The sequence below is a fragment of the Phaenicophaeus curvirostris genome, chromosome 3 (genome assembly GCF_032191515.1).
Source record: "Phaenicophaeus curvirostris isolate KB17595 chromosome 3, BPBGC_Pcur_1.0, whole genome shotgun sequence".
NCBI lineage: Eukaryota > Metazoa > Chordata > Aves > Cuculiformes > Cuculidae > Phaenicophaeus > Phaenicophaeus curvirostris.
In genome coordinates, this window is record NC_091394.1 from 53,769,404 (window position 1) to 53,994,644 (window position 225,241).

The following is a 225,241-nucleotide window of genomic DNA, read 5'->3' on the forward strand; positions in this document are numbered from 1 at the left end:
AACCGTCCTTGGGAATGAAAACTCAGTCAGAAGGATGGACAGTGCTGCTCCAAGGGGCTTAATTCATGGGAACATTTGAGTAATTTAAAAAAAAAAAAATCTGATCTGCCAGAGGAAATTAGCTAAAAATAAATGAAAAAAATTACTGAAATTATAGTTTCCTACACATTTACAAAATGTATAAAGAACTTTTTATATGTATGAAATAAGCTACTAAAAAAGGAGTGTTGTCCTTAGTTTTGTCTGTGGCTGCAAGTGTACTTTGTTAATAGCAATATAGATACACCTGGCAAGAACAAAAGACGTCCTTCCCCATGCGACACCTTCTGATCCCCCTGCAGTTACACAGCTTTCTCTTTCCCCTTCTGCTCACATCCATCTCTGACTGCTCTCATGGAACAAATCCCTGCCCTTTTCAGACTGGCAAGCAGATGTGCTGCTTTTGCAGGAGCAGCATTGTCAAGAAAGCAACTAAAATAATAGTTGTACAATAGTTGTGCAAAGGGGATCTAAAATGTTCCTCTTCAGTGCCAGTTTCCCCCTGCAAACAGCAAAATTTTATGAACAGTTCTACAAGTTTTCACTGTTGAGATTTCATTTCACAAACAGGTTTTATCAGGAAGAATAAAAAGTTCGTAGGGCTATTGGTTTCATTTCATCTAAAAGGTCTGATTTAAAGTGCTTTCCTTCAAACAAATGTGTTTCATACACCTCAGCTGCCTGATTTCTCTCTACATGTTGTCTATGTCAATGGCAAAAACTACATAGGATTTACAAGGCTGGCACCATGCTATATATTGCTCCATGGTGTACTAGTTGTCAACTGCAAGGTCATAGCTTTATTAAAGGATCAAGATTTACAATTACGTTAGCAAGAGCATGAATGTTTTCACACACACCTTCCTGTGGTTTACTTCCCTGAGGTCATCTGTGCAATTTCTCCCTCTGCCAAAAGCTACTAATCGAAAAATACCGTAGTTTCCCGAACAAAGTTCAAATGGACCCATAATGTTCCTTTAGTAATAAATCTAACACCTGCTTTCAAAGGACATAACCCTCTTTACCTGCAGTAATTGATTTAACTTCACAGCAGCCTTATTTAGTGATTAAAAACTGCTCCCCTTTTACGGATTGAGAAATCGAGGCATAAGGACATGTTTTGCTGGAGTCATACAGAAGACTGCAAAGACCTGGAAGCCCATTTCTGACAGTCTCTCACATGCTGGGGCTGAAGGCCATGCTGCCTCTCTCCCAGTGAGAAACACAAGGCGGTTGTGTAGCATCTGAACTGAGGCTTCTGTAATTATTCCTTTTAATGTACTCTCACGGCATGGATAGAGCACACCTGAAGCTGGCTATACAGCTGTGTTATAGTCCTGACTGACACAAAACCCAACAAGAAGCCTTGTGCAGGCTGTTTAACATTTAAGGTGGTAGCTTTGTGTCTTGTTCTGGCTGTACTTGCACTTCTGAAGAGGTTACCGCCACCAACTGCCACTTGCGACCCATTGTACCTACTCAGATCTACCAGCCTGGCTTCATCCTTCATTTCAGGAAAGAAGATAATCAGTTAATCACTTTAAGTAGTAGGGAGTTTTGCCAGCCCACGAACAGTTCAGCTAACCCTTGGCAGCCTCTAACAGAGCAGTGATGAGTACAGAGGATCAGTAACCTCCTGAGCTAGCACAGCCACAGTTACAAGAGGACATCTTATTGCAATGCCTCAAATCTCAGGTCTGTCCTCTCATGGGAGATCCCTGCCCAGGGAGTTCTACCTTTTCCATCAGATTTTCTTCCAACCTGAAGCATGGGCAGTAAATACACCAGCCCAGACAACTTAATTCTTACATTGGCACCAATTGCTTCAGATGTGCTTTCCTTCAGTGTTTCAGATCTCCCAGTTCTTAAAGGCATTCAAATTTTGTCTCCATGTGGTCTAAAAAAGAAGGTATTTGGGGCAGTCATTGGCTTTTGCTCTGCTGTCTCTGCTTTTGCTTAGAAGCATAATTTAGTCACTTTAGCCATTTTAAGCTAATACTAATAGCAACAGCTCCTGAATAAGAAAACAAAGATGGCATCCTTCACAGAATGACAGGACGGCTCATATTTCATCCTCAGCTGAAGTGGGATCTCAGCTTCAGCTTCATTTCCTTCAGTTCCCTCTCCTCCTTCCAAGCCAGGAGCCCAGATAGTAGTGCCTCTTCCTATTGCCTTTTCCTGCCAATCACTGGCAGATACAACAAAGCAGCTTTGAGGGACATCTGAAGCCTATGAAGGCATAGGTGGACCGTAGTTCTTGGAGATCTTCCCACCCAGTAATCTCCTCTGAACACTGAGCTGTGGTATGGAAGCTGCAGTCCCAAGGAAACAGGGAAAATGTAGGTGAAGGAACTTTGTTTAACCTAGAGAGAGAAGGCTCCAGGGAAACCTTATAGCAGCCTTCTAGTACCTAAAGGGGGCCTACATGAAAGATGCGGAGGAGCCCTTTATCAGGGTGTACAGTGAAGGGATGAGGGGTAATGTTTTTAGGCTGAATTGAGGGGAGATTTAGATTAGGTATCAGGAAGAAGGTTTCCTGTGAGGGTGCTGAGGCACTGGCACAGGTTGCTGAGAGAAGTCGTGGAAGCCCTATCCCTGGAAGTTTTCAAGGCCAGGCTGGATGGGGCCTTGAGCAGTGTGGTCTAGTGGAGGTGTCCCTGCCCATGGCAGGGGTTTGGAATAGATGATCTTCAAGGTCCATTCCAACCCAAACCATCCTGTGATTTCTTCTCAGCACTTGTCCCACATCTTTGATATGGTGAGACAGACCAGACCCAGCCTGAAACTTATTTTTATTATGAACAAACAGAACTTTCCTGGGCAACCTGTTCCAGTGACTCGCTACCCTCATCCTGAAGAATTTCTTCCTAATGTCTAGTTTAATCTGTCCCCCTCCAATTTAAGGCCATTTCCCCTCATCCTACCACTACATACCCTTGTGAAAAAAAACCCCTCCCCAGCTTTCTTGTATGCACCTGTAAGGTACTGGAAAGCTGCTATAAGGCCTTCCTGGAGCCTTCTCTTCTCCAGGCTGAAAAACTGCAACTCTCTCAGCCTGTCCTCATAGCAGAGGTGCTCCATTCCTCTGATTGTCTTCATAGCCCTCCTCTGGACCGGTTCCAACAGTTCCATATCATTCTTACGTTGGGGATTCCAGAACTGGACACAGTACTCCAGGTGGAGTCTCACAAGAGTGGAGTGGAGGGGCAGAATTGCCTCCCTTGACCTGCTGGCCATGCTTCTTTTGATGCAGCCCAGGATACAGTTGGCCTTCTGGACTGCAAGTGTGCTTTGCTGGCTCATGTCAAGCTTCTCATCACTCAGCATCCCCAAGTCCTTCTCCACAGGTTTACTCTCAATCACATCGTCCCCCATCCTGTACTGAAAATGTGGATTGCCCTGATCCAGGTGTAGGACCTTGCTCTTGGCTAGTTGAACATCATGAGGTTCTCACAGGCCCACTTCTCCAGCTGGTCCAGGTGCCTCTGGATGACATCCTGTCCTTCTGCTGTGACAACTGCACCACTCAGTTTGGTGTCATCTGCAAACTTGCTGAGGGTATACTTGATCCCACTGTCTGTATCATCAATGAAAATATCAAACAGCAACAGTCCTTGTATGGACCCCTGAGAGACACCACTTGTCATGGATCTCCGTGTAGACATTGAGCTGTTGACCACTGTTCTCTGAATGCGACCATCCAACCAGTTCCCTATACACTGGGCAGTCCACCCATCAAATCCCTATCTCTTCAATTCAGAGAGAAGGATGTTCTGGGGGACCATGTCTAAAGATTTACAGAAGTCCAGACAGATCACATCTATAACTCTTTCCATGTCCACTGATGTAGTCACTCCATCACAGAAAAACGGTAGGTTTGTCTGGCAGGACTTGCTCTTGGTGAAGCCAGACTGGCTGTCTTGAATCACCTCCTTGTCCTCTATGGGCCTTATTGTAGCTTCTAGGAGGATCTGTTCCATGATCTTCCCAAATACAGAGGTGGGGCTGAGAGGTCAGTAGTTCCCAGGGTCACCTTTTCTACCCTTTTTAAAAATGGGGACAATGTTATCCTTCTTCCATTCATCAAGGCCTTCACCTGTCCGCCATGACTTTTAAAATATCGTAGAGAATGGCTTGGCCACCACATTAGCCACTTCCCTCAGGACTCTAGGATGCATCTCATCAGGTCCCATAGACTTATATACGTTCATCTTCCTCAGATGGTCAGGGACACCAGGCGGGGCTGAGGGCGCGAGGCGGGACAAGGGGCGGGGGCGACGCCTCCCCGGGGCGGAAGGAGGGAGTTGGGCGGGCGATCGCCATGGAAACCGTGCGCCGCCCCTGCGCGGCCCCGGGCGGGGCGGAGGGCGCCGGGGCGGGGCGAGGCGCAGCCGGACGCGCGTCCCCCGCGCCGACGCGGCCGCTGTCGCCCCCCTCGCCGTCCCTTCCATCCCCGCCCCGTGGCCGGGGCCCGGCGGCTCCGCGCGAGGCCGGCTCCTCGCTCCGCAGGGAGAGGCCCCGAGGCGTTGCCATGGCCGAGGGAGCCGAGGCGCCGCCGCGCTTCAGCGAGGACGATTTCTACTGCCCGGTGTGCCAGGAGGTGTTCAAGACGCCCGTGAGGACCGCGAACTGCCAGCACGTGTGGGTATCGCGCCCTCCTCCCGCTGCCGCCTCGGCCCGGGGCGCCGGCTGCCCCCGGGGGCTGGGGGAGCCGGACCGCGCCCGGCTCGGAGGCGGCGGAGCGGAGCGGGGAGAGCCGGGGCTGCTCGGCCCCGGCGGAGGGAAGGCTCCGGGGAGACCTTGGAGCCGCTTCCAGCCCTGAAAGCCCTGCCCCGGCCTTCCCTCGCCTCTCGCTTTGGCAGTGGCGGAGGGCCGGGCTGGGCCGCTTAGGAAAAGCAGGTCCCGAGGGAAGCCCCGCTGGCCGGTCGGTGGTCGCCCGGCTTCTCGGCCGACGGAAACATCCGAGGCGCCCGACCTCACCTGCGGCTTTAACTCGATGGTTTCCTGTTTACAAACGAGGACCTTAGCGTAGTTGTTCTCTCTTTTCAGCTCGTCTGTGCTGCGTGTTTTGGAGCGAGATTTAATTGCAAAATACTACTTTGTAGGAAAACAAGGTAGCTTTGGCAGTTGGTACCCGAGGAGGAGGAAGTGAGAGGAGAACTGCGAAAGCTGGTGAATAGACCTTTAGAAACGCGTGCTGAATTAAGCTTTGCAATATTTTTGGCTCCACTTAAGGGCAGTAAACGAGAGTTCCTCTGATAAGGTTTTCCAATACCACGTGCCTGCTACGCCATTTAATGTATTAATGATCAATCCACTGTATGGCTCGGGAATACTAGTCAGTAAATAGTAAGATATTTACTAAGTGTGTTCCCGAGTCCCACTACTTTCCATATACTTCCTTGTAAGCAGCGTTATTTCATTGTGGTCTATATATTTGTAAAGATTTGTATTCATTAGGCTATTAATCTGATACGTAACTTTTTTTCCTAATAATCATCCAGCTCTTTTCCAGGACAAAGTATCTAACTCTTCTCACTTTGCTAACCTGTGTTTTTGGTAACTCTTCAATTTAGGTTTTGCAGGAAGTGCTTCTTGACAGCTATCAGAGAAAGTGGAACACACTGTCCTCTCTGCCGCGGAAGCGTGACTAAAAAAGAAAGAACATATCCCAAAAGGGCTCTAGATGTTGAAAACAATATGAAGAAAGCTTCTGGGGGCTGTAGATGCTGTGAGAAGCAGGTAGAGTAAAATTTTATAAAAAGTTGGATAACTTTTACTTGCTTTTGACCAGACACGCTTTTACTGTGTGTCATTCTTGTCTTGGAGCTAAAGAGCCTGTAAGCTGTTCGAATGTAGCATTGTATGGCCTGTGTGTACTGGGCAAACAGTGCCTGCTAGGTATGCCTAGCAGGTGTAAACTGAAAGAGGATCTTATATTGTCTGTAAGTACTTTTTAAGTGGAGTGCTACTTTTTCCCCAACACAATGTGAAAACTGGAAATTGCTATAAAACTGGGAAAAGAAAAGCTAGACAACTGAAAATGAAATTTGCAGATAATATAGAAAACCTCAGAAACTTTCACTATGGAAATAAAAGTGCTTAAAACTACTGTAAAATGTAATTTAAACAAAAAAAAGTACAGGTTGGTTACTCTCGGTGTGCATACAGTCATATGTAATTTCCCTTAGCTCCATCAATCTGTTTACATTCATTTTATTCCCTTTATAAAAGAAGTCATAATTCTCAGAACATTGGGTGAAATCTTGACCTGCACTGAAATAAAGAGTAATCTCTTTTCTGGTATAACTGGATGCAGGATTTCAGCCACAGATTTTGTTTACATCAAATCTAGGTAGTCTTCGTGTTTATTTTGTTTCACTTGTGACTTGCTTGTGCCATTGTGAAGTTTAGCACTAGTGGAAAGCTGGGCAGCTTCTCTTTGTACCTCACGATTCATTAGGATGAAAAGCTGGGAAAGAAATGATAGCGAGTTGGTAAAGTGGAAGGAAGAACCAAATGAATCCACAAAATAAGTTATGGAATTTAGGCCCAGACGTGTGAGATATGATCTTGTTCAGCCTCTAAACCTGTGAGCACTTTCTGACAGTGCTGTTGGACCTGAAATTCTGATTTAGGCCATATCCCATCACAGCTGTCTTCTGACAAATCTAAGTGACTTGCATTTAAGGTGGATGGGCAGCCTTAAGTTGATGTTCGTTTGCCTCTTTTTTTCTTTCTTCCCTCTCAAAAAGTTATGTATTCTTGGAACACACCTTATGCAAAAAGGTTTTGCTTTGCACAAGGTAACAGCAGGCCAGAGAAGACTGAAGGAGCAGTGGTGCTTATCCCGTTCTCATGCCCCCTCTCTGTTGTAGCTCATCAGTTATTGATCTTGGATATGGGAGGTGCTGTTCTGTGACTTTTTTTCAGTTAAATGGAGTTTACTTGCATCTCTCACCCCTGAGAGAACTCTCAGATGCCTGGCTGATGGGGATTTGGAGAGTGGGGATGTTCTCTACTCTCATAGAGTGACAGAGACTCTATGGAAAAAGGAATTGAAGATCTCATTTTGGGGAAGAAAGTGTTCATGCTGAGAGAGGAGACACAAGTTCTCGTTTCTGCTGCATGTGATGTCCATATAATTCCTGCATGCATTGCTTTCTGTTGGCAGAATTATCTTCTTCGCCTATCCCTGGATTGTTTAGTGTCATTTCAATAATTTGACATTTCATTTACAGGTTAGATTTTCGTGGATGAGACAGCATTATAAAACGTGTAAGAAGTATCAGGATGAATATGGTGTTTCCTCTATTATTCCAAACTTACAGATTTCCCAAGATTCAACAGGGAACAGGTAATCAGGATGTTTTATGTATAACAATGCATTTTATTCTCTTTCTGCCCGCAAAGTATGTTTTTTTTTTCCAGGGCATGACTTCTTTTTGCAAGAATCATTGTCGGTATTTTGGTTCTTCAAAAGATGACAGTTTTTCCAGGTGTTTCTCTTTACTCTTAGCATACAGAAGAAAACCTTTCCGTGATGGTTTGGAATGCCTTCTGGGGACTCTCCTAAAAAGCGTATAGTATTTGTAGCTTGCTTTCCTTGCCTTGACAGCATTTGAGCAGCTTACTTTGTAACACATCTCATAATATTTAGACCCAGGGAAGTTCCCTTCTCTTTTTATGCCCTTGTCCTTTCCTAACTCTGTTTTAGTGGGTATCACATTTCAAAACATTACTATGCAAGCTTTTGCTTTCTGATTGAGTTTATTTTGAACTTATCTTTTATGAAACCTATGAGGAACTTCAGTGTGTTACACACCATGAAATGCAAATGACACCATTTGGTTTCAGGCAGTAAAGATAAAGAACTTCCTTTTCCATACCTTCTCACTGATGTATTTGGTTTGATTGTAGATTTTTGATTATTTTGGAAGACTTTTTTTTACACAGTAGACCATAGGGCTTTATTATGTATACCCTGCCCTTTGTTTACTTCCTTTTGACATCTGTTTTCTATTTTTAGCAATCTAAACTTCTCTGTATGTGGTTTTCAACCCATCAGTATATTGAAAGCGGAAGTTTAAGCTGTTACCAGAACTATCTGCAGCAATGTTTCACCAGTGTCTGGATATTGCTATATCGCTGTTTATTGACTATGCCACAGTAGGATATCTGTGCTTATAATATTACAGAAATATAAGAAGTGTACCGTCACCAGATTTGTGACTGTAACTATTCATGCTCTTAGGATGATCAGCATGTGTGAGCAGTTTCTTTTGGCCTAGCTAGAGGTGCATATATGGTCAAATTTGCTTTCTAAAATGTTCCTGTCTGTTGCTCTTACTTTAGGAAATAGTTTATTTTGTGCTCAACATGAGAAAGCTTATCTTGCTGTCCTTGAAAGTTGTAAACTATTTGTATACGCACATGGCAGCTAAATGCCTATTTACACAGTCCTAAATCAAAAAACTTAGAAGATGCTACCTGTCTTACGTTCATTCTTACTTAAGTAGTTCATACTGCTTTTTGAGCTACTTGGCTGTAATCTCCATTACCATTATTGTTGGCTAAATGTTTACTGTATTATATACCACTTTCCTATGAAGTTGTGGAGTATTCCACCAAGGGTCACCATGGTAACTAAAAACTGAGACATACCTTGATCCGAAGGAAAGCTTATGAGAGTTAAAATGTGTGCCATTATGTGTTTGGCCTCAAAGTTCATGGAACTGAATGGATTCCTCCCCTCCCCCCACCCCACTACAGTTTAAAAAAATTGATAGTGGAATAAAATAATATCAATTTTTCATTGCTTTTTTTTTCTTGACTTTATTTAAAGTAGCAGGAGTGATGCACTATCTGATGATGGCGGGATGGCTAATAATCAAATACTTCAAGGAGAAACAAGGTAGGCTGCTTATTTTTCTAAAGTTATTATTAAAATAGATCTTGACAGTCATAGTGCAAGCTTCTACCAACTTTAAAAAAAACCTTACACAAGCACCACCAACAGGTTGTATTTAAAAAACCCTTCTAGCTTCTTTTACATTTCTATCTGTGTGCTAGAATTTGGGGGTTTTTTTCTGTACTTTCCTGAAGGATTTGCACTAAAAGATGTTACCAGTAAGGAAGAACAGGGTGCAGCTGCAATTTGAACGAAAGAATTTTCTAAAGTCCCAGGTCTCAATAAATGTGCTTTAAAATTGCAATTTGGAAGTAGCACTAGAACTCTATTAGACCTGCTACCGTGTCAGTGAGTGTGGGGTTTCTTTTGTTGCAAAAAGGGAAAATAATGGCAAGTTAACAGATTAAGCTTTCTGTTACACTACTTCTAAAAATGCTTTTTCTGTTTAATACCGTGTATTTCTGTTTACAGTGGACACCCAACCTTCAAATGCCCCCTGTGTCAGGAAGCCAATTTTACCAGACAACGCTTGCTGGATCACTGTAATAACAGACATCTTTATCAGATAGTTCCTGTAGTAAGTAGAGTTGCTTATGTGTGCTTCTTAAACTACTTTCATTATAATTATGTGAACAATTGTAAATGTACAGTAGCTACTCTGTAAAGATGACTGTGTTTTGAGACAATATACTTAATGCAGTGCATTTCACTTGAGGTGTGACTTCCATGTGAATGTTCCCTGTCCAACTTCTTGTTGGTTCAAAGGCATTTCTGACCTAGCTGTCTTGTTATCTTGATGTGAAACAAACTCAATTTTTGAGCCTGATGCTTAACTCTTCTACCTTTAGTAATTTGGATCTGTTTCTATATAATCCCATTTATAATGTAACTACTGTTTCATGTGAAACACAGAGTTACTCGAAAAGTAATCAAAGGGAATGAAGGAGAAAAACCTGTTTTGCTTTCTGTTTTTTTCATATGTATAGGGTGTGTTAATTTTTCTTTCTGCTTATTAGATCATCTCAGTTGTGTGAAAATTCTCCCAAACAATAAGTAGGATGCAGCAATCACTTTCTTTTTTAAATTTAAGTGACAGAAAGTGATAGAGTGCCAGAGAGACATAGTAATCCTCTACTTCTAAGAGAAACACTTAAGAAATTTGGCAAGTTGAAATATAATTTTTGAATGTTACACAACTGAGAAAATGAATACTTAGAACTATGATTGAGTTAGAACTATGATGAACTATATGGGCACTGGAACAGGCTGCCTAGGGATGTGGTTGAGTCACCTTCCCTGGACGTGTTTAAAAGATGTCTGGATGAGGTGCTGAGGGGCATGGTTTAGTGATTGATAGGAGTGATTGGACTCAATGATCCAGTGGGTCCTTTCCAACCTAGTGATTCTATGATTCTATGATTTTATATGAACTTCTGTACTGTATTTTGGTAATGGATGAGTAATAGAGTAGTTATTCCTGTAGAACATGTCTTTAATGTATGCTGTATCACCAATAACCATTTCTTTTAATTCTCTCTTTCCTCTTCCCCTTCAAATTCAGATCTGTCCTATTTGTGTATCTCTTCCTTGGGCAGATACTAACCAGGTTACTAGAAATCTTGTTAGCCATCTAAATCTAAGACACCAGTTTGACTACGGAGAATTTGTGGTAAGCTTTTTCTTCTTTATATGTAGGTGAATAAATGGTAATTTTTTTTCTATAAATAAAAATACCAAATAAAAAATTTTTACTTGTGCTCTGGACATGCTACGTTCCCACTCTGTACAGAACTCAGAAGTAGATCAATCTGTTCTTAAACTTTCCAATGTCAACTGTAAGTGCTACTAGGCAGAGGTGTTGTCAACAGTTAAGCTCTGCTCCAATTTTATGACTTAAGTCTTTAACTTAGTGTTCTCAACCTAAACTATTTGTTCTTCCAGAACAGGTTATTGCTGCTGCTTATGGGAGAAATTAAATAGATGCTATTCTGTTTTATTGACATTTTTGACCTTTTCTGGCAGAAATGACTAAATCATAATTCTCAGGATTCAAAATGCAGCTTGACTAGCTGGTATTGCTGCTACAGCCTTTCTTCCAGTATGTTGAGCGAGGGGCTGCAATGTCAGAGATGTGTCATTAAATCATTTGTTCTGGTTGCCTTCTTCCAGGCGCACTTTGAGTAAATGACCTTGGAGTAGATGCAGAACTAGGTATGCATGTAGTCACTGAGTCGATCCTAAGTCAAGTCAACCAGTTGAATTCTGTATGTGGGACCAGAGAGATGGAGAGTTTGTGTTGTAGTTCCTACAGAGTTTGACAGGCTTTGGGGTACATTGTTGGAGCTTCATGTCGGACAGGCATGGTATTCGAGGCATAGGTATTCTCACCGGTTAAAGATAGAAAAGATGATGCATGTTGTTCTTTGTGTTGAGTGATCTATGTCAAAAGTATGAAGAATTAGGAGATCAGTACAGGGTATTGGCTTCTTCAACATGAGTACATCTTGCATGTTTGAGGGTGTAGGACTGGTGATTGGAGTTCGAATTTGGGGAAGCTGCCAGAATTTAACTAGGAAGTGTATAACTCTGGCGCTTTAACAACTTAGAAGACAGCTTTTCAAAAGTAGCAAGGTTAACCTCCTATCTTTTGTGATACGTTTCCTTTCTCATTTTAAGTGATACGTTCTCAACAATCTTATTACTGTTGTCTAGGGGTTACATTTTGTTTTTATTAATGGAGGATGTTATGGCTGGTTGGAAGCCCTGTTGCAAGAATTGCGTGACAGTCAGCTTTCCTGAGCTGGCTATTCTGTAATGTAATTGAGCCAGGGAGAGAGAAGATGGACCCTTCTGCTTAATGAGCCTTGTCCCGCTCATCTAATTCTTCTCTTGCCTCATGTATCTCTTAGTACTTGGTTAAATAACAGATACTGTGCAACATAAACAATCATCTAGTCTGTGTAAAGATGGAGTCTTCATCTGGGTGCCAATTCCTATACAAAAATGTGGAAAATTAATTATTTAACTAAGGCCTATGGTATATTTTGAGTATTTGTCCATTGTGATGGTGTTTTCATTTTGTTTAGAATCTTCAACTTGATGAAGAAGCCCAGTACCAAAATGCAGTTCAAGAATCCTGTCATGTGAACTTTTAAAGTATAGCCCCCTCTTCATCTTACTGGTTATCTGAGAGAAAAAATGACATTAATTCTGTGGGTGATCTGAAGTGTATATTAATAAAAATGAGATTCAGTAACCACTCTTCAGGCTTAACTTCTTCCTTGCGCATAAAGACTTCTCATAAATGATTTTGCTGAAACTCAAACTTAACGTTTCTACTGAGATCTGTCCCAGTGGAGTTAGGGACCTTTTTGAAACTTTAGTGTTGTCTTGTTTTTCTCTAACTTTTACTAGTCTGTTAATTACATGGGTTTTTTTATTATGTCAGATATTTTAATTCACCAAAATGAACTTTGGAAGTAATATCTGTAGGAAGACGTGCAAAGATGCTCTGTTGTGCTGTTGAATTTCTTTAAGTTCAGCTGTCATTTGCGAAGATATCTATGAGAATTCTTTTTTTCCCCCTCTTCCTGCCTGAAGGAAGGACAAAGTTTTATTTGATGCTGTGATTTGGTTTTTACTCTTACTATGTGAATGAAAATAACACCAGCTTCAGAAATAAAAATATTTGTTTTCTGTAGATCAACAATGCAGAACAGGTTTGTTTTTTCTTCTCACCTTTCATTGAGTAAGAATTATGCCATTGCCTAGGAATAATTGCATTTATTTGTTCCCCTTTTGGAGCATAACTGAAATAGTGATGGATGAGGAGTTTTCCCTCTACTTCCAGCTACTAAGGAAGATGGTCCCTCTGACATACTTTCTGAGCAATTCAAGATGACACGTAAAAGGTATACGTTTTTGGTATATGACTGTGACCAACTGTTTTCTTTCATTTTGTTTGGACCTTTTTAAGAACTTCCATTGTTGCATTTGGAATTCAAGTTTTTGTCTATTCTGTCTTTCATGGAAGGCTGTGTTAACTAGAGAACTAATTGGCTTCAGACCCATCAACACTCAGGAATGAAGTTCTTTCATTTGGTAGGACTGTTTAAAACTTGGACATCTCCTGCATCCAAAGCCTTGAAAAAACAGTTGAGAAGAAAAACTTCCTCTAAAATGTTACCAACCTATTTTAAGACTTTCTATGCTAGATTTACACGTTCTCAGCAAGACCGTCATTAAAAGCAGAGAAAACAGAGCAATAATGCAATTTTGAATTTAAGTGGAAAGTCCATTTGTAAAAGAACTTCAGGGTCTTTTATTCAATAGTAGTGGGGAGAAGGAAGGAAAAAGCTGCAGAGCATACATTTTGCAGGTTCATTTAGAGACTGCTGTGAATGTATACGTTCTAGGGCTGACTCTTCATCCTGTGTTGCCATTACCTGTCATATATTGTATACATGGAGGAGAACATCCCCAGTAACTTTCTTCATTTAGTTGGGGATTTATGTGTAATAATACCAGTTGTGCAGCCTTAGTACAATCTGCTGCTTGTGCCCTGGCTCCCATTTGCTCTCCAAATAGAAGGTTTGCATATTCTTTGAACTCGGGGATATTTTGTGTTCCAAACCTGCTAAGTTTGCAATGCCTCATTCTGCAATGTAATGGGTTTCAGAACTGAATTGTAGTTCTAATATGTTGAATGTTGGAACTAAAACACTATAGACTGTAACTTGACATTTCTATTTTTTAAGTGTAGAACATTACTTAAGGTATAGCTGGCTAAAATACAGAGAAAATAGGCTATTTCAGAAATGTCAGAAGTTTATACCCTTTTTATAACAACTTAATATAGCTTGCATTTAGTTACTGGCTTAATACGGTATTTTGGCAGCAGGCCATGCTTTGACCTTGTACTTCAGCTTCCGAATGTGCCCCTCATAGTCTTATCTGTGTATTCCCAGTCTGTCAGTCTGTCACCTCTGGTGCTTGTGTGGCCACATACTGATGTGGAGTGGTGCACTGATCCAACTGAAAGAATTTGCATTTTTTTACTGTATCTTTTCCATTATAAAGCCAACAATGAAATAGTGCCCTTAGACACAGAGAGGAGTTTCAAGGTAGCCTAATGCTAAAGTTTTAGCTTTATAAAATGAAAATGCATAATGTGGTGATTTTACTACTGCGTACGTTTCCTAAGGAATGTAACAGTTACATCTAAATATAATTAACACTTTTACATTGGATAAAATGTTTATATGATCTGGCAATAAATATCTACAGCCAATACAGATTCAGAACACCTCATGGACACTGGAACTGGTTATTTATATTACTTGAATATATCTTGAGAGTTGCAAATGAAATTACAACTATTTTAAAACTCTGGGAAACAAGTTTTTCTATAGCAATAATAAGTTGTCACTTGATGCATAGCTGCTGAGCATTTTAGTAATTTTTAAATGTTGAGAGACTCAAATTCACATTTTAAATTGACAAATGTGTATAAATGCAATACAAAAAAAGTTGCAAAACGTTTGTCATCTTTATTTGCATATGTTAAAATCTGTATTGGCAGGCACTGCCTTGCTTAAGATTTTATAGTTTTAATATGAAGAAATTGCATCAAATACATTCACTAAGAAAGCGTTTAATGAAAATGAAACTATTTAAAATGCTGCTGCTGTTCATGATCTTTGTCACTGAAACTCAGACATGCACAAAAAGTTGTGTATTCATGATGAGTGATGCTTGTACTCGAAACAGAAAACCTTTACTGGAAGACTGCTGCTTAACGATGTTTTCATGTTCACGTGACATTGTGTATGGTTTTAATATGTTATGTTTTAATTGTACCTTACATTTTTTCTCCTATTAAAGTGTTTTATTTTCTGATTGTCTTGGTTACATAATAAAGATGATCAGTCCCCCTGATGCTACTTCTTCCTTTTCAGATGCTTTCTAGACTTCTGAACATGGTCAGTTGTATGCCTTCACACTTTAAATGGTTAGAATGGCATGTGTACTGCTGAAATTGATGAGTTGTGCCTCATGATCTTTTCATGAGCTGACAGGTTGCGTTATATCGCATCGTAGGATCTTTCCATGAGCAGGAAAGATGATGGGCTGTACAAAGCTCATTCATACTTCTTTTCTGCCTCTTGGGGTCAACAGCAAAACCTGAGTTTTGATTCAGAAGACATAATGTCTTTCTGAGGAAAGAATTGTCAATAAGCTGTTTGCAGCATTGGACCAGCAAGGTGATGTCTAGATTTATATTTCTGAGCTGAAAAACACTTTGCTGGGTTTTGTGCTTTTACTTTCTATGGTCAAACAATTGATAAAAGAGTACAGCTTCTGTATTTTTTTTATACCCTTTGTTTTATTCTGAAACACACATGCTTAATTCACAGATGCTCTTAAAAGATGTGTACTTTGCTATGTCTTGTAAACATAATGCCTTTTGTGAAATGTCTGCAGAAACTGGCAGCCAGCAGGCAAGCAGAGCCACAAGAGTATCTGACAAAAGCATCTTCAGGGTTCTTTTAGAGTTGGAGAAACTAGCAAGGAAATGGCATAAACACTATATAGTCTGTTCTCAGAACAGCATGCATTTGAACTTGCTTTAGATGCCAAGTTTCTTTTGGCTTGTTGTGGATGTAGGAGACACAGTTCAGGGGCACTACTATAAGGAATCTTTTATTTAATGTTAAAATTGCCTTTTCCCAATGAATTACCACACTCTTACTAGCATCAAAGAGTAGTTTGGTGTCTCCCCTATGAGTAGGGTAGGTGTGTACAATTTCTTATTCTCAAACTGTAAGTCTGCTTTAGGAGGGGATATTTCCCAGCCGCTGTGATCCTTATTCTATCTGTAGCAATGTCTTTTAATTTCTTGTATTGTTTTCCCACCCTCCCCCAATCTATTTTTGGGGTTGTGATCAGGAAAGAACAAGAAAAGTACATTTTATGTTTACTGCCCCCCACCCCAGCTGTTAGGGAAAAAAAAAAGTCATCACTGCCAAATGCTTTATGTGGAAAGTATCTAATTTCATTTTAAATCTTTGCCTTAAATCCTCTGTGTACATTTAGGATGTGTTCCTCAGCTCCATGAAGCTGCAGGTCATTTCCTAGAGCTTAGCGACAGAATACTGTTTTTATGAACTTGCTTAAGTTTATGAGGATGCTCAGTCACTGAGAAAAGTGCTCTTCACTACTGCCTTACATTCTTTCTCTGCTCTTCTGTTTCTGTCTCCTTTTTTTCTGCATTTCCCTACAGCAATTACAAGTTTATGCCATCTGTTTCCCTCCCACTTCCCTTTCTGTCTTTTAAAGTCATCAGCAATTAAATAGCTAAGATTATATTACTTGGGTACTAAGTATTGTTTCATTTTCTTTATATTTTATAAGCTCCTCTAGCTGTGCCCTCAATATCTGTGGGCTGATGTGGGCCTCAGGGGTAAATACAGTAACTAAGAAACTTAGCACCAATAATTTGCAGAGTTTGCCTGCTATGTTTACTTCTATGGCTGGAGGAGTTTTTCAGAATGTTTGCAGTTTGAAAGAATCTGGAAGTCTTACTACTCAGACTTTATTGCTTTCAAATTCTTTTTAAAGCGTTTACTTTGTGGTTTTCTTTTGGGGGAGGACTTTTTTTGGATTGGAGAGATTAGGAAGATGTTTAAAATAAAAAATTATCTCATGCAGACTAAACCTTCAATGGTAATAGACACGTGTTTTTCAGAAAGCCTAGCTTTAGGTTCTCTGTTTTTGCAGATATGGACAAAAGAAAGTAGGAAGATGGTGGCTTTTTCCTCCAGAGTAACTGTATTACTGACACTGTAGTGTCACAGAAGGTGTGATTTATGTGCCCCCTCAGCAGTGAGACTGTTCAAACTTAAATAGTTTTTTTTATGAATGTATCTTCTTTCATAATTCAAACCACAAGAGGGCACTGAATAATTTTGGATTGTCTCTAAAAAAGCGTAGTGTTTAAGGATGCTAATTCACTATGTAGTTGTACTACTTTCAGATACGACGTTTTATAAAATGCAATAAATCTTTTGTATGTTTTAGGGGTTAAGAGGCTGGATTCATTCCAGTCTACTAAAAGAATTTTTCTAACTTACTTTAAAACCTTAAACATATAGATTTACTTGTATGCTTTATTGTCTGTGGCAAATAAGCTGTCTTCCCCCAGGACTCCACTCCAGGAAGAACTGTGTGCTCCCCACTTAACGTGTGACTATAATGTGTAACATGTTCATGCAAACTCAATTTAATTGCTTGCAAGGCCTTTCTTTCTATAAGGGGGTTCTTGAGAGGTCATCTTTAAAACCAAAGCGTTGTAGTGCACACAGGAGTCACACGGGGGCACCTGAGCACTATTGCATTTTGTGATAATGAGCAATGGAATTATGGCTGAGTTTTGATTTCTTGCTTTCTGAAACTGCACACATATCAACAGCCTCGCTAATTCCATCTGCTGCAGTGATGGGGTCCACCAGGTGCCTAGTACAGGTGGGCTTCATTATCCCTTTCTATTACTTGTGTCTTTTAAGTTGTTCTCTGACTGCACACACAATGGTTAAGGATTGCTACAGGCCTCTGGAGTAGAGAGAGAAATTCTCCCAGCTAAGGGCCCATGCTCCATCACCTGAGAGAGGACTAAGTGTCCCTGGAGCTTCTGTAGTGGCGTGGTGCCTGGTGGCCAGCTACTGCCACCTTAGTAGCCGAATGCCAGTCACAGTTTGTTTCACACTGTGGTCTAATTTGTTTTTACCATAAAACACTTTGTGTAAAAACATGCCAGACATGAGTCAGATTGCCATGAAAGGGAGAGAGGTGTGATTCTGTATGAGCAGTTGTTTAATATATGAGAGATTGTTTTCTCACACCAAAGAAAAGATAATGGTTAAAGTACATTTGAAGTAGCAGTGGGCAGGAAGGGGTGCAATGTAATACATCCAAGCTTCTCCTGTTTGCTTTTTAACCTTGTTTTTTTTTACATGTATCTAAGCAGCGGGAGGAAACTGAAGGTCTCCTTCATTTTCTTGATAACTCTTAACCGAAGCAAACATGTCTTGTTTGCCCCTTTGCAAGAAAATGGAACACTTGTGTTTGATATCCATTGTAATTTTTACTCTATTATATTTTATTCCATATGCTGCAGCTACATTGCAAACACTGGTGTTTCCGAACTTGAAGCGCTTATGTATTCAACTCCAAACATTTTGGATTTGATTGAAAGTCTCTTATCTTGCAGGCTTATCTGACAGCCCTTATCTTCGTTGGTGTTTTGCCTCATCAACCAGGGAGATACTATTCCAGTGTTATAACCATTTGGGAGATTAACTGAAAAAGTGAAACTAATTAGTGCAACATAATGTAAGAAGTTTGAGAAAGGGCAAGGAACAATCTGCTGAGAATAATACAGCATTTAAATATCCTGCTAATCTTTAATGTTTGGTCTATAAGCACTGTTAAGTGAGATGTGTAGCGCTTTACAAGCCAGCACTGTTCAAGATTATTTAATGAATTCATATCACTTGCGGTTGACATTGAAACTCATGATCAGTCAGGTTCCAAGTAACTGTGAATCACCATTGCTAACCAAGCAGTATACCAATCACATTATCAAAGCATCTGTGCTGAAATACAGATCAACAAAACTGTTCAAATGGGAAACTAGCTACGAAAAATGCTACCAAAAAATGCTACCAAAAAACTAGCTACCAAAAATGCTACCAAAATAAACACTGCGGTATTATCATTACCTGTGCTGCAGTAATGCCCACTGGCAACAGTGCTACTGGGTAGACATAACGAGATGGTGCCTATCCAAGGGAACACAAAGTCTGCTCCTTGGTGCTCCCTATCTTTTTGGTGCTAGTGAAGTGAACTCAGCAGGAGATCCAAGCAGTCACTGCAATAGATGTGCAGCAATCTCCATATCATGTTCTGATGCATTTCGTTTTTGTTGCTTCTAGCAGCATGGGAGCATGTGGGTCTATGGGGAAAGAAATGCAATTGACTAGCAAAAGCTCAGATTTTGCAGGTGTCTCTTACAATTACTCAGGGTTCATTAGATAGCTTAGCACCCATAAAAGCTGTGAAACATATTCAATGCAAAGAACTGCAAGAAAGGAAAAGCAATCAACTGGTTAAAGAACTGCACCTCTTACTTCACATTCAATGTTTTTTACTTTTCCTCAAACACAGAGCTCGTAGTCAGGACGCTGATGGGCTCCACCTGCAGATCAAAATGGTAATGGACGTAACATCCTTGAATCCACAGATCCCTGTGTCAAGAAAGGACGTGTGTCACTTTTGGCTGTTTTATGCCCTGTTAACTGTAGAATAAAGACATATTCTAAGACTACTGTTATTTCTGTAAATGCACACCATCTATTCAAATAAGTTGTACTATCCTTTATTAATTAATCTCCAGTAATACCCTTATATTCTTACTGTAGACCTCCATCTTAGAGGTATGATATGGCCTATAGTGCTTTTCATCTTCAAAGAAAAATGCAAGGAGTAATGTAGCAAAACCCTTAAGGAAAAAAAGGGGTAGGTATATTGCCTGAACATAGGTAGTAAGTCAGTGAAAAAACCAAGATGTTTGTCATTGTAGATAATGTGGTCACTAAAGTAGGTAAGGTCTGTAGAAAAGATCCTCCACAATTAGATAGGGAAAAAAATCTTCGTCAGGACTGCCCATCTATTACTTTCTCCTCCACATGTATTAAAAACACACTTAGCTACTTCATGGGTAGCAATGAAGTTTTCTTTGGGTAACTCACTTTTTAGCCGGTCCTGGGAGCAGCGGTAGTCATTATACAGAGGTTCATAAAACCCTTTGTGACAAGAAAATAATCCTCTTCTGTTGTGAAGAGATTGGCATGGGGTCTCAGTGATGGTTCATACATCTTAAAAGGGGACATGTGGGAACAGAGAGTAGATTGTCTTGATAATTTGCATGTAAAAGGTACAGAAGTAGATAAACAGGTTTTTAAGGCTTTCTTCCAACACTAAGTATTAAGACTAAAAAATATGCTCTTTCTTTTGGGTTTATTGTATTCCACCATCTCAAGAAAACACCTGTAATGTACTGTAATCAAGGAATGATGTGTGCAGCTGTCCTAGTCTTTTCATTTTGACCAGGAGTGAATTTTTTAAGCAAGTATGATCATTATTGCTAACATCATTCCCACTTACCGTGCTTTAGCTCACATGACAGAGCAGTTTTGGAGTGTCCAAACTGAATTCCTTTGGTTTGAAACTAAAACAGAATATATTTTTCAGTTCCCTGCATAACGCAGTCCAGTTACTGCCGCTGACATCCAGTCCTTGGGATCAAATCAGAGCCAGTCTGAAGTAAAACCTCTTGAGATGTGTGGCATAAATGATAGGTTCCTAGTACCAAATATTTCGATGTGCAGATCAGTTCCAATTGGTTCAAAGTACTTGTTAATGTGGACATAACTGATCTAGCCCAGAGGGCCTCCAAAAGGAGAACTAGCAGCACTTCCCAGCAGCTGAAAATGACAGGGTGCCGAATTCAAGGACTGCTGAACTTGCAGAAGAAATCTTGACAAGTTTTTCAACCTCCCGTTATTGGTGGATAGAGGAGTACAGTACTTATTGTTACTTTTGTAGAGAAAACCTAACATTATAAGAACAACACCACCTACATCTGTAACCTCCCAATAGATCAGCAGTGACATAAATGTGGATCTGAGTGGCTAGAAATTATTCTAGAGTCCTCATTGCTTGGGATCATCCCATTCTTTCTTATCAGCTCTGATACTTGAAATGGTATGAGAAATGGTATTAATTTGCACATAAACATTTGGGAGTCTATATGTATGATACAAAATCTAAATGTCATTTTTAGTTTTTATGACATTCTAACCAGGTAGTTTGGTCTGGGAAAGTGAAATATTAGCAAAGGTCTGATCATACAATTACCTTGAGTACTTTCTGTTTAAGCATAAGAAGTAAATGTGGCAATTTCAGCACTCTCTGGCAGCTAGTAAGTAGAAGAGATGACTGAAGTTGGAAGAAACTGAATCTCCAAAGAGAAATAGCAGTGACAGTACAGTGGTAATAGTGGTTTAAAAGTGAATATTTATGGAATTTTTAAATAATCCAGAAGAATACAATTATTTAAATTAGTAACAAGTACAGTGTTTCACATATATCAACAACAGAAATGACATGTTTTCTAGAACCAAGATACTGAAATAATGTTGCTGACTTTTTTTTAATGTGAACGCGTTTCCCATGTTCACTTTCTGCAAAAAAATACATAATATATTAATATCATACCTGCCAAGAGTCTTACTAGCTTTCTGTTGTTCAGAAGATGTTATTGCCAGCTTTATTCTTTGAATCACAGGATGGTTGAGGTGGGAAGGCACCTCTGGAGATTGCTTAGTCCAATCTCCAAGTTTTGGCTGTCTCCAAGGATGGAGACTCCACACCTTCTCTGGGCAAATTGTTCTAGTGCCTTAAACCCCTTCGAATAATAAAAAAGTTTTCTTATATTTAAATGGTCTTTTGTATATTTCAACATGCCCATTTCCTCCATATTTCCACTTTCTTGTGTCCACTTTATCCTGCATTTCAGTTTGCACCCAATACTTTTTCTCACAGCAGCGCTTAAAACTAGTTAAAGCATTATATGTACGTAATATAGTAATGATGAACTTTGCTTACTAGTCAAGAAGAATATAGGTAAGTTAATAGTTGATGAAAGGACAAAGGTTTTGATTTATGGTGTTTACTGTCTTAAATACCAAGTTGGTCTGAAATTCTGTTTATTCATCTACTGACTGGATGACAATATGGTCTGGTCTTCTATGCCTGTGCTCCTAATTTGGTTTCTTCTTCAGGTGGGCTGGATTCAGGTAAGAAAACAAAGAATACATATTGTTTATAAGTTAAGGACACAAGTAAAGGCATACGTATGTTGCTATTACAAAATAAGAATTCTGTTGTCATCTGCATGGAAGAGAGAAAGATTCCTGTTTCCTTGGGGTCTTAGTGCAGCTGTTTTTAATAGGTGCGGTTATGCACGGGAAGAGCTTATCTGGCATTCCCCATCTAAGCAATGTGGCTACTGGTATTTGAAGTAATGTTAGCAAGTCTGGGGTTAGAATCTAGATAAGTATTAAAATTTATTTTACTGCTCTATATTTCATTGGAAATATGATTTTTTTTCTGTATAAGACAATATATTGAAATTGAAACCTTTTTAGCTACTGGATGTACTTGTAAATGACTATTCTGTGCTCCTCCAATCCAGCTGAACTATTTAATGCCAAAAAAGTAATAGTTGAGATTTTGTATTTCCTGTCTTATTTAGCATTTTGCTCACTTTGTGATAATTTATTATAGAGGCCAGAAACTTTGGAGATACACAACATAATTTGTTTGGAGAACAGAAACTAGAAGATTGTTGAAAGTCATTTTAGCTGTTCTTAGCTTCAGGATAATCTATAGAGTAAGGTATTACTTTGTGAAACTACTTACATGGAGTATCATTATCTATTCTGTGCTATCTAACTTACCTGTCTGATTATTTGAATCTAACTCCAATACCTTACCATGGCAGCTGTGTCCTCTTCCGCTCCACTAACATATGCTCATACATCTCCCAAAATCAATAGCTTAATTCATATCCCCAACTTTCCCACAGTCCTCCTCTATCCCTGCTACCTCAGCCTCACACTTCCCTTGTATTTCTGCTTCTCATCACGACCACCTCTTCCTTTATTCCCAGCCTTTTGGAAACTTGAGTCTCAGCCTTGTTTAGGCTCCTCTACAGGCTTTGATAAAGCATGTAGCAGGTGATGCAGACTGCTACTAATATCTGCAAGCTATCACACATTGAACTCACTTGTAATTACCAGCTCTTGTGTGAGAGGAGGCTTCTGATCAGCAGGGCTAATTATTTAATTTCCATGTGTCTTATGATTAGGAAAACCTTGTTTCTTATTTCTGGATGCCAATACTAAAAGTTATGTAGTCTGGAGAAAACACTGATGAATTAGGGTGTCCCATCTAAACTGATTGACTACACTGCATCTGAAGTCCATGGTGAGACAGGGAAATTTTCCTTGGGAGATTTGTCACAACCTTGAGTGGGTGTCCAAGCTAGGTGAGGTGGATCATCTTCTGGAGATCAGGGCAGCGTCATCGTGCCACATCTATTTTGGTGACGGATGAATTATGTATGCAATTTTGCATATGTATGCAAATATATATGCAAGGTCTTTTCCAACCTGGTGATTCTATGATTCTATAATTACTCATTTGTTTCTTCACTGATTACTGAGTAGTCTAATCACCTAGGATTTTTTGTTGGGAAGGAAATGGAAAGGAATGTTAAAAGGGATTCCTTTAGTGCAAAACTTTCAGTGACAGTTTTCAGACACTAAGGACCAGCCTAGATTTTACTTAATTGCCAAATTTTGTATTCTTAAGCCATGGACTGACATTTTAGTTTATCCACCAAAAGTACTGCTGGACTTAGCTATATTGATTTCAGTTTTTGAGCTTTTGCTGCAGATAGAGGATCTTTTCACAAGTTAGTCAGGTTTGGCAGAGTTATATTTTTGGATCAGTAGATATGGGAACACAGTAGTTTACAAATACTGAAACTTCAGAAACATTTTACTCCCCGTTACTGGTTATAAGGAGACTGAACATACATGGATATTATTCTTCTCCTTCATTAACTGTTTTTAACAAAAATACAATGACGTGATTTTAATTTTTTAATATTGCAAGCTTTACTTGTAATTTTTTTTCTTCCACATTAGCTATAAAACTATGTGAGAATGGGAGTTAAAAAGCAGACTAAGCCCTCAGAAAGTGTGTTACTTTGCCTGTAGGCTTTCAGCTTGTTTTACAAGCCGCAGTTTCATTTCAAAACTTGAAAACATGGACTGGATACTGTCTTAAGCATATCCAGTGACAACAAAATGTAATGAGAGATATGCAATAAAACTTCAAAATGCAAGAGAAGTCCATTGACATTTCAGATTCATGGTTGGTTTGTCTGGAAAAGGTATTTTGGGTTATTAAACTATATCTATGTACAGTTATATGCTCATTCATTTTTCTGAAGTCCTTATCCTTATTTCTCATGTACCAATGTAAAACTGAATAATATCAGTAAATAACTCAGTAAAATGTGAGATCAAAATCAATCCTTCAGCATTTGCATCTGCCCAACTCTGGATGCAGTTTCTCAATGGACTTGGTCAATTTTCTTCAATGACAGTGGGATTAGTGGGTTTTTAAGAGTCAGATATCTTAAAATCTACCAAAGTCTGAAACAACCCAAAACTGTGAAATGCTGAAACAGGGCTGTTTGAGGGGAAATTGGGTCAGGAAACAGATTCTGCTCAATGGCTTCTGCATAACCAGCATTTCACCATCAAAATCCTACCTTTAGACTGGGCAAGGATATATGTGGGTGATAGTTTTCTTTAAGAAAATTAAGAAGCAGCAGCAGAAGTTGATTGAAAAATTTGCCTGCTTATATAACATTATTATAGTAAGAATATGATTATGTCAGCTCATACCAACTAGGCATTATCTCTCTTAAACCTAGAAATTATATTTGCTTAGGCAAAAAATGGTTTTCCTTTCTTAGGCAATCACAAGAAATTATCAAAATATGACAAAAACTGTGAAGAAACAGTTTGATTTAATTTTAGTTCAGTTGAATTGAAATGATAAAATGAGATTTCAGGCTTTTCTATTTACAATATTTTTTCTGGCATTTGCTGAAGTTTTCACAAGACAGCCATTTCAGATTGAGAATGGATCTATCATTAAAGAGCCAAAATAGGACATTCTTACAATTTCAGAGCTTTCTTTCTGAACCTTTTTGAAATGAAGAAATTTCATGGAAGAGTTTTTTTCCCTGCGTTCGATTAAAGTTTTTATATGAATGTCATCAATTTTAGGGCCCACAGTTCCTTTTGCCCTTGAAATTTTTCCCATCATTATGTGCCAAAGGTCAAGTGTAGAAGACCATGTGCATTTGTATCTCTCCTAAATATTCTAGCCATACTATTTTCTTATCCATCATACAGATGGCATTTTTCAGTGTTCTGATCTTGTACTGTTCATTGCTTCTAATGGAAATTGCAGATGCTTATCGCACCGGAGAGATAAATCCTACATGCATAGCTGCATGTATGAAAGGCAACTGTTCATGATTTTGCTCACTGCCTGAGAAATAGTTGCGTAGTGTTATATCACGTATGTCAAAACTAGTCCAAAACGAAATGTCTAGTCCAATAGAAGAGTATCGATTATATTCTAAAGGCACGTTATGACAAGGAAAAGTATTCTATGTATATCTCATTGTATCTCATTGTGGTCTGTGGATTTTGCATATTGTGGAAAGAGTCCTGGAGTTGGTGTTGCTTAGCTAAATGGAATCCAGCTAAAGCACTGAACTGGGGTTCAAGTGACCTGGACTCTGTATCCAGTCCTTCAAAGACTTGTTGCGTGATGCCCAACTGCTCATTGTATTCCCCCATCTTCAGCTTTATGATGGAAAGATAAGCATAACTTCCATAGGTTCTGTGCTGCTCCTGACTACTAGAAATACTTGACTTCATAGAAATAATAGGATATCTTTTTTCTTCCCCATTTGTGAAGGACCATTCAGCACAGTGTGAGCTGTGAGAGAAACACAGTTGTGAAAACTTCACACAAGCAGTAATGGGTGGGTGACTTGTTGGCCAGCCTGAAATGGGGAGGACACAAAGGTGACACATAAGCAAATAAGCATTTCCAGTCAAGTGAAGAGACAGTGGGTCCAGACAATCCAATATAAAGCCATGCACTAAGAGCTGTCAGTTGAGCTTAAATTGCATTTCTAATACTTCTGAGAAAGTAACGCGGGCTGAATTTCATTATGTGCCTTTCTAATAATACCTTTTTTTCTTCTCCCTCCCCAGCCTGCTCCAGAGACAACTGGTGAGTTCTGTTTAGAGATCTATTTGTATGCACAGGAGGCAGTCAACAAAACCAGCTGCTTATAAACACTGCTAGGACAGACACAGATTTATAATTACTGTTATTGTTATTGCATTAATTTTCACACTTCATAAAGATAACAGCAAGGGCTGATGTCCTACTTCACTTGTCTTTTTATTTTTCAGAAATAGATGTAGATGGAGGAATTGATCAAGACATCTTTGACATCAATGAAGGTTTTTAGAATTCAGTTTCTTTTAAAATATTTTTTAATTACTTTAATAATGATAGCTACCGATCATTACGATAACTGAATATTAATCTCCTCTTCCCTTTAGCTTTAGGACTAGACCTTTTTGAGGGAGACATCAAACTTGATGGGGTGAGTTCAAATATAAACTATAAACCCAGAAATATGTTCTTGACTTATGCAGTGTAAAGTATTGCTGGCATAGAAATGATTGATGCATCCTACCCCTACTAACAATAAATGCTGTTTATGTAGCAATAAACTGAAAATGTTTGGGGACAGATTTCTACAAAATGTTGTAGACAATGAAGGAGTCAGGTGCTTTTGCAGAAACGCTATCCAGGATAAAGTTGGTTTAGTTGTCAGACCAATATTATCAGCTTCTTTTTTCCTTTACTGTGGTTATTTTATTTATGTATTTAAGAGAATCAGCAGTACTGATCACACCCAGGCAGATTTATATAAAAGATTCTTAATTTATCTGCCTAATATTTATTATAAGCTAACTAATTTTATAGAACAGTGCTACAAAACTTTCATTATGTAAATATATTCACTAAAACCAATGGAAAATTGAATCTGTAATGCTACCTTTTAAAGCATCTGTCCAGTAGCCCTATCTAATCAATAACAATATTAAAAAAAATTGCATATCAAATTGCATCTCAAACAGATCTAGTAGAAACTCCAAAAGTGTCTTGTACCCCAAAGGTCAATAGTGTTTTACTCTCCCCTTTTGTGAGTGGCATTATCCTGAGCATATCAGCAGAAGTAAGGAAAGCATTTTCTAAGGGCACTGGAAAATTTTGCAGTATGAAAAATTACAGAATCATTAATTTCTGCACTTTTCAGGACTTTATATCTTAATGCTTCCCATAGGACCTGAAGCTTTCCTCACACATGCATCAAAATCTCAAGTAATTTATATGGACAAAATGCTGTGGAAGTTGGAGACAACCGTACAAGGGAGTGAAGGGATTTTAAAGTCAAGCCTTAGACGTCTGAATGATCTTCCAAAGCTCTGGATTTCTTTGTTTTCTTATATGTCTTAAATGGACTTGTAGGAGGCATACTTAACTTTAGCACTATTGTAGTCCTTGATCCGAAATCACTTTTAAATGAGGACTGCATGCTTATTTTCTTTCTCAGATGCAGCAACGAAACTCCATCATTGGTGACAACTATCGGTGGCCCCACGTTGTTCCCTACGTCCTTGAGGATAGCCTAGGTACAGTATTTACCCTTGAAATGTCTGTATGTCACGTTGATCAAGAAGTTAAATACATGTTCATAGAGACACGGTGGTGTCCTTTCCTCTTGTAAGTCTTGAACTGGTGGTTACCCGTGACAGGATTGGCTCTTATCTTGCCATTGCCATCGGCAATGCCATTGGCTCTTATCTTGCCATCAATCCAGCAGATTGATTCAGTTTTAAAATCATGTCTGAGGCATAAAACTCTACTAAGCAGAAGGAAAAGCATGACACTGAATTTTTTTTTAAAGCCAGGAAATTTACCTGGGCATTTCCATCATCTGCAGCACTGATGGCAAACTGGCATTCTGATAGACAATGCACTTTACAATGGCACATTACTGAGTCCCCATTGTGGGATCAGGGACACGTCAGAGCTTGTCTCTGTCTCTTTGGATCTACCTGGCTGTGGCTCTGTAGAGCAGAGACAACCACTGAGATGGAATTTGAGTTGTTGCTTTATACCATGTGGGAAGTTTGTGCCCTCACTGTAAAACATGGAGTTGGCTTTCTGGTATGTGACAGGAAAAACTAATCACCCATCCTTGGTTTGGAATCATAGAATTGTAGAATCATAGAATTGTAGAATCATAGAATCACCAGATTGGAAAAGACCTCTTGGATGATTGAGTCCAACCATTCCTATCTGCCCCTAAAACATGTCCCTGAGCACCTCGTATACACATCTTTTAAATACCTCCAGGGATGATGACTCAGCCACCTCCCTGGGCAGCTTATTCCAGTGCCTGATGACCCTTTCTGTGATGTAGAACTGCACAGGGTTGTTGTGCCACAAGTGCAGGATCCGGCATTTGGCCTTGTTAAACCTCATGCCATTGGACTCAGCCCAGTGGTCCAGCCTGTTCAGATCCCTTTGCAGAGCCTCCCTTCCCTCCAGCAGATCGACACTACCTCCCAGCTTAGTGTCGTCCACAAACTTGCTAAGGGTGCACTCAATGTCATCATCCAGGTTATTGATAAAGACACTGAACAGGGCTGGACCCAGCACAGAGCCCAGTGACCAGCCTCCATCTGAAATTAACTCAGTTTACCACAATTTAACTCCATTTGCCACAACATTTGAAGTGGATTGAGAAAATTTAGACTCTGATCTAAAGTGGATTGAAACTACAAAAGTTGCTTAGAGAAGATAACCCAGACATAACTTTAGCAGTTAAGTCCCAGAAGGTTCTGTAAAAGTTCTGTAAGCCTGCAGTCTGCATTAGGTGAAATCTAATGTATTCATTCTCTGTTTCTTTAATATTTGTTCACATATAGCTCAGCAAAGTAAATTAATTAATTTACAAAATCAAGAACTATGCACTACCATGCCTTATATATTTATCATGTCATATTTCACAAGGAAACAAAATGAAGATACAAAGTCACAACAGCCTAATTTATGTTTTTTATGTCCCTGCTCAGGTCTTAATTCAGCAAAAAGCTTCTTTATTTTAATCAAAAATTGCTAGAGCAAGACTCACCCTTAGGACTTTCTCCATACAAATCTATTGGCTTGGTATTGACAAGAGCACTGTTTGCTTTGCAGAAATGAATGCTAAGGGACTCATCCACAAGGCATTTGAACAGTATCGACTAAAAACCTGTATTGACTTCAAACCTTGGGAAGGGGAGAAGAATTACATATCTGTCTTCAAAGGAAGTGGGTAAGAGAAGTAATATAAAACAACTCTCACCCTGTTTGTCTACATGCTATTTTCATGGCCACTAGTCACTCTAAAAATCATATATCTGATTATGATTTTGTTTTCTTTTTCTGTCTGTTTTTCCAATCTTTTTTTTTTAAAGTAGAAATTGTAGTAGCTTCCAACACAGTTATTAGCTTGGTAGTAATGAACAGCTTCTTGCTGGCATTTATTTTTAAATATAAGAGGTAATCAAGTCCTCTAAGAGGAAGTTTTCAGGGCATGGTAAAAGATATCAGAAACAAGCTGATGTTTTCTTGACTGATGTCTGGATTTATGGAGTGTCACTTTCAAATGATCATCCTTTGTATATCTTAAGTTTTAGAGAAAAAAACAAACCCAGAAGAGAGATGGTAGTTCCAATTGTGGGACAATGAATTTGTTTGACTATAGCAAATGGAATTGCATTACAATGTCACACCAGCATTCTGATGTACCAGCAATATTTTTAAATGCTGCACAGCACTGAGACATTTCACAGAGGTTTCAATTTATGTACCTCTTTTGATGAATAATTATGCTATTCCACCTTAAGTTTTGCAAAATAGGATGCTACTAAATAAATACAAATTGCCCCTTCTGCCTCCCTTTCTAGGAGAGTCTCTGTCAAAACAATGCAACAAAGCCAACTCTATTCTCTGCTCTATACTGAACCATTTATCTGTTAGAAAAGATCAGAGAAAGCCTGATAGCCTGGTGAGGAAATTTGCTTTCAGAAAATAATTTCCTGATATGAGAATGCTGTCATAAATGGGGAAAGATTTTCTGATAATAGAAATGCTTCCCTTTCCCTTTGGCTTGTTCTGAGATATTTGTAGCAGGTAATTGTTTCTAAATTTCTTTAGTCTCTGGCTCTTTTTATTTTCTACTCTTCATGCTCTGCACGTGACTTTGAAACTCAACCCTAAAAGATGTATAAGTGGAGACTTAGGGAGCAATGCATTTTCTGTGCTAACAACACTTCAGCTTTTTGAGCCAAATGGAAAACTCATGTAGCTAAATTTTTTAGTCCTTTGTCACATAAAGTATGCATTGAATTTGCTAATAATTGTACCTGGAAAGAACCACAATGTTTAGCCTATGGCAAGTAAGAGGCCTCTGCATGATGTTTCATTTATATGTCTATTAAAAATAGATGAGTCCTGGTGACGAAGAAAAGTCACTCTAGTGGAATAACAAATCTTGCCCTCACTGCCTGGTGTGTTGCTTACCCTGAAAGATTTCTGTCATCTCATCTGGCACATCTGTAAAATAATTAACGCTCAGCAGCAATTTTTAAAAGATTGGGGCTAAACAAAGCAATGTCCTGGAAATGGCTGTCCAGTTTCAGTGAGACAGCTTGGAGCTGTACAAAGAAATCACCAGGACTCACCCTGCATTGTCTGCCTTTCATTTAACTCCATTCCTCCCTTTTGATGTAATGGGACAAGGTTAAAGGTAGATAAACCAACCCATTCCCGCTCTGCCATCTGTTAGGACTTATTTACTGCAGACCAAAGCCCTCAGTCCAGAGGGTACAGTGCAGAAAGGAGCACAAAGTTCCTGGCAACACAAGCCAGATTCATAAAGTTTTATCACATGAAGACAAAGTTGATAAATCATCTTTGCCTTTCCAGTCTTAGCTTGCATCTGTAAAATAGATAGATAGAGGAGGGTGGGGGAACTTTGCATCTAGAGGATTTGTAATAGGCTATGAAGTCCCCATCTGAATTATCCTCTGTGAATTCAGTCAGGCACAAAAGAAGCCAGCTGCCCTTTTCTTGTGTGGACTGCCATGTGTAAAAATATATTTGCAGTCCCTGATGTGCATACACAGTTTCATCAATCTTACATGTAAGTTTTTCTAGCAGGTAGCTTTTCATCTTGCCCTCAATTCAGGTCTACGCATCTGCAGTAGAGGTTTGACTGTGAACCTATTGAAAGATCTTTTCTTGACTCCATCCTGTGTGCTAAGCAAAATAAATGAGGTGCTTGTGAAATCACCATTCTGTAATTCTGTGAAATACAGAAATGCAGGAACATCAAATGTAGCAGGTGTCTGCAAATCTCACAGAACAGTCTGGGAACCTGCGATGGATGTGACATTTCTCCTTACTCTTCTCAGGAAGAGCAGGACTCACCAGGAAGGCTAGCACAGTGTGTTTGAGTCAAAAGCCTGTCTCTAGTATTTCCACATAGGAAATCAGGCTTTCATGGAGCTGTTCTAGGAGGTCAATCTTGGTGCTTTGCCAGCGTGGCACATGGCAAAGGGAACCCGTGCAGAAGTGGATTGATAAAGATCCTCGGCTAACCGGCTTGGTGCTGGTCAGTCAATGTGCCTTCACATTGGTGATCTGTGATACTATGGGAAGTTATTTACTAGCAGCATGCAAGTATAAAAATGTGCCTATAATACGTGCTGGCTATTAAAGAATAGGATTTCTAGATGACATCATCACTACTGATGGTATGTATCTAGTTACAGAGTATCTTCCAAGAATAAGGCTGGTGGTATTATTCAGAGCAGGCACTTCTCTGTTCCTCTAGTATCTGACAGAGCAATCAGAAATGCAAAAAGCATTGAATTGGAGGAGATACAGCTCTCACACTCTTGGGGAAGCTGGGACTTCACCCCCATTTTCTGCCCTCCTAAAGACACTTGTAACATGGGGTTCCAGGTGCCCATTGCTCACCTAGTTTTATCCTCAGTGCTGGGCAACACAGACCAATCACTTACTCCCTTTGTGGCTGCAGAACGATGGTGTCAGAGGCATTTGGCAGACTGAAGGCAGGGGGAAGCTACATCCCCCGGTATTTGGATGCTGATTTTGCTGAGTGTTCTGGATGTGCGTGTAGCCCGCTGTGCCCTCCACAGCAGCTGTGAAGCCAGAGGCTGCTGCTTTGGTGAGAGGTGGACCCAGAACTGTGGTGGACTTCTTAGACTTTGGCACAATCAGAAAAAGCTGCATAAGCTACATGAGGCCTTAAGCCTGTGAAATTGTGGACTCCACACGTGCTTCTTCCAGGTTCCATACTGTGGTTTCAATGAGTAATCATTAGCCAAGGCCTGTGCTGCTTTGTGGAAAGAGAAATACTTGGGAATGCATTGCACTAATAAGTTACAGGAGGTAAAAGCACACAGTGGGCCCGTGCTTTCAGACTTCTGGGGTGATAAGATTGCAAATCCTGTGGCATATTTTGTGCCCGAATAATTTTATGGGCCTCATTGGGTAAGCAGTGATTTATTTGCTGCACAAAATATCAATTTATATCTGACTCTCTGTTTGCTAATTTGTGGACATGGGGTGCCACTTCATTGGCTTGTGCAGAGAGCTCGCTGAGTTTTTTTTATTCTTTAATAAAAACTTCCAGCACAGCTTCAGTTTTGCTCTTCCTCATGAGAGCCTATCAGCAGCAAGTGCTCTAGTGCAGCAGCTCACAAATAACTACAAAGAAAAGAGCTTGTGGAAAGCACTGTCAGACCCCCCAACTTTCAGCAGGTAAACCTGGATTACCTTGTCATAGGGACAGGCTCAAAGTGCAGTCACAGACACATATTGTGGTCCAGCTAGAAACTGTTAATTTGCAGTAACTTAATTGATCTAAGTCATGTGTCCATAGTCTTCAATATTTAACAGAGTACCAATGAAATCCTCATCAATTTTCTTCAGTTGCAAATAGCTCAATGCTTTTCTGCTAAGGAAAACCCATTAAAAACAACAGCACCAGGGCAGGGGAACTGTTTGTTCATTGAAACAGAGCTATATGTAAGAGGAAAGGATCCAGTAAGGAACAAATCAATGAAAAAAACCTCTACGTAGCCAAATGTAACTTCTAAGCTCAAGTTGAAAGCATACAGACTGCTTCTGGGATTTGCATGGCATGGGGATGGTATGTACCTCATAGAACCCTCTCTCATTTTATTTCAATGCTAGCTGCTGGTCCTTAGTGGGAAACCGCCAAGTAGGGTTGCAGCAACTCTCCATCGGAACCAACTGTGACAGGATTGGGACAATCCAGCATGAGTTCCTGCATGCCCTGGGATTCTGGCATGAGCAGTCACGGTCCGACCGGGATGACTATGTGTCCATTGTCTGGGACAGGATTCAGTCTGGTCAGTCACTCCTTGGCTTTTACTTTCAGTCTCTGATGTTAAAGGGTTTAGCTGTGGAACTTCACTTCCACCCATCCTTCAGTGGTCACACTTCTGTCTTCCCTGGACTTGCTTTTCAAAGCCAGTATATCAATTAATTAAGCATCAAGTAACACCTATTTGAGACAGAGAGACTTGTTTATTGTTGCTGTGATTATTCCTTGTGCCACGGCAGTTCCCAGAGCCCTAACTAGAGATTGCAGTTCTTTTATGCTGCATGTTGTACAGCAGAGCAAAAGAAGAGGATAATTTATTTTGTTTGAATGAATACTCTAAAAGTACTGTTACTCTGGGAGCCCTGAACAAAATAAAAGTAGTTGAAAAAAATCCCAATCTGAAAAACCTTGTGCAGCCAAAGGCAGTAGAAAATCTCCAGTCAAAACACTGGTCAACCTCTTCGTACCTGGCTGCTACACCCAGTGAGGGCAGCAGAGCTAAGACTGCAGAGAGGGTGTGCAAGAGAGAGAGGGACCTATTTCAGGGTCTCTGACACACAGGTGGTTATGTCAACAATGCATCTTGTGAATCTATGTGCTGGTATACTTGGCACTAGCCTGATAGCTGGCGTGGAGTTCCTTGGGACTCTTCAGATTGCCATCATCTCCTGTGACTTTTCAGGCAGTTCAAAACCAATGTTATATACACAGACTTGATGCTTTCCTGACATAGGTACACACAGAAGACTGAAAAAAACCCAGATAATGATTAAATCAAATGCATTCTTATTTACTTGTGATCAATAATCAGGTGCATATGCAAGCAAGTACTTTTTACCGAAAATTACATAGACTCCATTATTTGGTTTCCATTATATTTTGCTGATTGTTTAATGACAAGTTGAGCTATTGTGAGCTGCTTGAAACTGCTGCAGCTTTTTTTTTCACACTGATCAGAATCTAGTTACTGTATTTTGACTAATTTTAATAATGTATAACTTTGCCTTCTATTTGGTAGTTAGTAATGGGTTTTTTTGCTTGTACTCCTGGAATTATCTGTAAAGTTAAATTCTAGAAGCTTATCTGATGGCAACCCTAACTTGTTTATTGTGAGCTATGCTGATCAGTAACTAAGCATCAGAGAATACAGATTAGAAACAGGGAGGCATTACAGTTGTAAACAACATTAATTTGAGTACTGAAACAGTATCTACACTTTTGGGGTATCACAAGCCCATCAAAGTTTATGGATAGTTTCATGGGGAAAAGATTTCTGTTCACAAAACACTTTCTTTCATCCAGCAGAAGTCATCATGTTAGGTTCCAGTGGCTGAAAGAGGAAAGTAAATAGCTCTAGACTAGAAATAAAATAGTTTTAGAGCAAGTACAAGTAAATGACTACAAAACTACACTTGAGGATCTGATGGATTCTCTGTCACTATAAGTCCATACGTCAAAACTTAGTCGTCTTCGGAAACAAATATTTCCTTTTTTTTCCCATTTAGGTAAAGGTCATAATTTTGATAAATATGATGATAAAACATCAGACTCCTTGAATGTTCCTTATGACTATACTTCTGTGATGCACTATAGCCAAAATGCATTCAGAAATGGAACTGAACCCACCATTATCACTAACATACCAGACTTCATGGATGTAATAGGACAGCGAATGGATTTCAGTGATTATGATCTCCAGAAACTGAACCGGCTCTACAATTGCTGTAAGTTTCTTTTAAATTTTTTTGCTTCTGGCATTTGAAAGAAATGAGGGTGATACATACACACCGGGCTCATCTGGGAACAAGTGAAAGAGATGCTGACATATTTGGAGAAGTGAATTGTGTTAAAGATACCAAAAATAACAGTACAGCTAGAAATAACATAGCCCTCCTGCAGAAACACTGCTGTGTAGCAGAGTTTTCCATGCAATTTTTTCTGACCTTTAGTCAAAAAATGGCTTCACTCAGCAGCTGATCCCTTGGGTGGCTATTTAAAATGTGTGCTTCTGCATAAAGCTTTTTGGTGCTTTTCCCCCCAATATTTTCCAGCTGTTGCTCAGATACTGTACAGACATTAATATCTTTGCTGTGGCTATCATGCCTACTCTGCTTTCATGCAATCTGTGAGGCACTGTGTGTTCATGCAAATAGGGTACAGATGCTGTTATGAAGAAATCGTGGGCTTTTAAATTTTAAACTCGTAGTTTCAAACCTCGTTTCTTACAAAAGCAGTCAAAAGAGTTATTTTGCTCATGTGGGATTTATTTTAGAAAGTTGAGTGAAAGAGACAGAGAAATACAGATTATTCTGTTACTGAAGTGGAATATAATTCTCCAATTATGACTGCATCAAATCTGCCTTGTTACCTCACTGCATAAGTACGGCAAGTAGCGAGAACTGGTTTACAGTTATATTTTAAGCCTCTTTCAACAGATACTTTAAATAATCATCAAACTGTTTTATTAAAACATTGCATTTTTGAGCATACAATTCTGTTGAAAATATTCTGTTCATGTAGGTCTAAACTGAACACACTTAGATGCAGCCTTCGTTTCTAGCACTTTACACCCAGTCAGTTAGGTCTTATAGAAGTGCTTACAGTTAAGGATGACTTGAACAGTGGTTGGGGTCCTTCCTCTCCACCAATCTTATATATTTTTCATAATTCTCATCCATTACATAAATACTTCATGACACTTTATTCTTAACCCATAGGCACATTTCCCAAGTGAAAGGAGCCCCAGTCATGTTGAAATTAGTAGCAAAATTGCCACCACACTCTGAGCAATCTCAATCTGCCCTGCTCCCAGATCTGTCCCTTGGCTTTGTGTAGTGTGCATGATGTTTGCAGAGTCATAAGTGGTTTTCTGATCACCGACCTTTTGCCTAAGTGGCCCCTGTGCCAGGGAGGATGGGCACCTCACAGGTCCCAGCCCTCACCCACTCCTCTGATAGACTGATCTTTTTGGGTTAGGGGGAAGACTGAAAATGCCAAACATGGCTTTAATGGCAGATATCCTCCCAGAGGAGGTAACTTTTGTTGTTGAACATGATTTAAGGAAAATTTTAAGCTGAATATCTGCTAAAGGCCTATGTGGTTTGGAAATTGCATTAAAAATGGGAAACTTGGTTCTTAAATTGAAAATAAACCAACCCGCAGTGTAAGAAATCCTGACGGATACTTCAGTGCTGTTCTGTGCTCTTCTTCAGGAATGTCTTTCAGGCCATATGAGAACTGTAGATTTTAGCCTGCTTTCTCCTTCTAGCATATTACTTAACAGATCTGGCTACGAGGTTTCCCTAAGCTCCTGGAAGTTAGGACTCGGCACTTGTTCCTCATGTATTTTCTTCCAAACTCATCCTTTCTCTACATACCGAAAAAGCATCTGGCTTTCTATGCAGATGGAGTTAAAGACTTGCCCCAGGCAGTGCCCCATCCCCCATTCAGTTTAAGAAATACATTGTAAGCTACTGGGTCTTGCATTTCTCTCTTCCCGTTGTTCAGGTCACCACTCCATGCCAGCCAGGACTTTCTGCTTTCCTGTTTGGGCAAATTGAGTTCATATTCTGTTTTGTATTTTGATTTCAAAGAGTTATTTCATCTAATAAATCCCCATTTTTGCTTACCCTCTTGTTGACACTACGGCTGATTTGTTTGTTTGTTTTTTCCAGTATATAACGTCTACTGTGAAAATATTTTCTTGGTTTTTGATGACATCCTACCATTATGCTATCTTAAAAGGAGTCAGTAATACAACACTCCTGATAGTCTTGCAACCATTAGCGTTTTGTTAGCTTTGTATGAGAACAATACAAAATGTCTCAGCAGTGCAACTGATTTAGTGGCAGTCCATATGTAAGTGCTTCTCTGAGCTACAGACTAAGTGAACAATTTGATGTCCCACTGAAGTAGATTTTTGTGATACTCAAGGCCCTTTTTTGGGTGCAATGAAACTTCTAACCTTCTGCATGTTAAATGTTAAACATAATTCAAAAAGTATTAGCCAGGAAGCATTTATTTAGTTGTTTAAAATCATTGCTGGTGTTACACAGTATTTGACGTGGTACAACAAGATGTAAATCTAAGAGTAGGAGTAAATCTGAACTGTTCCTTCCCTCACCCATCAACAGTTTGCTTTAAACAGAGAAAACATTTCATACAGTGTTTTTCCTTTCCTGTTCAATTGCACAGTCTTCCTTCATTTGATTTTTCATTTGTGATACGCAAGACATCTTAAATATTTGTATGAGATGAGATATCCTCTGGTCCCAAAAGTATCTTTGCCAAATGTTTTTTTCAGTTCAACATTTTGAAAATCAAGGTTTTCCCATTACAGTGAATTAACTTCAACTCTACTATATTTCAGAATAAGCACTCCAGCTGATAAATTAGTGAACCTTTATCAAAACTGGTGGCCATATGTTGACTGGCTGAGAGAAAGCAGAGGACTGAATGGGAAGTCCTCGTTCCTTTTGGCTGTGTGTTGGGTCAGGGCTGGTGTTAGTATTCCTTGGATTATATAAATAAAAGATGTGATGTGATAATTACATCAGGCACCCTCCTGTTCTTGCTAAGTGCCCAGAGTGGTCCTGATGACATCTTTCAGTGTTAATCATAAAATGCTTTGAGTTCCTGAAGACTGTATCTATGAATCTTGACATTGCTTGGATCAACTGATTATTTTATGTTTGTATTTCTTACTCTTTCTCTGTTCTTGGCTTTGGACAGTGAGAATTGAAATGTATGTTGTGTAACAGACATTCACAACTTTTTTTTTCCTTTCAAATGTCATAGCCTCTTCCCTAACTTTCATGGACACATGCAGTTTTGAACTTGAAAATATATGTGGCATGATTCAAAGTTCAGATGATAACAGTGATTGGCAGCGCTTGTCTCAGGTTCCTGCTGGGCCGAATACTGATTACACTAATATGGGAGAATGTGAAGGTATGAGAAAAGGCTTTTCTTATCTTTCTGGGAATTATGTTCTCAAGAGGCATGTGAGTTGACTTTGATCTTGGCCTTGTTCCTTGTTTATTTGTTGGCAAATTACAGCTTATTTTTTAACTAAGCAACAGAAATCTACATACTTCGGGACATCACATGATGCATTTGATTTTCTGCTTGTTTGAGAAGATTGAATGTTCTTATCTTTTTTGATCTGTATACTAGTCTTATTGTCACATCCTGACACAAGAACTATATAAAATGTTCTAACCAATGTTACAGGTACACCAGAATATTTGCTAAGTCTTTGGAAAGGATTGAGATTTAGAAATTATGTATGTACTGGGACTCATGTAAACAATTAATTGAGCATATAGCCAATTGTTTCTGAACCTGTCGGAGAAAACTTCATTAGTACAGGAGTTTAACCCAGTCCTCTAGAGAAAGAGTCCACTGTGAATTATTGGCAGTGGGTAAAGAGTAAAAGCCCATGCTTTTAAGTCCAAATTGCTAGAGTCAGATGAATGAGGAAAAAAGTTGCAAGGAGAACAGTTCTACCTCTGGTGAATGTGAAGAGGTAACAGTCCTCAGTCGGAGGACTGTTACAGGATCTACCTTACCCTGACTTGACCATGTCCTCTAATGTTAGTACAATTCAGTGCTAAGAATACGCCAGGAAAATTTTGTTTTCTTTCTCCTCTACCATTAATTTCTCACTGACTTTTGACAGGTTCTGGCTACTTCATGCATTTCAGCACCAGCACTGGAGTAGAGGGAAGCACAGCTATTCTGGAGAGCCGAATTCTGTATCCCAAAAGGGGCTTTCAGTGCTTACAATTCTATTTCTATAACAGCGGTCATGAAAGTGACCGACTGTATGTTGGGGTCAAGGAATATACTTCAGAACATCCAAATGGTACTTTGAGACTCATCGAAGAGGTAAAAGGTATGGAATGAAATTGCATTTTGGTTTCATCTATAATCCATATTCTTTTCAAAGTACTGTGGGAAAATAATGGAGCAAAGTGACTCATGTCCTAGTTTTATTCCTTATTTTTTTTCTCTATGTAGTGTATTCTCTGCTGGTGAAATTATACTTGATAGACCTTCACTCAGCCGTTTTCCTATAATATAATCAGTTACCACAAATTACAAGTATTTTTTTTATCAAGATGGTTTTCTCACCAAAATAGCTAAAATTCCATGAGCAGCCATTTTAACCGTTCTAGAGTTGCTGGTATCAATAGCAACAGATGAAGCTGCTCATTAGACTAAATAACAATGAATAAGAAAGTAATGCTAAAGAAATGGAAAACACGAGTGCCCTGGAATACCTAACATATCAGTTTAAAAAGATAAATAAAGTTTAACCTATTTTTAAACAAGGTTTGAAATTAATTAACTGAAATATATGGGCAGCAGATCATGATTTAAGTTGTACTTTGAAGAAAATTAAGTTTTTGTAGTTTTAGGAGCCTTTGACCTACAGAATGAGCAACTGAGATTAGTTAATGGATGAGAGCTGTTTAAACTAGAATTGCCAAATTAAATTCCATTCTCAAATACTTAGCTATTACTTGGTCTTCATTACAGCTGCAACTAGTTCAGTTTTCTGAACTACGTAAGGGACTGAGAAAATTCCTCTACAAAATAGGTATCAAGTCCATTTCTTCTGCCTCTTTTTGTCCCTTTAGGCTCAGCTACTAGTCATGCCTGGTTTTCTTTTCTGTTTTCCACTCTTTTTCATCACCTTGATTCTTTCATAACACCTGTATGCCATCAGGAATCATTTAAGTGAATATAAGTGTCAGGACTGCTAAGGGAGATGTAAATTTCTGATTAGACTGAGCTTTCCAAGCTCTTTTAAACTGTACTTTGAAGCCAAGATTTATTTCTCCACACTTCACCCGTCTTCACAAATACTCTTTCATGTGTGTTAGGCCTCATCTCCCATACCTTCTTTCCCACGTCCATAATTTCCTTTTAAGTCTCTGATCTCTATTTGTGTTCAAATGGCCACCCTGCTTTGATGAACTTCAGTGAGACTTCCAGGAATGGTTTAAGATGATGTCTCTCCCAAGCTGTCTCACTGCTCCCACATGGAAAGTTACCCTCACCAACACAGAGTCAACATATTGGAAGAAGCAACAACACCTTCACAGCCATGTTTGCATGTCCTGGCTGAGTTGTTCATGGGTTTGCACTGAACCACCACACTCAACAGGCTGAGGGACAAGCCCTGAACCCTTTCTGCTGATCTGTGGCTGCTGTGGCTGCTGAAAGCCAGGAACAGGGGAGGCTGTTGGGGTGGGACACAGTTGCTGGTCTACTTATTGAACATGACTCATAAACCCTAGTCTTGCATATAAACTGTGCAGTTCAAAAAAAATCTGTAGTTAATGTAGAAGGCAATGAAACTGAAAATAGTGAGGTGCTTTTGTTCTTGTTTATGGGTGGTTTTTTTTCCTAATTGTAATTGTAATGAAAAATGGCAAGAAATCAAGATTCGTATCTGAGATGCATTGCATTGTGTTTAGAATTGTTAGGAAAGTGAAGTGCAAGTTCTGTACCTGGGATTGGCACTGCCTGTTCCATACATGCATTTGAACATCTGAATTTCCATGCAGGTGAACATAAACTAGGCAGCAAAAGGAACTGTTTTGCTGTACATGCTAGTAACAAAGCATGTCCTACTTTCACTCACCTTACAAGGCCCATGTGCAGAGGTCTTTTCTTTTGTGTACGCTGTTTTTGGAGTCAAGTGGAATTTGCTAGTGTGGGCACTTTTGGATGCACCATCAGATCCACAGTGAGGTTCTATTACATGAAGTAGGTTTTGCAAATGACTGGCTTTAATTGGAACCTAGTACCATCAATCATTTGATGGGTGAATCATGCTTCTGCATAGACAAACTTCCAAGAAGCCGTTTAAATATTAAAAAACAATTCCATGAACAAGTCTTGTAGTTCTAGGCTCCTGGAGTTCTCTGCAGCACTTCTTGTTGAGACATGTTGTTATTCAGTTATTTAAATATACTTTGCTCTAAATACTTTTTTTGTAATAATAATACAGGTGACAGACATATTTGTGCATTTAATGATCACATTTATACTAATTTACTGTGATGTTCTTTAAAAATATAAAGGAAAAGGCAGTCTTAAAAAACAATAGCATTGTTTTCACTCAATTTAAAGAGCTACTATGCATATTAAATCTGTTGGGAAAATTAATCAAGAAAATGTGATCCTGAACTGAAAATGTAACATCTATGGGATAAATACTCCATCATGTTAGTGCTACTGGAACGTGGAAATTCTTACATAGCATTGCTATAGGGTGTGTTTGACTGTACTGCTTACTCAGAAATCCCTACCCTGTTTTTTTCAGGTTCACCTGCGACTTACTGGCAGCTCCATCATGTTTCTTTGAACATCACAAATAAATTCCGGGTTGTGTTTCAAGGCGTGAAAGGAAGTGGCTTATCGAATGGAGGCCTCTCTATTGATGACATAAATTTGTCAGAAACTCAGTGTCCCCACCATGTCTGGCATATCAGAAATTTCACACATCTCCTTAACACAAGTCCAGCAGGGACAGCAGGAAGAATGTTCAGTCCACCTTTTTACTCTAGTAAAGGATATGCTTTTCAGATTGGCTTGTATATAAATGGTACCGATGCTAACCCATTTAATTTAGGAATATACTTGCACTTGATTTCTGGAGCAAATGATGATCAGTTGCAATGGCCTTGTCAGTGGCAACAAGGTACCATGGTTCTGCTTGACCAGCATCCTGATGTTCGTCAACGGATGTCAAACCAAAGAAGTGTAACAACCGACCCTCTGAAATTATCAGGTTAGTTAAAATCTAAATGTACTGCTACCCAGTACATTTAAAATACCCAGTACTCGGCATATTTAAAATACAGTCAAAAGCTAAGGTGTCAAGTTTTCTCTTTGTGTAAATTAATGCATTTTTTTAAGCTTCTGAAATGTCTAATTAGTTCGCAGCAGCAATGTAATTGATCCACACACACAAAATTGAACATGCAAGTAGTTTAAGCTGGGATCCTAGATTTCAAAGTTGATCTGCATATGAAGTAGGTTGATGATCCACTCCTAAAATTTCTTTCATATGCTCTGTGAGGATGCATTTATATCTGCTTTAATGAGAATGGAAGTTTTCCAGAAGGCTTGAAAATAAAAATATTGAATGAACAATGCACACAGTTCATACCAGATGAAAGTACAGCTATTAAAATCCCCTCCCTCCTTGTAAAACGTAGAGTGGTGTCAGCGTAAATCTCCAGATGGACAAAGTACCAATTCATATTATATAATCTGTACTTGTTCAAGGTATGAGAAGATAAGGAGCAATTGTCCACAATAACTTGTAAAGGGGGCAGTTAAGGTAAAGATGAGAAATGGTATGAATCTCTATAAAGAGAGATATAAAAGAAAGCTCCGATATTCATCACTGGATAAAGACTGGATTTAAGCCAAAATTATTTCTGCATTGATATAAGAATTTTGCTGAAAGAAACCACTTCTACCACTGGTTTAGTGCCCTGAGCTTTCAGGCTGTAATATTAGTCAAGGACAGAAAGCACAAAAATGTCTAGTTCACAGTATTATTTTTTAAATATTATTATTTACATTGATTTTTCTATGACAGTGTGTCTGCATGAAAACAATGCAGGTAATGTAGAAAGATCAAATGTCCTTCCCTGTAAATCAAAGATGCATCACACCAGGTCCTCCATAGACAGTTGACATTTTCCTCTCTGCTGTTACAGCCACAGTACTCAGCCCTTTTCCTTCTCTGACACCGTGAACACGCAATCTGTCTGCACTCTGCTCCTTTCTTGTTTGTGCATATATTGCTAATAGCCCCAGATTCCCAAGAGAATCCTTGTAACTTCTATCCTTTTTCTAAGCAGTAGAGGTGTTGGAGCAGTCAATTTCTTCTCCCTCTGTCAGGTAGATGCATAGAAAATTAGGCTCAACTTTGAGATTTAGAACAAGGTTTGATGGAGGGGACATCAGTGGCCTGTAACTATTCAAATACCCTCTGTCCTTCATCCACATGAAGAGATGCTCTTTTTTGACAAGTGCTTAATTCATTTTACAGGTAATCCATGTGTTACTCATCTTCTTGTCCACTACACTTTAAAAGAACTAAAATGAAAATGCAACAGGTTTTCAACTAGCTCTCCCATGACCTCATCTCCAGCAGGCTGTTTTCTCAGTACCTCTGATTAAACCGTGCCATGGACAATCTCCATTGTCTTGTGCATCTTATCAGTGTGGAAACATAGGCAAAAACGCCTACAAATATTGTAGGAAGTTCAGCATTGCACCTACTCCTTGAATTTCAGGTGATTTACTGCCTCCTTCATATTCATGATATCCATGAGCAACTAAGCAGAAGCAGGCAAAGTAGGACACAGACTGTCTTAGTTGCTGAGAGAGACCTCAGTACAACTTTGCAGCAGAGATTATGTAGGAAGGACATGACCCTAATGAGAAAGGAATCCAGAGTGGTCACACACTTATATTCAGGTTTTTTTTTTCCAGATTCTTCTTCAACGTATTTTTGGGATAGGCCAGATAAGGTGGGATCCATAGCATCTTTTCCCAATGGAACTACATTTATGAGAGGTCCAGGATTTGGAACCAGTGCATTCTTAACTCATCAGAGACTTAGAAGCCGCAGCTTTATTAAAGATGACAGCATTTATATTCTTTTAACAATGGAAGGTATGTAAACATAGCTGATATTCTTCACAATACAGTAAACAGTGTCACATACTAAATTACTAGTTTACTGAGTTACTAGCACTGTAGATATCAACACACATGATATACTTCACCAATTAGCAATTTTGGAACAACTTGTGTATCTAAAGTCAAATGATAAGTTTGGATAAATCTGTGGATATGTGCATGCACTTTGTAATTCCTTTACCTCATGTGAAGGTGTATAAAACTATGCTAATCCTGTGCAAATTATTTTTAATTGAGTACTTTCTGTAAAAAAAAAATTATTTTGAATAGAGTCTCTTTCTGTAAAAATATAGAGGGCATTTCCAAAATACATCATACTCTTGAAATGTAAAAAAGGCCATTTATTAATTATGCCAGTGGACAGGCTCTTTGTTATTAGAACTTATCATTAGAATAAGAGGAAAAATAACCTGAAGACCTTACGTCTTGTGGTTTTATCATGCAGATATATCATATCTACTATCAACTCAGCCAAGTGTTTCACCCACCTTCGTGGCCACATCCACCACCAAGCCCACCACCAAGCCCACCACCAAGCCCACCACCAGGCCCACCACCAAGCCCACCACCAAGCCTACTGCCACCACAACACCCATCACAACAACCTCTGTCTCCTTGACTGAAAAGCCAGAGACAGAGGTTCCTGATTTCTGCACAGACAACCCTTGTGAAAATGACGGTATCTGCATTATTGTAGAGAGAGCACCGGTGTGCAGGTAACTGCCTTTTTTAGCTCTCAAGTGCAATTTTGGGATGAGTAGTGAGTTTCTAGTAGAATAAATCTTTGTTCTTAATGAAATGAAAGACAGACTGTAGCTGATTAAGGCAAGTAATCTTAGTCACCTTCCCTGGAGGTGTTTAAGGCACGGGTGGATGAGGTGCTGAGGGATATGGTTTAGTGTTTGGTAGGAACGGTTGGACTCGGTGATCCGGTGGGTCTCTTCCAACCTGGTTATTCTGTGATTCTGTGATTCTGTGAAGTATTTCCAACTGCTACTGCAAAACTACACTTATGATCAATTTGGGCAACAAAGCTCATAACCTCTGCATTTGACCATTTTCATTACTCTGCTTGACTTCCCTGTGAATTATATTTTAAATGTATTTATCGTTTCCTGTACTGTATTAGTCCAATGTTATAAAATGGACTGTGCATTTCCTTAGAAGTTCTTATAGCAAAATTTATGAGTTAAATATAAATGCAGTTGAAACAAAATAGCATTTATATCAGTAGAATAGGTGTTTAATAGTTTGCAGACAGGAAGCAGCATAGACATTGCTTTAGAATTTGATTAAAAGATATTGTCTAGTGTAAATTATGACAATGAATTGCCAAAGTGTAGTTGCTATCCTTTGAAACCAGAGGCTAAGGCTGAGGACTGAAATGATTGTTTGCCCTGCAAGAAAATTAATATGAACTTTAATTTAATTCTCTGTGGGTATGTTTATGTAACCCACCTGGCTGACCAGCATTGCTCCAGCTCTCAAACAAGCTCTAGGGCTGAAGATAGTAACCTTATGTAGTGCTGTGCCAGGATAGGTGAGCTGGGAGAAGGCTGTGAGGCAAACATCTGAAGGCTGAGAGCAACAAGAGTCAGGATGACTAATTAAATATTATGTCTCCCTGTTTAGAAACCTTTTAAAAAACAATTCTTGTGCAACCCATCAGAATCAGGTCATAAACATGAGTAAATGTCAAGAAACTGTTCCAAGAAGACAAAAAAAGCTATGGCGAATGCTATGCCTGATTTCAAAACTAGGGAAAGAAAACTTTTATTCTCTGATGTCTCTGGACTATTTGAAGCTCTAGTGCCTATGTGATGTACTTTCCATCACAGAGAAGTTTGTGACCAACAGTCACTGAGAAATGTTGAGGGATGTCATACATAACTCTGTTTAAGCTGGGTTACACGAAGCCACCCAGCAGTTAGTATCCTTGCAGCACACTGCAAATAGACTAATTTTCAGAGCTGAAAGTATAGTTCTGTATAAATGACTCAGGAACTAAAAAAATGATAACATTAGGAACAACAGGGTTAGAGAGATAGGTGTGCACTCAGAGGTACTGCAGATAGAGTTTTTCTTCAGTGAGATTATTGGAAACCTCATATGCTCACTATGAAACATTTCCAAGCTGATAGTGATGCTGGATAAGGTGAAGGAATCAAGGCCTGGGAGTTATTTTTAGTCCTAAAATCAGATGACTGCTAGGATGTTAATTTCTTTTCTTACTTTCTTCTTGTGGGAGGGCGGCGGCGGTTCTATAAATTTGAAAATAAGCCCCATCTGGCAATGAGAAGGTTTGATGAGAACATACTGCATCTACTAGGAGACAGGTACTGAACAGGTTAAGTGGGACATGGTGACAACATCTTCAGCCAGCTCAGTCCTACAGCTGGGGAATTCCTGCACCTAAGCTTTGGTTCAGCTGCTATCTGCTCAGAGATGCCTTGATCATCTAACCTGTGCTCCTCACCTCGTTTAACTCACAAGTTCAAATTGCTGCATATGGTGAGCTTGGAATTAAAAAAGCAAAGATTATGTGGAAACAAGTGATGAAGTTTTCTGGAGGGTGGTAAATGTGTCTTGGTTGGATAAAAATAGCAGTGGAAAGCCCCAGGAGTCCATAAAGGCTTTTTTCAAATTGACTGAGTGAAGGTGATAGAAGGGGTTTTTTTGTAAAAGCTGGAGCATGACAAAAGGCAGAACTGTGTCAGGGTGTGAGACTAATTCATAATGGTGGAAGCAAATAATACAGGACAGTGGTCCTAGTGACAGGTATCAGTTTTGGAGGAGAAAGTGAGTTTTCTGTCAGCCATGAAGCTAAAGGAAAAGGGAGCAAGTAAGTGATATGAGTGATCCAGAGGGTATCTCTATTGGTATCAAGATACGACAGCAGCTCTATAGATCAGCTGCAGCCAAATGTTAAGCAGTCAAAAGGATCAGGATGGTGCTTGGGTTTTCTGGCAAAGGCTGTCTCTGTAGACATGACCTAATGTAAAGCGTAAAGCTGAAAGAAGCACACCTAGATGTGTATGTACAGTAAGCCACTCAAGACAATTTTAAAATAGAAGCCCATTTCAGGATAACTTCATTATGCTTCATGACATAGGAACAGCACATCAGAAATGCCAGATTTTTTTTACTTAGCCCTTTTAATACCTTTAATCTTTAGATGATATCACATATTTGTTCTTTTCCTTTCTAGATGTCCAGCAGGTGACAACTGGTGGTACATGGGAGAAAAGTGTGAAAGGAAAGGGTCAACTCATGACAATGTTGTAATTGCTGTTTCTTCAACCATGGCTGTATTTGTTGTAATGCTCTTTGTCACTATCACAACTGCAGTATGCCTTAAAAAGAAATACAGCCAAGGAAAGGAAAATAGTGAGAGTCTGACTCTAGAAGTAAGTGTTTTACATTTTTCAACAATTTTTATATATATATATATATAGCTAAAAATAAACAAATCCAGTAAAAGTAACTTGGAGGATGCCACATTATTGCAATCTGAAGACCACAGCTTAAGAATTAGAGAGCTTCATTAAATGCTACTCATTTATCAACCACCAGAAAGCCACTTCATTCAAAACTTAGTCTCCTTCTCCACCCCCTTGATGGCTGTCTATATTGAGTGGGAGAGTGTGAACAAAGGGGCTCATTTTCAGTTTGTAACTAAACTATATCTTCTACTTCATGGAACTGTATTTCATCTATTCTCCATCTTCTACTAAATATCTCCCTTTAAAACACCTGAATGTAGTGCTAAAATCCCAACCTGATATGCCAAAACAAAAAGCAAATGTAAAAGTCAGTTTCCATGTCCAATGGCCATATCAAGGAATGAAATAGCCATGGAAATGGTGACTTAAGGAGAATTTAAAGAAGAGAGTAGGTTAGAACTGTCTGAATGGCTAGATTGGAAAAGTAATTTAGTGAGTAGCAGAGACATTTGGGCATGTTTTGACAAGAAATTTCATACAGTCCCAGGTGTACAGACTCTTAGTTTAAACAGAGACTTAGTTTTGGAAATAGTAAGAATGGTATAGCTTAGAGGAACTCACAGGGCACAGGAGAAATTTTATAAGCAAACTGAAGAGGAACGGTCTTTCAGAGAGCAGACTTCCATTTTTAATTTTATCCTAACATTCTTTATATTATATCCTGTTAAGGTGCAGTGCCTCTGCCAGATACTTGACACCTTTACTTTATGACATCCTATTAAATTATTTCTGCTTCCTTGTAAGTAACATTATACATGTATTTCCCTTCCCTACGCACTTTTAAGATGTGGTTTGTTTTTTTGTCTTTTTTCATTTAGACTAAAACATCATTCTGAAGGTGATGCAAGCAAGCATCAAAGACACAAGATGAACATCACTGGAAAACTACAACTATGTCATCATTCTTTCTGTTACTTTTATCTCAACTATCATGATAAAGGTTTGTAAAGTCTGGAAAATAATTCATCATCTGGATAAAATACTGTGCTAAAGTCAGTAAAGTGTGTGACAGTGTTGTGTATCACCATGCAATACAGAAAGATGGAAAAATATATTGTGACATGCCTGCCCTGTCTTTTAAATTTCCCTGAACATGAAGAAAAGACATAAAACTGAGTCCTGGCTTTCAATCAGCACAGTGAAGTCTGGGTTTGCTATCTTATCATCATACAGATGTCTTAAATAAGATCTGGACCATGTAATCACTGGATATCTAGCCATTCTGAATCCTGCACAGCTCAATCAGTAGTATGAGGGTATGTCGAGTGTGGGAGAGTCTGGTTCGTTAAGTTACGTGGTTGTGATCTACTCATTATAAAAGAAATAACAAGTAATGAGGGAAGTGACAAATTAACCACACAGACTCATGAACATGAATGAGGAAGTCACAGCAGAGACAATAATGAAGGCCCACAACACTTCAGCCACTGATTGGAGGGCCATTAAAGAAGCTTCTAGGGCAGAGCCTTCAAGAATGTCAACCTGAACGACAATTTTTAACTGACAGGAAGGAAGAAACATGATTAACACTAGTATTAGGGGATACTTGAGTCTACTTGGGATATGGGCTATCAGAAGAGGCTTATGGGTTTATGTAAGAATGACTATGAGATGTTTAGAGGACAGGCCAAAGGATCCATAGGAAGGAGGAAGGATTATAGTGGATAAGAGAGGAACCAGTTTGGGAAAATGGTGCCAGCAACTGGAGAGACTAACCTGCAGCAGAGATCTGTGCGACAATGACCAGAGAGGAAATCACAGGTCTGTGGGTTTAGGTATAAGCACATAAGGAACTGGCATTGGGCCATTGGACTTGTAGGTCTAAATGCCAGTGACTGGAGGAACTGGCGTGTGTGCGTGTGTATTGTATGTGTGTTGAAAGATTCAGGTGCTAGAAACAGGAGAAGATGCTATGGGCACCAAAACTGTAGGTCTAGGTGACTGCAGCTGGAGGGATCAGTTTGCATGTGTAAGAGGTCTGAGTGCTGGCAGCTGGAGAGCCCTGAGTGTGTTTAATTTTATTTTGTGAATTCAATCCTCTGTGTGTGTATATATAATTCCCCAGCAGACTTCAAGGTGGATTAGCTGGTGAGTCTGGAAGACTGGGTCTGAACCAATGGCTAGGTAAGGGACTCCAAGATCCAGACCTGGATACTGGGCAGACTGAGAGCCTATGCTGCTGTTCAAGGGATCTGTGATTGTGGGTGTGCTTATGCAGTGAATGTGTCCATGTATGCACCTGTTTCACTAGCAAGCATCGCTTTGCTCTGTTTGGCAAGCGGAAGGTCTCCTGCATACAGTTAAAGGATCTCAAGTTTAGGCATGGGTACTAAACAGATTTAGAGGCTGTGCTAACATTCAAAGGGGCTGTGAATGTGGGTGTGCTTATGGATGTGGAGAATGAGGGCACACGTTTTCACCAGAGAACTGCAATTCTGAGTGCCCAAGGGGAAGAAGAGAACAGGGCTGTCTGCACTCTACATGAGTTTGAGCAGCATTACAGGTGTTTGCCGCTACTGGCACTGCTCCGTGTGCAGCAGTCTGTGCAGCCAGCCACTTTAGGGACCTCTGTGTGTGTGTGTCTTGGATACACACTCAACTTTGCTACAGGCCAAGTAGGAAGAGCTGCAGATGCATCTCTGAGACTGGAGTGAAGAAATCAGCTGTCTGGGTGTGCTGGCTGAAGAGGAGGAATCCCAGGTCTGCTGTATTTGTTGGCTCTGTTAACATCCTTGACAAGTAAGGCTACAATTCAGTGGGATTTGGAGAAGAGACTAGGCATGGAAATAGAAGGGCTAGAGAAAGTAAAGTGTACTTCCTTCAGGACAGTCTGAAAAGGAAGGTGGCATTCACCATGGGCACAGTTTATCACATCTGCAATGTTTTGGAGAGGGGCTGCAAGAGACAGTAATGCCAGTAAAGAAATGTCAGGTCACACCAGATGGCTGGTAGGCTGGTATGTGAATATATTCACATTTAAAGGTCAGCAGCTACTTTGATTCCCTAGAATGGAAGTTGATCATAAAATTCGTTGTGCAATTTTCCCTAACTCTGGGCAAGAGCAGTTAAAATTGTATGGAGATTTGATGAGGGAACTAGTTTTTCTCTGAATATTACTGCATGGCACAAAGGAACAAATGTGTGTGCTTCTGTACTGACATTACATATGTAGTCCTTCTCTGATTAATATTCTCTGAAATGTAGTTATATTTAAAGCATTCATAGCTGGTTTTATTAGCTTTTGTTAGAACCCAAAAATTCATGAAAAGAGCCAGAGACAAAATTAACAAAGATTTGTTAGAGCTAACAAACATCCTGGATGGGCAGATACCCTACTATAGCTGTCTTAAAATAACTTTCCTATTTTGACAAGTCTTCATCAGCAGTTTTCATGCTAATAATCCTGCAAATGTGCCTTCAATTAAGTTATGCACATAGATTTACATGGAGTTAAGAAGACACAAATGAGACTGTTCATGAATTCAACCCTGGCTAAAATATTTAACTTTATAAATAGTGAGTATTTCACAATTTCAAGTGTGATCTACCACATTTGTGACTGCAGAGATCATTTATATGTTTTGAAATTCAGATTACATGACATGGCTTAAATACTTACCTGTGCTTTCATCAAAAGAGAGCTTATTACGCAGAGCAATATATTATAATATATTCTGTAAGATACACATTCCATAGGGTCTATCCTGAAATTATAAACATCTTCTATGTGAAAAATCCCATAAGCTTCTGTTTATTCATTTCAAATAGGAATCAGTGAAGAACACATCTTAAAACTGAATGTCCTGGTCAATGAGTATGAACAACTCACTTCTTGGAATTGTGCAAATTCCATGGAGCCAGAGAGACTGAGATTTTATTAATGTCGCTAACTGACCTAAAAATACTCAAGAAGAAAATACATTTTTTGCGAATTTACAATGCAGAAAAATTACTCAGGAAGTCCAGCATCAGATTCAATATTGCACTTTATTGTCTGTCACAGAAGTTATTCTACCAGCTCAAGTTCCTGAACAAATATATCGTTCTTATAAAGCTATAGCACAACTAACTTACAGTGATGGTATTTTTCTGTGAAGAAAGATGATGAGAGATTAAAAGTACACATGTGACTTAGGAAATTAAGCACATTAACTGGAGTTTTCTTCTTTATAAGGAGATGCTTTACTTGGATATGTAATTTAACTGGTTAAAGTTGCAATGCTTTAGTAATGGCCACCTCTCCTAAAAACAGCAACAAAGTTTCATCAGCCCAGGTCCTACATCTTTCCTCTAGAGCTCACTTCTCTGCTTTATAAAGACTTACTCTACGTTATTACTAGAACTGCATCTGCTGTTTTTAATGAAACTGCTTAATTTTGGAGATGGTCATTTGACACATTTACAGATAATATGGATATTCATCACAGAACAGAAACTGTGTTGGTCAGTCAGAGAACCGTGCACGGAGGTGCAGTCTGGGAGTCTGTTTTCCTAAAGCAGATTTATTCACAGAAAGTTTTACTAAAAATCTTTAATGTAAGGTTCTCTGTGTGATATCACTGATACGCTAATAAGATAGTAAAACCCACCAATGTTAAATCTGCACCGTTCCCCTTCTTCCTGTCTTTCTCACACTATCATGATTCAGTTTAAAATTTTCAACAAAGATTTGCTCTGCCTGCATCCCTGGTCAGGCACATTCCACTGTCCACAGATCAGAACTGGTGTGAAAAGCCTATTATTTAGTTCCCATTGACTCATCGGGTCAACTGTCCTGTTCCTGTGCCTCATTCAAGAGCAGGTCTCTGCTGGTACCCAGTGGCTGTCCCACTAGAAAAGAACCAGGCTTAAGCAAATGCTCCTCCTTTTTTGGGCTCTGGACTAGCTGTACAGCTGGACCCAGCAGAGTATGTGCACATTGTATTTAGAGCTGTGTGCATGACTCATTCCCCACTGCTGAGTCTATCACAAGTCACAGCATGGGCTTAAAGAAAAATATGGAATCACCAAATATTCAAGTCAGTGGCTCCGATATGGAGTTAAAAAAAAGGAGAGGCTGTTGTTCTAGCTACATCTTGGTCTTTCTTCAAGAATCTCAGCATTGCAGAAAATCTTTTTGGCATGATACCTAATATCTATGCTAAACAGTGTACACAGCCTCATATTCCTGATATACACAAACTAGACCAATTTCATTCCTATTTGCATCACACGGATCAGCTCGCTCAGTGTAGCTTTTGCACGAGTAGCAAATGACCGAATCATAATGTCTAGTAGTCTGGCTGGCACTGCATTGTCTAAATGCAAAAAAAGGGACTGATCCTAGACTCTAGCTCTCTTATTTCAGCTAAGAATGCCAGGTGTTTTGTATCACCCATACCAAGTAGACACAGTTCCAGGGTGCAGGACAGGAGTCATGAGTTGTCATTTTCTTAAGTTGCAGATCAGAACAGAGAAGTACTGTTTCTCCAGGTTTTTTTTTTTTTTACAGCTCTCCGTTTTTGCTGTTACTAGAGCTCAGGTGCTTTTGCTAAGACACAGATGCCATGTGTCAGTTAAAGTACCTTTGAGTCTCATAAGTGGGATCTTAATTCTCCTGTCTACTTGGACTGCAATTTCAAGCTGTCTTCATGTGCCAGTAGTACAGAGATTCATGTCTCAAATGGAGAATACAACCACCAAATAAACTGCATCTTCTGAACAGTCATGCAGTCAACTGCTGTTTCTTAAATGTAGAGTTGTTGCTTAGAGATTTTTGTAGTATTTATCAAGTAAGGGCAAGATATCTGTGCTTTGCTCAGATTATGCTAAGAAATTATGAAGAAATGAAATATATGGTGATCTCATTTCCCCACTTCTTTCATATAGTCTGGTTTATTACAAATGACAGCTCTAAAGCTGAGTTTTAATAATTCATTTTGTGCAAGATTATTATGAATTTTTGCAGCAGATAGATTCCCCATGGCTCCTTTCACAGAATCACTAGGTGGGAAAAGACCTCCAGGATCACCGAGTCCAACCATTCCTATCAAACACTAAACCATCTCATCCACACGTCTTTTAAATACCTCCAGGGATGGTGATTCAACCACCTCCCTGGGCAGCCTGTTCCAGTGCCCAATGACCCTTTCTGTGAAAAATTTTTTCCTGATGTCCAGCCTAAATCTCCCCTGGTGGAGCTTGAGGCCATTCCCTCTTGTCCTGTCCCCTGTCACTTGGGAGACGAGGCCAGCTCCCTTCTCTCTACAACCTCCTTTCAGGTAGTTGTAGAGAGCAATGAGGTCTCCCCTCAGCCTCCTCTTCTCCAGGCTAAACAACCCCAGCTCTCTCAGCCGTTCCTCATAAGGCCTGTTCTCCAGCCCCTTCACCAGCTTTGTTGCTCTTCTCTGGACTCGCTCCAGAGCCTCAACATCCTTCTTGTGGTGAGGGGCCCAGAACCGAATACAGTATTCGAGGAGCGGTCTCACCAGTGCCGAGTACAGAGGGAGAATAACCTCTCTGGACCTGCTGGTCACACTGTTTCTGATACAAGCCAAGATGCCATTGGCCTTCTTGGCCACCTGGGCACACTGCTGGCTCATATTCAGTCGGCTGCCAACGAACACCCCCAGGTCTCTCTCCTCCAGGCAGCTTTCTAGACAGACTTCTCCTAGTCTGTAGCACTGCACAGGGTTGTTGTGCCCCAAGTGCAGGACCCGGCATTTGGCCTTGTTAAACCTCATGCCATTGGACTCTGCCCAGTGGTCCAGCCTGTTCAGATCCCTTTGCAGAGCCTCCCTACCCTCCAGCAGATCAACACTTCCACCGAGCTTAGTATCGTCCGCAAACTTGCTAAGGGTGCACTCGATGCCTTCATCCAGGTCATTGATAAAGACACTGAACAGGGCTGGACCCAGCACTGAGCCCTGGGGAACCCACTTGTCACTGGCCTCCAGCTGGATTTCACACCATTTCCCACCACTCTCTGGGCCCGGCCATCCAACCAGTTTTCCACACAGGAGAGTGTGCGCCGGTCCAGGCCAGAGGCTGACAGTTTCTCAAGCAGAATGCTGTGAGAAACTGTATTAACGGCTTTACTGAAGACCAGGAAGATACATCCACAGCCTTTCCCTCATTCTGTAGGCGAGTCACTTTATCATAGAAGGCGATCAGGTTAGTTTGGCAAGACCTGCCTTTTGTGAACCTGTGTTGACTGGGCCTGATCACCCGCTTCTCTTGCATGTGCTGTATGACAGCACTCAAGATCACCTGCTCTATGACTTTCCCTGTCCTCTCCCCTTTCTGAACATCAACAGAGTGATCTGGGGAATTAAAAGACCACAGTAATTCAAACTGATCATTCCTCCTACTCCCAAATTGTTCATTTTCTGGTGTGCATATGGATTGGTCTCCTTTGTATTAAACTTCTGCAAAAACATCATATTGCCATCTTTTTTCTATTTTTTTCATGATTTTTTTTTCCCCTATCCCAATCAGCGTTCATTACTTGCACCATGTGCACTAAAACTGGTATCGTAAAGCTCGCGGGTAGGTTTCCAATCCAGTTTTTGCCTTCATTTGCTAACAAATTCCTAAACTCCTTGCACTTAAGATGAAACAGTCCATGCTTGATTTCTGCCTTTGACTTCACATACTGTGAAAACAGGATAGCATCAAAGAAGTTTAACTTGAATGTCTGGAACTTAAAAGAACAAAATAAAACTCCATTGTTTCCCAAGGTTACAATGCTTAATCATACAATACATAAACATGATTGCTCTTCCAGTGCAATACTCATGGGAAAAAAAGATTGTGTGCTCTTTATCAGATTTGAATCTTACCGCTAAATAATTTGATGGAACACTTTGATTAACTTCTAAATGATAACATTTCTGCTTAGCGGTTACTAAAATCTAACTAGAAGCCACCATCTTGTTTTGCTAGAGCTCTGTGCCTATGAATTTGCCCTTGATTTTTCTTTTTAACACCATCTGGATCTGTGCAGCCTATGCTACAAAAAGCCAGATCAGAACTTGTCAGCAGCATGTCTCCTTCATCTGTGATTGCTTTTTTTTTTATACTTCTCATCATGTTGTGAACACTTGCGTTTGGAGTCAGCTTCCACTAGAGTAAATGATGTTTCCTCATTCAGAACAAACACAATTTTATGAATTACATAAAATAACATTGCAAGTTCAGCTTACTTTGTTAAATAAGATTTTAGTTTATTAAGTTTGGTAGTTATTAAGCTGTTTAATATACTTTAGTTTATTAACTGTGGTAGGAGTCTCTGTCGCCACTTGAAAGAGTCAGATTTCATTTTGGCTGCTGCTGCCACGCCTTCATCACCAGAAAAGATTTGCCAGGGTAAGCTGAAGGTAAGGAGAAAAAAAAAAAAAGAAAGTATCAATCATCTCACCTGCTTAAAGAACAACTTTTGCAGGCACTCAGGACAACTGCAGGTTTGCCTTGGCCAGAAGAATAACGATCATGCTTAAGCATTACTATGAGTGATAGGGAGGAATGCAAAATGAAGTCACTGGGATAAGAAAATACTAATTTCCTTAAAGAAAGAAAAGCTCTAAGGAAAAAGAAGAAAATTAAATTGAGACAGATAATAAATACCCAGTATGGGACACTGTATGATAGTCTGCAGGCCATCTCTCCCAAGCAGACAGATGTTCCTTTGCAATGCAAAGCCTGAACAAATGCAAGCCTGCTCAGCAGCCCACCTGCTAGCTCTGCCTTTCATAGGTTTCCACCTCCCAGCAAGGTCAGTTACCACTGCTCGTGTCCTTTTTAAAACCCGTTTCCATTACCTGATGGCACTGTACGCGTCCCTCACTTACAAGTGCTGTGAGACCTCTAGCTGCCCCAACTGCAGTGCTGCAGAGCCTCTTTGGTCCCTGTATCCATGAGGACATCTGGGAAACTGGCAGCCAGGGCAGTGTGGAGACTGTGCTGGCAAAAGCATCACACAGAACATACTTTGTCACGAGAAGCTGGAATACAGAAGGAAAAATTGGAAGCATAACCCTTTGAATGGCCTCTGCTGGGGACAAAGCCAGAGGTGGTACCCTGTGGTGCTGGCTCTGCTGTTCCCCTGGAGAGGTTGTCCCTGCATAGGCTGTTGCTGTGGGCAATAAAGAAGAGTCGTTCTTGCCTTGGAGGATTTGCTGGAAGAATTGGTGGAGGTCAACGCTTTGTTTCACAGAGTCTTTGAAGACCAGATATAAATATTTGTCCTCCTTGGGAGGGAAGACCCATTCTGCGACCAATACCCCTTGTCAGCAAAAGCCAGGGCTGTCCTATCCCAGCTCTCTTCCCTACGCTGGCTTTCCTGGCCAAGTCTCCATGTGGTCACACGGTGGGAGTGACTGCATAGCCATTTGGTTGGCATCAAACATCTCCGCTGGCTACACCCCTGTCCACAAAAAACTTGCAGAACACTGGCTGGCAACTGCTTTCCCCACAAGAGTGAATCTTGAGCACTGGAACACATTTAAATTTCTGAGAAATACAAATAGCCACAGACACATTAATTTTCAGTGCAGCCCCAGCAACCTCAAAGGTATTTCTCAAGTGAAATGTGGGGAAAGGAGGAATAGATGTTTATTTACCCTTTTGCCCTCCAGAGGATTATTTACCTTTTTTGCTTGGGGTTCAAATGAGTGAGCTCCTCTGCCCTTTGTGCAGCGAAGTCATAGAAATGCTTTCATCTACACAATAATCATGTCTGAGTGCCTAGATCTGATGATGCCACTTGCTTTCCTTAGAACAAGTTATCTTGGCTTCCACTTGCTTTAGTTTATACCCATATTGCACAAACCACTTCACAGGTACGTCAGGTCACTCTCGATCAGCAGTGGCTGGGCTTACTTGCCTATTTGCTTTCTGTCTTGTTTCCCACAGCACCTTGACGATCTGGTAGAATAGGACCGAGTGGGCTAAAAATGATTTTACTAACTATTCTTTGGGTATGTAACACTTTCTCATTTCTTATTAGGCAGCATCAAGACCATTTGGAGGCTTTGTTACCAAAAAAACCCCAAAAAACCCACAGCCTGGAGTTCAGGATCTTGGGTGTGCGAGCACTTGCTGATGTGCACATGGGCACGCAGCGTGCAGCCAGGCGCATGGGGCCCATTGCACGACAGGAGGGTTTTAGAGCTCAAAAGACAGGAAGTTTGATATCTTTGGAAATGCATGGCTGAGCATCAGTTTCTTAATCAGCAGTTACAGCTGCTGTCTAGTGCCTTCCATGCAACCCCCTGCTGATGGTGGAAGCTGTTTACAGAATATTTTGCAATACAAAGATCACCTCTTAAAGGGGAAAGCAGAATGCTTTGACATCTTTCAGCTGCAGGGCCAAAGCCTTTTGCATGCTGGTTTTAGAGCACTGGAAAAAGTTAAATACCCTAATAAGATGTAGAGAAATCCCGACCTTTCATTACTACTGCTTTGTTCAACCTTTATGTAAATGGTTAATTTGGGCTGAATAACTTGTACAGAATCTGTGACTGCATTACTTCCCTTAGTTTTTTTAAACAAGTGTACAGTAAATATCCTCTCTCTCCCTGTCACGTTGGGCTTCTGTCAAAAGGGGTGCTCAAAGTATTCAAAATTTAAGTAGCTACTGGTGAAGTCAGAATGTATTTGCACATCCCTCCCAAGAGTCACTGTGTAAGAAGAAGCCATGCACCCGTAAGTGTCTAGATCACCTCAGATAGAGCCACACATTAGCAAGATTACCTTTATTACCATGAACAAAGGTCTTGTCCCAGGTGCAGCAGAGGTTATTTGTCGTTAAACATCAAACTTCAGTTACGTCTGACATGCAAAGAGACGAGCATGCAGTACAAAGCTTTTATGGAAGGGGAAATGCAGGTCCAAGCAGGCAGAACTGCCCCCATTCCTCTCTGTGCATTTGCAAAAGAAATGTGAGCAGGGCTGTGGTCACCTCCTTCAGATTCAGGAGCTGCAGGATGCAGGTCCAGACCTCTGAGCTGGGATAGTAATTGAATATTTGCTGATGATGTCAGGGACTGCTTGCTCCAGTAAGCTTGAATCTTGGTACCTTTCAAGCTCTGGCAGGAATGAACTTGAATGAGATAAATGTTCTTGCACTTAGAAAGTATTTTTACAATTAATTGCCCAAATACTCCTGGGAAATGGGAATCCAGTTTCCTCAATTTATTGGAGAGACAGTTAAATAATGACTACTACAACGCTTAAGTAAGAGCACAGAGTAAATTGCTGTCAAATCAGGTTGAGAAAAGACAACCCACCATTGGTCTGATGTTTTACTTCTCCGGTGGTGCCGTTCAGTCCACCAGTCACTGAGTGCCATGTACGCCACCCTAGGACTACTGGTAGCACTGCCCCCCCGCCAGCCACAATCATCACTGAGACATTTCTCCCCACTTTGGCCACCAAAATCCAACACCCATTGGTTTCATTGCTGTTGGCAGACAAACCTCAATAACTAGAAGAAGGTGGTGGAATGAGAAGAGTCAGGAGTCCTTGCTGATAGAGCAGAGGATGCTAACCCTGATATTGCTAACTCCAGAGAAGCCTGGGGCTGTGGACCCCAAAAATGCAGTTTACCAGGTAGATGAATAGCAGTTACAGACACGTTTTATAAGCTACCAATTTATCTTCATAATAAGCATTTTTTATTCAGTGTTTCTAAGCTCCTTCCTTGTAAAAGGAGGAGGATGCCTCTGATGGTGTTGTGAGTATATTGAGAGGGATATCGAGAAGCAGTAGTCTTTCTTTCCAAGTAACGATGAACATCAAAATTTCCAAAGTTTCAAAGATTTACTTAAATCTTGTAAGTACCTTGAGATGTCATTAGTACATTTTTTTTTTCTAAGCTTGCAGCCTTTTATTTCATATGTTATCAAAAAACCCCTCATGGCTTCCATATAAATGTCATGAGGTTTAGTGTTTGATTTCAGTTTAACAGGAGAAAACTGGGAGCAAACCAAATCAACACCTTTCATTATTCCAGGTATAGGAGACTGCCATGTTTCACCAGCATCTCCAAAAGCATAGATTCAGGCAACTGAGAAAAGACAAAGCATTACAGAGATATATGCTTGAGCCTTCAAGCTCCCAAAGCTGAAGGGCTCTGGTATGAAATCCTCTATGTTTTAGAATTTTAGTTTGTTTTTTTTTCCAGCATTTCTCCTCCAGAATACTCCTGAGTCTTAGCAAACTTGGAATTCTTGCACCACTGATTAGCTTCTAAATTGCTTTAGGTGTAATGTTACACCAGCAGTATTGGTCTGTAAGAAGAATTGTGGTTTCTCATTTCAGCCTCACATTGAAAAGAAGAGAACCTGGCATTTTTAAAGCAAGAGGGTACTTTTTTAAAAACAGAAATTTGTATTTTTATATTTAGCTATATGTAAAAGAACCACACACCTAACACCCCTCCAAACATTACTGAACATGGGTATGTACTAAAGACATACTCAGAAATCCTGCTGTTTCAATAAATCAAGTAGAAATGTTCCAGCTTCACTGTCTTTTATTAGTGTTCTTGCTTTAGAGTGTTCCCAGAATATTTTTTCCCTTTTTTTTTTAAATTTAAGATCTCATTCCAAATTTCAAAGAAGATGCCTATGTCAGCCTAGCTTTGCATTTTATTCATGAACTGGCTTTTGGTTTTATTAAAACTTCAATAGACAGTCCTTTGGATTGCAAAGCCCAGCAGATCCATTAGCATGTCATTGACTGCCATTGTACTATTGCTTTGAATTTTCGTGGCTCCACATGTGCTGTATTTGGATACACAGCAAGGTAATTCTGGTGCTGGGCAAGTGCTTTTGACAAAGGCTTCTTGGATAACAGATTCCATCTGTACTGGCATGGTTAAAGTGCCAGTAGCGCAGTGTGGATAAAGTGTTGTTTCAGTTGCCCTCTTCGGGAGAGAAAAGACATACTCAAATGGAAAGATTTGAAAAGGATTATTTTTTTAGGTTAGTCTGTTTTTAAGGCAAGTTATCAAATATTTGATTGAAGCTCTATGGAAAAATAAAGAACTTGATTTTTGCAAGGAAGCTGACACCTCTGCGAGGAGCTGTTATGTAGCAGGTTAGCATTGTCAGGCTAATGTATCTTAATTACGTGTACTGAAAACAAAGCATTTAGGAATAGAGTCACAACTGAACAGTCACTGTGCCTACAAGTGACAGAAGTAGAATAGTTCCATCAACTTAAGGGGTAAACTGAAGCCCATTCGTGAAATCAGTGGGTGTCTCACCCGAATGAGCAGTGCAGGATTAGACTCGATTGCGCATCATGCCAGCACTAGTTAGAAACATAGAACAGATGTCAAGTAAATAGGGAAGTGTGGGACAAAACAGAAATAATTATAAAAATGTGCCCAAGGATAAAATAAATTGATCCTAAGACACTAACAAACATTCTTGTATAAGACAAAATGAGTCTTTGTACTGGGTTGGCTTTTATTTTCTTGCTAATATTGCATAACAGAACTACACTGGCATGAGGAGGAGGGGGGATAATAAAATAACTTATCAATGCACAATTAACTCTACATGCTCTTACCTAATAATAAGATATTGATGTCTTCTTTAATGCGTGTTCCATTGTTGAGAACTTTCTCATTACCCGGCAGTAGCATACTCAAAATGGGTTTTTTAATATACTCATGGCCATGAACGTTTGGTGCTAAAGACTTGCTTAAATGGTCAAAGATATCCTATTTAAGAAACAGCAAACACTTACATTGCACATTATCAACATTAGGATGGAATCTCATTATCCATTAGCCAGTATTAGTGCAATTTATAACTTACTTTAGTTTGAGCTTTGCAGAATTTCTTGATCTTTGCCACATCATCGGCTGAGGATGTGGGTGCTATTTCTCTGCTCATCAGTTTGATATTATTAGGCAACATTATTGTCCTGGGTATTTTTCTGTAGATGCAGGGAGATGTCATGAGATGAGCTATTAAACAGGTGAACTATTAAAGACATGCTGGACTATTGTTTTCATGACACAAAAAGCTGCTTAGGAAAGAGAAAATGCAAGTGGAATTAAATTCAAAGAAATTTGGTTTATCCATTTTATTATGGCTTAGTGAGTGAAATCCATACTCAAAGAGGATTCAGTGAAGTTTCAATATCATAACTGAAAAGAACTCAAACTACGTTGTATGGCTTTATAGCTCCAGGGATTTCATTTCTCATTTGCCCCACAATACGAGCGGGTGGGATATCAGTATGGTGTGGAGCAGGAGACATTCTATCAAAGAACGTGCTATGGCACTAGGGCTGCCTTTGAAGGAAAGAGGACAACTCAGTTTTTGCTTTGTTTTCAAAAGGCTTATAAGACACTTGGGCTTCTTCTAAACACTGATCAGACAACCTTTGCAAATCCCACAGCTTGAGAAAAAAAGCTATCAGTCATCTCAGAAACCTAAATTCTAAAGGAGAAAACAGGAAAACACCACTCTAACCTCTCCTTTATGAACCTATCAATCTTTTGTTAGTTTGCTTTGTAGGCAAGTGCTGGTAAGGCAGCTGATGCTTCAGAAGGACCAAAGAAAACGCTTTGGGGAAGAAAGAGTGCAATTGAGATTAACTATCCCTGAGATCTCTGTGTGAACTACATAACCTCCATTCAGTGTACGGTTGTGTCTCCCAGGTAAGAGGACTTGAATGGAAAATAAACTAAAACTGAATCCAGTTCCAGCTTGGGTTGCCTCGACTTTGTGCTGGGGGTTCCTGACAGGCCCCTGTGTTTTGGGAGCCGGTCTCAGACCTTGCAGGAAGGTTAGAGCTCTCCCAGCTGCCCAGTTTTGTCCTGCCTAGATGAGTGCTGAGCTGCAGATCCACCACAGCTCTGCAGATCCACACCATCCACGGAGGAGGAGGAGGGTGACAGGTCAGGGGGCATCCAGCAGTCTCTGGGGAGGCTCCGGTTGCAGGTCATGGGAGGAGATGGAGGTAGGTGGACACGGTTCTTCTCAGCTTCACAAGCAGCATGGCAGACAACTCTTCCAGGCACTGGGAGCAGCAGGTGGCAAGCCCTAAAAAAAGGGATCTTTCTAAGTAGACCCTCAGGGAAAAGCAGCTGAGTTTTTTGCAATCAGTGCAGAAGAAAATGACAATAGAATTAATAGAACTTGAAGGCATGATGACAAGAATTTTTGAACTGTTCAGTAAATACTGATCCCCCCTATTTGATACCAGGTTCGTCTCAAGGCAGTCCTGACAGACACCCATCCCCCTCTGCTGCCATGTCCAGCTGCAGGGCACTGGCTTGGGGAGCGGGTGTCAGTCAAAGGTACTTTATGCAAAGGGATTTTTACAACCCCTTATTCCTCCTATGTGCTATCCAAAGTTAATTAATTTTTCTGTAAATACCTTTTGTGTGCTATTTTTAATATTGTAAGCAGAAATGTTAGCTCTTGGGACGTGTGATGTTTGGATATTTCCTCACTGAGGAGGAGGATGGATGGCAACTCCAGGAGATACAGCCACACAATGGTACAGTGAGGAATGGAGCATGAGAGGTCATGTAAGTTGCCTGTCTTACTGTTCCAGTGCCTGCCTTACCCTGAGCTGCAGTTAACACCTCGAGGCAGGAAAGGACACCCAGATCTGAAGAGATGCCCCCCTAGAGATGACTGTTCTGTTCCTCAGCAGCCCAGGACCAATCCAGCTCAGGCACTGAGTGGCACCAGCAGAGTGCGGGGCAAATGCTGTATTAACACTTGCCATTAATACTTACTGATTAAGAAAATCCAACAAGCAATGCATATTGCCTTTTATACAGCTGAGAGACAAAACACAGACCAAGTTACAACAAAGCTTAAATCCAAAATAATTACGTTTTGTCACAATTCCTTCCACACAGCCCAAGCTACCAAGGAAGTGAGCTGCCCGAGCCTGGGAGAGACATGATTTGCTCCACAGCTTCCTTCAATCCCAGTGTGAAAATTTCCAAATGTTTGAGACAGGGAGCAACTAAATCTTTTAATGCTCTCTGAAAAGCAATCAGCTCACTGAATGCATCATTCAGCAGCCTCCAATATGAAATAATTAAACCATGAAGAGCTGCTGCAGTAATCTTACTTTAAAATCCTAAATTCCTTTACGTTTTGAGGATCTGATGACATTGACTTCAGTCAGACAGACACAGTCACGGCAGAGACCGCAGGAGCTTCTCACAGCTCAGCTGAACACACCTCTTCCATTCCTTGAGCAGAGGCAGCTTAACATTATGAAGATTTGTTGTTGCAGCAAAACTATCCAAGAGGCAGAGCTAAATCCAAATTCATTTCAATTTCAGCCAACTTATAATTTGATGCAGGTCACTAGGAGCTAATCTTTCATCTCTGTTTTTCATACATGAAAAAGGAAAAAAAGATTTTCGGATTAAGCAGCATTTATCGTACTAAATAGAATTAAATCAAATGGAAAATTGCATAAAGAAACCCAACTAAAACAATCAAATTAAAAAACCTCTTTACCTGTACAAATGTAATCTTTGATTTTCTCAGAGGAGAAGAAAACATTACTATTAAGCAAACTTAAAGGAGAGCCTGGATTACCCTTTTCCTGTTTCCCTGCACTTGAACTGTCAGTCTGCCTTCATGAACAGATTTTGCTTCTTGTTTGTCAGGCAAATGCACTTGCCTGCTCTCACACACTGGAAAAACTCGTGTTTTTGGTATTGCAGAAGCACTTGAGCTGTACAGCAAGCAGCAGGTGATTTTTTATTCATGTATTTCTTGCTAGTAACATGCATATATACACAGACCGACAGACACACCTGCATTCAGTGATACAACACACCTTCAGCAAAAAAAAATGAGCTAACCAGAGGCTAGTTTGCTTTTAACAACCTTTTATTGATTTCCTGACTTATAAAAAGCTTCCATCTGAAATAGCTTATGGTATTAAAAATGAAGAAGTAGCAAAGCCTTCTAGAAGACCTTTATTTAAGATTAACTGAAATATTTCAGCATAATTGAAGGAATTATAGTTACTTTTTTCCCTAAAAAATTCCAAGTCTTCCATTACATCAATTAAAAATGCATTTATGAATGTGGCTTATGGCAAAATGCAGAATAATAAGCAGTGGCTGTTATAGAAAATGGCTCTCTGGCAAGAATTTTTCTGATATATAACACAGGCATAAGAGGCTTGATAATGCCTTGGGTCAAATTTTGCTGATGAACATTATCTTAATTTCTTGGCTAGAATCTCCTCTGGCTTCTAAAAATCCCATTTCAGTTCAGGGCAAATTTAGTCTGAGAAATAAATGCAGAAACCCAAGCAGTAATGTTGGCTTCACACAAAACTTGAGAAATGCTGAGGTTTGGGGTCCAAGACAACATTTACTTTGTTCCTTGGTATTTGGGCACATTTTTCCTCAGATCCCCATGGATGAATGGGTGAAAACTGAATCTCTCGAGAATTCGGTGATTTTTTTAGCCAGTCAGAAACAAGCATCCCTTAAGCTTTAACCTGCTCCACAGGTTATTGCATGAATCTCAAGTTCTGTGAGTACCAACACAAAGTTTTAACACCTTGGAAATGCGTGCAAGAACTAAAGTAGCAGAAGCAGAGTCATGTATGGATTATAAACACAATGAACTGATACTGTTTTAGTGGTGGCACTGGGGTCTTTAAATGCATCTATTCCTAAAATCTTGATATTTGATTACTGCTTCTGAGTAAAATCCAACAGAATTTGCAGGTAAAAACTTGCATATTGGCAGGAAACTTGGGAACTCATTAGTGAAGTCAGTGACTTTCAAATACAAAATACCACATCTGTTTCTGAAAGCCCCTGAGATGTAAATCACTGGAGATGAGGAAAGCAATCCCAGCAAACATCCTTGTGTGGCCTGTTCTCATTTCCTCCCCGTGCTCTTTGCTTGGGGCTGATGCAAGGGAGGCAACACCAGGCTGCAACTTCACCAGGCTGAGCTGCTGCAGCTCGGCTTATTCTGACTTTTTCTATATGTTGGTCCTTTGTGTTTGGAGATGAAAGGCACAGTGCGACACAGGCCTCTTCTCCCTCCTTTAGAAACTGCCTTCTCGTCTCTGGGTTTCCACAGTTCAAATATAAGACTTTGAAAAAGATTTCAAAGCTGCATCTTGTATATGGAAATTCATGGCTCCAAGCAGGCTCATGATCAGCTCTGAGATTTCAAGCTTAAGAATGAGAACCTACAGCCTAAATATAACTCCTTTTACTTGGGTTTTGCCTTCTCTGTTTAAAGCCATCAGTAAGGATAAGATGACACCAGTTTTCATGGATAATCTATATAGTTTAAACAGATATTTCAATTTTCTTGTAAAATCACTGGGTTAAGGAAATCTGAACACAAGCCTTCTGGATAAGCTACAAAAATCAAATTCCAGCTGCTAGTTATTGAATATAAGTGACGCTATACATGCTTGGCAAATGCGACTCCATACAACTAGACAGTAGCTGAAGGTGACTCAGTAATTCAGAGAGTGGGGAAGTAACCAAACCAATTTCAGGGTGGTAGAAGCAGAAATATGCCTTATATTGGGCTTGGGGATGGGTTCATTTTACACATGAAGACCCAGGGAAGAGGAATGAAAGAAGCTCCATTAAATGAAAGCTTTATGGTCCTCAAAACAGTTCTCACTGCTCAACAACAGTAGGGGTATTTTGTAAGTGTTAGTTATGTGCTTCTATCAGTGGATATCACCCTACCTGATTCCTTCAGGGTCTGCAGGCATGGTAGAAAGCAAACCAAGCTTATCTGCAATGGAAGCTCAGAGATTACAACACTCAGAGCAAGGTGAGTGCAGAAAAGCAAAAAATGGACGCTGGAGACCCTGTGAAATGACACTTCCTTTTTTTCAGTAAACCAGCTGCAGCAGAGAAGAATCAAAAGGAGAAACAGTACATGCCCTTTCTTTTTTAAGCCAGGAAAGAAGGCTTAGTGGAAAGCTTACTAGATAGGTGAGAGAAAAGCATAACTGCCTTTCATTACAGGAAGCAGAAGACAAAATCATTTGAGAAATCAGTTGTAAGGCAAGAGTAACAGACATATGTGGGATAGATGTAGACAGAGCAGTCTCATCTCTACAGCAGTTTCACTGGCTTGTTTGTAAAAGGAGAAATTTCAGGGTCATGAAAATACTCAGAGGGATGGAGCATCACCCTATGAAGAAAGGCTGAGAGAGTTGGAGTTGTTCAGCCCGGAGAAGAGAAGGCTTCAGGGAGATCTTATTGCATCCTTTCAATATATAACGGGGTCTTGTAAGAAACATGAAGAGAAACTTTTCCCCAAGGCCTGTAGTGATAGCGCAAGGGGCAATAGTTTTAAACTGAAAAAGCACAGATTTAGTTTGGGTATAAAGAAGGTATTTCTTTATGATGAGGGTGGTGAGGCACTGGAACAGATGATTGCCCAGACAAGGTGTGGATGCCCCATGACTGGAAGCGTTCATGGTCAGGTTGGACTGTGCAACTTGATCTAGTGCAACCAGATCTAGTGAAGGGTGTCCTTACCCCTTGCAGAGGTGGGGGTGGATTAGATGATCTTTAAAGGTCCCTTCCAACCCAAACCATTCTATGATTCTACAAAATACTGCTCCAGTATGATTTTCCAGTATATTTGAAGGATGAACCATCCCCCCCTCCTCCAGCACTGACTTCAGGAGGAAACTGGAGGGCTGGTTACCAGGATGGCCCGTGCTTCATTCTTCAAAAGCAAAGGCTATATAGAATTAGCAGTTAGGGTAGTTTCTAGCTATCATACATCTCTCCTACTCGCAGAGTTGCAGTTAAGCAAATAAGATCTATGTAGTTCTTCAGGGCACTGCCAGACCTTCTGTCAGCTCTTACAGTGTCAACCCATTAGAGCTTCCTCCTGCTTTCTGTTTGCACTAATCCACTGGAAAACCAGCCCTGGAGACCTGCCTCACTGATCCCCATATTCATTAAGAATAATTGTCAATACTATATAATAGAATAGCAACAGTGCAATTAAAACAGCTCCTTCTCATGGCAGAGCTTTTATGGGGTTGGCAGAAAGTCCTAATGAGATTCCTCTGCTCACGTATCACCCTCTGCAACCCCTACAGCCGGTTCCATCTCCTGCAGCTGTGTGCCAGTCTGACACTGTGTGGCACATACAAGTACTACAGCAGCCACTGCCACCCATAACAAAAGGACACATCTTTCTTCTTCATTGCCAGCCCCTTAGACTTGACAACTTAAATATGTTCTCTCCTTCTCCCCCATTTTCTTTCCTTTTATTCTTCTTCCTCCTACCCTAGACTCTTTGTGAGGAATGGTTTTCTTTTAATCCAAAGCGTGTTTGGCACCAGATTCCTTTCGTCCCACCCAGGAGTCTGGTTGAGCAATAAATAACGATTTGGGTCATATTTCTGTACACGCATTGTGGCAGCCTGGTTACTCATCTTGAGCTTTCCACCTTTGGTGTCTGGTAGCAAGAATGGGGAGAAGACACCACTTTCTCAAAAATCACTCTTCATGTCAGCTCTTCATTGTGCTGAGTGAAAATGAATAGCAACACTTTATCCTGAGAATAGAGAAACACTGGATCCAGGCAACTGAATAAAAATATAAAAACTTTCAACACAAATTGATGTTCACTGAGTGTGACAACCACAGGCAAGAGAAGAACAAAAAATAAATCTATGTACAGAATACAATTCATCTCAAGTTTTTGCACAACAACCAGAGCTGCCCTTCCAGCATCTGCCCATAGAGGCAGAGGCAGTGGTTAGCGAGGGGTGTCAAGGGAACCCCTAGAAATCATGCTGCTATGGGAAAAAGGCTGCTGGGGAAACGGTCCAGCAGCACTGAGGGCCTGGGAAAAATCCGCTAGGGCAACTGCCTGAGCAGCTCAGATTTTCCACTTATTCTGCAATGGCAGATCCCATCATCTGGAAACATTCAAGGTCAGGTTGGACGGGGCTCCAAGCAACCTGACCTAGTTGAAGATGTCCCTGCTTATTGCAGGGGGTGTCGAATTAGACAACCTTTAAAGGTCCCTTTTCCACTCAAACAATTTTCTGTGATTCTATGATCTGCTCATGGCAGGGAATAAAGGAAGATCAGGGGAGCTTTGCCCAGGTTTGCAGGTTTTGGCCACCCTGCGCACAGAAGAAAGTAGTTGCATATGACGTGTGCATCTGGTGACATAAAGCATGTTTATACCTGGGCAACCAAGCGCAGTGTAGAGTGCCCCAAGCTAGTGATGACCTGAGCTAGCAGAGTCTACTGCAACTAAGGACTTCAGTGATTAGTCACCAGCATCATGAGGCAGAACATCAGGATCTCAGTATCCCAAATCCTGTAGCAACTCAACTCCAGGACAGGAGACCCTGTGAGAGGAAGAACAAGGTACACACATGCCTAACAAATCTAGGGGAGGTCTAACTAGTGAATGTATCACACCAAGAGGAGTGGCATGTTCATAAACATTAAGCTCGGACTTCCCAAAGGGAAGAGATGCATTTTCAGGTCCCTCCCCTGCCTGTACTCCTTATTCATATTTCTAGGTAGCCATGGTGACCAGAGTCAGACAGATTTATGTCAGGCTCAATGACTACTACAATACAAACAAACAGAAACCATCTGCCTTAGAAGAGCACTTTCCCGATAGGGAGATGGGAGATTTTGACTTGGGCTAAAGCCCTTCCTTTCCCCTTCATGCATCGAATGCTTTCCTGCAGACACTTCCATTCAGCCTGGAGCCAAAGAGACCAGAGCATTCAAAAAACTTAAATATTTTCCTTTCTCCTCTTGGAAAAGCTGAGCAGAGTTGTACACTAGACAGCCCTGCTCATGCTGAATGAGATTTTTGTTAACTTGTGAAAGCAGTTCTACTTTTCTCTGTTGCCCTCTCAACATGATGCACATCCTGCCTCCACACACACTTCTCTCCTCTCCCAGATGTGAATGTTGGAGGCGAGTAAATCCCATCTGTCTCAAATCCAATGGAAATCGCTGTGGCAGATTCTGCCCTGCTTTATTTCTCATAAACATATATTAATAAATCCCTCCATAAAACTCTCTGCAACTACTGTTGTGCTTGAGTAAACTTTCTTTCGGCATAGTATCAGCAAATGAAGCTTCAACCCAAAGGGAATTCGGCACAATATCAACTTATCTGCGTGACATGTGGATAGTCGTGGAGCCAACATTTCCCCCTAATGCCAATACTGAGAAAATGCGAAGAGACAACCTAGAGCACAATATTGGTTCATCTCTAATTTTCTTCCCACCCAATAAATGCTTCAGAGACATTTTGCAGAGCAGAAATACTTGCGCTTAAAAAGTATTTCCAAATTATAATTGAATAAATTTCTCTAAAACAAAGATAATAGACTCAGGGCTTGGGAAAATAATGTTTTAGGTGAATGTCTGCTGGAGACAGGAAAGCTGTCTGACAACATATTCTTCGGGGAACACACAGCTCGATACTCTTGCTGAAGGGGATCAACTGAAATTACAACACAGGGAAAAGTAACGTGCCTTCAGAGGTTAAAAGCAAAAGTCTGATTGCTCCTCTCAATTATCCCAATCTTACTTTGTGAATTCAGTATTTGAGAAGTGCTTATTATACTGAGATGAGCAAGAGAATAAGTCAGTGGACTTACTAAATGAAACCCAACCATTTTTTATAATATGTGCAGCCCAACCAATTTAGTACAATGAATTCTGTACATGTTTGAAATATCATGAAAATAGTGTCTTTAATATACAGTTTATGTACTTACAATACACAGTTTAGATTTGTTCATATACATTACAGGAATATTTATTTGCACCTGGTTTAAATAATAATCTGCCTTCAGCCTTTTACACAAAAGCCCAAAACAGCACATAATTCCACAAAAAACATGCTTCGTTTCAAACCAGAAATTTACTAAGCCAAAGTGTTGGGGCTTTCTCTTATTTTTTCCCCAAGTGTTACTTTTTTGATCTACCCAAAGTGAATCTAAAGAGCTAAGAACTAACAGATATTTTCAATATAATTCAGAAGATTGTCCAAGTCAAGAGAATCATTCTGCAGATCTTCACGCTGAAAATCTGTTTTTTACACACAAAAATGGTAAAGTCTGAACAACTCCTGAACTGTTAGGAGTTTAAGACATAACAAATGAAGAGTCATTTATTGCTAGGTCTCTACAAGGGGCCTGCATTTCCCTACTGCCCTGCCACACCTAATACTACAAATCAAAGGGATGGTCCTTCACTTTATTTAGGATTTCACTTGTACCTTCTAACCTGTACACAGGAATGCTGCAATTTCAAAGCATCAGAAAAAGGAGCTCTGAGAACTGGACTGAGCCCTAGCCCTTTCAAACAGGACTGATGTTTGGCTTTTTAGTAGCGTGGCATATCCCCTGTCTAGCCCACAGGCAGGACTTTGCTGACCTGTGTTGCAGGCAGGCATCCCACTGGGCAGCACACAAGTAGCTTGTGCCAGCACACTATTTAGTAGGGAGACGGTGAAGGATTTGATTCAAGAAGAAAACAGAGGAGAAAACACTTCAAGTATTTATAGACAGATTGGAAGCACAGTGGGTTTTGAGACAGCATCACTATTTATGTTGTTTCTTTTGAAGCTGTTGTTGTGGAAAGTTGCAAGTAAAACTGTTGTATTGGAAACCCCCCCGTATAATACACAGTTACTTTGAACTCTTTCTTCTAGCTGCAAAGAACACTTTGAAATACATTTTCTTTTGAATTTTGGATGGATCAAATGTTTTCCGTCTCTAAATTTCTAGCCATAGGCAATTTTTACAATACAGCAAGAATAAGAATGCAAATATGCACTTTGAGTTGATTTCAGTACAGCTTTGGTTAGCTAACCAGGTAGCAATACAAAGAATCTTAATCCTAGGCACAACGAGTGTTTAAAGGAAACCAGCACTTCCCTTTGAGTTTCCTCCCTGTCCTTCCCATGCCAATTCTGTGTCCACTTCTAGAGAAGAACCCATGTCAGGATCCAGCTTTCACCACTGAAGGCAGCATCAGTCCTTGCGCCACCACATGATTGTTGCATAGAAAGGATGTGGTTCCTGGTGCAGGACAAACAGACAGCTCCATACAGAATGACACACCTTTTTTGTTTTTGTTTTTTTTTTGCTATTGCAATCCTCAGACAAACAAAAACCCTGAGGAAACATACAGCTTCAGAACATAGATAATTAAATAAGCACCACAGGCCTTATATTTACAAAATCTGAGGAAAGAAATCCAAAGTTAGAATCAGCTTATTTTAGTAGACTGCCTCCAAAAAGTAAGAGATTTTAGGCCTACTTCAGCACAATGCATGCTGTCTGAACTCAGTGGCCACATCTCTGTTAAAAAATGGGCCAGAGCCTGCTCTCAGGCCACAAGGACAGCCAACACATCCTGCATCAACGTGGTTTAGCCCCATTACTCTCCAAAACGAGGCTGGTTTCACCCATTGCTAACCTTGGAGTTGTGCTTGGGAGCTGTTTGGGATCACCCACTGCAAAGGCTGGTTGGGTTGCACAAAACCAGGCAAGAACCCACTTCAAGAGTTCAGCAGCAATAGACTCCCACAAGAGCATGCCCATGGCTTGGTGCTGTCTGTTTTGCTAGTGTGGTTTGCAAGTCCTATCAAATGCCAAGTGCTATCTCCTCCTGTTCACATCAGGTGGTAAAAAGTCTGTAGACAGGGATATTCCCCAGAGCTTTCAGAAACTTACTAATCACAGTAGGAAACGTTAAAGAAACCCTCCATTCTCAAAGTACCCTAAGCAGTGCAGCATTTTGTAAACTTTTACAGATCAAAGTCTCCAGGTTCTACAACCCATCCTTCTGAAGAGACTGTGACGTTCCCTGATAAGACCTGAGGGACTCCACTGCTCCTGCCCCATTTCAACGGTGCCAGCATCCCCAGGTGGCCAGCCAGGGACTTCCAGTGAGACTAAGATGCTCACATTGGTCTGCCTTGTTCAGACTGCCTTCTACAGTGCCACAGATAGTCCCGAGCCCCTAGCTCTACGACAGTGAGGCTCAAGAATACATTAGATCCCATCGACAACTTTGCTGCTGTATCTGGCTACCTACACAGCAGTGGAAAGGCTGAGCCACCACACTCCAGCTGCCTGGTTTGCTCATCACTCTTTTGATTTCACCAGAGCAGAGGCTTCAATCCAACCTGGGCATCACAGCAGGTGGCTCAACATGGCAGTCATATAACTCACACAACACAAAGGTTAAGAACACTTAAGTTGATAAAAAAAGACTTGGAAAATTAAGGTGATAAGCTGCTGAGGGCAAAAGAAAATGTCAAATGCTAGCACATTATGCATAAAAATAAGTAAGTGGTGCACCAAGCCAGAACAAGACAACTGGAAGGACATAAACAGCAAATTTGCAATTAGAGGTTTTACCTGTATTTTCACGTACAGGATCTGTTTCTGAAAACATTGCACATTCTGTGCCTTTCAACAGGACAGTCGCATATTGGTCTATGCGTATGTGATGTTAATGCAGCACAGTCATGAATGCAAATTCCACTAGGCTGTTTGCAAGAAAAAACATTCCAAGCAAAGATAACAGAATAGGTATCCATCCATAGTCAAAAAACACTGTTTTCTCAGGGATGTTAATATCCTGGGGGCATTCAAAATATTTAGTATTACCAAGACTTCTCTTCTTTTTTCAAATGAGAAAGATATTTTACTTTTTTTTTTTTTTAATGTGGAATTAATAAGCCAAGCCAAGCGAAGACTGGTACTCAATGAGTAGAGGAGTAGGACAAGAGGAAGTGGCCTCAAGTTGCACCAGGGGTAGTTTCGATTGGATATTAGGAAAAATTTCTTTACTGACACAGTGGTGAAGTATTGCAACAGGCTGCCCAGGGAAGTGGTGGAGTCACTATCCCTGGAGGTGTTAAAAAAACATGTAGATGTCACACTTTAGGACATGATTTCAGTAGGCATGTTGGTATTGCGCTCATCATTTGACTTGATCTTAGAGCTCTTTTCCAACCTTAAGAAGTCTATGAGATCTAAAATTTGGCCCTGTCAAACTTGAATGCCAGTTTGGCACAGTGAAAGTTAAAATGTGATTTACTTCAACTTCACATGCCTAACAACAAGCACAGACATCTGAACAGTATTTGATTTTGATTTATTCTTAGTTGCAGTTAAATATTTGAGGACTCTAATTAAAGCATCTGGAGAAAGCTATTGATCTGTTGCTAGAAGTCAATACATTAAGAAAAAAGAGTAGGATTATGAACTCCTGGGGTTGTTCTATTGGGACATTTTTTGGCTCACTGCTTTCCAGTACCCACATCAATTGGGCTTTGCTCTCTGGTTGGGAACTGGCAGTTTGCATTATTGTAAGACAAATGATGTATCCTGGCTTCAGCATGAAGACATGGCATGAAATTTGCCCAGGCAACAGAAAACTCCATTGGCAAATAAATTCTTTCCAATCTGTCAATCTGGTTGAGAAAACAAGCAAAATCAGCCTCCTTTTTTGTCCCTCCTCTCTGTTTCCTCTTGATGCTCCTGCTACAGGCCTGACAATGGAGAAAGAGATAATCTTTATAGTTCAAAAAGGTAAAAAAAGGCAGGTGATGCTGTCACCCTTGTGAGGGGTCTGCTCAGCAGGAGGTGAAGGTGCTCCAGCCTCCCCAGCTCTGATCACCTGAGGATTCTGGGCATACACACTTGCTGAGGATGGACATCACAGACATGTTCCTGACGACCACCACAAATTCTTGCATTCAGAACTACAAAAGCAGAGGATCCAGGGGTTATTTAGACACACTTTGGAGAGCTCTGCCAAGCATAGGAAATCAGCAATGGACTGTCAGAAGTTAATCCTACTTCTAGCCTTCTGAGCAGTTAAATTTGAAAGGTCTCTGGGGGAGCCTGATGTCCCCTTCTTATCTCTGTGCTCCCTTTTGACGGCTACTTGTGTGTGACACCTGCCATCTGTTGCAGATGGGCAACTGAATTAGCACATCTTACAATGCTACAGTCCCTCCTGCTCTGACACTCACTTCCTCCTAGCCTGCTGCAAACAAGACAGTGAACTTAAACATTATAAGGTTTTCACAAGGCATGGCCCAAACCCTCACTTGGTCCCCTCTTACCACATGTTGTCTGTGCTCCCTGCCCGGCTACTTCTTTATTTCAAAGGCATCCTACAGGAGTATTATCACCTTCCCACACAGATCCGACTACAGGAACAGAACAGCACACTGAGTGCATTTTCAGATGATCATAACAGCAGCAGAGGAAATATAAGGGGTTCCCTTTTGCCAGAGCAAGGCTACAGCAAGTGCGGTGCTAGCAGGCTACTGCTGTGGGCAGCATCTGCTGAAGGAAGAGCCTGTGCACTGAACTGCCTTTCCCATGAGAAAGCTGCACAACCAGAAGTCGTGCTCCTTACTCCAGCCATCTGACTACAAAAGCAACTTTTGAAATCTACAGGTCATAAACTTCTAACTGGCCAGGGCAGAGTGGCTCAGTAGGAATATCCCTTTTCTCTCTCCCCTCTGGGCAATGAGTTAAGCAAGACTCTTGTTTTAAAAACATTTAACTCTTTTTGCTCAAAGTAACACGGAAAATATATCCACATTACAGGCAGTCAGGAGGATATTGTTAATAAAACTATGCTGCAAGAATAGTGTATTAGTGGTACTTCACAGCAATTCTTAACATTTTCAGATGTAGTGTCAAAATGATGGTTTTTTATATCTGAACATGCTTCTTGTTAACAGAAATGGAAGGAAATCACAGCATGTTGCCAAATATTATTTGAACAGAAATAATCCTGTAAGAAATACATTTTTTTTTTGCAGTTAACACAAAACTGTAAACTGGATTGGTGTGTGTCTTTCAGCATCAGATTGTTCAGTAATAAATACAACTAAGTCTTAACAGACTACAGAGTAAAAGTTCCCTTAGTGTCCAGTTTTTAGCAGCTGTTGAATGTTCAGGGATGCGCAAGGCACACCTCTGCCACCTTTATTATTGACATACAAAAAAAAAATTCTGTTCACCACTCAAAAACAGTTATCTGCATAGTAAGAATTTTTCTACTACTATTTACAGGAAGGGCATTTAGTGCAAAAAACAGGAAGTGATGTACTAGCTGAAGTGCACCAAGCACATCTCGCACAGTTTCACCAATAACTAGGTGGCATCACATCTTGGGCCGCCAGCCATTAATGAACTGCAGTATTTTCTTAACCTGCAATTTGCTTAGCTTAAAGTCTTCTGACAAGATTTCTTCTGTAAGCTGAACTAGTAAATTGCCATCAATCTTCTCTGTAACAAAAAATGATATAACATCCTCTGATAGGCCAATAAACCTCAGCGATTTAGACACTTCCTCTATTGAAAGTCCAGAAAGGTCCGTGGGTGGCTGCCAAGGAGAGCCATCTCCACAAGACCTTGGTGCTAACTGGAGATGGAGGGGAGATGAGAAGGGATAAGACACAGAGAATGTATCCTGCATGCCCTTTTTAACGAGATACTGATCTTCCAAGAGGTCTGGTGAATCAGTTTTTAACTCCTCCTCAGCACCATCTATTTTCAGTGGCAAGGGACACATGTCTGTAACTGGTTTCTCTTCACTCGTCTTCGGTGCCCGAGGAGGTAAGGCAGGACACGAATGGCTCTGCTTTGCATTGCTCTCTCCCAGAGCTTTCTCATCAGTGCAGTCTAGAGAGTAGCTGGCCGACTTTGGACAGCTAGAGATGGTGTTCGTGAACTCCGCTGAGGTCAGCTGGGAGTACCCCGCTGGCAGCTCACACCCATCAAAATCAAAAGTCAAAGGTGCTGGACAGTTTCTCTTTGGTGTGCCCGGAGTCTTCTGTCTGGGGTAACTGTAGCTCCTGCTTGGTTCAAGCAGGAAATCACTCCTGTTCAGGTCTTCGGCAGCCCCTGAAAGATGATTTGGCCAAGATAACCTTGAAGGCAGAGCTTCAGCGGAGGGGCTTCCCAAAGGCAACGTGCTTTCAGGCTCTTTGGATTCAGTTTTCATCATATTACACGGGTAGCAGGAGGCAGGTGTGCTCTCATTTGGGTTGGTGTTGTCCCCCTCTGTGACATTGCTTAAGGAACAAAGCAGAAAGGATGTAGTTAGTATGAAAAAATGTGGCATTTCAATACATTCATAAATCATTTGACAGAGTTAGAGAATGGTTGTCACAAGGAAAGGATCTTATTTCCTCCAGCAGAACTTTTCAGATTTGAATTAACAATAGGTTTTAATATTGTATTGACAGTTCTTTTAAGCTTTTACAAGCCTGACAAGATGCTGATATACCCAAAAGCCTCATGAGGAAGACTGACATCTTGCTTTTTCAAGCTCAGTTCAGAGTCACCTCTCAAACACTCAGTTTTTCCACTGTTGAATTCCTGAGGGACATCATGGAAAAGGAACAATCTCACATATCCAAAATGATGTTTGAATCCTGTATTTTATATTGATGTACCACAGATGTGCTGTGGTATGTTAAACCTCGTAATAGGGGCAGGTTACCACTGCACTAGATACAAGCTTGACTGACATAAGAGATGACCAAAAGCCCTTTATGGAGCCAACATTTTCATTTGTTATGGCACTTGCATGTGTACAGGGAATAGGATCCTTTCCTACTGGTCACTGGTGCACAAGCAGTACAACAACACAAAATAAGTTAATAATTACTGGCAAAGGAAGAGTTTTACCTGGAAGGGTAAGCAGACCTAGCTGTATATGTTGAAGTATCAGGCTTAAAGCTTACCCCACAGTAACTTGTTTATGTGTCCATATCCTTAAAAAAAGCTATGATGAGAAATACTTGCTTTTCAAAGACACCTTAAAAACCTACCCTGACCTATTTCCAGGTAGTTAACTAAGCTCAGACGGTCAAAGGGTACTGATGGCTTATATCCAGGTCTTCACAAGAGTCAGAGATGCCAACAAAAGCATGCAATCTGTTATGAAACAGAACTGTTTGTTGCTTTTATACCACTTTCTTTTAGAAAGTCTGAAGGATTGGGCTGATCTCTGGTACTTTGACCAATTAAATCAGAACACTGGAAAAGCAATTAGCAGATTTATACAATCCTCACCTAACAAAACAGAGGGAAATCAGAAGTTGAAATAACTGTCTTAACTGCACACCCTTCTGTTCTGGAAACTAACTACTCAAAAAATAAATCTAGGTAGTTATTCTATGACAAGTCATTGAAAACAGCTTGTAGAGGACAGCAGCTTTCAAAAAAACCCAACATATTTTTGAATGGATTGACACAAAAAATACTTCCCTGTGCGCTTACAGTGAGTCAAGAGAGGAAGCCAACCTGCATTTGCCCAGCTCAAACACAAAGTACAGATGTGTAAAAGCAGCTCTAATCAACATGACTGGAAAATTAGTTCTAAAACTCAGCCCAAAGAGATGCAGTTTCCCCCCTCTACCCATCCCTTGCTCTTCACTCCAAACTTTTCTCTTTTCCTTTTTATGTCAAATACAAGTCTATAAGCAGAAGTAGTTGGATGTTTACAACAGCAGAGAGTTGAGTTTTTTTCTCCTCCACAAGGATACACTGTCAGCCAGTCATTTCTGGCTGTTTAAAGCCCAACTGCTGTAACATACACAGTGCAAAGCATTTTTGACAAACGTAGCCATTGGGGTGTTCAATTCAAAGGAGACAGTCACTAAGGTGTCATAAGAACTAACCATACAGAGGAATTAAATCGATTGATCTTGTTTCTGTTCTCTAATTCAATAATAGAAATGAGAATGTCTAATGATTTAGATGATAAGTGGAATTATTGAAAAGTGGGAAAGTAACATATCCAAGTGCTCCTTAGTTGTCCTCCACCAAAATCAGCTCAGTGCCAAAGGATGCAAGAGAAATGTCAAACACAGCTGAAGTGAGGCATCAGGCATTTTTACAGGCAGAAAAGAACAGTTCATACTACTTTTGTCTATGTTTAAAATATTGGCTGTGAACCTTCATGATCCAGAAAATAAGATCATTGATACAAATGGCAAGACTTGAAAAGCAACTTCACCAGCTATCTGGCTACTCCACACATCACCAACTTCCTAGCAGCTTCCTCTGTGGCACTAGGTCAATTCAACAAAGACAGAAATATCTGATCTTGACCCAAGCTGGAGATTAATTGCATGCAAATGTTGTGAAGTTTGATGCAAATAATATTACCCACATTCCTGAAAAACTTCACTTCCCACTGCTTTCCTGGTTTCTTTGGGGGCTGATACATGCTTAGCAAGAAAGAGAGAAAGCAGCATTTGGTGGGTCTGAAATGCTGGGAGGTGTTGTGCCTTCTGTGGAACAGACCTTGAATTACCCAACAGGCTTTCATAAAGACAAATGAACAGCCTTGATACACAACAGTAAGCTGCAAATGTGCAGCATGGCTTAGGAAGGCAATTCCAGTGGAAGTTATTATACCAATTGTGTCTTGGCTGAAATTATTTCAATGGCATTTCAGATCAATTTGTGATACCTAGACAGGTAGAATCTTGCCATTGAATAGGTACCAAAATCAATGGCAATAAGATACTCAAGTCAAAAAGGAGGTGAGACTTCAAAAGTTGTATACACTTTCTGAAGCCAAAGGAAGAACACTGTATTGCTAGGAAAAGGTATGCAGCTACATAATTCAAAATCTGCTGTCAACTTTCAGCTAGTGTGAGTGGACTTCTCAATTTGTGGGCTGTTTGTGCTGAGGTGGATTTGATCTGGAAGCTGTCTGGCCCCCTTCTGCTACCTCACTTTGCACTCAATGGTGTCTGCTGTCCTCTGTTCTCCATTACATCCACCCCCAAGTTTCCATGTCACCGGCACAATACATTTCTGGATTACTACACCCTTTTTGTGCCACCACTTATCAGAGCTGGCTGTACTCCATGCATGTAGCACTGAAATCCCACCTGAAAACTAGCTTTGAGATGTTCTGATTTGACGATTCAAGCTTTTTGATAATTATACAGTACTGTATGGGATTTTCCATTTAGACAGCTTGTGCCAATTTGCAGTGAGATTACCTATAGCAACATGCGTGGGTATTTAATACAAATTGTTATGTCCTATCTAGTAAAATATAGTTTCTGCTGGAGCTTTGTTTCCTCTTGAATCCTTAAAAATAACTTGACAGGTTAGCCCATTTCACAAAAAGTCAGCAACCCTGACACAGCACCATGCCTTTATAAACAAGTGTCCTCAAATAATATATTGCTATATTTAACTTTCTCAAAAAGTATTAGTATGGGGTTCTCACAGATCAAACACATACATGTTGTGCAGTCCTGATGAGTAGTAAGACAGAGTAGGACTAGGAGAGCGGGTCTGTTGTCGTGCAGGTTTGACTGTGCGAGGAGGGATGGAAGGACTGGTAGAGGACGGCTTTGAACTCCGTGGTGGGACGGGGGGAGCATTCAGGAGCCTGCATTCCTCTTTTACCTGTACAAAAGAAGAACTTGTAAGTAAGCACCAAGAAAATCTGGGCTTCAGCACTCTCAACTAGATGAAGCACATCTAGTTCTGCGCTATTCTGTGAAAGGAAACAACTAAAAAGGGGAGGAGAAGAGAAAAATGATGCTAGGTATATACATTTTCAACAGTATGTGGCTGTCATGAAGTCCAAAAGAACATCTTGCTTCCAGCAGAGATACTGGCAATCTTTTTTAGGGTGCTTTTCAGTAGTTTGATATCCATTCATTTAAAAAGTAGCAGCAATGAAACGATGCAAAAGAACCTTCCAGTAACATACAAAATCAGAGAGAATGTCCCATTAACTTCATTAATGTGTTTTATTTAGACGTAACAAGCCTAATTTATGTAATGAAAAAATCTCAACAGACTTTGATGTTTCCTGATTCACTTCACCAGTGATACTCAGCCATCCAGCTCTATGATAATTCCCAGTCTTCCTCCCTCAGGAACAGTACGTGTATCTCATATTTACCAGATGCTAGGATTCAAACCTAGAGTTTCAGTCCTTCAGTAGCTGCTGACGCAGTCCAGGATAAGGTTAACTACAAAACGTGCAAGTTGAAAGGTGTGGGCAGAAGAACTGTCAAGTAACGCACCCAGCCAACACATCCACTTTTTGCAGAAAACCAGTCAACTTTGCAGCTTAAAACACACGAATGTAGCACTGCTTATCTGAAATTCAGTTTGTTCTGCCTAGGTAGGAACAAAATACCAGGATCCATGCCTATAGAAGAAAACGATAGAACTAAGACCTTAATCTCACCAGTAAACGTTTGGGAGAGCAACTTTATTTCATAGGCCTAGCACTGAATGAGGCTACTAAGAATTAGGCTGCCAGGCGAGATTTTTAAGGACTCACCACTTTCCCCTGACAGAAGACGACCTTTATGTACTCTTTATCTGAGTCTTAGATGCACCAGAAAAAAGAAATTCTTTTTGTGTTTGAAAGTTAAAGTTTATTTTAAAATCTAACTACGTTGCAGAACTAGAAGTTATCCTAGCAGTTCTGCAACACATAATTGGCAATTAAAGTGACTTCACTTATTTTAAAACAAAATAAATGTGGAACTTTTTGCAATCCACTTCAGTGCTTTCAAAATGCAACAACCCATTTAGTACTTTTGTGAAATGGAAAGCTGGGACTGGGACAGTGCAGTATATTTTTTCCCTCATTCAAAACAAGTCAAAATTACAGGAAATGCCCAAAAGCGTAAAACACTGAAATAAATCTTGCTCTAAGGGTTCTTATTTGCTCTTTCAAGAAAAAAAAAAAGAAGAATCAATTTTATTCATGTTTGTTATTGAATTCAGGCATAAAACTCTTCAACCATTTTAGTGCTGTGCCCTAAGGACACTTAAGGACTTCATTTTTTTCTTCCCAAGTTGGACTGGGCAAAGTTAATGCTGCATGCTATTGAATATATACCCACGGGGTTATAGAGAGCACTCAGGAGAGCTCTTGGGGCATGGCAGGTGGTCAACGGGTTAAAAGGAATCTTTCCTGGGAAGACTGCCAGCACTCAAAGGTGCTGGTATAACAAACTGTGCCAACCTTCTTTGCTGATCTAGATTGCAGGTCAGAATGAGGCAATAAATAATACTGGTTTGCAGTCCCAGTTACCCCCTGTCACAAGATCACGATTACAGCTGCCAGACGCTGCCCTCAGGAAATCCAGCAGGGGAATAAAAAGGAGAGATTTTTTCAGACTAAACCAACAAGAGCAAGGGGAAACTTCAGAGGCAAGCTACCCACACTAGGTCCAAGCTAACAGCAAAAAAAAAAAAACGCCGGAGAGGATGGGAACAGCCATGGTGCAACATGACAATCGCTCCAAATGCTGCCGCTGTCAGCAGGAAATACTCTTTCACCCAGAAGCACTAGAAGCTGTGTGGCTGCCAGAAACAGATAAAGTGCATTGGCACTGCACGTCCTAGGAATTTTATTCATCACTGTCTGAGCTCTTCCATGCTCCAAAACGCCTTCCTGTAACCTGAGGACAGTGACTCCTTCGCAATGGTGTTGATTTTAAGACCTTTCCTCCTTTTCTTTGGTGTCAGCCCAAGTCCCACCAGCACCCCGTGGGCTCTGGCATGTCACTCCTGAACCTGGTCATCGCCGCTGCCTGTTGCAATGGTCACTTCTGAGACCACCTAGACAAAATACCTTGTCACTGGCATGACCGTAAGCACAACACAAAACAGTTCAATGCTCCTTGCCAACAGGATCCTGAACTGCCAGCGTGTTTCATCAAGGACGTGCTTTAAATCAATCAGGAAAACAATTTCCAGTTTTATGCAAATTAGCGTTTGGGGACTGAAGCATTTCCGAATTTAGAGGCCTTAATTCAGAGGTAATTTCCACCCTCACGCTTCTGCCTTCATGCTACTTCGATTTTCTGAAAGGTATTTACACGTGATCTATCAGAATGCTTCATCCTGCCAGGGAAGAGAAAACCAGAACAGCTTCTGAAATACCCAAATGTCCTTTTCTCTCATGCAAATAACGCCTGCACACACATTTTAAATTTAGTACATGCAAAAATACAATCATCAGCCAACCTTTATACAGAAACGCTATGGAATATTATTCTAGAGGCAGTGATGACTAAACAACATGTTCATCAGCAGCTCCTGCAATCTACTTATTCTATAAATACCCTACATGAAAACCATACAAACACCTCCTCGGCCCCAGTCCACTGATGGATTTGGTAGATCACTGATAATCATTCCAAAGCTGTTCCAGGAAGCCACAAAACAGTCTAAATTACCATCATCTATGGAGAGGCGGATTTTAAAATTTTATTTCTCATGAGGTTATACCCCTTGCCTACCTCTAAATGCAAGCTAATATCTTTACCAGAAATTAGTTCTCCTGCACAGCTAGAAAGCAATACCAAAATTGCTGACAGCACTCATATATTACGTCAGTAATATAAGACACACAGAGGACAAAACCACATGCTTTTCACTTTTCAAAGTGACTTTAAAAGGCAACACATGTAGGTATCCCAAACGGCACCCCCTAAAGGGAGTCACTATGCCATGAGATTTCCTCAAGTGTGAGGGTTCACGCTGATACTACCCAGGTGCTCCGCAGCTCTCTCAGCATCCCATCACCCACATCTCAGGCACCGGAGGCGCTGGCAGCTCCCTGCCAGGAGGTCTGTTCTCACTCCACTGTGGTGGCAGCCTTCTCTCCCCCCGCCACCCTGTCCCCCACTCCCTCCTCGACACTGGCTCTGGTGCTCCTTTGACCCAGCACTGAGGCAGTTCAGCTTGCAGAAATCAGCAGGAAACTAATCATTTTCCAGATCCAGACCTGGCTGCCTGCCCAGGCACAGGAGTGCCAGAGCCAGCACAAAAGAGGAGACAGGACCATGTGGCTGGAAAAGAAGAAGGAGGCGGATGAGGAGGGTGGGAGCAGCCCCATCAGCATAGGCTGCCAATGAAACTCATCTGGATATGGTGCAGCTGGGCACTTGTTCAAGGGTCTGGACAAAGTGTCAGCGCATACCTGACCTCCTAGGCAAAGAAGTGCTCTTGGGTTCCTGCGCTTAGGCACGTAAACACTCTTAGCTAAGAAGGTTTAATGTCTCGACTTTCCTGTCTTTGCTGAAGCTGCTGTGGCTTCTTTTTGAGGAAGTTTTGGTGGGGTGGCCAAAAGGCTGTAGTTGTGCATTTCATGCTTGCACTGGTCTTCTCCTCCCTTCTCCTTGCTGCAGCTCCCCAGCAGCCGCACAGCCTGGCCAGAGGATCCCTACAGCACTCCACTGGAGGGTACCCTCAGCACAAGTAAATGCAATTTAGCTTTCAACCAGATTGTGACCTGACTTATAATAGAAAGGCCTCAGCCAACACTGCTGGCCTGTAAAATGGGAACAGGAAAGGGATGGGATCACCATGGTTTGCTGCAGTTTAGTCTCAGTTTAGTCTCAGCTTACCGTGCAGACCTGCTCTTGAAAATATCATTGGACTTGCAAATGGAACAATATCTTCTTTATTTAAATTCCAGCAAAACCCTCATAAAACTAATTTGTTAAATTATAATATCTGTCGAGATTAATGGGGCATAAGTATGTATCATTTTAATTTTGCTAAAGATTCCTAGACACACTTTCCTGGGGGAAGTTTTCCTTCTTCCTTTGTGTTCCTTTTAAAAATAACATTTAGGACTATGTCAAGAGACCACACAGTGGTTGGTTTTTTCACCCAGTCCACATACGTTGGTAAAACATAATTGTATTTTTGTTTCTGAAGTCTCCATGACATTTCAGGTTTGGAGAAGTGATTTCTCCCATGAGTTTTCATTAGAAACCCCAGGACAGGAAATATGCTCTATTTAAAACTGAAACCTCTACTAGGCTCATTTATCACCTCTGCAGAGTTCCTATTTAAACACGTTTTCTTTCAATAAGCAGTATAGAGTGATTAGTTCAGGTGTAGTTTGGCAGTTTTCTTCAGGTTAATGACACGATATTCTTTAAAATTTGTCACAAACTTGTAACAGAGAAGACAATCTCTCATTAACAAACACTTCAAATCCATAAAAATTCTAGCTGTCCTCATTATCACGGCCTGTTAATTGAAAACATACTAAGGGGATCTGAAGCAGTTCCAAGTGGGGTCATGCCCCACACACTTCGGCCACAGGAAATTTGAAGAAACATGGAGGCCATATAGTTGGACGATGTGGAAAACAAGGGAATGAAGTGACCCAGCAATTCTTAGACCTTGCCTGTGAGAGAATAAAAACCCAATAAATACCACTTGAAAGTATGAGGATTAAGCTACTAGATCAGTTATATTAAATACACTCTGTTGATCTTTTAGGACGTGACTTACATATGGGTAGGAAAGTAGTAGAAACTGCACATCTCAAGTCTCACCGCTTCCTTGCCCTCTGTGTGCCCTCCTCCTCCAAGTCTTGCCTAAAAAAAAATCCCCAAGCAAACTCTTCACCAGTTAAAAAAGAAACAAAACAACATGAATGATCTTGACTTACTGCTTCTGATTTGGGAGGCACTGGAGGTGGAGGTAGGGAAACATCTGAAGACTTTGTGTTTGCTCCAACAGTTGCAGGCATAGGAAGAGATGCAGTACCACACTTGGATCGAAAAGACCCTCTGTAGCTGTCACATTTGTTCTTCTCACTTAGTGAGCGAGTGAGAGGCTGGTCACCAGCCTTTATAGACCCTTGGTCCAACCACAGCTCTTCATAAGGAAGTTCTGGTTTTGTAGGCAGAAACATCGATTCTTCGCTAACTTCAGGAAAAAGGTAATCGCTGCTACTGTCACCAGACTCCTGATACTGAAGAGCATCGTGAGAAAATAGGGCCCATTCATTACACAAGTCTCTGCAGCCATGGAGGTTCACTTCACTATTCCCATGCAAGTTGTTTCCATAGACACACACTGAAAGCCGGTGGAAGGACTGCGTTAGCTCATCCCGCGCATAGCTGAGCGAGTTCGGCACGTGGCTGTGCCCTGTGCATCGGCTCTTCTTCGGGCTCTTGCAGTCTTCATTCCAGTCAGTTTTCACATCTCGCACAGCACGAGAATACTCATCTATGTCAAACTGTTCCTGGCATATATTAAACCAGTGCTGGATGAGGGATTCGTGCCATGGCTCCCCCTTCACCAAACTGTCAGGCAGAATAAATTTTGGAAGTGTCAAGTGCAAGGGAAAATGCATGGGAATAATCTTGTTGCCACGAAGCACACAGCAAACCACCACAGTCTTGGTTTGAATGTTGACAAACTTGTACCTGTGTCCTTCACGGATAAAATGCAGGTCATAAGGGTTTCTCGGTGTAGGACTTGGCACAGTCACGTTAACAGGCAGTCTGGTTTTTTCTACTATATTGCGAATTGTGTGCTCACCTTCTTGCATTTGCACCTCCAGCGGGCTGCGAGTGCTAAACTTGCCCTTACACTGGAAGGGAAGACTGATGCTTTCATTAGTCCTGTGGTTCATGCAGATGAGACAGGGCATTTTGCCTCTGCCTAGCTTACTGATTGAATTAAGTTTCCCAATTTTTTTGAAGATGGTGTTGAGTCGTGATTTCTCCTTAGAAGACTTTGCATAAAGGATTTCTGCTTGCCCCATTAAAGTGAGCTCATCCCCAGTACTAAGGGTAATGTTGTAAACCTCAGTATCTTCATTGCATTCACCTGAAGCCACCTGCAAAATGATAATAAAAAAAATTTTTTCCCCCGCTGAAGATAGTACTTCAAATCCTATTAAATCTATTGAGACTAGATTTACAATACCACATGTTGGGAAAAACTAAATTAATGTTATTTGAATAGCTGGGTGCTCAGGTGTAAGGTGCTCAATCTGAAGCTCAGCCAAGTTAACCTTTCTTATTGTTCTGCACATTCCTGTATCCCACTTGAGTGGAAATAGCCACCTGAAACTGCCAAAGAAGGTATGAGAAGAAACATAACCAATTTTTAAAGAAAGGACAAACCTACAATTCCCAGCAATTTAAACAGCCACTTGTGTCAAGCAGCTATTATAGAGTACATCTCAATTCCTTTGAGTATCATTTTCCCCATCCTCTTATTTCTGCTGTTTGCTAGGACTTATTTGCCGGACTCTTGAGGGAAGAAAACATTCTTCTACCACCTTCAGCTCCCTAAGGAGCAGCAAAGGTGATCTCATCATTATAGATGAAGCATTTCCCTTTGATATAATATCTTCTAGGCCAGGGAGAATGACAGATGACATCTATTCCCTGAAGAAGTCATCAAGAATATCAGTCTACCTCATATGCCTAACTCCCCCCTTCTGCCTTTCACTCCTAGTCATAGACTTCCTTCCTCATTTTTTGATCATAATTGCAATTTAAGAGATTAAACAACATATGCAAAGCCATGTGTGTGCTTCTCTACTATGGAAATTGTACTGGAAAGAAAAAAACCTAATCAAAACAGATGTCCAAGGCTCATTTCTTCCTAAAGTTATTTCCTTAAGACCGGAATGACTCTTTACAGACAAGATTGCTCTGCTTTGTATGTGGGTGGTTTAACATGAAAATCCCCTTTCAGGAACCTAACAGAAGCCACCCAACTTTCCCTCAGCAGCAGCAGAGGAAGGTGCACGACAAAGGAAAGTGCATCAGGCAAATACTACTGGTTTGTCATAAGCAGTTTCATAATAAAAAACCTGCAGATGTAAACATGATAAAGTGGTATATCCCTTCCTCACCTCTGCAGCTCCTATAGATTTCATGGAGCTGTGTGAAGTTCAAATTCTAAGCTTCAAACTCGGGTATCATCACAGAATAGCCACTGCATGAAATCAAGTCTGCAATTCCAATCAGTTAATAACTGAGAAGTGCTGTGAATAACACTTCCTCTTGCAAGATGTGATCTGCAATTCGCCCGTATTTGTAAAGCTGTGATTACCTTCTGCAAGCCTTTCACAGCAAAGGCACAGGCTGCTCAGATGAGGTGTGCCGCCTTAGCACTTCAGTCTTGGGGCTTCCGGAGAGGAAGTCATTCAAGCCCTGAATTATCTAAACAAACACTTACTGGTCTAATCCAGGAAATTACTAGGTTTTTATGGTACGTAATACTCATTCACAGTTCACACCACTGGCCAGACAACATTTTGAAGCACCCTGACATGAAAGGAAAGCACTTGGGTTTTTTGCAGATAACACTAGCGTGACGCTTATTGCTGGTTTATCCTCAAAACCACCACAGAGCATTGCTATGTGAGCTGTGGCTGGACATGTAGCTCTGCCTTTGGTGGAGCTGATGAAGGCTGAGGCTCTCTGCATGTAATAGAATCACAGAATCACAGAATCACCAGGTTGAAAAAGACGCATTGGATCATCGAGTCCAACCATTCCTATCAAATACTAAACCATGCCCCTCAGCACTTCATCCACCTGTCCCTTAAACACCTCCAGGGAAGGTGACTCAACCACCTCCCTGGGCAGCCTGTTCCAGTGCCTAATGACCCTTTCCGTGCAGCCTAAACATCCCCTAGTGGAGCTTGAGGCCATTCCCTCTCGCACCCTTGGGTAGATCCCATCCGGCCCCATAGACTTGTGGGTGTCTAGTTGGCCAAGCAAGTCTCTAACTGCCTCCTCTTGGATCAAGGGAGCCTCATTCTGCTCCTTTAACTCCTGGGTTTGTACACAGAGGGAACGACTTTCTTTACAATTAAAGACTGAGGCAAAGAAGGCATTAAGTACCTCAGCCTTTTCCTCATCCCCTGTCACTGTTGTCCCTTCTGCATCCAGTAGGGACTGTATATTCTCCCTAGTCCTCCTTTTATTACTAATATATTTATAGAAAGATTTTTTATTATATTTCACAGACTTAGCCAATCTGATTTCTAGTTGGGCCTTAGCCCTCCTGATTTTTTCCCTGCATGATCTCACTTCCCTCCTGTAGTCCACCCAAGATGCTTGTCCCTTCTTCCAAAGCTCACAGATATTTCATCATAACAGCTGATCCTCCCCTTCTCTTTCTCAGAGGATATGTCCTGCAAGAACATCAGTTTCTAGCACTGAAAGTCCCCACAAATGGCTTCTTTGGACAACATAAACCATGCTGTCAGAAATTTTAACTTGAGGTGGTATGGTTACACCTTTTTCTCGCTTCCTGCAGGACACCAGCCAGAGTGAGGGAGGTGTCACAAGTCACAGCTGTGGGAGCTCCTCCTTAGCCAACTTGCAGTTCACTAGTGATTCAAATATCTCCATGGCAGGACTGTACCCTTATGTTTTAATTTTTTGTGTGTGCTCCCTGCTCACACCTTGTATTTAAACCAGGAATTCTTCAGTGGACAATCCCAGTGCAACAACATGCAGCAGTAACCACCATACCTCCAGCTGGTGTCATTACTTGATAAACACATTGTCTCCTCCAGTTATTAAACAAGTAGTCTTGGGAGCACTCTCAAGTAACTCCTTCCCTAAGCACATTTATCTTCATAGTTTCTCTTTCTATTTTGCACATTATAACAACAATGCTTTATGTGTAATAACAATGACTCCTGCAGTTTTACTTCCCCCTTGTTCCCCTTTTGTCCTTGCCAGCCAATTTTCACTTTATTTTAATAGGTGAGAATAATCAGTGCTCCTAGCTCACAGAATCACTAGGTTGGGAAAGATCCATAGGATCATTGAGTCCAACCACTCCTATCAACCACTAAGCCATGCACCTCACCCACCCACTGAGGCAGTGCTTGTCAAAGTATACTGCAAAACCATCTAGAAATCACTAGTAGATATTCAAATTTAACAACTGCTAATGCAGAGGACCCACAGAACTAGAAACTATTCCATGCTGTACTTCCCCTATACCTCCCTACTGCCAGATGTTGATCCATTCTAACAGTTCGGTATTGATGCCAGGATGCTGACCAGGAAGGTTGCTGTCTTACAGACATCTTATCAAGCACATTGCAAAATACAAGTGAGTTAATTCACTATAATGTTTTAAATTCAAATACTCCCACAATTCAATAACAATTCAGAAGCCAATTACATCTCCTGCAGAAGACCGGCATCAGGAAAGTAGTGAATGATCATTTAGGAAACATATTCTTTTGGGAAAACTAAAGTATATTGTTTCTTTTGCTTAAAGAAAGGTTAGCTCAGAAAAACAGGTTTTGATAACACCTGAGTCAATATCCTGTCCTGGACTACAATTGCTCTAATTTGTTATAGTTTGAAGCAGAAGTCTTTAATCACTTGGACATGTGAACTCCTTATAAAAATGATTTGTGACTTCATATTACTGGTTATACCAGCTAGATTTTATTAGACTAATGCAAGCATTGCATTCACTTTTAGGATTCACAGTTAGGATTTTTTTTATAGTAGAGCTCTTTTTGACTCTGAGGCCTCCGATTCATAGTTACTGCATATTGTTTTTACTATTAAAGCCCAGGGACCAATCATAGCACTATACATATGTATATAAAATATATACCATGCATATTAACTTTTTTTTTTACAGTTTACACACAAATGGATATATGGACAAATATAAAAAAAAGTCTTCATAACAGATTTTAGCAGAAAATATATGCACACATTTTCAAGGAAGTTGACTAAACTCAGTGAGACACTACACTTTTTTTCTTCTACAGATGCCTGTCTCTGAAGACAGAGTTAGCAAGTACAACTCTTCATGTTAGTGTACATGCATCTCCCTCAGCCGAGAGTGACTTTGCCCTGATTTCTACATTAAATGCTGGGTTCAGTGTTGTTTAAGGATGTCTCAAAGAAATCAATGTGTTAAAAAAATGACACAAAATGCGATGGGTAATACCGCAGAGCTCTAACATGAAGCATTTCTTCATGTAGGATGCCAGGAAGGCCAGCACATGAAGCCACTGTAAGGCAATGGCACTCACTATCCAGGCTCCTTTCAGTGCAGAAGACCTCTAGCAGGCACACCGATATAAGCACAAAGCAGCAGGCACAACGCTGCACTGTCAATGCAAGACAACAAAGTGCCACAGTTTGTGCGTCCTATAGATGCCAGAGGAAGTAAAGATGAAAAACTACCTTGGAGAAAAGGCTTTCAGCCTCATAAAGCTGGCTCCAAGCCATAAGATGATGAAGGGAATAAAGCACTAATTCTCAAGGTGAAGTACTATTAATTGCTTGTAAATTCAGAATTAAAACCTACACACTAACTAATTTCGAGAAAGTCACTATCGCAGCATTTAAAAATGCCAACGTAGGTTACAACCTTCTATAAATGCGCTTTCTGGTAACTCAGGCAGGACAAGTTTATCGGAGCCAACAGAATTGAAATCAAATCAGGAGATCAATTTTGCTTCGCTGTACTACCTTAACATTTGTAATATACATATATTTAAAAAATTTATTAAAATCCTTATTTCTGCCAAAATGGACACTGCATGGGCCAACACAATTAAACAACTGCAAAAAGAAGATTATGTTTAAAAAAATAAACAAATCATGCATCAAAAGTTCACACCAGCCAAACAATGTCCTTGACAGGAAAGAAAAGAATCATTATAGGGCTAATGAAGTAAACCACCTCTCCATCCTGGAAAGGCTCTACAAACAGCTTCACAGCCTCTCCTGGGAGGCTGGTATCTTCAGGACAAAAATGATATCCTGGAAGGTTTGCAGGGTCCTGCAACTGGGCTGATTTTTAGAGTGTGGATATTCATGGCTTCTCCAGCGTCCAGTCTATCAGGATTTTTGGGTTTTTTTAAGTCTTAATGCAAATAGCTTCCTGGGTATTTGTACAGACTAACATCTGTATGGCATCAGAGGACCTGACTGCAGAAATCTATTGCTGTTGGTAACAGCAAAAGCTAGGGCCCTGGGATAGCTCAACTTTCTTAACATTTTTCTTCCCAGCATAGGGAATAAAAAAAAATCCTCATCTTTGTAGTGTAACGCTGTTACCTAAGAAAAATTATCTAAATTTCTGCACTGAACATCAATACAAAAAAGGTTATCACATATCTAGGCCGTGAAGAAAATACAGAATGCCTCTAAGTCTAAATTAGGAAAAAACTAAATACCTACTGACTGAGTGAAATCAGCTTGTGACCAGAACACTAAATTGCTGTGCCTGTAGGTGCTGCTGGCCACGGGATCCATAAGGTAACTGACTGGGTTTCCAACCACCATACTGATACATATGTACATCCAAAGAAATTACCAGAAATAGTTTTAGCCATTACAAAATTTTGATTCAATCTAAAATTTTTTGTTTGCTATTCTGTGAAAAGCGAGCCCATCTTCTACTCCCAGCTATGCTTGATGGTATTAAATATGCTTCAAATATCCAGCAGGTCCCTCACTCCCTGCCTCAGTGCAATGAAAAGGGTCACAGAAAAGGTCATTGGGTACTGGAAAAATCTGTCCAGGGAGGTGGTTGAGTCACAATCCCTAGAGATGTTTAAAAGATGGGTAGACAAGGTGCTCAGGGACACGGTTTAGTGGCATATAGGAATGGTGGGACTTGATGATCCAAGAGGTCTTTTCCAACTCGGTGATTCTATGAATGCCCAAAATCATGGGAAGGGAAGGAAGGGAGACCCATCTCCCCTGCCTCTCCCAGGAGAGTGTCTTATGTGATTCTGTGATTTTTCCTTTTAACAACTAATACACAAAGTAAAAATAAAGTAACCTCCTTGGAGAAGATACCATGGCCCTTCACACCAAGACGACACTGGTCTGAAGAGAGCAGCACTAGTTGTGAAGTCCTGCCAGAGCAGCAAAGGATTTACATGGAGGAACAAGGCTTACACAAAGTTCAACCGTAACCATGGCATATCTCCACATGCAGGCAAACCTCTGCAAACAGACAAAACCATGCAGTGACTGTCTGATGGCACCTTGTAACTCTACAGGCTCTTTCTTAAAACATTATCTGTTAAAGACTCGAGTGCTTGGAACAAGAAAGAATTCACACACTTCAGAGCTCCTCCTCATCTTAAATGCTTCATCAGATATTTTAGGCATTTTTTTTTTCTTTTTATAATCGGATTAGCTGCCTTCTGATATTTCTTTCTGAATTTAAACAGGCACACTGCATTGGACAGAAATCAACCATACTTAGTATACCTCCCTTTGCTCTGATCAGTTTGACAAGAACTCTCCTATATTAAAATTTTAGTGTACATAATTCTCATGCATGTAAAGGGTTATAAAACACTTTAATAAATCCTGTTAAGTTCATTTAATTTTTGGAAGACGATAACCTTGGAATAGGCTTCTATGAAACTGGAAAAACTGCCAAGAGAAATGCTGCCAAGATAACTGTGTAACTAGGTTAAACCTGGATTATTATTACTGTTATTTACACTAAAAAGTATCACTATAATACCTTTTAAAAATGGATTTGATATCTAACAGTGAGCTATGCTTATTTCTCAGTTTACTAAGTATGACCAAGCTTTAAGAACACCCATATTGCACTCAAGATACAACATTTTGCATTTAAACAATCTTGCAGACAAGTACATTTCTCCCTAAAAATCAAAGCTGCACATTTTACTGTGCCACTCTCTCAGTCTTTGATCAAGTGAGAAATAATGGCACAGCACTGGATAAGGCTAGCAGACTCAAGGAAAGACTGATTTTCCTGGACAGAAATGAAATTTTTCTGTTGCCTTGATTTGCTTAACTATGTCCCAAACATACAGAAGTGTTCCACCTTGCTTATGTAGCCTTCACTCATGAAAGGCTTCGTTTTATGGGTTCAGGTTAATGCAGAGCATAAATGAAAACACTCTATTGTCTTAAGAGGCATGAGTCTCTATTACTAAATGAATTAAATGATGAGCTCTCACACTGACAGCAGTCTTCAGCAATGTTTTTTCACATCTATAATAGCTGCAGACTGGCTGGTGTACCCCAACTCTTACAGTGCAAGCAAGAGAAAAAAAAACCTTAAAAGGTTGTTTCACAAAACTTCACCTTGCTACACAAGCAACCAGGAAACTATTTACTGGTTTTACATCAGCAATATCAACCAGGTTCCCCTGCAGGGTACATGATGTGGATCTGTGCCGTTGCATCCCAGCTGTAGGATGCTCTTCTACCAGTCTTATGTGGCGCATCCACTGAAGCAAATCAGAAGAGCCTGAAGACCATTCTGCTCTGTTGGCAGAGCTGACCTGCCTTGTGTAGTGTCACAAATATCGATAGAACAAGGAAGAACAAATTCTGTCTTTATTGTTTTCATGACACTACACTCCAGTGTGGTTGGTGATAGCAAGCCCTCTTAAAACTTATGGGATTGCTGACCCTTTGATGAGCCAAAGAGGCGTGCACACGCAAACAAACACAGAGGCACACAGAGAACAAGTGCGTCTTTTTTTCTTTTCTTTTTTTTTTTTCTTCTTTCTTGTTTTATTCACAATGCTATTTAGCTGCAGTAATTTTGAGACAAGCAACCCCATCATTTCACCCTGCGTGCTCTCTGAGAATAAAGCTTTCTGGACAGGGATTTGAGCAGCTGCTGCTTAACAGAGAATAAAATTCAGACTGCTGGAGGGGGAGGAGAAAGGAGGCAACAAACTACATTTGTTTAAAATCTGGCAGGAACATCCTAATTAGATGAATTATTGGATGGATCATCAGGACTGCTCCCCAAAGTGCCATAGGACAGGAGAGCCCTTAGAGAACATGTTGATTTAAAACTGCAAAAACAATCCTGAAGAGTACCATCACTGAATGCAGAACACAAAGAACCATGTTTGTTCCCAAAATCAAACTTCCTACTCAGCACCATTGCTCACTTGCCACATATATAAAGCTTGTAATCATTTAGACAGGGATAAATATTTATTCAGGGACTACCTTAACGTTGAACGTTATGTCCTCCATGACGTAAACTCGTTCAGGAAATGCTTTAGCCACCTCCTCCACACTGTTAAAATACTGCACTGGCTCCTTAATATCTCGGTCTTGTTCCAGCAGCTTAAACTGCCCTGAAAACAGACGATAAACAGAAGAGTTGTAAGATATTTATATTGGACAACTGTCACTGTGGCAACTGCTGGCTCAATGTCTCCATGATTTTGCTTGGTCAATTTTTCCAGTTATAGCAGCCAAACAAGACGACGAAAGATCGCAGAGAGTCTCCTGAACCTGCCATGAAAGACACCCAGTTTCACCAGGTCAGAATGAAAAGAACGTGTGGAAGTCGAAGTTAAATCAAAAAAGATCCTTTTACCACAAGCTCTCTAGAAAGAGCAAACAACTATGGTGGCATTTGTGTTTGTGTATTTAATTTGGTGTAATAGTATCTGTATAGATAGTATTTTTTGGCCCTTAATATTAGAAAATTTACAGAAAGAAAACACACCCATTACTATAAAACCCCAAAACAATAAACATAAGGGTTTTGGTTTAAGCATCATCAAACAGCTATTAAAAAACGCTAGGCTAAAACCCTTTTCCCCCTAGGCTTCCCTAAGAGTTAACTTTCCTTAACCATAAACTAAGCCCCTTGAGAACTTCAGCGAACATAAGAAACTAAACCATACATATTTAAAATCTTTCGAAGGTGGTTGCCTTCAGAAGAGCAGTAGAAAGAAGTATTTCTTGCTGACTTTACCTCCTGTCAGCATGGAAATTTTGGCTAATTAAATCTTGTAAAAGGCATGAACTAACATGGAGGCAGCTATCCCAGGCAGACTTGTGTCCTATGTGCTATGTTTAAAAGTTTTCTTTTATAACATGAAAGCTTAGACAGACACATTTGCTGCTTGTATGACAAACTTAAAATCAGAGGAGCAACCTTCCCAAATTTAGAAATATTAGCTACTACTAAGTTAAAGGCTGGTCTCAGCAAGAAAATAGCACAGCCAAGACTCCATATGAGAAATAGCTCCAGAAAATGAGAAAAAGGCTGAGTAAAATCAATGGCTAGTGCACCTCCTGTAAATCATACTTTAAAATTAGCAGTGCACGCAGCCACTGGATTGTTTCCAAACAGTACTCAACTTCATTAAAATATATCCAATACATCAGGATGTCAGCCACCTACAGAAATATTTTCCACTCCTTCAGCATTTTTGTGCATAACACCCTGCTGCCCCTGTATGTCCCATGAGACTTTAAACTTTTGTGATATGTTCAGAGAATTCACCCACACTAAACTATTTCAGAGTACCTAGCAGCAGAGGAGGAAACAGATGCAAGTTCAGCAAGTCCTGATGCTCCATGAGAAAGACATGCCCTGCCACCCTGGCGGGTGTGCATATACACACGTACACACCTGTGTACAATAAGAGATGTGTAAGACCAAGAGGCTCAGTTCCTTCACCCAACACCAGCATTCTGTTGACAGAGGCACACTCTTTACATCAGTATCTTTGAGTGCTGTGGGTGTAAGTCTAAACATCAACTTAGAAGATAGAAGACTTCCATTTATTCCTTTCCATATGTTTTGTCTTGCTCAAGTGACCACAACAACTTTGAAGTATTATCAGCAGAGTAACTAAAGATGCTGGTACTTCTTACCACAAGATTGTATTTTAAAACTGTTTAATAACTTTTAACCATGCTTCAAAAATCAATTGCTTTGGAGTTTTCCTAACTTTGTGTCTTAAGGACACACTACTACTTCAAGTTCAGCCAAGACAATTCATGTACTTCAAAGACTGACAGTTAGGTAGAAGCAGCAGGACCTCTGGTCTGAGCTGCTGAAGCCACTCCTGTAGAATATTACAGCCACGTAGTTGACTATAGGAATGACTTTGCCAGGTCAGACCACAGGTCTGCCTCGTGCAGGATTCTGCCTTACACAGGAGCAAATGACAGCTGTGTGAGAAGTACTTTAAGCATGTTTAGCAATACCAGCCAGAGTCTCCTCCACACCTCTAGGAGGAATTCATGGCTCAAGAATGACCACAGCAGGGAAGAGATATGTTTGGGCTTAGCAGCTTCAGAGGTTTGCTTACCTGTAAACTTATTTAATTGTTTACTGAAGGTATCCAAAACCTTCATTATAGAGATATTCTTTATCTTGAAAAATTCTGGCAACCTTTTCTTCCACAAACTTTACAGTACCTCAGGATTAAGAGTAGAAAAACTAGGAGTGACAAAACCATGCCTAGTGGACGCTACGGGTACCAACAGGAAACCCAACAGTGGAGAAGCATTGGGAAAAACATCTCACATACTCAACAGAAACATGCCAACACCTTGAAGCTGAATTCCTCAGCCTATCTGCTCTGAGTCTGTTTCAGTGCAAAGCAATAGAGGGGCCAGGTGGCTGGCAGCTCTGCGCTCAGGGAATCTGGCAATAAGGAGGAAGATCCTCAGCTGACCGAAGCCGGGAATCATGTTGTGACAAATGCCCAAGGCACAGACAAGGGGAGATGAAGAGAGTAGAAATGTACTTTTTACTCTCCAGTCTACCATACAGACTGTAGAAGTCCTGGCTTCAGGATTTCCCTGTCAGCCATAGCCTAAACTAGAGGAAGATGCACTTCCCAGCTCCACAGGTCCTTCCCTCTGCAGGCACCCTGCATTCCTGCAAAGGAAATTCAGGAGTGGGGTGGGGGGACTGGGTGGAAGCTGAGTGAAGTCAGACCTCCTCCTACATAGAGTCATGATGTGCCAGGACATCATGCAACAGCAGGGCCCATGAGTTACACCAGGGAGCACTTAACAGCATGGAAAAACTACTACTCTAGAGCACAGAGCCAATGACTGTATTTCACAGATAGTCACTAAGGGCGAGATGTTCTTAAGTTTTGCAAAGTCATCACACATTGTTCGTTCTTCATGGGATGACCTGAGACTGTTGCTCTCTCCTGTTTATTTCTGAATTGCTCCTCAGGGAACATTGCTGTCCTTTTTGAACACTTACACAGCCACCTGGCTGCAAGTCTAACTGATCACCCAATTTGTGCATCAGATCCAGGGGTCTGATTTGTAGGATTCCCAGCTGCGCCCGCTATTTGAGGCAAGCCATGATTACAGTTTACAATGGCATTTCATACTTTCAGCTCCCCAAAGGAAAAAAAAAAGAAAACAAACAAAACCACATTAAGTTTGAGTCACCTCAGATCTGAATCAGATCTAAATACTTATAACACTCCCCCCTTATGTATAGAGTGGAGTTGAAAATTATACTGTATGGAATCTACATAGTTATTTTGAAACTATGAGATATTGCTTGATAAAATTTTGCTAATTCAGAAAGAAAATGATAATTCTTCCTTCAGAGTGGCAATTTAGCTAGGCACAGTAACAAGGCAAGAATTCATATGAACAAGGAAAGAAAACAACATACTGGATGATAACACATTATATAAACAATACTCAACTAGCACTTTGAATGAGACAGTGGTCTTTAATTCTAGTTTCTCTACTTTGCTTGGCAGCATAATAACATTATCTTACTGTGACTGTTAAGTATTTAACAATACATAGTTTAGCAGCAAGAAAAGACCAGTTATCCATTACAATCAAAACTTTCACAAAAAAGTCCCGAATTCCATAGCACAGAACAAATGCTTTAGGCTGGGAGCAACTGGGAGCAGGGTCTGCTATCTATTGTAGCCTTACACATGTTTCTGGAAAAAAAAATAAAAATCAGCTGGAGCTTTGCTTTGGTACAAAGAGATGCTCAGAACCATCTATGCTGCTATCTGTGCCATCCTCCCTTTCCTTCAGCTGAGCCACGCAAACACAAAGCCGTCTGTGCCTCCACTGCTAATAAGCAGCAGTTCATGAGGAGGTTGACTACAGAAGAGTACACACAGATCCCAAAGCATATAATAGAAGGGCAGCATTAATCTCCCCCTGTTACAAAATCAAGAAGTATGCTGTGCATGGAAGTTGTCAGGGCTGGATGTTAAAATGCCTCCTCTTTGGGAAAGACGGTTTATAACTCAAGATTTTCTACAGATTTTTAGAATTTATTTCCTCATTGAAAAAGGCAGACGTTTTTTATTGGAAAGAGAGGAGGAAAGGAAGAAAAGGCCTGTGATACACATTTGAGCCAGATGTCAAGTAACTAACTAATGTGGAGGAAGCAGACAATTTCATATTATGTTTCTCCTTGGTCTCTACTCAAGCTGCCATAAAAGAGACAGCATAGCTGAAATAAAAGATAAATGGATGTAAGTCTGGCTTGACTGCAAGTTAAAGTGGAATTTTATTACACTTTGCAAGAGGCAAGATGTCATTGGGAGACTTTACAAAACTGACAGCAAGGTTAAATAAATCACAATGCAGTTTAAGTGTGTGTTAATTAGGAATTTAACAAAAAATTTAAAGCAAATCTAAAGCTCAAAGTACAGTTTAATGGATGTACCCCCAGCTCTCTCTTACTAGCACAAAAAGAATAATGAAATCTTTCTCTAGTAAATCAGTGCAGGTTCAGAAATATCAAAGATTTGTAACACCTACACAGTCCACTGAGCAGGTGTGGTTACTCCTTTGCAGCCAAATGCAAGAGAGTAATGAACAACTACTGCAAGCTTTATATCTCTTTATCTTTCAGTCTGGCCTCTGGCAGGCATAGTATTGGAACAGTTTCATTCCAGTATATATTATCTCTAAAGATTATAAATTCTTATTTCCCTGTGAAGGTACTTACAGCAAAGACAGTAAATCCACTACTGCTGGAAATGAGTCTGGAAATAGGCAGGGAAAGATCTGAACCAGGGCTTATCCTCCGGTTTATGAGGCATTTATTAAAACCCAGTAGAAGCAGAAACATCAGTCCATTTTCTTTCTTGCCAGAAGTTGGCCCTGCAACATCTACAAGAAAGTTTATTAATCAGCTCTTACTGTCCCAGTCTTTAGGTTGCTTCTGCCAGTTCTACTGCCTCAGTTCTTGCAGGCTTACATCCATTACTTACTCCAACCCACCTCATTCATGTTATTCTGTAATACAAGATCCTCTGTTTCTTGCAGCAATTTACCCTTCACCTCCAAATAGTCCAGCCATTTCCAACAGTTCAGAACGTTTCCAAAACAGAAGCAGTCATTTTATACTGTGTCTGTATTGTGCATAGACCAAAGGAGTCCTTCTCTATGACAAGGGTTCATAAACTGAATGAACAGTCAATTTTTCATGGATATAAAAGGATGAGAGCAAGTATATGCTTATATACCAAAAAGAAAATATGATAAAAGAAATTCTGAAAAAAAAAAAAAAAGAAAAAAGAAAAGTAGCTGTATGTCATTGGTAGGAAACATGGAAGGTCACTAAAACATCTGCTGAATTGCGTTAGCTGTTAAATGTTTTTCCAAGGAGGCAGGAGTTTTATTGTCTTTCAGCAGCTTTGATTATTTAGTTAAGTCTCGCATCTCTCTATGTGAGACTGTAGGCAAAGACTAGCACTTCTCAAGAACGCGCAGACAACACAGCAGGGTAGCAAAAGTACTGCAGAGGTTTATGTTTCATATTATTTGTTGACTACTGACTGTGTTTCAGTATTTCAAAGGACAGCAGGGCTGACAGAAAAAGAAAAGGCTCTCTACCTGCCAGAATGCCACCATTTTGAAAAAAACACTATCTTTGTCTACATTTTTCAGCATTCCCATGCATCAAGCTGATGGGAAATAACTTTCTTTTCCTCATCAAGAAGATGATCCTTGATATAACTGAGTGGAGTAAAAAAGGCATACACCTAAAGCATAAATAAGACATAAAGAAGAAGGTCACAGAAAGGTGTTGTGCAAGATATCAGGAAAAAATGCAGTTAACATGCTTTGGAAAGTATATTTCAGCATGTATGACTCTTAATGGAACCTGTAACAGTCGTCAGCTGGCAGTGTACGCAACTGTCCTCAACGCCTGATGCAGAATTAAATTTGTCTCTGTGGGGGATGATGGAAGGAAGTCTCAATTTATGTCCCTGCTTGTCACCCCATCAACCAGATCATGCAGTAGAGCTCTTTTGTCCTTAGCAAGGCAGCCAGCCAACAGTGAGCATAGTAAACCTAACTGTAAAATAACTTAAGACATAATCCTAACATTTAAGACACTCCAGCCTTCGCTTTCAGTTTTTTTATATCAGTTTTTTGTTCAACTTGACATTTGCGAAAGTGCCTCTGCACAGAACCTACATGTGGCATTTTGTTGTTGCAAGAAGCATTGTCATGGCAGTAACTGTAGGTGTCTACACCTGAAAAAAGGGAAAACAAGAAAGAATTCATCATAATTTCTGACATGGCTATTATGTGAATAACTGGAACCAAGATGTAAAGTTAATATTGCAACTCTTTCAGGGACCTATCACTAATTAAATGTGAAAAGGTTTGGCAGACATGGAGAAGTAATGATGAGTGGGAAACGACATGGCTTGCTTCACTTCTGTCATCTCCTGGCCTGTTGAAGCTTAGTGTTTGTTCAAGTTGTCCAGAACAGAAGAGTGTCTGCATGCTCAGGTTCTCTGGAGCAGCAGAGCTGTTGGGTCCCTGCTGCAGAGGGGCAGTGCAGGGGCAAAAATCTCATAGCAGAGAGAGACTGCAAGTATAAGTGGAATTACAGGCAACTGTTATCAACAATGAGAGCCATGCAGTAGTCTACAGACTAGTGCAGACAGGCTCACAGCCCCTGTTGCCCATGGAGAGGACAGGAAAGCTCATTACCTGCTCTGTCTTCTTGGGTTCCCTACTGAAGGAGCTACTGACTTCATCTCAGGTTGGGACCTGGCAGCAAATTAACATGGATGCAATGCTATGGTGAAGTTCATCTCCTCAGTCAAAGAAAGAGCAAAGACAAGTCAAAGGGACAGGTTCATTCTTATCTGCTATACTGACAGCTTCTGTGAGCCCCCCACCTCTTGTGGGGGGCAGAGAAGGAAGTTTTTCTGAGTTATTCATAAGAATTTCTTTGTTTATTTTCATATTGTAGCCTGCTGAAAGCACACAGGAAACTATGAAAGGGTGGAGAACACAGCAGGAAAATACACAGCAAGAGTCTTAGGTACACAGCTTCCAAAGGATAACAAGTGGGCCACAAACTAGAAAAGCTATGACTGATTCTTCATTGTAATTGCCATGAAATAGCTATTATACAGACTTTGAAATACTGCTTCTATTTTTAAGAGCTTCCTGTCAGTACTGTTTCTCAAAGGGAGGGAGAGGGGAGAAGAGGAGGACCTCCTGTGTCCCCATCTGTACCCAATCTTCTGAAAATGTTGGGAATGTATTAAAAACCAGATGAAACATGAACTACAGACATATCTAAGTAAACATAATACAATTAGAATTCATCAAGTGTACTGGAGCTAAACTTATGGCACTGCAATGCAGAGGGCAAGGCACACAATGGCACATTCAGTCAGAAGAGATTGTGCAACATTTCATAGGGAAGGAGCCTTTCAGAATGAATAGCTTTACTTCTCGGAAGCATTATGATGATTTTGAAGCCTTAAATGCCTTTATTCCTCCCTGTGTTACATCTGAGGTACAAGTAACCATTCAATCAAGAGAGAATGAGTCAGGTATCACAACCTGGTGAGACATGTTGAAGCAGAGCATCAGCATGCTGACGCATTACCTACGCGTATGCACAGACACCATTCAAGAGATCAAGGAACGAAATTCAACCATGTTTCCCACACAGTAATGCAACGCTTGCTAATCAAAATCTCTAATCCTATGCTGGCAAAGTGAAGGGGATGGTACAGCCTAGCATTTTCTTTTATCTTATCTTAATTTTATGACTCTTAAGTAGCATAACAAAAAGAAATTTGATTCTATTGGCAGCATAACAAAGAAAAATCAGTTAAAATGGTGACTGATGATAGCTTCAAGCAGATTTAACTGACGCATATTACTTGAGAGGGAATTTTAGGTTGCAGATGATACACAAAGACAGACAGGGAAAACAAGCTTAACCTCTAACCTTTGTTTTCTAAGTTATTATCATCCCAAATGCAAGATTACCACAATGAAGTGTTCCATTTTACAGGGCCACATGTCTGAGTGTCTGGACTGTAAGTTAACTAGATTTAACTTATTCAACAAGTTATCACCAATCTAACTTGTAATTAACATCTTTATTCCTTTCCCATGTGCTACCAAGAGACACTAAGAATATTCTATAGGCAGTGTATTAGTTCACACGCTCAAGTGACCATGCATACTATTGCACTGTCTGACTTTCTTAATTACTATTAACAAAAGCTGTTGCTAGTTTCCTATTAAATAGCGCAAGTGTAGAGACATGCACATGAAGATGGCATGCTCTTCTGGTCAATAACAAAGCTTATCCAGATTGCAGCACAAAAATCTATCAAGAGAAAGAGAAAAAAAAGCTAAACTGAACCAACCCAGAACCTGCACGAAACTGTTAAAATGACTGTGACTGTGCCTAACAGCAGCTGCCTGATGACAAGAGCTTTCCTCATGTCACTGCTAGCAATGCTCCCTTGGCACCAGAGTGGAGACTCAGTCAGATCTCAGTTACAAAAATGGTAAGAGTCACTAAAAGCTTGTGGCTCTGACCTACTACAGTAGCACCCAGGATCCTTACAAGAATACCTGCTGGAATTGCCTGCCATCAGAGAGGAATATTTGATAAGATGGTAAGGCAAATCTATTCCTCACTTAATAGAAACCTCTGCCAAAACCTGCTGTCCTCTATATGAACAGCTGGGAAAGAAATGATTTCGAACCAAAGGTTAAAATATATACAGCTACAGTTCTTACTGCACTTAGAATCACTTTGTTTATTAAGCAAATAAATTGGTTTCATTTATACGTGAACACTGAGGGCTAAAAATCTTACCTAGAGAATGCCTTTACACAACAGATTACCTCAACTCATTAACACTGATTTCTGTAGAAATTATGAATGTGCTAGAACATCAGATTTTCTCTTTAAAGCAGAAGGAGCAAAATCCCATTTTTTTATTTAAACAAAATCTGATCATTACTGTGAGGAAAACACAGTAATACAAATTTGTTCTATTTGGTCTGATGCCCCCACCAGCAGTATTCACTTGGGGTTCATAATCTGCATGATTTCAGGTACCAAATGAGTACAGAAACCTAACTCCAACCTTCCCCAGTTTCAGAAGATGCTTCCTCATGGGAAATCCACATGGGAAGAAACCTTTCTTCTCTTTCACTCTTGCCATTCTGGTTGCTAAAGAGTACACATTAGTTTCTTGTGCAACTGAAATGTCAATGAAATAAACTAGAGTATTTTCTAAGGGTAGCCATATTTCAGGACATAATATCAGTGCAGCTGTAGTTGAACAGAATTCTTCTACTTTTGGTGTCTAAATTTGTTCAAAAAGGTAAAGAGGAATTTGGCACTGGTTGAAAACTAAAGTACGTTAAACACAGAATGTACTTACAGAGAACTGTTTAATTTATCTCCTCATTACCAACGGCCGCAAGCAAATGATGATATTTGTTTGAGGTTAAGATAAAAAACAGACAGCGTTCAAAAAAGAAATCCCATTCCCCACAAGCAACAGAGAAATCTTACACTAACCGATGAAAGAGGCTTCATTCTCAGAGGAACAACTAACTTCAGAGAGTTAATCATTTTAGGGGTCAAAAATTTGACTGCATTGAAGCAAGCGAACTTCTGCAATTTACAAACTACCAGGTCCCAGCCTCTGTATCAGGCCTTCCCTGAATTGTATTACTTCACTTTGCTGACTGAAAAATTGGAAAGAGTTGCAGTTATAGGGAGAAAATGAAGATGTGCAGAAGCATATTTTTAGTCATTACATGGATTGCAGAGATTCTAACCATAGGTGACTTGTGGATTTACACCAGACACAACTTTTGGGATTTGGTAGCCACCTCTTAAAAAATAAACTTGACAGAATGGAAGTGGCTTTTCCAAACAACTTCATACACATTCTTCTATTCTTGGCAAGCTGAAGCTTTTGCTAAAATAACAGCAGCAACTGCTGAGCTTAATTGTTAACATTGCCTTACTGAGTAACAGCTTTTATTGATTTACTTTGCAAAAGCTTCAAAATCAATGCTTACCTAAACTCAAGCTCTTCGTGTTTCTGCCACAGTGCAATCACTTTTCTTCACATTTCTTCAATTGCAAACCTACCACCCTTTATGCTTTCTGCTCTTCTGCTGACATATCTTTTTCCTCCTGTTACTCCCACGTGAGTACCCCCATTTGTATGGCCTGACTTTAGTGTCATTCATTGCTTTCTTTCTCGCTGAGCAGCCTTTTATGCCTTTCAGGTTCTGACCCTGTCCCATGCTCAACAACCCGCGGCGCAAGTGTAGGATGGTGTGCAGTGAAATATTCCACCCGAGGAGGACAGTCATGTCAACAGTACAGCCTCTGGCAGGCACTTGTGCTGCAATAAACAAAGCTAAAGAAAAACTGCATTCACAGAGCAGAAATCTTGAAAATGTACATAGGTCAATTCTGTATAAAAAGTGCTTTTGTTTCCTGTTCAGGAACAGGTTTTTTAATTAACTGAATGGGAGGAGTTGTAAAAATCAGGAACAATAACTGAGTCAGCAGCTCAGTCAGTAAGTTCTTCGTAGTTTACAGGGCTTCACATGAGACAGAATAAATGTATTTCATTCAGAGTCAGACGTTTTTATCAATGTGTAGACAGACTTCAGAGCTTGGGCTTGGTAGCCTGAAAGACTGTCTGTGGATTATAGAGCAGCTTATTGTTTCAAAGCTCATATTTCATTTGCTTGCTGAATATACATGTGGTTTACAGTCTCTAGCAGAGTCTGTATTTTTTTCCTCCTCCCCTCTCTCTCTCTCAATTTAAATGTACTGAAGTATTGCACTCATTACTGGAGAACCTGTTGCTCAAATAGTTCCCAGCATTTGTGTATCAGTAATGGAATGGAGGGGTTGCTGTTCTTGTATGTGATTCAAAAGGCAATTTTCTTAGGGAAGGTAGGATAATTTGCATTGTCGTTGCCCAATACAGACTATAGCTTAGCTTACATGTATATATATGTATAGCTTAGCTTACTGTATAAAATTAGGAAGGAATTAAATTTGCTATAGTTCTGACCACCAGCAATCATGAGCAAGTTCTGAAAACCAAGTTTACTTTACTTCTGGAACAAATTAGACAACATATTTAAACCTGAAATGAACCAATTTCCAAAGAAACTCCTTAATTACACAACAGATCTGGGGTTTTTTTCAGCTAAATTCTCCTGTCAAGGAGAGTATTCAGTGTTAAGTACATTTACGCTATGGCCAAAACTATATTAAAGAGAATTTAAAATAAGTGTAGAGCCAAAATAATACATGATCTGAAAATCACCTCAATGAAATACATGTAGTAGCTTATGCTCCAAAAATTCTCATCTCTAACATTGGACTATTTATCATGCATGCAAAGTAACTTGTGGCAAGTAAACACTTCTAATGCTTTTGGTTTGGGATCAGCAGCCACATTTATATCATTGCCTCAGTTAAGAAGCAGAAGGTGTTTTGATACCTGTATTCTACATGAGGTAAACCATCTCTTTGCTCATTCTGTATGAATGCATCAAAGTTTGTCAGATTCATTTGTCTGGTTTCCAGTACAAGATGGACATTGATTCAGCACTGTGCAATTTATCTATACAGCAAGACAAAACTCCTGATAACAGCTCAAGTTGAATGAAGGCAGCATTTAAGAATGAGCTTAAAAAAAAGGAAAAAGGAAAAGGAGAAAAGAGCTGAAAAGATCGGTGAATAGAGGTGGTGGGGGAGAGCACACTGCTTCAGCCGCACTACTTCATTTAATTTTCATTGCTACTCTAAAAAGCAGAGAAGATGACAAAGCTAGAATTCAGATCCAAGCAAGATATGCATCTGCCTTGGTTCTCTTGAACGCATTCTGTCACACACACATTGTTTCATAGTGGTTCAATAAAGGACCTTAAATAAGGTGGGTACCATCTAAACCCCTCTTTGGCAATTCAAACGATCACAGCTGAACCCAAAAGGTATAAGGAAACAGAATACCCAGCCAATTTTTCCTTCTTGTAAGATGCCTGTCAGCTTGCCAAGAGCCAAATGAAACCAGGTAGTAGATACAGCCTAGCCTACACCAGCTCAACAGAAAAACGCTACAGACTACATATAGGGTGGTTTAATTTCTGAAGCGTTTTTAGAAGATCACTTAGGGGATTTTGTTTTCTCCATTTAAATGACAATTCATGATTTAAAGAGCTGCATTATGCCTTGCTAATGCCTATTGAAATGCTATTCAATATTTAATCCTATATGTGTTTCTAGTGAAACCTGGCTAACATTGGTTTTGGGCTTCTCCAGTTGAAATCCATTTTTGCACCAATTCCATCTCATAGCCTTTCATTGAAAGGGCTGTAAAGTGGTAATTATCAGAGTGGTTGGCCACTTCTTTGTCTTTGAATGCATGCAGACTTCCCCAGCTGCTAGATTATCACGATTTATGTTTTTACATACAGATTTCTACGTACAAAAGCTAACATTAGCAGCTGCAAATGCTCCAGAGAAAATCTGTGCTTTAAATTTCTGCAAAATAACTTTAGTTTTAAAACAAGGTGACCTTAAATCTACCTCTGGGATTAAGAGCGCTACTATTAATATTGATGTTAAAAGAAAAAAAAAGGAGTTATTCCTTGAAAAATGAAACTAAATCAATACTGGGCAGTTTGCATTAGCACACAGATTTAAGATTGTGAAGATGCCACGGATGGGAAAAAAGGACATTAGGGTTTCAGACACTTAGAAATGGTTACTGTAGATATCGAGAAAGAGACACGGATAATGCTTAGAGACCAGAAAAACTAGGACGCTCCAAACAAAGAACAACTCAAGTCCCAAAACTGTCAGAAGATCGATCTTTGCTAGTGCTATCACAGACTACTGAAGTTTTCCCAACAGCTTAGTGTTCCTCCAGGAAAATTATTTCAGTTGAGATTTTTGAACATAAGGAGCAGAACTGCAAAGACTCAGTAAGAAACTCTGCCTTTCGAATGGCATGAATTGAAGCAGTAATTTTCTAAAAATGTCCTTCCCTTCCTTTTCCAACTACACACTACTGCATATCCAGCAAGAGCAAACCCCAACATCATACATGCCCTCCCACACATCAAGTCCTCCACAGATCTACAGTGGCACAGTCATTATCAGGCTGCAGCTCATTTGGAGAAGTTATCTGCTCCAAGGAAGCACCTCAACACTTCTCTCACCCTTTCTATCTACCACCTTCTTCTACCACGGCAAGTTGCCTTGAGGGGACCAACTGTCTACCCTGCCAAATCCCTGCCATTGAAAGCCATGGTCTTTACCACCAGAAAGCTTTGCTAATGCTACATGACAGGTTCATATAAAGTAGTCACCAGCATGGCTTACTCTGAGTGGACATATGGCACCACTGCTAACAGGCTTTTCTACACATAGTTTCAATGCCTGGTTAATGAAATTGGTATAAAACATGTTTATTTAAATGACTGGAAAGACTGTGACATAAAATAAGCCAAACAAGATACAATCTAGCTAATAGTCATCAGCTGGGGGCTGACTGAAGGGATGTCAAGGTTTGTCAAAGTGGGTGATTCCAGGGTCCACACCTTTCTTACCTACAATCACTCGGCTTGCTTTGAGCACAACACGCAAGCCTCCTCATCTGCTCCTTAGTCCAAATTGCCCAAGTGGGTGGAAGCTTAAATGCCTGTAGAAGTTAATGTCCTACCTAGAGGTTACTCTTCACCAAACCCCAGGCACCGTACTCCTGCCTGCTACAGGCTCTTCGTGGCTGACCAGGCAGTTCAGTTGCCAGCTTCAGGAAGGCTCAGCTGAGCCAACTCTCAGAAAGCTGTATGCCAAATGACCCAAGCTTTTTCTTGGACAGGAGTCAGAAAACCACTTTGCACGCTTTACATCTGATTTACATTAAACAAGCCTTATGATAGCCAAACACTATAAAGTGACAAACACCTGAAATATGGTATAAAGGTGGCTATTTTTCATCTCCCACAGTAGAGAAGACAAGTGGCGTATCTAAGTAGAACAAAAGCATACAAGTGTCACGCACGCTATCACGCAGACCTGCTTCCTTGAACCAGCATGCCTGACAGCAGTAAGGTAGATAGAGCAGTGCTGGGTTTCATCCTCAGCAGCACAGGACGTCTTCCAGGGACAGCCTGCACGTAGACTTTGGTTGCTATCACATGCTGGGCTGCTACTGCATCCCTGCACTTGTTAAGCAGGCAAGCCAGGACACGCTGTGACCTCACACGTCCGTTGTGCTGTGTGGGCAAACCCTACACACCTCACTTACAGGTTTCCTAGGAAAACGGCTAAGGCCATGTCAGACAGTTGATCAACGAAGCCTGCACACATCATCGTTCAGATTTCAAAGTTTAGCATGGCCCTTTACATTTTACTTACTAGACTTCTGCCTGGTAAACATCAAGCGTGCCAGTTCTTCCCTACTCCCCCTCTCCCTCACTCAAGAATTACTTCTCTCTGAAGAAAAGGAAAAGGAAGCAAACCAATAGGTTAAAAACCTGTTCTGTGATCCTGCTGAGGGAGTAGTATCACTCTCAAAATCACCAAAAAAAGATTAATTAGTAAAAAAATTAGGCCAGATACAAATCCTTCACAACAGCAGAGCTACAATATTAGCAGCTAACATATACCAGAAAGACAACCTCCCTCCCACTTCAGATCTTCATTAAAGATTATAATATGAAGCTATGGGCTAATCCAGGAATACCAGACAATTTAATTACACTTTCTACTGAGAAATTAAACCAAATCTATACCTCATCAGATCAAGCTTTCTGACATGTTTCTGCTTTTGATATGCAACATCTGCCTGAAAATGAGATTTTCATTTCCCTTATGAAATCTGATACCACTTCCATGGCTGAACTCAAGCAGCATTGATAGAAAGAAGTGACGGGGGGGGAAGAGCAATTGTTGGGTCACCTGAGTAAGCCTTACAAAATAGTTCAACCGCTAAACAGTAAAAATGTTAGAATGGGACAACTCTTTTACAGGTGAAGGCAATAAGGCAAGACAAGAATAATCAGAATTTATTTTCCCCCCCAAAATATTTTAAAATTCTCCCTTCAGGTCCACAATTATCTAGGGTCTCACCCCTCACCAAACAATTCCTCTGACATTGTAGCACTATCTCATTAGTCTGGGACATTTGCTTGAAAAAAACACATAAAATGATTGTACATACGCAATATAAGGACACGGAAATGACACAATGGTTATGCTGGATCAGCTCATCCGCTATCTTCATCACCTACCACCTGCTGTCACTCAGCGATGTGAAGCACAGTGAGCTTTAGACAACTATCCATCTTGAGGATTTGGGCAGTGCCTATCAGCTGAACATCATCTACACTACGGAGAACCACATGAGGAAAGATTTAACTCATAAAATGCTTGCTCTTAAGTTTTATTTTACAAAGTTGTTACACCAATAAAAAAGTGCTTTTCTGAAGGAGGAATGCAAGCCTGCATATTTCCATCTGTGGTTTACCTTATGCTAGCAACTTGCCCATTTTTTCAGCAGTCTCTTTCCAAAGGATCTTAAACTTCCTATGAAAACTCTATTTCACTAAGTGTACAGAAAAATTCTTTATTCAGAAACTAAGTTAAACTTCTCAGCCCTTGGTATATATCTGAATTTAGTTAGCATTTCTTTCTTTTCTGCAGCAGAACTATTCCAAGATACTTCCCCAATGCTTCGATGCACAGAGAAGGGATACCTGCATGCTCAGTGTCCTCAGGTAGGGCTGGACAACCCTACATCTTGGTAAGAGACTTGAGTTCATGCTACTCCTCTTCTGTTTCATTTGAGCTAGCCCTCTGAAGCCAGTCTCTCACAGCCCTGCTACAAAATCAAACTTTTTGCTGCAGTCAGAACTGTATATCCATTAAAACACAAAAAGAACTGCTCCAAATACAATCCTTGGGGCAGAGCAGCTCATTATAGACCCCTATGGTCAGAGAATCATGAACATGGGAACTAAATTTCAAGCCACTGCTTGAAATCCATCAGGACAGGAAATGCATGAGCATTGGCATCTTGTATGTTATATGCTGAAGTTTTAAATTGCCAGTTACTGTATGGTACAATATTCTTCCCTATTTCCACTGTGAATCTGAGAAGCTTTTCAATGAAAAAAGACCCAAATCTTCAGACTGAACTCAGCATGGTTATACAATAGTTTCAACAGGTCAGCATTCCCAGGGAAAAATGGTATAGCTGAAAATTAATGCTGCCGACTCTATTTTCAAACTGCTATAAAGAGATCATTATGAATATTCCTTCACAACATTCACTCACTCTTATACTAATAATCTGTATTTGACTACAAATCTTCTGGTGATGGAAATGCAATAGAAAGCAACAGCAAAATGTCTTGCCCACGCTGCCATCAATTTAGCAGAAAAAAAATCAACCTGCATCCCTCTGGTTCAAGAAAAGTTTCATCAATACATGTCAGACAGCAAGAGCTGGAGCTGTGTATATGTTCTTTTAATGATTTCCAAGTAATGTTTGCTCATTACAGTAATTAAAATAATAGCTCAATCCTTTCAGGGTCGACAGTTTTCTAAAAATTAAACTGCTTTATTTCATCTTCATCCATTACCAAGAGTAGGAAATCATTCTTGCACCAGAAGGGGGTTCCTTCTCACAAGAAAATCTACAGTATAATCCTATATGTTGCAGCATTTGGACAAGCCAGCCAGCACAAGGGGAGCATTGTTAGAAGCCCCTTGCCTTGCAGGGGCACCCTGGCTCCCCTTAGGGCAAGGGTTCAAAGGCTTTATACAAAGCAGTGGAAGGGGCAAGCTGCAATTCATGCTCTGCCCTGCTTTTTCTCTTTGCTGGGTGCCAGAGTCAACGCCTTGGAGAGAGGTTTCAAAGATCAGATCTCTGCCCCGACTTTCTACACTCTCCTGCCTTGACAACCTGAAGGCTGGTGGCAGGGAGTATTGTGGTTGTATTTCCTACCTGTCAGGACGAGTCCCATGGGAGAAGAAACACAGTTGAGCTATTACACAGAAGGGAGTTTTGTTTTCATTTGGCATCAGAACTGATAAGAGAATCAAGGGAGGATCAGCACACAAGATTTATTTGTATATCAAGGGGAAATCCAGAAGCCACTGAAATTGTTTACAGCAGGTTGAAAGAATAATACAAAGAACAAACATTGCACTGACAGACATCCAGATGGCATTTGCAGGCAAACCTCAATGCCTTTAGCCCAGCTAAGTTTCGTTAACATTTACATATCGCTTCAGGATTTTATTTGTATTTAATTAATTTAATTTCTATTAATAATATTTAAAAGCACCAAATTATGAAGGTTTCAGAGAAACGAGATTTGCCCTTCTGCCCTCCCCCTGACTTTGCTTTATGATTGAATTAAATTTACCTGCCAGAACAAAATGGTTCAAGCAACTGCTATGGGTGACAAAGAGGTGAATGAAGGTAAAGGTGAAATGCGCTGGGTAACTAAATGATGCTGCTTGTGCATCCACAGGGCTCTTCTGTGACAGAGTTTCACAGATTTCCCACCAAGTTACTCACTGCCATGAACAGGCTACCCTTTGGAAAAGGTAACATTCACACAGAGTAGGAGAAGGCAGGTCCATCACCTTGTATACAAACATTTTTCTTCCTACATAGACTCACTCTGGCAATTTCTATTGTAATTTGAAAGCCCTGTGTCTAGGAGGATAATGGCAAACAACAAGAAGGAACGTTTCTGTACTAGATACAAGAGTCAGTCAGGAGTGGCATGTCAAGGATACTTGCAATGTCCTGCGGAGGCCACTGTCTCCTCGGATGGAATCAGGGCACACGTATTCAGACTTGTTCGAAGCCAAAGAGCCAAGAAAGTTGAAAATAGCCATCCACAATTTGTATGAATTAAAAGTTTACTAGGCACACCCTTTCTTTCAACGGTCCCATTCTGTGATATCAAAATTTCTGTACCAATGCATTACTGGCCATACCAATGACAGCTTTTTCATGAACTGGGTATGAGTAGAAACACTTAATGTTTTCCAGTTTATCCAATTAAATCATTAGAGATTGCTACTGGAAGTAAGAAAGGTGAAAAAGTGAAACTGAATCCTTCACTTCCATGTAATGGCTCCGAAATAAAAAACAAGATTTATAAAATACTCTTATTAATCTCCCTTCAAATGGAAGTGATGGCTAGATTTGCTAGTGATTTAGGAACCCCAAGAGATTTATTTGTAAATGGCTGGCTCAGACTCTACTAAATCCTCCTTTTTGTTTAGCCAGTTTGCTGACCTGGTAACTATCCAAAATGTAAATTTTAATGAGAAAAATATCCAACCACCTCCAGCACATTAAACCCCTGTAACATACATCCAAAAGGGAAAAAATCCAACTGTTTACACAATACTGGGGGAAAGACCTTTCCAACAGCAGATGAATTCAGTGCTGAGAAAAGGCCCAAGTCTTCCATACAGGCAGTGTATTTTGTGATTCCCTGCACAACTAATCTGTTGTTGCTTATTCTTTTTCCTTCAGTATAGATGAATCCTCTGTAGCAAGGAACAGGGTTCTGGACAAAAGCCGTCATTTTGTTCAGTACGATACAATCTCCTCAACCCTTACACTGCCACCTGAACCTTCAAATCGTATAGAGGTGAGAGACGGACAATTTTGAAATTAATAAAGCAAATAACTGATTTTAGTCTCCTTTGGGTGTAATGCCACATCCCAACCTAAGTAAAAACTTCTATGTAATATTTTCTGTGCTGGGTAGTTTATACAAACATCCCCTATGGGTATTTTTTGGCTTTCCAGGAAAAGAGACAGTTGTTAACATACTTAAAAGATTTCCAATCAGATGTTTGGTGGAGGTCAGAGAGGAAGGCATTAGGCATCTCCTTGCACATGACTGATTAGCATCCACTGCAGGCTAATGGATTGCTGCACTTGTCTAAGGAAAAGATTTTAGGCTTTATCAGTGACATTTTAGATCACAGCCAAGGAAGGCTTGCTGATCTACCATGACTCACTCGGATTAATAGTTTCCATAACAAATTTAGTATTACTGAAAAATGTATGAAAGTGTCTGCAGCAACCCAGAAAAATAATTCTCAGCAAAAGCCATTTTTGGTGGATGCTGATATTTTTATATCACAACACCCAAGAATACAATTCACATACTAAATGTGTTCCTCTTAGATAAAGTTTGTACAGATTTTTGTCCATCAAGGCTTGGAGAAATGCAAGCACAATTCCCAAAAGATGAAGGAATTCCCATTCTCATAGTTAGAAGTGAAAGGAGTGGGCTGGAGAGGGAAGTGACTGTAGTTAAAACTGTCAAGGAGTCTCAATGAATGAATATGCATTGCTTGACCTGAATCTATTCCAGTTTCACATGGTATGAGAACAGAACATTTGTTTCTAGCTGAAGAACACAAAAAATAAATGGGTTTTCATGGCTTTCCTACGTAAAGCTGTACTTGAGTTTGTTTTGAGATAGAGCTTTTGGTAAAATAGTTTGTTTAATATTAAATAGTTCAAAGCACTTCAGGCTGGTAAAGGATAAAGTAGGCAGATTGTTGGCTCACTAAAATAAAAGTGCTTTCAAGTATTGTACAATAAACAGAAAACCACCCTTAATTTCAAGCACAGAAAACCATGATCAGCAGGAGATCCTTGTTCATACTCCATTGAACAGGATGGAATTTATTGCTCAATAATAAAGTTCAGGATGTCAGATTTCTGCCATTTGCTGCAAAGTTGGATGTTAGTGTGAGAAGCAAGTGTGACACAGCGAAACTGTGCATGCTAAAGCAAGTGTTCTGCAAACTCTTCCAGAAGGCTTGATTTCAGAAGTCTGTTGTCTTAAAGTGGTCGGCTTTAGGTTTCTGAACCCAAATATGTCCTAGCACAGTATCAGAACTTCACATACTCATTCCCAAGAGGAATGCATGACTAACCTACCTTTTAAGGGTACCTATGCTGGGCTATGAGACATGGGTCAGGACTTAGGATTCACTTTTGGGGGAAATTCTGCACTGAGATGGATTTTTGGAAAGCAATTTTTGGAAATTGTCATTATCAGCACTGCAACAAATTATGAAAGACAAAAGGAAAAGAAAAAAAAAGAAAAAGATCAGTAATATTATGGATATATCTAACAAGCAACTAAAATCACATAAAATTATAAAAATTCGAAGCTTAGAAATCATGGTCCTTTAGCTACAAAAAGGAAACTATACCCCAGTAAACAAAGTGGACTTACACCTATTGTACCCCAAGGAACGGGAATAAAAGAGAGGTGAGGATTCAGTGGAAGCTATCTGGCATCTACACCAAAGAGCCACTAATCCCTCTCCTTCCATCCCTCTCTGAAGCCCCAGTCCATCAGATGGCAAAGAGCTTCCAAGGAACTAACTGCCCTGGTTTAAGGGAAATCTGGAACCCCACATATAGAAAAGGCAGCACTGAGGCTCAAGTGTATCAGGGTCTGACATCTGACATCAAGAAAGTTTGAGCACCCAGAAAATTTTTGGGACTCAATGATCTGGTGGGTCTCTTCCAACCTGGTTATTCTATGATTCTATGAAAAATAGGCAAAAGGCTGTTCATTCTTAAAAAAAAAAAATAAAAAAATCCTAAAATGCAAAGCTTGGGTTTTGCTCCTACCTGGCCACTCTGTGGATGTTTGCCTAGCTTAAGAGACAACCTGGGGTGGGGTGGGAAATTTCCTGGAAGGAAGAAGACAAGGAGGTTGAAGAAGGAAGAAAATTGTGTCTCAGGACAACTGCTCAGATAAGCGTGAGTATTCCCAGTTTGGATGCAAAAGGGCTGAAACCAGTAGGATCCAGTTATCACAAGTTCACAGCCATGAGAACTGAGACCTCGCCTCTCCAGACAAGGGAAGAGAGGGGGAGGAGAACCAGCAAGTTAGCCAAGAAAGGCCATCTGTTAAGTGAACCTCAGCTATGAACTCAAGACCTGCCCTTACTAGGCTCAAACATTGAGACGTGTCCAGAAACACCAACAGCTAAGCAGAAAAATTCCTTTAAATCAACAAAAATGAAAAAACCCCACAGTGTCTTGTTTCAAAATAGCGTTCCCATATGCTACAGCAAATTGGCCACAAATTAGACACAAAATAAACCTTACAACAAACTGCAAAATGAGAATATTCTTAGTATTTTTGCAGGCATATAGTTCTCAATTAGGAATAAGTGAATAGTTAAATTATATGCACGTGCCAAATTTTCTCCTGGCAGTATTTGTATACTTTAGAAATAATTATTTGGGGAAGAAGAGGGAGAGGGAGAAAAAACCCTCCCTCACACATCCTCAGCTCCTAGCAGAAAGGAAGAAAAAAGGGAATCTGAACACCAGCTCCAAATATCATATTTTCATTCAGAGGACAGGGAACCTGAGAAACACGAGAAACCAGATGGCTGTATAACCCTTAACAATATACCCTGTAGTACCCCACAGTGCTTCCTTTCCAAGGAAGACATTTCACCAGTCTACTGTAGGTCCTTAATTTCATAGGGACTTCTGGAAATCAAGAAGTACAACCTCCTGCTCAAAGATAGACTAACTTCAAAGGTGGATTCCAGCACCCCATTCCATCAAAGTCTGAAGGCGTCCAAGGATAGAGGCTCCATGGCATCTCTAGGTGATTCCTTCCCTGCTTTAACCACAATTGTGGTGACAAAGCTTTTCCTTACATCCAAGTGCATTTTTCACTGTTGGAACTGTATACATTGTCCTTTCATTGTGCACCTCTGAGAATAATCAGACTTGTCTGCTCTACAAACCTGCCCTGGCTGGTGGAAAGCTGTCCTTGCATTCTCCAAACTTAACAAGCCTACTTTTCTTTGGCTTTCTTCACACACCATGTGCTACAACTCAGAGTTGCGGAGAGCTCTTCAAAATGGTCTTTCTAGCAAACTTATTTAGGTTTGAAGTCAGCAATCTTCCTTCTTTGACGCTCCCTACTTCCCTTTATATATTATGTTGTCGCCATTTCCTTCAACATAAAGTATGTATAGTTTTATAATTCTATCTATAAAGGATTAATGAAAGGTTAAACAAATGCTGGAAATGTAAGCCAAGCCTCCAAATAAATTAATGATATATTTAACATGAAAAAATATCCACACCATCAACTGCTTGGTTCCACTTCTTCCTCAGATTTTGCAGCTTTCAGGATCACAGGATTATTTCTTTTGGGTTAAGGCTTATGGGCTTTCACTTTTCCCAAACAGGACAAATATATTCTTCCATCATTCTTGATTGAAATGTTTCTAGGGTAGGAAATTCTACCCTCAAATTCATATTTTTAACTTGTGCTCATTGCTAACATTTTGTTTACTTTTGATTCCAATTGTGCTGTAACTTGGTCTGCCAGTCTCTTTCAGCTTTAAAATTACGTAGCTTAATTTCACTGCTTTGATAACGGAAAGCTCTTGGAGATTACAGTTGAATAAAACTAACTTCCCTTTCAAACCCCCAGAGTTTGCAAGCAATATTATTTTCCAGCCTATCATGTTTATGTCTCTCTTCTAGGAACCCTGCTTTTCCCCTGGTATCTCTTCCACTGTGAAAACCAGACATAAATTCTATTCTAGCTGCAGTCACATCAGTCCCAAAGAGAGGAGATCTGTATATGCCTCTTTCAGATACCTGTTGGTTATATTAGGTCCATTCAGCACAGAAATCAGACAAAAATCTCACAGTGGATAACCAAACCCTTTTCAGAAATGATGCTTCTTAAAATAGTGTTTCACTATGCTGTAAATGTAACTTAACATTCCTTTCTTCCTACATATATAATTTTTATACCTGCTTGACCTGAAACAAATACTACTTTAATGCAGATCAATATGTAAGCTGGTTTTGTTTACTACTTAAGTCTAACCTTCTGTTTCCCAGTCCTTTAATTCATTAATAGAAATACTAAAAACAATGCAAATGAGAAAGAATGGATATGAAAACAGCTTTAAACAACCTCAGTTCTTAAATCACAGAAAATAAAGAGCTGATGTCCAAAGGTTCCCTCTTTCCTCCCTTCTAATGAGAATTTTGTTGTCTCTAAATCAATATTGGCAAATATCTGACCTGGTCCTAAAAACTTCCAACATATTAGATATCTCAAACTGTCAATGTAATTTATGCTAGTATGTAGCATCCTCATATTCAGAGAAGATTTTGGGGATATTTGGAACAACCAATTTATATCTTCCTTGTTAGAACTGTTTCCTTCAGAAGCTGTGTTTTCTAGCTCTTGAAGATTCTTGCCGCTGTAATCTAGATTTTCAGTTGTCTGAAGGTCAGTGCTGAAAGTGAACACGCTGCTCAGCTGATGCCTCACCAACAGCTGAGAGAGCAGAATCATATACTCCAAAACTAAAAGTTTCATCTCAGACACCTCCCCCCCCTTTCCTTGAGGCAACATCATGACACACTTGACTCATGTTCAGATTTACAAACAGAAGTAAACTATTACTAAATTTGTTCTCCATATCTAAATATCCAGCTAGAAATAAGGTCTTTGATGCCTGTTGCCAGCAATGCACTTGACGCCTGTCTTAAAACCTTTTTTCATGCCCTCATTCTAAAGCAGATTCCCTTTCAACTGTCCACAATTTTCAAACTGCAACCTAGTAGCTCGGGTGGCTGATTTTCACACATATCAGAAAGCCATTTTCTTAAAAAATAAATAAAAGCATAGAAGAGTGGTAGATGCAGACCACGAGTACTACTTGCTCGAATCTCAACTCCCTGTATAGGTGAAAGGGAACAGTGTCATTCTGGTTACTCCCAGTCACCAGTCAGTGTACCAACAGGGTATGGATAATATCTTTGCTGTTTCTTCAGTAAAAAGAAAATCTAACATTGTAAGAAAAGAAAACCAAAAACCAAACAACCCCCCCCAAACCAACAATCAAAGAATAGGGGAAAACAGCTACTGATGGCAAATACAGTATTTTGAAACCAAACTGAACCGTCAAATGGAACAGGAAAAGAAACATTCTTTATTTGCCCTGTTCTTTAAAGTTTCAGTGAGACAGAAATCTTAGAGAACCGAACCATAATTAGGAAGAGGAGGCACCTGCAATGATCATTAAGATAAACAAGCAAAGTGGTCAGTTGCACACAGGTATTTCTGCCTTTGTAGCAATGCTGAAATAGACTACAAAAACACAGCAAGAGAGCACAAAGGCTACAACTCCCTAAAACATTCATGAGTTTAGACAACTTCTGTTTCTTATATGTAACACCAACTGTTTTCATCACATATATACTCCCTATGCTTTAGAAATGCTTGTAAATAATATGCACTACAAAACTGTACTGAGTTTGAACATTTGACAGACTAGATGATGTATCTAGTTTGTATCTACTCTCATTACAATGATAATGTTTTCTAAATGTGATGTGACTATGCAAGACTTGGTGATGGTAGTGCAAGATGGGAGAAAGATGAGGAAGAGTCAAAAAGAAGCATTTTAAGTATGAGAAGTAATGGGTAGGAGTGACATTGTGCATATATAAGTGCAAGTGTCTCAACTTCCAATAGTTCCTAACAAAGATAAACAAACACTATGAAAGAACTGTAGAAGTCTTATTTTTAATAAATAAGATCTCTACTTTTTCTAGATGCTGCTGGACACAGACTGGTAGTGAATGAACAATCTATTGCTTGAAGCAATTAAACTTATGTCTTTACATATCACCTCCTAAGATACACTTAAAAGTTCTGACACAGGCTTTGAATTCCTCAAAGTAAATTAGTCCAAGAAACCAAGAAAACAAAGAAGCTTCTGTGGAATATCCTGCTTCTGAAAGATGTCAAGGCAAACATTTTTCTCCCCTTCTAAGGAGAGAAGTCAGAAGAAACATTAAGAATACGTAAGAGTTTACAGAAATAAACAGTGAAGTAATACCATAAAAGGCAGAAATGAGCCATAAAATCAAGAACGACAAAATGTGACATCTCAGTGATGCCTCCCCAGTAATGATTAATATTTTCCTTGCCTCATATATCTGCACAAGTTCTGAAAGCTGCAATATGCCAGGCTACACCCTTCCTTCTGGAAAGAAATAGAATCACTGGATTTCTCTTTTAAAAGCCATAAACCAGAGTAGCACGAAGGAGTTTAAGTAAGTCAACTCCTGTACTTTGTACACTGAGTACAGAGGCCATCCTCAAAGCAGCTAAAATCCTGAAAGTTGCTTTCAAGTATTAGCAGCCACATAATACTAGTCCTCTTGATTCTGGAGACATCATTTAAGAAACAGTTCTGCCTGTTTGGCAGAATTGAATTGGTAATTAAAGTTGATTTTATTGACTATCTCAAAGTACAGCATTTTATAACAACATTCAAATCTGACAGGGGAGGGAAATACTGTAGTAAAGACCATTAAAACCCTCCTCATTCATAATGAAAGATGATACTGTCTTACATGAAACCAACAGACATGAACTGCATTTTCTGTTAATAAACATAGTTCATCCTTTCCTTCAAATATACTTCAAATATATTTCTCCAAATTTTATTAAACAGTTTTGTACTACAAGCAATTATTCTGGTTTGCCCAGTGTATGGCCCTTCTCAGCTGTAGGAATGAAACGACCTACCTTTATCCAAGATTTTGAAGTAATTTATGGAAGGAATGCTATTTTACTAAGTATACCAAGGTACACCTTATATAAATTCAAAAATAGTCTTGTCTGGTAATGGCAGATGAAATTGTTCCAAGTTGTAGAAATATTTCTACATCATAGAATAGTTTGGATCGGAAGGAACACATCCCACTAGACCAGGCTGCCCAAAGCCCATCCAACCTGGCCTTGAACACCTCCAGGGATGGGGCAGCCACAACTTCCCCAGGCAACCTATTCCAGTGCCTCATCACTCTCACAGTGAAGAAATTCTTCCTTACGTCTTGTCTAAATCTGCCCCTCTCCAGTTCACACCCATTGCCCCTAGTCCTATCACTACAAGCCACTGTAAATAGTCCCTCCCCAGCTTTCTCGTAGCCCCTTCAGGTATTGGAAGATCACTGTAAGATCTCCTTGAAGCCTTCTCTTCAGCAGGCTGAATGACCAGTCAATATTCTTTCAAATCAAATGATTAGCCTCCTCCACTCCCTATCGATTAACACAAGAAGTATCTTTAAGAATCTCATGGCTCATCTGATTTTTCAGGATGCTCCCTAAGCTTAAATACTACTAAATCTACTATGCCCAATAAAAACTAATGAAAAAAATCTAGAAAGATCAATCACTTGCTTTCTTACATAGACACAATGCTGTACTTTTCACTATATATATATATATATATATATAAAGCTGCTCTATATGCTGGTAAGGCATCTTTACATATTCATCTACTACGTGCCTAGTATATTTGCCTTTATTGCTGCCCACCTGATGTATATAGTGACTATAACATTTAGGATCTAAATTACATCAGAATTAAAATAGTGCCAGGATGTTACTTAAAGAATAAAATTTTTCTTATAACAGCTTTGAGTACAGATCTATTAGAAAACATCAACAGGGTCTTCCACATGCGTAAAGTGTCTAAATGCATACATGGACTCTTTAATCCAAATTAATAACATACGGTGAATGCATGCAGTATAAAATCATGCACCTGGCCTATTCTCTGAACCCTTCTTCTACTGGTAGCTAGTAAATGAATGCTTTTGAGAAGGGCTTGCAGAGCAAAAGTCCCCTTTAACCCATTCTCAATCAGGAAAGTGTAAAATTACGTAGTAACCAAACATCTTCAATCTTCTAAAGGAGAACTGGTTGAGATTAGAGGTTAGAAAGGTACATCCAGTTAGACAGTGACATATTACAGTACAGATACACATTAGTGGGTTTGTGCGTTGTTTTTCAGGTTTTTTTTAAAATATTATTAGAATCCATTAGAAAAAAAATCTGTTTTAACTGTATAAAAAATCAAAAACATGGTTATTTTTATGAAATCTCCCATGTATTTTTCCACTACAACCACTGGATTTCAGATGCTACAACATCCTTCCTCATAGTTAATTTCTTAGATTTGGGATTACAGGCAGCAGCTGTCTTCCACGCCTCAAAAATTAGCAGGTGCAACTACAACACAAGAGGTCCATCTTTCCAGTCTGCCATACCAGGGACTGAAGTGGGGATTCCTCTTGTTCACTTGAGCGCTGCTGGCTATAGGTTTCTAACATAGCTTTTTCTCCTCTTTGCATAACAAGAAAGTTTCCTCCCCTGACTTGCTCCTTCTTAGGTGTTGAAGCAACAAGAATCAGAAGAGGTCTTAGCTCAATGTATCACTCCAAAAACAATGTGGTGCTTACAGAACACTAAACTGGGCTCTTTTCACACTGCTATCCATCCATTGAGTAAAAACAATGCCCACTCATACAGAACTGAAGTCTCACTCCTTAAGGCTGAGATCAGAGGCTGAGATCATTTACTGCTGTATGTCAAACTGTGTTTTGCCCTCCTACTTCAATACTCACATCCTCCATTTTTTCCCTCCTGCCAGGGACTCTATGTGTCTCATCCCTCCCATGCAGTGCAAAAATAGCTGTTCCTCCCTAAGGACTATGTGCCCAGAAGTCTGCCTGCCTTTTCCAAATGTACCTCATGAAATTCCAGCTGGTCTAACAAAAATATTATGTCTCCCTATATGAATTCTCATGGCAGAGAGACAACATGCCTACAAACACTACAGCTACCATCCCTCTCTGCCTGCATTTTTCCTTCTCCCTCACTTTTTCCAGAGCGAATGAAAAAATAAGCCATACCAGGGTATCCGGGAATCTTTAGCTCGGATTTAAAGTCAGGGCTCAGACTTATACCTATAAAATCATTTATTTGATTTACACAGAAAGGACCAAAACTGCTCAGGGTGCTAGCCAAAGGATTTCTGTCCTCTGATACCTCAAACATCCACTGGCATTTTGCCACCAGCTACACATAGCATCCACAGAAACATGGGACTGGAAAGGGTCACCTGGGCCACTATATTTGGGGTTTTGATCAACAACAGACTGTTGCAGTAACACCTCTGTAGTCCACCAAGATTTCCAGGATTGTCTTCTTTTGTACACAGGGTTTTACATCATCCTCTATGTGTCCAAAAGAGGACTACCCTGTAGTTTATTGAAAAAAACCCCAAAGCAGTTCTTCTACAAAACTGTTCATTTAATTGGCAAGTATACCAGTCTGTCTTCAATAGACGCAATTGGAGGATGTAGCTCTCACACTGTTTCAGCAGGGAAGTGGCTCAGGGTTATGCATCCAGATTTTAAAAGTATAGGTCCCCATGTGTTTCCCAGCAATTCTTTCACTTCCCAGAGAGGAGAGCACCCTCCCTGCAGAGCCAGGCTGGCTTTGTACCATCAACTGCCTGTTGATGCAAACGTTGTACCACTTTTTGGAAGAGGCGCTAGAACAGCTGTAGCTCTGAGTAGGGACTCTACCATTGCTGCCAGGCACGATTCACTCCAGTACGAGTTTCATCCATCAGCCTTCACTTGAAAGTCTCAGCCCTGTGCCTAGGGCCAGAGTCTCTACTGTGATCACAGAAGGTCAAAAATGCCTCATTTCATCCAATGAAGTAGTAGCCACCCATCAAAAGCTAGTTTTCCTGTTAATACACATTATGTTAATAGACACATATTCCTCAGTTTGGCTCATCTGTGCAGCCATAAACTGAGGCAACATGTAAGCCATAAGCTTCTCCTTTCAATTCAGACAAAGGAAAAGCAGTGAGTTTAAGAAAGTATCTGAATCTCCAGGAAAGCCCTTATGATGCATTTAGTAAAGTAAGAAAATTCAAAAAGGGAAAACACACCTGAAAAAAACAGGTAACAATGTTTTGGCAGGCCCTCAACAATTCCTTTTACTGGTAGCCATCAACATCCATCACAGACTCTGATTTGTCATCTACTACTTTTAAAACCATAAGGCAAATCCATTAGACTCAAATACTACCTTAAGCAAAGGCTCCATTCAAATCAAGTTTCCAGAACTGAGCCAGAAAATGTATTTTTCTTCATTCTCGCTTAGCAAAAGGTAGTGCCCACACTACAGAAAGTTTATACTTCAGAGTAATGATGTGAAAAAAAATTAAGTAGTTGGTAGTTATAGCTATTCTTGATTAGTCCGGATGTAACATGCAAATTAATGCACTTCAGTTTGGTATAGTGTCATCTCAATCAGCTAGGCATAACTGAGTCAATATGCAATCAAGAATCCTCATAAACAAAAGTTTCGTCATCTAAATTAGACTCAGCGTAGTGTTTTACTTGATGTAAGCACACATCAGCCTGCACAGCAGCCACAGCTTTTACACATAAAATAACCTGAAGAAGACTGAATCCTGTACAGTCTACTCACCCACTAGGGAAAAATCAGACTAGCAGAGAACTGACAGTAATCAACGTATTTAGTAACTCAAACCTGGTTGTGTCCTCCTATTCTGCCATGCTTCCTATTCTAACCATTACATGAAAGATGTCAACATTTAGTATTGCCAGGTTTGCTCCATCTCTATCACTAGCTCAACTCTATTGGTATTTAAGTTCTTGTTTCAATACAGCACCTAAGTGAAAATATACCCAATGGACAACTTTGCAGAAGATTTCCAGGACTATCTAGAACCAAGCAGCTCACATCTACAACAGCAGAACGGGATGAGAAGTACCACACCTACATCTTTTCATTGGATTGAGGATGGATTGATGATCATCATATTACTTAAAGAAGAAGTACTTGTTTCAGGTATGTTTAATCAGTGAGGTCAGATCCTTAACATTTGCTTTGCATTTTGTTTTCCTGCAGGGGCTTAGAGAAGATATGTTAAGAGTAAGCATAGCTCAGTACACAAGATAATTTTAATGGAAAAGGAAGATTTCCAAGTTTGTTCCCTCTGGAGTAATGACTTTGAGTAGTCCACTGACTACACTTAACGCAACTGTGAAAAGCAGGATTTCTTTGTTTTTAGGCTTAAACTGGCAATAGAAGTATCAAGATCTCCGCTGAAAAAAATATTCCTATAGCTCAAAGACATAACACTTAAAGGAGAACCCTGTACAACTTCAACAGCAGGTAAGTGGCCCAGCCACTCCAGTGAAGTTACAATGACTGTCTCCAATTGCACAAGTCCATCCACCAACGTAACATGTTCGCTGTACTGAGATAGCTTCTGAGTTCGCTACTGAGACAGGGATTTTTTACTTTCAACCATTTAGACTTGGAAACAAGGAGCACCACAGTGTCACCACCCTGCTAGTACTCCAAAGACCTCTTAGTAGATGGTCCCACAGCTTAAAAGCCTTCTGGCTTTGGAACCAAACACCTCTAGGAACCAGTTAACTCAGCAAGATTAGTGAAGAGTAGCAATGAATGAATGAAGTCTAAGATGCTCAGTTCCACGTAAGTATAATTAATGTATCCAACTATCATGCATAAGACTGACATTATCTTGGAAAAACTCCAAGTGCCACAGGCATGACACAGGAAAGGAAGCTACAGAAGGAGCTACTGTATTTGCTTAATAAATCTACTGCACAGACTGCTGTCAGTGGGTTTTGTTCCAAGAAACTATACAAACAAAACAGTCTTTGCAGACAGAAGAGAGAGAAGCGGGTGGGAGAGGCGAGAAGAATTTGATCTCATGATCTTTAACAAAGTTGAACAGCTGAAATGTTCATGGACAATGTCTGCGGAACTCATGAATTTTCTGAATTATCACAAACTTCAATTTAACAACTTGAAGCAGATGAAGACCACTTCTTTAAGAAACAAAGTGCCACGTTCTGTCATTTGAACACGAGGCTGTAGTTAAACAGATGACTTGGGTTTTGTTATGGCATTTGCATTCTTCAATAACTTTTCCATCTTCTTCCAAGATGGGTGTTATTCACACACTGTGTATAACAGTTTTTCTAATAGAATAAATGGATCAAATTTTATACAATCGCCTTTCCTATAAGATCATTGGACAACCCTAAATATACACTGAAGTTTGATTTTTTTTCCATGTTACCTTCTCAAATCACTGTAGTTTGACTAGTAGCCTTAAACTGTGCTCTTTCTGCATGGAAATGTAAACGTTAAGTATAAAAAAGATGTCTTTATCACCAATTCTAAACTTAAGACTATATACACTGCAAATGTAAGGAAACCTTGAGATAACACAGAAATAATCTTTCTTCATTCAGATTTACAAACAGGAAAAAATGCCAATGGGTAATCAGCTGTTCATACATCCTTCAACTATGCTGCTTTTCAGTTAAAATTTAAGATGTTACTTTCATTTCAGACTGTCTGTAGAATAATCACTGAAACAGAATACTAAATAAAATAATTATAAACAAATAGAGTAAGCACTACTGGCTCTCTTAAAGGTGTCCTGAGGAAACATTTCAGAAGGGACTGTCAGACAACTTAGTAATGGCAAAATTCACTGTACTGCTATTAATAATTAAAGCTTATTTTAGAGACTCAAGCTTACTTATAAGTGTCTGTTTTAACTCAGGAACTCCTTGCAGCTAGGCCTTGGTATGTGATTCTGGTGCTCATTACCTTCCAAACAGGTTTAATTGTTTTGCAGAAATATTTTTTTCCCCTCACTAATTAGTGTTAATGAAGCTTGGTATTACTACCCTATTATTCTTCTGTTCTCTGTAACAAGCAATTGGCCTTCACCAGCAGCATCATACAACTCTGAATTGCAAAGAGTCATTAAAAGAGGTGGCAGTAATTAGTAATCATAGTTTCATGCATATGTAGATATACGTGTGTGTGTATATGTGTGTATATATTTTTATCCATGCACATACATATACACATATGTAACACTTATGTACATGCAAGTTTCGAAAACATGGAGCTTACCATTCAACCTACACAAAGAAATAAACAAAATAAAAAATCTCATCTCATAAACAATTAAAAAAATTTCCCCCTCTCTGCACACACCACAATACACTTAAAGCATCCATATGTGTCAGAATAGCACACACTTCCCTCCTTCAACACATAACCCTGACCCACTTCACTGCAGAAAGCTAGTGAAACAGGCTCCAAATATTTCATTCTGCAGCTGGTCTTTAAGCCTTAATAACCGAGGGAGGTTGAAGTCACTCTCTAATCTCCTAATGTGTAAGAATCAACAGAGCTCCCCTTTGAGCAGCCAGCCTACGCCGGAGCACAGAACAGATTGTGTCAAGTGACAGCTGCTTTCTGGCAGAACACGCAGGCTCCCTACCAAGAAAGGGAGGCAGGAAACATCACTCACTTGCAGAAGAGGTTGCCAGCTTTAAAAAAAAAAAAAAAAAAAAATCATACATACAGCTATTAGAGTAAGAGCCATGTAGCTACTTAGAGAAACCATAATGTATATACTCTCCTGTCATCTCTTCTTCCCCTCTACTCTGCTGCTCCCCTTTAGGAGTATGAACATTTCCCACCCCAAGGACTATTTGCCTATGTATCTAAATGGTGCCTATGGCTGCTCTACAAAGACAAATAATAAAGGATTGTAAAGCTCCCTAACTAGTTAAAAAAGTCTGAAATAAAACAAGTGATACAGATACTTGTTTTTCTTTAAAAACTGTTAGGTTAAGGAAAATGAGCTGTAGTCTGCTGATTGATCACAGATATTACTGTGTGCACATACACACATACAAACATGCAGAAGCATGTTTCTTGCAATCATGTCAAACATGAATAACCAGGTTTCAGAGCTCCATGTTCTGCTCACCTTGTGCAAGCATTATTTTAATTTGGAAGTAGCCACTAAACACGGCTTAAGACCAGTTGCAGTCTCATTCAAGTAAGAGGTTTCTCAACTTCCGTAACCATTTTTTCTGAGTGTCCATAATGTTCTGCAGCACAAGGTTAGAATTTTTTTAAATGCTATTTTTTTGAAGACAAGTTGCTGGAATTGCACTTTTATACTTCTGGGTGTATTAGGTTCCAAGATCAGGGGGAAAAATCCACAGCCCAAGCACCTTTCCCACCTCTGTTAAAGAAATAGTAACAAAAAACTCCCCGAGAAAAATCTTGGCATCAAATCAACAACTTTTTTTTAAGGGGCCATTTAGATATCATGGCTGCAACACTTGACAAATTTGCATTCGTACCCTTTAGATGTATGATTTAAGCCCTTGTTAACCAGGTTTCAGTCCTGCTTAAAACCTCTGACAATTTGTTATGACACAAAGCAGGCTGCAACTCACTGCTTCATCAAATCCACATTTATGTGCAAGTAGTCAACATACAGACAAAATGAGAGGAATTTTACTGGTTAGCTTCAGCAGGACAAAGAAAGGACCAGAAAGGCGTATGGAATTAAGCATTTGTAGAGGAAAGGGACTATCCAAGTTGGTTGTTCTTTTGAAAGGAGAAGGTCATATAAATCAGACTAAAATCAGTACTAATACTACATGTTCAGTGGAGAATTTTAAACAGCAGAATGGAATCTTTCAAGAGCTCAAAAATGGCAAAATGGGTGTAACGTAAATACACCAGACATTAACAGTTCATTTTGTTGATCAAAGAAAAGCCCCAACCCCCAAGAATAAACACACCTACAAACAGATCCGGTAAAGGAAGAGTTTTGCAACACAAGATAATACTAATAAACCACGGTACATGGTTACAAAATCCCCTCCTGTAAGCGTCCCGATTACATCATGAATTCAAGATTATAAATTGCTGTCTTTACTGCTTCCTCTAGTGCTTCACATTCTGTTTACCAAATCAAAATAGGATGCAAGGAGTTTGTAGCAGGTGTCTTACTTTGCTCAGAGGCAAAGCCACATGCTAATGGTGGGGCACCTCTGCAGAGCCACTGCTCCAGCCCACAGAGCTATGGAGACACATGAATGGAACTGATTCAGAATCCAGTGCTACGTTACCAAAAGCTTTTGCTGCTACTTTTGAGATGTTAGTAGTTGGACAGACATTTTCCATTGCAACTACACGATGCTCTTCTAGTTTTGCACCTGTGTTCGTAAATAAATTGCATCCCAGCGCCAAATTACAACTGTTCTCACAAATATCCCTCTCTAGCCAGATACCAAGTACTTTTAAAGCTGGTCTCCATTCAGGATCAGACTAGTTCAGTTATTATCCTTAATTCAGGATCTCTCTAGCACAAGCCTACATGAATATTTTAGCTCAGCATCAAGAATTCCTCCTAATCTTCCATCATCTCAGCCTGCACCATCTGGTGTACAAAAATATAGTCTCTCAGCTTAGAGGAGCAGTTTATCAAGGCACAGGTTATGATTCTCTCTTGCTGTGTGTCCAGCCTTGGGAACTTCAGTTTTGTCCATCTTCCTGCTTCACAAGGGCAGTTCTCCTTTTTCTCCTGGCTGGATCTAATAGCTGAGATCCATCCAGGGCAAAAACTCCCATATCACATTCTTAGTCAGGAGAGCAATTAACGTCACGAAGAACAACCAGGATGGCCCCAACAAGTAGTTGCTTACTGGAAAGCTTTACAGAACTGAACAAACCATAAAAAATTATTGCAAACTGTTTGGACCAACCATATACCAGTAACCTTTTAGAAAATAATAATTACCTTTCCCAAATAATTTATAGGTCTTATTAATTACACAATGAAGAGGAAAGAGTTGTTTTTTTTTAAAATGGCCTAAAAACTACTCTCACAGTTGTGAGCTAATCAAAAAGATAATTTAAAATTTCTGCTGGTCAACTACAGCATAATGATATTTTTAAAACTACTATTTTTCACAGTTTTCAAGACCAGAAAGCTTTCACTGAAAACCTAAAGACTAAGGTACTGAACTTGCTGGATAGTGGTGCTTAATAGCTCACAGAAGAACATACATCTCTGAATGATTGCAAAACAAGAGGGAGAGAACAGTCTAAAAGTGACTTTGCTATATTTAGGAATAGCACAATCAATACAATACAGACATCAACTCCACAAATATAACTCGGGTCAGTCGCCAATGCCTGAAGCCAGTACATCTGCAGAGAAAAAAGAAAAGTAAAAAAATAGAGACAAATCAGTCTGATAACATAGGGGAAAAAATTCCAATAAAAGGATTTGTCAAGCACAGAATAAATACTTTCTTTTTTCTTTTGGGGGAATTTACCAAATCTCTATACAAGTTTAGCAACCTCTTGGCTGTTCTCCACATGTTGACTTTAATTTTGTTAGTTAACATGAAACTGTTGAGCAGTCAAAAACATTAAGGTGATACCACACACAGTCTCAAAATGACATCAACAAAATAGTGGCAACATAACCTCTAATTTTACGAAATAACTCCAACTTTGAAGGGAAATGTTGCATTATAACCTGCATGCAACCAAATCTCTGGTGGGTTTGTAAATAATTTCTAAGAATAATCTGTTTGGCTGTTTATACTATTGAAAAGAATACTGGTGTCAACACCCGAAGTCTGATTTCCATGTTGGTCTGAACTCCTGCATCTGTGACTGTTTGCAGCCAAAATTTTGTCATTTCTGCTAGCTGGACATTCTGGAATAGTCAAACTTTGTAGTTATTAAGTCTCCGCAAATCATAAGTGATAACTCCCATGTAGAAAATTTTGTAATAGAAATTGACAAGATAAAACCAATATCTCCACTAGAACATCTACCACCAGACAAAGAAATAGTACTCTGGGATTGTATATTTACTGTTATCTGTGTTATCCATTTCTGCATCATGTATGTTCCATTCACAATGAAAAATTCTATAAGATTCCATGGCCATGAAAACAAATAGGTTTGTCAACTTACAGAATGTGGCAGTTTGGGTATAATTTATTTTTTCTTTTTTTTTTTTTTTAAACTAAAAAGTTATTATACAGAATTAATCTGTATCAGCTAGCTTTAATACGTGCAATTGTATCCACTGGAAAGGAAGAGAGGAGACACAACCACTGAGAGCATCTGTTTCCAAATATTTGATTGGATATGGCTCAAACAGTCTGCAGCCCAGCTCTTATAAGAAAAGGTGCCCTTATTAAATATTACAAGCCCTTTGTATATGGTCTTGCACCTGCTCTTTTCTGCGGAAATCATGTTTATATTGTTCTTCACTCCTACAATGTTTCTGAGCCCTAGTAGCGTAGGGTAAGGAACTTAGATTTGGTATTCCAAAACACAACACCCATAAATCCATTGCTGTGGGTTGTTGGGAGTGATGAATCCAGTGCATTTAAAATTAGTGCACATGCACTGAGTTTGTAAGTGCATATAATTATTGTTGCTAATAATACAACCAAACTACATTTATTATGGAACCATATTTTTGTTGTTGTTGCTGCTGTTCCATCTAAACTATATTTAATTTGGAATCAGCTGAAAAATATAAGCATCCTTATATCTGCTTTAGCTCCATTTAGCTCCAACGCTTGGGCATTAAAGGGATTTTGCTATATTTCTACACAAATATAGATGGACATTCTTTTCTAGAATGCCAGACTAAGGTTCAAAGTTTAAGGCAACATGCTTTTGATTCTTACTTGTATCTAACTAACATTGAAAACCTTAGCATCTGTAGCCTCTGCCTTCTCTCATGGAAGTGAGCCCCTAGATCCAGGGCATTGTGTTCAAATAACTAGAAGTCACCCACATTACTTCCTTATATTTCTCACTTTTTGAACCAAGTTTCAGCAGAATACAAGAGAATACAAGTATTTTCAAATACTTGGAAGTGTGCTGTTCTGAAAAGCCTTTATCAGTAGCTTAGCTCTGCTTCCATTGAAATTAGTGGGGCTTTTATTACTCTCTTGGAAAAAAATCCATGGCTTAACTCAGGAAAAATTACGTACTTCTGCAAAATCATAGAATCATAGAATAACCAGGTTGGAAGAGACACACCGGATCATGGAGTCCAACCATTCCTATCAAACACTAAACCATGCCCCTCAGCACCTCGTCCACCCGCGCCTTAAACACCTCCAGGGAAGGTGCCTCAACCACCTCCCTGGGCAGCCTGTTCCAATGCCCAATGACCCTTTCTGTGAAGAATTTTTTCCCTAATGTCCAGCCTAAACCTCCCCTGGCGGAGCTTGAGGCCATCCCCTCTTGTCCTGTCCCCTGTCACTTGGGAGAAGAGGCCAGCTCCCTCCTCTCTACAACCTCTTTTCAGGTAGTTATAGAGAGCAATGAGGTCTCCCCTCAGCCTCCTCTTCTCCAGGCTAAACAACCCCAGCTCTCTCAGCTGCTCCTCATAAGACCTGTTCTCCAGCCCATATATGACATATAACACAAAGAGTTTAGAGTTCTCCTCTGCCATGAGAGCCCAGTTAAGAACAGCTTGATCTAATCCCTCCATAATGTCAATTGAGTTTTCACTTCCTCCAAAAGTTACCAGACAGTTCTTGTATCACCCACATGCCACAACCACCCTCCTCCTATGGCAGAGAAAGAAGAATTTTTTCCTGCAGTGATGAATTAGCAAGATGAATGGCTGATGAGCTCTTCAAATGAAGACTAGACTTGGTGAAGAATTTCCCGATGAGGGTTACTTAGCCCTGGAACTAGAGAACCAATAATTCAAGGCAAATTTCTGGGTTATAGCTAGCCTTCATCAATTTTAAGCATAATTGACTTGTGAAAGTCATCTAGTCTAAGAAGCCATGATATGACATGTTCTAGCATGCAACAACATGGAGTTGGGGCTGCATACCATAAACAGGCTCCAAACATAAGGAAAGAACACACAAAGTTATTTTTAAATCCATTTCAGAGAAATAGGTAAGTGGGTGTTTGTATTCATTTTAATGGTTCCTCACATAAAAGCACAATTTTTTAAACAGTTTTGTTTATTTGTTTAGTACAAAGAATTCCTGGAGGGGAGACTAATACTTATAACAATGCCAGTCGAAGTACTCTGTCTCTGTTCCCAGGATCATCTTTCCAACTAGAGGAAAGCAAGAAACAAAAAGCCTCACCAGCCAAAACCAGCCTAAGTTGTTTCCATTGTTGATTTCTTTTGAAGTCAATGATACTGAAGCCTAGGGCAAATGCTAACTAACCAGGTCCCACATTTTAGTTTTCCAAACAGCTATGCAGACAAGGTTTTGAGCTTTACAAACAACTCCGCCTTTTAAAAAGAGAATTTGGTTTAAACAAATCCAAGTTAACTATGAACATGACCAAATATTACTCAAGTGGCACCTTTCAAAATGCAACAGGTAAAACTTTCGATTCAGACTGGGAAGAGCGAGACTTACTGTTGCTCAAGGTGAGGCCCCAGTCAACAATGCTTATTTTCTCCTCCACTGTATTTCATAAATCCATTTGAAGATCACTGCAGATGGATCAATAACTAGGAACTATGAAAAACAATCAAAACCCCCCATCATCACTACACACAACAGCAAATATGAGAAATATGCACATAAAGCAAATGTGGTTCTATGACAGGCCCTTCAAAGTGAGGGCCTCTACTCAAAGGCAGTACAGCTCACATCCATCATAGCAGCTTAGAAGCACAACAGAACTCTAACACTGAAAACCTTCTTACCCCCCAAAAGTAGCCTAATACTACTGGACAAGGCAGCACGTATTTCATGCCGTTGATGGGGCCAGAACAATCCTCTCGGAAGCATTCATAGAGTGGCTCTGTTTTCAAAACTCAAGGAAGAAAAATTTGATTTTCATAGGCCTTAAAACACTTATTAGGCTTCTAATTCTAGGACTCACCCAGCCCCCCTTCCTCACTCCCTTTACAGCTTTTTCAAAGCGCAAAGGACTGGCTGCAACCTCCCTTCACAGAAAAACTTTAATGGAAACACCAGCTTGCTTCCATACCCCCTCAGATGTACACAAGCTGTGACAATTTGTCATACAGGAAATGTGCAGTATCCCAGTCTTCTTTCCCCATCTTCCCCAAGCAGTCTAGTTAACTTTATCCTATGTTCTTAAAATGTGTGACATTAATGTATTTCAGCATTTCATTTAGCTTCAAGTGTCTGAAGTGCCTTAGTTTTGTTGAAAACTGTGCATCGAAGAGGCTTCTTTTGGCTATTATTTTGAGTAACCAGAGATAAAAAAAAAAAATCAAAAGCCTGCCTTTGGGTTGCTTCAGATTTACCCTACCCTTCTCAGATGAATTTAAGACAATGGAAATTAACTAGATACCTTACTGGTTTATTCCCACATAGTTAAAGGTTCACTGCTATAAAAACTTTCTACCACTTACTGCACAGTCAGCAGGACCTACCAGCTCCTGACTGATCCTACTTAATTCATTGTGCTACTCCCTTTATACTTTAAAATGGAATATTTAGATTTAAATAAATAAATAAATAAATAAATCCCCCTACATGCATTCCAACAGTAAAAAATACAGTTTAGCTCAGCCACTTTGGTAAAGTTCAGTAGACAATTTTGCTGCATTGCTTTTTTAGTTACTTGTCCATCATAGCATAACTTCCTTAAAATATAGTTACATTTTTCCCTCCAAAGAAGTCCAACCCAGTCACACTGAATGGTTTTTACTGCTAACACACAAATAAGAGGTATCTGGAAGTAGCCTGGTTTCTAACATACAGATTCCTTGGAGAGCAAATCAAATTGAGATCCGGCATTTCTGTGTGTATATATATAAAGAGAGAGATATATATAGTGGCTATTACTCACACCTTGCTATGATAATATGACTTGGCAAATACAGAGAGTCAAACGCTTTCCCCCTCCTCCCCTCCATAGTGTATTGCTATAATTGGTCACCAGCAATTTGACACAGAGAAGGTTTGTACATACGCGCTCAGCTGGCATGCATCCACACAAGGTCTGTGCAGGAAGAATGTCTTCACGAGAGTTGCTGCTAGACATATACAGTTGGAAGAAAGCCTGTGAGACTGCAGATTAACAGTCTATGTGGCCAGACACAAGCTGACCGTGCTGGCCAGCTTGTCCTCGGATTTCAAACCAGTCTGTCAGACCCTAGACCTGGTAGTGTCTGAGACTAGCGACACAGCTCTGTTTCCAGGCTGCTGAGATAACAACTTCATGGCTAACAGGATGGGCTCGGAGAGGTTATTTTAAGTCGCAAATACTAGTTTATTTCTTATCAAAAGCTAAATGTGCACAACCGTTGCTGCTAGTAGCTTCTCTCCTGAAAGCGCAACTAGAATTTTATTCAAGGCAATGAAAGACAGAAAAAATAGTACCAGGTGAAGGGTTTAGGTGCACTCTGCTGCAGCAGCCACCAAGTGAACCCCAATACCTTCCACTCTTCTTGCAGGCAGTCCCGCTGAAACAGGTTTGAACCACACCACTCTTGTGGAAATACTTAAACCAATCTATTTCTTAGAATGACAAATGATCCAACTAAACCACCATGTGGTAGCAGTGTTCAATGCCAAAGTCTGCGCAAGCAGCCCTCTCACTTCAGCTGAGGGCTGGATAGTCTCAACTGCACACAGAGGGTGGCAAAGTACTTTGCACTTTCAAAACAATTGCCGAGTCAGAGCTTCAGAGGGGATCAGTAGAAGGATGATGGAGAGCAAGATATTCTCCATTTACCATACACAAACTAACTTCAATATGAGAACAAATATCAACATCAGATCCAGTATTAAAAGTCATTGCTATAGCACAGAATATTCTTCAGCATGCAAGGTTAAGTGTTGAAGGACAGCCTGACCTTGCTACAGGTTCATCTGAAGTCATAAAGCTGAATGAGAAGTTGGGCATAAGTAAGTACGCTTTTACTTTCATGGCTCCTTACAAAGCTAAACCTCAGCAGCAGATTTCTCTTAGATCAGTCACGCTACCGTTGCTAACAGCAGAGACTGGTCATCATAAATTTTATGCTCCCATACTGGTGGCACCTACAGTTTAGGAGCAGTGATCTCATCAGTCCTCCAGATCCACTACTGGCTACCCACTCCAGTATTTTCCATCAAGAATTTAATGAAATTAATTTTACTAGGATTTTATAGGCCAGCTGCAATCACTTACTGAGGCCTTTCAGACTACTGTGACTTTCAGAAGTCAGGCATTATGTTACTTATTTTATTTATCATTAGAAATCCCCACATGCTGTAAAAAGGTACATATGGTACCCAACCACCACTTAGAGGTAAAGAACTGGGTGCTTTCCAGCTTTCTAAACGAGTTTCTGGAACATTTTCTTATAGTTCTGATAACAAATTACTGTAGAAACTAACAGGAAGTTTTGTTTTTTCTCTGATACTTACATTATGATCTATTTCCCCTCTCCCTGAGAGAATACCCACCAAAAGGTTGAAGGATTTTTTTTTTTTTTCTGGCAATAGGCTGCTGCTCTGAGACTGTGCCACACACAAGCTGGATGAGCAGCCAGCTGCTGAGTGGGAGGCTCATTAAAAAGGGCCATTTGGTTGCCATATGTCTCTTTCTTCTAGACAGACTAATTCTAGTCATTAGACTTTTGAGCAGAAATGCAGACTACCAAAGCAACTTTTTGTTAAAAGGGTACCAGAAATTTTCCTAAGCATCACAGCATCGAGAATCACTCAGTGCTCAGAGCGAGTTACCAGTTAAAAGCGAGAGCCCTGATCCTGAGACAGGACTGGCAGAGTGCCTCATCCTTGGAAGGCTGGCATTTCCCAACCTCCCATAGGGAAGCCTCAGTCCCACCACCTCATTGTGCTCCTGCTCCCCACTACCAGTCAGGTTGCTGCTGGTAGCGTCTCCTGCTTCCTCCCTTCCCCACCAACTCCCCATCATTCCTCTTCCTCCCTACTACTGCGGTAACATTTCCCCTGCTCATTCCCACACTGAGTGGGATGACTACAGGAGTATAAACTGACAAGATCAGCCAGGCTTGTCTGCCATTGAGAAGTCTGTGCACTGTGCTCCCAGCTTGGGAAGGCAGCACAAGCATATCTGCTCCCAAACATCTATCTAGAACAGCACTTGCATAGTTTTGATTCCATGCTGTATATCTTTAGCAGTGCAGGTAGTACCACACCAGTAGACAAACACAGGTAGCAGGCTTCCTGCAGTGGGTAGCAGTCAGTCAGCAGGAACAAAATTGACAAAAAGAAAACCAACCAACCAACTGTTAACCCCTTAGGATTTCAAGGGCCTCTCTTGACCTCTTTTTTAGAATTAGATAAAACAGTTTTTCAGATAGAAACATATGCATACTAGACCTTCTTATAAACGTCAGTCTCTGTTCTGTTTACATACTGGTTTAAGACACTACCACTCAGAAGTCAAACGCAGGTTCTCCATTAATTTTACTTCGAAAGTTTGTCTAAATTCACATGTGTTGCTATAGCGACTGTCCTGGAGGATCTAAAAGTGCTTCCCAGGAAAAAAATGATATCATAAACACTTAAAAGGAATGACCATCTCCCCCATCGAATACCCCAACAATGTCTAGAGAAGGCTTAAAATGATTTACTATCACACTGTGACTCTCATTCCTTCTTGGAGTATTTCTTTGCCATACACTTTGAAGCCTAGCAATTAAACAAGCAGGGATGGTGTAGCTAAGGAATTGGATCAAGAAAGCCACCCTGTCCATCCATCTCATTTCTCCTGTCAAGCTTCACAGGAGTCCCACTTAGCCTATTACAGCCTTTATTTTCCAAGCCTGGAAATACAGAGGCCCATGTAGCATTTTATCAGAGGCAGCTTTCACCCATCAGTACTTCCAGCTGAACACTCTCTTCTCCATAGACACACATCTCACACTTGCCTATGCTCAAAAAGCCATTAATGGTAAAAACCTGGTCCAGACACACACACACACAAAGAGAGGGATCAGATTAGCACCATGAAACAAGGCAAAAAACAGACACAGCTAGCTTGAGTTATTTCAGCCACCCAAATGCAGCCAGCCAGCTTTGGCTGGCTATTCCCAGTGTACTCCAGTACAGAATTCATGTGAGATGAACCGGAAAAGGTCAAACTGGTGACAGATATTTAAAGGACATGCTGTGAAGGTGACTTCCCTGAAAAACATATCCTTCTTAGCATTTAGATTTAAAAGGTCTTTCTTACTCTACATAAGCTATCGACCATGCAAGATGACAGTCACATCTGTCAGTGCTGTAGAACTTGTGACAGGTGGCTCACCAGCCAGGTGTTCCTAGTTTGAGAACACTCAAAAGCCCCCCCCCCAGTATATACATGTACATGGTATTTCCTTCTTTGCCACTGCTCTGCCTTTCTTTGGGATCAAACTGCATGCTGTGGCTCAAAAGAAGAGTTGAGTTTCACCTGCAGTAAAGGGAATGAGTGGAAGAAACAGAGCTTCATGTCTGTACATAAAGCTGTGACAGAAATAAGTACAGCCTTCACTTTCCCTCTAATGCTTAGGTCTTTAGGTCTTTCACGAATGAGAAGTTAAGATACCCATGTTCCTCCTATCCAGATAGTAATGGTCACCTTTGCTGTTAGTGTTAACAGCTTTCCCGCTCCCCTCGCCCTGCCCAACTGAAAAAAGTTAATCTCTGCCAACTGAGAACAAGAAATCACTGAACAACAGCTCAATGACAGAGAAAAAATCCAGTTTTTCTACTCCTTGGGAGTTTCAAAGCTCACAGAAGTGCCTTGCTCTGACACAGCAGAATTACTGTCTTGGATCACAGGCTAAATTAAACACACAAATTACATTCTCCATATAAACAGAGTTATACATGGCTTAAATAGCATGGTTTTATTTTCCTATTGGCACCAATTGGTACAGTAGTTCAGCTGAAGCTTAAGACAACCGTGATGTCAGTTGCTTTAATAGGCAGCACTGCCGTGACCAGCTCTTGTTCCCAGACATGAAGTACACTGGTTTCCATGGGGAGGATGCTGACTGAAGAATTCCTATCGCACTTCCTATCAGTTGTTTTGAGCACCAAACACTGGCTCAGGGGGGAGGGGGAAGTCTGTTTGGGCATCCAAAAAATCACAAGATGACATAATCCTGTGCGATGAATTCCTCTACAGCTCTCTCCCCAAACACACACGACATATCAATACCCTTGCTTTGCATTTCTGCCAGATGGGTTCTGTATTTACAGAAGGGAAAGACATTAATAATTTTTGCTTTGCCCTTTTTGCCATGTTAGCTCAGTTGTAGCAGTTTCCCCTCCAGCCCCAAGAAGCAAAAAGGATAGTTAGTCTAAAAGAGATTTCTTAGACTAATCACAGGAAGCTCATGGCAATTTCTTCCCTTCCAAATTCCCATGCAGATTTAAATCATGTAACAAGTCAGAGTATCTTGAAAGGAAAAAGAGAGGACAAACCCGAGACAAAGAGAAATGAAAAGCAGAAGTGACAGGCAAATGAAGTTAAAAAACAGAGGTATGCAGCAGTAAACCATAACCAAAACCCTTAAGCACTAGGGATTGTACTTCTCTGCAAAGGTCTTTATCTGCTACTAGCATGTACTCCAATCCAGGTAAAAGTCATGGGATAGTTGCATTGCTGACGGAATTATTCTTTGTAAAGGTTTCATAGCAGAGACATATGCTTGCTTTCTCCTGCAGCTGTTATGCTGTTCATACGAAAACCCAAACCACAACTTCCCAGAGTCTCTGTCCCAGAGTTCAGTAAGAGATATACAAAAGGCATCATCATCCATATGAACAATCAATTCTAATTATACTCAAAACATTGTTTCAGCTCGAACAGATTTTATAAAAATTCTTTAAGGTTTGCACAGAAGGCAAAATACACATTGTTTTACTGATTAAACAGTGACCATGGCCTTAAAACTGCCTTCTCTTTTTTCTTTTTTCCCATTAACTGTCAGCTTCAAGGCTGGTTTGCAGACTGAAGAGTAGCAGCCAAGAACTGTGCAAACTTGATTGGCACATGTGATACTTCAAATCATCAGCTGCAAAAGCTGCAAGTTTTCCCCTCTCTCTTCTACTCCCTTTCTCCTCTCACAAGTAAAACACACAAGTTCAATGCTGAGGCAAATCTTAGGGTGTTTTAAACAAAGGTAAGATTATACTCATGCTGAAGTCAAAGTAGAGAGCAAGACAGCTGGCATCTAAAAGCGTAGGCTTCTTCTCACCTACTACCTCACTGAGACAGTATGGAATACCACTATCATCACAAGGCTTTTTTTCCTATAAGGAACAAAAACTATTACAAAACCTAACAAATTTTATAGTATAAACTGGTGCCTACAAACCACAAACTCTTATGCCAGGTTAGGAGGCAACAGAAAAAAATGCAGGTATTTTCTTTCCGTGAACTTCTGGGATATAATCTGACTCTTCCTCCATTACTCAGAATAATTGTACCCTGTGAACTAACCCTACTGTTCTCAATACATCAAAGAGCAGCAGCCTTTGAGAGATGCAGACTACAGCAGTTTCTGATGTTTCAGATGGGTCAGGCAGCAAAACTGGAAAGTAGACGGGAACTAAAACAGAGCTGAATGGGGCTTTGCCAGAAGGCTGCTCACAAACTTCGATATATCCAACCATCAAAGTGATCATCAAGCAAATTCTAAAAATTCTGTAGGTGACTCCAGATATCTCTGATAGACATAAGGCTGCATATATACAAAGACAGAAGCAGTCTCACAATCCCCTGATTTTCATTTATGGAGATGATAACTTTAAGGAAAGTAGACATGTGCACAAAACCCTGGCTGACTCCAGAGAGATGAAGTTGAGAGTCAAAGATTCTCAGCAGTGCAATATCATGAAGAACTGCACACTCATTTCAATGGAAACTAAATTTGAACTATCTTGCCACACTGAAGAGCTATTTCTGATCCATAGCCTGCATTCTGGGAAGCTGCTGGTGCACGATACTAGAAAGCAAGTACTGTATACGCTCAGAACAAATTCCTTGGGCTCAGGACAAACCACTCAATCAAAAATCAAGTAAACAGTCAAGTAAACAAAAAAAAAAAGAAGAAAAGAAAAAAGAAAAGGGAAGACCTATGTATTCCTTAACAGTTATAAAATGAAATGCAAAGTAGAAGAGATTCTCCAATACAGTGGTCAGACAAAAGGGAAATACTTCATTAAACTTAAGAAAAATGCTGCTACTGCACCAGACTGGCTGAAGGGGGGTGGGGCATGAGGGAACAGGAAGAACATGTGCACCCACAGCTACAAAAGAAACAAGCCATTTTTGCCAGCAATTTCAGTGCCTGCGTTTTGAGCCTATGATTATATATTTAGTAGATACAGAGGCATTTGCCAAAATGTAAATAGGCACAGAAAAGTGGATTAACAAACGGTTAGGACCATGGGGCAGTCTGACAGCAACTAAACTTGTTGAAGATTTCCGGACTACAAAGCCATGACTGCCTCAAATAGAAAACCCCAGTCTTTGGTGAGGAAAAAGGAGGTATCGTCTAACTAAAACCAAGTAGAAAAATACATTTGAAAGCATAATCACTTCCCTGACAGAAAATCATGGAATGATGATATATGGGCAAATACAAGTGTTTCAGATAAAACTGATCTGAGAGATGAAGAGGCTCATACTACTCACAAAAATAAGTACCCTCAAACTCTGTGATACCCAGGCACTGCTCTACAGTCAGACTTTTAAATGAGTACTGAATAGACTTTCTTCTATTCGCTTATGGGGAGGAAAGGGTTGCAATTTTCAGGAAACTTCACACAGTCAGGTATTTGAAGTTACAGAAGTCATATTTCTCTATTAAAAGCATGAAGACTATATGGTGGTGGCGATGCTTTTATTAGCAGTATTTGTGAAGAAAAGCTTTCAAACCTCTGACTGCTTTGCAGATCATACAACCCTTTTCAAGGAAAAAAAAAAACCTAGCCAAAACAAAATTTGGGTGCCAGGGGGTTAAACATGTAGGTTGCTCTTTTTCTTGGCTTTCTTCTGAGAACACACATTCATTAATTTTTTACCAGCCCCTAGACACATGGCAGCCTGCATCTCTCAGAAGCACTTAATTCAGGCCCTGTTCTCTAGAAGTTGTATTCAGTTGTACAGCACAAAAGCCCCAGGAGAACTGTGATAGCTTCGTGCCAGGTTAAGTTCAAAGCAAAACACAAATTAATATGCAAAATCTATTTTGTATCAGGAAGCGGTGTACCTGTTGGCTGCAAAGGACTCAGCAAAGTAAGTTCTTTACTCCAGAATAGTGTCCCTCCCTGTCTTAGATCTCACTCATCTCTTTGAACTCAAAAATTACCCCATCAGAGCTGTATTGCTGCACTTCCACAGAAGAACAGGCACAGCTCTCTCTGACACCACCCACTGTTCCCAGGGACTCAAAGCCCTGAATAAAGGGCTCTTTGTCCAACACCACCTTCTTTGACCAGCAGACAGCATGAAATTGCACTTGAGGGAATGAGGAGTCTAAATTGAATGTTAAGACAAGGAATCACCCTCTCTGTCCCCAAAGTAACACAAGTTGGCAGCAGATACCAAAAAGCTGTTAAGCAAAGGATGCTTGCCAGTCTAATTCTTGCTCTTCTCTCCAGGGCCATGAAGAGAGCTTTACAGAATACTTACAAAAGACCCAGCATACTATAAGCACCTAAGAGTGCTCAGTATCATCAAAGTAAAAATCCAAGCTCTTCCAGGTCTCAGATGCATCAGGTTCGGGGTGGGTACTGAGGAACACAGCAGCTGCTGTCAGCATCTCAAGACAAGGGAAATGCCTGACTGACACTGTACTTCAGCACTCAGGTCTAAGACAACTCTCTGTGGGGAGCGCTCTACACAAGGAGCCCTGAGTGCCTGGCAGCCAGCAGTCTGGCAGATGCCACCAGTCCTCCCCCACTTAGCACACACTAAGCTCCACAAGACCCTTGAACACCAGTGGCGACTCTTGCCAGGTGCTGAGGGCTTGCTGCGTAGTTGTCCCCACTGAGGGTCAGCTGTGTGAAGGTGTCCTGTGAAGAGCTGTCCCACTGAGTGTTGGTCCTTTTGGTCAGTGCTCTCCTCTGTCAGCATCTCACTATCCTAAAGCAGGTAGCAGTAGGCTTGCAAAATTGTGTAACAGAGGCAGGCGTGCCTTTGGACAGGAGAGAGGAACTTTTACAGCTGCACATTACAAAATCTCAGGGGGCTCTCCAGCTCCACCACTGCAAAAACAAGTTCACTCCTGAGAAGACCTGCAGAGAGTGTCTTCCTCAGTATCTTCAGGATGCAATGAGGAACAAGCCCATCAAGCACTGCTCCACAATTAACAAATCAAACCAGTAGAAACAGGTTTCAGTAGGAGCTACTCGTACACCAGTTCTAACACCAGAGATGGGACTTCTGACTCATTCCCACCCAGCACCTCACCTGGAGAAGGTTCACATGACAGGGTTTTACATTTCCTCACTTAAAAGACGTTAAGAAAGCTATCAGCACACTTAGGCAAGCAACCTGAAAGGGCACCAGCAATTACTCTTAATTAGCAATTGCACACCTTCACTACATGGTGGGGAGGTGTGAGTGCATAAGAGTAGTATTTCACCGGATGTGTTACAGCAGTGTGGCACACCCTGGAACAGGGTGTTACTTTCTAACATATTCACAGAAGTATTTTCTTTATCAGTATAAGCACACTGATGGCAGCACTGACACAAGAGGTATTCCCTCCAAACCCACGGGCAAAGTTGAGTAGGAGCTTAAAGAAAAAGAAAAGGTAGGGCTTTGGATTTTTGTTTTTCTTAAACAACATCTTGAGGGAACAGCTTTTAATCGCAGAAGGAAAAGAAACCCTCAAACTGACATGAAAGTATATGAACCATCATTTGCAACAACAGAGATAAGCCTCTGAAAACAACATTAAAGGTCCTGTTATGATTTGATTAAATTTGGGAGTGAGTATTTGGGGCAAAATAACCTAGACGCTGCCAGCCCAACCCAAAGTACTTTTTCTTTCATTGTCTACACTCATCAATACCAGCACAGCCTTTGAAAGAAACAAAAAAAGACTACACTGTGTAGGTGAGGATACACATGCACACGTGGGTCATTCCACAGCCCTCTGTGCTGCTTTTCCTGCACAGCAAGTTTAAGCAACCACATCCAACTCCACTGACTTTTGAATCAGTAATCTGCATGCATAAGGAACTGTGGCCACACAGCACAAGCATTTAGGAAAGACTGAACCTGGGCAGTTTAGAGGCAGAGCAGAAGACCATTGTGGCTTGAGCTGACAAATCCTTAAAACCACTTTTGATAGTTTACAGCTATACAGCCCTGGAAAGTAATACAAGAAGGGTCAGACAACACAGTAGGGACACAGTGCTCAAATCCCAAGTCAATACCTTCAATTCCTTTATCACTGAACACATTCGAGACATGGTCATCAACAGCCCTGGGACACGTCTCCCCATGCAAGTACCTCTACAGAGGAATGATAGGCATTCCTCTTGACGACCAGAAGCACAGTAAGAAAGGACTACTGCACCACACTGTACCTTCCCAATTTAGACCACAAAACAGTATTTTCCAGAGGCTACTAAAGGAGACATTTACTAAGGTAAATATTACAGTGCTGCCTAAGCCAAAACTAGCAGTAACATTTGACATCAGCTGCAGGGTATGGATGAGACACACTCACTTTCAGACTAGAAATTTAGTATTAAGGATATTATAGGAATAGGAACAATATAAAACTGGTTCAGACAGAAAGCTGCTAAGAACTTCCTGTAAGTATCAAGTGTGTATTGAGCACCTGAAGACAGCAAAGGACTCACAAGGCAACACCCATCTGTTGTGATGTTTTACCCTGGACTCTTGTGAAGTCCACTCTCTCACACCAAGACAGGGCGCTACCAGGACAGTAATTTTGGTCTGCTTTCCATTCTACATGCACATGAAGGCCTCTTTTGTTTTAGGAGCCAGAAAAACATTAGCCGCTTGGTTTTAATTACATGAAAATTGAACTTGATGCTACATTAACTTTAACTTCGACTCTAAAAAGAAGCAGACTGGAAAGAGTATTCAAGAGGGAATGGTTAGACTAACAGCTGCCATATATGACTTCCTTGACAGCAAGAGCGGAAGTTAACAATGTCAGCCAACCCCCCCAACAGAAAAAAACAGGGTAGCAGTTTCCCAGTAGGGAAAGGACTACCAGCAGGACTACAGAATTTGAGTTCTGTTAATGAGATTTCACTTAAATGTAAAATACAGCATTTTCCTTCTTTAATAAGGCTTTACTGTATTGTGGTTTAATAAGTGTATCAAAATCTGATTTAGCAAGTAGCAAAATAAGATTTACTTTATACTTATATTTATATATGAGAGTGATGAGTTTGTGGTACTTAAGCTCATACTCTCAAGAGAATAACATCAGTTTCAACCTCCCTTCTTGCTCAACTATTGCAACCAAAATTGTGCTGCGATCTGCTACATTATAATTCTGCTAGGGCTTAAACAAAAATCATACCATTAACGCCAAAACAAATGTAGCAAGCCATTGCAACTAACTCTTACCTTCAATATCTAAGGGTCATTCTGGTAGGCAGTACATCTTCCTTGACAAAAGTTTAAAGTTAAAGCATGCAAGAAGCCAGTCCTGTAATCCAAGATTTATATACCAACAGTTTACAAACATTTGCCTATGAGGACATAAAATCCCTCCTCTAAAATCAGAAATCAATGGCTAAGCCCCATATAAACATTCCATCAATCTAGTTGCGCTTTCTGCAAAGACGGAAGGTTCCTGCATGCAAGCAGAGGGTTGTGCCAACCAGCTCACACAGCATTGCCACCTGATGGCATTACCTTTCAGTAGCAGCATATCCTCCTCAAAAAGGCAATGATTCTGGAGTGCTCTCACCTCCTAGCCTTCCCAAACCTCAGTGCAGAGCAGATGCTCCAGCTAACTTCAGAGCTAGTAGTGCGACTGTGTCAGGTCAGTACCCAGCCTAGCAAGTCTTTTTAGGCAGCTAAATTAAGATTGGCCTTTTCACTGCGAGGTTCAAGATCTCAAAAGCAGTAAACATGAGGCACTGCACAATGCAGCACAGAAAGCATATTCAGTGTAAGTTTGCAAATCTCTCTATGGTAGTCCACAGCAGCATAAATAAATCTTTAGGGTATGGAAGATGTCTCCAAATGCATTTAGATGTTAGCACCCAAGAACCAGATTGCAGTGCTTTGCTAACTAAACCTTCACATGCTTAGATACATGTCTCCTTACTTGTAGGCAAGCCCATCAGACACGTCCTGGTACTACAAGTTAGCACTGACCATTCCTGTGAAGTCCCTTTGGCAGCATCAGAGCCCAACACATATTCACTAAGTGCCCTCCTCACATGGCAGTTTCTGAACTTTATTGTGTTAATAAGTGTATCAAAATCTGATTTAGCAAGTAGAAAAGTAAGATTTACTTTGTTTATAATAAATAAATAAATAAATAACCAAGCTCTCTCATTAATGAAGCCTTTATTGCAGGGAACTTTCTGGAGATTGTCTGACAGCAAAACGCATTTTGCCAACTAAACACACATTGTTTCCCTGCATTAACACAAGCGAGGAAGAAAAGTACATTGACGATTTTGTAGTATCTTAGGGGACAGATTTTGATTTTTCTGGTATCTTTGTAAATTTAAGCTATGAATGAATGGATGGATGAAGAGTCAGGAAACTCTGTCTAGCAGATCTTTGTTAATTTCTGTAAATATTAAGAACCAAGCTTTATTAAACCCCTTCCAAATTCCTTTCATGCCAAGAACTTTTTTTTTTTTTCTGTTCTCCTTCTTCCAGGAATCATAGTGAAGATTTTAAAATACAGCGTTCAGTTTGAAGGAAGTGAAATATTTATCTGGCCACAACGCTGAAGTTTATGCAGCCGTGAAACGTAAAAAAACCCAACAATATTACTAAGCACAAGCACTAGAAAACTTATACTTAGAAAGTCAAATTTAGAGAGTTTTAAAGCCACATATATTATGACATTATATCCCACCAGACCAAAGCTTTTTGAAAGTGTCTTAAAATTAACCTTCCAAAAGTGAACTCCAAGGAGAAATAGTATGTGGTCTACGTTTCATCACTGAGGTAGGATGCATCACTGCAGTTGCAGAACTGGTGTGATTAAAATAAAATATTTCAGTCTTTCACAGTTCAGCACATCCTCATTGTATCAACATTTTATAGGGGACGATAAGAGAGCCGAGTATATTACTTGGTTGACAAATGGCTATACAGAAGACCAAGTAAAACACTAAGCCCTCTGCTTCGTAGCCATGGCTCTTTTGTTTCACACTTTCCATCTTTTTTTAAATTTTTGTATCTACTGCAGTAAGACAGGCACTTGCCTCTCATATAGTACTGTTCGATATGAATAAAGACATTAAGCAGCAGGAAACAGCATTAAAAATAATTTTGTAGGAAAGTAGAAATAATTTCAAATAGTAAAATAAATAAGGATTAGTTGCTTCATATTTACTTGAAACAACAGTCTTACTGCATCATCCAAACAGGCAGACAGTGACAGGGCACTAGTGTAAGAATGCAGTATTACTACAAAGGGTCCCTGGCTTTTAACACAGAAGAAATATTAAAAAAATCCCCTCCAGCTTGAATATACAGTGAAGTGTAAAACTCATTCCATCTCTGACCAAACATTTCATGGCGTTTTCAAATTTTCACACTTCTGTCACCACACTGAAAGTGGTGGCAATTCATTATACAAAATCTCAAGCCAATTCTTCTACGTAGCTTAGTTTCCTATTTTGTCAATGTGCTGCCCAATGAAATACATCTATTTAGTCGTCCTGCGAGTAAGTCAGTATCTCTTGCACTCTGTAACATTATTAAAAGGTTACGTCACAGACACCAGTATCAGAGGCATAGCTTCACACTGTCAAATAAAGTGATCAGTGTAAGTGGTAGGCAATTCATTTTCTTTGAATTTGTATTTCAGGTCAACAATAGCTTTACCTGCATAATGTACAGGGATTTCTATCTTTGGCCCTATGACGTAGTGACCCTCCTCCAGACTGTGAGCTGTAATTGTTGTCCACTGCCGACATGAATGAATCAGAAGATAATCGCTCTCTCGAAGGCCTTCTACGCTTTCTCCTGCAAAACAGATGCAAGTTTTTAAAAAAATAAGATTTATTGAATGAAGAATTAGGAAAACTTCATTAAAAGCATTTTATTCTTATTATTGCTTATTTTTTCAGACCTTTTCCTATTTAAAAATCCAATTAAGTAAATTTCAATTCTACACAGTATTCATTTTTGTAATATAAATATTTTACCTGACAGAAAACAAACATAAAGCAAAACAACTCAATGCATGATTACCACAGAGACGTAATCCAGATTAATCAGCAGTAGCCCTGGGGCTCCTTTTTCAGCTTTCTGCATAAATAGACTTTTCATATCTATACGTCTGCTTATCTCGCTTAAAACAAATACTTGAGAGCTCTTTTAATTTTTAAATAAAGGGGATAAGATACATTTTCATATGTTGAAAAATCAGCATCACACTAACCTACAGCCACCTGAAGCCAAATGTTGTTCATGACTATGAAGTAATTGAGTATCACACATGCATATACAGAGGTTTCAGCTTTGTCATTCTATCCCTTTGCAAGTCACTGCTTAATTAGCCATTCCTAGTTCTGTGAATTTAATCCTTACACTTAGGGAGGAGAAAAAAATTAACACATACCAAAGTACTTTCTCAAGAGACAAATTCAAACAGAAGTCCTTCCCCCCCGACCTCGTCAATGTCCCGCTCATCTTTGTAATGCCCTCTCTCATACTGTTGTACTCTGATTACCTGTCAAATTCATCCCAGACAAAGCCGGTGACCTAGCTCTCCTTTCTTCCCCTCTCCCTACCAAATCCTCTGCATGTCACCCTAGTACTATCCCCTACTCCACCTGCTGCAGAGTTTGATCAGGGCCACAGTGCTTTTTACTTGGCTTTCCAGCAACTGCAAGAGCCACATTAGACATCTTCAAAGTGCCAGCTATACATCTCAACCATGACATATGAACAAAATTTCATAGAGTAGGGCACTTCATGGCAGACTGCTCTTTCGTACCTGCAGCCCTGCTCAGTATGCTTCTGCATTAAGCACGCAGAAAACAGCCTTTCTCAATGTATCTTTAAAACAGCCACAGGAACTTTCAGGAGCACTTAGACAAACACAGGCCAAGAATAACGAAGCTTTAAATTTCATTTTTCTTCTCTCCTATTAGCCCTCTGCACATACAGCCAAAAATAAAGCAAGGAGTTTTGCTCTGGAAGAAAGGTTGGAAAAAGCCCATCCCCATCAACTACTACAACAAACTGCACTTTCTCTTGACTGTCCTCTGATATTCTTAAAAGTCAGTAGCAGCCATTTCCCCTGTTCAGTCTCTGCAGAAAAAAAGATACTTCCAGTTGAGCTTTTATTTGCTCACACCAGGCAATGTTTTCCACCGTAGGCAACAGCTACTACACACCCCATTCCTGCCTGATTTCATGCTCCCATTCTATCAGAAAGCACCCTCCTACACAATTCAAAACACAGCAACTGGTGTGCGTGAGAATTGTGAATTGTAAATTAGAAGTGACCATTACAACCATCTGCTCCAACACTCTTCGGCCACAGGATTGTGCTTTTTTTCCTCCAGAAACTTGGATTTGGCTAAAGAAGGGGGAGACCCTCCCCAACCACAGAGTCCCGGGGGTGATTTTCCTGGGTCTGCTGTCCCACAGCCTGATAAACCTTAAAAAAAGTTCCTGGTTTGCACATTTGGGACTTTAACTTATAATTGTCAATAAACTGCTGTTACAGGAGCTTAGAGAGGGGATAACAACAACAACAAAATCAAAATGTATACAGCGCATTTTAGTACCAGTTATTCTTGCTCCTATGAAGGTACCATTTCCAGGTTTCCTTCTTTTTTACAGCAGACAAAGTAGCTTCCAGGTAAGCAGGACATTTCAATAACTGATTTCCAAGTGCACTTTGAACCATGTCCCTTGGCAGCCCAGACAGGCTGCTTAAAACCAGTTTCTGCTCCCCAGGGAGCACCACCCCTCCACCTACAGCCCACTGGGAGAAGGCGCCTCAGAAATCCTAGGGAAGAACTGCAAAATTGTCATGCAACATTGGAGAATACTTTGGTCCCATCCATAACCTGAAAGAAACTCAAATATATTTTCTAGAGGAGTCATGCCCCTGTTAAATTTTACCAAATCATCTGACCTTGAGCATCTCCTATTTTCTGCTCACAGGGCAACTCCTATTATGTATAAAAATATCTTCAGCTTTCTGCAGTTTTACAGTTTTGGGGAGAAAGAAAGTAGTAGTAATAATATGGTGTTATTTGAAACACGTTTCAGTTCAAAGAGTTACACTCATGCTTTCTAGAATTCAGGGCAGCAAGTAATTATTCCATCACACAACAAAATAAAACCAATGGCACCTAAAGGAAGAATGAGTATGTTGCTAGTTTCACTGACAGCGATAAACAAATTTTGAAGAAAATACAAAGCATTTCTGGGATGCTTTATCTCAGCCTTAAAACAAGTAGGTATAATTTCAGGGTGTAACCTAAAGGAAGGCGGGATTCTACATCCAGAATTGCAGGGAAATAATTACAGTATGGGTTATCCTTGAAGAGTCTGAGAAAGATACTCTCAGGAAAATAAAGACACCCATTGTAAAAAGGTGTTTCCCATCATGGCTTATATGCCATGACCTATTTAAGTGGTTACTCCACTAGAACCGGGTGGGACAGGTGAGTGTAAAAAGTGATTACTAAGGTAGGCTCAGGAGTGACTACTAAACTAAGTCTGCAGCTGGAAGTAGCTGTATTTTTTTAAACAGAACCTTGGAAACCACAGTTTTTGTTACATCAAGTATTTGCTCCAACTGATTACATCGGAAATGAATTTCATGCTTTGTCACATAAGTTTCAGATGAGAAGAGGAGGTGGAGTGGATGCAACGGGGAGATCACAGTCCCCCTGTCTCCTCACAACAGGCAGGTCTACCCATACCAAACCCTAATCTTTCCTAACCGTGAACAAATCCTGAGGTTGCTTTATAGGAAGAGGCTCCTTGTCACCAAATGGATCAAAGGACTTGCAAAAAAAACTGGCTAATGATGGCCTCCATGCTATTGGTGGCGTGGAAATATGAGGAAGAGTCAAACGTGACTGAGGACAATAAAACATGGCCATACATACTCTCTTCTTTCATCCATTTTCCTCTAGTCTGTCTCCTGTAAGACTTGCTCACTATCCCATGGAGAGGAAGACCTTTCAAGGTAGGAAACTGCTAACTAGAGCTACACAACTCATTTCCCTGCCCAAGCACAGCTTAGACGTAGCCCCTTTCCACTTTCCTCAGCCAGCTGTACCTTGCAAAACAGCCACACATACCCAATCTGATTTTTCCCCTTTGTCTCAGTAACACAAGTTAGGCAAGCCTTTCATTAATCAGGTTTTAACTATGTGGGAGAGAACTCTGCAGTCCTCACATCGACAAACTATGCAACTCCGTTCTCACCTATTCAACATACTCCTACACTGCTGCTTACACAAAAATCAGATGCCTTGAGAAAACAGAGAACATGGGCCACTCACCTTTAGTAACAGTTTGTCTCTTATGATCAAATATGGATTAGCTCTATCTTCTCGCCCTCTCCTCCCCAGCCCACATTCCTGCAATATAATTAAACCACTACAAAGAGTCTACAGGCAAATACTTGTGTTGGTTTTTTTTTTCCCCAAATGCAAGTCAGAGAAGCAGTGAACTATCCCATGCAATTCCCCACCCTTTCCCAACCTGCCTACCTCTTTCCAAAATATGAGTCAAGTTTATTCATAATAATGCCCGAGACTAAGAAACACATGAGTCGCTAACAGCACCTAAGCCCTAAATAAAGCATTAACACCCATCCTTGCCCAACAATAAAAACACCACACCTCTGAGCTGAAAAGTTAGCTGATACGTTCCTACACAAGCTGTCCTCCTTTAAGCACTCTGACCACAACCAGTACTTGGGCTACTTCATTATGTATCACTGAAGCAGCACTGCAACAGCTATTCATGTGTTAGTTGTAAGGAAAATGTATTACCATTTTTTAATTACATGATCCATTTCCACACAATTCCTAAAAACTAGATATACTGCAAAACCACTATTGTTCAAGAGCAATTGCAGAGATAATACTGATCCCAAAACTGTTTACGTGTTGATACACTTAAAAGAATTATTAATTGCTAATCCAGATTCCTATGCTTATTAAACCCCACTTACAGTAAATGTCAATACCTCTTTTATAATTCTTTTCTGTTCCAAAACTGGATAATCCATAATGGCCAAATCTTTGCTCAGTCATTTTAAACACTCCGATATCAAATTAACAGTTAAAAACTATAGCAAGACTGGGAGCAGCATACCTCAATCTACCAGCGTGGGGATAAATTTCTGTCCTTATGTGCAGCTTTTCAAAACCAGATGAGACGATAGTAGCTGGCTGTGCACAAAGATTGAGTTTATATATAGCAATGCTGCAGCACAGAAGGAAGCTCATTTCTTTTGAGACAAGCACTGACCTCCCCGCAGGTTGCTGCCACCACTTAATTTCTAAAGTTGCACATTTTTATTTAGTTTAGCATTTCACAATTTTGAGATGGCCAGAGTAAAGCCTTAGGAGGAGAACTGAAGACTATTCCAGTTTTGAAGGGTCTGAGCACTCCCACCTCCTTCTGGATTAACAATTAAAGCTTGGCCTGTTGTGGTCCATAAATGAAAATTGAAGCAGGTTCCACATATTCTGGCTTGCCAAAGTTGGAAATGACTTTTTAACACCAACCACTAAAGAAAAATCTTGAAACAAATGAAACAAACAAACCCCACTTTTAAGGTTCTCTTCCCAGTACTGAGAAACTAACATTCAAGTCACTACAAAATGTGCAGACCAACATGACTCATTCACTCACAGAAACTACACTGCTAAAAATAAGCAGTGATCTACAGGAACATAAACACTTTATAATGCCACACACTTTGTCATCTTGGCTAAGAGTTTGCATCACTGCCTTAAACCATAAGCTTTACGTCTGGAGACATTAAAATAGTAGGTAATGAACAATTCAGAGGAAGAGAAGAAGTCACATGCAAGGTTCCAGCAACGTAACAGATACCATTTACACAGGCCAGATGAACTAGATAGAATCTCCTCCTGCCAGGAAGATGGTTACGGAGACATTCCTCTCATCTCATTCATCACAGAAGACTGTTACGTGAGCTTAATGATGTCCCTTGCACATCAGTTCAAGCATGCAGAATTTGCTCTTCCTGGAACAAAAAGACTTACAGAAAAGACCTAGGAGTTAATGAGAAACTTAAGAAGGCTTTTGTGAAATAGCTAGTGAAGAAGATGCCTGCAAAACCCCAGGGAAAAGTCATCAAGTCTTTGGGCCATATGTTTTCATTAAGCCTGAACAACATCTGCATGCAGGTACCAGATGCTGTACAATTAAGTGCATCACCCAGCCTGCCTTGGTCAGTTAAGTAGCTCGTGACTTTAATTGTTCCATCTAATGCTCCGCAATCGCATAACATATCATCACACAGGAAAATCTCAGCAACATAAAATATCATTTCAATGGGTTCTTAGCCAGGTACCTACAAAACCACACAAGTGAATAACTCTAACATAATCCTCACTCGAGTTTACACTCACATTTAGTTGGAATGAAGGTTTAATTTGTAGAACAGCAAAAAGAAGTGGCTGTCTGGTCAGGTAAGCAAGTCTGCTGTGAAATAACTGTGAAGAACTCTCAGCACGTGGCTAGTGTTATGAAAGAAAACTAGCGACCAAGGTTTAGTTTGCAACAACTGGAAGCAGAGAGAAAGTACAATAGTTAGAAGCCAGAAAAAAGAAAAGTGAAGTTCTTGCTTATTTATCATGTTATCATCACACTACACACTATCTGCTTCACTGGACATGCAGCTTCACTGGACTTTTCCCTGGCTGAGGACCAAGTAAGCCATGCATGAAGATACACCTTAGCATTACCCTGCAGCATCATGAAACCCTAAACACAGCCTCAGCCAGTGTGAAATGAAGTTATAATCTATTGATTCAAAAAAGGCAGTAGTATTATGGATTTCATGGCTCTGTGCAAAGATATGTTTCAGGTCAGAGGGAGGTCACACTGTCAGTGCAAATATAAATGCTAGGGCTGCTTTTGCACTCCAAAAGAAGGAATCTACAATACTGCATACCACTGAAGTAATAAAAGCTACCTGTTTTTTAGAAAGGCCACACTGTGTTTCTGCAAACATCTTCTAGTCATGTGGTCTTCACAGGGGTAACATCTTAAGATGAATCCAGCTTCAACTTATTGGGAGATTCACAACAGGTAAAAGCCGAAACAAAGGCCTCCTGTCAGCACAAAAGCTGAGGGTTCCTCATCTGAAAATGAGGAGCCCAGAATCTAGCACTGATGTGACAGCAGATCTGAAAAGACCACACACAGGTCAGAAATACCCAGCTGTGCACAGTGAGCACCTATTAACTGCCGGCACTGCACGCACTAACTTCAGCCTCCTTGGCAACGAGGGTCTATGAGCATCACAAGTACCTGCAGCATTTCCAAAGTAGGCTTTGTGGTATCGCCAGGTGTTAAAGTCAGGCTGGGTACCACAGCATTCTTTCGCCTTTAAAAAAAAATTGAAATCAATCATAACTCAGGACCATTCTCATCTGAGAATCTGTGTTTCCATTCACTGGAGGGCTCATCCTTCGCACAGTCTTAAAACAGCTCTCAAAACCTTGGTTCTTGTTCAGTCAGTTCATTGGTTGGGCTTTTGATCTCTTGAAATAGAAGACAACAAAAAACAAAGCCCAACCACCCACAAAAAAAACGGCAGACAGCAACTCCTTGTTCCACACAAAACAAGTAAGCCAAAAGCAATCTTAGTCTGCATCACAAAGATTTTTCACTGTTAACTTCTATTTGGTCCCATTTGACAAAGACACACAGAAGCATCACTAGCGCTTAAGAAGCACTGCATTGTTGGTTTTATGTTAGTGGGTGTACAAGTTCTTTGAAAAACGTGCATTAGCTGTATGCTGTTAGCATGGGCAATAGGCTACTGGAAGTGAACTCCAAGTAGTCAATTTTCCTAGCATCTATTTTTATTGGAGTCTGAATCCAAAGAGCGGTATGAATTCTTTCACTTAGGGCATAAGACTGCACTCCTTAACAACCTTCTCTGGTTTTAATACATGCAGTGGAGGAGAAAGAAATGAAATGAGTGTGTGACAACTCAGCAGAAGATGAACCTAGTATAGTCTGTTAATCAAATACCTGCAGTGCTGTCATACATGACCATTTGATGGCAGTTTACATCAAGGGGAGGAAAGAAGCAAGTGGGCAAATGCCCTTTTTCCTTTAGGATCACAGACTTCATCTGAAGCCATCTAACGGTCTTGCTGTTTCAGGCAGACTGAAACTGCAACACTGCACACAGGACAGCTGCCATCCAACTGTCCACCTACCACAACGCTACCAACACACAATCCTTCACCTCCAGCACTCAGTTATATTAACTCAGCAACAACATGCTGGCAGAACAGGTCCCTCTTCTCTTACCGACCATCTCACTAATACTTAAAGCTTTCCTCTTCTATAATGCTGAGCTTGGAATTTGTGTTTTGGGGGAAGAAACACCAAGTTCTTATTAAGTCTGGACATTAGGAAATTAGGACAATTAATTCTATTTATTTTATTATTTTACAGGTCATGCAAAATGCTCACCAGCTTACTTCTCGTGACAAATAACTTCTATCTGAACTCTGAAAGAGGGTGAGGTGAGGAAATCAAACCTTTTGTTTTCTGCATGCTGCATCATAGTCCAGAGTATCTGTTGGATATCTGTTGGGTATATATCTATGGAGACACCTCTATGCATGTCAAAGACTATGAAATATTAAATTAGGGTGGTTTGCTTGCTTAAGCTTTGGCACCATAGTTGGTTACTGAGTCAAATATCTGTGAGCTGTTCAGGCTGGCAGCGCTATTTCTTCCGCAAAAATAAAACGTGCAGTGGCCTATGATGTAGGTCAGAGGACAAAGTTCACTAGGAGGAGAATAACAGCCTAATTTTCCAGCCTGAAGTTGCAATGGGAATTCATATGTAAAAAATTCACATCTTGTAACATTCCTTAACAAAGGAAAGAAAGAAACCCCCAGAAATATTCAGTTACATGATGAATCCCACTTGTAGCAACATTAAAGAACATTTTATCTAGAAGCATTGAAAATTGTATGGTTTTTTTGTCACTATGACTGAACAGATGCCTGGAAGAGTTACTCTTGCATACAATGTCAATTGGGAGGGAAGTAAAAAAGCACACAATTGTAGAAAGCATCACTGCTCTACTACTGCTGAAGAAAAAGCCACTTTGAAAGCCCCTCCATGTATCAGCCTCACTTTGTCATTCCACACAGACAAAAAAAAAAAAAAAAAAGTTGATAAAAAAATTATCTAGGTAATCAGACAAATGTCTCTGTTTAAAAAAAAGCAAACAACTTGCATGGGAGTGTTTCATGCAAAGTCTAAATACAGACTGCCAGTCACTTAAAAGCATAAATATTGTAACTTCTAGGAGCAAATATTGTAGTTTCTAGGAACAAGACAAAAAAAACCCAAAAAAACCAACACAACCAACCCACGTTAAAATATAAACATCTCAGAACTACAAAATGTTATGTGCTAAATTTTTAATTTAAAGTGGGGAGATTCATTAGCAAAGCCTGACAATGGTCTCATCTGACTGTCTATGTCCGAACACAGTGGAAAAGATGAAAGCAGATGGCTCTGTCCACAAGTACACAACCTTGTAAGCTTGCAACACACAGATCTGAAATAAAATTCATAGTTATACCTCTCACTGTTGATCATCAACCTCACTTCTCAGTTTGCCTTCTTCTTTCTCAAACAATTTCCCAAGTAGTTTTAAGTATGTGCTTCCATTTAGTTGTTCCATTTTGGCAGTACACTCATTTCTGCTGGTTCCCATTAATTGGATCAACCAGTACTTTGTCATGATTCAAACTGCCATCAAACACCCCTCTCTCCAAAGAAATGCAATGTAGTATTGGCTTAACATTCCATCAACTGCATAGACCCCACATCTTTAAGTGGATGAAAGGCTTCCCCTGACATAAGGATCCATGCTCACTTCAATTTTTAAGACAACTTATATTCTTCCTTCCTTTGCCAAAAGCAAGAAAAGGGGAAAAGTTGCAACTAAAGCAGGGAAGATCAGGCAAAATTAGTTGAAAAATCTTGTGTGCTGTTTCTCAAGTTAAGATTCAACCAGCTGGTCTTCAGAGTTGCTTTTTACATTACAAAAGGAGGGTTTGTTTTTTTAAAAAAAGTGTCTTCTTTTTAAAAAAATATTTCCATTTGAGCCCCAGGACAGCTCAAGCATCAAAGCCAACACAGGTTGTGCTTCACAAACTCACTAAGAGTTTCAGAGAGCCTCTTTGGTGCTTTGCTGCAGAGACCATGAAGGAAATGCTCAGGAGAAACATCCAAATCTGTCCAGTCCAGACTGAGAGACTCAGTTGCCCAAAACTTCTCACTTGCAGCAAGGTCTGTTACCAGTAGTTACACTTCTCTCAGCCTTGGATGATAGAAGGAGAGATGCTGAATCTTCTCACAGCTTCAGGAAGAACTCAGCAAGATGCAGGTACCCAAGAAATACTTTGCCCAAAATTAAGCTTCCCAACGTACACATTTTTCCATGGATGAAAGAATTGTTGTTGGCTACAGCTGGCCATGTTGCAACAATTTTCAGCCATGTCTGAAGACCAAGACATCCAGTTTGCTTCACCGACTCTACCTGCGAGGAAGGGGCAGCATCACCCTCAGACTGCCCAACATTAAAGTACCTGCAGTACTTTGTAACTCATCAGTCTCAATACTGTGATCAAACTTTGCTCTGGGTGACCATTATGTATTTCATAATTAAGACAAAGGAGATAAGGCTTTATTTCTGCCATTCTTTCTGCAAAAGCCAGATACAATCAAACTGCTTCAATCCAACCAATGGTGAACTCAAGCTCTCACCCACTAATACCTAACCAGAGAACAGAGACTCGCATCTCCCTATTCTTTCTATGCCTGCCAGCAAGAAGACAGATTTATTTTTTAGGATTAGCATTTTGCTATTGGAATGACTGGATATACCAGTACTGTTGCAACAAATCAGCATAAACCATAATCTTGTTACAAGGCTATGGGACAGATTAATCCACTGACAAATCCAGTTTGTTCCAAGACAAGCTTTTCTATAGCTGCAAATCCATACAGACCGCATCTCAGAGTCTTCAAAAAAAAAAACCTGCTTGACCTACTGCAGGGAAGAAAAGCACAACTATTTAAAAAAAACACTAAGTGGAATTCTGGTGCCACTGCCACCAATGGTAAATGCTCTGCTGACTTCAGCAATCTCACAGCTTGAACCTTGGCATCTTGCTTTCTTTGTATTCACAAGAAAACTAGTGGGGGAAAAAAAAGAGAAGAGTAACAACACAGATTTCATTGAGCTTTGTTTGTGTTTGTTTCAAGCTTTCAGAACAAACATCCCAGAATGAGAAACCTTACTTTTCACAAACTCAAGCCAAACAAGCCAAAACACATCTTTCAACACAGATTGCTCTCCACCCCCACATAGGGGAAAAAAACACGCAGTACAACAACATCTTAACACTTGCATTCCAAAACACAGTAACTTTCTGCTGCTATCATAATTACTCTTATTAACACTGAGCATCATCAGATGTTACTGCAGATTTGCTGTATCCTCACAACAGATTTAACTGCTGATACAGATTGATCCAACAGTACAGTCAGTCACCATGGTTACTTATAAACCATCCTAGAGAGTTTCAACAATTCTTTAAACGACTTCAATACCCTGCAATGTGTTGAGTACTGCCAACTATTTATTGTGGTACTTTACATTTTAAGGAAAAAAATATTTAAAAACCTTAAAAACACTCAGTTAATTGAAAAATGAGATCCTTATAGAATAAACTTTTCTAATTTTGAAGTCCCCTAAGATCACAAATCTGAAGCATTAAGAACAAGAGCAAAGAATGCCAAGTTTAATTACAATTAAAATTATCATAGGTTAGAAATACTGAGAATGAGACTGCTAAAACAACTCCTCATTGCATGCCATAGAGGTTCCAGCCTATCTTAGTGTTATCACAGAGAGGGAGAAGAAATAAATTTTATGTTAGTCTCATGTTTAATTTATTTTCCATTTTGGGTTCCACTTGTCAAAGCTGGGGGGGGGGCAGGATTATTTTTTTGTCCTTTTCAAACAAGCCACCAGGTTTGGGAAACAGGACTCCAAAGAGTAGCTTTCCTAAGCAGTCTGATAGGTATGGACAAAGAGATACGCAGTACTACCTGACCGAAGGAAAAACACAGCAGTCATTAGACTTCTCAGCAGCCTTCTGCCATCCAAATCAGCTCATTTAAATGCCTTAAGAGAGCTGAGGTTTTCCTTCATTAAAGGCAAACTCTCCTCATGCTAGAAAGCTCCTACTCAGACACATCTATAAATATCATGAGGTCCACTGAAGGATACAAGTCCAAGAGCACGTTTAGCATCATGTGCCTCGTTGGAGAAGTTTAATACTTAGAGGTGGGAGGTCAGCATTAAGCTTTGCACTACATGCTTTTACTGGCTTTCTATTTATTTCTGAGCACAGCTACAGTTGTTTTAATTGATAACGCTACAGGCAGCTGCGCACCTTAGCTACTGCAGAAGACATATCCTCCCTCCATGCAATGGTTCGGAGTCTGGTCAGGGAAGGCTCACTAAAGCTTCCCAGATTCAGGATGCTGATGAAGAAAATTTTAACCCTATCAATCTCATGGATTTAAAACCTGCCAGTTTTCCCTGGCAGACAGAAGAGCAGCTTATTCATTCAGATCTTCCTGAGCACAGCATGAAAGCTAAGGAGCTCTCATTGTTAGTTATTTATAATTAGATGATATTTTAGAATAGCATCCAAGTAAACATGCTCTGTCTTCTCATTATATATCCCAAGTTCTAAAGAGAGACTCCAGGTCCTAAAGGGAGGCTATGCTGCTTTATGCCGCACAGCAGTGATCCCTGTTTGAACTTTGGCATCTTGGACAAGCTCCTAATTAACAATAAAGTAGCCAAAATGCAAGAGCTGCTCAAGCACTGTTTTCTTTGGCTTTGAAAGAACTCATAATTGCACTTTAATTTGCCTCTGATTTTTTTGCAGCCTGGGTGAAGGATGGAATACAAACAGCTGAAAGCAAGCAAAAGTTCAGCTCTGCTCTGAAGTCGGGTTGCCACCTGGCTGCTTGCCCAGTGGCCTGGCCCATCTCCCTGTGCCCTTGGAGATCACACAGGAACTAATTGATTGTGCACACACAGCACCCGGTTGCTGGGGCTGCCTGCCTTTGCATTTTAGCTATGTCCATCCTACCCCTTTCTGCCCAACCTTGAAAAATCCAAATATCAGTAATAAGTGGGTAATGCCTCTTCAAACATGTGCTGACTGTATACATGCACTGAAATTTTGGATGTTCAACTCTTAATTCAGCACCTGCTTGGTCTGGTTACATCCTGGTACAGTAAGGGTATCTGAGCAATACAGGAATTCTAACAAGAGGAATGCAGTCAAAGCTGCACCTGATTTTCTGTCAAGAACAGTCCTAATCCTAATTTATTTCCACTGTTTCAGAGAAATCTACACTTAAAACTGTAAGGTATAAAAAGAATGGCTTTGTTTTTAATAAAACACAAAGAATAAGTGAATAGCACCCCTTGGATAATATTTTTATCACGTTAAGAAGGCACAAAAAGGAAAAAATGAACCCCCTCCTGTAAAGAGGAAAGCTTCTACTTTTGATGAGCAGCAAGCAGAACAAAGACTGATGAAGATCCCATCATGCCTCACTTTCCCCTTGAGGGTACATTTATCTTTGCCCAGAGGCCATGTGGTCTTAAGATATTTTGCTATATATTGACAGGAACCCAAATGATATCTGACAATGTAACCCATAAAACATGCAATAAAAATGATCTTTTCCTCCAGCTTGCCCTACATTCAGCTGCAGTGGTGTTCCAGCTTTGCTGTTTGTCTACAGCCACATCCTGGGTTCAGTGACTGCAATAACACGCGTGTGTAACTACTCACATTTTCTGTTTTTATATGGAACCCTATCACCTCTCTGAGTCACATATGCACTGATCTTTTCTGTGTTTGCCTGCTATAATTATAATGTATCTTCACATTCGGAGACTAAGACAGAAAAAAGATTTGATCATAATGAAATTACATAAATGCAATAGAGATAAGGTCTTAGATATGACCCAACGTGTGTGGTTACGGCCCACTTCAAAGAGGAAAAGTGGCATTTTGACCTTTTAACTAAGACTGAACGAAACTGTTATGAAAAAAGCAGGAATGATTTAATGTTTTGGAAATCAGTCTTCCAATAAATATATACATGCAAAATTCTCCTTCTGGCTTGTCACATCATATAACAAGTGGACAAAGATCACTATTATCCTTACAAATACAAAGCATCTCTACTCACTTTAAGTCTAGCAAGCAGTCAGTGCTGCCTCACAGAAAGAAGCATGACATACAAAGCCTACCAGTCAGTTCATGTTTGAGTCCTGCCAGCAAAACTCCCTTTACAAAAGTTGAACCAAACAGTATGTCAGCAGCAAAGTGAAAGACTCCATAGAAGGAGATCCCATGTTACTCGCACTGATATAAACCACTTCTCTGCAGCGAAGCCCAGATCATCTCTCTCCTTCCAACAGCAACGACCCCCAGTTCCAGTTTCAGTGACCAGAAACTTTCAAGTCTCTGGAAGCGTCTGAAGTAACTCTCTCTGCTCACTTTCTCACCTCTGGTAGCTCATACAAAGCTCTCACTCCTGGTACACGCACAGCCAAACATCATGTTGATGTATGGTCCAAGAAAAACTCCAATTTCCTCCAAGCTGAGGGAAGAGAAGAGGGCATGCAGGGATGGAGATTCAGAGTTTGTACAGCAGCTGTAAGAAGCTGGAGGACAGGACAAGAACACAACAGACACCTGACTGTAATGCTGGAATGAGGAGGAACGAAGGATTAACCATGCCCTGAAGGGGGATGCACCAAAAGAGGACACGGGAAAGCTGGATAAGAAGAAAAGATCTGTGCACATCTGCCTCTTTATTCCTCCTCTTAGATAAAGTTTCCTTCATCTTGCTCCACCAATCTTCCTTCTGTCACCTTAAAAATGGTGAGGTGCCAGGAAGTAACAGAATAGTCAGTGCTTGCTTTTAGTGAGGCAAATAACTAAAATCGCCAGTTGGGGCAACTGAAAAAAAAAAAAAAAGCTGCACATAGAAAACCAAACACATGGGAGATGGTATCTGAGCATTTGCAGATAGCATTGAAATAGTTCCTGGATGTAATTTATTGAGTATGACTTATGACTTTGTAAGTATGACTTCAGACTGTGTGACTCTTAAAAACCCAGCTGTGAGGCAAGTGTGCCCTGTTTCAGTCAGGTGGCCCAGCTCCCTCCTAGCCCACATCTTTCTGGGAGAGGGGAGCCACATTCCTGTGCAACCTTGTGCACAACACCTCACCTCTGGAAGACACATGTCCCTGAACCGCACCCTGCTGCTAGCAGCTGATGTTGCCCTGGGCAGTGGCCACAGCCCCCAGCCCTGCTCTGGGAATCTATCATCCAGTGAGCTACATCCTTACCCATGTCAGGTAAATGTTTTACCACAAATGTTCTAAAAAGGGGTTTTTTTTGTGCCATACTAAGTTTTACTTCCCACTCCCCTAGCTCTGACTTTAAGGAGAAAACACCCAATTTCCTTGCCGTCACTACTTTTACTAGTAAGGTTTCCTCTGCTTCTTTCACAAATACTATTGGAGCATGTTGTGTTTTACATAATGTTTACATTTTAATCACTAAGGTTTAGCCCTAGCATGAGCCAATTCTAGTATAAATTTAATCAAGTTAAGCTCTCAGGCATCTTCCAGCCTCCAGGACCTTATTTAAATCTTTAGCCTTGGCTCTTTCCAAGAGCCCAGCAACATCCTCACAGGCCAACAGTCCAAGTTATCTGTGATGACCTCTTGTACCAGTTATAACACTGGGAAAGAAAAAGCAAGCAAGCAAAAAAGTAATTATCAAACAATTTTACATTATCTAAAAGCATGCGATCTCAGGAAGCGACCCCACACCAGCATCCCAGTACCTTCCCTACCTTTTTTCCTGCTAAAATCACCATCTACTCCTCTGGCTAAGAGTGTTCCAGCTCTTGTCTGGGCACGTGTATGCTGCAGCCCCCAGCATGGGGCTCCCCAGGCCCTCTGAACCCACAGCTCCAACAGCTCTCGGGGGTCACTTCAAGTCTGCATTACAACTTGATCCAGACATCTGCTGTGTGTTTCGCAGACTCAGGAGCATCTCCCTATGCATAACAGACTTGGCCTGAGAATGTTTGTAAGACCTGGCAATATATGCTCCCTATCTGCAACCTGTATATAATATTCCTGTGCTTGTTTCTCCCACTTATAGTCAGCCACTGCAATAGCTGCTGGTGTTAACGCCTTGTACAAGACAAATGCAGTTACCTCCTTCCCCACCTCCCACCACAACAGATGCTCCCCCTAGACCTCTTTCTTAAGGCCAAGTTTCTGATCACTTCTTTGCACAACTGAAACCCAAAGCAAACTGCAGGCTGGGCTCCAAGCCATCCCTACCCCTCAGGAAGACATTTCAACCCTCCAGCAGGCAGCAACAAGCCCAATGGGGCGATACACCATGCAGCAGCACTATAGGAGCTATTGAGACAGAGCAACTCCTCTTGCTGATGCAATATGCCTCAGCCAAGTGTGCAGGTGCTCTGGCAAAGCTGCGATATTAGCAGTTTTATGCTGATGTGCACACCAACACAGAGACTGCAAAGCAGACACAGACGTGATCCTCAGCAAAGACACTCTTCAATCTGCTTATGCACCAGAAATTTTGCATTTCTGCAAAAGGCCTTCAGATTAGCAGAACTGGTTTACAGGTAAAAGTGCCGTGGAGTTCGTTCTGCAAGCTTTTTATAATATAAATGGTATGAAAATCACAGACCACAAATGCTATGGAAAACTTGTTCCAAAGGGAAGCACCATTAGAAGCAAAAAAATCAGACTTGAAATATTGTCTCATTGGGTTTTATGAAGGTTGGTTTTGAGTCATATGCAATCCACATTAAGATGATGAATATTTTCCTATAGGGGAGAGACTTAAGCTTCCCTAATCCAACCAACTTGTTACTCTTAATGCCGAAAGGAAATACAGCAACACCCATGCCCTTCACTGCTGACAAACCACCACTGGAATGACTGGAACATGCTGTAGCTCTTCCCACAACTTCCATTGAATCCTGAAACACCACACAACATTGTCCAATATCCTCCAGCACTTTGTCTTGGCATACTCCCTGGTGTTGCCTTTGCTGGGCTGTTACAGGGAGTGCCAATTCACGTAAACATCGAAGCCAGGAACACCTAGTGCCAGAACAGCTCTTACAGGCAAAGGATAAAACAAAACCCTTCTTTTCTATGCTAGACTTTTACCATTCCTTACTACTATATCCCACAACAGCACCACATGATTCACCACCACACCATATTTGTTTTAAGATTAAGGGTTTTACTAACAGTTCAAGACACTTGAATTCATTTGATTTTATGTATGTCTTGTGTCTTATCTGAAAACTACAGGTAATTAAAATGAAGAAAAAAAAACCATCAAAAGAAAGAAGAAAAAAAAAAAGCCAAGGCACTAATTTCCTCTAGGTCTTTATCCATGGATTTAAAGCTATAGAATTTGAATTCCAGTTAAGTAAAGACTAACGGTGCTTCACCTTCCAATACCTGAACTACAGAACTATCCACGAAGAGTTTGTCCAGATATGTATAAAAAGGCTTAAGCTAATAGTGTCAAAAGTTTAGAAAGTGAAAAAAAGAGCTATAGGTTTCACATCCTGTACAGCAGAGAAGAATATGAACATTTACTAAGTATGTAAGAAATAAGAGCCAGCCACCTATTTCGCAGCTCTACCACTACCAAGGCTCCAGCATAGTGCAAATGGCTTACTGGTTAAAGAACACACAGTACATATGTTGTATATCAAATAATTTCCAAATATGAAAGCGGCTGAAAAAATAATGGATTTTTAGGTGTAAACCAAGTATGTTGCTGAACTCTATCTGCCTCACTGGAAGCCTGTGCTACTCCTGGGAACAGGTGTTGCCAAGTTACTGGTCTCCATCTCCAGGAGGGCACTATTATCTCCACAGACACCATTCGGTAGCTTCAGATTTTAAATGAATTAAAAGCTTTTGACTAAAATGTTTCTGGAACACATCTCTGCCAGCAGGAAAAAAGAAAAAAAGGCAACCAAAACAAAACCCCAGAAGTGGCAGTTAGTGGCAATCTGTCAATTGTCTCTTCATTCAATTGTCTGGATGGAAACAGCAGACCACAAGGTAAAGGAGGAAAGGACACAAGAGGGAGATGCTTCAGAGATTATACTCTAATAGGAGAACACATAGTGTAAGCAGTTAATAGTTTCAAAGCTGCTTAGCATGTAAGGAAGAAATCGAGCTATGTGGATACTGAGTATCTTGAGGATTTTTGCCTTTGAATCAGAGTTTGTCTGCACAGCACATGAGGAACGTCACCTACCACCACAGTACACAACACACCACCACACCTAGAGTGGGGAATCAGATCATGGCCGCTGCCCAGGGTCTGAGCACATCTGAAATCTCATTCTTGGTCTACTCAAAAGCTTTGCCCTACCCCCCAAAGGATTCCTTTTATTTTTTAAATAGCGGACAACTGAGACACCCTGCACTAGCTTCTCAAAAGAAGGAGGTCACTCAAGACAATTAAAGCACAGATAGCAGCACTCAGACCTTAAAAGAATAAGTTTCTTTGTAGTTTCAAAGCATTGTTCAGCTGCACACACAACCCGCATTTGTGGAGTGACGCAATATGAAATTTTCATTATGTACATGGCCATGCTGTTCTATTGAGTATGATGTTCTTTGATAAGCTGTGAGGGTGCTTAAGTTTTCTGACACTTGGAACTGGAATAAGCCCTACAGTAATGTGCAGCAGGGAACAAGACTCCCCAGAATGTGACGGGGTAGATGGATGTCACAATGAACCCGAATACTTGTAGTAAACAAAATCTCTCTATCCCCAGGAGTGACAGTAGCATGAACTTACTATTCACCCAGTACTGATACTCATAAGAGTTCACTCAGGGGTAAGGAAAAAAGAAATCAACTTTAAAAAATATGTATTTGTTACCTATTTTATATATTTTTTTCTTTCTTCATAGCCGCTAATTATCTCATTTCACCTTACAAGCAAACATGCATTTAAAATGCACAGAGAAGAATTTCCTTTGGAACTTCAGTGGCTCACTGTGATCCATAAGTCTTCCTCCCAGAAAAGTTCAGCATGCTTTCCCCACCATGCACAGCAGGGAATCATTTCTTGTAAGCTGAGGAGAAGTGCCTCAATGTTTGATCCCAGGAGCATCAGTTTCTACAACACCTTTTTTCGATCCTTTTTTAGAGCGTGTATAAAGATGTTTATCCTTCGTGAACAAAATAAATAAAATCAGAGGACCACATGCCCTCTTAATCCCAGAAACTTTAGCCTTTGCGCAGAAACTGTGAATTTCTGTGAACTCTTCTAGTTCATATCCAATCTGGGGATGAAAACTACTAGCAAAGGTTGATCTTTACTTGTGGAAACACAGCAACAGCAGCTGGGGAAAGCGAGTTCAGCTAAGAATGACACACTGGGAGCCCAAAGGGAGCAGTGAGCTTACAAAAAAAAAAAAGCTTGGCCTGAATGTCAGCTCTATTCAAAGAAATATTTTCCAGATCGTAACCTTGATAAGCATTTCTCTTTTACCTTCAAAAACTATCCTTAGAAAAATAACTCCCAGAAATATAAAGCCTTGAGATAATTATGCACAGTATCATTTCAGCAGCAGCAAGATACAGTCACAGCTTCACTGTTAGCCTTTTCTTCCTGAAGACAGACAACCCAAGCCTTACATATATCCATGTTTTCTCAGAGACCAGCGACGCTCACCTTTTGCTCTGTTGCAGCAACCACACTCCGATAAGATCTCTTTCTGTTGCCAGCTCCCAGAGCAAAATCTTTTCCCCACTGCACCCACCCACAAGCTTCTCAGTGTCACTGATGTGGGATTCAGCTGTGACAGTGCAGGTCAGGATGACAGAGGGGACAGGGAGGTGGGGCAAGGGCAAGAAAAAGCACAAAGCTCACTCCTCTCTTGCTCTTCAAGTCTCTCTTCTTTTCATCTGAAACAGCCCACTCAATGAATTCCACAGCACAAGATAAGTCCATTCATTTACTTTGGTACAGTGCTTACAACCCTTTTAGCAGTTTTGTACAGGAGTTATCCTCTAGAAATATTTAAGCCATTACATATTTGGGGAAAACAGAAAAAAACATTTGTCTCAAGAGTGACTTTTTTATTTGAAGTCTATTTGTTCAATTAATGTAACAATATTCACCAGCAAAATATTAAAACACATGAAAACAAACAAAACTTGACTTATGACAGCATTCAAAAGGGTAACCTAGAACACAATGTAATAGTCTTAACATTTCAGCTGAAAAAAAAGAGATTTATCCTTTCTAGGTGAATAAGGTAGGCACTGTTGCCTAACTGCTTCCAACTATATCTCGATGTAATGACAGATTACTTCCTCCCATTCCTCCTTTATCCCATACCATCAAGAAAACCCCTCCCTTCTTAGCAGAGGACCAAATACAGCATGCATAAATATTTCATAACTTCCATCTTGTCAAGAAATCAAACTGAACTACTTAAGGGCATTCTTCCAAGAGCTGCACATCCCAACTCGAAGAATAAAACTGCATTCATCACACCCATTCTGCCCCTTCAAACTGAAAGGCCTGAAGGTGAAGCAATAGTGAAAAACTGGAGATGATCTGTGGTTATCGTCTAATAACATTATTTGCTGAATGTTAAATGCCATTAAGAAATACAGAAACAACACAGTAAGGCTGGCATCTTCCAAAGAAAATACATCTCCAGATTTCCAATCCTCTTCTACATCCAGAAGAAACAAATTCTGGCTTTCACAAAACCCCACAATGACTGAAACAACCAGCCTAGAAACAACGCACTACTACAGACAGAGAAGCCAACGACAAAACCAAAAGGTGACTGAAGACAGACATCTACAGGTGGTTTGACTTCCAACAGCATGAAGCACGTGCAGCTTCCACTGATCTGTAGAGGAACTTGGCACCTAAGGAAGAGACGAGGCCATTTCTGTGCAACAGAATCCTGACCTGTCTGTGAGTATCTGCAGGGGAGCGGAGGAGACAAGAACTGTATCCTTCCAACTAGCACAAGATGCTACTTGTTAACAAAGGTAACCTTAAACTTCCTGAGCACAGTATGACACACATTTGGATTGGACTTTGCATTTATTTTCTTCAGTGCTGCATCAAGAAATTCTCTGACAGAGCTCCACTGGTCAGCTTTGCAAGACAAGAACAGAGGTGCAGAGCAACCACCCCAGAACAGCAGGTGCCCCAGTCATTTCCACAAACACTGCACATTCCCAACTTTCCTTCTCTGAAAGGCTACGCATCAATTCATGGCTGCTTTCTCTTTCTGCAAGACAACCTCCTTTGGAACTAGAAAAAGTGTTCTCTTCGTACCACTGAGACTATGGCGTCTGTCTTCTTTATAAAATATTGATCTGTCTGTCTGCCATCTGTAGCCCCAGAAGTTAAAAGGTACATTCAAAGGAGTAAGTAAAAGCAGACCAAAGAGCCTCTGCCTGCACTCTGAACTGGCCAGACCTCACTCAGCTCCAGCCCAAAGCCCTCAGCAGAGTGCTGTACCTGAGCCTGCCTCCTAGCAGGGTTTAGTGGGGAACGATTACTCCCAGGACATCTCCATCAACAGCTGCCTCATGTCTGGTCACCTCAGGGCGTGGGCAAAAGAGCTCAGGTCTGTTTACATCCACTTGTACAGGCTTTAAGTGTGGCACATGGGACAAAACAGGCTTTGCAGAAAATCCACAACATCTTTGTCTCCCCAACAATTATGGAATACTCCCATTATCAGGTCCGACACAAGACAAAAAAAATTACTTGCCTGAAATCCCTTTCCCTACCTACGAAGCTCTTTCAGGTTCCTTCCAATGAAGCAAGACGAGGAGATTGGGAAGTATAACACACAGAGAGGGGAATCGGTAAGTCATCAATACATATCTCATGTTAAAGCTTGACTCACTGCCAGAAGCCTCAAATAAATTGACAGCTTTAAGTGCAGTGACTGGAGGCCATCTTAGCTGTTTCTAGTGACAGACGGTATTACCATGAAGAACTCCTCAGCATACCAGTATTGCCGTTCTCACAGGACAATATATATTTGACAGTATGAAAAAGACAGCTGCAGTTAAAAAGGCTTCTTTAACCTGCTCTTCAGCACCAGCTCTAAGGAAGCACTCCAAGGGATAGGAAAAGTCCTACATAATCAAGGGACAAAGTCAAAAAAGCCCCAGCTTGAATCATCACTGGATTATGGGAACTGCAGTTAAGTAATAAACCAATCCCAGTCTCGACTTGCACTCTGGGGAGTCAGAGAGGATGATGCCTGTACTCATATTTTAACTTTTCAAACCAATGCAAAACTTTACACTATGTAATAGAACTGTCCTGTGTAACTACAAGGTGACTTCATAAACTAAGGAATTAAAAAGTCCGGACATTTTTCCCGATCTGTGAGCCATCTCCCACATTCCCTCAGAGACAGGAGAGCTGGACACGCACCACACATACACACTATCATAAAGCAGCTGACTGTGCTTTTACAAAAAAAAATTTCCCATATTTCTCTGCGCTGACACATTATTTTCCAAGACACGTACCTAGGAAAGGTAAAACCCTACTGCCAGGGCTGCTCTGCCAGGCTCATTTCTTATGGAAATAAGAAACAGTAAAGCTGCACGCTTGCAAACGGCAGGTGAGCACCCAAGTGAAGAGTGATAAAAAGTTATCCGGAGACCGTAAAGGCTTCTCACGTTACTCCTCTGTTCACAGGTCCGTGCCTTTTCTTTAGGAAAGGGTAACGTTTGGGATCTAGCCCACCTGCATCACTTAATATCACTCGACGCCGCATCACTTCATCACAACCTGGGGTCCCCCAGCAAATCGGCTTCACCCCCGGCAAGATACTTGACGGAATCACAGAACCACCAGGTTGGGAAGGACCCACCGGCTCTCTCGCAGCGGGGCCAGGAGGGCACGGCCAGTCCCCCTGGGCAGCCCCCGTGTCGTCCCCCCCACCCCACCCCGTCCCTTCCCCGGCTCCCCACGCACCGCCGTCCGGCCGGGCGACCTGCGGGAGGCGGTAGGTGCTGACGAGCAGGTCCAAGGGCACGGCCACCGCGCTCCACTTCACATCCTTGAGGCTGCAGCCCAGCGGCGGCCCCGGGTCCATCTTTCCTAAGGGGGTCGGTTGAGGGGGGATTTAGCGGCGAGGGAGGGAGCCTGGCTCCAGCGGGACGCGCGGCGCTAGGCTGAAGGGGCCGCCGCTTCTCCTGCCGCCGCCGCCTCCCCCCGCCGACACCGGCCGGAGCCGCCCGCCGCCGCCGCCGGGCCAGGAAGCGCCATCCCAGCACCGAGCGATCAACAGGGTGCGAGCAACGCCTGCGCAGCTGCCGCTCCTCCCCGCGCCCAAAGGGAAAGCGCCGGGATCCCGCTCACTCCACCCTCCGTCCTCACGGGGGCGGCTCCCCCCCCCCCCCAACACGTTTGCCCCGAGATGCTTTTACAGAAGCACCTGGGAACCCGCGGGCTCCGAGCCCCGCCAGCCGGCGGGGCTCGGAGCCCGCGGGTTCCCAGGTGCTTCTGCAGGGGGTTGAAGTGCGAACCAAACCCGCTCTTCTCTACCCAACCACCTCCCTGGGCAGCCTGTTCCAGTGCCCAATGACCCTTTCCGCGAAAAATTTTTTCCTGATGTCCAGCCTGAACCTCCCCTGGCGGAGCTTGAGGCCATTCCCTCTCGTCCTGTCCCCTGTCACTTGGGAGAAGAGGCCAGCACCCTCCTCTCCACAACCTCCTTCCAGGTAGTTGTAGAGAGCAATGAGGTCTCCCTTCAGCCTCCTCCAGGCTGAACACCCCAACTCCCTCAGCTGCTCCTCATAAGGCTTGTTCTCTAGCCCCCTCACCAGCCTTGTGAATTGACTTTCATGGTGATTTCACAACACATTCATGCAGTGGGCTGTGAAATCTCTACTATCATAGAATCATTGAATCACAGAATAACCAGGTTGGAAGAGACCCACCAGATCGAGTCCAACCATTCCTATCAAACACTAAACCATTCCCCTCAGCACCTCGTCCACCTGTGCCTTAAACACCTCCAGGGAAGGTGAATCAACCACCTCCCTGGGCAGCCTGTTCCAGTTCCCAGTGACCCTTTCTGTGAAGAATTTTTTCCTAACGTCCAGCCTAAACCTCCCCTGGCGGAGCTTGAGGCCATTCCCTCTTGTCCTGTCCCCTGTCATTTCATTTCCAAATGAAATGGGTTTTTTTCAAGCGTTCTGGATTATCATAATTTCATATCTATGCTAACATTTGAAATGGAGCTGATCACAACAAACTGATTTTAGTATGAGTCTGGTAACATGCTTTAGGCTGTAGTATGCATTCACCAAATAAAAGTCTGAGCCTCATACAGCAAGTTTGACAAGAACCCACCATACTCACTATTTCTTTTAAAAAACCCATGAATTTGCATTCTTTCTTCCTACATGTGATTTGCTTTTATATGAAAGGCCTGATTTTCATAAAAAATATTTACAAGTCCAATGGGAAACAAGAGGAGATGCATTGATTATTTCATAATCAGATCCTAAATACCTGCTTTCTCTGAGGTGAGGGGGAAAGGGAAAAGAGAACAATGCATTAGATACAATTCATGTCTGTGCATCTCATGTTTTGAAAGAGAACAGTATTACTTTCTTACTGGCAAAATCCAAGCAAACTTTATTCATGCAAGTGTTTCTAAGAAAGACCTAAGAGTCTGATGTGAACATTCACCTTTAATCTTCTATTTCACTCGAAGAGGTATCCTCCTTTTTCCAGGCAAATCCCTTACTTAACTTTCATGTATTCTAAAAAATCCATCTGTGGAAATTTGTGCGAAACTCCTGGAGCCAGTTTCAGAAAGAACTATGGTAAGAAGGCAGATGTGGTTTCACGACTAGCACCACTGACAAAAGTCTAAGAGTGTGGGCTAGAATAATGAAGAAATAGACTGGAAAGTACTTTAGTATTTTGGATAGACTGGACCTGACAGAACTCTGTTAGTGTTCAAGCAGTGTTAGAGCTGCCACTGATTGTCTCCAGGAATCAATAGAGAATGAGCGAGGTTTCATAAAACTTGAAAAGGATTGCATCTCTCTCAAAGGGTGGGAGGAAAGAGCTCTACCAACTGGTTAGCTGAATTTCTACTCCAAAAAACAAACTAAAAAAACATTTCAACAGGCAATCCAACCACTTGCAAGAATCTAGAAAGTAAAAAATCCGAGAAGTAACAGCATGAGTTTGTCAACAATAATAATGATAATACCAGATCAATCTACTCTCCTTCTATCAGGTTTCGTAGATAGGGTAGAATGAGTGAGGATCATAGGGTTTCACATAATGTGCTCTTATATGAGAAAAAAGTATCTTCTAGACAAGCACATAAGAGGAGTGCAAAATTATTTGGAAATACTTAGTACTCCCAAGCTGAAAGGATACATTGAACAGGATTTCACTGAGATCTGTCTTGGACCCAGAACTATTCAGTACTTTCATCAACATCTTTGATGACCTGAGTACACTTAGTCAGATTTGGGGACCCTGCCTACAGGAAGAGGCTCCAACTGTGCCGGAGCACAGAATTACCATTCAGAAGTATCTTGGCAGACTGGAGAAACCAACATGCCACCAAGTAAGGAAAACCAGAAGGTTCTGCACATACAAAGGAATAACCAACCACACTAGTACGTATCAGGATGAAAACATAGTTCTTCAGATAAGAGTTTACGGATCATGAGCAGTGCTAGGCTGTCTTGCATTATGCTGATGCTGGAATGCATAAATACAAGTATCGTAAATAACAAAAAAATTATTTCAATCTATCCAGCCATTGTTATTTAAACTGGAAAAGTCCGCTCAGTGTTCAGGATATCTGAGAACCAACAAAAAAATATTGAGAGGAGAGAGACAAAAGGCAAAGTATTCTGAAAACCCAAACTACAAGGGAAGGTAGAAGGGCCAGACGTTCTCCAGCCTAAAGAGAAAAGAGAGGACAGGAAGAGGTGTTCACCTACATCAAGAGGAAAGGGAGAACCTGTTTGCAGCATGTACCAATTAGATTAGGTATTAGAAGACTTTGGGCTTGCCAAACCAGTTAAGGAAGACCTGTATGCCACTCAGAGAGCGTGCAAAATCATCTCTGCAGGTCTCTAAACATCGTCCTGCAGTAAGTACAGCAGGGACAGCTGATCTGAGGCTGAGATAAGACCATAGACAGCCTCCCAAAATCTCCTCCTCTGCTATGGTTGTAACTCAAGCAGGGATTATCTTTCACTCATTTTCTGACTTCACTCTAAACACTAGCTTAAGCAACTAGCCATGATGAGCAGTCAGGAATGGCTGTAAATACATAGCCTTTCCCATCCTTTTGCATTCCTTCTGCAAGCACACTAAATGGCCCTGTGACCTGGCAGCATATTCAGGCACATTAAGTCCCATGTGTTTCAGAAAGCATTTTCCAGTTGAGCTCACTCTCTCAATACGAAATTTGATAATAACTTGAAATTATGGCAATCTGCAAACAGCCCTCTAAAAAGAAGCAGCCATACTTCAGGAGGGTAGTGGCATTCCAGAACAATAAGCCAGTGGAGTTTCTGGATGTGCAGGGACAGGTCACAACACAATTCTGTACAGCAGTATTATTATTCACAAACTGTGATAATTAAATTTATTAATCAGGAAGAACCACATCTCCTAGGCAAAAAAAAAAAAAAAAAAAAAGAAAGGCCAATGTAATCACAGGTCTTCACATTTCCCAACTTCTGTTTGCTTTGTGCATGTTCTGTGGATTTGATTTGTGTTCTCTTGGCTTTTGATTAAAGCAAGATAAAATGGCTTTCTGATACTGTCATTATTTAAATTTAAATAAAATCTGATATCCTCCACTGAAATTAAAAGTATTACATAATCAATATAAAACAAATCTAAATAAGCAGAATCGGATACCTGAAGTATTTACACTTTAAGAAAATAGCATAATTATCTCACAAAATCAAACAAGCATGGCATACCCTCTTAATATTGTGACAAAAGGAACATTTGAAAATGCAGGTATGCTGCTAATACTTGCGTGAATTATTTTATAGAATGATAAAAGTTTATATTAGGAAGATAATTACTTGTGACAGCATTCTGTTGTTCCATGTTTTCTGCCTTCTAAAGGTAGTTCACCAAAATACTGATCTTGTACATGGCCTATTCTTTTCTCTTAGCCCTCACTTCTGCAGCATCTCTGTTCAAGGCTATTCATGTAATGGATATGTTTCTGAAATGGATATAAAAGAAACAAAGCCAAAAATTCCCTGAAAATTATCTTAGGAGATGCAGTAAATATCAGGTATACAAAAGAGATGTTATCTGGGGAATAGTATAAGTGAACTCATAGATCAGAGGGTTGCCTATGTGATGATGTCAATGTTGATTACATTACAAATCTGGTAAAAATAACACAGAAAAGAAAAAGTAAAGGTAAGGTTTTTTTAATATAATTAGTGCACTTAGATTTCGTTTCTTCTAACATTCGTATGCAGATGCAGTCAACCTGTGATGCATCTAGTAATTTCAAAGTCAGATAATTAACTCCACATTAAAAATAAGAAAATATAATATAAGCATATAAAAATATTTGGCAACAATGTTCGTGTAATACAAAGGATGCCTAAATACTGTGTTTGGGATTACAGGCCCACTTTTAAAATCTTTTATGTTCCTTTGCAGTAGTTAATATTTTCTCAAGAGAAAATGGAATAAGAAACAATTTCAGAACGCGCAGCAGGTTCTCTTCTTACTTTCATTTAGAGCTACAACATCAAAGTCGTATAACACACAGGATTTCTGTAAAATAAACAAAAGCAAAGAATTAATTAAGATAACTACAAAAAACAGTTGAAAAGCTTGAATTTTCACATTTTTAATATGCTACTTCAAACATCTGTCCTAACTCTGAAGGTGACAGATGATAGAAAGCGTCTTTCAGGAGAAACTACAAGCCCTATGAACTGATCCTGTAAAACTTTACTCACATGAGCTGTTCTAGATCATAGAATCATAGAATCATAGAATAATCAGGTTGGAAGAGACCCACCGGATCATGGAGTCCAACCGTTCCTATCAAACACTAAACCATGCCCCTTAGCACCTCGTCCACCTGTGCCTTAAACACCTCCAGGGAAGGTGACTCAACCACCTCCCTGGGCAGCCTGTTCCAGTGCCCAATGACCCTTTCTGTGAAGAATATTTTCCTAATGTCCAGCCTAAATATCCTCTGATGGAGCTTGAGGCCATTCCCTCTTGTCCTGTCCCCTGTCACTTGGGAGATGAGGCCATCACCCACCTCTCTACAACCTCCTTTCAGGTAGTTATAGAGAGCAATGAGGTCTCTGCTGACTACACCAATTTTCACTAATTCACAGTTAAGAACACTGATCTTTGAAGTATTGAGCATGGGGTGCAAAAATCCAGTTGAAAGGAATAGGAAAATACAGAATATCAGTACCCATTAAAAAAAAAAAGACACAGGCTACTAATTATTATAAAGGATGTTAACTTGTTTTGTGAAATTCAGTAAAATTCTCCATTTACTTGCCTTTATTTAATAACGAAGAATACCCCCCAAACAGAAACAACTCAGTCTTTATCAAAACTGTCAAAATAACTCTCCATCCATGAAAAACTTTTGTTGCAAAAGCAGATTTTAAAAAAATCCAAAAAACTAGGACTCTTCCTTTCAGCAGTGAACTCCACTAGATAATTAGCACTGACCAGAGAAACAATCAAACCCAGTTGTGCAATACAGTACCAGTATATGTTGCAATCTTGTATTCTAAAACTATGAATACTGAACCCTGAACTCAGGCACAAGGACACAGACAACACTGTCCCATGCCTAGGGAAAAAAAAAAAAAGAAAAAGTAACTTCTCGACTTGCCATTTTCTTCCCTGTTTCTTGGCAGGTTTACCAAGTATGTAATGATACACTGAGAAGTAAGTACAGCCATTGGATTCACTACATTCCTCTCTCAACCCAAACACAAAAGCAATAAACAATCATTTCTGACAACAGAGAGAACAGCTATGTAGCTATAATTCATGACATTCAAAGCACAGGATAAAAAAAAAGGGGGCGGGAAGGTATCATGTATTAAAATGATTCAGAATTGAGAACTTACACATAAAATGTCACAGAGTAGTTGAATGTTGACTACATCCAGAAAGGTTCACCTAAAATTACTCACCTGAATCAAAACGAGGGGAAAATAAAAGGTTCCCCATGTTACAATGAGCCTTATGCCTCTTTGACTAAGAATATTTAACACTACCTACAATTCTGGAGAAGACATGTGACATTTGTTTCCTTTTTCCTTCTCTAGCCACACTTTTAGTCCTTCCACCGTGCTGGCTGCCCTGTGCCAGGGCCATCCCCACAAAGACAGTGGCTGAGCCCATTCCTCCCTGGGGCAGCAGGGACCGAGGGAGGCTTCCTCAGTGCACACTGCTGGAGGAGATGAAACACCTGGGAAGAGACCAGAAGTGATGGAGAGAGGCAGGAACAGAGAGCAGGAAAAGTATCACAGTGTCTAAACCTCAGGATGGATGCCAAAGCTTTCATCAATAAAATTATTAACACTTAGTGTTCTGACTCTAGGTTACTGGAAGACTGAGAATTACTGATTTTAGGAATTACTTCTTATTAGTAATTATTCGTATATTAGTAATATAGTATATAAATCATGCATATTAGTAATATAAATAATGTATGAAGAAATACAGCATGTGCACTTTTACTTGGGTTTTTTTTTTGTTGGGAGTAACAAGTACAAACAGGTGTAACATTTTTATTATCTCTGGGAGTTTGCACAAATTCCAACATGCAGCTTTATAACTTCCGATTTGTTTTAATTTTTTTTACACAGTTGTGCAAGGCATTAGCCATTATGATTTGTGTTAGGTGGAGACAGTATTTTATAATCTTCAAGTGTAGTGAGTAAACATAAATTACAAAGACCTTTTCAAAAGTGGGAGCAAGGCAGAATCAAAAGTACACAACCATAACCTTGTCATCTCAAGCAACAAGGCATCACTTCATTTTAGAGACAAGATTGACGGGGAGCTCTGGAAGTTAATGGTACAATAAAAAAATTAAAATCACTCTATTTAGTATAAGAAATAAAATTGAGCATTGATGACTGTGGACATAAAATAAGTAGATTTTGTTTCCTCCCTGCTTTTTCTTCAGAAGAAATAAATTCAGTTTAAGCAGCAAAAGAGCTCTAATATTTCCCTGATTGAACAATTTCAGAATTCAAGTTCCACTTAGTTAACTGTAGAGGAAACAGGTAATTTGAAACTGTTTGAGGTTATAGCTAACTTCATGCTTTCAGTTAAAGAGGAGAAAGTTGCATGTTCCTTGAACACTGAAGATGTTTGTTTGCAAATATCTTACTACTTAATAGTACCTTCTGTGGCAAGCAAGCTGTTCCCGTATTCTTATCAAGACCTCAGTACTATAAGTAATGAAGGCAGTCAAACACATCTGACAATGAAATGGTTCATATAGTCTGTAAAACCAATATCTGATAGTAGTTCATCAACAAAGCAGCCAGAACATAAAGACAAGAACCACCCCTCCACAAATAAAGAAATGGTAATAGTTTGTTTTAAAAGCCACTTAAAAGTTGAGAACTTTGAAAATCACTTCAGTTTGGTAAGACTATTCCATAAAGGATCTTCATCAAGCAAATAAGGGTCTGGGATTCATTTAAACAAAAGCTCCATACACACATTTTATAAGCGCGCATTCATAACCTGAAGAGATACAACAAGTCCTGCATAAAGCGCTGAAGCAATGATCAGATAATCCCACATGGCACTCAATTTCAGTGAGCCCTGGAATAGGTGGGGCACCCTCTCCTCCTGAAATTTCAGCAGGGAGGTATGCAAATCTCTCCCACCTTCAAGAACAAGGCAGGCAGCATTCCTTCTTCAGGGCTCCCAGAACACTAACACTTCCAGCTCACGTTTCAGCTCAGCCTGTTGGAACTCACTTCTTGATGAGCCAGCCAACAAACAGCAGAAAGCTATGAAAAGGTGAGAAGAACCAAAATAGTACCAAGAAGCTCAGATTTCCACTTCAGCATCTATTGTAGAGTGGGGGTTTGAAAATACCACCACAGACACAGATGCAGCTCTACCCTGCAGTGATTTTAGTAAGACGTTGAAACCCCCTGCTCTCAAATACTAGTTTTTCCTGTTAAATAATGCAGCAGACATGTCTCACCCAACAGGCAGGCATCTGTTTAATATGGTTTTAAACTCTGCTGAATCAGTGAAGAAAACTGGCCAGGATGAACTGCTCTCCACAACCAGCTGTCTCCTCCCCAGCTCCAAGAAGAGCTTGTTATCACTGGTGTGATGGTAACTTCTAGACAGGAATTATGATGAGATGGCCGAGGTCCTAAATGTTTTTTGACCATTTTTATTTTATTATTATTTTTTTAATCATGGAAAGAAAGCTAAGGTAGGATAGAAGGGGGAATATTATAAAAAAATAAGGGAAGGTCTCTGAATGGCTTCTAATGGAGTAAATTTATAAATCTTAGCTATGATCAGCTGTCTGTTCTGTGCTGGAAAACTGCCCAGATTAGCAGTGTCATATCAAGCTGGATTCACCTACTCTGGTGCCACATCTTGATATTTTGATACTGGTTTAGTTATTTTGGAGGTGAGGTTCAATATGGGTTTAGAAGAATTTTACAGTGTAATTTTTAACGCCCTCAAGAAAGGCAGACCTAGAATGCCTGTGGGAGACCCTTGAGCTTTAGAGAAACAAGCAGAAGGCACTGTAATTGAAGTGACTATTATTTATAACTTCTTGGAGTTCAAGGGATTTTTATTATCACTAATGACAAAATGATCATACTTAATGACCTCAATAATTCTGTTTATATTTAATAGTGATAGTTGACAAAGACCGGCAAAGCATGGCAGAGAATTTCATGCAACCAATTTCATATGACTTCTGTGCCTGAACTGCCAGAAGACAGAGCTCAGTTATTAAGATCAGTCCTGCTATTTTCTTGATGTGATCTTTCCCCGCACTCTGTAATTCAAACTACTTGTTCAAAATACAACAGTCCTCTCACTACAGGAATGGGAGAGACAGGGCACAAACAGTATCAAGCAAGATCTAGGGATCTATTAGCAGGGAAAGTGATCACAAGAGGGACAGAGACAGGAGCAGCAGAGGATATGGGGTCAGGCACAGCAGGATTCAACTGCTGCAAAACACCTTCCTTGAGAAATGAGGGTGAAGTCCTCACTCCCAAAAGCCTGCTATTCCACAATGTCTAAAACATCTAACCCACTGGCAAGTGTGGGTCTCTATCTCCCTCTTCTGTTAATACCACGTAGACTATAACAATGTTGTATTGCAATTAGTTATTTCACAAACTTGAGAAGACAGATGTCCTGCTGTTCTAAGGTTCTTCAACCCTTCAGATCATCTACATAAGGATTAATATAGTTGCATCTCAAAAAACTTATTCAAGAGAGCAACCTGGACTCAAAGTCAAAATCTTCCAGAAGCCACAAATGCCAGACAAAGTGTGTAACGCTTCTTTGATCACCTGGAACTTTTATTTATTTATCTTTAACCACACAAAACCATATAGGCCAAGATATGTAGTCCTCTACAATGGACAGAGAAAGGCATCTGCAGAACACAATTTTATCCTAAAAAGATGTATCTCTTTTCATTGAAGAGGGATTATTCCAGACAACCACACCAGACTAGTCACATAAATTTTAGTTGGCTAAGACAGCATTCTAAGACAAATCTCATCCCCTAAACTCAAATGGTACAATTAAATTTTGATTTACATGGCCTAATTATATGCTGCTGTTTCCAGAAGAATATCTGGCTCACTCAATGTTCAGAACAGATTTTTTTTTAAATGAAACAAGATAGTGAAGTAAAATTATGCCATACACTGCACTAGCACTAAGTGAGTTGGTACCATTTTTCCTCTTTGCTATAATGCCTGTACCTTGGTTCCCATGTGTGCAATGCTGAATATATGACCTAACGTTACTAAGAAGGTCATGGAGATAAAAATCTAAACCAGATCTAAAATACAGCATTACGAGCATTATGAATAACCTCATGAAGAAATTTACATTCTGTGGTCAGAAGATAAATAAAGGGCAAATAAAGCCTGGGGCTCCATGTGTGACTAAGGATAATAAAGAAACACTGAATGTGCACTGCTGGAGACACAATTCCCCGAACCTTGGCAATAATACAATCTGATTTCCCATGTATTTGTGTCTTGCAGTGAACTAAATTGGATATCCACAATGCAAGCTCTACCTGGAGTGCTGGTTGTAGCATTTTTTACTCTGTTTAAGGCATCTCTGTGTAATACTGTGTGAACTAATGCTTGAGACTTTCCTTCTACAGAGTACTCTGCCTCTCCTTCACCTAGCACCTTATTTTTAAGGAACTCATTGGGAGCTTAATTATATTTTAGTTTGACCTATGAAATGTATGTAAAATCAGCTAGCAAGTTCCAAAGGTACTTTAGGAGGAAAGTAACTGGGGACACAATGTAGTATCAAAAACCTTGTTGGCACAGGCGAGGAAGGTAAAGAGATCAAGGAAGGACAGAATTGAGGCCTGCTACTTTTGAATGTTTATTTCAAATGATATCCAGTCGTTAAACAGTAAATGTTTCTCTCAACAGCACAGGGGAAATTCTTAAATGGATTTTGATTGTTATTTGCTCAGCAGATATATGGATATTTAATATACTAAAACAATCTTAGTAGTCAATCACTCTTGGGAGGCAGGCAGAACAAAAGTTTTGGTTAATTTTATAGTAGTCTTGAGAAAAGGGCAAAAATTTGATTTCTTTTTTTCATTTTGTGGAATATAGTTTCTTTCCTTCTGCTCCTAGTTTAGAAGAATACCAGCCACCTTGCCCACAATGACAGAAATACAAAGGCTTATAATATTTTTTTAAAAAGCTGATTGAGAAGGGTATTGCTCATCAGCCATGAAACCAAACAACACCAAAGTGCAAATACTGACTGTATACTCAGTGGTATTTTCAGTTTTGGTTGTTTTGAGAGGACCGACTCAAAAGTACAAATAGTTCACTGGCAACCAGAAGCCTTGTTAAGGAACAGCTGTCATCTACTAATGAACAGGTTTAGAAGTATTGTGAATAAACAAAATACTGTTGTTATTTGTCAACATGTCTAAGCAAACGTCTGGAATAAGCTGCGTCATTAACATTCATTTCCACTGCAGCCTTTTGAAATACAATCAAATAAATTAATAGAGTAATCGATTGGTTTCTCAGAAATATGTCCTGACTCTTTACCTGTTACCAATGTAAGGAGTCCAATGATATCTGATTGTTTTAATGAGACTATCTATGTAACTTAGAGCTGTAAGACTGAAACCCAGCATAGAATGGCAGAGAAAATAAACATCTGAAAGGTTAAGCAGCACTTTAGTTATCTGAATCACTGGTATACAGAAATCTTCTCCTTCTCTTAAGCCCATTAGAAGTAAAATCACAAAAGAAGAGATGGGAAAATGCATCACAAGATAATGACAATATAAACTTGCCTTTCTTTTTAATATCTGACACATTTTAACGTGGGTTTTTTCCCAACCCTCCACCGAACCACAACTTGTTCTAAATTTCAAGAGAATCAAGCTTATTACTTCTGTGTGAGCTCTGAAACTCTGGATATTGATCTTACCCATCTACGGGAGAGTTTTTTGTAGATTTAGCTAATAAATGCCCACAGTAGATGGCAAACAAGCATGTATATAAAAAAATCTCAGATTAATACAGTCTACTGCAATGCATATGAAAATGGTCTACTGCTTGCCACCCTGCCCTGCCTATCCATCTTACTTCTGAATGACCTGCTCATATTTCCCAAGAGACTTCCTGTAATAGACTTTTCTAGGGAATTCCTTAAAATTAGTTTCCTCTGTAGGACTGGCAAAGCAATGATGTGCTTCCACTGAAGCATCTCATCAGCCTGGGGCGGGCGGTCCTATTGCAGAAATAAGGGAGGCCCGATATCCTGCTATCTCAGACACAGGTGTCTTGGGCCAAAACACTGTGCAAAGCTGTATCTCATTTTTACAATCAGTAAGTACGTATTTTATCACTACAGAATGGATATACGACTGAAGTGATCTCAGACTGGCATCTATCATGTCATTTTTCACAGCTACTAGTCACACTTCCTACTGCATTTTCCCTTCTCCAAAATTTCATCAGTTAGAGGAAGTTAAAATTCAAGTACTACATTCAGATTTCACAGCTTTATGAACAAGTAAATTATTTTATCGAACCTGAAAACCACCATGAAACTGTATGGTAGGTTTATTTTTTTTACTATGAACTCTTTCTCATCAGGCCAGTGGCGAAAGCAATTGGGCTAAAGTAGTCCTTGTTTAAATCAACAAATACTTTTCACTAAAAATGGTGAATTATGCACCAAACTAATGGTATGTGATGCCCCATTAGGGATTGCAAATATTTCTAGATAAGGTGAAATGTTACTACAGACAAACTTGACGAATCCTCATGGCGTTATTTTCCAAACACACATACATGCACGCTGAGTGTCCAACTGTATTCTCAAGCAGTTCTAGTTAAAGCCTTGGAGTGGGTTCCATTTTCAACATAGTCTGAATTTGTTTGCATGTACACAACAAAACCCATGAATTTTAATGAAGATGAGCAGGAATACTAAAGTTCTACTTAAAGTAAAATAAACGCAGGCAATCTTAATTTGAGAAATAGCCAAGCAACATTTCTGCACGCTGCAGAGAACTCTTGGGTCTTACCCAAACACACTGTGCAAAAAATGCTCACTTCACACATATTTGTCTTTGCACCAGTTATGATTATAGATATTGTTTTGTAGTTTTCATGCTTCATACTAACAAATAATTCTCCATTTACAGTAGACAATGTTGCTTCCACTTACAAAAAAATCAGACTTATCTTATCTGAGACTTTTTGCCAGCTGTTCAAGGACCTGCTATTATCCTCCCGTTCTAAATGATATTTGACTGTTGAGTTGCTGAGCTTCATTTTCATTTCACTGCTAAAGGAATCAAAGCTGTTTTTCTTTTTTTTTTTTATTTTCTTCTCCCAAATAACCAAGGTACTATTGTATAATAAAACAAGACCTTGATTTAGAAGCAGTCCAACCCTGAGCTATTATTCTGACCATCCCCTATGGCTACTTAATCAAAACACTGCAACTTGTGATTTTGTCAGTAATTTTGCTCATTTGTCTTTATTATGATTTCAAGAGTATTCAGAATGGAAGGTTAGTTTTGTATAACTAATATTGGTGATGAATGGCAATGATAATGCATTGCATGAAGAACATCCATTAATGTCTAAAATAATATTCTACTGTCTAAAAATAAATTGCAACGCAAAACATTTTCAGAGCTAATTAACAATAATCCAGTCCTACTTAAGTATTGCAACTCTGAAGAGCAAGGGCATTTAAGCCAACACACTTGAGGTAGTTAAAGATAGTGACTCTGACAGCTACGGTATTGGTTCTACCACTAATTAACTCAAATCTTTAGGTTCTAATAACTTAAAAAGCACTAGTGTAAATCATACAAACAGCTATGAACTTCGGTTAAAACATCAGATTCCTGAACAGAAAAGGTCCGCTCATTCCATCCCCATGCAATACCTTCACAGTGCATGTATATTCTGCAGAAACCCATAGGAATAAGGAATCTTCCTGGCACAGAAGTAGAACTACTCTAGACCTGTTAACCTGTTCCTTGAGGAAAAGCATGGGAAGGAAAGCCACAGATGCAGTTTTCCTGAATTTTCACCTCCTCTCTGAACTGTATTTTACCTGCTCCCCACTTTTCTTGTTCTCTTCTCCCACAATTCTTCTCCTCCATGTTCCTTCTCTGTATGTCCACCTCTGTATGTCTACGGCTACAATATGTTCCCAAATTATTTAGTCCATAAAGCAAAACCAGCAGTGCCTGTGCTTTGCTGTTTATCAGTCTGTCAAGAAAAATCTCCCATTTTCTTTCTATTCAGAAAAGGAGCTCACCTTTTCCAGTATCTCCTTAGTCAAGACTGAGAATGCATCCTCAATGTTCACATTATCCTTAGCGCTGGTTTCAAAAAAGGGTATTCCATGTTCCCAAGCAAGCTGAAAAACAAATACGAGCAATGGGATGAACAGTCTTTAGGGCAAAGGCACTTCATAATACTAATAGCAAGAGATATGGAGGTGCTCTGACAGCTTCTAAGATGTTGTATAAACACCGATTAAGTAAATGTCAGCTCAGTAATGTATTCTGTATTCATCCTCAGTTTATAAATTTCAGGTAGCTCTTAAAACATTCTTATTAATTTTTTGCATTTTCAAAACGGCTTATTTTACTTGCCTTTACTTGTAAATAAGAATAATAAACTCTAGTGGGTCTTTTGTCAATGTTTTGACTTATTTGGAAAACAAACTGTGTCCTAGGCAATTATTTAGAGGAAACTAATGGAGTAACTGAAGAAAAGTATAGATAAAAATGTGAAAAAACCTGCAGAAAAAGAGGCATAATGAAATATAAAAAAAGACATGCTACTTTTTACCAGAGAGAAGCACAGAGATAATAGACAAGCAAAGGACAGATATGTATGTAAACATATATTATGGTAATAGAAGAAGAAAGAAAACACTTAGAAGAAAAGAGCAGCATAGATTTTACATTCGTTGATTTTATCCAGTTTAGTCCTGTTCTCTCATTTCCAGTGTACCTCTCTTACAGATAGCTTAGATATATGTTAGCATGTGGGGAAAAAAAACCCAACAAAATTCATAGCTTTTTAAAGTCCTAAACGTTTTCTAATATGTGCCGTTAAATAAATGGAGAAAAACAATTGGATTGTTGCCTCCCCTGGGATGGGGGACAAGATAGGAATAATATCTGCCAGAAAAAGATAGTGGGAGAGTCTATTTATTCCTTTTGCAATGGATCTTTTCTCAATACACATCTGGAGAAGATGATCCCAGGCAAAGAAAATATCCTACTGCTTATAAAGTATACAAAATCCTATAATTACTGACCACTTAATGATTTATTTGGAAGATACTCCATCAGGATAAAAAGTCTAATGTTGGCAGTTGTGTTTGCTTTCAGTAAGACCTAGAAGTAACAAATCAAAGCTTTACAAAAATTCCAAAATCAGGCATGGAGAACTAGACTTCAAAGTTTTAGTCAAAATATAATAAAGATTATATTAAAAGTATAAAATAAACTAAACAAAACAGCTTATTTTCAAAAAATGCTATAAGAAAATGTAATTTTGAAAATAAAGATTTAGAATCTGGACTGTTTCTTAAAGACAGACTGTTTCATAAGGGATTGTAAAACTCCAGCTGACTGCTATAAGCTGTTTTTAGTACTGCAGCAACTTGTTACGGAAAGTTAAAATAATTTAGCTATTGGCAAGTTTCAATGCAAAACAATGACGCATAGTGGTTCATAAAGAAAAATATAGGCAATGAAAAATACTGGGCTAATAAAGTGGAGAAGACTGGTTTGCAGCTTACAAATAAACAGAATCAACTATTAAATATTCCTTTTTTCTTTCTTGTGTCATGTAGGAGATATCTGGAGGCTATCTATGTACAAACTCTAGTGAACACAAACAATTTTAATCATGGAATCACAGACATCGTTTGGAAAAATACCCCCCTCTTGAAATGGGACTGTTGCTCATATGATATGAGGTCAGCCATGGCTTTGCCTTCCTGAATCTTGAAATCCGCTAGTGATGTTGACTCCATAACCTTTATGGGTCCCTCTTCCATAGCTACATCACCCTACTAGTGCAACTGGTTCACATCTCCAACCTGAACCTCCCAAGTCATGACTTGTGGCTGCTGCCCCTTGCTTTTTGTCTGCCTCTACTGAGAAAATACTATTTCTGTCATTCCTCTAATCATACTTCAATTGCTGCAGACCAATAACTGCTCCTTAGACTCCTCTTTACCCTGCTCCCTCAGTTCCCCTCATGGATTACTGGTACTAGATCCCAATCATCTCTGTAGCTGCCTGCTGGACCATCTGTAGTTTCTCAACACCCTTCTTGTAATGGGAGAGCCAAAGCTGGACACAATTTCCATGTGGCCTTACCAGCACTAAGTTTCTGGTTTTTGGTTTTTTTTTTGGGGGGGGAGGAGCCCAAGAAGGGTGAATTCAACTATTTGTCAAAGTGAAAGAAAGAGCTACTGATGCAAAAATATACTTCATAGTGTTAAAATTAGATATACAATTTTCTGCGGGATCAAAACTATGTAATTACAAAATAAAACAAAAAATATAATTCCTCAGCACTGAATTAGTCTATAAAGTGCCATATGATGCCCACCTAGTTATGACAGGTTGCTATAGAAATGCCAACATAGATTATAGGATTCCAAGGGAATCTAGGGGCCTTCTCTGACTTAAAGACTCTGAACAGAGCAATTCTTACACCTCATACTCATAGGGCAACATGAAATACGTGCGTATGAATTATTATGTGGCAGAGTCAGTATCGAACTATTTTCCCTTCTTAAAAAGGCTACAGTCTTCTTTGGAGGGAGAGGAGAACTATTAGCTTGCTCTGCTAATGGAATCTTTCTCCAGCTGGTTCAGTCAGATTCTTCAGTGTTTGTAAATCACGTTAAAAGAAGAAATAGTATAACTGAAGTGCTGCATTGCCTCAAAACACAGAAGAAATCTAGAAAGCAGAGTCATTGGTGAGGAGGTAATGATTTTTTTCTGAAAAAAAATACTACATTAAGAAAAAAATGTGATTGCATGGTTAAGTACACAGAAGTCAGAAAATGTCATGTTTAATATCATATGCAAAACCCTACTACTGCCCTCTTGTGCACATACATCCAGTGAGTCCAGATTTCAGACTGCATTCTTTGAGAGTATACATGTATTTTTCAGCAACCTTGTTCCTTGTACATAGACAGAGTAAGCACATGAACATTAAGAGTGTCTTGCATACGAATGATTTACTTTCAAAAGTTTATATTTGTAATGCTGTAAAAAAAGTGATGCTGTTTTTTAAAGTTCCCTAATCTGAGATTATATAATTGGCAAGAAATGATCAGTGTTCTTTTCTTCAAACACAAGACATCCTGCCTGATTCACTATGACCAAAAGCATAATAGGAGGGCTCATTCCAAGTTCCAGAAAACAGATACACACAGTCTGCAGTTGCAAAAATTACTGGTATTTAGGACACACTCTCCTGCGACATTTAGTCATCATTACAATTTATTCTGCCATAGCACGGCTCCTGAATTTCCTCACTGGTTCTCAGTGGAGTAATTTGCTATTGTCTTTAAAACAGCACTCCCCACTTCACACCAGTTCTTCACCTACATGTGGTCAGCAAGTATAAATAATACTGTAGTCTTAGCTGTACAACACATAAACAGTTAGATCTAGGGGAGCTGGATGTTCCCTAAATGTATCTGTCCACTGTTATTTAGAGCTATTCATAGACAATACAGATTACTGTGCACAGACTGCCAGAACATTTCCTTATAGTTAGGCTGTAGCAAAAAAACATTGATGGGTGCTACCAGAATATATGTGCTATGCAGAATATATTACGCATTACGTTTTAGTATTACATATTAAAACAGTACTGTGAAAATGCAGACTCTAAAATATTTTTAGTTTTTAATACAAAATATAAGATTTCTAGCATAACACTGAAAACTTTTAGAGTGCTTTTTTAACCTTTAAAATAAAAATCGGTATTCTAAAGAGATCAGCAAGGAGTTAACTTAAATGTATTTCTGCTCATATGTTAAAAGAACCCAAACACTCCAAAACTCCACAACCATTCTTCTGGAGCAATTCCTAATAGAATTTTTGGAATTCAGGAGCTTTTTATCATTTTTAGTGTAACAGCTCAACAGTCACATATTAAGATACTCAGGAGAACCCAAAAATGTACCAGTGATACCTTTTCTCCTTTCTGTTTTGGAACTACACGTTCTGACTCCTTATCACACTTGTTGCCCAACAGTATTATGTCCACTTCATCACCTGCTTTCTAAAAGAGAACCAGCATTAATAAGTGCCACGTAGGAAAAACAAAAACAACAAAAGCTGTTCACTTTCAGCTCACATTAACTTTCAATAGTTCATTTCCTTGGAAGTAAAAGCTAAATTCTGTCCTGACCTTTTCATTTGTGGAAATACTTTCCATCAGTTACTGTGATTTGGAGGAAAACAGCAAGATTGTAAAGAGCAGAAAAAAGCCACTTACAAGTGCTGGGCATAATTTTCAATCCCTTTCATAAGGTATAAAGTATATGGTGCATGGGCACCATCTTCTGATGAATTCTCCATCTTGAGGCTTTAAAGTGACTGGAAATGCCCTGAATTCACAGACACTGACCTCCCTAAAGTAATGGGTTCATGGATTAGCATATGAGCCAGGTCTACAACCAGCTTTCACAAGTAAAAAGGAAGGAATTTGCTGCACCTGAAAGGGCACCTCTCTGTACTTCACTTTGGCAGACAGACAGTAAAATTACATTTGAAGCATTCAAACTCAACATAAAAGTTTGATTATACCAAGACACTTGGAAGAAGGCAATAGATTTTTAATGAAGTAACATTTAAAAACCTCATTGATTTCAAAAGGAAGAAAAATCTAGCTTTTTGACCTTGTCTCCATCCTTCGTTCCACTAATCCAGTTACATTCATGATAACTGTGAAATGTACTGGGTGCTTTACATCAGTGTTATTTTAAGATAAGCCATTGTAACTATACATGACTGGAATAATGACAAGGAAAGGGAACCATTCTGCAACAGCATGTGGAATTTGAAAGCTGACATTAGTCATGAAAACCATATTTAAAATCACTTTGTTGCTTAAATGGAGGAAGCTGAAGGTTTCTATCTAGAAACTAAAGCTAATGTGGCCTGATCCTATGGCTTATATTCCAAAAGTACACAGCTCCCCTGATGACTCATAAAGCCTGGTCTCAGGCTGCGGATCTCTCTACAATCTTGAAATCCTTTATCTCTGTCAAAGTGTTAATTTTTGTAACTTTGCCATAAAACAAAATCAGGCACAATCCTCTTCCCCAGAGCCCACACACATGCAGACGGACACACATCCCTCCCTTCAGAGAAATGCAAAGAAAAAGCTCTATTCATTAAAGGATGAGGGAATCATTATTTTTAGTCTATTTGCACTTCTACAACTAAGTTGCCTCATTTCAGGAGTACAGCAGTAGACACAATTTATTATTAAGGAACAATATTTAATTTCTTTTAATCCACTCTCATTTTAGAGTCAGCTAATCTCATTTCATACCCACTGCTGATGTTCAAGATAATGTTGGATTAAAATGAAGCAAGCTCAACATAACAGTACAAAGTACAGGCCTAAAATAATGAATCAATCTAACCTGGATTAATAGACCAAAATGTTGGCCACTTCAGAATGCATTGGAGCTTTACTCATTAAGGTCAATCACTCTCCTACATAAAATCACATATATCAGTCTGTAAAATAGGGTAAACAGACAATTTAATCTCATCTCACAATCAACTTTTTCTTTGGAAGAAGACTGTATGTAGCTGAAAGTTTTACAAGTGACATTTGACTTCACTCTGAAGTAAAAGGTCAAAGGGAAATACTTGCATACTCTATGTACAAAACCATGAAATTCAACCTGTAACTTTATTTCTGCACAAACACCACAAATTTTTGCAGTAGAGATGTTCTTTCTAAACAGCTTCAAATAATGAAATTTAAAGGTGAGAGGTATCAGGTATTACCAATAGCTAAGTATTTATTTCAGCAAATAACTATTATTTCTACATCAATATAATGCAATAATGTATTTTCCCTTTGACTGGATCCTCCACCAAAGCACTGAAAATACTCATTTTTAAAGATGTTATCTTGCAGTTTCTTGCTTTTAGAAAACCAAAGACTATAAACTAAAATGATGTCCATCTTAAATTCTGAAAACTGATTATGTAGGTTAAATCATAAAAAATTTTGTCAGTATGACTAGGCAGAAGATTGACCATGTGCTCGGTCTGTATAAAAACTGCAGAGATACACTGATTTGAATTGCCAAAAAATATAGCTCTTTAGACCTTCCAAAAACTCACTGTGTATTTTCATCGTTTTTTATTTACAGCTTAGAAATAAGCTTTCCAAATGCAAGATCTATAGCTAAAAAGAGGATAGTTATTTTTCAGTTGTTAAGATGCTATTATGCAAGTCAGCACTGACTAAGCTAATAGAGTCATTTTTTTCTCATGTCATGGAAAAATACTATTAAAAATTTCATCAATTTCATCAAGGCTAAAACCCCCAACTTTTTTTCGAGAAGTAAAAAAACTAGAAGTATTTTGCTTTGGTATCTCAAAAATACATCCAGATTTTTGGTTCACTCTCTTCAGTTTTTCTTCTGGTTTTAACATTTCAAAGTTCACATTTTGCTGAAACTGAAAACAGAAATGTTATGAACTTGGAGAAAATCTAGCCTACTGTTTTGAACATCCAAAAAGGAAATATCTCCATTACATTTCTCTCAAAAACTTGGAGCCAAGAGGTTTATAGGGACTGATGAAGTTTTCTGAAGGTTTTGGCAAAGCCTGGAGTCATTAGGTTTTGGCAAAAGGGTCTTCCCCCAGCTGGATTCTCTGGCAAGAGAATGCAGTGGCAGTGGCCAGGCTGCTGTTACTGGTGGCCACAGGAGGGAGCAGTGCCAAAGCTACAAACATGGTGGTGGTAGGGACTGAATTACGAATTCTGAAACTTTCACACCATAGCACCACAGTGTTCTTTCGTAGCCTGCTTGGATAGGAGTCATCCACCCATTCCCTTCACTAATTAACGTACTGCTCAACTTTCACCCAGCCTGTGCACCTGACTAGGTAAATACCCAACTTGTTGCTTGACTGTGTGGCTATTAACCAAACTAAAACAATGCAAAAGGGAAAATATTTTGCTCATCCCTTCTGTATGTAATATTTTCCCCCCATATGTTAAGCATTTTGTCCTGCAGTTGTTCTCATTTTCCAGGGAAACTATTTCACAGAAGTGCTGTGAATTCATGTGAGTATCAAAAGCAGCACAGACACCTTTATTGAAAGAGAACTACAACACTTTCGTACTTACAGATTGTTGGACGTAACTATCCCTTCAATTTTTAAATGGTGTGCACAGACCCTACCATGAATGGCTGGCCTCAAGCTCCCCTGCAGCAAATTGGCCACGATTACCAGTTCATTCAGATACCTTATTGTATAAAGCTATCTATCCTGTGACAGATCTTACAGGATCACCAACTTGTCCCTCTTATCACATTTCCAGAGCATAGCTGTGCAGAGCTGCATGATTTGGGACACAGAAACCCCTGCAGTGCTACAGGCTTGGGGAAGAATGGCTTGAAAGCTGCCTGGCAGAGAAAGATCTGGGGCTGCTAGTCAACTGCCAACTGAACATGAGTCAACAGTGTGCTCAGGCGGCCAAGAAAGCCAACAGCATCTTGGCTTGCATCAAAAATGGTGCAGCCAGCAGGGGCAGGAAAATTATTTTCCTGCTGTACTCTGCATGGGTGAGGCCGCACCTTGAGTGCTGGGTTCAGTTTTGAGCCCCTCACTATAAGAAAGACATTGAGGTACTGGAGCACATCCAGAGAAGAGGGACGAAACTGGCGAAGGGGCTGGAAAACAAATCTTACAAGGAGTGGCTAAGTGAGCCAGGGTCGTTTAGCCTGGAGAAGAAGAGGCTGACAGGAGACCTTATTGCTCTCAATAACTACCCGAAAGGAGGTTGTAGTGAGGTGGGTGTTGGTCTCTTCTCCCAAGTCATAGGTGATAGGCCATAGGCCAAGAGGGAATGCACCAAGCTGCATCAGTGGAAATTTAGATCGGACATTAGGAAAATTTTCTTCACAGAAAGGGTTATCAAGCACTGGAACAGGCTGCCTAAGGAGGTGGTTGAGTCACCATCCCTGGAGGTGTTTAAAAGGCAGGTAGATGAGGGGCTTGGGGACATTATTTAGTAGTAGACAGGTATGGTTGGAGTTGATGAACTCTAAGGTCTTTTCCAACCTAGGGATTCTATGATTCTACGATTTTGATACTCATTGGTTACAGTTTAAAAAGGGAACAGAAGTTTGTAGGTCCAAACAGTGAAATCGAGAACCCACACCAGATAAATGCACTATGGTAACACCTAATTAGCTTGTATTTGAGGAAGAAATGTAGCATTAATGTAATTGTTCAGATCTGAAGAGGATACACATGGTCATGCAGCAAGATGAAGGCAGAGCTGGGGAAGGCCATAGAGCTGGCAAGTGTCTTCTTCCTACTCACAAGACAATAACACTACAATTTGATCTTTTGTATTGATGAAGACTAATTTGTTTGGAATACACTGTCCTCACAGTCTTTCCGACAGCATTGCATGGCAGTATTCATATTATGATTCCCATATACGTCTCTTCCCATATATTCTAAGTGCCACCTTATGACCTCAGTTACAAATCTGTAATTTCCAGGACTTCAGTGGAATTAAACAAATGATAGAATTTGTTTGTCTGTTAGCAAACTTATACATGACTAGATACAAACCAATTTATCCTCAAACCAGTCTGAGATTAGAGATAAACCAATTTAGCAAAGTGACAAGAACAAGAATTTTCAGTTCTAATCAGAGTCATAACAACAAACCCATCTATCAACCAGAACAATTTGTTCCTTTTGGCATCAAACTTTCCCATCTGAGGAAGAAAAACTTAGAACAGTTTGAAGTCAAACTAATTTACATTTGTAAAGCAGTTTGCTGTGCTGCTTTTATTTAATTACAATGCAGAATCACTGAAAGACAGTCCAGTATCCCAACTCTCAGACACATCAAATGAACAGAACTGGAAAAGAGCACTATGCAAAAATGGAAGTAACCCAGCACACTCATATATTTCATATCCTGGTTGAGGAGTCACTTCTTCAAATAGCACAAACAGAAAGCTAGTGTATTCAAAGAACACTAAATTATGTCACCAAGACTTGCTACTGCTTGAGAAAATTAATTTATCTTCCCCATTCAGAAAATTCCATGCTAGCAGAATTATTAGGAACTGGTAATGTCATCTTCATAGCCACACCAGGAGACTACCACAATGAAAATCAGTATTTAGATGGCAGGTGCTAGTATTCTTCTACATCAAAAGTTTTAGGAAATCCAGATGTCATGCATGAATCATGGAGTGATTTAGGTTGGCAAGGACTTCTGGAAGTCAGCTGGTCTACCGCCCTGCTCAAAGACAGGACAACTTCAAAGTCAGGTCAAGTTGCTCAAGGCGCTGTTGAACAGATGTTTAAGTATCTCCAGATCCTCTCTGGGCACCTGTTTGAGCATTTTACCGTTCTATCATGGAACTTTTTGCTAATATGTTCTTCAAAATCCTGTTCAAAGCATCTTGGAAAGAACTGTTTTCTGCAAATGGATTCGGCACACAGTTACTTGTATTTCATTTTTAAAGGCCAAACAGAATCAGCCTCTCAGTACAGCTGCATACAATAGCTAAAAGCCATGTCAGCAGACAAGAGGAACATCTTGATAAACTGGACATGACCCACATTCCTACAAATAAAGAATGTTTTCAGGTTCTAAAGTCATTTTCCTGCAATTGTCACACTCCTAATGAGAGCACTACAAATCCAGTGTACCTGTATCGGATTTGCCAATAATGTCCTTAGATATTAATCTGTGAGTATATTTTTCTAGTAAGCCTTTTAAGTACAGTCATGATACTTAGTTCCCTCTATTTCTGAATACAAATTTTACAGCTATACAGATATAGCAGCATATTTGTGTATTTAATTTCCTCGAAAAATAATTCATTTTTAACAGGAAAGTTGCTGTACTCCACACTTAAAAGAATTGAAATACAATGAGAACATTACTGGTAATCTAATTGTAATAGCATTGACTGTCCAGTTTTTATAAAACCAATGGCATTTTTAGGAATGCCAAATTGCTTAGATTGTTCTTTTCAACTGTTGTAAAAATGGCTTAGCACACTGAACAGAATTTTACAAAGCTTTGTGTTTAAAATCTCTGTGTACAAGGAATTAAAGAGCACAGCATAATGAATTCATTAAATTGACTAAAAAATCCTGTTTGACTCATTCAGGTGCAAGCTTTGTATTACCTATTAGTCTGCTGTTTAGCAAAACCTGTATCTGGTTCCTTTTTCAAATTTTATTTGATTTTTCTATGTTTGCATATTTTAAAGGGTTCTGTAGCAACCTCCACTTTGATAGTGGGCATTTGTGGGGAACTATATACTGGTTCACATTCACAAAGGAAACGCAGGGAATGCCACCAACCTCCAGTAAGTAACTAATTTTCATTGATTCCCAGTGTTTTAGCAGTTACTGCTTAAAAACACTTCTTTTGCAATGAATGGCCTCAGATATTTTCATAAGACACCTCAGAAATTGATATCTCACCATGACTAAATTAATTTTTTTTTATTATTATCTACCCTATTACCACGCTAACTGCCAGTTTTTAAGATGGTACAATCAATCATACAATTTACATTTCTAGAAATTGTTTCAAATTGAGTATTTTTCCACTTCTTGCATTTTAAACTAACAAAGTGCCCTCGGGGTTAAGATTAAACAGTCTAAATATTAATAGCAGGAGAAAGGCATACACTCTTCTTAAAGTAATAAAACATACGTGTTAGTCTGAAGTGTGTGCAGACAGGCCAGAGTCAGCAGAGTGCTGATATTGTATGATCAAATATCCTTTATAACACATTTCTGAAGTTAGGCTCAGTCACCGCTAAGACTTTTAAGATGGTTTTAAGGTCAAGGATAACTACATACTAGGTCACCATAGTAATGTTCTTAATATAAACGTAATGTAAATGTAATGTTTTATCATGAGTGTAAGATACCCTGTGTAAACATTACTGGATATATGACCATGTGTAGTTTGTTAATTCATCCACATACTGAAGCTGGAAAGGACGTGCATGATAGTTTTATTTCAAGGCCACTTTCCCAAAATGTATTCTCCCATCCATCATGTCGTATTCCTACCAATTCAGAGAGTATTACAAAAACTGCCTGAATGTTTACTTGATTTTAATCACCAAAGAGCACTAGCTTCCTAGAGAGGTGTTTGACAATCCAAGCCTGTCTGTGTTTAAAAGGCATTTGGACAATGCCCTTAATAACATGCTATAACTTTTGGTCAGGCAGTTGGACTGGATGTCATTGTAGGTCCCTTCCAACTGGACTAGTCTGTTCTAAAACTTATTTGTCCCTACCTAACAGAGAACACGTCAAAAGAAACCTAGCAATAAACACACCGGGTACAGGTTTACAGGCAGCTTAATGATCTGATGTCTAAGGGCTTGCCTACTCCTCTGTCCCTGGTTTCTCCCTCACACCATTCCCACACATCATTCTGCTGGCCTTCCACCTTCTACCTGTTTACCCTATGCCAACTCCAGTAACTCTCGGACCTTTCTATGAACCTCTTAAGCTCACTGATGGAGCAGAAAACCATCCAACTGTTTTTGCTCTGTTAGCTTTCTACCACATTAGAAAGTCAGCATGAACTTCAGATGCCTCTGATGAGCTCCAGAAGCAGCACAGTGGGAGACACAATTCAGGAATATGAAAGGAGGTGGAGATATGCTCCCCGTCTGGCAGCCATGTGCTGTTGAATCACTTCCTGTGTCACATGAAAGCATGTGTTTCTGGCTGCAGTACCACAAATAGCTAAGCTAGCCAAACAGCTCCCTGCCACCAAAAAAGGGATTCTTCTTTTCATCCCCCCGTTCCACCTTCTTGAAACTATTCTCTCAAAGGGAGTATCTGGCAAGGATGAAGGGGATGTTTCATTTGATTCTTGGGATGAGGTAACTACACTAAAGTAAGGAAATCAAGAAAGGGGAATAACTGGTTGTGATAAGGATTTTTTTGCACGAAGCCAATTACAAACCTGAGATGAGCTCATGGAGACTGGCTTGTGTGTAGCCACACTGGTGACAGAAGAACTATAACTTAGTAAGTGCAAAACCAGATGGGAAGCTATGTTTTGAATGCACTTCAGAAAACACTCCTCCTGCATCACTTAGGGGTTGTCCTGGATAACACTACCATAGCATCCTACTGTAACACTGTGTGCTGAGTTAAATATAAGAAATTGTGGTTAGAAACATGCAGTTCAAGGAACAACAATAAGCTTCATGCAGTCATTTAAAGCATTAACTGCAGTAACTCATTAACTATCTTCATTAAGAGAACAACCACTATTAGATATATTTACCTCATGTATATCTTTCATCCAGCTTGTTATACCTTGAAAACTGTCCAGATTTGTGATGTCATATACAAGAACAAAGCCTTGTGCGCCACGAAAATAGCTAGTACTAAGTGTATGGAATCGTTCCTGGCCAGCAGTATCCCTGAAAGAAATTGCAAGAAATCAAGAACAACAAAAAAATTCAAGATGAACAAACTGCTGAATCCTCCTCTCAAGAAAATTATTTTATTTTAAGGGGTATCATTCAAATTTTAAATGGTGTACCCCAACATGAAAGGAATAAGAAAAGATCAGGATGGGAGAAAATCCAGATGCCAGATACAACAGTGAAAGATATACACTGAAAATTTATTTTGAGTAATATACCCTACCAGGAAAGATAAAACAGTAGTTCAGTCTGAGTGTAACTCCAAGCCACCATTGCTTTTCTATATGTAGTTAATCAGCAAGACCAGTACAATTCAGGTGATAAAAGAAATTCTGGATGCAAAAAGCATAGCATATGAATGATGGATGCAAAAAGCATAGCAGATGAAATCCTTCAAGCTCCTTGTAAACTGTGACTGCTGGTTAAGAGGGAAAATCTTAGATTTTGTGAAAAAGCCATAAAATAGAGGGATGCAGAGATTCCTACACATAATTATACCTTGAGAGCTGTAAACAAGCCTACAAGACTTTTTTTATTAAAACCTGAGATGGAGTAACTGCAGATCTAATACTGGTCAGACAATTAATGTAAAGAGTTACTCATTGCAAAGTTAAATACTAGTAAACGTACGCAACCTTCACTATTGGAAGCCTGGTGAGATGGCTGACAGTTACCTTCCACAGTCTTTAGAAAAACTTAAAAATAACAAGTGTAGGTTTCCAAAGATTCATGTCACTGGCTTTCTCATGGTGACCCTTTTGAACATGCATCTATTGGGTAATAAATGCAAAATTGTCTTGCTTTGTCACTTCCCTCAATGTTACGATACAATTAAATAAACTTAATATGTATCACAAATCTGCATTGATTGCATACTACAACAGCAAAGATTTATTGTTAAAGCAACCTAGCGACAACCCTCTCTAACTTAAATTAGTTGCTGCAAAAAATATGTTCCCCTAGGCCAAATTCAATTTTTAAAATTACTTAAACCATAAAATCAGAGAATCACTTTGGTTGGAAAAGACCTTTAAGATCATCAAATCCAACCATAAACCTAACACTGCCAAGTCTGTCACTAAACCATGCCCCTAAGCACCACATCTACACATCTTTTAAATACCTCCAGGGATGGTGACTCAACCATTTCCCTGAGTACCTCTTCCAGTGCTTGACAACCCTTTCACTGAAGAAATTTTTCCCTAAGATCCAGTCTAAATCTCCCCCGGACAACTGGAGGCCATTTCCTCTCATCCTATCACTTGTTACCTGGGTGACAAGACCAACACTCACCCCACTACAACCTCCTACCAGACAGTTGTACAGAAAGATAAGGTCTTCCCTCAGCCTCCTCTTCTCTAGGGTAAAAAACACCAGTTCCCTCAGCTGCTTCTTATAAGACTTGTACTCCAGACCCTTCACCAACTTCGTTGCCCTCCCTTCCACACACTCCAGCACCTCAGTGTCCTTCTACCAAGGAGATCAAAACTGACCACAGTATTCAAGGGGCACCTCACCAGCACCAAGTATAGGGGGATGATCACTTCCCTACTCCTGATGGCCACGTTATTTCTGATATAAGCCAAGATGCTCTTAGAAACAATTGCACTTTAGTACAACACACAATTAAACGAAGATGAGTTTTTTCATGTTCTAATGTAATTTAGTTGGCTCTCATTTGTGACATAAATAAAAACTTACCATATTTGAAGTTTCACTCTTATATCATCAAACATTACTGGCTTTACTTTAAAATCAATGCCTAGAAGAAAGAAGAAAATCTGTAACATTTCTTACAATAACATGGATTCCCTTTGAAGGCTGTTTCATAGCTCTAGTTATCATTTCATTTTTCACAGAAAGTGACAACAGCATGACAATGCATTATACAGACATTACAAAGGAATGCCAATACAAAGCAATGGAGGGGCAGGTCAAAGTAAAAGTGCAGATAACCTGAAACTACATGTACATATTTCTATGACAGCAGTTTCATGGCCTAAGAAAAATAAAAGTTGGCAAATGTATTGGTGATTTCAACTGTTTCCAGGTGCACCACAAAGGCACAGCAGCTATGAATGGGGAGGTAGACATGCTTACAAAACCACTGCATGTGCAACACCATTTTTCCGTCCTTACTTCCAATCCCTAAAAAAGGTATCAAGGGTTACATGGACAGGAAGAGAAATAAGCTGCACCATTTAAATGCAAAGCCAAGCCTACACTGGATTTCACTCAAATGAGGAACCCTCTACAGCCTTAACCTCTGTGTACCCCAGATCCAGAGTGCTCATGCTCGAGTCAGGCATTAGTGCTTGGAACCAGTGCAAAATGTTGTCTCTATATACATTACAGAGTTTTCCTCAAAGATACTCTCCTTATAATTTATACTGTTTTCCTGTATCATATTATTAAATTAGTACTCCAAATGTGGTAGACGATACCTGGATTTATGGCTTGTTGAAGCTCCAAACTTATTATTAGAATCTGCCAGCTATCAGCTTCTACCTTAGAGTAACATATTTCCTCACAGTCAATTCCTATTACTTTTTTTTCCCAGTGAAAACCAATAAGGCTATTTTTGTCAATTTATTAAGTGAAGTTAAGGTGACATTGCAATACCTGGCCATACTGCATGGTCAAAATGCCGTAAGGTAAAAATATGGCTACTTAACATGACTTCAGAGTGGCTTTTCACCTGTACTAATGTCATTTGAAAGACCTAAATAGATTGAGAAAGCACAAAAAAATTCAGTTAATACCATGGCACTGATTTCTATAACAATCTGTCTGAAAAATTACTTCAGCAAATAAATGGCAATAAATAAAAAATGCAGTAGAGGAAATGCTGCCTTCTTTTTTACTTCTGGATGCATTGCCCACAAAATTTTGACACATACACGCTCACATGTGAGATTTCAATGCTATTAACATTTTTGTATGTATGCAGTAATACAGTTTAGGTGGATTTAAAAAATTATTATGATAATCATGTCCTTCACTTGATGAATTTTTATTAAAGCTCCAATGGAAAGGAAAGATGAAATAATATAATTGGTATCAGTAATTAATATTACACAAAGCTTCCTTCATGGAATTAATAATGTCAGATGGAAATGTAATTTAAGCCAAATTTGCTCGTGTAAGTTCAAACTTCAACGTGATAGAAAACATTTGCTCCTGAAATTCACATGGTTTTGCCTAATTATTTGTATCACTTTCTGCAACTGATGTTAGAGCAGTTGAGAGGGACAGAGTATGCACCAGGAGGCTGGAATGTCGCTTTCAAATGGTGCATTGGGAATACAGCAAAAAATTATAACCCAGCCAGGGATTCCCAGACCTATAGGAAACAGTTCTTAGTTGACATATATTTTAATAATAAATGGCTATAAGCTTATTTATTTATTTATTTATTTATAAAAAGGGAAGCAGAGTGCTGAATCAGACTAAAACTTAATCTAAATTAAAATAAGGCTTATTGACTTCTTAAGTCAACTTCAAAATTTATTGACGTAAAAGGTCAATGAATGTTAGTGAAAAACAGAAGTCAATATGTTCTGCATGCATGAATTGTTCATGTCTTTATATGAAATTTCCAGCAAACTTAGCAAATTGCAAAGACAGAGAAGAAAAATGAGAATACAATGCCAAAGACAGCTCACAGATTTCAGATGCTTTTAGGTCCATGTATTATACAACATGATCAACATAACAAAGTAAGCATTGATTACTGCTCTTGAGATAAATGTTATTTGAATGCAACAGCTTGTACTTGCTTCTTTTAATCTGTCAACTAAATCCAAGAAGGCATATGCTGGGTACAAGTTCAAATTCTAGTTGTTATTTCCAAGTTTTATAGCCATGAGATTGATTTCTTTTCTCTATAGTCCAAATAATAAACATGCTCATGTTAGGACTGGGCTATTTTAAAGACAACTAGGTCTAAAGAGCATCAAAACAGTCAGCCACAAAGGAATGCTCATCTGACAGGCTGAGAAAGTGGGGCTTGTTCAACTTACAGAAGAGAAGGCTCCAGGGGGCATGGGGAACCTTCTAGCAGCCTACCAGTACTTAAAGACAGCCTATAGGAAAGCTGGAGAGGGGCTCTTTATCAGGGAGTGTAGAGATAGGATGAGGGGTAACAGCTTTATGCTGAGAGAAACCAGACTTAGTTTAGATATTAGGAAGAAATTTTTTACTGTGAGGGTAGTGAAGCACTGAAACAGGCTGCCCAGATAAATCATGGATGCCCCATCCCTGGAGGGGTTCAAGGCCAGGCTGCATGAGGCTTTGAGCAACCTAATCTAGTGCAAGGTGTCCCTGCCCATGGTAGAGGCATTGGAACTAGATGATCTTTAAGGTCTCTTCCAACCTAAACCATTGTATGACTGCCAAGATGGGCAGTCCAAGTTGCCAGTGTCAGGAAGGCTGTGTTTGAAGAAGGCATCTGCGGCCTGCAGGTCTGAATCAGAATCACAGAATCGTTGAGGTTGGGAAAGACCTCTAAGACCGTGAAGTCCAACCATCAGAACAACACCATTAAATCATGTCCCAGAGCACCACATCTGCATGGTTTATGAACACTCCAAGGAAGGATATTCCACGACTTCCCTGGGCAGCCCATTTCAACGTTTCACTGCTCTTTCAGTAAAGAAATTATTCCTCATATCCAGTCTAAAACTTCCCTGGCAAAACTTGAAGTATTTACCTCTCATCCCATCGCTTGTTACTTTGGAGAAGAGACCCACCTTGCTACAAACTCCCTTCAGGTAGTTGTAGAGGGTGATAAGGTCTCCCCTCAGCATCTTTTTATCTAGACTTGAAACCGAAAATGCCAGCAAAAACTCCGTAAGACTCATTTTGGAGTTTTAGAAAGCAAGCGCCCTTTATCAGACCTGGGCAACATGAGGGAGTGATCTCCATCAATCATGTGCAACGAGACAAGAGCTGGTTACAGACTCTATTTCCCTCTTACATCCATATGTATAAATTTTCCCAGAAATCTCATGCATATTCTATTACTTTCCACAGTCTAATTTTAATGTTATTATGAACTCTGCAAAAGTCAAAACTCTTCCTAATATGGAGCTTTGGAGTCAGGTCTCGGCTTAACCTTGCGTTAGAGATATGGAAAGAGTGCAGAAGTGATCACGGAAGACACATCAGTTCTGCACAGATCACACCGAGCACGAGACTTTATCATCTTCAAAGAATGAACAGTGTCTGGAAAAACACAGTCTGAAAGAAAATACGCTATCAGAGCGACATTCCAATGTTCAAAAAATACTGTTTCTTAGATGAAACTCTACTTTAGCTTAAATCAAAGATATTCCACTTGTTGTAATAGAAACTCCTTCTTGTATCAGACTGAACGACCCCATTTCACTCGGCCGCTCCCCGTAACAACTCGTGCTCCAGACCCTTCCCCTCCTTAGCGAAAGCGCAGCCAGAGAGGGAAAGGGAGACGGGGAGAGGGGAAGGGGGACGGGGAGAGGGGAAGGGGGACGGGGAGAGGGAAAGGGGGACGGGGAGAGGGAGCACAGCCGACGGCCAGGCTGACCGGGACACGCGCCGCTCCCACGGCACCGCCAGCCCGTGGACCCGCGGGGCGCGGCGGGGCTGGGAGTCGCCGCGGGGGGACGGGGGACAGGCTGGGGACTGCGGGAGGAGCAGGGACTGCGGGAGGGCTGGGAACTGCGGGAGAGCAGGAGCTGGAGGGGTAGCAGGCTGGGGGAGAGCAGGGGCTGGGGAACAACAGGCTGGGCGCTGCGGGAGGAGCAAGGGCTGCGGGACAGCAAGCTGGGCGCTGCGGGACAACAGGGGCTGCGGGACAACGGGCTGCGGGACAACAAGCTAGGGGACAACAGGCTGGGGGATAGCAGGGGCTGCGTGACAGCAAGCTGGGGGACAACAGGCTGGGGGATAGCAGGGGCTGCGGGACAGCAAGCTGGACGCTGCAAGAGGACCAGGGGCTACGGGGACAGGCTGGGAGCTGCGGGAGAGCAGGGACTGCACGCACAGGCTGGGAGCTACGGGGACAGCAGCCGACAGAGGCCGCTGCCCGGCCCCCCCCCCCACCCCGTCCAGCGTCACTCACCGATCGTGGTCAGATAGGAGGAGGAGGTGGGAGCCCCGTGGGGGTCCGTGTAGCTCCGGACGATGGAGGTCTTCCCCACGCAGGACTCCCCGGCCATGACGATTTTGAGCAGCCGCGGCGGCTCCCCGACTCCGCGCTGCCCCGGCCCCGCCATGGCAGCCGGGGGAGCCGCGGGGGCGGGGCGGGCGGCCCGGGAACCCGATTGGAACGGGTAACGAAGGGTATGGGAGTGAGGGAGCTGGTCCGGAGGAGGCCACGGAGGTGGTTGGAGGGCTGGAGCACCTCCCGCAGGAGGGCAGGGTGGGAGAGTTGGGGTTGTTCAGCCTGGAGGAGAGAAGGCTGACAGGAGACCGTGTAGTGACCTTCCAGTAGCTGAAGGGGCTACAGGAGAGCTGGGGAGGGACTGTTTAGAAGGGCGTGGAGTGATAGGGTGAGGGGGAATGGCTTTCAGTTGGAAGGGGGAAGGTTTAGAGTAGACGTTAGGAAGAAAATCTTCACCATGAGAGGGTGAGGCGCTGGCACAGGTTGCCCAAGGAAGTTGTGGCTGCCCCATCCCTGGAGGTGTTCAAGGCCAGGCTGGATGAGGCTTTGAGCAACCTGATCTAATGGAAGGTGTCCCTGCCTATGGCACGGGGGTTGGAACTAGATGATCTTAAGGTCCCTTCCAACCCAAGCCATTCTATGATCTATCTGTCTGCTCTTTCTGCAGTCTTGACTATGTGTTGCTGTCATTACAGCAGCCCAAATGTGCACACATTGAATTGTAGAATTATTAAGGTTGGAAAAGACCTCTTGATATCATTAAGTCCATCTGTCAGCCCAACACCACCGTGCCTACTAAACTGTGTCTTAAAGTGTCACGTCCATATGTTTTTTGAACCACTTCAGGGAAGGAGACCACCACTTCTCTGGGCAGCCTGTTCCAATGCTTTCAGTAAAGACATTTTTCCTCCTATCCAGTCCACATGCTCAAGAACATACAAAACCAGTCAAGCTCTGAGTGATTTCATTCCTATGGTTGCTAGAAAGATAAAAAACTGAACCCCAAATGGTTGGTGTGAGGTGATGCTGAGCTGTAAGCTGATGTTGTGGCCTGCCCCGGCCCCAGAAATGGGCTGTGGTGAAGGGGGCTCACACACCCTCTCCAGGCTTTGTCTAGGCTCTTCCTTAGGACCATGAGCTGTGTTCTGATGACGGCCACTTCAGATGACAGCTACCTGTGCACAGTGTCCATCACCAAGGTGTACTGTGTGGTGGGGTCATGTTAGCCCCCTTGCAGACCTTGTACAGGCTTCCACACCGTGCTTCAGCCACTGCCCTGAACTAGGATGATGAAATTATGCAAATAAGCAATTTTTTTCATGAAGTTTTGTCAGTGGGGAGGAAAGAGGGAACTTTCACAACCCCCGTGTCTCTTCCAGAAATAAACAGTCTGGTTTCTGGTTACTTCCTGGTGTAAAAGACGGAGGAAATAAGAATTTCCTCTTTTTCACTTCTGATTTGTTCTCATCTGACAACCAAATCAACGTGCAGTGTGAAAAAAAAAATCACGTATCTACAGTGTAGACTTGCTGCATGTATGTCTGGATGTTTTTACTAGGATCCCACATTGTCCAAGTTAAGGCCATTTGCTCATGTGCATACTAAACTCATCTGGTGACAGAGATTTAGGAATGGATACACCTTGAGTTAAAAGTGCTGACAGACATTTACAAGTATTTGTGTCTCTGGGTCTGTAATGACTCCCCAAAGTTTTTGACATTTTCATCTTCAAAACTTCAAGCAACCCCTTAATCAATTAATATAGCACAGAGCAGCAGAACATTTGTGAAGGACTACTTATGCCTCAGTGAGTGCCACATAGCACAGTTCAGGACATTCTTTTGTCAAAGGCCAAGTATTATTTCAATCTTATTCCCCCATCACTCTGCTCTGACCCACGCACCAACCTGTGCCTGAATCTGCCAGTGTCACACTGCTTAGCCACAAATCTTTAGGACTTTGTGGTAGATCTTCAAAAGGTGGCAGCAGCTTGTTTCTCCATCAGTGCAGTTTTCTGCATTGCTGGAAGAACAAGAATTTCTGCTAACATTTGGGAAATAATCAGTAGGGAATAACCGATAAAGCCAGCTACTGAGTTATTTGGTTATTTTAGGGGTGCTTTGTGATATGTCACTGTGTAAAAAAGCAAAAGTGTTTCCATTAGGGACAGAGAAATGCTGTGTATTGATGAGACTGAATACATTCTTGAATAACAATGGGAAAAGCTGACCCTACAGGACACTTCCAGTTGACACAATCATATTATGAAAGCATTTGCAGAACCCTTCCTGCACAGTAGAGTGGCAAGCATGTGTCTTGCTTACTTTATAACAAAACAAAGGCTAGGAGAGAATACGATTACTGTCTATCAGTGATTAAACAATAAGGATGAGGAAAAAGCTGCTTGAAGAGAAGGATAATGGAGTGAATAGATAAAGATTGACCATGAATATGGCTGAGCTAGAAGTTGTGAGTTTTCTAATGATGTTTCAGAAAATTCTCACAATTGCAGTATTCAGAAGGAAAATCTTAATAAAGACAGAACGTGGTGAATTTGTTAGGAAGGTTATAACCACCTGCAATGGGGAAGGACTGGACTTCATAAACCAAAACACTTCCTGTGAGAAATATCCCCTGCTGTCTCATCAGCCCCATGAAGTTCTGCTTCCTCATGCAGTGCAAAATTTTGAAGCTGTCGTTGATTATCCCAGATCTGAGTGATGATGGGGTGTTAACATCTTCTGGTAGTTCTCATGGATCAAAGGTTATGATGCCTATGGGGAGTCTGTAACATTTACAGATAATCTAGCTGATAATCTAGCATCTGCAGCAATGAACGGGTGTCTCCAGCCAGCTGCAAAATAGTCCTGCTCTGGTTCCTCTGCCAGTGCAGCTGCAGGAGTGAGGACAAGGCTGGTGGTCTGCCCTGTAGATGGATGCTACTGTGCAGGTTTAGCAGACATGTACCTGTGGGCAGCACGCTGATTTACAGCTATACCATAAGACTTTGTCTTAATTATGGAGGCTTCTCTGGTTCTCTGCTATGAAGCTGTTCTTCACAAAACAGCTTTCTTCAAATGAGGGCAACACTGCATCTGCCTACAGAAGTTAGATTTAGGAGGTAGCCTGGACTGATGGTATTAGTAATGATGCACTTTATCCTATGTTTTCTGTCAGGCCAAACAATTTGAATTAAAAGGCTCTTCGTATATTTTGCACATTTGAGTGTTGATTTATGAGCAGTGTGCAAGGCAGGATTTTAGCTCTTTTCATAACAAAACTCCAAATGCCCAGGGTTGCTGCTGCTGTCAGTGAGTTACATTATCACTTTCCTCGCATTCCTATCCACAAGGGGACAGTCTTTCCATCCATTACCACTGACTAGAACCATTTAAAAGTAAGCTCCTTGAAAAGCTACCATTCAATGAATGCAATTTAATTTATCTTTAAAATACGTTTCATGCTATATAAAAAATTCCAGATCTTAGTAAACTGTATGATGTTATTGTATTGATAGAGCTAATCATAAGTAAAGTTACCTGAATGAAGCTAATTACTTGAAAATAATGAGTATGCAGCTACAAGACAATTAGTGCAAAGCACAGAACAAAGTTTCCATGAGTTCATTGAGATATCCTTAGAAAAGGATGCCTTTGCCTCTCATTCATCTTTTTTCATTGCTCACTTTCATTTCTTTGACTTGATCTTTTGAATAATATGATAAATAGTAATAATAACAACATAATTTTTAATAGCATTTTAGCAGGAAACCTTTTCATTTTCACACAGAAAAATTACTAAAATTATTGGAACTTAATTTCATAAGATGTTGGGTTATTAAAACATTGTATTCATTTTCTTTGAATGGTTGTTAATGATTCTTTTACAGACATGATACTTACATTTTTTTCTTCTTATCTGACATAGTTTAGGAATAACTGCTCAGTTTACCCTCAGAGTCATAGAGAACTTCTGGCACAGAAGATGGTGCCATGTTATTCAGTTCTCAGAATGCTCGCAGAAGTTTTGGGATTCATCTCCTAGTTTGCTTTAGCATGGTGTGTTACACAGAATGTACACTAACATCGGTCTCTCCTGATGAGTCCATGAACTGCAAAAGGTAGGCTACCTCTTCACCACAGTTATATGAAGTACTGTAAATTGCTCTGAAGGTAAGAAGGAACCAGAGAGGTTATTCAGCAGCATATTTCATGCAAAACATCCAGCATAATCCTGTCAGTAAACCTGCTTTGGACATTCTTGCAAGCAACTATTATTAAAAAAAAAGCAACTAAGGAGATGAAAGTAACTATAAATCAAGGGTAAAGAAACAGCAGCATTCCAGTACAGGCCTAATTCCGAAGCATAATGGCACCGTTACAGATGTCACAGCCTCCTTAGTGAAATAAAGCTTACAAAATATTACAAAGAGGTTCAATGTATTTCCATTTGAAATTATTTTGTTGGAATAACAGAATACTAATGCAACTACAAATATTAGTAGCGTATTCATGCACTCACCTTGGCTGAAGGTATAAGCTCAAAATGGTAATGAGAGGAAAGATCAAGGTTTAATTTGGTTTTAAGATCCTCAGTACTAAGTCACTGCTTGTGTCAAGATTACTCACTGAATACATTCTGTTAAGTGACCGAAGTGAAACTCTTTGGTTTCATTAGTGTTAAGATAAAACCACATCTGAGTGGACAAAAAGTGAGATAAATTACTCATGATAAGCAAAACAGGGTTCACTAATCTTTAAATGAAATTTCTGAGCCAACTGTTAAGTATTTGAATTAGAGACAGGATTCACTGTTAAACTGGAATATAATTTTTAAGATTTCATCAAAGAACAAGGCAGCTCTCAGAGTCAGAATGACTCACATGTGGGGTTAGCAGTGAAACCTCTGTTGAAAAGTGATTGTAATAAGGTGCTCATTCTTTATAGCTGCTCATGACCTGATTTGGAGTTTTAAGAGCTTTTAAATTTTTATTTTCCTTAATAACAAATGTCATCGTTACTTATTGGGTTAGTTTATAATCTAAGTCTTACATCAGGGAACATGACCCCTTCAAAAGCTTAGAATTGAGACCAACAAGGAGACCAAGCAAGTGCCACCCTCATCCCTGTCTCAGCTTCATTGCTCCTGGACCCACAAAAGTTGTTAGCTAGAAGTATTTAGTAAATTGCTAATAGAATTGTCACTCAGCAACTTTAAGAACACCTTTTAAAATAAAAAGTTCCTATGTCAGTAAAGATAGTCTTTCTTCTCCAACACATATTGCAATGTATGATTTTTTTCCTGAATCTGGAGTGGCAGAAGGAATAGCTGTTTTAAGAGACCATACTGACTGCATGGTTAATACATGGTTAATGAAATCCTACTTATACCTGAAATTAGCTCAGAAAAATTCACATTTATGTCAGGGTCCCAAATATTTTTTTTGCCCTTAGCTTGAGCCTGCCTCAAGCTTTCCATTACCAAAATACCAGTGCACTGTAAATGAAAAATGAAGTTTCTGGAAAGCCAAGCTTTTGACAAGTTCCTGTATCTAAGTGATCTACTGCTGCTAGTCACTCACTGTCAGCCTTGCTCACTGAACAGCCTGAGAAGTTCAAGCTTTAAATGCATACTCTCCTCCCACAGTCACTTTGGCTTTTCCGTTACTCAGAACTGCTTTATTTGAATCACTGCTTAATTATCTGGTCAAGATTCTCAGAATCATTATTCAGTGTTACATTTCTAAATTAATATATAGGAACTTAAAAAGTTGTCTAGCTGCACAAACGCTAAATGGAAACTGCTGGACCCTCAGAAATTTAGTAATTAATTTTGTTGCCTACATATAGGTTTAGAAAATAAGATTTTAGAGACTAATTGTTTGAGAGATGGGTTTACCCTCCAGATATTTCATAATGACTACTCTAATGTGTTTTTATCAGAAATCCTTGAAATATTCTGTGTGCTAGGTTGCCAATAGTTATCTATGCAGAGAGGAGCAATGAGATGATGTCTCTGGGCAGTCACTTACTGACCATGGAGAGTGAACTCTTGCAGCAGACACTGCACAGCCCTGGTGAACACCTCCAGGTGCACACTTGGGAGTTTCTGCACCACTCAGAAGTGTTTTAGGTGTCTCAAGTAACACATGTACGTCTTACTTGTATTATATTTGCAATTTTTTTTGACATTCAAAAGCTATCAGTATGCGCATAAAACCACAAGAAATGAAGACAGCATAGTGTAAGATGTCTCCTGTCTAAGCAGTTACTCTAGGAGAAAAACAAATTAGGTTTGAAATTACACAATTTCATCAAGACTGGTTTTTCACCTCTGTGAATTTGCAAAAATGGTATTTATCCCAGTCTTTTTGAGCATTGGCATCAGACCGTTTGTCTGTAATTTTGCAATTTCACTCCTTGCCTTTTTTTTAGCTAAAGGATTTGCACGTCTATGGGATGCAAGTTAGCAGCTTCTGGTTCTTGTAGGTTTCCAGGAAGTTTGTCAGGTGGTCTCTCCTGTCGTCTGCAGCTTCTTCTGTGAATTTAATGAAAATCAGGTGTTTTGTTGTTAATTACCAAATAAGCATTTTGTGACTCTATGGAACAAAACTTGAAATATATTGTAGTAAGAATAGAATTCACTTGAAACAAACAGCCTTTAAAAATTATATGGGTTTTAGTTTGATGGGAGAAAGACTCTTTTCAGAGGAAAAGTGCTAAAGTGATTTTTCAATGCAGGGCTTTTTTGTGTATTTCCAGGATTATTAGTCTGGAAAATTATTATTAGAGTAAGGAAACTACTGGAAGAGAAAACTGACAGTTATTTAACTATTACTGATAAAACTGTGTGTTAACATGATAAATTGAGAAAAAAGGGATTAAGGTTTTAACAGAACAGGTACAGGAGTATCATAGTCCTGATTCTTTATTTTACTGATTTTATTAGATAGCTAAATAAATTATATTGGCTCAAAACTGGGGAAAAATCATTCCTAGCAGAAACAATGCTGCAAAACTTTAGAAAATACTATTTATTTAAAGGCAAATGAATCTGAATAAATAGAACAGTTCAATGCAGATAATTCAGGCTGGCCCTGCAAAAGGCATAGAATGCACACTGATATTATTTCCTTCGTGTTGAGAATTTTCTCAGCTCAACAAGAAAAAGTAAATAAACACTTCTCAGGATTTAGATAGTTTACAGGCTGAAAGCAGAAGGCAAGGGGCCATGGTGTGTAAGACATACAACCCCACTGTGTGTACTCATACTGTATGTGCAGAAAAGCAGTGCAGGTTAGCACTAGGCAAAGCACAGCAGCTGTATCCCAGCACACAGCAGCAGGAGGGGTACTGGGGAGAGGCGAGCTCAGGGGAACAGCACGTAGTAAGGGCTGTTTGCTCCGTTTTAGTTCAGAGGGACCTGTGACTGTTATGTAAAAATCTATGCGCTATTAATGTGTCGCTTTGGTCATAGTGAAAGCAGTGATTATTTTAGGAGTGATTTGTTAGGTCAGTCATTTCATGAACTGGAGGAGGAGAATGTTCTATGCAGAAAGTACTGCTACTGGTAGAGTGGGAAGAGTTGTGAGAATGGGGCAGGTGAGGAATGCCAACAGGTTCTGCTGTGGCAAAGCCAAGAAATCCAGGCTGATAAACTAGGGAAAACAAGTTCTCAGTATATTTGGAAGAGGCAGCATGATGGTCACAATAACAGGTAATCTCAGCTGATTGAAGAGAAGCAACATGAATAAATGAAAAATAGGAGGGTTTCTGAAATGAGAGTGAGAGAAGATTGGGGCAGAGAGGAATAGTAACAAAGACATATAGGCAGGATACATTCTGATACAGTACAGATTTCTCAAATATATGGATAGTATGAGAAAACTAATGTACAAAAGGGAGAGGCACCCAATATTCGCACAACCTACCTTTTCAGTGACTTCCTGGTCTACTTCATTTTTCCTTTTTTCTGGCTTTGGATTCTCCTGCACCATAGGAGTTAAAAAGCTATTACATGTTTAGCATCAGCAGACACAGGAAAAAAAGTAAAATCTCAAGTTTTATACATATTTTGTACTCATCAAGAAGTTCATCTCTGTACTGAGATTTTCATGACCTCAGGTTACTCTAGTTAGGCTTCATAGAAGTTTCAAAATGGAAAGTTAGCTTAAGGTATGCTGTTGAGTCATCTGTAGACACAGAAGCCCTTGGACCCTGACAGCTACAGCAGAATTCAAATTACTTTACAATAGAGTGTATGCTGATGTGTGTGTATTATAAAAGATAATTTAGGGCTAAAATTATGCTTTATTTTGTTTTGTGCATTGTAAGTTATCACTCATGTTTACCTCCCGTATCTCCTGCAGGCATCTTTGTAAACAGCATTCCTGGGTATCTACTGGTCTGCTCCCTGTTTTCTTACCCAAATGTTGTTTGTCTAACTTCCAGGCATCATTATCTGTGGGGGGCAAAATCTAAAAGTGTCCTTAGTTATGCACCTGGAAACAGCAGCCATCTAATTGCCCATTCTGTTCTTTCCTTGTGGAAAACAGGTCTGCAGGGGACTTTGACACAGGAATCTATGTTATTTGGGGAAAAAACTTGGGACACATCTTAAAATCACAAAAAGAACCCCGGAATAGGAAGACAGGGTAGAAAGATAGGTTATCTTCAAGATATAAGGACTAGGAGCGGGATGCTAAGTGCATATGTTTGTTCTAATTTTTCTCAGCACCTGTAATGTACGGAGCAGTGTAGAGCGAGGGGTCTGATTGATCTCCAAATCAGAGGGACAGGCAGTAGAAAATTAGAGGAAATGTAGAGGTGAAGGACTGAATTCATCTTCACAGGGCCCTGTAGGCATGGCTTGTGGGAATGATTTCCTACAGCACTTTCATAAGATCAAATTGAAGCATGTGGCTTAGAGAGGTCACATACCAAAGGCCGAGTGACCATGATGGACAGCTTTGATGGGATGCTTTTATGTACTGTTCACACTAGTTTTTTATCTGTTAATGGAAACAAAGAGGAAACCATGCAAGCGGTCTGCTTATAGACAAGCCTGACAACACACAGGCTACATCTGTATCACCTTTAGTAGAAATGCCCATATTTCAGTTCAAGTTCACCAAGCAAAGCTGCTGGAGGAATAAACCAGCACAGATGCTCCATCTACCCTGCAGGCACTAGCTCACCTCTGCTGACTTGGATTTTGGCAGGAGCGAACCAAACTCACCAGCTTGCTCCCATCTCCATGTATCCTGATGCAGCCGGTCCCACTAGCTCTCTTTTCTTCAGCTGATTTTGCCATCCCAGACCTGAGTAGGCTGTGACCCATCACAGGCAGAGTCAAGGCTACAGTCCTGCTGCCTGCAGTGAAGAATCAGTTTTGGAGGAGAGATGCTGGTATCTGCAGGTGATTGTATTTAATCCTCTGAGCCGTGATTAGCAAACTGTACAAAAGCTGGCTGCTCCACGAAAGGGTCAACTTTCCAAGGCAGGGCTCTTTTTCCGTGCTCATAGTGCCCAGCTACCCACATAGCCTACCCAGTGCACTGCATAAGCAGCACCTTTCCCTCACATTTTTCCTCAGGAAGAAGTGATGCTGGCAGGGGCTTTTCAGTGAGAAGGCTGCACGTTTGGACTGCACTGCTCCATTGTGAAATCTCCTGATTCCTCTGGCCTTCAGATCTTCTGAACCCTTCTCCAATCCCATCAGTCATGGGGTGCAAAACTGGTACAGGGATGGATACACTCAGAGCTGGGGGCTTGGTGGGACCCTTATATAAAGGCTCTTATGGTTTGAAGTCCCCTTCTTGAATTGCTCTCATGGTCTTGGTTAGTGCAGGTTATCTGAATGGCTGCTCAGAGCAGGGAATATTTTTTTAATTTATTTTTCAGTGACTGTTTTATGATTTGATGGAGGTTGCTGGTTTTATACTTGTTCTCACCAGTCTGACTGTATTTTCTTATGTATCAAAAGCATGCAGAGTTATGGATAGGGCTCATTTGTGTATCATATACATCTATTTAAGTGAATAAATAAAAAAATAATCAGTGACACAATGAAGTAAGGGTGAAAGATTACATTGATGTTATTAGAAGTAGAAATATTTTGCAACTACCACTATAAAATCATCTATGAAAATGCCTTATAAGCACATGCACACACGTAACCCACGGAAAGATGTTTTTACTTCAGATAAATGTCAAAAAATGAAGGCGTCTTTTCATTTAAGAACCTCACATATTCTTCAAATCCATAGTGCACTTGGCAGATACTGGAGCAACTTCCATTAATCCTTGAAAGATTTAAATAGCATTTTATTTATATTTAGCATTCTGAAAGCAAAAAAGAAAATAGTAAGAGTATTTAATGCCTAGACAATATAGACTTCCTGAAAAAGACTGCTACAAGAATAAGGCTAAATCAGTAGTAGCTTAATCTCTTGTGGATAATATAATTTATGTTGCTATGTGTCAAGTTAATGACTCTAAAACAATGTCCGCATTATATTTTTTTCATTTGCAATTTGGGATTCTCACAAGGATAATCCATGTTTTCCATGAGATATTCATGAAAACTGAAAAATAAGATCTTTTAATAGTTCATGATAACTGTTTTTCTTGGCTTAAGTGTAGGTTTTAAAAAATGGTGCTCATTGTTTTGCTTGTAGTTCTTTCATGCATGGACAATCATGCTGATGATGCATTTACTTCAAGCGAATTTTCCAATTGAAAAAGTGCTCTTGAGTAGTTTGAGTACTATGAATCACCAAAATCTCATCTAAGTCCCATAAAAGCACTGGCTGCAGAAAGCAGTCCTGGAAAGAAGACATGTTGGGTTTGAACTGCATGATTCAGCTGAGAGGAAATATATTTTATCAACACAGAAGAATTTGAAGAACCTGGCAGTTCTGTAAAAATGAAATTATCATCTGCTAGAAAGACAGAAACTTACTCTTCTGGAAACACCCCCGTTCTATCCTTTATATAATTTTTATTTAAGACTATATTTGAAAGCAGATAAAACTATTCATTAAATCACAGTATTCAAGCATTTAAAAATTAAAAATGTTAAGATATTGCCTCAGCTTTTTTTTTTTTTAAAATTTATGATATACCTTAAGGTTACCAGTTTTTTAAAGCAACTTAAATATGGTGAGAGTTTTAAAAAATTAAATGTAGGTTTCTGAATCTTGGATAGTTATGTATTGCCTCAAGTGAGCAACACAAGTGTAGGGGGTTTCCTTGCATTTGGAATTTCTGTCAGGATCAAAGGCCTTGGGGCCTAGATCTGGTCACAGACCGCTGAGTCCATATGGCGCTCCTTTAAGGACTGAGAGGATTGCTGTGGTCACAGCATCTTTTTTTGCTTGCTGCTACTTAAGCAGCGGTAGGTTAGTTGATGCTGGACATGGGATGGAAGATGGCTTCGATCCCGCTTTGATGAAAGAAAATATTTTGGCCCACATGCATCCACATAAAACATTTTCATTTTGATTGTTTATCCAAAGTAATTTCGATACAGGTTAAGATGTTTAACATGAGCTATGGGAAGTTGCACAAGTGGTCTGGGCACTGGAGATGGGGGAGCACAGTCGAGCCCTGGCCATCAGTGCTGGCAGGCTGCCCATTTGATGTAAAGCATCTTATACCTGCTTGGTTTGGTTACCACTCCTTAGGAATCTAGGGCAAGAAATCTTGAAATGGGGCTTTAGGGTGGAAGATACCTAAGAAAATTTGATGGTTTATCTGATATTTTATTTTTTGGTGATATATATTACAAGTTGGTTAGTCTTACTTTGGAGATGAGCATTCTCGTGCTGTTTTTTGAAGTAAAACGCTTTGTAAAGGTGAAATGTAATTAAGTAACTCAACACTCTGATGAGCTATTAGAAGAATAAATATATAACAAGCGGGAATAAATAAATTGTCTTTTGGCCTGCACAGCTTCCTAAGTAACGTGGATGATATCTTCCCCTTCCCCTCTAAAACAAAGTAAAAAAATCTTGGGGGAGGTGTGGGAGGGAGAGAAACTATGTGAACATGAAGGCTTAGTACCCGTTGAAGAAAGACGTAACAGAGGATGTAGTTGTGCCGCAGAGGTATAAAATGATCAATGCTCAGTTCTAATTCAGCCTAATTCTCTTGAAGACATGCCTCCCTTAAGTAAATGCTCTGTTTTAAATCAAGAACATTTTCTTTGATTTACAGTTAAAACAAATCAAACTTCCATCCAGGTCCATGCACGCACACACAAAGGTGAAAGAGTGATTTGGCACGTCGTTTGAAATATTGATCAAGTAGTTGAAGACCATTTAGAGAGATGGTAAAAAAATGTTGAGAAAGGCCTGTGTGCCTTGTTTAGCACAAAGACTCCTGCAGTGGGACACACAGATTGTACACCTGCACAACAAGCTCACTTCTTCTCCCAACAGAAAGCAAATAATTAATTTTGCATTTTTAAAATGTATCTGTTCACATTTTCCCTGGAAACTTTTCATATTGCCATGGAACAATGCAGCAGTATGAAATTGACACTTTCTCAGACAACAACATTCTGATCAGTTTTTGTTAACCTTCTCTGGTTATTTGTACACCAGACATTTTGAAGTCCCTGCTAGGACTTTTTAAAGGAGTGTGGCCAAGGGAGCTGGTGCTGTGCTGCCCAGTCACACACACAGCTCCCATTTCCCCTATGTGCTACTCTCTACAACTCTGCCAACCCTGTTCTCACAGCTGCCTCATCAGCTCCCATACCCTTCTTAGGGAAAATTGGAACAAACTGTAAAAGTTGATTCTTCTGCCCTTTATAGACTACAGTTGTCCCTGCTATACTGGGGTCATGACTTCTCATGATTGAGAAGTGGCCTGCCTCAAAGATGACTTTGTTAGAAATTTGGAATTTGTGGTTGTTGAGGTTGAGAAGCAAAATTACCTTGAACTGCTGCAGGATGTGGCTGACCAAAGCAGAGCTAACAAGTTAACAGAGGTGATGTGGTTGTGTAGACTGAGGCAAGTGTGGCTGTAGTTTATCCACAAGTGTGATCATTGATATTATCTCTGAAATAAGGATAGTTATCTCTTCTGGAGTCATTAATAACCCACATCGTAAAGCACATTGGGGCATGTCATCTTAAGAGTACTGCTTGATGACTGGTGAAGTTGACCAAATCTTACCTTCAGAAGAAGCTAGAGATAAAAACAAGTAATGAAATGTGTGGCAGATAAGTTACATGGGACAAGCCTGGAAAATAATAAACCTAATGTTTATCTTCAGAAAGCAAGGAAAGGAAGAGCCACAGAACAAATAATCAAAGTAGCAGCAAGGACAAATTGTATTTGTCAAGTACAAATTATATTAAACTGGTCTAATTTCCTTCTATGACAGAATAACAGGCCTTGTGGATTACAGAAGAAGGAATGAAAGTCCATAAATCATTACTTCAGGGAGAATTTTGTCACAGTTGCATGTGGAATCCTCATGAGCAAATAAGGGAAATGAGGTCTGCATACGTCAGTTCAAAACCAATTCAAAACCTAAAGGGAATAATTAGTAGAACGCTGTCATACTGGAGCATATTTCAAGGGGGAATATTCCAGAGGTCTGTCATGGACCTGGTACTGAATTCAGAGTAAATTTCAGTAACATTGCTGATGAAACAAAGTGCATACTTGTTAAATTTGTGGAAGACACCAAGCTGAGAGATCTCCCAACAGTCTGAAAGGCAGAATTAGGATCCAGACTTTACCCAGTATCTTGGAGAAGGAAATAAACAAAATACTATGTGGGTTCATAAGGTTAAACCCTGCACTCAGCAAAGAAAATCTGCACTCCATACCCCACAAAACTGGGAATAGCTGAAACAACTTAAAAGTCATGGAAGAGACATAGAAGTTATAGCGAATATGAGTTAATGATATGGCAAAAAGGTAAACATTGCACTGGCAGTATAAAGGAAGGCACTTTGTCTGCAACATACATGAAGTTTCCTTCCTCTGTTCAGTGCAGGTGTGGTGTTCAACTGGAAAATGGTGTCCAATTTTGAACACTTTCAGCACTTAATGAAAGATGCAGGTGAAGTTATGTGATCTGGCCATTTTCATTATTTTCCTCTAAATTTTTTGTCAAGATTAACGGAACTGGGCCTTGTTTGATCTAAAGAAGGGAGAAATTAAAGAGACAGAATAACAACCTACAAAAACATAAATTGCAGATAGGGCAGGAATAACCTCAAAGAGGACAACAATAACCTGTCAACAAAAAGTAAGGCATTGCATCAGAAGTGATTTAATTTAGATATTAGGAAATGTGTTAGAGCAACAACAAAAAGGCACTGTTATGGGTTATCTAGGCAGATGCTAGTGTTTTGGTTGTTAGAGTTAATATCTTGTTAGCAAACTTTGCTCAGGAAAGTTTACATGTAGGTGATGAGCACATAGGTGTTTTTTCCCAGTCCATTCCTGGGGTATGGGGTGCTGGTGAAGACCTTTGGTCTGCTACTGTAGAGGAAGTGGGGGATAGCACTTCAAATGGCAGCACAGGTGTAAAGATTATTGATGGGTTGGATAATTCAGTGAGTATTCATTTAGGAATTAAAATTATTCCCCTTAGGAGTGTAGCAGGATCAATAGCCTAGCTGAAGTGCATTTACACCAATGCACACAGCATGGGCAGCAAACAAGAGGAACTGGAAGTAATTGTAAGGCAAGAAGACTATGACATAATAGCCATCACGGAAACATGGTGGGATGACTTGCATAACAGAAGTTCTGCTATGGCTAGCTATAAACTCTTCAGGTGGGAGAGGTGAGGAGGGAGAGGGGGTGGGTTAGCCCTCCCTGTTAGAGAGTGTTTTGATGCCCTAGAGATTAATGATGGTAAGGATGGGGTTGAGTGTTTATGGGTAAAAATCAGCGGAGCACCTAAGAAGGCTGATATCATGGTGGGAGTCTGCTATAGACCACCCAGCCAGGAAGAAGAGGCTGGCGAGTTATTCTGTAAGCAACTGGAAGAAGTCTTGAGATGGCTGGACCTTGTCCTTGTGGGACACTTCAACTTACCAGATATCTGCTGGAAGTATAATACAGTAGAGAAGAACCAGACTAGGAGGTTCCTGAAGTGTGTAGAAGATGACTTCCTGACACAACTGGTGAGTGAACTGACTAGGGAAGGTGCCCTGCTGGGTTTGGTGTTTGTGAACAGAGAAAGCCTCGTGGAAGATGTGACGGTTGTAGGATGCCTGGGGCATAGCCGTCACAAGATGATAGAATTCTCAGTTCTAGGAGAAGTTAGACGGGGGATCAGTAGAATCGACCACCTTGGGCTTCCAGAGGGCAGATTTTGGACTGTTCAGAAGGCTGGTTGATAAAGTTCCATGGGAGACAGTCTTTGAGGGCAGAGAAGCCCAAGAGGGCTGGATGCTCTTTAAGAAGGAAATCCTGGTGGTGCAAGAGCAGACCTTCCTTGTGTGCCGGAAAATGAGCTGATAGAGGAGAAAACCAGCTTGGCTGAGCAGAGAGATCTGGGTGGATATCAGAAAAAAGAGGAAAGTGTATGAACTTTGGAAGAAGGGGCAGGCATCTCAGGAGGACTACAGGGTTGAAGTAAGAGAATGTGAAGAGAAAATCAGAAGGGCTAAAGCCCATTTAGAACTTAGATTGGCCAATTCTGTGGAAGATAATAAAATCTTTCTACAAATACATTAACAACAAAGGAAGGGTCAAGGAGAATCTCCATCTTTTTCTGTATGCAGGGGGGACATTAGTGGCAAAGGATGAGGTTAAGGATGAGGTACTTAATGCCTTCTTTGCCTCAGTCTTTAATAGTAAGGTAAGATGTTCTCTGGGTACTCAGCCTTCTGAGACAGAAGATAGGGAGCAAGAGCAGAACAAAACTCCCGTGATCCATGAGGAAGTGATTAGAGACCTGCTTGGCCAATTAGACATTCACAAGTCTATGGGGCCAGATGGAATCCACCCAAGGGTATTAAGGGAGGTGGTGGAAGTGCTTGCCAAACCCCTTTCTATCATTGTCCATCAGTCCTGGCTGACTGGGGAAGTTCCACTTGACTGGGGGCTGGCTGATGATACGCCCATTTGCAAGAAGGGCCAGAGGGAGGATCTGGGAAACTACAGACTTGTCTGTCTGACCTCAATGCCAGGAAAGATCATGGAACAGGTCATCTTGAGTGCTGTCACACAGCACACACAAGAGAACCGTGTGATCAGGCCCAGTCGGCATGGGTTTATGAAAGGCAGGTCCTGCCAAACTGACCTGATCGCCTTCTATGACAAAGTGACCCACTTAATGGATGATGGAAAAGCTATGGCTGTAGTGTACTTGGACTTAAGTAAAGCCTTTGACATTGTTCCACACGGTATTCTACATGAGAAGCTGGCTTCCGCTGGCCTGGACAGGTGCACCGTTTGCTGAGTTAAAAACTGACTGGATGGCTGGGCCCAAAGAGTCATGGTAAATGGAATTAAATCCAGTTGGATGCTGGTCACAAGTGGTGTCACCCAGGGCTCAGTGCTAGGTACAGTTCTGTTCAATATCTTTATCAATGACCTGGATGAAGGGATTGAATGTACCCTTAGTAAGTTTGCAGGTGATGTTAAGCTAAGAGGCAGAGTTGATCTGCTTAGGGTAAGGAGGCTCTGCAAAGGGATCTGAACAAACTGGATTGATGGGCTGAGGCCAATGTGATAACGTTTAACAAGGCCGAGTGTGGAGTCCTGTACTTGGTATACAACAACCTGTGCTGCGCTACAGGCTTAGGGAAGAGTGGCCAGAAAGCTGCCTGGCAGAGAAGGACCTGGGGGTGTTTGTTGACAGCCAACTAAACGTGAGCCAGCAGTGTGCCCAGGTGGCCAAGAAAGCCAATAGCATGTTGGTTTGTATCAGAAACACTGTGGCCAGCAGGACCAAAGGAGTGATTCTGCCCCTGTACTCAGCACTGGTGAGGCCACATCTCAAGTACTGTGTTCAGTTCTGGGCCTCTCACTACAAGAAAGACATTGAGGTCCGTGAGTGTGTCCAGAGAAGGGCAACAAAGCTGGTAAAGGGTCTGGAGAAGAAGTCTTAGGAGGAGTGGCTGAGGGAACTGGGGTTGTTTAACTTAGAGTAGAGGAGTCTGAGGGAAGATGTTATCACTGTCTACAACTGCCTGAAAGGAGGTTGTAGAGAGGTGGGTGTTGGTCTCTTCTCCCAAGTGATAGGTGACAGGACAAGAGGGAATGGCCTCAAGCTCCACCAGGGGAGGTTCGGGCTGGACATTAGGAAAAACTTCTTCACAGAAAGGGTTATCAAGCACTGGAACAGGCTGCCTAGGGAGGTGATTGATTCACCATCCATGAAGGTGTTTAAAAGACAGATAGGTGAAGTGCTTAGGGATATGATTTAATAGTGGACAGGTACAGTTGTAGTTGATGATCTCAAAGGTCTTTTCCAGCCTAGAGATTCTATGATGACTCTGTGTATGTGTTGGATTAAATATCAGTGTAATTAAAGAAACTCAAAACAGTCTTCAGCCACTAGATATGATAGAAGGTTTTCAGAATCAGAACATCAATGTTGTACTTTGCTAAGTACAGCAAAGTAGAGCAGGAAATGGCCCTTGGAATAGGCAGTGTAGACATCTAGCTGAACTGTCAGCACCTCTTGTAATTGAAAATGGAGGCTTTTCAACACAGTTCCCTCCTGTCTTCTGAAGGCAGAAACGTGGTACGTGTAATGACATAGCATGAGACACCTTGGGACAGATGAATCACAGCAAGGGATAAAGAAGGAGCTGAACCTTCGTGGTTCCACTAGGTTCCTGGTGGATTCGCAAGACAAAACTTTCAAAGCCCAAACTGATTTTAGGTTTTTGAAGGACCTGTTTGGTGATTAAAGATTTCAGGTCTTCACTAAAGCTTTCAATAATATTCCTAACATCAAAACTCTCTCAGAAAGATGGATGTATAGTGGATCAATAAGAGGAATGATTTTTGCACTGCCAACCTGTTCTTTGCAATCACATGTTAAAGATGAAGTGGGGATATTTTCCGTCAATCCATGGCTTTTCATAAATTCCTTAGCCTCCACTGAGTCATTTATCTTTGCTGCTACATGTCATTAATAATTATATATAAATACTATAGATGCTTCACTCATGCAAAAAGGAACCCCAACAGCATGTTAAGGCTCTCCAGGCTTCAGTTCCAATCTTCTAACATTTTCTGTGCTGTGTAGATATAGCCTGCTCCAGATAATGGTAGGGCTGAGCACACTGAAACAGCAATTAAAAAATGGTCTGAGGTGCACACTTCTGGCTCTTAGACAGCATTCCAGCAGGCAAAGATCTGCAGCCTAAGCTGAATGGCATGTGCTGAATGGCATGTGCTAAATGCCTAATCATGTTGTAGCTGTGATGGTCTACAGATACGCAGACACAGACTGCAGGAAAAAATTATACCTCTTTTTTTTTCTTAGAGCAACTGATATAGCTGGAAAAACAGCCAAGTTTTTAAACTTCTTTGCCGAAAGGAAAAGTTAGAAAGTGTGTCTGTTTTTACAGTCACATCAGCAGGTCTAACCAAAGGATATCATCTCTTCTAACAGATTTGTCCTGCGACTGGGCTTGCCAGTGCTATGCCATTGCCTTTTGTGGGAGTGTCCATGGGGACTCTGGTCCCCCTGCACACAGTTGGAGCAGGACAAAACAGGGACATAGCAGCAGCAAGTAAGTGAGAAGAAGATGGGAAAAACCTTACCATGGGCCCACACATATCCCACCTCTACTAAACAAACCCCCATCAGGGACCCTCAATCCTTAGGGACCCCAGCTTCCTTTCTAGTTCAGACAACGTCCCTGACATCTCTATCCAGTCAGCCTTCAGCTCTATTGCTCTTCTTCCAGCTTTCTGCCAAGCCTGCTCACCACCCCAGCAGTGGTCACCCAGCAGCCGCCTACTCTGCCGGTACCCATTAACATCCATCACTTGCCACAGATGCCAAACGTGAAAAAAGAGAAACAACACAGCTCTTCACTGAGCACAAGTTCAAAGCTCTCCTTTTCATGGAAATGCTTAATGACTCAAGATCTCAAACAGGAGATAAAAATCACAGCAAAATAAATAATATCACTGCAAGATTGGCTCAGAAGTGCTGAGAGGCAAGAAAAAAAATCAACATTCCTTCTTAACACTAGAATAATGGATTTAATACTACAAAATGAGTCTAAGGAACTATTAAAAAAAAATGGGCAAAGATTTTAAGTCACCTGCTACTTTTACAGGCTTGGTGACTTCACCTCCTGAACAGTTTGCTCAAGTCCAGAAGTATTTCAGGTCCTGTGTTAACTAGACTGTATTTAGACAAAGTATGGCTTAAGTACTCCTTTTTTTGACCTCCTTTATATGTTTACTTAGACTTTTACTTGTGCTAAATGTGGAACTGCAAGATTTTTAAATGCTGAGTCAAACTCATAAAGAGGAAAATAACAGAAGTCATAAGAGGAAGAGTCCTTTCTATAATTCCTTTGCAGTAAAGCTGCTTATGGTGAAGACTGGGGGGAAATGGTAAAGAGGATGTAGAGCTGCTGTTTTGTGGTGTTGTGTATGGGGGATGATACAGCTGGTTCTTCCTGAGATACTGTTTCACCCTGGAGCTGCTTCCACCTCTGTCTTTCACTGTGTTCTGTTCTGGGGTCATGATGACTGTACAAAAGCACTGATTTCTACAGCAAGCTGGTGTCCATGGAGTGAGGCATTTCAAGAGACAGTGCTATTGCTTCAGTAGCCATATATCCTGGGGACTGATTTTATGGAGCAAAAAGAGCTGTCCTGTGCCCAGAGAAAGGACTTTGCCTTGCACACACTAGCTCAGCATCTTAGCTTGTGCCTAGGTCCTTTTATTCAGGAAGCCAAAGCAATATTGCCCTCCACTGGTCCTGAAACTAGTTTAGCTGCTAATGTGAGTTGGACAAAATCATTGTCAGTACCATAAGGGGCACTTTGAAACCAAGACTCAGATTCCATCTCTGTTCCGACTCTGCTAAGATCTATCACTTTTCAGTCTCAGCTGCAGCAGGGACAATCCTTATGAGTGGTGTTGGCATGAGTGTGCAGCAGGAGAGGTGTATGAGCATGTCCTGGTTTTGACTGAGATAGAATTAATTTTGTTCCTAGTAGCTGCTATGTTTTGGCTTTAGTATAAGATTAATGTTGATAACATGTATTGTTTTAGTTGTTGCCAGGTAATGTTTATGCTCTGCTAGGATAGAGTTAATTTTGTTCCCAGTGGCTGCTGTGGTTTGTATTTAGTATGAGAAGAATATTGTTAGTACACTGATTGTTTTAGTTATTGCTAAGAAATTAAGGACTCTTGTTTTCTCATGTTTTACGAGTATATAGTTGCACAAGAAGCGAGGAGGAGCTCAGCTAGGCAATTACCCCAGGCTGGCTGAAGAGCTATTTGATATCATATAACGTCATGCTCAGTATGTAAACAGGAAGCTGGCCAGGGACCAGAGCTCGCTGATCTGTGACACTGCTTGGGACAGGCTGTGCAATCAGACATTGGGCAGTCTGATGGTGAGAAACTGCACTGAATTGTGCAACACTTGTTTTATATATTCTTTGTTATTAGTATTGTTGTTCTTCTTCTTCTGTCTTCTTTCTTGTCCTAATAAATTGTTTTTATATCAACTCACAAGTTTTATTTCATTTGCCAGTTGTCCTCCCTGTCCTATCAGCTGCGTGGTCCTGGTTGATGGTTAGGTTTACTCCTGTGAGTACCAGAGCTCTGTGGGGGATTTTTGGTCGGGGATCTGTTACTCAGTTTGTACTAAAAGCAGAAGGATAGTTCACTCAGCATGAACTCTGTCATTGTCCAACATAAGCCTCTGTCATGAATGGATTTGCTGTTGTCAAACAGTGACATTCCCATCAGGTAAAATCTACAGCTCCACTAAATATTTCGTATTTCTATAGTGTGTGATATTATGTTGAAAACCCATGCTTTCAACTATTCTGTCTCTGCTAGCTGAGGTGGAGGTGAGGAGCTCTCCTTACAAAACCTCTGGGGACACCCTGCAGGTGCCAGCACTGGCTCCACAGCACCCAACGAAACCAGCATTACTTGAATAAACTAGCCAAAAACCAGCATCCAACAGATCCATGCTAACAGCAGGGGAGATGAAATACTTCCCGTCGCACTTTGAGGACTGTCCAAGGACAGTGCAAGCAGTGCTGGCCTCTGCAGGCTGCATGTTTATTCCTTTGGGGTGTGATGTGAAGTTGTGTGGCACTAGTGGGTTTCATCTGCATGCTGGTGACGTGGAGGAAGCCTGTTAGACGATAGGTATTTCTGGTACAGTGAGCAGCAGTGAAATGATTAACTGCCCTGGCATTTAAGTGACCATAATTAGGCTTCCCATGAACAGCCTTCTGAGATAAATAATAGAAATTCACACCTATCTGGGTCCTACAGCTTTTCAGCCTATTTGGGGCAGGCTGAAATTAGGTGTGTAAATCTCCTTGAGCACCTTGGGCACACTACAGTTATCTTAAGTAACTCTGGCAGTTGCTGGCTTGGCTCCCCTAGTTCAGTCTTTTAACCTGCTGTTCCTAGCATCACTTCCATGAATAAAAATGTTCCTGGTTTGCAAGGCATGCTTCCCAGAAAATTACTCTTCTAAGGACTCACAAATCTTACTACTGTGAGCATGGCTTGATACACCTAGAATAGCTTTGGGAAATAAGTCCAAGACTGCAGTGGCTGGTTGAAGGATGAAAGATTTTAATATCGATACACTTATTGTGGCTTATCGTACATAAGAGCAACTTCTTTAATTTCCATCATTGCTTTCTTTCAGTGAAGACTGAGGAGGTGCATAGGAGCAGCTCAGATGCCAGAGAGGTTTCTTGCAGAGTTAAGGATTTGATTTTAGAATAATTTCTGATAAGTCACCAGGAAAGATCATGGGCTGAGGAGTTTTGCAGGATATTAAGTATTATATTGCCCCTTCCAGAGCTATCTGCAAATCCTGTGCTGGTGTGACAAATAAGCCCACAGTTACCAAAAGATGGGGAGCAACCAATGTCCTTGCAAACAAGAGGAGGTCTGTTTTCCAGACAGTGAGGTAGTGAGCGCTACAGTTGTTGTTCTAATGCTGTTAATGGGTGACAGTATGCTAATTATTCAGATTAACTAAGCAGGTGAGTCATGCACTAACCCTTCTTGAAAGAAAGTGCCCATTTTGAGATTCTAAATGAGAACATAAATGCAATCAGGCATAGTATTCTTGAAAGATAAGACGAATGCAGACCTGCTTGTTAATGGAGCCAGTGAAATTAATTCTGCTTTAGAAAGGGGTGCACTTTTTTATATTCAGGGTTCGTTTTAGTGGGGAAGGGTTCAAAACCTTCAGATCTATACAATGTATTTCACTCAGATCTAAGTAGCTTTAACGACCTAACATAACAAAGATATTTTTGATATTCTCTGCTACATTTGCACCTTCAGAAATATGACTTTTTTTTTTTTTTAATTAGAGGCATTCAGATGTTTCAAATGAAGACAAAACTATAATATTCTGAAAAAAACATAAAGCCCTCTCATCTATAATTGATGGGAAAGTATTAAAAATGTTTATTGTGAATGCTCAAGCTCTTATGCTGAAAAACTACAGTCTCC

General features: G+C 40.3%; 4 protein-coding genes across 8 annotated transcripts; 2 read left to right on the forward strand and 2 right to left on the reverse strand.

Moving 5' to 3' along the window:
- The first annotated feature begins 4,480 nt into the window (after positions 1-4,480).
- On the forward strand, positions 4,481-14,887 carry RNF138 (ring finger protein 138). 2 transcript variants are annotated; one of them, XM_069854036.1, is made up of 7 exons: positions 4,481-4,680; positions 5,616-5,781; positions 7,281-7,396; positions 8,888-8,953; positions 9,422-9,527; positions 10,512-10,619; positions 12,037-14,887. In XM_069854036.1, exons 1-7 carry the CDS (start codon positions 4,571-4,573, stop codon positions 12,103-12,105), a joined length of 741 nt encoding a protein of 246 aa, XP_069710137.1. In that variant the 5' UTR covers positions 4,481-4,570; the 3' UTR covers positions 12,106-14,887. The 2 variants fall into 2 exon arrangements, with proteins under 2 accessions (XP_069710137.1, XP_069710136.1); XM_069854035.1 differs by having other exon boundaries at positions 4,482-4,680; positions 8,885-8,953.
- Positions 14,888-25,512: 10,625 nt separating this feature from the next.
- On the forward strand, positions 25,513-48,565 carry MEP1B (meprin A subunit beta). Of its 2 annotated transcripts, XM_069854032.1 has the most exons (14): positions 25,513-25,963; positions 26,149-26,199; positions 26,302-26,345; positions 27,363-27,441; positions 29,015-29,132; positions 33,086-33,264; positions 34,745-34,963; positions 38,037-38,189; positions 38,920-39,135; positions 41,578-42,045; positions 43,767-43,949; positions 44,422-44,692; positions 47,185-47,383; positions 48,298-48,565. In XM_069854032.1, exons 4-14 carry the CDS (start codon positions 27,363-27,365, stop codon positions 48,313-48,315), a joined length of 2,103 nt encoding a protein of 700 aa, XP_069710133.1. In that variant the 5' UTR covers positions 25,513-25,963; positions 26,149-26,199; positions 26,302-26,345; the 3' UTR covers positions 48,316-48,565. The 2 variants fall into 2 exon arrangements, with proteins under 2 accessions (XP_069710133.1, XP_069710134.1); XM_069854033.1 differs by lacking the exon at positions 43,767-43,949.
- Positions 48,566-70,199: 21,634 nt separating this feature from the next.
- Positions 70,200-170,014, reverse strand: GAREM1 (GRB2 associated regulator of MAPK1 subtype 1). 2 transcript variants are annotated; one of them, XM_069854029.1, is made up of 6 exons: positions 169,852-170,014; positions 147,271-147,411; positions 94,306-94,436; positions 84,987-86,165; positions 79,782-79,948; positions 70,200-76,581 (listed from the first exon to the last, which is right to left on the reverse strand). In XM_069854029.1, exons 1-6 carry the CDS (start codon positions 169,970-169,972, stop codon positions 75,669-75,671), a joined length of 2,652 nt encoding a protein of 883 aa, XP_069710130.1. In that variant the 5' UTR covers positions 169,973-170,014; the 3' UTR covers positions 70,200-75,668. The 2 variants fall into 2 exon arrangements, with proteins under 2 accessions (XP_069710130.1, XP_069710132.1); XM_069854031.1 differs by lacking the exons at positions 94,306-94,436; positions 169,852-170,014 and having other exon boundaries at positions 147,271-147,399.
- A 4,290-nt stretch (positions 170,015-174,304) lies between these two features.
- On the reverse strand, positions 174,305-202,886 carry LOC138719097 (ras-related protein Rab-10-like). 2 transcript variants are annotated; one of them, XM_069854037.1, is made up of 6 exons: positions 202,514-202,876; positions 198,115-198,175; positions 196,269-196,407; positions 187,896-187,985; positions 183,970-184,071; positions 174,305-174,675 (listed from the first exon to the last, which is right to left on the reverse strand). In XM_069854037.1, exons 1-6 carry the CDS (start codon positions 202,665-202,667, stop codon positions 174,601-174,603), a joined length of 621 nt encoding a protein of 206 aa, XP_069710138.1. In that variant the 5' UTR covers positions 202,668-202,876; the 3' UTR covers positions 174,305-174,600. The 2 variants fall into 2 exon arrangements, with proteins under 2 accessions (XP_069710138.1, XP_069710139.1); XM_069854038.1 differs by lacking the exon at positions 187,896-187,985 and having other exon boundaries at positions 202,514-202,886.
- Between the last annotated feature and the right edge of the window lie 22,355 nt (positions 202,887-225,241).

Bases quoted from the DNA above. Each gene is read 5' to 3' on its own strand.
- MEP1B (XM_069854032.1), top strand. From the start codon at position 27,363: ATGCAGCAACGAAACTCCATCATTGGTGACAACTATCGGTGGCCCCAC. The intron at 39,136-41,577 runs GTATGGAATGAA...TGTTTTTTTCAG, and splicing joins ACTCATCGAAGAGGTAAAAG to GTTCACCTGCGACTTACTGG. The intron at 43,950-44,421 runs GTATGTAAACAT...TTTATCATGCAG, and splicing joins TATTCTTTTAACAATGGAAG to ATATATCATATCTACTATCA.
- RNF138 (XM_069854035.1), top strand. From the start codon at position 4,571: ATGGCCGAGGGAGCCGAGGCGCCGCCGCGCTTCAGCGAGGACGATTTC. The intron at 5,782-7,280 runs GTAGAGTAAAAT...TTTCATTTACAG, and splicing joins GTAGATGCTGTGAGAAGCAG to GTTAGATTTTCGTGGATGAG. The intron at 8,954-9,421 runs GTAGGCTGCTTA...TTCTGTTTACAG, and splicing joins ATACTTCAAGGAGAAACAAG to TGGACACCCAACCTTCAAAT.
- GAREM1 (XM_069854029.1), bottom strand. From the start codon at position 169,972: ATGGACCCGGGGCCGCCGCTGGGCTGCAGCCTCAAGGATGTGAAGTGG. The intron at 94,437-147,270 runs GTAAAGCTATTG...GTCTGTTTTCAG, and splicing joins AATCCCTGTACATTATGCAG to GGCAGTTTAAGCTGCTGGAA. The intron at 86,166-94,305 runs GTAGTCCCTGAA...ATCATTTTGCAG, and splicing joins ACATAACGTTCAACGTTAAG to GTGGCTTCAGGTGAATGCAA.
- LOC138719097 (XM_069854037.1), bottom strand. From the start codon at position 202,667: ATGGCGGGGCCGGGGCAGCGCGGAGTCGGGGAGCCGCCGCGGCTGCTC. The intron at 198,176-202,513 runs GTGAGTGACGCT...TCTTTCTTCTAG, and splicing joins CTCCTATCTGACCACGATCG to GCATTGATTTTAAAGTAAAG. The intron at 174,676-183,969 runs GTGAGCTCCTTT...TTTATTTTACAG, and splicing joins CTAAGGAGATACTGGAAAAG to AAATCCTGTGTGTTATACGA.